The sequence below is a fragment of the Oryctolagus cuniculus genome, chromosome 7 (assembly GCF_051225735.1).
Source record: "Oryctolagus cuniculus isolate XC-2025 breed Fujian yellow rabbit chromosome 7, ASM5122573v1, whole genome shotgun sequence".
In the NCBI taxonomy this organism is placed as follows: domain Eukaryota; kingdom Metazoa; phylum Chordata; class Mammalia; order Lagomorpha; family Leporidae; genus Oryctolagus; species Oryctolagus cuniculus.
The window spans coordinates 150,207,860-150,451,652 of record NC_142873.1 but is presented as its reverse complement, the minus strand read 5'-3'; the positions used below and the strand labels follow the sequence as shown (position 1 = coordinate 150,451,652).

General features: G+C 57.4%; 2 protein-coding genes across 8 annotated transcripts; one reads left to right on the top strand and one right to left on the bottom strand.

Moving 5' to 3' along the window:
• Positions 1–12,422: 12,422 nt before the first annotated feature.
• On the bottom strand, positions 12,423–124,876 carry ECE1 (endothelin converting enzyme 1). 4 transcript variants are annotated; one of them, XM_051858006.3, is made up of 19 exons: positions 124,643–124,876; positions 70,007–70,093; positions 61,036–61,177; positions 53,852–54,064; positions 42,489–42,610; positions 40,414–40,560; positions 39,496–39,561; positions 38,006–38,197; positions 31,335–31,477; positions 30,283–30,397; positions 24,786–24,896; positions 23,308–23,406; positions 22,558–22,635; positions 21,663–21,766; positions 16,987–17,097; positions 16,385–16,452; positions 15,541–15,731; positions 15,135–15,230; positions 12,423–14,610 (listed from the first exon to the last, which is right to left on the bottom strand). In XM_051858006.3, the coding sequence occupies exons 1-19, from the start codon at positions 124,643–124,645 to the stop codon at positions 14,434–14,436; spliced, it is 2,265 nt and encodes a 754-aa protein (XP_051713966.3). In that variant the 5' UTR covers positions 124,646–124,876; the 3' UTR covers positions 12,423–14,433. The 4 variants fall into 4 exon arrangements, with proteins under 4 accessions (XP_051713966.3, XP_069935233.2, XP_008263956.4 ...); XM_070079132.2 differs by lacking the exon at positions 61,036–61,177 and having other exon boundaries at positions 124,643–124,868; XM_008265734.5 differs by lacking the exon at positions 124,643–124,876 and having other exon boundaries at positions 70,007–70,150.
• A 53,686-nt stretch (positions 124,877–178,562) lies between these two features.
• ALPL (alkaline phosphatase, biomineralization associated) lies at positions 178,563–238,203 on the top strand. 4 transcript variants are annotated; one of them, XM_051856745.3, is made up of 14 exons: positions 178,563–178,742; positions 187,947–188,024; positions 215,615–215,774; positions 221,674–221,793; positions 222,039–222,154; positions 223,046–223,220; positions 223,739–223,914; positions 227,130–227,273; positions 228,951–229,020; positions 230,813–230,947; positions 232,254–232,445; positions 232,769–232,888; positions 233,492–236,379; positions 237,984–238,203. In XM_051856745.3, the coding sequence occupies exons 3-13, from the start codon at positions 215,714–215,716 to the stop codon at positions 233,755–233,757; spliced, it is 1,575 nt and encodes a 524-aa protein (XP_051712705.1). In that variant the 5' UTR covers positions 178,563–178,742; positions 187,947–188,024; positions 215,615–215,713; the 3' UTR covers positions 233,758–236,379; positions 237,984–238,203. The 4 variants fall into 4 exon arrangements, with proteins under 4 accessions (XP_051712705.1, XP_051712704.1, XP_089155353.1 ...); XM_051856744.3 differs by lacking the exon at positions 187,947–188,024; XM_089299227.1 differs by lacking the exons at positions 178,563–178,742; positions 187,947–188,024 and adding an exon at positions 204,788–204,999.
• Positions 238,204–243,793: the final 5,590 nt, after the last annotated feature.

The following is a 243,793-nucleotide window of genomic DNA, read 5'->3' as shown; positions in this document are numbered from 1 at the left end:
AGTGGAGGATGGCCCAGGTGCTTGGGCTCTGCACCCCATGGGAGACCAGGAAAAGCACCTGGATCCTGGCTCCTGCCATCGGATCAGCGCGGTGCGCCGGCTGCAGCGGCGGCCATTGGAGGGTGAACCAACGGCAAAAGGAAGACCTTTCTCTCTCTGTCTCTCTCTCTCACTGTCCACTCTGCCTGTCAAAAAAAAAAAAAAATTTAAAGTCGTCCAGCCTATTAATTTCTGCTTCTTAGTGGTGCTGTAAGGATTAAATAGCAAGCAGAAATCAACCATTAGTTTTATCAAACAACAGGGACGTGTGTTGGCTCATTTTGCACTGTTGGTGCCGGTGTGTGTGGGGGGTGAACTTAGCGCGGGAACCTCCTCCCGCCCTCATCTGGCTACTCACCCTGAGTGTTCAGGACCTGGCTGCTGGGCCTAGGGGTGATGTTAGGCTATTTTAGCAAGACCCATGCACACCCCAGATGAGCCTGGCCCACTGAAAGCTCCCTAGCACCTGCCTCGCTGGTCTGCAGCACTCTCTAAGGCAAGGACCTTCCCGCAACCACCCACACAGCCCATTCTGAATCTGGAAACTCCATCCTTCTACCCTGGGTGGCCCAGCCTTCCCCGGGCCCTGTTGGAGCCTATGACCATTGAAAATACCCTGCCAAGCCTGCTGCCTTGGGAAAATCCTGGGCTCTCAGTTAGCCCATATCGAGTGACCAGAAGAGGAAGCTGGATTTCCAGATGCCCACAGCTGGCGCCAAGCTCCAGGCTGGCTTCCGTGATCTCCGTGGGAGTCAGCCTGCCTGGCTGGCGTGGCCTGGCCCACCAGCACTCCAAACACCTGGAGAGAGGCTGAAGCGTTGCTATGCTGTGTTTTCCCACCACCACGAGAATGAAAATAGCAGCAATTTAGAATTAATTCTGCACATGAGCATTTTTTCCATTCCCCAAATTTGGCAATCATCGCTCTTTTTTTTTTTTTTTCCATCTCCCTTGCGTGCCTCTTCTCCTACTTGAATAGAGAAGCTGAAGAAGAGGCTTGGTTCTCACCTTCTGTGCAGGGAAAGCAGATGCAGCCCAGGTCCCTCAGCCAGGCACCTGCAGCCCATCACATCCGCCAGTCTCTGCAGCCTGTCACTTGGCCACCAACATGCACCACGGAGAGCCACGCCCTTTCCTGCCTCTCCGTCTTGCCATACACCGTGCCGCCACTGGGTGGCCTGGAGGTTCTCTTTATCCTTAAGCCCCAGCTTAAGGCATCCTCTGCGGAGCTGGGCTTCCCTGGGTCCAGGTTTGATCTGATTTCCTCGCTCGCTCTCTTCTGCTGCTTTGTGCTGGGCCAGTCTTTTCTGATGATTCTCTTCTACTGTGTTGCTACGGGAGTCTAGAGACTAGAGCCTGCCACACGGCCGGTGAAGACACATTATTTCTCTTTGCTATGAAGCTGGACGTGTCTTGGGGACAGTTCCACACCTTGCGTTTTGAACGTAAGGAAGATGGAAATCTCTTGTGTCTCATGCCGTGGAATGGCCCACGTTCAGCTGCGGCCAAGAGCCCTAGGCTGCCTTTTGCGGCTTCTCAAACCAAAGCGTGGGGAAGGGCCCCTGGGCCTTAAGTGGACCCAAGATGCACGCATCAGTTGTCACCCGGAGCCAGCAGTCCCTGTCCTTTAGACCCACGATTCCCTTCCCTTCTCCCCCTGGGGGATGCGCCTTGCCAGAGGGTAGGCCCCCAGGGACACGCTTGGCTGTGTGCCCCAGCATGGAGGAGGTGCCCACGGGAGTGCTCCCCTGAACGACTGAGTTGCGGAGGGTAGCCCTGCTCGGCAGATTTGGAGAACGCCGTGTTCCTGGGGAGGCTGGAGTCCTCTGCTCCCCACCCCCCGAAGGTTTCCAGGGTGGCCTTCCCTGCTCCCAGGAGAACACCTGAGCCCCTCCCCCAGCACCGCGCAGGGAAGAGGGTGCAGGGCTGTGCTCCCGCGGCAGCACAGGGCTTGGGTTTGGAAAACAACAGACCTTCCTTGGCTCCCATCCCAGTTCTGAGACCTTCGCTGAATCACTGCACCCTCCGGGCCTGGTTTCTCACATCTGTGCCGAGGGGATGATGGGAGTTCTGATGCTTCAGCAGAGTGGTGGAATGGGAGATCTAGCCCAGTCCCACACAACAAGGAGACGGGTGAGAAACGAGGGCCCCTTCGCCCTCCCGGGGACTCTTCCTCATCCCAGCTCTCTGGGGAGGGCAAACCTCCAGCGCGGCTGGGTTGTAGGACCCACCCCGCGCTCTGTGTCGTGGCCAGCGGGGCACAGCAGCTGGGAGCTCAGGCCCTGGAGCCAGGTTGCTGCTTCAAATCTCAGCTTACTTGCTGTGTGATATTGGCCAGGACATTTAACCTCTTTGTACCTCATGCTCTCTTTTAAGAGTTTATTTATTTGAGAGGCGGAGTTACAGGGAGAAGGAGAGACAGGGAGAAAGGTCTTCCATCTGCTGGTTCATTCCCCAAGTGACCACAACGGCAGGAGTTGGGTCGATCTGAAGCCAGGAGCCAAGAGCTTCTTCTGGGTCTCCCACGCAGGTGCAGGGGGCCCATCTTCTACTTCTTTCCCAGGCTATAAACAGAGAGCTGAATTGGAAGTGGAACAGCTGGGACTCAAACTGGCGCCCAAATGGGATGCCAGGACCACAGGCAGAGACTTAGCCTATTACACCACATTGCCGGCCCCACCTCACACCTTTATCAGCCATGGAGTAATAATGATGGAAGCATCCATCTCCCAAGACTTTATGGTGGCATATAGCAAGTCCTCATGAAACCAGCACGTGGGCCAGCCCTTGGACTCGGCAGTCCTCACAGCCAACCGCGCCTGGATCTGCCCCGGTGACCTGGGCTGACCTGGGCTTTGTGACCGTTTGAATCTCCGGACTCCCATTCCCCTCTGCCCCTCCCCCCACTCCCCCAGGTCTGGGAAGCGAGGGGCATCTGGCTGCAGAAAGTGGTCCAGTGGGTGCCATGTTGTGAATGTGTGCCCCCAAATCTCACACGTGGGAAACTGAGCCCCCAAAGGCAGATGCCAATGGTATTTGGAGGGTTCAAGGCAGTCGGGCTGCGGGGCCCCTGGGATTCATGAGTGGCTTTGTAAGAAGAGGAAGCTGGCAGTCTGCTCTGTCCCACCGGGGGCACCCTGCACCATGTGAGGATGCAGCATGAGGCCCTTGACCCCGTGCGGTGCTCTTGGACTTGGCAGCCTCCAGAACTGTAAGACATGGACTTCTCTTCCTAGAGATGCCCCAGGCTGTGGCATTCGGTGAAGCAACAGAAAGCAGAGCCGGGCGCTGGTGCTGGGAACCAACCCCGTGAGCTGCCTGCGGCGCTGGCATCCCATGATGACACCAGTTCGAGTCCTGGCTGCTCCACTTCCAATCCAGCTCCCTGCCAAGGCATCTGGTAAAGCAGTGGGAGATGATCCACATGCCTGGGCCCCTGCACCCACCTGAGAGACCCAGAAGAAGCTCCTGGCTCCTGGCTTCGGATCAGCCCAGCTCCGGCCGTTGAGACCATTTGGGAAGTGAACCAGTGGATGGAAGACCTCTCTATCTCTATCCCTCAAACTCTGCTTCTCAAATAAATAAATCTTTAGGAAAACAAGAAAAAGGAAAAGGAAGCACACTCGGACAAGCCTGGGCTTGAATCTCGGCTCTGCCCCTCCCTGGGCTCCTTTTCCTCCATGGTTTCCCACTAACAACGTGTCTGTCTCCCAGAGCTGACGGGAGGATTAGCGGCGATCACGCAGGTGAAGCCCGGGGGATGGGCCTCGGAGAACAGATTCCTGCCCTGGTCGCCCGCTCTGCCTCCCCCCACCCCCGCTCTGGCACGGCTCACTAAGTTCAAACGCGGCTGCTACAGCTGCCCTTTCTGAAAATACTATTCCCCGGCTGCCTTTTGTCATTTCGTCCAAGTCTTCCCTAAACCCTCCAACAGTCCCAAATCAAAGGTTTGAAAAGGCAAAAAGCCCACGCTGACCTATGCATGCCACCAGGTTTGCAAATGTCCCAGAGGGTCCCGCCCTGCCCGCCACTGCACCGACAGTCAGTTCCCTTAGGCGAGGTCACTCGGATCTGACAAGCGATGATCAAAAGAGCCGACCACGGCGCTCGGGGCAGGATTTCTCGCCACATGCAGGGGGTATTCCATAAATGCTCCTCCAGTCACAGACATCCCTCATGCCCAGAGACACCAAAAAATGGTTCCCATGACAACGCTGCTGCAAATTATATATAAATGTGTGTGTGCGTGCGCGCCTGAGTGTGTATACAGCCACACAGAGATGCACGGAAATAAACTCTTGGCACAGTCGTCTCCTGTTCCAAACACAAAATAACCTGCAAGGCTTGGCTGCAGGAGGAGAAGACAAAGGCTTCGGAGTGAGCCAGCTCCCAGCGGATGGCAGCCCCGTGACAGGCAGCTATTTTGATGTGGGTCTGCTTTGTTTCCTGCACCTGGGGTATAGGAGACATTCGGGACATAATCAATCGTTGGAGGAATGAATGGGTGATGGATAAATGGGGAGGAAGAGAAGCAGCCTGGCCTGGCTGGAAGGGCTCCCAGTCCCCTCCCACCCCAGTTCCCGGCGGGACAAGCTGAGGCCCAGAAAAGGGAGGCGGGGTCGGCATCGTGGCACAGATGCTGCAGCTGCCGCTGGTTACAAAGCGTCCACACGGGAGTCCTGGTCGCTCTGCTTCCAGTCCAGCTCCCTGCTAATGTGCCTGGAAAGGAGGCAGGAGATGGTCCAAGTACTTGGGCCCCTGCCACCCATGTGGGAGACCCAGGTGGAGCGGCAACCAGGCTCCTGGCTTCGCTCGCTCGTGCTCTCGCTCGCTCTCTCTCTCTCTCTCTCTCGTGTGTGTGTGTGTGTGTGTCTATCTCTGACTCTCCTTCTCTGTCACCCTGCCTTTCAAATAAAATACATCTTTTTTTTTAAAAAAGATTTATTTATTTTACATGAAAGAGGACTGACAGAGAGAGAGGCAGAGAGACAGGGAGCTTTTCCATCGCTGGTTCACTCCGCAGATGGCTGTGACGGCCGGAGCTGGGCCAGTCTCAAGCCAGGATCCAGGAGCTTCTTCTGGGTCTTCCACATGGAGGAGCCAACTTCCACTGCTTTCCCAGGCACATTAATAGCAGGGAGCTGGATCGGAAGTGGAGCAGCCGGGATTCAAACTGGTGCCCGTATGGGATGCCAGCATGGCAGGCGATGGCTTAACCTGCTGCTTCACAGCACTGGCCCCAAAATAAATGTTTTTTAAAAGAAAGAAAAGGGAAAGGATCTAGCTGAATGTCACAAGAATTACTAGCAGATCTCCAGTCCTGAAAATTCTTGAACTCAGTAAGTGCAAGTTAAATTTCCAACTGAAAAATAAATGTGTATTGAGCAATTATTGCATGCCAGCAGCCATGCTAAGAACATCCAGATGCCGTCTCGTTTGGAATCTGCAAGCGTGCCAGGGCGGCGTCAGAATGCCCACTCAGCAGAGATGGGACTCTGACCAAGGTCACAGAGCCAGCTTGGCGTGGCAGTGGGAGGTACACTCAGGTCGCTCCGACACCACGTTCTGCACCCCTTCATGACACGGCTTATTCCGAAATGAGGACCAGGGATCTAGCCGGTTGGATTCCCGCAGAGACTGGGGGCTCTTAGGTGCCAGTACTGTGCCCAAGCCAGGAAGCTGTGGGGGAGGGACTCACACCCCCTCTCTCAGGGAGCCAGAGCAGGAATCCTTCAGTTTCCTCACTGCCCTCTTGCCGACACGCAAGAAGATGAAGGCTGACTCTGCTCAGTCCCAGAATCGGCCGTGGAAGCCAGCGAGGCCAGGTGGTCCCGCTGGCTTGCCTCCTCTCAGGACTCAGTGCTGGGAGTGATTCCCAAGCATCTCTTTGGTCTTTTGCGCCCTCTGGTGGTCATATCTTAAAACTGACGCGGGAAAGAGCTCACCTGTCCAAGAGCCAGGTCTGGCGTTGGCCGTGCAGCTCTGGAAGGAATTTAATACCGGGGGCCCAGGTGGAGGATTCTGTTTCCTGTACTTCCTGCCTGGCCTCCCCGCTTGCACCCCAGCCCTCCTGCAATCCATTCTCTGCACTGCCCCCAGAACAGCTTTTTCGGAACCCGATGCGGATCACGACACTGCTGCTGTGGATGCTCTCCCACTGCTCCCCGGGCCTCCTCACGGCCCCCGGGGTGCCTGCCTCCCTCCCTCGCTCGCCGTCTCTCCCCAGGGCCCAGCCTCACTGGCCTTGTGTCTGTCTGGGCTTCTCTCTGAGTCGGCCTTTGCACACCCAGCAAGCTCCCTGCCCACACCTGGCGAACACCTGCTCATTCCTCACGGCTCGGCTCCCAGGTCTCCTGAGAGAGCCACTTTGACATCCCCTGCACGTCAGTTCCAGAGTGCTCTTTGGACTTGCAGTGACTTCCAGTGACTGCATGTTTGTCTGTTTAAATATTGATTTATCTTATTTGAAAGGCAACATTGCAGAGATGGAGACACAGAGAGAGAGATCATCTATCTGCTAGTTCACTCCCCAAGTGGCCACGCTGGTGGGAGCTGGACCAGACCAAAGCCAGGAGCCAGGAACTTCTTCCGGGTCTCCCACTTGGGTGGGAGCACCTCGCGCAATTCCTAGAAAATAGTAAGTTCTTAATGTTTGCTGAATGAATGAGTAAAGAAATTAATAAAACAAAGAAAATATCCTAATATATATTAAGCATTATTTTTCTAGGACATACTCTATAAATTGTTTTTATTTTTCATTTTTAAAAGATATATTTATTTATTTATTTATTTATTTTTGACAGGCAGAGTGAACAGTGAGAGAGAGAGAGAGAGACAGAGAGAAAGGTCTTCCTTTTGCCGTTGGTTCACCCTCCAATGGCCACCATGGCTGGCGTGCTGCAGCTGGTGCACCACGCTGATCCAAAGGCAGGAGCCAGGTGCTTCTCCTGGTCTCCCATGGGGTGCAGGACCCAAGCACTTGGGCCATCCTCCACTGCCCTCCTGGGCCATAGCAGAGAGCTGGCCTGGAAGAGGGGCAACCGGGACAGAATCCAGCGCCCCGACCGGGACTAGAACCCGGTGTGCCGGCGCCACTAGGTGGAAGATTAGCCTGTTGAGCCGTGGCGCCGGCCAAAAGGTATATTTATTTACTTGAGGGGCAGAGTCACAGAGAGGCAGAGACAGAGAGAGAAAGAGAGAAATCTTCCATCTACTGGTTCACTCCCCAAATGGCCCCAATGGACAGAGCTGGGCCAATCCGAATCCATGATCCGGGAGCTTCCTCTAGGCCTCCCACGTAGATGCAGGGGCCCAAGCACTTGGGCTGTCCTCCATTGCTTTCCCTGGTCATCAGCACAGAGTTGGATTAGAAGTGGAGAAGCTAGGACTCGAAAAGGTACCCATATGGGATGCTGGTGCTGTAGGTAGATCCTTAACCTACTAAACCACAACTCCAATCCCTATGTTTCATTTTTTTAAAAAAGATTTATTTATTTATTTTGAAAGAGTTACAAAGAGAGGGAAGGAGAGAGGGAGAGAGAGAATGGGTCTTCCATCTGCTGATTCATTCCTCGGGTGACCACAATGGCCAGGGTTGGGCCAGACCAAAGCCAGGAGCCAGGAGCCCCCTCTGGGTCTCCCACATGGATGCAGGAACCTAAACACTTGGGTCATCTTCTGATACTTTCCCAGGCCATTATCAGGAGGCTGGATAGGAAGTGGAGCAGCTGGGACATGAACCAGTACCTAGATGGGATGCTGGCATCACAGATGGTGGCTTTACCTGCTATGCTACAATGCCGGCCCCTAAATTCTATTTTGGTTTTTGTGTTGATTTTAAAGACTTATTTATTTATTTGAAAAGCAGAGTTACAGAGAAGATGAGGCAGAGGCAGAGAGAGAGAGAAAGAGAGAGAGATCGAGCAGCTGAGGGACTGGTGTTGTGACATAGCAGGTTTTTTTTTTTTTAAAGATTTATTTATTTGAAAGACAGAGTTACACAGAGAGAGGTAGAGACAGAGAGAGAGATCCTCCATCCACTGGTTCACTCCCGAGATGTCCGCAACGGCCAGAACTGCGCCAATCAGAAATCAGAAGCCAGGAGCTTCTTCCGGCTCTCCCTCGTGGGTGCAGGGGCCCTAGGACTTCCACTGCTGTCCCAGGCCATAGCAGAGAGCTGGATCAGAAGAGGAGCAGCCAGGACACGAACCAGCGCCCATATGAGATGCCGGCGCTTCAGGCCAGGGCTTTAAACCACTGCGCCACAGCGCCAACCCCGTGACATAGCAGTTTAAGGCAACTGTCCGCAGTGCTGGCAACCCATATGGACACCGGTTCGTGTCCCAGCTGCTCCACTTCTGATCCAGCTCCCTGCTAATGCTCCTGGGAAAGCAGTGGAAGACGGCCCAAGTGCTTTGGCCCCTGCACCCACGTGGGAGACCTAGAAGAAGCTCCTGGCTTCTGACTTTGGTCCAGCCCAGCCCTGGCCATTGCAGTCATTTGGGAATTGAACCAGCAAATGGAAGACCTCTCTCTGTCTCTCCCTCTCTCTCTCTGTAACTCTGACTTTCAAATAAATAATGTCTTTTTTTTTTACACTTGATTTTAGCCAAAAGGCCGAGAAGCAATTATATTTGTCTTTTTTTTTTAAAAGAGCAGATTAAAAAAATTAAATGTTGCACACAAAATATGCAACAGCTATGTCTAATGCAGTCACCAAGTGCCAAATATGTAAGGAATTCAGGTTGGGGGCTGGTGCTGTGGCGAAGCAAGTTAAAGCCCTGGCCTGAAGCGCCAGCATCGCATATGGGTGCCGGTTCGAGTCCCAGCTGCTCCTCTTCCAATCCAGCTCTCTGCTATGGCCTGGGATAGCAGTAGAAGATGGCTCAAGTCCTAAGGCCCCTGCACACACATGGGAGACCCAGAAGATGGTCCTGGCTCCTGGCTTTGGATTGGCGCAGCTCTGGCCATTGCGGCCATCTGGGGAATGAACCAGTGGATGGAAGACTCTCTGTCTCTCCCTCTCTCTCTCTGTAACTCTGTCTTTCAAATAAATAAAATAAATCTTAAAAAAAAAAAAAGGAATTCAGGTTGAACCTGTCATTATGGCTGTGAGCGTGAACGTGGGAGACCCCTGGGAGTGGCAGATGCGGGGAGCGTGTGCTCCACTTGCGGGATCATCTCCACTGTGTGGGATGGAGGAGGGAGTCCCACACCAACCATGAGCCTTGCGAGGCTCCTACCGCGGGGGAGGGGTCAGCAAGCTGCCCCACACGGGCTGAGCCAAAGCCCCACTGGCGTGGGGAGGAGGAGCGGGCTCGCCAAGCAGCCCCCCAACAAGACCCAGGGATTCCGAGTTTGCCCAAGGCTGAGGTTGGACCAGGGCAGCCGCCAGGCCGCATCCAGCAGGCTTCAGGCAGCGCGTCACAGGCGACGGCCATCCAGTGACAGGTGCAGAGCTGGACACGCAGGAGATCTCCCCAGCAGCCCAGCCCCAGCGTAAGCCCAAGATGACACAAGAGCAGAAAGCCAGGGGCTGGCGCTGCCACTTGGGACGCCACCACCCCGCCTGGCAGCACCTGTCTGAGTCCCGGCTGCCCCGCTTCTGATCCAGCTCCCTGCTAATGGCCTGGGCAAAGCAGCGGAAGATGGCCCAACCATTTGGGCCCCTGCACCCATGGAAGAGACCCAGATGAAGCTCCTGGCTCCTGGCTTTGGCCTGGCCCAGTGCTGGCTGTTGCGGCCATCTGGCAGTTGAATCAGTGGTGGAAGATCTCTCTGTCTCCCTCTCTTTGTAACTCTAACTTTCAAAATAAATATAATTAAAAAATAAAATAAAAAAGAGTTGAAAGCTAGCTGTACAATGGTATCTTCCATCCATTGGTTCACTCTCCAAATGACTGCAACAGCTGGGCTCCATCTAGGCTTCCCTTGGTGGGGGCACACCTTCCACTGCCTTCCCAGGCACACTGGCAGGAAGCTGGATCAGAAGTGGAACAGCCAGGACTTGAACCGGCACCCATATGCCAGCGTGGCAGGCGGCAGCTTAACCTGCCTCCCCATAATGCTGGCCCCACCACTCTGCTTTTGAGGAAAACAGCTTTTGGTCTAGTGCTAGGTCTCCCAGGTTTCCCTGAACTGGGAATTGTCTGGCCCGTCACTATGTGAAGCTGGGCACACACAGCGGCACTCGTTCTCAAAGCGAGGTGGTTTACTGAAGACTGGCCTTGCAGAGGCCATAAGGACAAGTCAGTGGCATGAGACGTGGCTCCGACGTCCCGTCCCTTCCTCCTGTGACACTGCCTGCTCGCTCTGGGCTCGCACACACAGGCTTCAGCAGAGCTCCCTGCAACGTGTGGACTGAGGGAGAGGAAACGCACGCCTGCTGTCCAGGGGGTCCTAAGCCACGTGGACATCTACAGCTCCACGCCCCCTTGCTGGGATGTCCCTGAAAGGACAGAGGTAAAAGGAAACCCTCCCAGCTGGTGGGACTCCCAGAATGCACCTCACGGGGCGTGTGAAATGGCCCACGGGCTGTGCCCGACCGGTGACCCACTGGTAATGGACTGGGAGAGCGCAGCTTTGGAGAACGGGGGACAAGGTCGAGAGGAGTTTGTGGACAGACCTCCCTGCATGGCAATGAATGTGAAGATACTGTGTCCTGCGCCTGTGTTCAACACAGATGAGCCCGGAGGAGGAGGATTTTAATAACCAGCTGGGCAGAATGACCATCCTGTGGATTCCAAATGGCTTTTCTCAACCACTCTTGCTGTGGCCCAGTGGGGGGGTCTCATGAATAAAATGGCCTTGGTGCAGAGAGGCAGAGAAAGAGAGAGAAAGAGAGAGGGGGAGAGAGAGAGAGAGAGAGAGAGAGAGAGAGAGAGAGAGAGGTCTTCCATCCGCTGGTTCACGCCCAAGAAGGCCGCAACAGCTGGAGCTGCGCTGATTTGAAGCCAGGAGCCAGGAGCTTCTTCCAGGTCTCCCACGTGGGTGCAGGGGCCAAGGACTTGGGCCATCTTCTACTGCTTTCCCAGGCCATAGCAGAGAGCTGGATCAGAAGTGGAGCAGCTGGGACTCGAACTGGTGCCATATGGGATGCTGGTACTACAGGTGGCAGCTTTATCCACTACACCACAGCACTGGCCCCTCCCCTGCCTTTTTTAAAGATTCATTTATTCACTTGAAAGGCAGACTTAGAGAGAGAGAGAGAGAGACAGAGACAGAGACAGAGACAGAGAGACTAGACCAGGCTGAAGCCAGGATCCAGTAACTCCATCCGAGTCTCCTACGTGGGTGCAGGGGCCCAAGCACTTGGGCCATCCTCCACTGCTGTCCCAGGCGCATCAGCAGGGAGCTGGGTTAGAAGCAGAGCAGCCGGGACTGGAACTGTCGGTTGGCTCTGGGACGCCAGCGTCCCAGGCAGTGGTTGGACTTGCCGTGCCACAGCACCCACCCCTGCTGCGTACATGGCAGCAGCCACTCAGCTTCCAGTGGTGTCCAGATCGCAAGTTTCCACCTCCTGCAGGGCCAGGACGGGGCTTCCACTCCTGCTTGGTGGTGCAGCACGTGTTGGGGGGGGGGGGGATTCATTGCTAACAAAGGGAGGAGGGGATGAGGGGAGCTTCTTCTCATGCTCACTGGGAGGGGGTCTGCTGGGGACAGGCGTGTGCAGGCCCGGGGTTGGGGTATACATCTGGCAAGAAAAATATGTCTCCCTTCTTTGTAAAGGGCTGGGCAGTAGCCACACCCACATCCTACGAATATGTGTGAGTGCACATACGCATATGTGTGCATACATACATGCATACACACACACATGTGTGTGCACACGGGTTTCCTAGCAGCCTCTCACGTCTTCCCACACAGCTACTTGAGAGCTGGGTGAGTTCAGAACCCGGCTCTGCCGTGTCCTCCTTGGCACGCGGTGGCTCTGAGGGACTCCTCACCTGGCCCACAGGGCTGAGAAAACACCAGTTTCAGAACACCGCTGGGAGCCTGCAAGGAGAGGCCACGCAGCCAGCCCCCAGCCCCGCGCCGGGCAGGCACAGGCGGCACAGGCGGGCTAAGCAGGCCTCCTTGGCAATGGGGGATATGCGTGGGGGGCACATTCCAAAGGCAAGGGCAAGCAGGACCCAGAGGCCGAGGCAGGCACAGGCTCGCTCGCTTTCAAGGGCAGGAAGGGGCTCCCGCAGGGCACGGGGAAGCTGGGGGGGGGGGCTGGGCAGGTGTGGCAGCGGCTGCTGGTGCAGGGCACTGGCACAATCTGTCAAAGGCCAGGGGCTGGAGGGAGGAGGCTCCTGCTGTGCTTCGGTGACAGACGCTGGGCCCGCCCTGGCCCCACAGGACGCCTCCCCCCGACTCCCAGACACTCCGAGGCACAGGCATAGCCCTCAGTACAAGTATTTTATTTCAATTACAATAGTGCCACACCCAAACTACAGTAGCACGAGACATAATTAATACAAAAAATAGACTTCGCAGCTCCAGACCCTCCGGCCAGGCACCCACAGAGAAGCCGGCCCAGTGGCTGCCGGTCTCTCTGAGTGCACCTGCCCACCTCAGCCTTTGTCAAAGCCTGACGGGGCCGGTGGGAGTACGGGGTGCTCCTCTGCTTCCATCCCTGCTGGGCCCAAGCCCTCCTCTGCCCTGGGCCCCCGACAATGAGTGCAGCCCGTGCTCTCCCTGTGGACCCCCAGCCCAGGGAGGGACCCTTGCTTCCGGCCAGGACTGCCTCGCTCCAGGAGGAAGACAGGAAGGCAGAAGGGTGGGGGGAGAGGGAGCAGAGTGAGGCCCCCAGGGCAGGGAAAGGCCCACTTTGATGGCCCACCACTCTGAAGAGACCAGGGAACCGGGGGCTTCCTCTGCAGCCCACGCCCACCACCCCCGCCTCAGGCCTGGGCTGTCCCGGGCCAGCAGGGACAAGAGGACAAGCTAGCGTCGGCTCCTCTTGGACAAGGCAGGCTCTGGCTGCCTGGGTGAGGGGCTGGAAAAGCTGGGGCCCCCTCTGACTCCTTGCTCCGCCCTAGGACAGCAGTGGGGGAGCAGATGAAGTTCCTGTGGCCCTGACACTGCAGTCTGGACTGTGTTGGGGGATTCTTTCCCGCCCAGCCCCACATGGCCATGGACGCCCCCAAAAGAGAGTGGTCTGGTGGCTGGGAGGACCGTCCCCGCCCAACCCCAGGGGCTGCCTGGTGTGCGTGCAGTGGTCCCCAACTCCTGGCACTGGGCGCCACTGCCCTGCAGGCCGCAGCTCGTGGGCACCGGGAGTGGGGCTATGGCCTTGTGTTCCATTCAGGACACTTGGGGGTTCCACTGAGGGGGCCTCTGGAGACAGGGGCTGCGGCCTCAGCTAAGGCACTAGAGAAGTGGCCTGGGAGCAGGTCCAGGCCGGGATGGAGGACGGAGTTCAGCGGGCAGGTCTGGGCCTTGTGGGGAACGAGAGCTTTTTTGTATTTGCTCCTTCTCCTGGTGAGGAGGGTCCACAAGGCAGACCCCAAAGTGGCTGGGATGGGGGAGGGCTGCAAGGCAGCAATAAACCAGAAGAGGGCGTCTCTGGGCCAGCTGTGAACACCCAATGGTGGAGTTTCAGTCTGCAGGGCTCTTAAGAGTGAGCTGGATCTGGGGTGCCTGGACACCCCCAGACTGCATTCAAGGGCCCAGACCTGGTCTCACCGTGCCACAACCATTGGGCCCCTGCTGCAATCTTGGGGAGCGGGCTCTCCTTTCTGGGGTTCCCACTGTGGGACTCTGGGGGCCAGAGGCAGCCAAGCTGAGCCGAGGCAGCACCCCCGGGCTGGTGCCACCCCCAAGCTGGCTTCTCCTCTGCCCTCCAGGTCCCTCCCATCTGCACAGGCGACCTGGGGGGCTATGAGAGCCCTTGGGGACTGCTCAGTGGCTGGTGGGGGATGTGCCGGCCGCAGCCCAGCCTGGCAAAGGGGGCTGTCAGTGGGGCCTCCCTTGTCCACAGGTTACTTAGAAAACAGATCATAATAAATATACCAATCCCTCCTTTAAAAAAAAAAAAGTGTTTTAAATGCATTTTTTTCCCTGAAGATTTCCAGTGTACGCCACAATGGTAAAAAAAAATGATTTCCCCAAAAAATATATCTTTAAAGCCTTTGCCACAGGGGCATTCGTGGTGCTGGAAGTGGGCAGGGCTGTGTCACACTGCCCTTGTCGGTATGGGGTGCCACCAGCCTGTCGCCAAATGCCTGCTGCAGTTGGCACGCGGGCCTGGGCTGACGAGGCCGTCACGGGGGGCAGGTCTCAGGCTGGGGGACCCCGTGCTGGCCGCAGCCCTCCAGTGCAGGGAGGGGGCTCTGGGTGGCCGAGGGGCAGGGGATGGCCGTGTCCTCGACCCCTTCCCTCCTCCGTCACGGCTGTGTGCTCCGCCCCTCACCAGACTTCACATTTATGGTGAGGGTTCATGGGCGAGCCCAGTGGGCAGTGGAAGTGTTGCGAGAACTCCTTGGAATTGGAGAGGGATCCGATGACCCGGAAGCGGGAGGGGCTGTGTGGGTCAGTGATGAGGCCTTCGTGGGAGCTCTCGGGCGTGCGGACTGAGCACCAGACCTTTGCGGGGGGCAATGGGGAGAGGCTGGGGTCACCACAGGGCCCTGAGGCCACCTGGCTGCCCCCATCTCAGCAAAGCGGAGTGAGCCCCTCCCGTCTGGCGCCAGGTCCTGGGGAGTCAGGAGGACTGGTTGGCGTCCTCTGAGCCTGCACCCCCAATGCAGGTGTCTCCCGGCCGTGTCTGCCCATGTCAGGCATGGCCAAGAACGAGGCACCCTGCCAACCCCCCATTCCTGGGCAGCACTGTCTAGTGCCCGTCAGCTGGATGCCGGCTCAAGAGCCCAGCCAGGGTGTCCCGAGGTGAGGATGGGACTTAGCGATCGCCTGGCCCCCTGGCCGACAGGATACGGGGATCCTGGCAGCACTCTGGCCCTTCCTTCAACCCAGCCACAGGAAGCTCGCCTCTACCCAGGGCCACGTCCTTTGCGTGGTCCCACCTGAGGGGGACTCGCCTTTGGCCCGCGGAGCCCCTGGACCGTCCAGGGTGGACCACGCCTGCACCTGTGCCTTTTTGGGGCACTCACCTGCGCAAACCCCAGGAAGAAGAGCTGGTCGTTGGTGAGGCCCAGGGTGGGCAAGGTGTGCTCGGGCCCGTTCCTCTGCACCCAGTTCTGGTAGGCCTGGCGGTGGGGAAGGGGACAAACCAGGGCTGGCGCTCGGCCGGCGCCACAGGCGGTGGGGGAGGGCCAGGAGGGAGGCCACCCTGGCTCTGGGCTCTGCAGGTGGCCCGGCCGGACGCCTTTCCTGGCTCTCAGCCAGGCTCAGAGCGCGGAGCAGTCGGCCTTCGTGCCCTCAGGAAGCCCTCACAGCTGCCCCATTCACAGATGAGGAAACTGGAGCTCCCAGGGCTGCTGTGGTCGCCCTAGGTTCCCTGGGACGGGACCTCGCCCGGCTGGGGCAAACGGCAGCCCGCCCTGGGCCGGGACTCACCCGGTAGGCAGCCTTGAGGCCCCCGTTGTCGGCGATGTTCTCGCCGAGCGTGTGCCGGCCGTTCACGGGCTCCCCGTTCACGCTGTAGTTGCTGTACTGCTCCACCATGCACTCGGTCTGCTGCTTGAAGGCCTCCACGGACGAGTTCTTCCACCAGGGCCGGAGGTTCCCGTCCTTGTCGTACTCCCGCCCTGCGGGCAGGGGCGTGGCCGTCACCTGCTGCTCCTCCGTCTTTCCAGCAGAAGTGGGTCTGTCCATCCACCCCCCTCCTCCAGCCAGCGTGGGAACACGATGCCCGGCTGAAGGCTGCAGGAGCAGCAGGAAGCGACCCGGGTGAGGTGCCGGCGGGCACAAGGTCCCGTGGGTTGGGCTGATTCAGCACCGTCCGGAGCCCCCAGCATCCAGAGCACAGCACAGGACCGGCCTCCGGGTCGCTGCCTCTGGCTGGGGGTCCCCGAGGCAGGAGGAAATGGGGAGATTCTAGACACTGAGTGGTGGGAGGCACTGACTTCACCTCCTCTAACTGGGGCTGGACCCCAGAAGTTTCTGGAACAGTGGAGAACTGTCTACCCCTACCCGCAGCCCCGATCCCGTCCATAAACGGGCACTCCCCTGTGTATTTCACAGTCCTCACAGTCACCCCAAGAGCTTGGGACCACCCATTTTACCGGAAGGAAGTGGCGGCCCTGAGAGATGACAGGGCTGGCTGGAGTCCACCCAACAGGTGGCAGGGCCACGTGTGAGCTCTGAGCCTTGCACCTCCAAGGCAAAGACCCTTAGACAGGAAGGGGGCAGAAGGCAGGAGGCTGGGGGCTCTCAGACGGGAACCCCAAAAAGCCTGTACCTTGATCGTCAAAGGCATGAGTCAGCTCGTGGCCCACGACAACGCCGATGCCACCGAAGTTCAGGGCCCTGGAAGGGGGGATGTGACAGTGAATTTGTGCCCAGTCAGTGACCCATGCTTCCCAGGCCTGAGATGCAGCGAAGTCCTCTGGGGCCTGAGGGGCGTGGCCCCTGCAGCTGGGGGGGAGGCTGGGCCGGGTCTGCTGAGCCCGCTGGGTGCTCCCAGAACCACAGAGCCCTTCTATCTGTAAATAGACAGAAGGGGCCGCGGCCCAAGTGCCACACAGTCACCAGATGGCAGACCTGGATTTCCTGAGATGGCGCCCCCCCCCCTCCCTGGGAAGCACTGTGGGAGGGGCTGTCTCCCTGAGTGGGGCTCTCGCCTGCAGGACACGCCCCCAAGAGCAGCCTGCGCAGGTGCCTCCGCATCCCAGAGACCCCCACCCCCAACCCCGGAGGGAAGGCAGGGTCAGACAGCTGGTTCCTCTGCAACCTCCCCGCCACCCTGAGCCCCTCGGCTCCCAAGCCAGCGCGGCCCGCCTGTGAGTCGCCTGTGGGCTGGGGTGGGGCAGGCGTTGCGACGGTAAGTCATTAGCAGCGTACTTGGGTGAGGAGCGGGTGTAGAACGGCGCCTGCAGGATCCCGGCCGGAAACACGATCTCGTTCTTGGTGGGCGAGTAGTAGGCGTTCACCATGGGCGGGGTCATGCTCCACCTGCGGGCAGTGTGCGGTGAGCGTCTGTGCGGGGCGGGGCTGCATCTGGGGGCTCCTGACCCCGGGCCCACGTGCACCCGAGGACAAGGACACGCGGCAGTGGTGTTCAGAGGGGAAAACTGGAAACCACGCGCCTGTCTACAAGGAAGGGATCGGCTAAATAAATAAACACGGTCCGCTCACGGAGCTGGACCCGGGGCTCGGACGGTGCCACTGCCTCAGGGAGACTCGCGCCTACCAGCAGTTCTCAGAGTGTGGTTCGTGGACACCCCACGGGGGACCCCAAGATCCTTTCGGGGGGCCCATTGAGGCAAAACTGCTCTCATCACAATACTGGGGCGCCGGCGCCTCTGCCGCGGCATGGACATTCACACTCGTGGTGCAAAAGCAGCGGCAGAGACTGAGCCAGGAGACAGGCGAGTTCCACTCGCGCCTGACTTCATCCTCAGCACGGACTCACGGCCAGAACCAGCGCAGCCTTGGCGAAGCAGCCCACTGTGAATTGTATTACACCTGGCCTAATGCACACGTCTTCCGTGTGCTGTGTGACCGAGCAGGACACATAAAGCCACTGCTGCGTTCTTCATAAACACCATTGGTACATTTTTCATTTGTTTGTTTAGAGGGGGAGAGAGAGGGAGAGAGAGCCGGAGAGAGGGGGGAGGGAGGGAGAGAGAGAGAGAGAGAGAGAGAGAATGCAAGCAGCCATCTGCTGGATCACTCCCCAAATGCAAGGAGCTGAGAACTCCATCCAGGTCTCCCCTGTGGGTGGCAAGGACCCAGCCACTTGAGACAGCACCTGTTCCCCCCCAGAACAGGGAACTACATTCAGGAAGGGAGATCTATAAAACGCAGGGAGCCGCGTCTTCCAAATGAGAGTGCGTCCATCACAAAGCCACACTTGGGTACAAGATCCAGATGTTAGCATCACTGAGTATGAAAGCTCACGCGTGGGGTTTCAGGTTCACGTTGCAGTGACCGCTGTGGGGCTGGCAGCAAGGCCCAGTGGGTTAAGCTGCCTCGTGTGACCTGGCATCCCGTGTCAGCACGCCAGTTACAGCCCCAGCTCCTCTGCTTCCGTGGCGGCGGCCTGCTAATGCACCTAGGGAGGCGGTGGGTGCTGGGCCGAGTCCTTGCACCCCTGCCCCCCGTGTGGGAGGCCAGGATGGAGTTCCTGGCTCCTGGTTGCAGCTTGGCCCAGCCCTAGCTATTGTAGCAATTGAATCAGTGAACCAGTGGATGGAAAATCTCTCTCTTTCTCTTCCTGTCTGTATCACTCCTTCTGTCACTCTGCCTTTCAACTAAAGAAGTAAATATATATGTTTTAAAGAAATTACCACTTGTTGAGTTTTGATGGAGTATCAGAAGGATATACACAAAATCAGAAATGATTACTAAAATCCCTCTCTTTGAGGCTGGCGTTGTGGCACAGGGGAGGTAAGCCCTCCTCCTGTGACACTGGCATCCCATATGAATGCCAGTTTGAATCCTGGCTGCTTCACTTCTGATCCAGCTCCTTACTAATGCGCCTGGAAAGCAGCAGAGGATGGCCCGAGTGCTTGGGCCCCTGTACCCATGTGGGAGACTCAGAGAAGCTCCTGGCCCTGGGCCTGGCCCAGCCCTGGCCGATGCAGCCATGTGGAGAGTGAACTAGTGGATGGACAATCTCTTTCTGTCTCCCCCACCGCCAGACCTCTTTCTGCCTTTCAAATAAACAAAATAAATCTTTTTTTAAAAAATCCATCTCTTTTCCAACTACCTATCAATGTGAGATAAGCTGGCTTTTCTTTTTTCTTTTGGTTTTATTTATTTGTTTACATCTAAGAGATGTTCTTTATATATTTCAAAATCACATTGTAACCAAAGGAATGTGGGGGCAGGCAGCAGATTCCAGTGCCTTCTGTGATGTCAGATGTTAAAGAAATTCGCAACAGCACCTTTATTTTCATTCTTTTTTTGGGAAAAATGATTATTTTCTGTGAAACTCAGGGCCAGCTTGCAGCACAGTGGGCTAGGCTTCTGCCTGTGACAGCAGCAGCCCACATGAGCGCTGGTTCAAATCCCAGCTGCTCAGCTTCCAATCTCTGTAACTCTGCCTTTCAAAGAAATAGATACCTCTTTAAAAATAAAAATTCAAACATTTCCGTAAGAATCAATACAATCCATAGAAACAAAAACTGTTTTTAGAGCTCAATCATTTTTTAAGAGTGAAGAATGGACCTGAGACAGAAAAGGTCGAAACAAATAGTACAGTAATGTGGCTTCACAATGACTTTTAAACATTTTTTATTGGTGCTGGCACTGTGGCATAGCTGGTTAGGCCAACTGCCTGCAGTGACGGCATTCTGTGTGGGCACCGGTTCGAGTCCTGGCTGCTCCACTTCCAATCCAGTCTCCTGCTAGTGTGCTTGGGAAGGCAGTGGAGGATGGCACAAGGGGTTGGGCCCCTGCACCCATGTGGGAGACCTGGAAAAAGCTCCTGGCTCCTGGCTTTGGCTTGGCTTAGCCCTGACTGTTGCGGTCATTTGGGATGTGAGCCAGCAGTTGCAGCATCTCTCTCTCTCTCTCTCTCTGTGTCTCTTTCTCTCCCTCTATCTCTCTATAAACTCTGCCTTTCAAATAGAAAATTAATTTAAACATATTTTTAAAAATTTACTTATTTTATTTGAAGGGCAGAAACACAGAATCTTCCATCTGCTGGCTCAGTCCCTAATGCCTGCAATAACTAGGGCTGGACCAGGCTAAAGTCAGGAGCCAGGAACTCAGTCCAGGTCTCCTACATGAGTGGCAGGACCCATCACCTGCTGCCTCCCAGGGTGCGCAGCAGCAGGCAGCTGGATCGGAAGCAGAAGAGCCTACATTTGACCCGGGCACTCCAGCGTGGAACGAGAGTGTCCTAATCGGCGGATTAAGCGGCTGTGCCAACACCCACCACCTTCTCAGTTTTGCAGAGGGGAAGGGTCAGTGAGGAGTGGAGTGAGATGGAAATGGTTATTTTCCCCAAGAACTTAGAAAGTCACTCTGGGTCCTTCAGGTGAGCCCCAAGGAGGTGGGTTCAGGGTGCCTCAAATGACACGGAAAGAGAGATAAAAATTTCGACCATCGTATTTACTTTCAAGTAATCATGGGTGCATTAATTGGCAGGAAAGGAGATTTAAATAGGAAACTTAAGATAAAGGACTTCAGATAAACTTGCAATGGTGCACATTTGTCCATGAGGGGGCGCCAGAGGCAAAGGGAAGTGGTTTGGCGTTTTAGCCTCATGGTTTACAAGGGAGCGGACTGAAGCCTGGTACTGGGCTGACTTTTCAGAGACTGGAAAACAGACAGTAGGACTCACTCTGGATTATTCTGATTTAAGGAGGTCTGTGATGGAGGCCTAGAGGCTGCTTTTTTTAAAAACAGAGAATTCTAACTTGAATGCCTTAATTGTCGGGCCCACTGAGAGAAGAAAAGGGAGGGAGGAAACAGAGAAAGAGAAAGACAGAGAGAGAGAGAGAAAGAACGAGCGCACTTCCATTTGCTAGTTTACTTTCCAAATGTCCATGACACAGGGCTTGGGCAGGCGGAAGCCGGGAGGCTGGGACCCAGCCTAGGTCTCCATGGGAGTGGGAGGGGCCCTGGTACTTGAGCCATCACCCAGCCTCCCAGGGTGTGCACAGCAGGATGCTGGGTTGGATGGGGAGGAGGCAGGACTGGAAGGGGCACTCTGATATGGGATGCTGCTGTCTCACGCTAAATGACCACCTCTCGATTACTCTGGTTTAAGAAGGTCTGGGGTAGGGGCCAACACTGTGGTATAGCAGGTAAAGCCACTGCCTGCAGTGCCAGCATCCCATATGGGTGCCGGCTGGAGTCCCAGCTGCTCCACTTCTGATCCAGCTCTCTGCTATGGCCTGGGAAAGCAGTAGAAGATGGCCCAACTGCTTGGGCCCCTGCACCTGTGTGGGAGACCAGAAGAAGCTCCTGGCTCCTGGCTTTGGATTGGCCCAACTCTGGCTATTTGGGGAGTGAACCAGCAGATGGAAGACCTCTCTCTCTCTCTGCCTCTGCCTCTCTGTAACTCTTTCAAATAAATAAATAAATCTTAAAAAAAAAGAAAGAAAGAAAAAAGGCCTGGGGTAGAGGCCAGGAACTTCTGTTTCTCAATGTAGAGGATTCTGATGTACAGTGAGGTTGGCAGCCACAGGTGTGGGGCATCCGGAACCTTCTGCAGGCTTCTGTGGGGACCAGTCCCCAAGGCACCGCCCCTCCTGTTGGTAGGGAACATGGGACACTCGCCCCTGCCGAGGGCCACCTCCCTGCCTGACGCTGCCTTGGGGCTCCTAGTGGGACGTGACGCCAGGTCGGCTCAGCCCCGAGGCCAGGCTGGGCGCGAGGGACACAGGCGCAGTGTGGCCACCCTTTGCCCTCAGTCCCTCCATCTGAACAGCAGGGTGGTGGCCATCTCCACCCCGGACAGCTCCCAGGCCAGCTGTGTCCAGCACACCGTGGGTGTGACGAGCCCAGCCGGGACATCCCACCTTGGGTAGCCAGCTCCACCCCAGCAGGGCCCTGGGACTCACTGGTCTCTGTTGGGGGCTTTCCTGAGCTGGTCGGCAGTGACTCTCCACGAGAAGTTGAAAAACCGCATGGCGTTCTCGAAGTAGAGGTCTGGCACCGCAGTGTACTGGAAAAGAGAGAGGGGTCCCGGGATCAGAGACCCCCGGGCTGGCAGCAGCTTCTGGGAGAAGAAACATGGCCCTGCGAGGTGGGCTGTCCCCTCGGCCCTCCCCCTGCCAGGGCCCACCACCAGCCTAGCCCAGGGCCCCCCACCCTGTGGCATGGCCCCCTGCAGCATGTCTGTCATCCTCTAGGTGGCGCTGCAGGAGCCTCGTGGGTTGTGAGTAACTTGCAAATTCCTAGGTCTTAGGTTACTGTAACTGCAAACTGCCTGAATGCACAGATTCCAGCCACAGGAAGATGGCCAGCTTCATCCTCTGGGACAGGAGGCCAAGCAACACCCCTGCTGGCTGGGCCAGGCCGGACGCACAGCATTCCCAGGTCAAAAACACAGACCCAGCTTCCTCTGGGGCAAGAGCAGGTGGCCCGAGGGGCTCCCCTTTCTACTCCGCTTCTGGGGTTTCAGGGCCACCCATTCTCCCGGCCCCTTCCCAGCTCTGTTTCCCCGGTACTTCCCCTCGTGCAATGGAGCCGACGGCCACCTGCGTGGGCTCTGGTTTCATGGCCGGACCCTGGATGGCGGTGGCTCCAGGGATGCCAGGCCTCGGGCTGACCCAGGACACCACAGGTCAGAGATCGGCTTTCTTGTGCCTGCTCCACCCCGGGTCCCACCATACATCACCACGTGACGCTGTAACAGCCACACTGCCCCCGGCACCCCATCCGCACCCAGCCCTGCGTTGGCCCTTTCCCAAGTGGGCACTGGGAATGGGTGGGGTGAGCGGGAAAGCCACTCACGTCATTGAAGACTTTGTCCAGCTCCTTGGGGTCCATGATGAAGCTGGGGTAGCCTATCATGTTGTAGATGGCGTCGGCCTGCGAAGACATGAGAGTGAGCAGCCGCCATGCTGGCCTGGCCGGGCCCCCTGCCTGCTCCTCTTCTGATCTAGCTTCCTGCCCATGGCTTGGGAAACCGGTGGAAGATGGCCAAGTGCTTGGGCCCCTGCACATGTGTGGGAGTCCCAGAAGAGGCTCCCGGCTCCTGGCTTCAGATTGGCTCAGCTCTGACCATTGTAGCCATTTGGGGAGTGAACTAGTGGATGGAAGACCTCTCTCTCTCTCTCCCCTTCCCCCTCCCTCTCAGTGACTCTGAATCTTAAAGAAAGAAAGAAAGAAAGAAAGAAAGAAAGAAAGAAAGAAAGAAAGAAAGAAAGAAAGAAGAAAGAAAGAAAGAAAGAAAGAAAGAAAGAAAGAAAGAAAGAAAGAAAGAAAGAAAGAAAGAAATCTATCTGTGCTCCTTCTGAATCCCACCCAGCCTCGGGCCCCTGTGAGAGCAACATGAAGCCGGCCGCTCCGGACCCCAGCTCCACCAGTCGGCGCCAGCCCTGCACTGCCGCCTTCGCCTCTGCAGGCTAAGCGGGGTGAGCTCTGCACCTGTCTGCTGCCCCTCCCTCCCACTGGGCACTTGCTGGATAGGACGGGGTCTCCTTGGCTCAGCCGCCCTCCCTGGCTGCTGCCCCCGGCCCTGCGGGCGCCCCGCGGCCTCGCCTTCTCCTTGGCTGATTTCCGGGTGTCTTCGTCCATCCACTTGAGGGTGCTCAGGCTCTCCTCAAACGCCTTTTTGATCTCCAGGATTATCTCGCTGGCCTGAGGAGACAGACGAGACCCAGTGAGGCCTGCCCCCGGCGGGTTGAGGCCGGGCCACGCCTCAGGTGCTGCAGGGCTGGGCTAAGGCGCCACCCCCGTCCAGAGCCTGCAGCGTGGTGACGTGCACCGCGATTCTTTTGGAGGCTGGAATACGCAGCCAGACCCAGATGTATCAGAATGCAGGATCCGTTTTGATGGAACAGCCTCCAAAATCGAAGGCTGGCGCTGTGGCATGGCGGGGTAAGCCCCTCCTGCAGCATCAACACCCTACGAACACTGGTTCGAGTCCTGGCTGCTCCACTGCCGATCCAGCTCCCTGCTAATGTGCCTGGGAAAGCAGTAGAGGGCCCATGTGCTTGGGCCCCTGCACCCACTTGGGAGACCTGGAAGAAACTCTTGGCTTTGGCTTGGCACAGCCTCAGCTGTCCCAGCCATTTGGGGAGTGAACCAGTGGATGGAAGACCTCTCTCTCTTCTGTCTCTGTCTCTCCCTTTCTCTGTCACTCTGCCTTTCAAATAAATAAAATAAACCTTTAAACATTGTTTATTGATAGGGATAAATTATTTTTGAAAGACGGCCCACACCAGAGCGCCTGGGTTGGGTTCCTGGGTGCAGCTCCTGACTTCGGCTCCCGGCCATGCAAGTGACCGGGCTCTTGCCACCAGCACAGGAGACCTGGATTGAGCTCTTGGCCCCGTGTCAGTCGCCATGGGCGTGCGGGAAGTGAATCAGTGCACAGCAGTTCTCTTTATCTCTCAAATAAGTATACAGAGATAGTGTGTTTTTACATCTAGAGGAGTTGAGTTGTGAGGAGCAGTTTCAGACATGTGAGCTTCAGGCAGGAGATGGAGTGGAGGCCTGGAGGCCCAATCCAGAGGGTGGAAGGTTCCAGAGAAGGGGCGGGGCAGGGCAGTGTTGGCGCCGAGAGCTGAGGGCCTGACCCGGACTCAGACTCTGCCTCAGCCGTGCGACAGATGCCAGGCCGATTGCTGACTTGGTGGAGACAAAACTGCAGCAGCAGGAGTGGCCATTCAGAGAAGGCTCCCTTGTCACTCACTCCCTCCCCGCCCCCTGCAGGAGGGACAGCCCCGCCCCCCGCTGCGGAAGAGGGGAGGATCTGCCGCAGGGTCCACGCTGGGGCCCGGCTGCCTGCCAGGTGCCCCACCCTCCAGGCCAGAGCTGCTCCGCCCGCACAACCTCCCAGGGTCCTCCCCAGCACCCAGAGGGGGACCCGGCTGTGACTGCCTTGCAGGGTCGCTGGGAGGGGCAGATGCATGAGCCTCGGGGCAGGAAAGGCCCTGAGCAAACCAGAGCTCGCGGGTGTCAGGTGCACAGGGGCCCCGCAGGCTGACGTCACGCCTGTGGCGCGGGCCACTTACGATGTTCTTGCTGTCCTCGGCGAAGGTCGCTTTGACGAACATGGGGCCCAGGGCGAAGCCCAGGTTGTTTTCGGTGTCACTGACACAGAACTTCCAGCGAGGAAGGCAGGTCTGGAAAGCACAGGAGCAGGCGATACTCGGCCGGGCTTCCTCCCTCCCTCCCAGCCATCTCCCCGGAGGTAGCACCCTCGGGGCGGGGGGGGGGGGCTGCGCCTCCTCCCAGAACTTCCCAGAGACCTCCTCTGACCCAGTGGACGTTATTTTAGGCACTGGAGACCAAAAGGTCATGGGACACCCTCAGGGCCACCACGGGCCATTTCGGCAGTGCCAGGCTCTGTGTGTGGCCATCAAGATGACCTGTGGCGGGGACTATGGACTCTGGGCAGAGGAGGAAGCAGCAGGTCAGCCAGCGGCTGTGGCTGGTGCAGGGTCCCACAGCAGGAGGTGGGCACCCAGACCCACGGGCCCCTACACCCCATGTTCCCACCTTTGCCGCCTTAGCCTGCTGGGTGGCAAAGGATTCTGGGAAGTGCCCCGACTGCCCCTAACAACAGGACGCCTCCCAGGGACCCCAGCCCCAGGGAAATCAAGAGAGGGCACAGCAGCAGCAACACGGGAGGAAGCCATGTGTCACTTCTTCCATGGTCTCCTTCCCCCGCCACACCCCAGCAGCTGGGCCCAGGAGTGCCTGGGCTAGTCGGTGAGCCCCTTGCTGCTGCCCAGGTCCCCTTTACCCTGAAGAGCAGGTGGCCGTAGCCACACGCACCCGGGCCAGCCTGATTCATGCCTGCCCTGAACTGCAAACACTCAGCGGCCCCTGCAGACAGGTGGCGAGCACCAGGCGGAGTTTCTGCACCTAATAACATACCACCCAGCGCACTGCCCGTCTACACCTGCACCCACCTGGGGGTGAGGGGCACAGACATGAGGGGGCACAGGGGAACTGCACTCAGGGGGTGCTGGCTACACAGGAGCTCCAGTCAACCGCACACGTCATGCGTGTGGTCCACCTTACCGCATGCACACTGTCGTAGTCAACAAACAAACACAACAAAGTCTTCCAGGCCAGGAAGAAGCAAAGCAGAAAGGGCTGAATTTAGAGGCCTACGTTCTTCCCAGCACCCCAACCGTGTGGCACCTGCAGGCCTGCCTTCTGCCCCCACGCTCCCACTCTTCTGCAGCTGGGAGCCCCGTGAAGGAGGTCACAGCTAAGGACCCCGAGGAGCCTCGGGGCTGTCACTGTTGGATCACAGATTCCTGGTTTTCCCAGGAGTCTCTGCATCCCTCCTGCATTCAGCCCTCACTCGTGGGCCACTGCTCCTTCACGCTCTGACTCTGCTAGGTCTTTGGAATCAGCCGTGGGCCTGCCCTCGAGGGTCTCAATGGAAATGCCCAGAACATCCAAGGGGGGAGTCAGGCACACACCGGGGAGGCTGCCAGGTTTACGGAGTGCTTGCCACGTGCCGGGCCGCCCCCCACCCAGCACACAGTAACACCCGGGGCAGGCGCTCTCCGCGTCACCCTTTGCAGATGAGGACGTGGGATAGTCACTTGCCAGGGGAATAAGTGGCTATGCTGGGATTTGAACCCAGGGAAGCTGCAAGGTTTCACTCTCGGCCTCCTGGGCACGCTGTCTCTGCAGGGGGCAGGTGGTCCCAGGGGCGGGGTGGGGGCGCTCATTCTGTGAGCCAGCTGGGGGACAACAGGAGGGGCCGGCCGCAGGCCTCCTCTGCCCAGATGGGCTGTGCTGTGAGCCCTTCCTCATGGTGACCCAGGATCGGGAAGCGCGGGGGGTGGGGGGGCTCCCAGCAGAGGCTGCTTCCTCTCAGCCAGAACTCCCACGTCGTCCTTCGTGGAAAATAACCAGCGGCAGACAGCCGGCTTTGGCCCTCAGCCAGACTGGACTGGCTCGGGTGAGCAGGGCAAGGTCCCGTCCTCCCCTTTTACAGAGGGGAAGACTGAGGCCCCAACCCAACCAAGCGATTGCCCAAAGTTGTGCGGTGCGTTGCAGCCTGTCCCACCCGGCAGCCCGCACTGCTCCCTCCCCTGGAGGAGCGGCGGGGCCGGGCTGCTTTCCCTGTGACAAGCGCTCGCCCACATGGAGGCCTTGCACAGGGGCCCGTGAGAGGAGGTCAGGACTTATCCCAAATTGCAGATGAGAAAACCGGGGCTCGGACGGGAATAAAGACTACCCACGGCCACGCAGCAGGACCCGGCTCCGGGCCATGATGGATGCCAGCAGGATGGACCTGGCCTGAAGCCGGCAGCGGCCGTGGTGGGGGAGCGGGGAGGGGGCAGTGAGAGATTAGGAAACAGGGGAGCGGGACCCACGGCCCAGGGACATCCAGGGACGCCTGGCTCACAGCGTCCACTGAGGGGTCTCCCACCCGCCCTTGCCTCTGCGGGGGCCTCTCTGGCCCCCACCTGCTCTGAACGCCAGATCAGCACCCTGCACTTTGAACTCAGCCCAGGGATGCTCCTGTTTGCTAATGAATGCTAACTGCAGTGAAATACGCCTTAACACCTAAGGTTACTACCACCTTAACAGCTCCGCGGGGTCAAGTGCACTCACACTGCTGTGCTACCAATTTCTGAAGACCTGAAACTCTGCGTTCACTGAGCAGTGACCCCCCCCCCCCCCCCCAGCGCCGGGACACCGCACGGAAATTCAGTCTCCACTTTCGCCTTCTGCAGAGCAGGGGTTGGGAGGTGTGGAGTTGAGGGGTGCAGGCTGTGAGGTCGGGTGTGCTGGCTCTGAGAGCCCACTGCCCCCCGTGAGTGACTGAACAAGTCCCGGCCCTCACTGAGCCTCATCTGTAGAATGAGAGAGGAGAGGGCCAGCCGGCCGTGGTGTAGCGGGTAAAGCTGCTGCCTGCGGTGCTGGCATCCCACGTGGGCTTGGGCCCCCGCACCTACATGGGAGGCCCGGAAGAAGTTCCGGGCTTTGGATTGGCCCAGCTCTGGCCATTGTGTCCATTTGGGGAATGAACCAGTGGATGGAAGATCTCTCTCCCTCTGCCTCTCCTTCTCTTTCAAATATATGAATATATATATATATATATATATATATATTTGACAGGCAGAGTGGATAGTGAGAGAGAGAGACAGAGAGAAAGGTCTTCCTTTTGCCATTGGTTCACCCTCCAATGGCCGCCACGGCTGGCACACTGCGGCCAGCACACCGCACTGATCCGAAGGCAGGAGCCAGGTGCTTCTCCTGGTCTCCCATGGGTGCAGGGCCCAAGCACTTGGGCCATCCTCCACAGCCTTCCCAGGCCACAGAAGAGAGCTGGCCTGGAAGAGGGGCAACTGGGACAGAATCCGGCGCCCCGACTGCCGGCGCCGCTAGGTGGAGGATTAGCCTAGTGAGCCACGGCGCCGGCCTGAATAAATATTTTTTAAAAATAAATGGGAGAGGGGCCGGTGTCATGGCGCAGTAGGTTAATCCTCTGCCTGCAGCTCTCTGCTGTGGCCCGGGAAGGCAGTGGAGGATGGCCCAAGTCCTTGGGCCCCTGCACCAGTGTGGGAGACTGGGAAGAGGCTCCTGGCTTTGGACTGGCGCAGCTCTGGCCATTGCGGCCATATGGGGAGTGAATCAGTGGATGGAAGACATTTCTGTCTGTCTCTCCCTCTCATTGTCTGTAATTACCTCTCAAATAAATACATAAAATCTTAAAAAATAAAAATAAATGGGAGATGAGAATACGAGTGAGGCCCCATGCGCAGGGCTGCTGCCGGGACCTGGTGACATCAACTCAACTGTAGTTGAGCCTGGCTGCTTCCTCGTCTTCCTCCACCTCCTAAGCCTCAGTGTTCTCATCTGCAGGCTGGGAGAGTGTGGGATGCAGTAGGTGAGTGGTGCTGTCCTGGGTCCTCATGGACCCGTTCTGTGGAGTCCCAGGGAGGCCAAGCGTGGCAGGGCATGGAATGCATCCAGCCCAGGGCAGGGGCAGGAGCACTTGGCCAGGGGACGACCCTGTCCTTCCCCAAAGGTCAGAGCCAAGGGGTGGCCAGCCCCGGGGAGCAAGGCTTATCCCCGCCACCCTCGCCTGAGGCCCCTTCCTGCCAGAGGATGGGGGACGGGGAGGAAGAGCCCTTCCCGGGATGAACCCCAGTGCTGGGGCAGGGACTGCATCCTGCCTTCCAGTGCCAGCCCTTATCTGGTCCCGCCCACCCCACTGCACTCTGGGAGGGCTTGCTGGGGGCTGTCCTTGGCAGGATGCAGCACATGAGGCCGGATCGGTTCCCTCTTCCTCCTTCTGCAGCCTCTGAGCCCCCACCTCAGCCAGCTCCGTGAGCCCACACTGGGCCCAAAGCCTGGCTTGTGGCAGCAGTGGGACCCCGTGAGTGAGCAGTCACCAATGGTGTGGGGAGCAACTCGGACTAGACTAAGTTACTGGAATTAAGACTTATTCTATGCATCTGCTCTCCCACAATATGGCGCTGGGAGAGGAGAAAACAGCTTCTACACAGCTGCCTCCAGTTCAGCTAATAAACTGTAGGACTTGCTCCTGATTGGAGGAGAGCAGCGTACTTGGCGTGTGGGCAGCCGAGTTAGGATTGGCAGAGGAGGACTATAAAGGAGGAGAGAGACGGCATGAACCAGGAACATCTAAGGGGAACATCTGAGGGAACACCTGTGCAGCCCCCGAGAGAGCCGGCCGGCGGTGTGCCGCTCCCCCGCGGAAGTGGGGACTGTGGCAGGGGGAACCGCCCTTCCACGGAGGTGGAAGGGACGGTAACCAACCCGGGAAGAACCAGCAGCAAACCCGGGAAGGGCCAAGCAGACGAAAGAACAACGCAGGGTCTTGTGTCGTTCCTCCATGAAGAGGGGGAGCGACAAATGGCACGGCTCTACAGATGACAGCTGGGGCCTTGGCAAGGACAGGTGGGTGTGGAGCTATCTCCTGGGAGAGGCTCCCAAGGGGCAGGGACTGGAAGTCTCTCAAAGTGGGGACCCTCAAGGTCATGGGGGGGCATCGGGAAGTGGGTGGAGCCCCCTGGCCTGGGACCTGGGACTCCTGCTACCCTAGAGGGCCCAGGGTGACCCCAGGCCACAGGCAGGGTGGAGACAACAGGAACAAGAACACATCTCTGGTCCCATGCTGAGCAGAGCTTCTGGGGGAAGGGCAAGGCTGGTGAGGGTCCCCGGACCAACAGTGCCCACTCACAGGGGCACACAGGGAAGCTTTGCCCCTCGTCATCATCGGGAAGGGGCTGGAGGGGCAGCACAGAGGACCTCTTGCTAACAATCAGCTGAGTTGCTAGGACTTCTGGATGCTTCTGCTGACCCCACCTGGAGCCCTTCTGTGCTCCCTGGACACCTGGGCAGACCTCTTCAGGGGCCCTCTTCATTCTCTCCCTCATTGTCTACCTCCCGGCGAGTGCCACGGCCCTGGGAAGGTACCGTGGTTGTGCCAGCCTCCAGCCCAGGGCCTGGCACACAGCAGGTGTCCAGCGTATGCAGAAGCACGGGAATGGACAGTAAGTGGCTCACCTTCTTGGTCCCGTACATGACTTCCATGAACTTCTCGTCGGCATCCTGAAAGCGCTGATCCAGGAAGGAGCTGGTCTTCCGCACCAGGTTCCAGATCATGTAGTTGTTCAGCAGGCTGGGGCGAGAGGGGACCGACAGGCTCAGAAATGCCCTGAACGGGAAGCCTCACTGCACTTCCTCCGCTCGCCACTAGGGGGCTCTCACACCCAGCCTTCCAAGCGGAGGCTCTGTCATACCCAGGCTTGGCCTGATGACTCACTAAACTCTCCTGGACCCCAAGCCTGGCAACAGAAAGCCCCTCAGTGCCTGGTGCAACCACGTGCACGCCACAGGTGCAAGATAAATGGCTGCTGCTGCTGCTTTGAGTCTGGAAGCTATGAGGCAGCAGCCTGGAGACTCTGGCTGGATGGATTTATACTCGATGGAATACTACGTAACCATGAAAAATGATGTCGGCAGAGGATCTGGGATGACAAGGGGAGAATGACAGAAGTCATGAGCAAAGGAGACCACACGTCTCATCGCAGTGATGGAAAGAAACCCATGTGTTAGACCCCCCCCCCCCCACAGATACACACACGCATAGACACACATGAACCACAACAGCAACAGTGGTATTCTGGGTAACTAAAAATCTGTTCCCCATTTTTTATGTAGTTTTCAACATTTCTACAAGTCTCTAAAATTTTTAAAGTATCATAAATAGTAACCAAAAATTAAAAAAAATAATAGCTGACATGCAGTGAGTCCCGTTACAAGCCAGGCACAGCATGGAAACAGCTCCCGTGGACTGCGTCATCGAATTCTCACAAGGCTCTTACTAAGCAAGTGCTACTTTGTTCCCCATTTTATGGTTCAGGAAAATGACCTTGAGAAAAGGTAAGAAGCTGGCCCAAGGTTACCAAGCTGGCAGAGAGGGGAGCTGGGGTTGGAGCCGCACGGTGGCCAGGGTGTCCTGCTGCCTTCAGGCAGCCCAGGCGGGGCCCGTGCCCTCCCCTCCCACGCTGTCCTGCCAGGGTGGGGCCGCCCCCCCCCCCAGGGGTGTGCCTTACCATCTGTCAGTGGTGTTGATGAGCAGGGAGACTTGCTCGAGGTATTCTTTGTCGTAGACCACGATGGGCTCGGATTCATTGATCTCCACCGGGTAGAAGATGGTGTTGAGAAAGGGCAGCCAGTTGATGGCAGGCGCCAAGGTCTGCAAGGGACGTGGACAGCGTGACGCCCGGTGACAGTGTTGACCTGCAGCTCCTACTGCTCAGGTCTCCTCTGACAAAGAGGCCTGACGGGGCACCGGGCAGAGCCTCCACCTTTTGTCACAGATGCTGTGATACGATTTATTGTTTAAAGGGTCTTTAAAAAATTCTTACTCATTTACACGAGAGGCAGAAGGCCAGAGAGAGAGAGAGAGAGCGCGCTTCCATCTGCTGGTTCACTCCCCACAGACCCCAAGGAGCCGGGGCTGGGCCAAGCTGAAGTGGGGAGCTCCATCCAGGTCTCCCGTGGCGGGGACAGGAACCCATTTACTGGAGCCAAACTGGTGCCCACAGGGGGACACTGGCATTGCAGGTGGCAGCCGAGCCCACTGCGCCACAGCGCCCGCTGCCGCTGCTGTAATCAATTTGAAGAGTACAGTGCAGGGGCACTGAGGTCACCCACACCACTGTGCTCCCATCACCACCTCCACCCACAGACGTCATCTCGCAAAACTGGAACTCTGGGGCAGGCGGGTCACAGGACGACTGTCGCTCCCCCTCTTCGTGGAGGAACGACACTAAGCCCTGCCTAGGCTTCATATCCGAGCCACGGCACCATTATGTCGCTCCCCCTCTTTGTGGAGGAGCGACACTTAGCCCTGCCTAGGCTTCATATCTGAGTCACGGCACCATTATGTCGCTCCCCCTCTTCGTGGAGGAACGACACAGGACCCTGCGCTGTTCTTTCGTCTGCTCGGCCCTCCCCGGGTTTGCTGCTGGTTCTTCCCGGGTTGGCTACCGTCCCTTCCACCTCCGTGGAAGGGCGGTTCCCCCTGCCACAGTCCCCACTTCCGCGGGGGAGCGGCACACCGCCGGCCGGCTCTCTCGGGGGCTGCACAGGTGTCCCCTCAGATGTTCCTGGTTCATGCCGTCTCTCTCCTCCTTTATAGTCCTCCTCCGCCAATCCTAACTCGGCTGCCCACACGCCAAGTACGCTGCTCTCCTCCAATCAGGAGCAGGTCCTGCAGCTTGTCAAGTTGGTGAGAGGCAGCTGTGTAGAAGCTGTTTTCTCCTCTCCCAGCGCCATATTGTGGGAGAGCAGATGCATAGAATAAGTCTTAATTCCAGTAACTCAGTCCAGTCCGGGTTGCTCCCAGTTGCTCCCCACAGACGACAAACACTGCAGATGCACTGACGGAAGGTACCTGTCAGTAGATTCTTCCGTGAGGCAGGCAGTCACAGCCCCCCCCCCCCCCCAGATGCAGAATTTGAGCTAAGGGGACTTTCCTGAGGTCACCCATCAAGTGGTGGCTGCACAGGTCTAAAAACCAGACTCACTCATTCTCTGGGTTTACAGGGTGGCTGCTGGGGCAGGGGGAGTGCAGCGGCCAGAGCGGAGGCGTGCGCGGGGAGGTGGCTAACAGTGGCAGCGGGGTGCGTGGAACTGTATCTCATGCAGGTCAGTGTTCCCACCAGGACAGATCCCGAGCCAGCCACAGGGACTGCCACACGTCCCCGCCAGCCAGCGGTGAGGGGAGCGGGGAGGAAGCCACAGCCGGGAAGGAGCGGACCGAGGTCATTGTCCCCAGCAGCAGCGGGGCTCAGAGGCGAGCTCTGCCATGGGGACAACAACCCTTCCTTCCTCCCGGAGCTGACTGCTCTCGGCTCAGCCTGCCTTCTTCCTCGCTGGCCCTGTCCGCCTCCCTCCCTGGCAGGGGACCCTGCAGGGAGGTCAGGTCTGGGGCTACGGCACGCGAAGTGTGCTGCTGAGATCGTCACACGGGGCTCAGCAGTGACAGCCGCCTGACCCCAAGTCCTGCTGGCGAAGACCCAGAAAACTGACGGGCTTACAGAGTGTCGCCACTGACGCAAAGACCCAGGCCAGTAACTGCGGGCACCTGGAACACGCTGAGCAAGGCACAGATACGAGGTGGAGGGAGATCCCTACCTGCTCGACACAGCCGTACCTTTAGGAGAGCAGGTGCCCTGGGCAGGGACAGTCCCAGCACCCCTGAGACAAGGAGATGCAGGGTGAATCCTAGGATTTTGACCTTGTCAACCTCTGTTGCTTTAGCAAACTCCTAACTTCAACACGTGTGCCTGCTCTATCTCCATGGAGACAGCTGCTTTAATCACCTAGGACGCTCTACGTGTGACTCAAACCCTCGGGGACACTCTGATGAGCCCTGTTTTCCACACTCACAGCCAAGCAGTGCTACTGGTCACCAGGCCAGCAGCCGGAGCAGGCTTGAAAAGTGGGCAAGGGCCAGTGTTGCGGAGCAGCGGGTTAAGCCGATGTTTGTGATGCCGGCATCTCACATCAGAGTGCCAATTCTAGCCTGGCTGCCCCACTTCCCATCCAGCTCCCTGCCAATGCACCTGGGAAAGCAGCAAAGATGGCCCATGTCCTTGGGTTCTTGTACCCACGTATGAGATCTGGCTGCAGCTCCTGGTTTTGGCCTGGCCCAGTCCTGGCTGTTGTAGCCATCTGGGGAGTGAAACAGTAGATGGAGGACTCTCTATCTCTCTTTCTCTCTCTCTCTCTCTCTCTCTCCCCTTCCCTCCCTTTCTCTGCGACCCTGCTTTTCAAATGAATAATTTGTTTAAAGCGGTTGAGAAGAGACCGGTGCTGAAGCCCCTAGCACCTGTCTTTGAGTCACCCAGAGTCTGGGGAAAAGAGACAAGGCTCCAGCTACTAAGGAACAAGAATTTTTGCCCCTGGTAAATCAACTTGGTTTAGTGCTGAGGACCTGGGAGACAAGGCCAAGAGCAAAGGATACTGATAATAAGGAGGAGGATGACAACTACAGAATGTTATGCTTCGACTGTGCACAGCAGTTTACAAGACCAAATCTCATCCTTTGCCTCATGCTTTTTTTTTTTTTTTTTAATTTGACAGGCAGATTTAGACAGTGAGAAAGAGAGACAGAGAGAAAGGTTTTCCTTCTGTTGGTTCACCCCCCAAATGGCCGCTACGGCCGGAGCTGCGCTGATCCAAAGCCAGAAGCGAGGAGCTTCCTCCTGGTCTCCCATGGGGTGCAGGGCCCAAGCACTTGGGCCATCCTCCACTGCACTCCTGGGCCACAGCAGAGAGCTGGCCTGGAAGAGGAGCAAGCGCGACTAGAACCCGGCACCCATATGGGACGCCGGCGCCGCAGGCAGAGGATTAACCAAGTGAGCCACGGTGCCGGCCCCGCCTCATGCTTTTAAAAGAATTTATTTGAAAGAGAAAGAGAGAGAGAGAGACCTCCTACCCACTGGTTCACTCCCCAAATGCCCACAACAGCCACGGCTGGTCCAAGCTGAAGCCGCGGGCCTGGAACTCAATCTGGGCCTCCCACATGGGTGGCAGGGACCCGAGTACTTGGGCGACCACCTGCTGCCTCCCAGGAAGCAGGAAGCCTGAATAAGGAACTCAATATGGGATCTCAACCAGTATTTTTTTTTTAAAGATATCTATTTAAGAGGCAGAGTTACAGAGAAAGGGACAGAGAAAAAGAGATTTTTCAATCTGCTGGTTCACTCCCCAGATAGCCACAACGGCCAGCGCTGGGCCAGGCTGAAGCCAGGAGCCGGGAGCCAGGAGCTTCATCTGAGTCTCACATATGGGTGCAGGGAACCAAGCACTTGGGCCATTTTCCCAGGCCATTAGCAGAGAGCTGGATCAGAAGAGGAGCAGCTGGGACATGAACCAGCACCCATTTGGGATGCTGACGCCTCAGGTGGAGGCTTAACCCACCATGTCACAGCACCAGCCCCTCAAGTAGCATCTTAACCGCTGATCAAATGCCCACCCCTGTTGGCCTTAATCTGTGCCAACCCCATGGGCAGGCCAGGCAGATTCCTACCCAGGACACGAGGCTGCAGGCGCCCAGCAATTCTTTAAATGTCAGACATACTGCTTTTTATAGACACCTAAACCCATTTCTTCCAGGAGACTCTCTGTAGTTTTCTATCTTTTCTTGAAGGAACCCAGGACTTAGAGGTGAGAGCCAGTCTCTCCTGTGAGGACAGGGGCTGGGTCTCAGGGGACCGAGTCTTGGCTCACAGCAGGTGGCAGCCAAGCAGCAAAGCCCTGTTGTACAAGCAAGGAAACCAAAGCTCAAAGGGGCCTATTACGGGATGTGCCCGAGGTCCCGGCAGAGCTGGCTGGAGCACGCTACTGACTGCACTAAAATCCGCCCCTCCCTGCACCCTGGCTCTCCCTGTGCGGCTGTGAGCAAGGATAGGCCTCTCCTTCCTTACTGGGAGGTAGACAGCAACGCCTGGTGGCAGAACACAGCGGCCACGCTGGGCCTGTTCTGCTGCACTTGGCATTGATGTCGGTACCACGGCCACCGAAGGGGGCTGAGGCAGGGCTGGGCCCCTCTCAGGCTGAGAACTGGGCCGCTGGAGCAAACCACAGTGAGCTACACACACAGCATCTCCCTGGGCCTCCTGGCCTCGGAAAGGGAAACCAGTGCCAGATGGTGCCTAACAGAGGCTGCCCATCTCCATAACAACCCAGTCGGCACCGAGGGCAGCAGGCAGCTGCAGGAGGCCAGGCTCGCTAGCCCGCATCCCAGGTGTGTGGCGGCGCCTCTGCCGTGACACCGCTTCAGCCTGACACTCACCTCCAGGAGCTTCTCGCCGCCCCTGGCTCCCAGGGCCCTACTTCGTTTGGCCAAAGCACTTAGCGCTGTAAGTGGGACTGTTTCCCAGGGGGTGGCCCCGCACCAGCCCGGGAGGCACAGTCGTCAGATGGGAGGAAGGGAGGCAGGGAGCTGGAGCTCTTCCTGAAAGGAGTGGATGGGCAGAGAGGGAGGAACTGGGAGAGACATGTGCTGGTGCCCTGCTCTCCAGGGAGGGGCCAGACCCAGCCAGGCATTCCCCGGTGACGGCAAGGAGCAGAGCCTGAAGGTAAAGCCGCCACCTGTGACAGCAGCATTAGCTGTGAGCTCTGGTTCTGGCTGCTCCACTTCCAATCCAGCTCTCTGCTGTGGCCTGGGAAAGCAGTGGACGATGACCCAAGTGTTTGGGCCCCTGCCACCCATGTGGGAGACCCAGAAGAAGCTCCTGGCTTCAGTCTGGGCCAGCCCCAGCCATTGCAGTCATCTGAGGAGTGAGTCAGTAGATGGAAGCTCTCTCTCTGTCTCTCCCTCTCTCTCTGTAACTCTTTCAAATCAATCAAGCACTCAATCAATCTTTGAAAGAAAAGAGCAGAGCAGAGCTGGAGGCCCAGGCGTCCGGTCCGGTGGCTGAGATCCCGCCTCGCACCCTGAAGCACCTGCGCGTTTCCCAGCTCCGCTCCTGATTCCAGCTCCCTGCTCCTGCACACCCTGCGGACAGCAGGTGACGGCTCAGGTGACGGCGCTCCTGACACCCACCTGGGAGACCTGGCTTGAGTTCTTGCCTCCAGCTTTGGAGCAGCCCATGGCAGGCACTGGGGGAGTACACCAGCAGATGGAAGGTTTTTTTTTTTAATTAATTAATTAATTTCAAAGGCAGAGATACAGAAAGAGAAGAAGAGACAGAGAGAGATCCACTGGTTCACTCCCCAGTGGCCACAACAGCAGGGGTTGGGCTAGGCTTAAGCCAGGAGCCAGGAACTTCTTCTGTGTCTCCCCATGAGGGTGCAGGGGCCAGGCCATAGCAGAGAGCTGGATCAGAAGTGGTGCAGCTGGGACTCAAACCAGCACCCACTTGGGATGCTGGCACTGCAGGTGGAGGCTTAGCCTTCTGCGCCACAGCGTCGGCCCCAGTTCTCTTTTTCTTTCTGTGTCTCAAAACAAACAAGTGAAATTGTAGGAAAAAGAGAAAGATAGAGATTAAACAGGATCCACTTTGCTAAGTCCTCTGCCAGCCCAGGGGCCTAGCACGAGGCAGTAAAGCAACACTGGATGGACTGCAAAGAAGAGACCGCCAGGCGACCAACTCTGACCCTTCCAGGCCCAGGTGGCCACCAGGGGGCCGCCTTTGGTGGAGGACGCGGGCTTCCCTGGTGGGTCACACCAGTTTCAGGCAGCATCACAGGTCTGATTCGCCGTTAGGCCTCCAGAGCGCCGCCGGGGGCCATTACTGGGGCCGTGACCAGGAGTCCAGCCCCGCAAACCGCGCTTGCGTCCGTGCCCAGCTTCCCTGCCAGGAGCTGTTCTGGGCTGGACCTTGTCATGTAACCTCCCAGCTGGCAGAATCCACACCCCTCTCGGTCACGCGGCACCTGTGCTTGGTGCAGGGGAGACTGGGAGTGCCCCGTCCAGGTGAGCCGGTGCTGGCACGGCCCTAGAGTCTGCAGGAAAAGGCTGCTACGGCAAAGGCAAGAGTCTGGCTTAGAAGTCAGTCATCTGGTTGCTGGGTGGCCTTCGGCAGCCCCTTTTCATGTCATGGCCTCAGTCTTTCCATCTGTGATCTGGGGATAACGATAATCGTTCCTTCACCACTCCCAGCATTGGATGAAGCGGGCGTAAGAGCCTGCCCCGGCCCCCGGCCCAAAACCCGGCCCGGAGCCCTGAAGCTGCCTTAGCCTCCGCGGCAGCTGGCGCACAAGTTACCTGCAGCTCGGCCGCCGTCACCTTGTGGTAGATGAGCTCCTCGTCCCGGCGCTTCTCCTGGGGGATGGTGATGTTGGCCAGCGCCGTCTCGAACTCCAGGATCTGCTGCATCTGGGGCCTGACGGCGTCCTCATCCCCCCCGCCCAACAGCTTTCCCAGCTGGACCATGTAGTTCAGGTATCCGGTCAGCACCTGCGGGGCCCAGCACCCCGCACTGTCAGTGGCTGCCACCTGCCGCCCACTGGCCCAGGGTCGGGGAGCATGGGGCAGGGCCAGCGTGGCCCAGTGCAGGGACCCAGGGGGGCAAGTGCTTAGAGATGACTGGGGTGCTGGCTCCGCTTGTTCCCCAGGGCCTTTGCATGGCCCAGCTGGCCGCACAAAGGCCAGTCCTTTCTCTGCCCCGTCTTCCCTGCTTGTCCTGGGTTTCTTCCCGTTCTTGGAAACCAGCTTCTCTGAACCCCTGTGCCCGGATGTGAATTAGGTCCCTAGGTGGAGCTGCTCCCTCCTCTCATCACAATGTGCAGTCGCACTTCCAGCAGGGTGGCCAGGTAAGTAACGCCTGCCTCTCTTCCTAGAGCTCGGGCCCTGTGGACGCCACCACGCGGGTCCCGTCTGCCACTACGGCCCCGGCATCAGGCCCTCGGTTGGCCCTCGAGCAGGGTCTCCCTGGAGCTCGGTGAGAGGCAGGCCAGGCCTGGGGGGGTGGACAGGCGCGGGTTTGAGGGGATGGTGGACAGGGGCGGGTTTTGGAGGGGATGATGGACAGGCGCGGGTTTGAGGGGATGATGGACAGGCGCGGGTTTGAGGGGATGGTGGACAGGGGTGGGTTTGAGGGGATGATGGACAGGGGCGGGTTTTGGAGGGGATGATGGACAGGCGCGGGATTGAGGGGATGATGGACAGGGGCGGGTTTGAGGGGATGATGGACAGGCGCGGGTTTGAGGGGATGGTGGACAGGGGCGGGTTTTGGAGGGGATGGTGGACAGGCGCAGGTTTTGGCGGGGATGATGGACAGGCGCGGGTTTGAGGGGATGATGGACAGGCGCGGGTTTGAGGGGATGATGGACAGGCGTGGGTTTCGGAATAGTTGGCCCTGGATGTGCTCAGCCTCACTCCTTCCTGGCTGTGCGACCTTGGGCAGGCCACCCAGTGCCTCTGAGGCTTCTGCACTCCCTGGAAAAGGCGAGGTGATAATTAACACCCATTTCGCAGATGTGGTAAATGAAGCCCAGGGAAGTCCAGGATCTCTGTAGGGTCACTGCGGGGTTACAGGTCGACCGCCCACAATGCCATCACTACCCCTCTCCAGAATGGGGGTGATGCCTGCCTGGCACGTCCACGATGCCAGCCTGGGGCGCCTCTGCCCGATGGCCTGTCACCTGTGATGGCCTGTCACCGTCTCTGAGTGATCCCTTCCAGCTTCAAACACCTGTGCTGGGGATGGAGGCTGAGGGGTGGGGGTGGGGGTGAGGGTGGGGCCACGCGCTCACCTTCTCGTTTTCAGTCTTGTTCAGGTAATAGTCTCTGGAGGGCAGACCCAGGCCGGACTGGTCCACCTGGAGAGAGGCAGGTGTCAGAGGGACTGCCCCGTTGCCCTGGGGACAGCGGCATCCGAGGACCAGCTCTGGTCCCGGCAGGAGCACAGCTGGTAGCTGAAGTCACAGATGGGCACAGCCAGGGACAGACAGACATCTTCCTGCCTCACAGGTGGAAGCTGCAGGGGTTCCGGGCCCTTCTGAAGGGCCTGGCAGGGCTGCGCCCCCTTTAAACAGCCCCGAGCCTTGGCAAAGCACCCCTATTCACGCAGCACGTCCCAAGTGGCCAAAAGTCACCTGCAAGCTGTGTCACCTTGACCAAATTACTTCCTCATCTGGGAAGTCAGGAGCTAACACCCAACCCTCAGAGCGGGCAGGCCCTGCTGAGCCCTGGGCGGGCAGGGGAGGCTCGTTCCTGATAGCTCTTCCTGGAGCCTTAGGGCCACACCTTGACATAGGGTGGCGTAGGTGCCATGATGATGGGCAAGGGAACTGCGGCTCAGAGAGGGTGAGACACTTGCCCAGTGTCCCACAGTGAGTAGAGACAGGCTGCGACTCCAGCCTGGAGTTCCCCTGGCTCAGCAGGGAGAGAGCGACTCAGCATCATTTTAAGCAAAGCCACAAAGGCCAGAGGCTAAGGTGGGGGCCAGGCAGAGGGCTCCCGTCATGCCCCACAGTTGACATCATTCCCGGGGGACCCATTGTGAGCAATCAGAACCTGAAGACTCATACTCAGTGCAGCGGCCGCCCCAACCCAGCTGGCCTGCGAAAGTCGCACCCTTGGGGACCCCCAGAAACAGCCCAGACTTAGAAACCAGCAGCTGCCACCCTGCCAGCCCATGCTGCTCCACCCGCAGCCTGCCCCTTCCTCACCTGGATCACGTTGCTGTTGGAGTTCTTGGAGTCGGCACTGACGTAGACAGAGAAGAAGGGCGAGGTGCGGTAGTGGGCGGTGACCACCTGCAGTGTGTCCTGGAAGTTGTCCTTGGCCCAGGGCCCCGTGATGTTCCAGCCTCCGAGCTGTGGGGAGAGCAGTGCACGGGAGGTGATGAGGTGGCGGAAGGCCTGGATGCCTCCTCTGGCTCTGTGCCCCTGGGGCAGCCATCCACCTCCCTGAGCCTTGAGAGCAAATGAAAGGCACGGTCTTCACTGGGGTCTCAGCCGGGAGACCACGGATGGAGCAGACTCCTCCTGGAAGTGCCGGCCCTGGAAGCGCCGCCCAGGGAGGTGGCCCTGGGAATGGCAGGAGCCTTCTCCCTGGACACTGAACCCCGGGGAGGCACTTCCTGCCAAAATACGCACTTAATTGTGCCAAAGGCAAACAAGTGCTGTGTGCTTTAAAAAGTTCAATAAGTTGGGCCTGGTGCTGTGGCTTAGCGGGTTAAGCTGCCGCCTGCAGTGCTAGCATCCCATATGGGCGCCGGTTCAAGTCCCAGCTGCTCCACTTCTGATCCAGCTCTCTGCTATGGCCTGGGAAAGCAGTGGAGGATGGCCCAAGTCTTTGGGCCCCTGCACCCATGTGGGAGACCCAGAGAAAGCTCCTGGATCCTGGCTTCAGATCGACATAGCTCTGGCCATTGCAGCCAACTGGGGAGTGAACCAGCGGATAGAAGACCTCTCTCTCTTTGCTTGTCCTCTCTGTGTAACTCTGACTTTCAAATAAATAAATCTTTAAAAAAACTGAAGCTTGATAAACTAAGATTTGCTTTGCTTCTCTCAAAGGTAATTTTTAAAAACAAAACAAAACAGGGGGCCAGCATCGTGGCTCACTATAGCCTATAGCACTGGCATCCCATATGGGCGCCGGTTCTGGTCCCGGTTGCTCCTCTTCCAGTCCAGCTCTCTGCTGTGGCCCGGGAGTGCAGTGGAGGATGGCCCAAGTGCTTGGGCCTTGCACCCGCATGGGAGACCAGGAGGAAGCACCTGGCTCCTGGCTTTGGATCGGTGCAGCACCGGCTGTGGCGGCCATTTGGGGAGTAAACCAACAGAAGGAAGACCTTTCTCTCTGTCTCTCTCTCTCATTGTCTATAACTCTACCTGTCAAATAAAAAAAAATTAAAAACAAAATTAAACAACATACATTCTTGGGGGGCCAGCACGGTGGTGCAGAGGGTTAAGTCGCCACTTGGAATGCCGGCATCTCATATGAGAGTGCCAGTTTGAGTCCCAGATGCTCTGCAGCCAATCCAGCTCCCTGCTAAGTGCCTGAGCAAGCAGCAGGAGATGGCCCAGGCACTTGGGCCCCTGCCATCCACATGGGAGACTGGGATGGAGTTCTAGGCTCCTGGCTTTAGCCTGGCCCAGCCCCAGCCATCGCGGTCATTGGGGAGTAAATCAGCGGCTGGAAGATCTCTCTCTCTCTCTCTCTCTCTTTTTCTCTCCCCTCCCCTTCACTTTGCCTTTCCAATAAATAAATACATATTTTGAAGAAATATTTTCGGTTCTCCCCGGCTGGGCACATGCCCCATGTGAGGTCTGTGCATGGGAGGAGGGGTGGGACAGTCCTTGGTGCAGCCAAAAAACAGCCCCACCGCCCTCTGTCTGCCCAGGCAGCCCTCCTTGGGGAGGGCTTGCTCGGGAGTAGGGGCCCTGGGTCAACGTGACCCTCCCGCAGAGCAAGGGCAGGTTTGGAGCCAAGCGTCTGTGTTGGTGCTGGTGTGTGGCACACACCCCCGTGCACACGCAAACACGCCCTCTGAGGAAAGGCAGCAGCAACACAGAGGCCCGGCTGCCCGAAAAGGATGGCGCCTGTCCCACTCCCAGACGACAGACGCCCACAGCAGATGTCGCCACAAATGTGCACAGACATCCCTGCCCACGCAGAGATGCGCACACGCACACAGGAGCTACACACCAGCTGGGGGCGGCCTGTGCACGGGTACCTGGGAGCTGGGGGCAGAAGCCACAGGGGCAGGCAGGGGGATGGGTCGCCCGGGGTGGGGACCCACCTTCTCAATCAGCTCCATCAGGGGCTTGGCCCTGAGTTCCTCGATCCTGGTCTCGTTCATGCACGCACGGTAGTACACCTGGGCCTTCCTCTCTGCCTCGCTCACGCTGGCTGTGGAATTTTCTGGAATGACAAGAGAGTGGAGTTTGCCCCCTGGGGGACTCGGTCTTCTCAGGGGCTTGGTGTCCTTGGCTGTGAACAGGGCCATGACCTCTGCCAGGGGGTGGCACGAGGGACCTCTGCCTGCCAAGCTGGAGAGCGTTCCTCGCCTCCCCTGCCAACAGGGTCGCTCACACAGGCGCTCCCGCCTGGGGCAGGCCGCAGAGGCTTGCCTCGGCTCTCGGATCTCAGACGACGTCACGGCTGGAGCTGGACGGTGCCCCAAAGGCCTCGTCATCCGGAACTGGCGCTGCGCTTCCTGATCCAGCCCCTGCAGGTTCAGCAGACTTGCAGGAGGCCCAGGAGCCCTTGCCACTCCCCCCAACCCCGGCCCCAGCAGCCAGCGTCTCCACCCTGTGTGGCTTCTTGTCCTTACCCAGGGCACCGGGGGACTCTGGTCCCCTCCCTGCTCCTCAGGGCCCCTGCACAAGCACGGGAGGGTCCTGTCCACACGCAGTGAAGGCCACGGCTCTCTGCAGTCAGGCCAGCAAGCACCTGCTGTGTGCCAGGGCCCCTGCCCCCAGGTGCTCACGGCAGCACCAGACCTGCCCATCCCCCACCCCTTCACTTGCTAACCTTGCCTGCTTCCTTCAAAGAGCACCTCCCCTAAGGATGACTTTTATTTTTATCATTAAATTTATTTCTTTTAGTTTTACCAGAATGGCAGAGAGACAGAGAGAGTGCTTCCATCTGCAGGGGCACTCCTTAAATGGATGTAACAGCCAGGACCGGGGCAGGCCGCGCCAGGAGCCAGGAACTCCATCCGGGTCTCCCACGTAGGTGGCAGGGGCCCAATCACCGCTGCCTCCCAGCATGTGCAGTAGCGGGATGCAGAAGTGGAAGTGGTGGGGCCGGGATACGAACCAGGCACTCTGATATGGAATACGGTCATCCCAGTGGCGACTCAACCACGGAGCCACCTACCTCATCCTCCAGGAAGACTTTTCTGGTGGAATTTTATCCCTTCATCAACTAAACAGTTATTAGATGCTTGCTTCGCACCATGCACTGAGCACAGAAAATGTTATCCCCCGTTCCCCACAAGGCCTCTGCACAGAACACTGCTCAGCGTTGGGGCCTCTCTCAGGGGCCTCTCCAAGGCGGCTCTCCCTAGGGGCAGGCGTCTGGCCTAGCAGTTACGGCGCCCATGTCCCACATCGCGGTGCCGGGCTTCCATATCTGTCTCTGGCTCCTGCCACTCCTGGGCGAGACCTGGATGGAGCTCCGGGCTCCGAGCTTTGGCCTGGCCCAGCCCTGACTGTTGCAGACATTTGGGAAGTGGCCCAGGGATGGAGATTGCTCTGTCTCTCTCTCCGACAGAGCAGATGGAGCCCTCTACCTGTCAGTTGCTGTCTCTCAAGCAAATTTAAAGGGGCAGTTGTTGTGGTGTGGGGGTTTGGGCCCCCACCTGGGACGCCTGCATCCCATATGGAAGGGCCAATTTCTGGGTCCAGGCTCCCCCACTTCCGATCCAGCTCCCAATGCATCCTGGGAGGCAGCAGGTGATGGCTCAAATGCCTGGTCCCTGCCATCCATGCAGGAGACCTGGATGGAGTTCGGGGTCCCTGGCTGTGGCCCGGCTCAGCATTGGCCATTGTGGGCATTTGGGGAGTGAACCAGCAGATGGCAGATCTCTGTCTCCTTCTCTGCCACTGTGCCTTTCAAACAGATGAAAATAAACAAACAATAAAACAGACAGGCTGGTGCCATGGCTCAATGGGCTAATCCTCCGCCTGCAGCGCTGGCACCCGGGTTCTAGTCCTGGTCAAGGTGCCGGATTCTGTCCTGGTTGCTCCTCTTCCAGGCCAGCTCTCTGCTGTGGCCCGGGAGTGCAGTGGAGGATGGCCCAAGTGCTTGGGCCCTGCACCCGCATGGGAGACCAGGAGAAGCACCTGGCTCCTGGTTTCAGATCAGCACGGTGCGCTGGCCGTAGCAGCCATTTGGGGGGTGAACCAATGGCAAAAGGAAGACCTTTCTCTCTGTCTCTCTCTCTCTCTCTCACTGTCTAACTCTGCCTGTCAAAAAAATCAACCAAATAAACAAACAAACAGACTGTGAGCACCTCGTGGCCACCGGGACTGGGAGGAAAGTGTGTTCGTGACCTGCTCCCCACCCCCAAGGAGCCGAGTCTGCTGGTGGACACGGACAGGCAGAGGACACCGAAGTGCCTTGAACAATGCCAATGGCACAGAGAAAGTCACTCCCTCTGGGAAGGGGGAGAGACTTCGACAAGATCAGAGGCCTCCTGTGTGCTGTCTGAGCCGCTTCTCCAAGATGAAGAGCTGCCCCAGGTAGAATCAGGGAGAAGGCTGGAGGAGAGGGGAGGGAGGACAGTACGGGGACAAGTGAGGGACATTAAAGGGCCTGCTCTAGCCGGCGCCGCGGCTCACTAGGCTAATCCTCTGCCTAGCGGCGCCGGCACACCGGGTTCTAGTCCCGGTTGGGGTGCCGGATTCTGTCCCGGTTGCCCCTCTTCCAGGCCAGCCCTCTGCTGTGGCCAGGGAGTGCAGTGGAGGATGGCCCAGGTGCTTGGGCCCTGCACCCCATGGGAGACCAGGAAAAGCACCTGGCTCCTGGCTCCTGCCATCGGATCAGCGCGGTGCGCCGGCCGCAGCGCGCCGGCCGCGGCGGCCATTGGAGGGTGAACCAACGGCAAAAGGAAGACCTTTCTCTCTGTCTCTCTCTCACTGTCCACTCTGCCTGTCAAAAAAAAAAAAAAAAAAAAAAGGGCCTGCTCTTTGGGGAAGAGAGACCCGCTGGGCATAGCCACTTGGTGCAAAGCGCCAGAGTCATTTGCTGAGCCAGCCCTCGCCAGCCTGCCATCTGACGCTTACCATGAACAGTACCACCGCCCCCACTGGGAAGTAAGACCCCCGGCCCCACTGAGGTCAAGTGACAGCCCAGAGGAGACAAGGGGATCAGTGTGCAGGGAGATGCAGAGACAGATGCCCCTGAATGACAGGGACCTGTGCAGGGTGGGTCCACAGAGCCCCGAGGGCCACCACCGGGAGCACCTGGGGAGCGGTAGGAACAGGCCCCAGGCACGGCCGGGGAGGGCGGAAGCCGAGAGCTGAGGCTGCTGCAGGCTCCCGAGACAGCAGGCAGAACAGGGAAAGTAGAGGGGCCGTCTCCACGGCAACGCTCCCAGCAGCTGGGCTCCTGGGAGGGAGAGCAGGCGCCCCTCACTGCTCCCTGGTCTCCCGAGCCATGACCCTGAAATGCCAGGGGGTGGGGGAGGAGGCCCCTGGGCGAGCCTGGCACCTCCCTCCCCCAGAGCCCAAGGCTACTGAGATAAGAGTCCCCAAGCAAGGTTTTCCAGGAGCTGCGCGGCTTTGGTAATGACAGGGAGTTCCAGCTCAAGGCCACCTGGGCCCCCTCTCCCTGCCATCTCTGTCTGCAGCCAGGACTGAGCGCCTGGAGGGACTGGGCGCCTCCGGCAAGCACAGCCCCCCCCCCTTACCTTTGCTGAGAGGATGCCCCCGATTAAGTGCAAGCTTCCGGGGGCCGTGCCCCCTGGGTTCCCCAGTGTTTATTCAGTTCTGCAGTGCGGTGGCTGTGGGCTGGGTGTGGAGGGCGGGGATGGGGCACGGACGCTGGCCTGGCTGTGGGAGGCCTGCAGCCTGGTGGAGCCCCACAGCCAGGAGGAGACCAGAAGGCATCGGACAGTACAGGGGTGGGGGGTGGGTGCCCAAAGATGAGCTCAGGGTGCTGCAGGTGCGGGCCACGCCTGGGCTGACACCCCTGCACCCTGATTCGGTTTAGCTGTCCGGGTTCCTCTGGGTGGGCCTCAGAGGGAGCGGGGGATGTGCTGAGAGCCCACGGTGGGGAACAGGGACACCGTGTCTGGGGGACGAGATGCGGAAGAGGCCGGGCGCCCGCTCAAGTTGTACGTGGAGAGAAAAGGGACAGGGACAGGCAGGACCTGGGGGCCCCACCAGGAGCTGCTTTCAAAGGGAAACCAGCTGCCATTTTCTCACTCGGAAAAGTGTGATCTCCTTCCGGACACCCCTGTTGGTGCTGATTTTCCAGAAGATTCCACGGGGCAAAGAGGAAGCCAGCAGCCCCCAGGGCAGTTCCTAGGACTCAGCTGGGCACACTGTGGAGACAGTGGCACTTCCAGGGCCCTGATGGCGTGGGAGTCATCTGGCCGCCTAGGGCCAAGCAACAGGTATTTCCTTCCAGGAATCCCGAGTTCTAGAAACTTCCTCAGTCACTTGCCCAAAGTCAGGGAGAGGAAAGACAGCACACCACCTAATCGGCCCGCTTCCTCCGCTGAGAGTTTTTACTGGATCTCCCTCTCCCGCGTCGCCTGGCGGGAAGGAAGTGCACGCCCAGGAGGGCAGAGTCGAGACTGCTGGGCAACCTCCCCGGCTACCGCCCAGGAGCCCAGGGCCGACCCCACCCCAGGGCCGACCCCACACCAGGGCCAGCTCACACCAGGGCCAGCTCACACCAGGGCCGACCCCACACCAGGGCCAGCTCACACCAGGGCCAGCTCACACCAGGGCCGACCCCACCCCAGGGCCGACCCCACCCCAGGGCCAGCTCACACCAGGGCCGACCCCACACCAGGGCCAGCTCACACCAGGGCCGACCCCACCCCAGGGCCGACCCCACCCCAGGGCCAGCTCATACCAGGGCCGACCCCACCCCAGGGCCAGCTCACACCAGGGCCAGCTCACACCAGGGCCGACCCCACCCCAGGACCGACCCCACACCAGGGCCAGCTCACACCAGGGCCGACCCCACCCCAGGGCCAGCTCACACCGGGGCCGACCCCACCCCAGGGCCGACCCCACCCCAGGGCCAGCTCACACCAGGGCCAGCCCGGTGTTTGTTTTAGATAAAACCACAGACTCCCTGCAGATCTTCCCAGGTGCCTCAATCCGCCAGGACCAGAGTAACCGAGACACCATTAGCGCCTCCTGGGGCCACTGTCCCATTTCAGAGAGCAGGACCAGGAGGCCCAGGGAGGGGAAGGGACTTGCGGTGGAGGCGGAGCCAGCCGGCAGCTCCCTGGAATTTGAACTTGGGCCTTCTGGGGCCTCTCTGAGACACTGACCTGTGGCCCCGCGTGTGGGTGCGGCCGTGGGTGTGCCTCTGGTCATGACAAGTTCTCAGGAAGGAGGCTGGGTAACGTGTCTGCAGTCATACAAGTGGCGGGGCGGGGGCTGAAGCCTCGGCTCTGCCTCCTGCCTTTTCCTGCAGGGACGATCAGAAGCCAGAGGCGCCCCAAGAAGCCCCAGACACTGTCTCCCTCCCTTGAATCAATCAGTCAACCAACCAATCAGCCAACCAATCCACTCAACCATCCCCAAAGTGAAGGCGGGCCCTGGCTGCAGCTAGCACTGCGGGCTAGAAAGCCTTTAAGATGGGCATCCTGTCTGCAGAGCCCTTCCTTCCAACGTGCAGGGGACACTTTAGTTGAGAGGAAACCGATTTAGACATTAAGTATTGAAAACCACCAAAAGAAAGGTACGAGGGGCTGGTGCTGGCTGCACTGGGGGAAGCTGCCGCTGGGGACACCTGCACCCCATCCTGGAGGGCTAGTTCAAGTCCCCGCTGCCCTGCTTCCCATCTGGCTCCCTGCTAACGTGCCTGGGAAGGCAGCAGAGGACAGCCCCAGTACTTGTCTTCCAGGTACCCACGCAGAAGCCCTGGGTGGAGGCTGGGCTCCTGGCTTTGGCCTGGCCCTGCCCCGACCATCTGAGGAGTGAACCAGAAGATGGAAGATCTTTCTGTCTCTGTCTCTATGCTTGTCCAATAAATACATACATCTTTTTTTAAAAATTTTTTTAATTAATTTATTTTTTTTGACAGGTAGAATGGACAGCGAGAGAGAGAGACAGAGAGAAAGGTCTTCCTTTTGCCATTGATTCACCCTCCAATGGCCGCCGCGGCCAGCGCGCTGCGACCGGCACACCGCACTGATCCGACGGCAGGAGCTAGGTACTTTTCCTGGTCTCCCATGGGGTGCAGGGCCCAAGCACTTGGGCCATCCTCCACTGCACTCCCGGGCCACAGCAGAGAGCTGGCCTGGAAGAGGGGCAACCGGGACAGAATCCGGCGCCCCAACTGGGACTAGAACCCGGTGTGCCGGCGCCGCAAGGCGGAGGATTAGCCTAGTGAGCCGTGGCGCCGGCCCATACAGCTTTTTTTAAAGAGTATGGGATGTCACAGGGTGTTACAGGGTGCCACACAGGAACATGGACACATTTAAACGTCATGGGATATTCCGTGTGTATTTCTCAGGGAGGCTGGTGTCGGGGCAGAAAGGAGGCTGGGCCGGCATTGTGGCACACTGGTGCAGCCACCACCTGTGGCACTGATCTAGCTCCCTGCTAACGCACTTGGAAGGCAGTGGAGGATGGCCCAAGGGCCTGGGTCTCTGTCACCCCCTGGGAGACCTGGATGAAGCTCCGGGCTCCTGGTTTTGGTCTGGCCCAGCCCTGGCCATTGTAGCCCTTTGGGGAGTGAACCAGCAGATGGACGACCTGTCTCTTTCTCTGTCTGTCTCTCTCTCTACGGCTCTGCCTTCCAAATAAAGAAATCTTTTAAAAAAACAAAGAAGGGAGACTGCTAACTTGACGTGCAGTTGCTGGAATTGTTACAACAAGCAGGCATGACTTTGTCCTTTGCATGCATTCTTAGAGAATAAAGTACAGTGAAGTAACCAGGACAGGCACACGCCCCAGGGTTACAGCTGAAGTAACCAGGACAGGCACACGCCCCAGGGTTACAGCTGAAGCCCCACGGGCCATTACGCAGCCAGGAGGAGGAAGCAGGTTTGGGAAGTCTTGACGGGTTTGGAGGGGGTGATGGGCCTGGTCCTTCTCCTTTCCCTGATGATGAGCGGCCACGCTCTTGTGCCCCCAGAGTCCAAGAAGCAGCCACTCTGGCCGCATGGGGGGTGGCGGAGCATGGGCGGAAGGCGCCTATGTCTGGCGGCTGAGGTCGCTCTCCCTGTGTCCCACCCCAGATCCGCCTGGGGGGCAGGCCTGCCGGAGGTCATGAGTGGATGTCACAGCCATCCTGCCTGGCCGGCTGGGCCAAGCCTCACTGGCACCTGGAAGGTCCCTTCTCCTCTAGAGAGACGCCCACCCCAGGCCACCTGGAGGTAATCTGGGTGCCCCTCCCCAATGACTCCAGCTTCCTTCCAAAGCCCACTGGCTGACCTCTCTGTGCGGGCAAAGCTGAACCCAGCCTGGTCTAAGCCCAGGAACGTACTGGCCCCCACACCTGCTCCTCAGGGGTTTCCAAGTGTCAAGGCCCTCAGGGGAAGGGCCATTTATGAACTGGTCCCCATGGGTGAGCATGGGCAGAAGGGACCCCAGGGCGTGCCCCCCTAGGGCAGCTCCTGCTCAGTATGACATGGGGGATCCCCAGCTACTGAGCTCATCAAACCTGGCCTGGAGAGCTCAGCCAAGCGGCCAGGGGGGGAGGAGGGAGAGGAGGCCGGCGAGCCATACTTCTTGAGGAAGCAGCGCTTGGTGAGTCAGTGAGAAAGAACGCAGGTTTTAAGGCCCATAGTATGGGGCCTGCACGCCAGCTCACCATTTCCCAGGAAATCCATCTCCTTTGTGTTTACTGGCCTCATCTGTAGAATGGGTACACATAGCCTACTCTGGGAGTACTCTAAGAATGAAATGAAATGGTACAAATACAAAACCCACGTGTCACCGCGGTGCCCCGAGCCTCCTGCTCTGATGACTGAGACAACAGCAGTGCGGCTACAAGACATCACATAAGCAGTGAATTACTTTTTCCTCGGCCAGGCCTATCCCTACGGACGATCGCGGTCAGTGAGGGTCAGGGATTGCCGGGCAGAGGCTGCAGCTGGAACTCACTCACCACCTCCAGGTAGGACAGCTACGCCTTGCCGAGCTCTCACCAGGTGCCAGGCCTGGCGCTGAGCCCTTTGAACCGGCAATCAACTCAGCACACACAGGTCCCGTCTGTGTTAGGTGGCTCTGTTAAACCCATTTCACAGATGTTGGAACTAAGCAGGAAAGAGCCAAGTGACCGGACATGCAGCCCGGCTAGCACACAAGGGCAGTCTGGGCTCCTGACGCCACCAGACCTTGGCCCAGGGGTCAGAGGCTTGAACGCATGATTCTGGCTGTTCCGTGCCCGGTCCACACCTACTTGATCCTCGGGTAACCCAGGACTGGAGGCCACTCCTTACGGGCCCTGCCAACTCGGGGGTGGGGCAGCAGGGGACGGATCCAATCTTGGCAGAAACCCAGAGTCCTCCCGACAAGAACCAGTCCAGAAACAATAAGATCACACTCAGTACACAAGGGCTCAGTACACCAGGTTGGAGGACGTGTCCACCTTCCTTCCCCTGCCCCAGCACGCGAGCTGTCCTCCCTCGGGCTGCGGTGTGTCCTCGGCCATTACTCCACTTCTCGGAGCCTCAATGCCTGCATCTATAACAGGACCACCAATTCCTCCGTCCCAGGTCGCTGTGAGGATTCGTGAGGCAGCAGGCGCAGAGCAGGTGCTGTGGTCAGGACACAACAGACACTCAGAAGTGTCTCCTCTGCCCTTTCTCCAGGCCCCTGGCGCTCCAAGCTCGCTGGAGACACTCTCCCACAAGGCTGGGAGGGAGCTGCATGTGTCCCCTGTGCCCGAGGAAGCTGATGTGGGACAGGAGAAGGGACACAGGACCAGGAGTTAGGGGAAGCCCAGCTCTGCAACCCCTAAGCTTGTCTTGAGGACCCCTCCGAACCTTGGTTTCGTCTCCTGTCACGCAGGTGAACGGTACCGCGCCAGCTTCTACCCTGCAGGACCAAACAGCATCTACAGATGAGCTGGGTACACCGTAAAGTGCCGTGCAAAGGTCAGGTTGAGTAGCAAGACAAGAGGGAGAGTAAGCTACACAGCAGGCAGGCCCAAGCGCAGCCTTTAAGTAATTCTGGCTTGGCGGAGGCACGGTTCCCATCGTATTAGTGAGAAAACAAGCCTAGAGAGGTTGTGCACCTGATCCACAATGGCACAGCACTGGTACAGTCAGGGCCCAAACCAGGCCCAGGCCCTTGGGAGCAGCAGAGCTGGCCCATCTTGTTCCACTCCCTGGCCCGGTTCCCTGCGTGGCTAGGTGTTCAGGTCTGAGGAAGGGGCAGCCCTAAGTTCTGGTCTGGCTGCCTTTGAAGCCTCTAGTTCTGAAAGGAAAGGCTGCAGCCCCTCCCAGAGACGCCCTGGACAGCACCGGGCAGGCAGGGAGACGTCCAGGCTAGGCTGTGCCGTCTCTGGCACACAGAGTTCCTCCAAGCCCTGGGGTTCAAATCCAGACTCTGCCATTGCTGGAACGTGGGTCCATGATGGAAATCCCTGGGCTTTTTCCCGCTCATTCGATGAACGAGCTGTGAGCATTAAACAGGAAAGTGACCTTCCCAGCTTTGCGGAGGCCTGGGGTGCTGTGTTGGCTGCTGGTTTTAATACTGCTGTCACTGCTACTGCCCACCCTCGACCCTGCACAGCACAAAGGTCTCCTGTTCCCACTTGCATCTAAAAGATGCAGTTGTCTTAAATCCATAATTGTTGGCCGGCGCCGTGGCTCACTAGGCTAATCCTCCGCCTTGCGGCGCCGGCACACCGGGTTCTAGTCCCGGTCGGGGCACCAGATTCTGTCCCGGTTGCCCCTCTTCCAGGCCAGCTCTCTGCTGTGGCCAGGGAGTGCAGTGGAGGATGGCCCAAGTGCTTGGGCCCTGCACCCCCTGGGAGACCAGGAGAAGCACCTGGCTCCTGGCTTCGGATCAGCACGGTGCGCCAGCCGCGGCGGCCATTGGAGGATGAACCAACGGCAAAGGAAGACCTTTCTATCTGTCTCTCTCTCTCTCTCTCTCACTGTCCACTCAGCCTGTCAAAAAAAAAAAAAAAAATAGCAACACCATTTATTATGAAATCTTCCTTTGAGATTTGTCTTCATTTAGCTATCTCCTTATAGTTTAACTTCTTTGGAGTATTTTGAGTTTTTTTTTTTTAAATGTTAATACATATTTGTCAAATCTAAGTTCCAGGGGATGGCGCTATGGTGTAGTGGGTTAAGCCTTTGCCTGTGAGGCTAGCATCCCATATGGGTGCTGGTTCGAATCCCGGCTGTTGTACTTCTGATCCAGCTCCCTGCTGGCCTGGGAAAGTAGTGGAAGATGGTCCAAGTGCTTGGGCCCCTATGCCCATGTGGGAGACCTGGAGTAAGCTCCTGGCTCCTGGCTTCAGATCGGCCCAGTTCTTGCCATTGCGGCCATCTGGGGAGTGAACTGGTGGATGAGAGATCTCCCTCGCTGTCTCTCCCTCTATCTGTAACTCTGCCTCTCAAATAAACAAATAAGTGCATTTGAGTTCCGTCACTGAGGAGTTAACTGACTGGGTTTCGGGGATCGGGCCTACTGCAGCATTTAGAGGCCCAGGAGGGGGCAGGGGTTAGCAGGACAGGGAAATGGCAGGGTCCCAGCTACCATGGGCTTCAAGTCAGGGTCTCCACGGCCTAGCACAGGGGCTGGGATTTCGTGCAGGATAAAGATCTCTCTGGAAGAAGGGAATTCAACAGAAATTCTTCAGGAATATGCTGCAAACAAGATAGACATGGGATCCTAATTGAAGCACAAAACCACCAATGCCAAGGTCAACCAGAGCCTAACAAGGTGCTTCTGGTGGTCTCGCACACAGGACTGGGTACCAAGAGGCCAAGGGAGAGCCCTGTCTACACTGAGTGTGTAACTGAGCAGCTGCTGTCCTAACTCTCAAGGGAGCACAACCTTGAAATCTGATCTACTGTCTCCAGCCTTCAGTCCCTGGGCTCACAACTTTCAAAACTTTTAACAGAAACCAAAAGCTAAGCTGCAGCTTGAAGCCACCAGAGTACCAGCTAAGCTACTAGTCCCTGGGCACCTGCTCCATGCCACACACACCACGCTGACACTCTATGCACACCCTCTAGTTCTCAGAACTCTGCTGTCTGAGTATAGACAGACCCATTTGACAGATGTAGGAACTGAGGCCCTGAGATGAATATCTTACTCAGGATCACACAGTAAGTAAGGGGGCGTTTGTTTAAACTCAGTTTTACGGTCTCCAGAGTCCACAGTGTCCCATTCTGCCAAGTGCTTCCTCTGACCTGGCCTGGACAATGCCCCGCTGGGGTCCAGGCCTGGACAGCGGCCCGCTGTGGCCCATTCCTCCATGACCTGGCTAGGTGCTTACCAAGGAGGTGCTTGATGATGGCTTGGTTGTGCTCCCAGAGGTTGCTGAAGGTCCCCCAGCGAGAGTGGCCATCGGGCACGGGGTTGGCCTTGATCCAGCCACCGCAGGCGTAGCTGAAGAAGTCCTGGCAGGGGTCCACCGTGGGGTCCATGGAGCTCAGGATGGAGCTGGTCACCGAGACGCAGGCCTCACTCAGGCATACCGGGGGGCTCCCTGGAGGGGTCAAGGACAAGAGGCCAATGAAGGGCAGGCAGGGAGGAGGCAGCATGAGGGCGGAGGAGGTAGCCCGGGGCCCAGGAGGGCACAAGCCCTGCTCTGGCCCCAACCAAAGAGGTCTGGACCTGGATGGTCACGAGACCCCGCTGAGAATGATTTCAGCAGATGCTAATCTGGCTTGCAAAATAAGACTTCAGTTCAGCTGCCTGAAGTCCTTTCTGTGGCTGAAAAAGAATCTTTTTCTCTTATTCAATCTTTCCTTCCACAGATCTTCACTGACTTATTACTGTTCCGTGAAGCTCAACAAATGCACGCAGCCATTCCTGCATTCAACAAAATAATCACCGAGCCTCTTCTGGGTTCTCTGCCGAGTGCAGAGTGTGTGTGTGTGTGTGTGTGTGTGAGACTCACAAAGGCAGAGCTTTGTTCTTTTCCTTCAGGAGCTAATCATCTATGGCTGGCGCCGTGGCTCACTAGGCTAATCCTCCGCCTTGCGGCGCCGGCACACCGGGTTCTAGTCCCGGTCAGGGCGCCAGATTCTGTCCCGGTTGCCCCTCTTCCAGGCCAGCTCTCTGCTGTGGCCCAGGAGGGCAGTGGAGGATGGCCCAAGTGCTTGGGTCCTGCACCCCATGGGAGACCAGGAGAAGCGCACCTGGCTCCTGCCTTCGGATCAGCGCAATGCGCTGGCCGCAGCACACCAGCCTTGGCGGCCATTGGAGGGTGAACCAATGGCAAAGGAAGACCTTTCTCTCTGTCTCTCTCTGTCTCTCTCACTGTCCACTCTGCCTGTCCAAAAAAAAAAAAAAAAAAAAAAAAAAGAGCTAATCATCTTGTTGGGGATACGCACATTATGGGAGAAAAATTTAAAAAAAAAAAAAAAACTACATAGGAGAAATGCCCGCCATTTGCTCTACAAATCAAACCAAGGATTTGCTGTCAAGTGCGGGTGCAGGTAACGTGGTACCCAGCACACAGGGAGGAGGACGGATGAGGACAGGGTGGGAACTACGAAAGATCACTCCTGCGCCCGAGGCGGGAGAGTTGGTTACCCTCACTGAATCCTGGGGTCGGCGAAAAACCCTAAACATCCCGAGGACACCAGTTTGCTGGCAGCAAGAGGACCTGAACCAGGGACCTGGCCCATGGCAGCAAAAGCAACCAGACAGTGCAGGCCTGGAGAACCCAGCGCAGCCTAACTGTCTGGTGGCAGGGGCTATGCTGGGGTGACAGCCCACAGCCATGGCACGCAGGCTCACGGCCGCATTCAACCCTCGTGTCCAGCATCGGGTGCAGGTGTGAGGCCGCTGTGCAAAGAGGAGGAAACTGAAGCCTGAGGGAGCGGAACAAGGTCACCAGGCTGCAGGCGCGAGCTGAGAGCCGAGGCCAGGTCCGTCCTGGGCGCTTAACGCCACGGCTGCACCTTCCTCGTCCATCTCTTCGCCTGTCGCGACATGAGCGAGGAAGGCAGCCTGACTGTCCAGGCCCTGAGACTCAGGTTAAACCCCAGCCTTCCGCTTCTGCCCGTGGGGCCCTGTGCATGGGACCACATCACTCCAAGCCCCAGTTTCTGTCTCTAGACATCTGGAACAACGTCGGGCCCATTTCATAGCAGGGATGGAATGAGCTTGAAACCGGGCGCAGGGCGCAGCTCCCTCCATCCGAGTCTGATGTTGCACCTTTGGGGAGCAGAAAGCGATGCACAGCCGGCAGGGGCTGCCTCCGCCTCCCCGGAAACACAGCGCCAGCCGGGGCGGCAGGGGCTGGAGCAGCTCTCCCGTGGGGTCACCAACATCTGATGACAGCAGAAGTCCTTCAGGCTCTGGAAAGGCTCAGAGGAGCTGCACGGTCGGACAATCACGGTGACTTGACTTTGGGATAATTCTGCAGCCATGAAAAGCCCTGACCCGCAGCAGGCCTTGTGGCATAGTGTGTTACACAGCCACGCAGACGCCTGCATCTCGTATCACCGTGCTGCTTCGAGTCCCAGCTATGCTGCTTCTGGTCCAGCTTCCTGCTAAAAAGCCTGGGGAGGAAGCAGATGACGGCCCAAGTACCTGGGACCCCGCCACCCACCTCAGAGACCTGGATGGAGTTCCCGGCTCCTCCTGGCTCCGGCCTGGCCTAGCCCTGCCTGTTGCTGGCATTTGGGGAATGAACGAGTAGATAGAAGATCTCTGGGAGTCTCCATCTCTCTCATTCAAATAAATATATATTTTTTAATTATTATTATTATTTTTGACAGGCAGAGTGAACAGTGAGAGAGAGAGAGACAGAGAGAAAGGTCTTCCTTTGCCGTTGGTTCACCCTCCAATGGCCACTGCAGCTGGCGCGCTGCGGCCGGCGCACCGCGCTGATCCGATGGCAGGAACCAGGTACTTCTTTTTTTTTTTTTTGACAGGCAGAGTGGACAGTGAGAGAGAGACAGAGAGAAAGGTCTTCCTTTTGCCGTTGGTTCACCCTCCAATGGCCGCCGCGGCCGGCGCGCTGCGACCGGCGCACCGCGCTGATCCGATGGCAGGAGCCAGGAGCCAGGTGCTTTTCTTGGTCTCCCATGGGGTGCAGGGCCCAAGCACCTGGGCCATCCTCCACTGCACTCCCTGGCCACAGCAGAGGGCTGGCCTGGAAGAGGGGCAACCGGGACAGAATCCGGCGCCCCGACCGGGACTAGAACCCGGTGTGCCGGCGCCGCTAGGCGGAGGATTAGCCTAGTGAGCCGCGGCGCCGGCTAGGAGCCAGGTACTTCTCCTGGTCTCCCATGCGGGTGCAGGGCCCAAGGACTTGGGCCATCCTCCACTGCACTCCCGGGCCACAGCAGAGAGCTGGCCTGGAAGAGGGGCAACCGGGACAGAATCCGGCGCCCCGACCGGGACTAGAACCCGGTGTGCCGGCACCGCAAGGCGGAGGATTAGCCTAGTGAGCTGCGGCGCCAGCCTCAAATAAATATATTTTAAAACATCATTGAATTATTGTGCATCAAAAAAGAGCAAGGAAACGTGTGAGGGGGTGCATTTTAAACACCTCTAAACCCGATTTTATTTATTTATTTATTAAAGAGGCAGAAAGACACACAGACAGCAAGAGGGAGAGGGCGCCCATCTGCTGGTTCACTCCCCAAATGCCTGAAACAGCCTGGACCCCGGCTGAGAGCTGGGAACTCGATCCAGGTCTCTGACGTCGGGGGGCAGGAATCCCGTCACTCCAGCCATCACTGCTGCCGCCCAGGGTCTGCTTCAGCGGGAATCTGGAGCCAAGTCTCAAACCCAGGCGCACTGAGGGGGGGGAGCAGGTGTCTTAGCCAAAGTCCTAACCACGACGCCAGACGCCTGCAATCAGATCACCCCATCAGAAGTGCACACCCCGCTCCTCCCCCGGGGGGATGTAACGGAGTCGTCAGGGTGGGGGAGGGACTCCTGTGCACGTTGAGGCTGCTCACTGTTATGATGCAAATTCACAGCGGGGCGGGGAGAAGAATAGGATTGTCGCTACACTCCAAACCACAGCCAGTGAAGCTGGAAGTCCTGGTGGGCAGAAACACGCAGGAGGCAGACTGTAAAGGACTTGAGTTTAAAAAACAAGAACTCAGCCCCCAGAAGTCGGGCACAGGGGTCTAAGTTCCCAGCTCAGCACACACTCGGCCAGACACTGGGCTGCCGACCTAGGCGGCGCTTGCAGCAACTGATTCTTCGCCCGTGTAATGGTTTGCAGATCTTTCAGCAAGTATTCCTGGCCCGGCAGGTGCACAGTGTGTATCTGATTAATGAAGGGTCCTGGTCTCCCTCTGCCCGCACATCTAAGGTCCCATCTCCCTTGGGGAAATCTTCCAAGATGCTCTTCCTCTCTGGGTCCCTGGGCTGCCTGAGTGTCTGCTATGCTGGGTCACGGTCGGCTCCTTGGTTACCTCCCAGCTAGAACGTGAACTTGAGGGCTGGGTCAGCACTTTGCTTTTGCGTTTCCTTTGTCCAGCACTGTTCTTGGCACCCAGCAGCTGCTCAGTGCGTGTGTGCTGGATGAATGAGTGAGCTCTGTCCAGCACGTGGTCAGCCCCCCTGCAGAGACAGCAAGTATTCCTCCCTTTTGGACATGAGTGCTCCGTGGACGCGGCAGGAACCCGTTCCAGTTCTCAGACACTCACCCTGCTGGAGACACTTTGAAGTTTTTTCTGAGAGAATTCATTATTATTTGCTTTGCTGCTGCTGTCTGGAAAGGACCTGCAAGGTTCTGGAAGGAGGGAGCAGCAGGCAGGCGGATGGCAGTGCCCACGCGCTGGACACAGCTTGCGGCCGGGTCTCCTAGACTTCAGAGGATTCTCTCTGATTGGCCTGACGCTCACTCAGACGCGACTGCCACCAGCACCTGCTACTGCGCCAGCGTCGGGGGCGGCCACTTTATCAGGTGGCTCAGGGCTCACCTGGGCCCTGGCCCACATTTACGCCAGCGACGTCCAGCCACGTCCAGGCTGGGAAAACCCCTCGGAGGCTGTGAGAGGCTGCGCCCCCCTTGGTAATAGCGGCAGATAATTAAGGAGCCAGTTCCCGGGGCTCCCTTTTAGTCTCTGGTGAAGAAACATCCTGGGAACTCCCAGGGTCAGGTTCAGGGCAGCACTCGGGCTGCCAGGGTCTGCCTGCTCCCCACGTCCTAGGCCAAGAGCTGCAGAGACACGGGCCACGTCTACACGGACCAGCAGGGACTCTGAACCGAAGCTGACGAGAGGGCAGCTGTGGAACAAGACTGATCAGCTTGTGTCCCACTGGTGAAGTAGGTACACAATCACACTCATGCACACACACTCATGCACACACACACATACCTGCACAGTCACAAACACATACCTGCACACACATGCATACCTGCAGTCACACACACTTATGCACACACACACACTCACACTCATGTACACTTACACATGTGCACACAATCATGCACATACGCACTCCTGTACACATGCACACACTTGTGCACACGCACATCCATGCACACACATGTGCATGCTCATTCATGCACTCACATGCACACCCATGCATACCTGCAGTCACACACATACACACTCACACACACACATTCATATACATGCATATGCAGTCACACACATACACACACCCACACTCATGTACACACTCATGCACATGTACACACACGCACACACGTTCATATACATGCATACCTGCACACACACACGTACACACTCACACACGTGCACACACATGCATACCTGCAGTCACACACTTATGCACATACGCACACACTCACACTCATGTACACTTATACATGTGCACACAATCATGCACATATGCACTCCTGTACACATGCACACACTTGTGCACATGCACACCCATGCATACCTGCAGTCACACACATACACACTCACACTCATGTACACACTCATGCACGTGCACACACACGCACACACGTTCATATACATGCATACCTGCACACACACGTACACACTCACACACGTGCACACACATTCACATACATGCATACCTGCAGTCACACGCAGGGAAAGGCTGCTCCCAGCTCAGTCCTCCATCCCACTCCTTTGTTCCTTCAATTGTTCATTACTCATTTGACTACTTGCACACCTCTGGCAGGCAGGCACCAGACTAAGCACATATGGTTAAGGTTAATTAATCTAATACGCACCACGCACCTGCTGGGCCAGGCACAAAACATCTATAAACCATTAAACAGTCAGTTAAATAATGAAGCAATTATTTCGTAAGCACCACCTAGGTATTTGGCCCTGGGCCTGACTCACAGGAAGCACTCATTAACTGTCTCTGGAATGGGTGAGTGGTTGTGTCCCTGACACAGGGGGACACAGGGATGACTCAGACCAGGGGTCCCCTCCCAGCCCAGTCCGCCACAGCGACTCCCCAGTAGACAGGCTCAACCTTGTCTGGAAACGACACCCCCAGATCCAGCCAGGGTTTCCTCTGATGGGCTGCGAGACTATCAGTGGGTGGGACCCCAGAGGCTGCTCGAGTGGGCCATCTGGCTCTCAGAAAGCTAGAGCGGGAGGCAGCGGAGAGTGAGGCCAGGCATGGCCAGATGCCCCACCCCTGTCTTTAAGGGACCCGCCCTTCCCAGTCCCCTAGGGGCTAACTGTGCTCAGCTGCTCGGTGGGGCTCTTGGCTAGATCCCCTCAGCCGGACGCCCTCTGGCAGCGGGGACAGAGAGGGCGCGACCCCAACACCACACAGCTCAGGACAGACAGCCAAGTGCACTCACAGAGGTGCGCGAAGGGCAGGCGGCCCGCGAAAGGACAGCTTTTCTGGGACACTGATTTGCTATGGGGAGACTACACAGCGAGGCAGAGCCCTGAGGAGCCTGGCAGCCCCGGGTGGAGTCCAGGTGCCCCACTCTGCCCCCACTAGCCGTGTAACCCAGGGCAAGTCACTCCGCCTCTGTGCCTCCGGCTCCTGATCCAGAAAAGGGGGCCAGAAGGGGCACACTTGGCGGAGTGCTGGAAGGAGGGAGGGAGAGACCTGCTTGGTGCATGGAACTGTTCAGCCAGCAGGAGCCAGGATGGCAGCTAGCATCAGCCTGCGCTTCCAACTGGCCCGGCTCCCAGCACCACCAGCGGCAGGCCGAGGTGGAAGAGAACCTACGAGGCGCCAGGTGCATGCCCTGTGTTACTCCCAGTCCTCGGCCCCATCCCCAGACTGGGCACTGTGTTCACACGTGAAGGAGAGAAGACCCAGGCTCTGGGAAATTGAGCGACCTGTCCAAGGTCACACACGGCCAAGCCGCCGGGTCAGGGTGTAGACTTGTGCTCGACTCCGAAAAACCTTTATACCGCCTATGCCATCCACCTCCCAGGTCTCAGCGCATCTCAGCAGCCCTCGCCCTCTTAGCCTTGCTTACTCCGTGGCCCAGGAGGTCAGTCCCAGCCCGGGCAGGGGAGCCCCTGTGCACACAGCCAGGGGCAGCAGTGAGTCAAGCCCACCACAAAGCAGAGAGGCACCTACTTGTCTGATACTGGATGCCCAGCGCTGCCAGGCAGGCCACCAGTCCTGCCGCCAGAAACGCCACCAGCACCACCAGCCGCTTCTCCACCTGGGTCCGTGCGGCCCAGCACCGCTGGCTGCTCCGGGAGCCGTGGAAGTTCACCTGCAGGGGAGGGGGCAGGAGGGGTGGGGAGGCGGTGAGCCCGGGGCGCCCCCTCCCTGGGAGGAAGGGGCTCTGCTGTAGGCCTAGGCCCCGGGGAGCCATCGGGGCTGCCCTCCCGCCTCCGGGGCGGTCGGGTTCCCACAGACTCAGCCCTAATCCAGGGACGGATCCACCGCCCTGCTCGGCAGCTCAGATTTGCTCCCACACATCAGCGAGGCAGGCTTGCCTTTTCTGTGTCACCCGATATGGGTGGAAGGAAAAAACCCGCAGCTTTTCCCCGATTCTCCTGTAAGGAGTTCCCAAAAGAACAGGATGTTTGGGCTTGCAGGCATGCAGTGAGCTGCCAGCTGGGCTCTCCCGAGAGCTCCGCCCCCACAAGGCCGGGGACGAGGTGACCAGGCACAGGAGCAGGGGACAGCTGCTCACGGAACCCTCCCCGCCCCGCGGGAGCTGCCCTCTGAGTTCTCTCTTTGCAAATAAGGAAACTGAGGCCCGGAGGCGGCAGCCTCGCCCTCCTGCACACAGTGGAAGGGGAGAGCCGGGCGGCGAAGCCTGTGTGGGACTCCAGAGCCCACTGGGCAGCGAGAGGTTTGGGGGAAATAGCTCCATTCAGCAGACCCTCAAAGGGAGGAAAAGTGTCCCCGGCCTCACGGTCTACGCAACAGGAAAGGAGGCACAATGAGAGGAAGGGGCAGGCGTGGCGGCGCTCGGAGCCCTCGCCCAGGCCAGCTTGGGGTCCCCTCTGCTCCAAGAGGTGCTTCCTGCAAAAGCCAAGGCCGCCAGACAGGAAAGGTCCTGAAGTTGGGAACGACCCCGATGCCGTGTACCCAGCTTAGCACCAACTCAGGGCCAGGCTGGAAACACGCAGGGGAAGAGAGACTCCCTTGATTTCAGAAACAGTCTGGGGTGTGCAGGGATTCAGTCAGGGAAGGCTTCCTGGAGGGGGTGATGTCTGGGCTGGGACCTGAAGAATAAGTAAGAGACAACCAGGTAATTGGGGAAGGGTTGAGCGGGGCGAGGCTTTGATCCTAAGAGGTGCTATGATGGACTTCCTCCGAGGACGGCAGAGGCATGGTTAGAATTGCCCTTTGGGAAGCAAAAGGCAGAGGACGCAAGGCTTGGCAGGGCTGGGCATGGAGGCAGGAGGTCTTAGCAGCTTGCTGGGGAGTGGGGCACTGCCAGGGGACACGAGGAGACCCAGACTCAGACCTGCCAGAGCCGCTAATGGCCAAGGGGTGGCTGCCCCTGGAGCCAGGCCAGAGCCCCGAGGAGGCCCCACACTGGCAGGTGGGGCTCTGCGGCGGTCAGCTGGGGGAGGGGCCGCACGGCCGTCGCTGGGTTCTTTGTGGAAAGGAAGTGAACGGGGATTTCTGCACCAGAGGAGGTGGCGCACAAAGACTTCGAGGAAGAAAAGATGGGTTCTAAAAATGCAAAAAGGCGGCTGGCGTCGTGGCTCACTTGGCTAATCCTCCGCCTGTGGTGCTGGCACCCCAGGTTCTAGTCCCGGTTGGGGCACCGGTTCTAGTCCTGGTTGCTCCTCTTCCAGGCCAGCTCTCTGCTGTGGCCCAGGAGGGCAGTGGAGGATGCCCAATTGCTTGGACCCTGCACCCGTGTGGGAGACCAGGGGAGGCACCTGGCTCCTGGCTGCGGATTGGCGCAGCACTGGCCATAGCGGCCACTGGGAGAGTGAACCAGTGGAGGGAGGACCTTTCTGTCTCTCTCTCACTGTCTATAACGCTACCTGTCAAATAAAAATAAATAAATTTAAAAAATGCAAAAAGGCCCCCAAGGCTTGGCGACACCTGAGACAGTCCAGGACGCCAGGCACCAAAGCCGCCGTCAGGCTTTGGAGGGACACCGCCTGCGGTAACCCCTTCGGAAGCTTTGTTGAAGTGTGAGAAGTGGGCCGGGGCTGTGGCAATAGCAGGTGGAGCTGCTGCCTGTAACACCAGCATCCCACATGTGTACTGGTTCGAATCCTGGTTGCTCCACTTTTGATCCAACTCCCTACTAATGAGCCTGGGAAAGCAGTAGAGGATGGCCTTGGGCCCCTGCACCCGCATGGGAGACCTGGAGAAGCTCCTGGCTTCGGATCGGGTCAGTTACAGCCATTTGGGGAATGAACCAGCAGATGGAAGACACCTCTCTCTACCTCTCTCTCTTTCTTTCTCTCTGTAACTCTGGCTGTCAAATAAATAAATCTGAAAAAAAAAAAAAAAAAAAAGACATGGTGCAGCCAGGACATGACTGGTACCCATATGGGATGCTGCCGCCACAGGCCGTGGCTTAACCTGCTACTCCACAGCACCAACCCCAGAATCCCAGCTAGGGCTCCCGACTCCAGCTTCTTGCCAACTTAGACCCTGGCAGGTAGGGGTGATGGCTCAAGTGACTGGGCTTATGGCACTCATGTGGCAAACCTAGTACATATTTGTTGTATATAGATATATGTTTATATAATTATATATATTTTTTTCTCAAATAAATAATTGTGAAAACAGAGCGAGAGCCCCCGCCTGGCACTGGCTCTGGGAAGGCAGGCTTGGGGAAGAGGAACCGCTCCCCTTATCTGGGTGGAGAAAGGCCAGGGGATGGAGAGCAAGGAGGCAGCGGGAGCACGGGGCGACGGCATCTGAGGAGGTGAAGGGCGAGGAGGAAGACAGAAGACGGAAGGAACCTCAGAGGGAGCGGGAAATGGGCCAATGTCGGTTAAAGACGGGGGTGTTCCCAGCACGCCCGCCCTCACGCATCCCTAAGTGCAGGATGGAGGATCGGCTCCACAGACACCCGGCAGTGGGGGGCTCAGGGGGAGAGAACGGGACAACGCCTCCCTCCCTCCAGAACGGGCACCCCGGCCCCCACCAGAGGAGCACCAAGCGGAGCTGAGCCTCATTTTCCAGTGTCAACCAGAGTGCTGAGTCTAAACAGCTGGTGCTCACCGCAAAGTTAAATTAGAATTAAGCCACAATTGAATTAAAAATGCATACTTCCAGGTCAGGATGGCAAACAGAATTTGGAGATGGGATTTTTAACCTTTGTCATGGTTTCTGCTCGCCTTGGGTCACCAGGCTAAGGGCCTTGTGGTTGCTGGACAAACCTTGCTTCGAGGGGCAGAAGGAAACCAGAGGCATCCCAGGGGCAGGAGGTGTCCCTGGAAGCCTGGGGCCAGGACAAGGAGGCCGTTCCAGGAGAGGATGGCGAGCCCAGGGCTGTTCCGGGAGAGGATGGCGAGCCCAGGGCTGCAAGTCAGGGCACTGCTGTGCTACGGCAGCGGCCCTGGCCCCTCTCTCGGAGTCCCCACTGCACCTCCTCCGCCTCCTTCCTAGCTGCTGGCAGGGAGCCCATGAGACGAGGTCACAGCAAGGGGAGACGTGAGTGGTGTCTCACTTTCCTTCTGGAAAGGAGAGCACGTCCATCAGTAGAGCCAGTCTGCAGGGAGCGCGAGGGCAGGCAGCCCGGTCCATCTCGGGAGAGGTCACCGGGCGGTGGCCATCAGCCAAGCAGCAGCGCTGAGGCTGGAGGGTGCAGCTGAGAGGCCGTGTGGAAGCTCAGCGCGCTGGTGGCCTTACCCACCCCCCCACCATCAGGTAAGGTGACAGAGGACGCGAGACACAGAGCAAGGGGTGCCTGTAAGAGAGCAGTGGAGAGGGAGACAGGGAAGGAGGCAGTTAGAGCCAGAGGGAGGGAGGGAGAGAACAGAGGTGAGCGGTCCAACCCAGGACTTCCCAGCATTTCCGCAGCCAAGGGAACAAAGCCCTAATCCGGGATAAATATTCAGTTACAGAAGTGAGTGCCCGGCTCAGCCAGGCTTACAGCAAGAACAAGTTCTGCAGGTGAGGACGGGGTCCTGCCGCCTGGGCCCAGGAGCTAAGTCAGCAGCAGCTGAGAGGACTCGGGGGGTGAGGGCGGGCATGACCTGGGTTTTTAGTCGGTCGGTCGGGGAGGCTTGGACTGCTGAGCCCTGGCCAGGTCCCCAGCAACCTGAGCCGCGTGGAGCAGCCAACAGGAGCTGTCTGGCCAAGGACTTGGCGGGGAGCCCAGCCCCGGTGCGGGCTGGCAGGGGGACCTACTGGAGCAGGTGGACCGTGACAGCCCAGCCCAGCAAGGCCCCTGCCTCTGTGCGGTGTCAGTTTGGGGAAGTTTCTTCAAGGTTCCATAAGGTAGACTTCCAGTGGAGACCACTGGGGTCGGCCCAGAGCAGACTCTATAGTGTTCTCTGCCGGGGCCTTGAACTCCACCTGCTCCGTGCCCCATGCCTGCCTGCCTTCAGGTTTCAGGGAACAGCTTCAAGGAGCATCTATTTACGGAGTAAGAGGTTTCCACCTAGGTCCCCAGGGCGAGGGAGAAAGACCACAAATCTGGGAAGTCGGAGGCCAGCCAGGTCCCAGGAGGCGTGGCTGGGCAGCCCCTGGGCCGCAGTGCCCCCCCTACAATGGGAGCCCGCCTCGGATTCTAGCACCGCAGGGCCAACAGTCTGAGGGCTGACGGTACCTCCTGGAAAGCACACACGCCTGCCTCTTCATTTAAAATTCTTGTTTATATATTTATTTGGGAGAAAGAGAGAGAGCTCCCATCTCCTGGTTCACTCCCCGAATGCCCACGGAAGGCTGAGGCTGAGGCTAAGAGCTGGGAACTCCACTCAGGTCTCCCAGTGGAAGGCAGGAGCCCAGCTGCTGCCTCCCAGGGTCTGCATCGGTCAGAAACACTCTCAGGGGATGTGGGTGTCTTAACCACTAGGCTACCTGGCTGCCCGCCAGCACCAAGAAGACTTTTTAAACTACTGGGTGGGCTTCTTGCTGAGATTAGTCTCCAAAGATAGCCCTGGGCATGGTGGGGGGAAAAATGAGAAAACCCCTGCGAATATCTCAGCTTTCAAGTGCTTGGGCCCCTGCCACCCATGTGGGAGACTGAGATGGAGTTCCAGCCTCCTGGTTTTGGCCGGGCCCAGCCCTGGCTGTTTGTGGGCATTTGGGGAGTAAACCAGCGACATGGAAGATCTTTCTCTCTCTCTCTCTCTCTCTGACTGTCTCTCCTCTCTCTCTGACACTGCCTTTCAAATAAATAAATATATATAAAAATATCAACTTTATTTTTTCTATTAAGAAAAACTTTTTTTAAAGAATTATTTTTTATGTCTTTGAAAGACAGAGTTACAGAGAGAGGTAGAGCCAGAGAGAGAGGTCTTCCATTCTGCTGGTTCACTCCCCAATTGGCTGCAATGACTAGAGCTGAGCTGAGCTGAAGCCGGGAGCCAGGAGCTTCTTCCGGGTCTCCCACGTGGGTGCGGGGGCCTAAGGACTTGGGCCATCCTCTGCTGGTTTCCCAGGCCATAGCAGAGAGCTGGATCAGAAGAGGAGCAGCCGGGACTCGAACCGGCACCCATATCGGATGGCTGGGGCTTTAACCCACTGCACCACAGCACCAGCTCCCAGAAAAACTTTTTAAAGGTTCTGGCAGACAGCTGTGGCTGCCTGCTCCCCAGTTTAGGCTGCAGGTGGGACTTGGGCTACTTCCCTTCCAGCCACTGAAACGGTGTGTGTTTGGAGCAGAGAGAGGGAAGCTTCCGAGGGAAAGCTATTCTGCACATTTAAGACGACACCAAGATGTGCGTGTATTTCAACAAGCTCCCAGCAAATGAAAGTAGAAGATACATGTGTTTTGGGGCAGGGTAGGCATCTCGCATGGTAGAGGATGCCACTTGGGATTCCTGCTTGTCATACTGGACCCCTGGGTTCAAGTCCTGCTTTGCTTCCTGTCCAGCTTCCTCTTAATGCGCACCATGGGAGGCAGCAGATGGTGGCTCAAGTACCTGGGTCCCTGCCAACCATGTGAGAGACCCAGAAGGAGCTCCAGGCTCCTGGCTTTGGCCTGTCTATTGCAGACATTTGGGGAGTGAATCAGCAGATAGAGGGTTTTCTCTCTCTGTCATTCAGCCTTCCAAATAAATTAAAATAAATAAAAAACAAACTCTTAAGAAAAGAAAAATGCTTATACAGTAGCACTGAATTTATAGGCTGTGGGATAGGGACTGGCATTGTGGCATAGCCTGTGACACTGGCATCCCACGTGCGTGCCTCTTCATGATCCAGCTGCCGCTATGGCCTGGAAAAAGCAGTGGAAGATGGCCCAAGTGACTTGGCCCCTGCCACCCATGTGGGAGACCCGGAAGAAGATCCTGGCTCCTGGCTTTGGCCTGGCCCAGCCCTGGCTGTTGGTGCGCTAAGCCAGCAGATGGAATATCTCTTTCTCTTCCAGCAGATGGAAATGTCTCTCCTTCTAAATCTTTCAGGTAAAAACGAAAAAATGTTAAAAATAAATTAAAATGAAAACTGTAGGACATAACACTGTATATATGGGGTGAGATGAATTATTTTTAAAAATATAATAGTCCGGGGCTGGCACTGTGGCGTAGCGCTTTAAGCTGCCGTCTGCAGCACCATCATCCCATATGGCTGTTATCATCCCTGGCTGTGTGTCCATTTGGGGAGGAGACCAACAGATGGAAGATAGCTCTCTCCATGTCTCTCTCATTCTGACTTTCAAATAAATAAATAAATCTTTAAAATAAAATAAAGCAGTCCTTGTACAAACAGAGTGAAAAGCTAGAAGCTGTTGAGGCAGTGGGGTTACTGCTTCTTTTTCAATCCTTTTTTTAATATGTCATTTTTAAAAAGATTTATTTATTGTTGGGGCCGGTGCTGTGGCACAGCGGGTAAAGCCACCGTCTGCAGTGCCAGCATCCCATATGGGCACCGGTTTGAGTCCCGGCTGCTCCACTTCTGATCCAGCTCTCTGCTGTGACCTGGGAAAGCAGCAGAACATGGCCCAAGTGCTTGGGCCCCTGCACCAGCATGGAGACCCAAAAGATGCTCCGGCTCTTGCTCCTTCTGGTTGGTGCAGCTCTGGCTGTTGCGGCCAATTGGAGAGTGAACCAGCGGGTGGAAGGCCTCTCTCTTTCTATCTCTGCCCCTCCTTCTCTCTGTGTAACTCTAACTTTCAAATAAATAAATCTTTTTTTTTAAAGATTTATTTATTGTCACTATTTTTTTCTCACAAATGAGCATGTAAAGCTTTTATTGGAAAAAAAAAAAATCCCAGTCATTAAAAACATCCAATTTGTAGAAAACAATTCTTGGAAAAGCCAGCGAGCGTGAGTGCATGTTTGCTTTGGGGAAGTCAGGGGGGCCCAGGCAAACCAAGCTGGGTACCCACAGCACAACCCCAGCCCCGGGCAAGCTCTCTGCCTCTGCCTCAAGGAAAGTGGCGAGCAGACCCAGCTGGGCAGCTTGCTGTAGAGACACCCACAGAGCGCTCCAACCCACACGGCAGCGATGTGACCACAGGAATGTCCCGAGCCTCTTGCCACCCCTCCGCCCTGGCGTCTGCAACGAGGCCCCCCAGCCCTTACCTCAGGGCTCAGAAAAACAACAGAGACCCTCGCAGGCCCCCGTAGCGCTGCCTCTAACTCCCAGCTCCCAGCATCGTAAGGGAACTAAGGGAACGAGAGCAACAGGTCGCTCTCCACCACAACCCGGTCCCTGGCTTCGGAGGTGGGGCTCCGTGACAGCCCGCCCCCAAGGCCAGCTGCTGCGGTCCCACCACAGGGGACGATTTGGTGGGGAATCTGAAATGTGTGCTGAGAACCTCCGGTGGAAGACGAGCCGGCAGCGATGGCCGATTAGGTTGTTTTCATTTGCGAAGGGAAATGTGCCTGCCGCAGAAATCTAATTTCCTGCTGGATTTCGCCTCGAGGGGCGGCTCGCAGAAGAGGTCCCACACAGACTGGGGTTGGTCTGCCCCTGCCAGATCCTTAGCTGGGGTCCTCAGGCTCCCCCCTGTCTTCCCTCTCACTGCCTCCGTCTCCTACTAGCAGGGGGGAAAGGATTCCCTGACATCTTCCGGATGGTTCTAAGGCCCGGTGGAACCATGTAGTTGGGGGGAGAGTGGCTGTACCCCAGGGGGTGGACCCACACAGGGTCGGGAGGTCAGTTCTGCCCAGTGCCTGGTTCTCCAGCCTGGGGGAGAGGGCCCCCACTGCCCCGCCCCCGTGGCGCTCCGCCCTTGACCAGTGTTCCTGCTCCAGCTCACCCACCCCAAGCTCACTCTGGAATTGAGCCATGATTTGGTGTCGGTCTGCAGGTGGCCTCAACGCCCCCTTCCACCTCCCTGGGTGGCAAGTGGTCCTGAGCTGAGAGCTCGCTGCTCCCCCCGGGGGGGGGGTGTTCCCGGCATTTCCAACTCCCTCCTACCCACCTAGCTGGCTCCAAACCCCACCCTGGCCGCGCGGGCAGAGGGAGCCTGGAGTTCATCAGATTCCCACAGGGGCAGACGCTGGAGATGGGAGGGACTTGGACCCCTGAGCAGGCTACAAAGGGGCAGGGATACGGATACCACTCCAGGAAATGGAGGTGCTGGGATGGGGGTGTCTGGGTAAGGCTGCCCACACAAGGCCACCCACTCTCCCGGGCTGCCCAGGGCGCAGGGGGTGGGTTCCAGACATTCAGGGCTTCCCACGCTCTGCCGGATCAAGGCTGGCCAGGTCCTGGAGCTCAGGGACTCCCTCTTCCACGAATGAGGAACTGGGGTCTGGGGGCTGCAGCGCCAGAAGCAGGTGGTGGGAGGATCTGAGAAGGCGCAGGCTGGCGAGGGTGGGCTGCGGGAGTGACTCCCCACGCCTCCGCACCGGCCCTGGCCCCGGCCAGGATTTCCCCGCGGAACCCCCGCGGCCCCCTCCCCCGGGCCCTCGGCGTTGGGGGCGGGGCGGCGCGAGCGCGCATGCCTGGCCCGGACCGCCAGGGAGCCCGCGGCGCTGGGGGCCAGGGCGCGTACCTGCAGGCCGTTGGGGTATCCGTCGCCTTCAGAGAGCGAGTCCACCAGGTCCTCCTCATCCAGCGTGGCCCGCTTGTAGGTCGACATCTGCAAGGCCAAGTGCAGCACGGACTCCCTCAGCGCCTCCATGGCTCTCACGCGCCCGAATGGGGAAGCGGCCCGGGCGCCGCCGCCGCCGCGCCCCGCCCCGGCCGGGGCACCGAGACCGGCCCCCGGACCGGCCCGCGGCGGGCAGGGGTCCCGCCCCTCGCTCCCCCGCCCCGCCCCGCCCACCCAAGCCGCGCCGGGGCCCCGGCGGCCACCCGCCCCGCGAGCTGCGCCCCGCGACGCCCGGTCCCGCGCGCTCCCGGCTCCCGGTCCGGGCGGGGCCTGACCAGCGCGGCTCCCAGGGAGAGCCCCCCACCCCCGGACCCGGGGTAGATGGAGTCCTTCCCAGAGGTCGGGAGAGGGGACCCCAACTCAAGTCCCTGGCGGGCAGGACGGGGCCTCACAGCGACCCCTTCCTCCTTACGTCGCCCTTCAATAACGGGGTCCCCACGGCAAATACTGAGTCAGGTATGAGGCGGGGCCTCTGGTTTGTCCCAAAACAGTAAAAAAAAAAGTGGTTTCCCTCTACCATGAGCCTTTAAACCATCAAGAGTCTCCCCCATCAACGCTGTGATGACGGGTGTGTGTGTGTGTGTGTGTGTAAAATAAAAGAAGCAGGTGCCTTCCCTCCCTCGTGCTGTTTCCTGTAGCTCCCAGTGCATGGGTGAAGTTCAGACTCCCCAGGAACTCCCAGACACAAGGAGACACTGTGTGTGTGCATTAGGGTCACTGAGGGTAACGTGGGGCTCGCCCTGTGCCCAAACAGGTGAGTTTGCCCCAGCACAGAGAGAACTGTGGCTTTCGGTCAGGTCAACACCTGAAGGGGACCCTGCCTCCACCTTACCGCAGGAGTCCCGAGCTTCGAGCAGGTGCCCCAGCCCCAGCCACTGCGGCTTCTCTGAGATGAGCGTTGTTCTTCTACCCAAGAGCCCCAGAACGTCTCACCCAGCAGGTCCCAAAGGACCCTCCACTTCTGGGAAGACATGGGGTCCCTACTGTTTACCTGTTTCTCAGTTTGCCAAGTGCATTTCTGTTTATTCCCAGTGTGATTCTCTGTCACACATGGGAATGCACAGGCTCAGAGAGGTGGGGTGTGGGGTGACCAGCGGAGGGCATGGGCAGCTGCCCTCTCACCACGCACCCAGCCGCAGTCAGGGCCAGCCTTTTAGAGGGAGAGTCAGGTCTTGCCACTCAGCCCCTTAGCCTCGGGAATTAACCCCCAAACCCTCTTCTGGGCCTGCCCAGCCCAGGATGCCCATCTCTCGGCATGTAGTCGGTGCTGAACAACCAGCTGTGGCAATGAATGGTGGGACAAGTGGAGGGACGTGCCTGTAAATTCTCCTGCATTCTGCGCCAGCTTCCGGATGTCTAAGGATACAGGAAACATCTAAAGCTACACACACCACGGGGGAAGCAGGGTGCCTGGGAAGAATTTTAATTCTTTTTTTTTTTTTTTTTTTTTTTGACAGGCAGAGTGGACAGTGAGAGAGAGACAGAGAGAAAGGTCTTCCTTTGCCGTTGGTTCACCCTCCAATGGCCGCCGCGGCCGGTGCATCGCGCTGATCTGAAGCCAGGAGCCAGGTGCTTCTCCTGGCCTCCCATGCGGGTGCAGGGCCCAAGGACCTGGGCCATCCTCCACTGCACTCCCGGGCCACAGCAGAGAGCTGGCTTGGAAGAGGGTTAACCGGGACAGAATCTGGCACCCCGACCGGGACTAGAACCTGGTGTGCCGGCGCCGCAGGCGGAGGATTAGCCTAGTGAGCCGCGGCGCCGGCCAGAATTTTAATTGTTGAGACTTCTTCCTCCCCCACTGGGTGGAGGAGTTCCCAGGACCCACCCCACTTATCGAAGGCTAACAGCCGGGCTTTTTCTGTAACAGGACACTTGAGGTAACAGGTGTCAGCAGAGGAAAAGACCCCTGGAAAAGCTCAGCTCCCTGGGGCCCTAACTGGTGTGGGAAACTTGTCAATTCCTTTTACCCCCTTCCCCCTGCCCCGTCATCTCACTTCTGCCTTTACCCTTCTCAGAGGCAACTCCTGGAGGCCACTCGGCCCTAGTGTTGAACAGCGGCTCCTCCTTCTTCCATCTCATTTCAGAGACCGTTTTCTGGGAAGCTCTCCTGAACACCCCCCCTCCAAACCCCAGCCACATAGTCCCCATATAGCCACACCTCTACCCAGCCCGACTCGGGGTGGCCAATGCCAGGAAGCTCACCCACTTCCCAGTAGAAACCGAGATGGAGAACTGATTACTTTTCAGCGCACTAAAGATGGAGGCCCCTTCCTGAAACACCTGCCTTGGGCCCTGTAGGGAAACTGCACCTGCCTCTTGAGGTGGGAAGGGGAAAGGCTTGGGCAGTGAGTGGCAGTGCAGCCACAGCGCAGCCTGTGCCCGCCGCACCTGCCTGAGCCCTCCTTCGTCTCTGGGTGCATCTCCACACCCACCTGGAGCCTGGGCCTCAGCAGATGCTGTGGTTTAGTTAGTGATCTGGGTGTCCCCCCACAGGCCCGCGTGTTAAGGACTTGATCCCCCAGAGCCTGGAGTGGGTGGATGAAGGATGGTGCTTAATCCGATTAGGGTGTCTGAAGCAAAGGCCTGGGAAAATGCTTAGATTGGATTAGCTGGCTGGGGTGGCGCCTGTGATCGAATCAGCGGCTTCGGGAGGAGAGGCACAAGTGTGCTTCCAGGATGCCACGTGCTCCTCCTTCCCCGCACGCCCTGCCCTCATCCGACACCAGACTGATGCGGACCGCGAACCTCCAAACCGTGGGCTGCAGTAAACCGTCTTCCTGGCTAAGTCGCTCTTCTCGGTTATGTTAGTTGCAGGCAGGAGTAGCTGGCTAGCACGGGAAGCCTCACCTCCAGTTTTTAGGGACAGGGAGTGGGGAAGACAGAGCACCTGCTATGTGCTGTGGGACAGAACGTCTCTCCTAACCCCACAGTGCCTCACCCCTGCGAGGCGAGAATCCTCCCCTGCACCCTAGAAATGAGACACCCAGCGGCCAGAGAGGAGGCAGGACTCGACCCCTGTTTGGGGCCAAGGGAGTCAGGATGTGAATCTTCACCTGACTCCTGCCCCACCCCTGCTGACTTCAGCACGTGGCCCCCAGAGAACCCAAGCAGAGACGGGCCTTGAACCTCGGTCCTGTACCCCCGGGCCCACGCTCCTGAAAGGTAGGGCTGCTGCTGCAGGTGGGGACCTGCTACGGCCCAGGTGCCCTGGACAGGCTGAGGCCCGGGGTGGGCAGTTGGTACTCCTTCTCCCTCATCGCCTCCCTGGCAGCTGTGGGATCCACACCCCCAGCACAGGGGAAAGCGCAGCCGCCGCTTTGTGGCCGCCCTGCCTTGGTCGGCTCAGTTCCCCTCCTGGCCCCGCGGAGCCACGGAGGAGAAACCAGCCTGGTGTTTTGGAGGAGAAGGGCTTGGCTGAGCCTGAGAATGGCAGTGGGAACCACAGCACTCCGTGGACTTCCTGTCCTTGACCCCAGGGCCCTAGCCAATAGAGAAAGTGAAAGCCAGATGAGGGTGTGTTGGTGCCCATCCTGCTCATAGGGGTGAGCAGAAACGAGACATGTCATGCACGCTCATGTGTTTCTGATGACAAATGCCTCGCGGCTTGGTGTGCCCGGGTCTGACCCATTTGTGCCAACTGTGTCATCCAGATGGCTCCTGGGGTTGGCTTCCAAAGGCAGGGTGCTTCCAGGAATGCTGGAGCGGGTCAGAAGCCAGGACAAGCAGCCCAGGAGAGAAATTCTGAGACCTGAGACCCAGCAGCCACACCCGCCGAGCTGTTTTCAGATCTAGCTCATTAACTATGCTGTGTTGTGGCCAAGTCCCATCAATTCCTGCTTCTGGTGCCAGTCACGCAGCTTCTGCCCGGTTCTTACATGCCATCTCACACATGTCATCTCTTACATGTCATATCACACGTGTAACCTCATACATGTCTCTTACATGTCATCTCATACATGTCTCTTACATGTCATCTCATACATGTCGTCTTCTATACTCACGCCATCTGAGGGCTACATGCTTACAAACAGGCCAGGGGACCAGAGCGGGTGACAGCTCTGGATCCAGACCTCAGTTCAGATCTCCTCTCGGCTACCTCCCAGCTCTGTGATCATGGGCACGTGACCCTGTCTCTCTGCACCTCAGTTGTCGCATCAGTAAAATGGGGCTGATAACAACTGTACCTCCCTCAAAGACAGCTGGGACACTACAGTGATTTTGAATAAGTGCTTAGAGCAGCTGTGGACACAGAGCCCTCAGGTGCTTTCAGTGTCAGCTGTCACAGTTGTCCCTTGAACTCCTGGGGGAGTGGACATGAAAACCCGTGGATGCTCCAGTCGCTTCTAGACAATGTCCCGGTGTTTGCAGCACAGGACCTGCACACACCTGCTGTGGGCTTTACGCCATCTCTGCATCACTTACCCGGCGCTAGGTAAGCAGCTGCTGTGCTGTACTGTGCTGCTTAGGGAAGAATGATGGGAAGAACCGCCCCCCCCCACAACCTCCCCACGCACACGCTCAGCACGGGTGCAAGTTTTCCAGCGTTTTCAGTCTGCAGTTGGTTGAGGCGGCACACGCAGAGCCCGTGGGTGCAGAGGCCAACCGCGCGTATGAAACACCAGGTTCAGAAGTCTCCCACGCATGCCCACCACGTGCAGAACAAAAGCCAGACCCCCGAGCTAGGCGTTCAGACTCCACAAATGGCCCGAACCAAGGTTCATCCTGCCTGTGTCACCCAGACCCCCTCCCACCCCTGCAGGTGCCCCCCACAACCCCAGTGCACCTGGCCCTGGATGTTGGCCAAACCCAGGGGGCAGCCCCGAGGAGGCCCCACCTTCAAGAGGTCTGTGGCTGATACAGCTCCTCTACCAAGCCAGAGCCCCCCCCCCCCAACACCTGCTACTCCTCTCCACCTTGAGCCTGCCTCTTCCACAAAGAAGCTAGAAGGAATTCTAGCCAGAAGGAATTCTGCCCTTTCCTGCGGTGTGTGCCAGCATGGTGCCTGTGCTACAGTCAGGCCTTTATACCCGAGACAGAGCACACCCGAGCAGGTGGGCAACAGTCACCTCATCACCCCTCCATCCGCAGTGCCCAGCAGAGAAGCTGGTAACGGGGTAACGACTACCTTGTGTGCAGATCTTCACTAGGGCACAGGCGGCTGAGCCCTCAAAGAAAGAATGGAGTTTAGTTGCTTGCTATCTATTAAGTAAAAGTCCACTAGGACAGCTTTGGGAAAGCGGCAAGACAGTTAAAACCACGGCCGTCACTCCTGAAGATGACGCCGCTCGACACTGATGACAACGCTGAGCGTCTTCTACGAGAGAAATTTCCATGGCAGGAGTTCATTTCTTTTTAGATCTACCATGATGTTTCTGAAGGAGTTAACTGCTGCTCTAGTTTTTGATAATAAGAAATCAGCAGAGAAACTCACAGTCCAGAGGCATCTAAGGGGAGAAAGAGCGACACAGTGTCCAGGCGACCAGCAGGAAAGGGACACCAGGTGTGCAATAAGGAAATCTGAAACCAAAACGCCAGACCTCCTGATCTCACTAGCGTCAACGTGACAAACAAGAAATGCTGGGCCGTTGTAGAGCTGCAACACCTTACCGTCCCATACGTGAGTGCTGATTTGAGCCCCGGCTGCTCCACTTCTGATGCAGCTCTCTGCTAATGTGCCTGGGAAAGCAGTGGAAGATGGCTCAAGCCCGTGGGCCCCTGCACCCACATGGAAGACCCAGATGGAATTCCATGCTCCAGCCTTTGGCCTGGCCCAGCACTGGCCATTGCAGCCATATGGGGAGTGAACCAGCAGGTGGAATCCCCGCCCCCCTGCAACTCTTTCAAATAAATATTTTTATTAAAAAAATTGCTGGCGGGACTGGTACTGTGGAATAGTGGGTAAAGCCACCACCTGCAGTGCTGGCATCCCATATGGGCACCAGTTCAATTCCCGGCTGCTCCACTTCCGATCCATCTCCCTGCTGATGGCCTGGGAAAGCAGTGAAAGATGGCCCAAGTCCTTGGGCCCTGCACCCACGTGGGAGGCCTGGAGGAGGCTCCTGGCTCCTGGCTTTGGATCAGCACAGCTCTGGCCATTGCGGCCAATTGAGGAATGAACCAGTGGATGGAAGACCTCTCTTGCTCTCATTCTCTCCTCTCTCTGTGTAACTCTGACTTTCAAATAAATAAATCTTCAAAAAAAAAAAAAAATGCTGGCAAGTGCGCAGAGAAAGGGGAACTCCCTCGGGCTATTGGTGGGAATGTAAATTAGCGCAGCCACTATGGAAAACAGTGTGGACGGTCCTCAGCACACCAAAGATCCACCACGGGCTCCAGCTGGCCCACTCCCGGAAGACACCGAAGAGGGGCAATCAGCCTGGGGCGGGCGGGGGGTGGGGTGGGGGGTGGGCAGGAGTAGCAGGGGAGCAGGGTAGGCTAAAGGTGAGCCTTGGGGACGCCCCCGAAAGCCACAGCACAGCACATCTGTGGGAGGGCAAGGCTGCTAACTGCCTCCTCTGAGAAGGCAGCAGCCCCGCCAGCCATGAGCCAATCACTCTGGGCTGGACCCGGAGTCCCAGGGCTGGGCTCCGGCTCGAGTGCTGGCAGCAGGGGATGGGTCTGGCCCGCACATGCAGGGAGCTGGGAAACACGCACCCACTTGGCCCAGCGTTGACTCACCTGCCTGGGGCCCTGGGAGGGAGGGAGAATCTTACCCAGTGTTGCCAACCCACTGCCTCCAATGCCTGCGGCAGAGGCACCCCACCACCCAGCCCCAAGCCTGCCCGGCAAGCTCTCCTTCCTCCCTGAGCGGGGCCACTCGCCACCACCTGACACCTCCAGCGTCATCTCCCTCATCTGGGCAGGCCCCCTGGTCTGGCCCCAGGACGCCTTCCCTGGTTGGCTCCACAGGGGCCTTGACCTCCAACTGTAGCTCCCACAGGTCCCTCCTCTGCTAGCTGACCCTAGGCAGACTGATACAGTCCCATCACGCTCCTGTTGCAAGCCCACTCTCTGGCAGGACAATGACCCAGAGTCTCAGCCCAGCTTCCAACCTCCCCCATCCTTGCCTCCCCACGACCTGGCTCCTGGCTCCTCTCCCAGCCTCATCTGGCACCACTCCTCCCTCACACACTGAACCACAGCAAAACACTTACAGTTAATTCCCCTAAACACCCTGTGCTTTCTGCTCCAGGCCATCACATAGCTCTCTGCCTTCTCTGGTTACTGCTTCCTCCAGGCAGCCTTCTGGGACTTCACTGTGACCCTGCCCCTTGTGTGCCCCCAAAGCATGCATCCAGCATCTCATCCCCAGGGTGACTCGCAGCCACGTGACCTTGGCAGAGTCACTCTACTCCTTTCTGTGCCTTGGTTTTCGCATCCATCTAATGGGGATGCTATGGTATCCACCCCACAGGTTGTCAGGCAGTGATGTCTGTGTGTGTGCTGGTGGGTTCTAAAATGGCCAGCACTTCAAGTCCTGCTGGGAACGGCAGGGAGGCACCAGGGAAAGAACAGAGGAGAAGACCTGTGCGTGGCGTGCCAGGTACCAGACCAGGGTTTGCTGGCACTCTCCGGCCCGTCCCTGCCACACAGCACAGAACAACAGGGAGGGTCAGTACTTGCCAGCGCCACACGTCTGGCAAACAACAAAGCCTGGATTTGCAGGCAGGTGTTTCTACGCCATGACGATGAGCACACTGGCGGCCACAACCTCCTTCTACCCCCTTGCTCCACGGCAGGCCGAGCACCAAGTTCAGGGTTGATCAGAAGGCTGCTGCTGGCCCTGACTCTGGGGGGGGGGGCTGGTGGGGAAGGGGGGCTCCACACCCTCTCGAGCCCCAGCAGCCCTCCTGTGGCTGCCTGAGCCGGACGGGATGGCCAGGCTGGGTGAGTGTGCCTGGCTAATTTGCTTATCTCATGGCATAAACTGAAGACGAAATTACGCTGTGTCATTTGGTGATACAGTGATGGGGATGACTGCGCCACCTAGTAATTAGGCCGAGGAGGAAGCAGCTCACGGAAGCGGCGATAATGAGCACTTGAGTTACCAGGGAGGGTCGCAGGTGGGTGGGGCAGGAAGCGTGGGGGACTCCTCGGACCCAGCAACCCCACATGCATGAGCTTGGCTTCATGACAGCCTTGCGAGGTGGGCACCACTGTCCCTTTTCTATGGTGGCTCAGAGCACGTGGCCAGGGTCATGGGCTTGGTCCATGACAGGCAGCCCAGGAAACGCTTGGGACAGCAGGAGGTGACGGGGACAGGGCCGGGAGACAGCAGACCCACATTCCGGCCCCGTTCCCACCCTGCCTTGACCTAGGCCTCTGCAAGAACTTCCTGGGTGGGAGGACAGAGAAGGTGTGGGTACTGAAGAAGAGTCCCCGGGGTTCGAATCCCTGGGCAAGCCTCAGTGTCCTCCTCTGTAAAAGGGAACAACAGGGTGTCTCTCTCATGGGTGTGTGCACATTCAGTGCATTGTGGCGCAGCAGGTTAAGCCACCACCTGCGATGCTGGCATCCCAGATAGCAGCAAGGGTTCGAGTCCCGGCTGCTCCACTTCTGATCCAGCTCCCTGCTAATGTGCTTGAGAAAGCAGAGGATGATGGCCCAAGGGTTTGGATCCCTGCACCCATGTGGGAGACCCAGAAAAAGCTCCTGGCTCAATGTGGCCTAGCCCTGGCTGTTGTGGCTATTTGGGGAGTGAACAGGATGGAAGATCTACCTCTGTCTCTCTCCCCCAACCCCCTAACTCTGCCACATAGATACCTACATACCTACATAAAGCCTCAACATGGCAACCCCAAGACAACAGAGCTGTAAGTAGAGCTGCCACCTACACACTCTGTGATGTTATCTCCTGACCTGGAACCTGGCTCCCTGATTGGGTTCTAGCAATAGAGTTTGGAAAAACGCTCAGCTATGTCGCTCGGAGACCTAATGCTCTAGGCTTGGAGATGGCAGGTGGGGGAAGATGCAGGCGGCCACAGTGCAGCAGGGGTGGAGAGACGGCAGGGCCACGCTTGCTCACGCCACTCCAGCTGTGTCCCTCAGGAGGTGGGCCACACCCCACATGGCCACAGGCAGGTTGTGACACCTCTCACTTTCGTCAACCATGAGGAGGGGATGACAACACCACTCTCATCTGTGTCGTCAGGAGGAAACTGAGTCACGGGCTTTGCTGCTGGGAAAGACTGCCCCCAGTTATCACTGTCGCTGACTTCTTCTTTTTTAAGGTTTATTTATTTGAGAGGCAGAGTTATAGATAGATAGGTCTGCTATCTTCTGGTTCACTCCCCAAATGGCTGCAACGGCCAGAGCTGGGCTGATCCAAAGCCAGGAGCCAGGAGCTTCTTCTGGGTCTCCCACGTGGGTGCAGGGGCCCAAGGACTTGGGCCATTTTCCACTGCCTTCCCAGGTGCATCAGCAGAGAGCTGGATTGAAAGAGGAACAGCCGGGTCTTGAACCAGTGCCCATATGGGATGCTGGCGCTGCAGCTGGAGGCTTAGTCTACTATGCCACAGCGCTGGTCCTGTCACTGGTTTCTTGTCATTATTTCTTGTTCTTAAGAGCTCAGACTCTGGAGCCGGGCTCCATGGGTTCAAGTCTCGTCTCTACCACTAGTGGAGCGCCAGGGCCAGCCCTGGGCCTGTGTCCTCAGGAGGGCGCAGCAGGGTGCCTGGTGCACACAGCGCTGTCAGGAGCAACACCATCTCACAGCAAACCCGCTCCGCAGTGCCTCCCCAGTGCAGACTGAGCTGGAGCGGGTCTGCCTCCTCCTGACCCGGCAGACGGGACGTTTGGGTTCTGAGCTGTGTGGATCGAACCTGCCCAAGCCAGACGAGGGACATGTCCGTCCTCTGTTCCCAAAAGGTCAATTCAATTCCACAGCCATTTCCTGCAGGTGCTGTAACATCTGTGCACCGTCCCCCTTTGACAGAGGCTCAGAGAGGAGATGTGACCACCCGAGACCACTGCCCCTTCACAATACACAGGAGCTGGAGCCAAGCCTCCTGGTGCTGAGGCTGCCAGAAGGCGAGTGAGGGTCCTGGGGCACCAGCCTGGGCTGCTTAGCGCTCTGGCAGGTGGTGGCGTCCTCAGAGCAGGGAGATGGAGCTGGCATTAGGTCCTACTCAGAAAATAACCTTGGCTTCAGGGCACCAGCAGTCAGAGAAGCTGAGTTCCCCAAGCCCTACTCCATGTCACCACCTCCAGGAAGCCTCTTTGATCCATCCTGCCACTTCATCCCTCCTTTGGCCCGTGCAAAATCCCCTGCACACATCACTCTTTTAATCCTGCCAACTCCTCCTGGCTGCGTGCCCCGGGCGATCCTTGCCTCTCTGCACCTCAGCCTTTTCCCTGGTGAAATGCGTGCCGAGAAGGGTGGGGGAGAAATCAAATGGGAGGAAATCCACCATAATGGCAAACCCTGACAGCACCTGCTGCATGCCAGGCCCGAGGTCAGTGACTTGCAGAGAGAAGCGCCGGAGGGGAGGGTCTGCTGGGGCCCGTTGGCCCCTCCCTGCCAGCCCCCTCCTCAGCTGCAGAAATGACCACAGCCCCTGCCCCCCAGCGTCTGTGCTGAGGAATGCAGACAGATGCAGCATCAAAGGGCATGGGACTGGGTCAGCAGTGGCTGCCGTGGTCCTAGCTGTGCGCTCCTGGGCCTCTGTTTCCCCCTCCTGGCCACCCTGTCCCTGTGGGAGGTGGGAGGAGATGCTTGGAACACAGCACTGTTGGGTCTGGTGGTCCCCATCTTCCCCTTGCCCACCTTTCCCAGGTAATGGGCTCATCTGCACAACCCCCAGGGGCCGCAGCAGCCTGTCCTGGCCCTGGGCCCAGGCTGGCTAATTCCTGCATGCTCGTCTCCCTCTCCCCTGCTGCCCTCTGGGCCTGGACTCTCCCCTGCAGCTCCTGCTGCCCAGTCCCTACTTGCCTGGTGCCTACTTACCCAGTTCTTCTTAACGCCTGCAATGGCTCCTTGCCAGGCAGGCTTCTCAACTCCCAGCCCCACCATCGGCTCCCTTCCTGGTGCTTCCTAAAACTGGGACTCCACCAACAGACAGCCAAGGGGCCTGGCCATGAAAACTGCCGGGCTGGGGCAGCCCCCGGTGGGCAGGGCCGAGGTACTTCTCGTTGCTGTTCGAGGAGGGAGTGTCCTGGGCAGCTGGCACAGCGGCACCCCAGTGGCACAGGAACCCCCAGCAGCTTCCCCTCCCACCCCCTCTTCCAGGGGGAGTCCAGCGAGTGGTCGGGAACCCGGGCTCTGAAACTGGACACTCGGGGTTGAAATCCCTGCTCTGCCAAATTCTCACTCTAACCCTGGGCAAGTCACGTAATCCCGCTCTAGAGCTCAGCTTACTCAGCTGTAAAATGGATTTATTAATAAATCATTATGGGGATTAGCTGGCTTAATAACACAGAGCCCTTGGAACAGGACCTGCAGCAAAGGAAACACTCAACAAACAGCAGCCGTTGTCACCACCGCCATCCCGCTGGGCCGAGGCAGAGCCACGGACCCAGCTGACCACGCACAGGGCGGAGCTGGGCCACAGACGTGAACGATTTGGCTTGAAGAGCTGATTCTTGAAATGCCTACATTTTGCAGATTTTGCACACAGATCAGTGTTTCTGACTTTCCTTTGAAAAAAAAGCAAAAAAGGCCCAGGGGTGCTGGACCCACTGGGAAGCAGCCGTGGGAACAGGGGAGTAGGTGGGCCCTGGGGACAGACCTCAAGTACCCAGACCACCAAGGCCATTCTGCTCCTGCCCTGGCAACAGCAGCCATTCCTTGTCACGCCAGCGCTGTTTCTGGTAACACAGCAGGGAGACGGAATTCCTGCACCCCGTCTCAGTCGGACGTGAGGAAATGATTTACACGAAGCTTCGAAACAGGCTAAGCGAATCTATTGGACACACATCACAACAGCAGCTGCCTCTGAGCACCGGACTTACTGGAAAGGGGCATGAGGGAATGTTCTGGGAGGCAGGAATGTTCTGGAATGCCCCCTATCTTGATGCCACTGTGGTTACCGTTAGCATCTGGCCTGCACATTTTCCTCTCTGGTGAGTTACACTTCCGCAGGATACAAAAGCAGAAAACGGGAAGATGGAGGGAGGGGCTCCTGTTTCAAGGAAGGCAGGGACTGACTCCCCTGGGTGTGGAGCACCACCCTGACAACTGTGAAAGACACATTTCAGACACGTCTCAGGGGCAGGCCTGCGGCACAGCCGGGGAAGCCCCTCCATGAGTGCCTGGTTCAAGTCCCAGCCCCTCCACTTCGGATTCTGCTCCCTGTTCATGTACCTGGGAGGCAGCAGGTGATGAGTGGATTTCCTAGTTCCTGGCTCCGGCCTGGCCCAGCCCCGGCTGATGTGGTCATTTTGGGGGAGTGAACCAATGGATGTTGTTAGATCTCTCTATCTGGCTCTCTCTCTGCCTTTCAAATAAAATTTTTTACAAACTTAAGATGAAACATGCAATGAGTCATTTGTACTAGCCACGTGGCAAATGCTCACCACTACAGAAAACTTCCGTTATCACAGAAAGTTCTACCGAATGACACGGTCTGCAGAGCTGGGCTGACAGCTGCTCTGACCCGGCCTCTGGGCCTCAGGACAGGGCAGGCCCCCGGACCACTGCTGTGCAGTGATCCCTAAGTAGGAATGGAGAGAAAGGAAGGTGGAAGGGACCAAGAGTGAGAACCCCAACTCCTAACCCTTGCCAACTGCAGGGCCACCAGCAAACCCGGCCTCCGAGTCTTTGCGTGCTTGGCACTGGGAGGGCAGAACTACCTCTGTCTCTTTGTCTTCAAAGAGACAGCCAAAGGAGAAGCCAGTGTCCTCGGGGGTGCTCAGAGTGCTGGGGGCCCAGAAGAGGCCTGCAGGAGAACTGGGTAGTCAGTGGTCACCCCAAAATGCTAGGACAGGAGGAAGGCACGGGAGTGGTGCAAGGGCCCGTGCGGGCACAGACTTTGCGAACAGGGTGATGAAGCTGAGGCCGTCTGCACTGAGCGCAGGGGACGACCCACACACAGAGGCCCCCATGCTGGCGCCTGGAATTTGAGCTGGGAAACAGCATCAGACACCTCCAAGCACTGCTGTGGTCACAGTGGCAGGGCAGGGAGCCACCTCCATCCCTCGAGTGACCCCCGGCCTGGAGGGGCACAGACCCCCATGGGGCAGGCTGGGGCAGAGCCCACCACCGTGGCTGGCCGCCCCTGGGCATGGCGGCTTGGGCCCGCTTTGTCCTCCCACATCTATCCTTCTCTCCAGCTACCTGCGGTCTCTCAGAGCCAGTGGTGTCAGGCGCTCATCTGTACAGGCATTTGTTCATTCAAATACTTTTGTTTACATATTTATCCTTTATTTATTTACTTATCTGAGAGGCAGAGAGAAAGGGAGAGCTCCCGTTTGCTGGGTCACTCCACAGATGCCTGCAATGGCCCTGGGCTGGGGCTGACGCCAGGACTGGGCACTCAGTCCTGCTCTCCCACGTGGGTGGCGGGAGCCCAGCACCTCGAGCCATCGCCGCTGCCTCTGAGTCCACATTAGCAGGAAGCTGGAGTCAGAAGACAGCCAGGCATCCAGCCAGCATCTTTTTTTTTTTTTTTTTTAAGATTTTATTTATTTATTTGTCAGGTAGAGTTACAGACAGTGAGAGAGGAGAGAGAGAGAGAGAGAGAGAGAGATACAGAGACAGAGAGACAGGTCTTCCTTCCACTGGTTCACTCCCCAAATGGCCACAAGGGCTGGAGCTGCGCCGATCTGAAGCCAGGAGCCAGGTGCCTCCTCCTGGTCTCCCATGTCAGTCCAGCATCTTAATCAGTAAGCCAAACATCTGCCCTCATTCGACAAATATTTATTACACACCTACTGTCTGCGCCAAGAATACATCATGGACCAAGACCAAGTCCTCGCTCTCAGGAACTTGAATTGTCTGCACAGGAGGGAGAGAGACAGTGAACCGGCCTGCTAAGGGCAGTAACAACATCAGGGAACATGAACTGAGTGCTTACTGTGCGGCGAGTACTAGATGCTAAGTGCTTTTTCATGCATTTTTCAGTCAATTCTTACAAACATAATAATATGGACTGACCTTGGTTTTTAAAATCTTATTTACTTATTTTCCCTTCTTTAGAGAGAGAGGAGACCTTCTATCCACTAGTTCACTCCCCAAATGCCCTAAACAGCTAGGGCTCAGTCAGGCTAAAGGCAGGAGCCAGGATCTCCATCCAGTCCTCCCGAGTGGGTGGCAAGGACCCAAGTACTTGAGCTGTCACCTGCTGCCTCCCAGGGTACGTGTGAACTGAGAGCAGGAATGGAAGTGAGCTAGGACTTGAACCCAGACACTCCAATCTGAGCTGGAGGTGTCTGTCCCAAGTGGACATTTTATCCTCTGCACCAAATACCCGCTGCCCCCCCCCAAACCTTGTTCTAAATCTGCAGAAACGGAGACACCAGACCCCAAGTGAGCGCATGCAGCCCTCAGCGGTGCAGCGTGGGGTCCGAATCTGGACAACCAGCCTGAGCCCTGACCCTGGCCAGTGCACTGCAGTGAATACTGGTGTGAGGAGAGGGCAACACCCAGGGGGAGGGTGCGGTGAGCAGGCTGCACGGACAGGAAACCAGAAAGCCAGAATGAGGAGGTGTCAGCACTTCAGGCCCCTTGCAGGAGGAGCAAGGCCCTCGAGGCATCGACGTTGCGGAAGGAGGAGGAAGGAGGGTGGCTCTATGGAAGGAGGGGGCCCTGTCTGACCGCCCCCAGCCCTGGGCCAATTTTCAGATGGATGGAGGCCCAGGGAAAAGGCATCCCCCCACGGAAACTGAACCAGGGGCACAGCCAGGACGAGCAGCCCAGCCTCCGGCCTCCCAGCCCCAGGCCCTTTCCAAAGCCCTGCACCCGGTGAAGGCCCAGGGCTCAGCGCAGGGGCTGAGCCGAGCCCAGCTGAGGATGACTGAGGCCAGCAAGGGTCCCCGCTCTCCCTCCACCCCGGATCGCCCCTTCCTCCTCGGGGGCGGGGGTCTCAGCTCCCAGATCTCCCCTGCCAGGGCCAGGTATGCTGGCTGCCCACTGGCTTCGACATCTGCTTTTGCTTTTCACAGCAATACTGAGCAGTCAGAGTTGGGGTTGCCACATCAGGGAGGGGGAGAGGCTGTGAGGTCAGACTCACTCAGCCCAGCCGCCTAGCGGGCTGTCAGCATGATGAGGGTGGCAGTGGTGTCCCCGTGGGGGTCTGACAAGCATCAGTGAGGCACAGCGGGAGTAAAGTGACAGGCACTCAGTGTTTCTGAAAAGACAGTTTTTTGTTGTTGTTTTGTTTTGTTTTCTTTTTTTTTTACAGGCAGAGTGGACAGTGAGAGAGAGAGGCAGAGAGAAAGGTCTTCCTTTTTGCCGTTGGTTAATCCTCCAATGGCCGCCGTGGCCAGCACGCTGTGGCCAGCGCACCGCGCTGATCCGATGGCAGGAGCCAGGTGCTTCTCCTGGTCTCCCATGGGGTGCAGGGCCCAAGCACTTGGGCCATCCTCCACTGCACTCCCTGGCCACAGCAGAGAGCTGGCCTGCAAGAGGGGCAACCGGGACAGAATCTGGTGCCCTGACCGGGACTAGAACCCGGTGTGCTGGCGCCGCAAGGCGGAGGATTAGCCTAGTGAGCCACGACGCCGGCAGTTTTTTTTTTTTTTTAAAGATCTATTTATTTATTTGAAAGGCAGAGTCACAGAGAGGCAGAATCAGAGAGAGAGAGAGAGAGAGAGAGAGAGAGGTCTTCCATCCACTGGTTCATTCCCTAGATGGCCGCAATGGCTGGAGCTGAGCTGAGCTGAGCTGATCCGAAGCCAGGAGCCAGGAGCTTCCTCCAGGCCTCCCAAGTGGGTGCAGGGGCCCAAAGGCTTGGGTCATCCTCTACTGCTCTCCCAGGCCACAGCAGAGGGCTAGATCAGAAGCAGAGCAGCCAGGACTCAAACCAGCGCCCATATGGAATGCCGGCACTGCAGGCGGTGGCTCTACCCACCATGCCACAGCGCCGGCCCCGAAAAGACAGGTTTTTAAGCACTATCGTTCTGGTCACTGATGTGAGGATGCTGGCAGCACACGCGCATTGAGGAGACATTTCCTCGCCCTCTAGGGGCCATTCTGGTCATCTGTCTCCCCCGTGTCTGGGACTTGGGGTCCTCTGTACCTCTAAGAATTCCAACTGAAGGTCAGAAGTGGAGGCTGGCCTCACCAGCAGAGCAGACTTGGTGGGAGCGCTGGGCGGTGCCCATGTGGGGCTGCTGCTCCAGGCGCTGGGCTCCAGACAGGAAATGGGAAGGGACAGATAAGCTTGTGTGGAAGGAGCCAGGCTCAGGGGACCCACCCACTCAGGAGACGGCCCTGCCTTGGGCATCCTCGGGGCCAGCGACGGGGAGTAGGAGTGGAGACGAGGAGACAGGTTTCCCAGGACGGGGGTGATCTCTAGAAAGTGATCAGCTGCACGCGGAAGGGACCCTCCGAGGCCCTCCCGCCACGGGAAGCACCTGCTGCTACCCTCCATCCCAGGCCTTCGCTGAGGCTCCTCCCTCCACCTGGAAAAGCCCCACCCACCTTTGCAGGCTCCGCCTAACTGGCATTCTCTTTGTCTCCAACTCCAGCGGCTCCTTCCCCAGCGTTTCCTGAGTGCGGTCGTCAGGCCTCGCTGGCCTCCTGTCTCCCGTACCTGCCACGGGGGACAGCTGGAGGCTGCAGTGCCCACCCTGGCCCCCGGGGCCACCTGGCTAGGATCCCCCCGGAAGACTGAAAAGCGCCCCCTCATTAGGGAAGTCGCCCTCTGGAACCAGGAGCTTCCTATGGCAGGGAACCCTGGTGGTTGCTCCAGAATCCAGAGGCGGGAAAATGCTGTGTGGCCCCAGGAAGGCGACTTGCCCTGGCTGAGCCTCAACCTCCTCACTGTGAAACCGCGGTGAACGAGAAGGCAGAGGCCCCGGCACACGGGGGCGGAAGGGCGAGCTGAGGCCGGCCCGACAGAGCAGTCCGGAGCTTCGTTCTCCAAGGCCACAGTTCAGGGCACCTCTCCCCCTCCTGCCCGCCCAGGGCTTCCCCCGCCTGGAGCACATGGAAAACTCCCCAGCACCAGGCTCCACGCCAGGACTTCTTAAGTTGCCGTCTCCCGCCAAGGGCTTAGCGGGACTGGCCAGCGCCTGTCCCTCACTGCTTCTGGAGATTGTCACAGCATGCACAAACGGCGGGCACCTGGCAGCAAGCTGGCGCTGCCTCCTCGCGAGCCCGGGCTGGGACTGGGCCAGGACAGGGCTTCACGTTCTCCGGGGGAATCCACAGGGCCCTGCCTCCCTCCCTTCCCCATCCCCCGGGCCACAGGGGGGCTCCAGGATCCTGGGGTCACCCCCACTGGACCTTGGAGCATGGGAAGGACCCAGGGCTGCAGTCCAGGGCTGATCACTCCCACTCTGTCGGGGGCCGACGTTGTGGGGCAGCTGATAAAGCCCCAGTCTGGGATGCCGGCATCCCATGTGAGCGCTGGTTCAAGTCCTGTGGCTGCCCCACTTCTGATCCAGCCTCCTACTAAAGGGCCTGGGAGAGCCGGCGCCGTGGCTCAATAGGCTAATCCTCCACCTTGCGGCGCCGGCACACCGGGTTCTAGTCCCGGTCGGGGCGCCGGATTCTGTCCCGGTTGCCCCTCTTCCAGGCCAGCTCTCTGCTATGGCCAGGGAGTGCAGTGGAGGATGGCCCAGGTGCTTGGGCCCTGCACCCCATGGGAGACCAGGAAAAGCACCTGGCTCCTGGCTCCTGCCAGGATCAGCGCGGTGCGCCGGCTGCAGCGGCGGCCATTGGAGGGTGAACCAACGGCAAAGGAAGACCTTTCTCTCTCTGTCTCTCTCTCTCACTGTCCACTCTGCCTATCAAAAATAAATAAAAAAAAAAAAAAAAAATAAAGGGCCTGGGAAAGCAGTGGAAGACCCGGATGGAGTTCCAGGCTCCTGACTTCGTCCTGGCCCAGCCTGAGCCATCGCAGCCATCTGGGCCATCTGGGGAGTGAACCAGCAGATGGAAGACCTCTCTCTCTCTCTCTCTCTGTAACTGTGCCTTTCAAATAAATAAATAAATCTCTTAAAAATTTTAAAAATGAAAAAGAACATAAACTCTGGAGCCAGACGCTTGTTTCCAAACCCTGACTCTGTCCTTTATCAGCCACGTGACCTTGAGCCCGGGCCTCGGTTTTCTCATCTGTAAAGTGGTGAAAGAGCAGCAGCCACCTCACCGGGCTGCAGGGAGGACGTAGCAGCTGGTGATGCAGTGTGTGGAACAGCGCCTGGGACGGAGCCAGCACCTGGCTGAGTGCAGGGTAAACGAGTGACCGGGCCCGTGCACTGGAGCTCAGCTATGGCCTTCAGGATCTGCCCGCCGGCGACCCCTGGCCCTCCCCACGCAGGGCCCCTTCACGCCCTCACCACCAGGGCCCTCTGCTGCGCATCACCCGCCATGGCTCTCTGTCCCAAGCGCGTGTCCTTCAGTGCATGGTTCACATGCCACCCCTCTGTGACGCCTCCTGGGCCCCCCCTCGGGGTTGCAAGTCACAGAAAGCAACACAAACGGATCTTGCGGCAAAGCAGCCATCTCGGTGTGGCTGCCTGGAAGGGAGGGAGGGAGAATGAGGCCTCAGGCAGGAGATCTCGGCGCTCGATCTCACCGGTGGGTTCCTCTCCCCTTCCCACGCCATGCCTCGCTTTCCCCTGGTGTGCCACCTCCTCTCTCGTCTCGAGGGTGCTTCTCCTTCACGCTCAGAGAAGTAGCCCAGCCTTACTTCTTGGCGGCTGAAAGTGTTAGAGAAAAGAAAGCTTCTCTTTCCCTGGTTGAACCATAAAGTCCCCGGGAAGAACACTGATTGGTCAGGCAGGATTCCTTTGCCCGCCCCTTGCGGTAGAAGAGATGGGGCCAGATACCATGATTGGCAGCTCAACTACCTATTGCAAGAAGTGGGGGAGAGGCTGCTGTTAGCAGAAGAGGGGAAGGGTAGCCTGACAGAGGCAACCTGTGTCCATGTCGCCCCCCTGCCACCCAACACCCTGCTGACTGCCCTCCCAAGCACCTGTTGCACTCTGCAAAGCCCACTGTGGATCCCATGGGGTGCCAGGGATGCCTCAGGTAGTGGCCAGGTAGGGGTGGCTGCCCCTTGCATTGTCCATGAAGTCTAGAAAGGGTCAAGGCTTTGGCCACCTTGGCTCCTCAACACTCAAAAGCCCCCCAGTAAACTGCTTTTGATGAGTGAAGAAAATGAGGGATTGGGGCTGGCACTGTAGTGTAGTGGGTAAAGCCACCACCTGCAATGCTGGCATCTCATATAGGTGTCTGTTTGTGTCCCACCTGCCCCACTTCTGATCTAGCTCCCTGCCAGTGGCCTGGGAAAGCAACAGAAGATGTCCAAATGCTTGGGCCCCTGCACACCCATATGGGAGACTCAAATGAAGTTCCTGGCTCCTGGCTTCAGCCTGGCCCAGCGCTGGCCATTGTGGCCATTTGGAGGGTGAATCAGTGGATGGAAGACCTCTCTCTCTCAGTCTCTCCCTCTCTCTCCGTAACTCTCACTTTCAAAATAAACAAACAAATCTTAAAAAGAGAAAGAGAGAGAGAGAGAGGAAGAAATAAAAAAAAGAAATAGAGAGAGAGAAAGAAAGAAATAAAGAGAGAGAAAGAAAGAAAGAAATAAAGAGACAGAGAGAGAGAGAGAGAGAGGAAGGAAGGGAGGGAGGGAGGGAGGGAGGGAGGGAGGGAGAAGGGGAGGGGGACACAAGGACCAGGCAGGTTGAAGATTCTGAATCTGGGCTGAGTCCAGGCGCCCCCCCTCTCCCGGGCCCACGGCCACCTCCCTCTGTCCACAGTCACTGAGACCATCCTGAACGACCAGCTGACAGCTCACCGCTACCCGACCCTCAGGAGACAGGTCCCGCCCAGCACAACCAGTGGGTCTCACGGGCACACCCTGGGATCTCCAGCAACCGGGTCAGCTGTGAGGAAGAAACGAGAGAGTGCAGAGTGTCTGGCACACAGTAGGACTTGGTGAACAGGGGCTGCGGTATTCAGAGCTGGGGGCTGGGGTGGGCTGGCTGCCCGCACTGCAGGGCCTGGGGTCGGTCCTCCCCTGGCCCAGCGTGCAAGAAGGCTCACGGCATCGGTCCCCTCACCACCAGTGGCACAGGCAGCAGCCCCAGGCCACAGGCTGTCCCCACACACCCCACTGAGGCGGGACCACAGAGCAGGGGCAGTGTGGGGGCCACGGGCTCCAGGCAGCACCTGCGTTCAAATCCCAGCTCTGCCTCCTACTGCCTGTTGTGTGTGTGCGCACGTGTGTGTGCGTGCATGCGTGTGTGCATTTTAATTTGAAAGGCACAGTGACAGAGAGAGCTTCTACCTGCTGGCTTGCTCCCCCAGTGCTAAACTCTCCCAGGCAGAAGCTGGGAGAGGAACTCAATCCTGCCCACCTACGTGGGCAGCAGGAGCCCAGTGACTTGCGTCCACTGCTGCTGGAGTCAGGAGCCACAGCCGGGAACCGAACCCAGGCTATCGGATGTGAGATGCTACCTGTTTGACTCAGGCAACGGCTAGGACTCCCCGTGCCTCAGTTTCCTTAATAGTGAAACAGAGATGTTAACAGCACCACGTGCATGCACGACTACGAGGATTACAATGGTTCAACCGTGTTGAGGCCGCCCAGTGGGTCGGGGGGTGGGGTGGGGGGGCTGTGGGCCCCTCAGATGTAGGTGGAAAGTCCTTCATAAGCTGTGGCTGGAAAGTTTGTCTCCAGACCGACCAGGTCTCCCCACCAATAGCTCCTTGCACTGCATGTGTGACCGTGCGGCTTTAAATCACAACTTCAGGGTGGGTGCGATCTTCCACCCAGAGCTGGCAGAGGAAGGGGCTGAGCCCCTGGGGAGAGTGGACCTGGCTCCGGGAGACCCCGGCCATCTTACGTGACCCTTGCGGTTTTCAATCACGCCTTCAAGTTAGTTGCAATCTTCCACCCAGAGCTGGCAGAGGAGGGGGCTGAGCCCCTAAGTGGGAGACGGGCCATCTCCAGAAGACCCCCACTATCTCCATGAGCCCCAAGCCAATCAACACACAGTATGTGAAACCCTCGGCCCACGGGCATCCCTGCAGAAAGACTCAATGAAAAAAAACAGTAACCCCTTAAAACCCGGACGCTTCCTGCAAGCCAGCGTCCCGCTCGGGCACTCGCCTGCGCTCCTCTCAGACCAGACGCTTTTTTCTGTCGCTTGCCAACCAAATACAAGTTTCTTTTCTGTCTAATAAACATTTCTGCCTCTTTGCAAATTGTTTCCTGGCTTTTTATTTCTATGCTAAGCTAAGGAAAAGAACCCACGAGACTCGCTCTGGCCGCCGCCCTCCCCTTGGAGACTGCTAACACACATGAGCTGGTTTGAACACTGGCACTGCTTGCATCTGTCAGCTCTGTACTGTAACCGCCTCCAGCTTACGGATGATGAAACTGCAGCCCAGAGAGGGCAAGTGCCGTTCTCAGATCACACAGCTGACAGGTGACAGTCAGACACCTATATGAGATGCCAGCATTGCAGGTGGTGGCTTTACCCACTACACTACAAGTCTGCTCGACTCCTGACGACCCACTGTCCTCTAGGCTGCTCTGCTCCCAACCTCTGCTCCTGCTCTCTGACCTCTGCCTCTGCCCCCAGCATTTCTCCCCACCTGGCACAATGCCAAGGCCTCATGCTAACTCCCCAAACCCAGCCCCAGCCACCCAGAGGCTCCTGAGCTGGCGCTGCCTCGGTGACCAGGAGTGTCCGCCCCACAAGCCCAGCCAGGCTCAGCTTCCCATCTAGGCCCCTTACCACCAGCCCCTCCCCACACCCGCCCTGCGCATGGCAGGCTCACGGGGTCGGGGGACGGAAGGCGCCCAGGAGGAAATGCCTGGTACCCAGAGAAGTCCCCTGGCACAGAGCAGAGCTGAAGGGGGAGGGCAAGGGGCAGGCGGCATGGCAGAAGGGGACACGGGGTTGGGGGGAGGGACCTGGGCTCAGATTTCATGGGAACAAGCTGTTCTCCTAATCTTGAAGCAGGAAGCGTAAAGGTTTTGGAGTGGCTTGAACGCCTGTAATTCACTGCTGTGTGACCCTAGACAAGTTGCCTTACCTCTCTGAGCACGCATCCCCAGCTAGGAAACAAGGGCATGTGAACCTACTTCATTGGATTAAGGAGCTATTCCACGAAAAGGCACATGGGGAACTCAAGTCCTGCCTCCCAAGAGAGGCACCGCCGCAGTGCCAGCTGTGACACGAAGCCAACGACGAACGCCGGCTCCTGGCAGCTGATGAACAGTATCAGCAACAGCAGCAAAAACCACGGCTTGAGCAGCGACTCCGTGCCCGGCCCCGCGCTGAGCACCCACGCGTGTTCCCGAACTTAACCACCCCGGCAGCCCCGTGTGGGAGACGCGGAGGTGGAACACAGCGAGGGTGACTAGCAAGGCTGAGGCTGCCCAGCCATGAGAGGAGGAGGTCACAACCCCGGGCGGCCTGACCCTAGGGCAGTACGGAATCCTGCAGCTTGGAGGGGGAGCTCTGGCGGGGAGCGCAGCAGGCGTCCCTGCCTGGGACACTCAGGCTGCGACATTCCCAAACCCCCTCTGGGAGCCCTGAACTCCCGGCGCTGGGGCCATTTAGCCGCTGGGGCTTGGCTCCACGCAGCAATTTGCGATTGCACAATTAACAATCAGGAACTTCTCTTCCAAGGGAGGGCTCCGCCCAAGCCCTCACGAGACTCAGGGACACAGTGAACCCACAGTCCGGCCCCAGGCCCCTGACAGGCCTGGGAGGTCCCCTCCCTGATCCAGGCCCAGCCAGGACATCCGAGGTCAGGCAGCCCCCCGCCCCCTCTCTCTTCCTTTCCTGTCTAAATCCTGCCTCCTCTCCAGGAGACCGCCTGGCCCAAGCTTCCACCTGACCCTGAGCCCTGTGACGCCGGCATCCCATATGGTGCCAGTTTGTGTCCCAGTTGCTCTACTTCCAATCCAACTCCCTGCTAATGGCCTGAGAAAAGCAAAAAAAGTGCTTGGGCCTCTACCATACCATCCACGTGGGAGACCTGGAGGAAGCTCCAGGTTCTTGGCTTTGGCCTGGCTTAGCGAGCGCTGGCTGTTGCAGCCATCTGGAGAGTGAATGAGCAGATGGAAGATATCTCTCATCTCTCTTTCTCTGTCTCTCCCTTCCTGTCTGTAACTTTGACTGCCAAATAAATACGTAAATCTTTTTAAAATACACATCAAGTCTAGTATAGAACACACAAAAGTCATTTGACCCTTGGAGAACTCGTATTCACCCTTCAGAACCCAGACTGAATATCTTCTCATCTGTGAAGTCCCCCTCGGGTGTCCTAAGTTGCCGACCTGTATGGACTTGAAATGATCTGCATGTATCTCTTGCCGGGTACCTTCCTCCTGTGCTGTGTTTAATAACCACCAGGGCCTGCGTTGTGGCCCAGAGGGATAACACTGCTTGTGACACTGGCACCCGACAACAGAGCCCTGGGGTTTGAATCCTGGCTGCTCTGCGTCCCGTGCAGCTCCCTGCCAATGCGCCTGGGAGGGCAGCAGGTGATGACCCAAGTCCTCGGGCCCCTGCCATCCACGTGGGGAGACCAGGATGGAGTTCCTGGCTTCTGGCTTCAGGCTGGCCCAAACCTGCATTGACCATTTGGGGAATGAGCAAGTGGATAGATCTCTCTCTCCCTCTCTCTCAGTTGTTCTCCCTTTCAAATAAACCAACAAATCTTTTTTAAAAATTAATAGTGCTACCCAGGTACTGTGCTAACAGTGTTACACTCATTCGAAATCTACCAATAACTCTGCAAGAGACAGTCAGTGTCTCCCTCTAACAGGCGGTGATACAGCTCAGAGAGGTTGGGAGACTCGCCGGAAGTCACACGGCCAGAAAGTGGCAGGCTTGGGACGCGAACTCAGATCTGCTCATGACCTAGGCAAATGACTCTGGGGTTGGTCAAGCTGCCCGCTCCTCTGGCTGCATCTGAACCCTGAGCCTGGCACAGTCCCAACCTGTGAAGCTGCCCCTTGGAGGTCACTCAAGCTCCACTGGCATCGGAGGCAGGTCACGGGGACGCAGCGGCTGCCCCCCCCCACTCTAGCCACACAAGCACCTGCACCAGGTGTGGCAGGCGCCACTGTTTCCCCCTCTCGCAGGGCCCTGCGAATCCCCCCCTTCTCCAGCAGTAGGGTCGCACCCTTTAGGAAGGGGCGCTGGCTCTGGAGTTGGCCGACGTACCCACTGGCTGCCTTGGGACCATGACGCAACCTCTCTGACGCCTCCATCAGTTCCACGGTGAAATGCGAAGTGTCCCTGCTCACAGCCGGATCGTGGAAGTCAGGCGCCTCACCCAGCGCCTGGCACATACCCAGTGACACCTGCTGTGTGCCACACACTGATCTCAGTACAGCACCCAGACTCCCGGTATTGCTGGCCAGTCCGCTCGGTGAGGTGATTACAACACAGTGGGTTTACCCAGTTCCTCTCCTTAACACACACCTTGTCCCATACACCCCCCCTGGAGACCCCCGTGGTCACTGGGGGTCACGCACAGGGAAGGCCCAATGGCAACCACCGTAGAACTGCAGGAGCTATGGCTCACGGACACAGGGTGGACACAACTCACACTCCCCGAGCAAAGTGACCCCGGGGCTCCCCTCTCGACCAAACGGCAAGCAGCGAGCTATGCGGTGTATCATGCAGGGAGACACAGCCTCTGGTGGCACCGACACTGATCAGGCCGGTCACCTGAGAGTCTTTCCTGGGGGAGAAGGAAAGGCAGGAAGGGCCACGGGGAGACCCGGCCGCCTGTGGAAAGTTTAACTCCCGAGGCTGCAAGGTTTGTACGCCAGGGTTTGTATTATTGAGCACTCTGCTTTTTACACGTCCCAAATATTTTGCTTTGGAGTCGGCCTTGGGCCAAAAGCCCGACCTGTGCTTTGTGGCGAGCGCTGCCTTCTCCTGTCTGAAGTGGGGGACCCTTCTGGGAGGGGGGCAAGGCCTGGCATGCACTGTGGTTCTCACTGCTATGGGAGAGGGGGGTCCCCCAAAGTGAGTGCACGGGAGGGGAAGGGCCAGCCACAGCAGTCCCCAGGCCACAGAGGAAGTTAGGTTTGGCTTCATAATGAGAGGGGCTGGCGTGTAGTGCAGTGGGTTAAGCTGCCACCTGCGATGCCAGCGTCCTATCTTCTAACACTGATTTGACTCCCGGCTGCTCCACTTTGGATCCAGCTCCCTGCTAATGCACCTGGGAAGGCAGCAGAAGATGGCCCCAGTACTTGGACTCCTGCCACCCATGTGGGAGACCTGCACGGAGTTCCAGGCTCCTGGCTTTGGCCTGGCTCAGCCCTGGCTGTTGTGGCTATTTGGGGAGTGAACCAGCAGATGGAGGATATCTCTCTCTCTCTCTCTCTCTCTCTCTCTCTCTCCTCCCCTCTAGCCCCCTCCCTCCCTCCCTCTCTCTCTGTCACTCTTGCCTTTCAAATAAATAAATGAATGAATCTTTTTAAAGATCTTTTTAAAGAGAGAGCTGACACAGACACAGGCCCTGTCTGATGCTCTCTGCCAGGTCTTAAGGGCAGCGAGAATAGCGAGGATGCCGCCACCAGACGCTGACAGGTGCTAGCACCAGGCTCGCGGAGATCTGTGCCTCCAGAGCCACGAGCCAAAAACAACTTCCCTTCTTCATAAGTAGACAGTCTCCCGTATTTTGTTATAGACACAGAACACAGACAAGGCAGTTCCCAGGAAGCCAAGTGGAGGGCTTGCCACGGAGCTGAGCCTGGACCACGCCCAAGCTCAGTTTATACACTGAACAAAGCAGATCCCGCAGGGCCATTGTCCAGCTGCGAGGAGTGGCAGTACTAGGTGCTTGGTGAATGTCAGCTCTGCACCCCTTCCCCACCGTCCAGGGCCGCCCTGGCATGAAGCGAGGCGCCGGGAGGCGCTGCTTGCCGGTTCCCTGGCTTGCGTCAGTCCCCCGCCGGGTTGACAGGCCGCCCGGATGTTTATACTGGCCAGTCGGGGCCCTGCCTGAGCAGCACAGGCTGCATAAACACATGCGGTCACACAGCCCCTGCTACCAGCTTCCCACACACAGTGCACCTCCCCACGCCGGATCTGCTTGCAAATCCTCCCCCGAGCCGGCACCTGGCCAGGCCCCCTAACCCTCCCACAGCAAACTCCAGAGAAGGGGTCAAGCGAGGGAGGGGGCAGGCTCCAGCAGTGAGCGGCTGCGTGGACTGGGCTGGGGCCCGACTTCCTTGTTCGGGATGCGGGGGGTGGGGTGATGACAGGGCCAAGCCCGCGGAGGACGTGAGGATTAAACGGGGTGATGTGGTGAAGGCGCTCAGCACACTGCCAGGTTTACCCAAGGCACTGGAGAAGGAAGCTTTTACAGTGGTTCTTCTGACTATTTTGTGGGTACAAGGTCCGTGGGTCCTGAGAGCACATCCTAAAAATAAAAGGAGAATTCTGGGGCGAGCGGTTAAGACACCTCCGTCCCACACCCGAGTGCTTGTGCGGGCCTCCCAGGTCCAGCTCCTGACTCCAGCTTCCTGCCAGTGCAGGCAGTGACGGCTCAAGTCACCGGGCTCGTGCCACTCACACGGGAGACCCGGGGGGAGATACTGGCTACCAGCTTGGGGTCCCAACTTCAGGCCCAGCCATTGCAAGCATCTGGGGAGTGAATCAGTAGATAGGAACTCTCTCTGCCTCTCAAAAAAAATTTTTTTAAAGAGATAGATTGACAGATAGATAGATACAGAAAGAGAAATTTCTTGGCCAACACTTTCTCATCTATTATCTCAACAGCAACTCACAACCCTATATTGTTGTCCCCCTTTTGCATAGGTAGGGAACTGGGGCCCAGAGAGGTTCAGTCCCTTGCGTGGGGTCACACAGCTCCGTTAGGTGGAAGGAGCCTGAGGCCAACCCAGGGCCTGGGCTGTCACTCACCACCTTCCTGCAGGGTCTCGCCCTGAGTCTCTGTCCCCCCTCCCCCACTTCTGGGGCAGCTCCTCCCCAGCTCTTCCTGGCCCCGTGGACACTGGGTCTCAGCTGTTGGCTCTCCCTGCCCACTGCCAGGTGATGCCCCGGACACCTGTCCAGCCTGCACGAGAGCCATGAGTGCCCGCACTGCTGGGCCTCCCAGGGCTGTCTCCGACTCACCACGGAATCTGCACGACCACCCTGTGCTACAGCTGTTACCACCCCCATTTAACAGAGGGGAAAAGTGAGGGTCAGAGAGGCCAAGCTGTTCACCCAGGGCCCCACGGGCAGCCAGCGGCAGGGCGGGGGACTCAAACGCAGGGTCCTCTGACGGAGGCCAGGGTCCTGGCGCTCACCACGCTGCCCGGCTCCTGGGACAGATAAGACTGAGACAGGAACAACCCTAACACTAACCAGAAGGCGATAAGAGCCTCCAGGGCAGGCCAGATAAGGGGCCCGGCTTCCTGGGGAAGTCTCTGTGTGAGCAGCACAGGAGGGAACCAGGCAGGGGAAACTGAGTCTCTGAGAGGGAGGGCGCCTGGAAGGCGTGGATGGGCCTGATTCCCAGGTCCTCAGGGGACAGAGCAGCGACCCTGGCCACCCCTCCGGTCCCATCTCCCTCCTCAGCTCCCCGACTGCTGCGCCCTCCCAAGCCCCCGACTGTGGCTCACACAACTTCTGGGGGGGAGGGTCAGCATTACTGGCCCATTTCACAGATGGGAAACACAGGGTCAGAGAGAAGCCACACAGCAGCCTCCCAGTGAAGTGGGCGGCGCGAGAATGACACCACACCCCGGCTGAGCCCCCGGAGCGCCCCCTCCCTGCTGGCCGGGGACAGGTTAGTGCTGCCCCCTCCAGCCTCCTAACAAAGCTCTGCCTCCCACAGCTGTGGGGGGATTTGGTGACGCCCTGCCCAGCAGCAGCCAAGGCATCCTGGCGGCACAGTTGCCATGGAGACACAGGAGCACGCTCCGAGGGCATCGCCCAGTCAGCCTCTCTCATCTGGCCAGTGCAGGCCAAGGGCACAAGTGGGGGCTGGGCCGGACCCCTCCTTCCACGTGCCCCACCCCAAGGCCCCAGGCTGTGTGACAAAAATGGCAACTCCACTGATGGCACAGGCGGCAGGGACACCAGGGAGGTGGCACCATTTTGGCCCCAGAGATTGGAAGTTGGACTAAATATGTAGCCAGGCAAGAAGGGCGGAAAACTCCGGGAAGCAGAGAGTGCGAGGGAAGAAATGGGACAGACAGGGGGACAGAGAGAGGCGGGAGTCCGGGACGAGGGGCTCCGGTTTCCTGAGCCTGCACAGCAGGCCCACCTCCCATCTGGTACTGCATTCACCCTGGGCTTGGCCGCCTGACCCTCTCACCTGCCGGCCCCACAAAACCCACGGAAAATCCCCCAGACTGAGGAGGGAAACTGAGGCTCGGGGTGGTGGTGATGGTGAAGAAACAGCCAAGGGCACAAAGGGAACACGATGCAGGCAGAGGAAGGAGGGGGTGCGGCAGGGATGCAGGGGTGCAGGCACACAGCCAGTGCTGAGCGAGCCCAAGGAAGGCTCAAGGCAGCCAGGCCCAGGAGGCAGAACTCCTCCCTCACCCGCAGGCCGGAGGCCCCTCCTGCCAGCTGCCAGCCATGGGGGCTCATCCCTGACCCCTGAACATCACGCCTAGTGGGAGGAGCACTGCCATTCGCGTGGAGAGTTCAAGTCCCATCCCTGACCCTGGACACTCGCCCACCTGCCCTGGGCCTTCCCTTTAAAGCAAAAGCAAGAGCGCAGAGCGCGGCTGTTCTTCACTAGTAAGCCAAGCCTGCTTAACCTCTCTGGCCCTCCATCTCCTGATCTGAAAACACGGGTCTATTGCTGGTACCCGTCTAGAAGAACCACTTTTCCTCTCCCTGCAAAGCCCCATTTGGGGGCTACCTCTCGCCCCCAGGGTAAAGACAAAGCTCTCCACCCCGGGCTGCAAGAATCTCGGGCTGTGGCCCTGCCACCTGTTCAGCCATGGGGTCATTTTCTCCCATATTCCCTTAAACCATGGAGCCTTTGCACACACCGTTCCCTGCGCCTGGAGTGCCCTTCCCTTCCCACCTAATCAATATCACGCCTGCTTCAGATCGCAGATGAGGGTGTCACACTTACAGGGACATCTTCCCTGAGCTCCTTGTCCAGGCCAAGGCTCCTATTACAGACGCGGGCAGCGCCGGGCTCCGGGCTCCACGGCACGTCGCGGCTACAGTCTGTGATGATTTCACACTGACTCGTATTTATTGAGCACCTACTGGGCCCCAGGCACTGTCCGCAGTACTGCAGGAACAGAGGGAACAAACCAGATACGGTCTCTACGCTCATGGGATTCCCGTTCTATGGGCAGGAGATGAAGAGGGCAGTGCGTGTGCACAGGTGCAGCGGAGGGGAGAGGAGCTGTGCTGGAGGACTGTAGTAGGGCTGGGGCGGGCAGGGCGGCGAAAGGGAGGCGCAAGAGGAGGCAGACGTGCAACTCCTTGCAGTTCCTGTGCAGGAATAGGACTGGCTCCCAGCAACGTGGAGCCGTGGTAGGGTGTGAGCAGGCTGTGACCTGGCTAGACACATTCTAGAAAAACGCTGAGCTGGGGGAGGAGGGGAGGCTGGTGCGGCAAGATGGAGGCTGCACCTTCGTCCAGGTTAGTGATGGGAAGAAGAGGAGGAGGAGGAGGCAGAAGGGACAAAGCCTGGCAAAGGCTGGAGGGCTGAGGGGGCGTCCTGTGACACCTCCACCTCCATTCTGGCAACGGTGCTCAGTGACTGGAGGCTTGCATCAGCCAAGGGCAGCATCAGTGGTGGGGTGGGGGCAGGTGGAGTCCAGGGCGGGAAGAGGCAAAGGCCTTCGGACCACCATAAGATGCAGCTGAGAGAGAGGAAAGTGTCACAGACAGCCTGAGGGACAAATCCAAGTTGAAGGACATTCTTGTTATTGTTTTAGGGGCCAATGCTGTGGTGTAGGGAGTAAAGCCGCCACCTGCAGTGCTGGCATCCCATGCGGGCGCCTGTTCGAGTCCTGACTGCTCCACTTCCCATCCAGCTCTCTGCTATGGCCTGGGAAAGCAGTAGAGGATGGCCCAAGTCCTCCCACCTGCCCCAAGGTGGGAGACCCAGAAGAGGCTCCTGGCTCCTGGCTTCAGAGCAGTGCAGCTCTGGCCATTGCAGCCATCTGGGGAGGGAACCAGCAGATGAAAGGCCTCTCTCTCTCTCTCTCTCTCTCTCTCTCTTTGCCTCTCCTTCTCTCTCTGTGTAACTCTGACTTTCAAATAAGTAAATAAATCTTCAAAAGAATTATTGATTTATTTACTTGAAAGGTGAAAGGCAGAGAGAGAGAGAGAGCGCACTTCCATTTGCAGATTCACTCCCCAGATGGTTGCAACGAATGGGGCTGGGTCAGGCTGAAGCCAGGAACCAGGAGCTCCATGCGAGTCTCAGCAATGTGAGTTGCAGAGGTTTGGGATTTATCACCTGCTACATTCCCAGGCGCCCTAGCAGGAAGCTGGATCAGAAGTGGAGCAGCCCAGACTCGAACCACTGCCTACATGGGATACCTGTATTACAAGCGGTGCCATAACACTGGCCCAAGGTGAAGGACATTCTACAAGATACCTGAGCCAAGGTTATGAGAACGGAAGCAAGTCTGAGAACCTGTCACGGACCAGAGGAAGTGAAGGATTCAGGACAACTAAATGCCACACGGTGTCCGCAGTGAGATGCGGGAACGGAGGGAGGCAGCAGTGTAAAGACTGCAGGGGAGCTCCGCAGTCATGTCCAGCGCTGGCTTCTCGGCTATGACAACGGCGCCACGGGGACGTAAGATGCTGGACATCAGGGGACGCTGGGTGAGGGGATCCAGGAACTCTGCCATGTTGGCAGCTTTTCTGGAAACCTGGAGTTATTCTAGAATTAAGATGCGGCTTTAGAAAAACAGGCTGTAGAATCTCCAGTTCCAGGGACCGAGTGTGCTGAGAGAGGCAGGAGGACGGAGAGGAGGAGTGGGCCTGGGTCTCAGTGCTCAGGTCTGCACCTGGCGGAGCTGGGCCTGGCTGGAAACCCCGGATGTGGGGTTAGGAGGAAGGACAAGCGCGGGGCGGGGTCATTTCTGGAGATGAGGCTTTCCCACTTCCCCACGCGTCCTAAGGGCAGAGGGCAGTGGGTCTGTGCGTGCGAGAACACAGCCGGGAAGCCTTTTCTGCAGTCTCATTTTTCATCTTAAAAATTCCCAGGAACCGGCATTGTGGCGCAGTGGGTAAGTCTCGGCCTGAGAGGCCAGCATCCCACGAAAGTGCCAGCTTGAGTCCCGGCTGCTCCACTTCTTTTTTTTTTTTTCTTTAAAGATTTATTTATTTATTTGAAAGGCAGAGTTACATAGCGAGAGGAGAGGCAGAGAGACAGAGAGGTCTTCCACCTGCTGGTTCACTCCCCAATTGGCCGCAACGGCCAGAGCTGTGCCAATCTGAAGCCAGGAACCAGGAGCTTCTTCTAGGTCTCCCACATGGGTGCAGGGACCCAAGGACTTGGGCCATCTTCTACTGCTTTCCCAGGCCATAGCAGAGAGCTGGATCGGAAGTGGAGCAGCGGGTCTCGAACTGGCACCCATATGGGAAGCAAGCGCTTCATACTAGGGCAGTAACCCACTGCGCCACAGCACGAGCCCCATGCTCCACTTCTGACCGAGCTCCCTGCTAATGTGCCTGGGAACACAGCAGAGGATGGCCCAAGTGCTTGAGCCCCTGCACCTATGTGGGAGATCCAGGTGGCGTTCCTGGCTTCAGCCTTGTCCAGCCCCAGACACTGTGGGCATTTTGGGGAGTGAAATAGCAAATGGAAGATCTCTCTCTCTCTCTTTCTCTCTCCCTCTCTCTGTAACTATGCCTTTCAAATAATTAACAAATCTTTAAAAATAAAGAAAATTCCTGCCAGAAGTGGCAGTCAAGACACCAGTTAAGATGCCCGTGCCTCACATGGGACCCCCTGGGTTCAAGTTTCAGTTCTGCTCCTGACTCCAGCTTCCTGTCAGAGCCAACCCTGGGGGGCAGCAGGTGATGATTCAAGTAGTTGGGTCCCTAGCACCCATGTAGGAGACCTAATTGTATCACCAGCTCCCAGCTCCAGCTGCGGCTATTGTGGGTATTTGGGGAGCAGCAGCAGATCGGGAGCACTCTCATTCTCTCTCTCTCCCTCTCTCTCTCTCTCTCCCCCCTCTCAAATAAAAATTCTTTTAAAATATTAAAAAAAAAGTTTCTCGCCAATTCTGAATTCTACTCTAAAATAGCACCTTCCGATTTTACTGTGAAAGTGTCCCACTCCAGGGTGGCTATGGCAGTGCCGCAGGTAAGCTGCTGGTGGGACACCCACACCCACATTGGAGAGCCTGGGATAGAGTGGCCCCTCACCTGGGAGGCAGTAGGTGATGACCCAAGTACTCAGGACCCTGCCAACCACGTGCAAGACCCAGATGGAGTTTCTGGCCCGGCTCTGGCTATCGTGGACACCTTGAAGAGTGAACCAGTGGATGGAAGCTCACTCGCTCGCTCTCTCACTCCCCTTCTCTGCCACGATGCTTTTCAAATAAATAAATAAGTCATCTTCTTTTAATGGTGTCCCATTGCACTCTCCAGGGAAATCTCACAGACTGGGACAAAAAAAGGCCAAATGCAAAGATGAAGCAGGAGACCTTGAGAAAGTGGACAGAGAAAGGCCCGAGCCTTCTAGAATAACAGCTGGAGAAAAGGAAGGGGAACCAAGGGGTGAGACACCCTGCCAGCAGCTCACATGGTTCTTTCACCTGTTCTTTAACGTCTGGATTCTCAGTTGACACACACTGATTGTGCATATACATGGGGTACCATGTGACATTTCAATGCATGTACACAGTGCGCAGTGCTCAGATCAAATCAAAATCCTCTCCACTATCTGTTCCGAAACAGCAGACAGTCTACACTGAGCTGCTGCCGACCAGGACCCCGTCCTGTGCTACCCAGCACTCCCAGCCTCCCTGCCTGTTCCACGCGCCCCGCACTGCTCATTCTCACAGATGCGCTGTGTAAATATTTGCACACTACTCCACGCCAGCACTGCTCTGGGCAGACACAGCCGGGACAAAACAGTCGGAATCCCTGCCTACATGGATCTGAACAAGCGGAGGAGACAGAGGGAGACAAACAAGTGCTCTCTCGGCTTTAGCGCCATCTTCCTGGAGACCTCCGTGCCGTGAGAGATGAGTGGAGGAAGAAGCGAATGTGGAGGCTGAAGAAGGAAGGTGAGACACAGGTTCAAGTGAACTGCTGGCTGTGCACCTGCGATGGCCAACGACGCAGAGAAAGAAGTGCCGGACCCCAGGACGCTGTCACAAGTTGTTGGACTGCTCAAAAGATCTGGACTTTCCATCCCCAGTGGATCACTGAAACCACCCATGAGACCCACTTTGCTGACACCAAAACAGTCCCTGAGGGCCTTTTGCCCTGGGCCTGTGACATTCTGGACTAGTTCTGTTCTCCATTGTGGCACATGTACAATAAATCCTCTCTTCTGCTGTCTCAGCCGAAGAATAAAAAAAAAAAAAAAAAAAAAAGTCAATTCTGGAGGCTGGGAGATGGGGGAGGGCGCAGGGGGACATGGAGGCAGAGAGGTGGGGGCTGACGAGCGAGGCCTCCCTGAGAGGCGGCACAGAGGTCCTGGCGTGCCAGCCACGGCTGGGGGTGCTCCATCATGGCTCGTGCTTTACAGATGTGTGGGAGTCTCACGGCAGCCAGCCATTCCCTCACGGCCACCTGGTGACCACTCGGCTGAGCCAGGCCCTCTCCAGGGAAGGCGGTGGGAGCCCCCTGCCCACCCTCCCCAGGCCTCGCCGGGATCACTGATTGATTGAATCCATCGCGCCTCTCACGCTCACTAAAACCAGGTTTCCAAATGCTTGCTATCACCAGCCTCTGGGGGTGGGGGGTGGGGGAACCCGGCGGGGATCGGGCACTGGGGCCCGGGCCAGGAGAAGAGGGTGGCGGGAGGGCGTCATCAAGGAATGAGGAACACTCTGCTGCCTCTCCACCGGAAACCTTTGTAAAAACTTTCATTTATTTTCATTTTTATTTGAAAGGTAGAGACAAGGAGACAAAGAAATCTCTCACTCGTGGCTTTTTTTCCTTTTCTTTTAAAACTTACTTATTTTTTTGAAAGGCAGAGTTACAGAGGGAGAGAGAGAGAGAGAGAGACAGAGAGAGAGACAGAGAGAGAGAGGAAGAGATCCTCCACTCACTGGTTCACTCCCCAAATGGCTGCAACAGCTGGAGCTGGAGCCAGGAGCCTGGAAATTCTTCCAGGTCTCCCATGTGGGTGCAGGGGCCCAAGGACTTGGGTCATCTTCTGCTGCTTTCCCAGGCCATAGCAGAGAGCTGGATTGGAAGTGGGGCAGCCAGGACTCGAACTGGCACCCATATGGGATGCTGGCACTGCAGGCGGTGGCTTTACCCACTACTCCACAGCAGCAGCCCCCATGGCTTCTTTTTCCCAAAATTATTTATTTACTTGAAAGGCAGAGCAACAGAGACAGGGGGAGAGACAGAGGGAGAGACAGGGGGAGAGACAGGGGGAGAGAGCGATCTCCCACCTGCTGGTTCACTCCTCAAAAGGCTCCAACAGCTGGGACTGAACCAGGTCAAAGCTGGGAGCCTGGAACTCCATCTGGGTCTCCCACATGGGAGGCAGGGCTCCAAATACTTGGGTCATTTTTTGCTGCTTTCCCAGGTGCATCAGCAGGAAGCTAGATTAGAAGTGGAACACCTGGGGCTTGAACTGCAAGCTGTGTCTTAACCTACTAGGCCGCAGTGCCGGTCCCTCCATCTGTGGGTTTACTCCCCAACTGCTCACAATAGTCGGGGCTGGGCCAGGCTGAAACCAGGAGGCTGGAAATACATCCAAGTTTCCAGGGGTAGCAAGGAGCACCACCTGTTGTCTCACAGAGTGCACATTAGCAGGAAACTGGAATCAGAAGCAGAGCTGGAACCTGACCCCACACACTGATATAAGATGTGGGTGTCCCAAATGGGCTCTTTTTTTTTTTTTTTTTTTTGACAGGCAGATTTAGAAGGCGAGAAAGCAAGAGAGAGACAGAAAGAAAGGTCTTCCTTCCGTTGGTTCACCCCCCAAATGGCCGCTACGGCCGGCGCTGCGCCGATTTGAAGTCAGGAGCCAGGTGCTTCTCCTGGTCTCCCATGTGGGTGCAGGGCCAAGCACTTGGGCCATCCTCCACTGCACTCCCGGGCCACAGCAGAGAGCTGGACTGGAAGAGGGGCAACCGGGACAGAATCCGGTACCCCAACCGGGACTAGAACCCAGGGTACCGGTGCCACAGGCAGAGGATTAGCCAAGTGAGCCGCGGCGCCGGCCCCAAATGGGCCCTTAACTGCTCTGCCAAATGCCTGCCCCCAGAAACCTTAACTGAATCAGGTTTCAAAGAGGTGAGGGGTATAATGGGTCGCACCCTTGAGGCCCTGGGTGGGCAGAGGAAGAGGGGAATGGGGAGTTTGTTGGCCATAGACAATCCCCCAGGGAGAGAAGTCCACCATTGGGTTCTGTCCAGGTGGCCCCTGGACTGGCTGCTCTACTCACAGTCACCCTGTAACTCCTCCATGGGTGCTGGGCTGCTCCTCAGAGCTGAGACCTCATGGGGAACCAGAGGGGCTCTCCCTGCCCCACCTCCCCCACTTCTTGCAAAAGAAAAATCTCAGAGTGGCTGGAATGACTCACATTCCCCAGAGAGGGCCCCACTGGGCTGACTCAGGCAGGGGGAGCCCGTGGTCATTCAGCCCCCCTCCCTGCTCCAGCAGGGTGGCCCTGGGCGGAGGTGCAGGGACAAGTGGCCTATGGACGGCGCCCCTCTCCGGGTGTCGCTGGCACTCCTCGGGCCTAGAGGCTGACTCCCAGCCACCTGGGGATGGCAGGAAGACAGATCGCCAAAGAAGGGAAAAGCAGCAGGGCTGAGATGCCAGGAGAAAGCTCCCAGGCGCTGTGTTCCAGGTTTTGTTCTCTCATGTTGCACAATCGAGGGGCTGGGACCGACTGCAAGCAGCAGTGTTGCGTTCTGGTTCCCATTTCTGCGGAAGCTGACACCGCACACTTTGAGAGGCATCCCAGATGACCATGTGACATACACTGAGTCCAGGGCCATCAAGCTGGTACCCGACAGCTTCCTGCCTCCCTCGTCTTCCCCTGCAGCTCTGCTGAAGGCAGGGACAGAGATGAGCGGGGTCTCTGCCCTCCAGGACTCCCCCTCCGGGGCACAGAGTAAGTCACGGTTAAGGGGCTTGAATACCTGGGGGACTGAACAGTACCAGCACCTGGTCCACTTCTGAGCCTGCTCCCAGCCACCTGTCTACAGCCCCAGAAAGGGTCCCTACCACCTGCTGCCCACCAGCACGGGCCCCAGGTTCTAGCACAGCCTTCTTCCCATCCTCCCTTCCCCACCTCCTCCCTCCTGGCCACACCCGGCTTCTCTGAGCCATAAGCAAAACACCAGGATGCTCCCCAGGGCTGCACAGCACAGACTCATCAGGCAGCCAGAATCCTGGATCCCTCCCCTTGCCAAGCCTCAGTTTCCTCATCTATTAAATGGGTACATACAAGGACTCATCTCTGGTGCTGACTCAGGTAGGACTTTGGCTCAGCTCCAAAGTCACACCTGATAAACCAGAAAAGGCAAAGGGAGCTGTGAGCACAGGCGGTACAAAGAGCGGCTGAGGCTCCGGGGGACCTGGCTTCCCTGTGAAGCCGCCAGGGTCTCTCTTGCCCACGGCCCTCACCTCCAAACTTGCTGCCCATTTCCCCAGCACAAGGCTTTGCTCAGTGGGAGAGCCACTTCTGACTTGTCCCAAACTGGCCTCACCCTGACCCACCAGGGTATGGGGTCCGGGGGAGCTGAGCCCACAGCCCTGCCATGCTCAGTCTCCTGCTGCTTCCATTCCGTGTTCCCAGCCAACATAGCTGCTTCCCAAATGGCCTGCCACACAGCGCCACTCTCCAAGCCAAGACTCCCAGGCAGGGGAGGGGCTGGCAGGAGCCAGCATGGTCCTTGAGCGCTGAGAAGGGCCAATCCCAGCAGAAGACAGGACCCAAGGAGATGGAACAGGTCCCAGGACTAGGGCCTGAGCCCCAAGCAAAGACCCGAATCCTTAGGAAAATGGGGGTGATATGCAGGAGTGAGCGAGGCCGGGAGGGAGGTGGAGAGGCCGGCAGAGCTGAGCCTTTCATATGTCCTCCTCCCAAACGGAGGCCAGCGGGGGAGCAGAAAGCAATCTCCAAGAGCAGCGGCAGTCTGCTTGGGGGGCGGCAGGACCTGGAGTCCCCCTGGGGCAGGGAGGCCCAGCTTGGCAGGGGCCCCGGCTCGGGCCCTGGGTCTTTCTTCCCATGGTGGGGGCACCTCCTTAGATTCTTGGGAAGCCCCCGATCCCCACCCCACAGGGAGGGGCTGTGTGTGTACAAGACTGCAGCCCTGACCCCCACTTCTGCAGAACTCGGTCAAAGCCAGCGAGAGGCGGGGTCCCTAGGGCCTTGGGCTCTACAGAGTCAGAGGTCACAGGGAAGGAATCTGGAGGTCACAGTGCCTCCCTCCCCTCTCTGGCCACATCAAAGCCAGACTTTCCCTTGAAGCAGCCACATACTGGGCATTGTGGGGCAGTGGGGGCGCAGCTGCCGGAAGGCCTGGGAGCTGGACTGCACAAGCAGTTGCAGGCACCTGGGCCCCAGATCGGGGTTCTGGGGGAGGGCTGGGGGCACTGGGCTCCGTGCAGCCTCTGGGCACTGCTGTTTGGCAGCGTGACACCCACAGCTCACGCAACCCTTCTGGGCTCTGGGCTCTCCCTGTCAAAGAAATAGGCTGGACCCTCTGCCCAATCCAAGCTATCACCTGCCAGATGCAGCCCCCAGCGTCTCTGGCTCCGGGATCTGACCCCGGTTCTGCCACTACGAGCTGTTTGCCTCTTGGCCAGTTGCCTGAGCTCTCTGGGCGTCTCATCCACTGGACGTGAAGACGGAACTACTGCTGTAGACTTGGCCGCGAGGTCTTCATCACGGCGCTGGAAGTCTCTCGAGGCCCCTGCCTCCCTCTGCACCAGTTCCTCCCAGCAGGCGATGTCCCGCTGGCTGAAGTAACAAAGCAAAATGCCCTGGACAGTGCTGGGCCCAGAACAGACATGGATCAAAGCGGGATTTCTGAAGCACGCTCTGTGGGCCACCAGTGTCAGAGTCAGGGAGCCTGCCGGGAACACAGGCTCCTAGATCCGACTTACTGGGTCTGAGTCTCTGGGATGAAAGCAATGAACTCTGGGGTTGTAACCAACACCCCTGATGCTCCCACAATCCGTGCAGTTGGGGCTGACATTGTGGCATAGCAGGTATAGCCACTGCCTGGGACACCAGCATCCCATATAGGCACCGAGCATTGTCCCAGCTGTTCCTCTTCTAATCCAGCTCTCTGGATTAGCAGTAGAACATGGTCCAATTGCTTGGGTCCCCGTATCCACATGGGAGACACGGAAGAAGCTCCTGGCTCCTAGCTTCAGTCTGGCCCAGTCCTAACCATTATGGCCATTTGAGGGAGTGAACCAGTGGATGTAAGATCTCTGTCGGTGTCTCTCCTTCTCTCTCTCTCTGTAACTCTGACTTTCAAATATGCAAAAAATATATATATATATGTAAACATATAAACATATATATATATATATATATGAAGCGCAGGGTCTGGCGCTGTGGTGTAGCAGGTAAAGCTGCCACCTGAAGCGCCAGCATCCCATATGGGCACCGGTTCTAGTCCCGGCTGCTCCATTCTGATCCAGCTCTCTGGTATGTCCTGGGGAAGGCAGTAGAAGATGGCCCAAGTCCTTGAACCTCTGTACACCCATGGGAGACCCAGAAGAAGTTCCTGGCTCCTAGCTATGGCCTGGCCCAGCCCTAACCATTGTGGCCATCTGGGGAGTGACCAGAGATGGAAGTCCTCTCTCTGCCTCTCCTTCTCTCTATATAACTCTTTCAAATTAATAAATAAATCTTTAAAAAAAAAAAAAACAACAGCGCAATTGCTGTGGCCTCAGGTTTGGTACCGCCACCCTGCGACTCCTGGCTGTCCCCGCGACAAGCAGAGACGAGGGGAGAGCCTTTGGCACCAGGGAGGTGCCTGGCCTACCAGAACCTAGGGTGGCATTCTTGCTGACGGCACAGATCCCGGAGTGAAACAGATCCAGGTGCAAGTCCAGTCCCTCCACTTTCTTGCTGAGCTGCGTGACGCCTGGCTCAACCTGTGGGAGTCCCTCCAGCATGCTGAACATGGCCACAAACACCCCTCCCTGCAGGGGCTGTTGGAATGACCCGAGCAGGTGCTTTATGCAAAGCATGTTCCAAGTGCTGGGGGTGGGGTGGGGGGGACCACGGGAAACCCAGCAGGAGAGGCTTCACTGTCTCCCCTTGCCTGGCACAAGTGCGGCTGCAGTGAAATCCACGCGTCCTCAGACACCACGAGCCCTGGCCATCCAGAGAGGCAGAGGCCCTACCTGCAAGGCTGGCCAACCGCCAAACACCCTTGCAGAAGGGATCGGACGAAGTGGAGTCTGTGGCTGACAGAAGCAACAGCTCAATGGGAAAAAGGCAGGAAGAGCTGTCCAGGGCTCCCGCTGAGTGACCAGGGCCCAGACAATCCCACGACCCAAGACCAGCCTTTGCAGAGAGAGCAGAGCCAAGTGCACCACGGAGGGGCCCGCACAGACTCCAGGGCCAGACTGCCCAGGGTTAAGTTCTTTGTTGTAAAATGGTCTAATGTATTAATTCATTTATTTTTCTTTGCAAGGCTGAGAGACAGACACACACAGAGAGATCCTTCATTTGATGGTTCACTCCCCACATGCCCACAACAGCCAGGGCCTGACCAGGCTGAAGCCAGGAGTTTGGAACGGAACCCGGGTCTCCCACACAGGTGGCAGAGGCCCAAGCGCTTGAGCCATCGTCTGCTGCCGCCACGCTAGCAGGAAGCTGCCAGAAGCGGAGCCAGGAGTGGAACCAGGACTGACAGGGATGTGGGTGTCCCAGGATGTGGGTGTCCCAAGTGACTACTAAACCCACTGCACTGCAACTCCCCACGCCCACATTCTGATTCCAACCCTCTGGGCTCTGCCTGGCTAGCAAACTCCTACCCCTACTTCAAGACCCAAGTCCAACAGCCCCTCTCTGGGCCAGTTTAGTGATGCATCCCTTTGGGTTGTCAAAGGCCTCCTGCCTGCACACTCATCAAACACAACTCAGAGGTTCACCTGCTGGCCTGTCTACTCTCCCACAGGCCTGGGTGCTTCCAGGAGGGTGCACCCAGATGTCCTCGGCATGAAGAAGAAGTTATACCAGAGACAAGAGAGAGAGAGAAGACCCCTGAAGAGGGCAGATGTCCTAATCTCTGTTGACCTTAACCCCCGTTCCACTTCCCCATAGGTACTGGCAAGTCTGGGCAGGCATCCAAATCTCTGTTCACCATAGGTGTAGACACGTCTGGGTAGGTTTTCTGCAACCCCCCCTCTCCCAGCACACCCTCCCCCTGCCACCCACCTCCTGGCTCAAGTTCTCCTTAAGCACAGTCCCAGGTTCCTCATGGGTGGTCCTGAGTCCAGCAGGCTGCAACTGAAGCCCGCCAAAGCTGCAGCTGTTAATGCACAATGCTGCAGACCTATAACTACTGGAAGGGACCTGGATCAGAGGCCCAGTCTTGGAGGTGATTCCACTGGGCCCATCGACGTTAATAAGTGGCTTCTGCTGATCCTCCCCCCAGCCTCTGGTACCTGTTTGCACTAAGGGGATTTCCCCAACCCAGCTTTCTGTAACAAGCAAGCCTTGGTCCACCTTGACCTCCAACTCCCTCGCCCCTCTGCCTCCCGTCCAATCCCTGTTCCTGCCCCTCGGTCAGCTCCTCGTTTCCTGGGGTGTGCGCTTCCAGACGCCCCTTCCTGAAGGCCCGCACCTGCTCATCCCGGTGCTGGAGCTGAAGGCGGGTACCCAGGAAGACCCCACTGGCTTGCTTCTACCCTTTGCCGGCTGCACAGGGTTCCCGGGGAAGGAGAGGCGCTCAGGACTTGATCGCACCTGCTCACAGAACTGGGGGGCGGAGTCCGCTGTGGAGGAAGCGCCACAGCCCCTGCGGGGAAGAACTTGGCGCCGGCGGCCAACCTGCCTGGGGCTCCAAGCCGTCTCTGCCGCGCGCTGACTGTCCTTCAGTTTCCTCATCTGTATAACAGGGATCGTTGTACTAAATAACTCACAGGGTTGATGTGAGGATTAAGTGAATTTATAACAAAATATTTAGCAATGTCCCTGGCACACAGCGAACGCTCAATAACACCATTATTACTAAATTACCGCTAAGACGGACAAACACTACAGGAAACAAAGAACAAAAGTTGTATCATCCCCGCCACCCACCCCCAGGGGAACAGTGAAGTGGCAGCAATCCCAAAAAGCCTTCCAGGCACCAACTTGCCCAGCCCCAGGCCATCCAGAGAATCTCAAGGCCATTTTTAAAAAATCAATTCACTGACTTGAGAAGCAGAGTGAAAGAGAGACAGACAGACAGAGCTCCCACCTGCTGGCTTACCCCCCAAGTGCCCCTGATGGTTGGGGCTGAGCAGCCAGGAGCTGGGAACAAATTCAAGCCTCCCACGTGTGTGGCAGGAGCCCAACTACTGGACCTCTCACTGCTGCCTCCCAGGGTCTGCTCTGGGAAGCTGGAGTCAGGAGCCAGAGCCAGCACTTGACCACAGGCACTCTGCTGTGGGACATGGGCTTCTTAACTGCTAGGCTGAACACCTAACCCGTTAACAAAATGTTTTTGAAATTCAGTATCAGGTCCATTTTGCCCTAAGTTCCTCCATGGACTGCACCTGTCCCTCCGCGCCTTCTCCCACCCAACTCCCCACTCGGGGCATGGTCATCTGTCACTGTGCCACCCCGGGCACAGTCGTCTGTCTCTGTGCCAGACAGGCTTACAGCATGGCTTGGCCCAAGGGCCCGAGAAGGGATTCTGGGGGCCTGTTTCACCAGGAAAGCAGCTCTCCATTGCCCATGGTGCGAATCCCCAGACAGCCCAAGTCCTTGCAACCCCAGTCTTGCCAGGTGCCGGGAATGCAGAGAGAAAGACGCCGGGCTCTGCTCCAGCGGAATTCTGTACCTCAATAAATCAGTCAATATTATGAGGCACTTAACGTATGGCAGGCACCAATCCTGGCCCCTCTCAAGAATCCCGTGGCTTCTTCAAGCCACCTGCGACAGTCTGGCACTAGCACCCTACCCACTTTCTTTATGCAGACACAGAGGCTGTGAACTTAGTCATGCGCCCGAGGCTGCTCAAGGACACGGCAGAGCTGGCCTGGGCCAGAGCTGGGGCTCCTGGCCTGCGTCAGCGCAGGGAGAGGAGACAGAGCAGAAACCTCAGCCCCAGGCGGCCTTGAGGGAGGGCAGTCCAGGGCAGAGACAGCGGGAGGTGGGGAGGCAGGGACCCGGGGAGGCAGGGACCCAGGACGGCGGGGCAAGGGCAGAGGGATGGCCGCAGGTACCAAGAGCAGCTTTGGAAAAGCGGATCGGGCCTAAAGGGTTTGAGACGTGCGCCAGTGCTGTCATCAGTGCCACCCACTCCTCCGCACAGCACGGAGCGCGCACTGCACCTGCTCTCTGAGCCGATCTTTCCAGGTTTAACATCTGGGACCCCCTGGAGGGAGGGGGCTGGCCTCGCTTCACAGATGGGAAGCCCAAGCCTCAGAGAGGAAAACTCACCTGCTATGAGGTCCCCTACAACCAAGGAGTTCAAGGTGCATCCAGGGTTCAAGCTCAAGTCAGTCCTAGGCCCCTGCTCTTAGCCGCTAGGCCACACGGCAAGGGACAAGCACTGCCGGGTGCGTGGTAGGGATCTGATGCAGAACGCGGGGAGCCCTGGGTTTTGCCCTGGGCATGCATTTAGTGTCCTGCTCCCCAGTTCGGGAAGACGCACGGCTGCAAGCCAGCCTGGGCCATGTGTGGGCCTGGGTGCTGGGGTGCTGATGTGATCAAGGCCCTGAGTGAAAGGTGTCTCAACCCTAACGGGGAAGTACAGTGAATGAGTCACAGCGAGACAGCCAACGCCAGCAACTTCCTCACCTCCCCTGCCCACCCGTGCTCCTCAGAGCTGGAAACCCTGCGAGTGAAGCCCACACGGACCACGCTTCCCAGCTCTCACGAGGCTCCCAGCGGCAGAACCACAGGAGCAGGAGCCACAGCCGCCTACCAAGGGTCTGCTCTGTGCACTGACCCAAGAGCTCCATGACATGACACCAGTTATCAGCCGCTTTTTCCAAGGTGGTTATGGGAAAGGTGTTATCATCACCCATTTCACAGAGTGGAAAACTGAGGCTCAGAAATGCTTACTCACCAAAGGTCACCTAGCTAGGGCCAAGTGGCAGAGCCAGGACCAGAAACTACATCTGTCTGGCTCTAAGAACCACATGTTTGGGGCCAGCATTGTGATGTAGCAAGTTAACCTGCTGCCTGCAATGCCAGCGTCCCATATTGGCATTGGTTCAAGTCCTGGCTGCTCCACTTTTGATGCAGCTCCCTCCTAATGCACCTGGTAGGGAAGAGAAAGATGGCTCAAGTGCTTGGGCCCCTGCACCCATGTGGGAGACCTGAAAGAAGCTCCTGGCTCCTGGCTTCACCCTGGCCCAGCCCAGGCCATTGTAGCCATTTGGAGAGTGAACCAGCAGATGGAAGACCACTCTCTCTGTCTCTACCTCTCTGTAATTCTGCCTTTCAAATCAATCAATCAATCAATCTTTAAAAAAAAAAAAAACACTTTTTAAAAAAATTATTTGAAAGGCAGAGTTACAGAGAGAGAGACAGAGACCTTCTATCATCTGCTGCTTCCCTCCTCAAATGCTGCAGTGGCCAGGTTGGGCCAGGCCAAAGCCAGGAGCCAGGAGCTTCATCCAGGTCTCCCACATGGGTGCAGGGGCCCCAGCATTTGGGCAAGAACTTGCTGCTGCTTTTCCAGGTACATTAGCAGGGAGCTGGATGGGAAGTGGAGCAGCCAGGACTCGAACCAGTGCTCAGATAGGATGTTGGTACATAAGTAGTAGCTGTACCCACCACACCACAATACCAGCCCCTAAGTCCCACTTATTAAGCAGAAAGGGCACTAGATTCAGAGTCCACAGGTCAGGGCCCAAGCTTGCTGTGTGGCCTCAGGCCAGTCCATTTTCCTTTCTGAGACTTTGTCTCCCCATAGGGACGCTGGTCCAGATGACAACACTCCTATTCCCACTCACACACTGCGACCTCTCATGCCCTCCTTCCCCCTGCCCACTACACCGGAACCCAGTGGGAAGCGAGTAACCACACCGAGGATACTTGGGCAAGGGATGATGAGGTCACCTTCCTGCGGCCACCTTCTGCTGAGACCAGCTCAGCACAGCCTGGAACCACAAAGCCACAGAGAATTTCCTCCGGGCCAGCATGGGTACAGCAGTCCAGAGGGCAGAGGGCTGGGCACCCGCTTGCACCATCACTCCTCTGCCCCACTGCTCACAGGGATGGGGTGATAGAACCGTGGTGGCTTTGAGAGAACCCCTGGCTCACCCCGGGAAGCAGAGCTCAGGTGGGGTTTGATGGACAGGTCTGCCCCGCCCACCCTGCCCTGGGCCAGGGGCATCTCCAAGCATCTCCAAGCATCAGGGACACATGCTGACTTCTCCCCATCCCCTCAAACAGATCCTGGAGAAGCCCCCTGGGCCCCAGCACAGGTGAACATGGAGCCCCTCTCACCTCTCCCCTGGCACTGGCCTCCCTGCCTCACTCCTGTCCCCTACAGCCCACCCCCCACACAGCCACCAGGGCCTCCCCAGTGCAAACCACAGGGCGCCACCTCTGAGGGGCCTTCCAGAGGCTTCCCATCACTTTTTTCCTTTTTTTTTTTTAAGATTTATTTATTTAATTGTTTGTTTGAAGTTCAGAGTTACACAGAGAGAGAAGGAGAAGCAGAGGGAGAGAGAGGTCTTCCATCCGCTGGTTCACTCCCCAATTGGCTGCAATGGCCAGAGCTGCGCCGATCTGAAGCCAGGAGCCAGGAGCTTCTTCCAGGTCCCCACACAAGTGCAGGGGCCCACGGACTTGGGCCATCTTCTACTGCTTTCCCAGGCCTCAGCAGAGAGCTGGACCGGAAGTGGAGCAGCTGGGGCTAGAATCGACACCCATATAGGATGCGGGCACTGCAGGCGGCGGCTCTACCCCCTATGGCACAGCACTGGCAACTTCCCATCATTTTCACAATGAAACGCCAACTTCCCCCGGTCCCTATGCCACCTTCCCACCCCTTTCCCCTGGCTGTCTCTGCCCAGCCATATCGGCCTTCCTGCGCCCCCACTTGCCAAGTTGCTTATTTCTGCCTCAGGCCCTTTGCACGGGTTGTTCTGTCTGCTGGGAACTCCACCCTGCCACGTCTGTGCCCAGCTGGTCCCTCCTTAAGCTCCAGGACTCAGCTCCGGCCACCCACCTGGAGCAGCCTCCCGCCCCTTGCCGCCATCGCCCCATTTTCTCTTCTCTCTGGGGAGATCCTTCGGGTGGGTGGCTTGGGTTGCTGGCTTCATCTCTGGCTTCCTTCCCTAGAATGTGGCTCCTCGAGGGCAGGGTCTGGCTGCCTCGCTGCTCTGTCTGCACAACGAGGGAGGCCTTTCTTGGGCCCCACGACACCCTGCAGGTGCACCCAGAGCGGCGGTGAACGGCTGCAAGACACAGAGCCAGGGAAGGGCAGGATCCACGGTGCAAGGCTGCCTCTGCCAGACCTACTGGGTGGGGCTCCCTTGGCTGGGTGGGGGTCTCACCCCAGGAGGTCTGATGCACCACGAGTCAGGGAGGGAGGGGAGCAGGGCTGAGGAGCCGCCCCACTCCTACCAGCAGTCTTCCCGCAGAGCTCTGGGAGGCAGGACAACAGGGAAGTGGGGAGCTCAGGCCATGGGAGCAAACAGTGCCCGTAGTGGGGTCCCAGAGAGCTGGGAGCCCGCAACACACCCTGCGTTCTGCAGAAAGGGAAAGGGCAGGAAGGGACTTGCTCAAGGTCAGCCAGCCGATCCCTTGTAGACCCTTGTGACCCAGGGTCTCCGGGCCCGGGACCCCTGCCCTGCCCTGGGTAGCACCGGGTAAAGCCCAGGGTCTGGACGGGATGCCAGCTCTGAGCTGCCAGTCCCTAGGGGGAGGGGCCAGGCAGCTGAGCAGGCCCGAGGCATTAGGGCTGAGGAAGGATGCACATTCCCTCCTTCTTTTTTTTTTTTTTTTTTTTTTTGACAGGCAGAGTTAGACAGTGAAAGAGAGAGAAAGGTCTTCCTTCCATTGGTTCATCTCCCAAATGGCCACTACGGCCAGGAGCCAGGTGCTTCCTCCTGGTCTCTCATGTGGGTGCAGGGCCCAAGGACTTGGGCCATCCTCCACTACCTTGCTGGGCCACAGCAGAGAGCTGGACTAGAAGAGGAGCAACCGGGACTAGAACCAGCACCCCAACCGGGACTAGAACTCAGGGTGCCGGCGCCGCAGCGCCAGCCTCATTCCCTCCTTCTTTCAAAACACACTCTCCGAGGGCAGAGATCAATGACATACCCTGAACGTGCAGCATCCAGAGGGCAGGGAGTGCCTAGGGCTGTGGAGAGACAGGGCAGGTGCTGGAGTGCATTGGGCTGAGGCCCTGCATTCCACAGAGCGCGCACGGGGTTCAAGTCCCAGCTACTCTGCACTGCCGGTCCGGCTCCCTGCTAACGTGCCTGGAAGGCAGCAGATGACGGCTCAGGTCCTGGGTCCCTGCCACCCACGTGAGAAACCCACATAAAGTTCCTGGCTTCTGACTTTGGCCCGGCCCAGCCCTGGAGACTGGGGGCATCAGAGAACCAGTGGAAAGAAGATTCAATCTCTCTCTCTCTCTCTGCCTTTCAAATAAATAAATATTTAAGTATATATAATATATATAAATAATATAATATATAAGAAAACCCACGTAACAGTGACCCTCAGAGCCAGCTTGCACACTGCTAAGATGTTCCCGAGAGCAGTGAGTGCTTAGTCTGCAAAGAGCAGTCCCAAACCGGGAGCCACCCGTGTCACACACGGACAATGGCCTGTGCATCCACCGAACACAGCAGGACTCAGCTGGAAACGGAGCAGACACTGGCACAGGTGACAACACCAGACCTCAAGAACTCTCAGTACTTACAACACCACCCGGTGCCTCACAAACCTGTATGATTTTCAAGGGTCAGTTAAATGTTTTTTAAAAAGCAACAGGAGTGAGTGTTTGGCACCGCGGTTAAGATGCCCCTTGGGGGTGCCTGCATTCCACACAGCAGTGCTTAGCTTGAGTCCCGGCTCTGCTTCCTGGTAACATGCGCCCTGGGAGGCAGCAGGTGAGGGCTCAAGTGGACAGATTCCTACCACCCACGTGGGAGACCCAGAGGGAGTTCCAGGCTTCTGATTTAGGCCTGGCCCAGTCCCAGGTAGGCATTTGGAGAGTGAACCCGTGGACAAAAGCCCTCTCCCCCCCCCTTGCTTGCTGCCTTACAAATAAAATTAAAATAAATAATAAATAAAAGGTTAAAGACAACAAACAGGCGGAGCTGAAGGAAACCTGACCCAACAGAGTGTATGCCTACGGATCATGCAGATCAAAGTCAAAGCCAGGCCACACTGCCTGGCACAGAAGGCACTTCAGTGACGGCCTCCTGCAGGGCCACTGGGTGGGGATGGGGGGACAAAGGAACGCACATTTGCAAACACAGAGCTGCAGAAGATGTGCACCCCTCACCTGTGTGACCCCTCCCCTGTGCGACCCCTCCCCTGTGAGCCCCTCACCTGTGACCCCGGCTGCACAGCCTCCACCCTCAGGGCAATGCCTGGCCTCCGTGGCATAGTCCCAATGGTCCCCACACCCACAGCCGCTCCCAGCCGTGGAGCCCCGCATGTGCCAGCACCAGGCTGGGTTCTTTGCAAACAGAATCGTCCTGTCCTATCTGTATGAAATGGGCCCTAGGAGCTCCATAGGCAGAGGAAAACAAAGAGGTGACTACCTTCCGAAGTGACAGCACAGCGCCACGGAGCCAGCCCCAAAACCAAGCTGTGCCCACTGCCTGGGGGTCGCCTCTCCCTGCCCTCCCGTCCCACACTGCCTGCTTGGACCCCTCCCCTGGAAGCTGTCCCTCCCCGCCCCCAGAGCTGGAGGGGCAGCTCCTGTGTGTGCTGGACTGGGCTTCTGCGACAGAGCTGCCTAGGAAATGCGTCCTTCCTCCCCTGACGCCCTCCCTCACCCCTCTCACGGCCACACATCTGAGGTCAGCACGGGCTTGGACCTCTGCCCAGGAAGAAGGGACTCCAAAGCCGGGCAGCTGGGAGTGCGGGCTTGGCTAACGGGCCTTCTTAATCCCTGGGCTCCCCCAGCCCAGCTGTGGCCCGAGTGCCAGGAGGGCGGGAGCACAGAGGCCCCACCCTTGGCTCCAGTTCCCGAGTGATGTAACCCACGCGGGGCCAGGATCCCGAGGCTCATAAAGCACTTATTGAGAACAACAGGTCCCCCCACCCCACCCTGTGCGCGCATGCGTGTACACACACACACACACACACACACACACTGTATTCTGTTGTTATGCTGAGTGCGGTGAGCATCTCCCATTCATTGTCACTGCCCAGCGCCACCAGAGACCATTAGGATCCCATTCCACAGAGGCAGCAAGGAGGGGGTGGCCCAGAGAGGTCAAGCCAGGCCCGCATGACCAGGAGCCTTGCTGGCCATCCTACAGCCACGGCTCAAACACTTGGGGTCATCCGTCCTATCTTACAGATGGGAAGACTGAGGCCCAGAAAGGGAGAGGCCCCTTGAACTGTTAGTGGCAGAGCTTGGCTGGAAGCCAGGTCTCTACCCTTGGCCTTGCTTTCAATTACAGGCCAGAGCCGCTGCAAAGCAGGCCAGGCAGGCCACATGCACCTGGACCGGGAGGGAGGAGGCTCAGGTTCCAGGCAGAGGTAAATATTGACAGGGCTGTGTTTACACTGCAACCCGACTCCTCCTGGCTCCGGCCCAGCCTCGGAGGCCAGGGAGCCAGGGGAAGGAAGCTGGAAGGTGGAGGCTGGGTGAGGAGGATGTGGGGAAAGTGACTTCTGGGCCAGGGGTGCTCTTGCTCGCCCTGCTAATAGCGGTCTGGGTCAGAAAGCCTGGGACGTCTCCAGCAAGGGGACCCTGGGCAGTACCCAGGCCAGGGAGATGGGTGCGTGGTCTGGGGGTACCCAGCCTGGGCTCAAGTCCTAGCTCTGCCCTGACTGGCAGGGGATACGCTAGCAGTCCAAGACGTCGGGGGGGGGGGAGGGGCAAGGCTCTGCTAACCTGCTAACCACGGAGCGGAGCGCAGGACAAAGGTGAGAGGTGAATGGCCAGCCCCAGCGTGCTCCCGAGGCCTGCGGCTCCTGCCACGGGGCAGGGCGGGCAGGGGCTCTCCCAGGAAGGCCAACTTTCTCCTAAATTCAGTGGGAATAGCTTAGAATCTTGAGGAATCAGGAGGCCCACCCAGGTCCAGTCCCTAATTCCTAGGTGACCTAAGTCTTGGCTTTCACAGCTCGAAAGCAGGGATGCCCCACTCCCTGGCGTCAAGGTGGCCATCAGAGCGCACCTGTGAGTGCCGGGGACACAGCGGCTGCTCGCGTAGCCCCTTGGACCTAGGTGGCGGCTCAGGCCCCTTTAATGCAAGTCCTCTGCTGCGGCCAGAGGCTCGAGCAGGCAGGCCCAACTCCCTCTCAAGCCCTCGGGTGGCCTAACTGTTCTAGAAATGCGCTTCTCTGTGTAGGCCCCCTCCCAAACCCCAGGAGCCCGTGTGGAGGAGGTACCAATCCCTAAATTACCAGTGGGGCAGGAGCCAGGCGCTGGCCACCCAGCATCACCCTGGCAGTGGGTGCAGCTGCGGCCACCCGTCCACTAAGCTCGGTGCCCCCACCCCTGCCGTGACTCTTCGAGGACTGCTGAGCCCTTCCTCATGGCTAGCCCTCCCCTGGGCATTGCCACCTCTTGTGGCCCTGGCCACGATGACTGGCATGGCATCCCAGGCTGGTACTCGCCACTTTTCCTTCCTGCTCTAGTAGATCCAAGGCCCCGGAAGCCAGCAGCCTGGCTGGTTATTTGCCTGGGAGGAGGGCACGGGGGTGTGAGGCAGGGTCCTGCCGGTGCTACCCTAACGGGTCCCCTGCCTGCAGCAGCTCTCCCCCTACCCTTTCTTCATAAAGAGCCCGCATCATCTCAAAATGCGAACCTGACCAGGTCACTCCCCTCACTCTAAACTCCTGAGTGGCTCCCCATTGCCCTTAGGACGAAGCCCAACTCCTTCACCCAAGTGCACGAGTCCTCGGCCACCTCCCTGGCAGCCGCCCCTGCTATCTAGAGGAGCCCGTTCCTGAAGGCACCATATTCCGGGATCCTGCAGGGGCCCAAACGCTCTTCCCTGCGCCTCTGTTTAGGCTGCAGCTTGAATATTGTATCCTCAGGGAATCTCTTGTGATCCCAGTTCCCCTCTGCTCCGGCAGCCCTCCTGTCTCCAGGGCAACAGTAATGGTCCTTGTAATTTCTGCTCTGCACCTGCTGTCGGAAGAGGCGCCTGTGGGTCGGGTTCGCACTGCCCACAGCCCCAGCCCTAGTACTCCGCCAGGCAGATTGCTGGGTGAATGGATGAACGGAGCACTTTAGCCATGGCAGGGGTGCTCCCTTAGTCAACTAAAGAAAAATAACTGGGACAGGTGTTGTGGCACGGTGGCACAAGCCCACGCTTGGGGCACCCACATGCCATTATCTGCTGGAATCCCGGCTACTCTGCTTCCAATCCAGCTTCCTGCTGATGCACCTGGAAGCCAGCAGGGGATGGACCAGGTACCCGGGCCCCTGCCACGCACATGGGAGATCCAGATGGCGTTTCTGGCTCCTGGCGTCAGCCTGACCCAGCACTGGCTGTTGCAGGCACGATCTCTCTCTTTCTCTCCCTTTTTGCCTTTCAAATAAAATATATAAATAATTTTTAAAAACCTCTCAATCATTTAGAAATAGAGAGAGGAAAAAATCGAGCTGAAGAGCCGAGTTGTAAACATTTGCTGGCGGTTCCTGCCTCACACAGACATGGACACTGGGCAAGCTGGTCCGGTCCCAAGTGACGCCCGAAACATTCAGATCCTGTTCCTCTCCTCACACCACCCGTCTCTGCAGTTTCTGTCTGGGAAATGATGTATTTACTCTTAAAAAAAAAAAAAAAAAAAAAAACAAAACAAAAAAAAACAATATCTTTGTTTACCCACAACCAACTGCAGCAATGCAAGGAAACGTGAGTAACCCAGTTACCAGCACAGCACTGGTGCCCAGGGGGAGGGCATGTTCTGGGAACCCCGCAGAGTGGCTCTGGGGCCTGTGGCTCCCCTCCCACCCTCCAGCAAGGACACATGCCCTCACTCTTAACAGTTTCTGCATCCACTGCACCCTCTGCTATCCCAAGGAGCAAATCTGCCCCACTGGGCAGGAAAGGGGCATGGATGGATGACCCAAGGTCACACGGGATTCCAACGCTGCACAGTCAAGGTCATACCCAACCCCCACTCCAGCCTAAACTCAGCCCCCAGCTTGGAAGGTGAAGGAACATTCTCAAGGCACTACTATGGCAGATCACCTGACCCATGTGCCTGGTTCCTGTTCCAGCCCTCTGGGAGGTTGGTACCTGCTCAGGCTCTCTCTTGCTCTGTGACTCCTGGCCACCCCCCAACCCGCGTGCATGCACACCCCCGCTCTGTGCCTGCTGCTGGGTGGTCTGAGGACAAGCACAAGCAGGAGACATAGGCTGGAGTAGGGGTTCCACCCAGGGCTTAAGAGCAGCCTGAGGCTCTGCCAAGGGGGAGAGACCTGGGCCGGGAGCTGGGGGCCCAGCAGGGAGCCTCAGCGGGACAACAGGAAGCACCCTTGGGGCGGGGAGGAACCCTGGAGGGGCGGGGCCACTGAGTTTGTTTAACACCCACAGAGCAGGGGATCCAGGGAACAAGCACTGGCAGTCCTGGGTCACCCCAGCTCAGGAGGACATCGGTCCAGGGCCCAGTGTTTAGAGCAAACCAAAATGACAAGGGCCGAAGAGGCCTGCCGTCAGCCTCCACCCCACCCACTCAAGTGCGTCAGCAAGGACGGTGGGGACGCCACCCCAGCCCGCCTCATGCCCTCGTGCTTGGCCCTGCCACCGCTCTAGCACGCCCACTTTCTCCTCCTCCAGCCTCACGGTGGCCTTTCCTGTGCCCTCACACCTTGGGTCTTCTATCACTCAGGTCGCATCTCTCCGGCCAGGACGGCACCCTTGTGTAGCAAGACAGCTCTTCTAGACAGGCTACCCAGCTAGGCCTGGGTGGAGAGCGCCAGACCACAGGAAGCACAGTGTTTTCACGGCTCTTCCTCCTCCTTTGCATAGGGTTTGGCACACAGCAAGTACTCAGCACATCTCTGCTGAGCTGCGAACTGTCCTGGAAGCACCACTGTGCTGTCTTTCCCCCACCAACAGGGCCGACTTTAATCCTTCTTCCAGACCAGCAAACAGGTCAGACGGCAGGGAGAACTTCCCACCCAGAGCTCAAGGCTGCGAAAGAAAGGCAGCAGCTGCTCTCGCAGCGCCCGCTCATGGGGCCACCTCAGGAGGGCGCTAACCATCCCTCGGGAGGGTGAGCGCTAACGTCCCATCTCACAGAAGAGGAACCTGGAGCTCAGGGCGACAGAGCCACAGGACCAGACATCCTGTGTGGGACTGGAGGAGCCGGGACTCAAACCCAATCACCTGATCCAAAGCCTGGGGTCTTCCCAATGGGCTGGGAAACCCCTCAGGCTGGCAGGCTCTGAAAAGTGTCCCCAAAGGCGAGAAAGAAAAAGTCTTCTTTCTGAGTGACTTGGACCGGGCTGGGCTGAGAGGCAGTGTGGAGGATGAAACCACAAAGCCTAACGCTCTCACCTCGCCCCTGCATAACAGGTAGCGCGTGGCTTGCCACCCAAACCATCGAGCAGGGGCGAGTTCTAACCCAGGGGATGGGTGCGGTCCAAGATGGTCTCTAAGCAGCCTCTGACGCAGTACAGCGCTGGACTCTGGAGAGGCCAGTGTGGTACCCGAGGGTGGAAGGGACTAGCCGGGTAAGAAGACAGGACAAAGTGGAAGGGCAGATTAAGCTGCTGCTGGTGATGCCAGCATCCCATTTCAGACCGGCAGTTCGAGTCCCAGCTGCTCCACTTCCAATGCAGCTCCTGGCTAATGACTGCGTCTGGGAAGGCAGCAGATGATGGTTCAAGTCCTTGGGCCACTGCCATCCGCATGGGAGACCTGGATGGAGTTCCTGGCTTTCCGGCTTTGGCCTGGGCCAGCCCTAGCTGTTGCAGATATTTGGGAAGTAAAACAGCAGGTGGAAGATCTCTGTCACCATGCCTTCCAAATAAAAATGTTTAAAGGTGGGGGAGGGGGGCTAGGTACTTGTGGGGAGTGGGGCTGGAAAGGAAGTTGTCCCAGGCACAGCAAGGGCTGGCCTGGGGGTCCTACCCGGTTCTTACCCGGGCATCACAGAAATCACTGACACATGCCCTCAGGCCCCACGTGATTTGTACCCATTTCACAGGACACTGACCAGGACTGGGAGAGAGAACCCGAGGGGCCTGTCCATGGGAAAAGAAGCCACACAGGAGGCCGCCTCCACCCAGGGATGGAGAGGCAGCAACCAGGCCCTGGGCTCTGGCGCCACAGACCTCCCTCCTCCAAACAGCCCTCCAACGGCCCAGCCTGGAGCTAGCAATTTCTGTCCTGTAGAGACCCCCATGAAATTCCTCCCCTGGACAACTCCCCCTTCTCCCTGATACCTCTGCCCACCCCAGTGTGAGGACTCATTGCAAGGAGATGTTGGGGAGATGGGCTGGTCTTCGGACAGCGGCCACCTCCACCCTATGCCAGCAGGAGCGGCGGCGATGCCAGTGCCAGTGCCAAAGCACTCCATACGCGCTCTGCCACCCACGACGCACCTCGTCCAGCCTCAGATCTACCTCGGCGTCCAGGGGCGCCCAGGTTCGGGTGGATCCAGACACCTCGGAACTGCCGCCCGCGCGAATACTACCCAGCCCTGCAGCCCAGGGTGTCCAAGCCAGGCCAGGTCCGGGGACTTCCGGATACCCCAAATCAGACCGCACCAAGTGTCGCCAAGCTGAAGCGACCACCCTGAGCTCTCCACAGCCGGCCCCGGCCAGTCGCCTCCCCACGGAATCAGGGGCAGCGCGGCCGGCGAGCCGAGCCCAGCCGGACGCCCCCCTCCCCGACTCGCGCCTGCAGGGAGCCGGCGCCCAGCCCCCCGCGGGCCGGGCCGCCCCGGGTGCCATCCGCGGCGCTGCTCCCAGGACCTGGAGGCTGAGCGGCACTCACCATAGCTCGCCCCGTTCCGGCCCGCGCCGCTCCTGGTCTGGCTCCAGCCCGCGGATCCCACTCCCGGCTCCCGGCTCCCGCTCCGGCTCCCGGCTCCCGGCTCCGACTCCGGCTCCCGCTCCGGCTCCGGCTCCCGCTCCGGCTCGTGCTCCGGCTCCCACCGCGCTGCTAGGAATGCGCGGCTGCCCGGCCCCGGCGGCGCGCTCGGCTCCCCGCAGGCGGGCAAGCGGCTCGGGGCCCCATCCCGGGAGGCGGGGCCCTCTCGGGGCCAATGGCGGGGCGCGTGGGCGCGGGCCGGGGCGGTGCAGCCAATCCCGCCCCGCGAGTTTCTTAACCCTCGGTGCGCCGGACGCTCTCGGACCCGGCTGTGCGGAGACCCGGGGCGGCGGCGAGGGCGGGCCCGTCGGCGCTTCAGGCTGCGGGGTCCAGGCCACGCTGAGACCAGCCTTGGGGGCAGGGTGAGCCGCGGGAAGGTTTAGCTGTGTCCAGTGCGGGCGCAGGGTGCTGGGTGACCTTTGTCTCCTGCCTGGCGCCTGCAAGCATCAGTGTGCTCTGTGTATGTGCTGTGTGTGTGTCATGTATGGGCCCCGTGTGTGCACTGTGTGTACGTGTGTTCTCCGGGTGTGCATTGTATTGCTGCGTGTGGCTGTGTGTGCTTATGGGCGTGTGTGTGTGCATGTGTCTACGCGCATGTCTCTGTGTGTGGGGTGAGGATGTGTGTTTATATGTGTGTTTATCCTGTGTGTGTGTGTGTGTGTGTGTGACTTTGTGATTGTTTATACTTGTGTCGTGCTGAGCTGTGGAGAGCATAGCAGGTAAAGGATGAGCCCAGATCTCCCAGCGGGACCAGGATGTGGGTTTGAAGGATGTGAAGGAAGTCCTGGGCCCTGCCTACCAGCTGCCCACTGGGGAGGGAGGCTTGAATTGGCTGGAGATGCAAATGGAGTCAGGGAGCAAGACCCTCCGCGGAGTGGCTGGCAGTGCCCCTGGCCAGCTGCTGGCCCAGAGTGAACTCAGGCGTGGCGGGGAGGAAGTCTGGAGCCGGAGCTAGATTCCAAAGGAGACCATCTGCTCCCGGCCAGTGTGGGAACCGAGGGCAGGGAGGAGGCCAGGGACGGAAGCCTGTGCCGGCGCCTGTGCTCAGCAGCACCTGCAGTTCCCTCAGTGCCGGGGGAGACACGGGCAGGGGTCACAGGGTCACCATACCCTGGCCTGGCTTCAGATTCCCCAGGCATCCTCCTGAGAAGCCAGCCTCCTGCCCAGGGGCGCACTGTCGGATCTGGGGAGGCTTGAGGATGGAGCCCAGTGACCCCGCCCGTCTGCTGCTGATGGGACATTGGGGTTCTCCTCTCCTCTCTTGAAATCGTGTGTGTGTCTATTTTCATCTTATTTGATAGACAAGGAAAAACAGAGAGAGAGAGAGGTGAACATCTGGGGTCCTCGCTGTGGCGCAGAAGCCTAAACCTCCATCTACAGTGCCGGCATCCCATATGGGCACCGGTTCTAGTTCTGGCCGCTCCTCTTCCAACCCGGCTCTCTGCTGTGGCCTGGAAAAGCAGTGGAAGATGGCTCAAGTGCTTGGGCCCTTGGGCGCTGTACCCGTGTGGGAAACCTGGAAGAAGCTCCTGGATCCTGGCTTTGGATTAGCTCAGCTCCGGCTGTTGCAGCCATTTGAGGAGCGACCCAGTAGATGGAAGACCTTTCTCTCTGTTTCTTCCTCTCTCCCCGTAACTCTACCTCTCAAATAAATAAATAATAAAGAGAGATGGACGTTTTTCGTCCACTGGTTCACTCCCCAAATGCCTGCAACATTCAGGGCTGGGCCAAGCCAAATCCAGGAGCCAGGAACTCCACAAAGGCCTCCCACATGGGCGACAGGGACCTAAGGACTTGCGCCATAACCTGCTACCTCCCAGGATTCACATTAGCAGGAAACTGGATCAGAACAGACAGGAATCAAACTCACCGAGCAGTTGCCTTGGGGTCTGTGTGCTCTTCTGTCTCTGTTAGATGCCAACAAGAAGTTCGAAAAATAAAAATGAAAGGTCAGGTAATGCGACCACATTTTATTCACGCACACATGGGTGTTCTGGAAGGTTCTATTAGCTAGGCAGGACCTGGGTTGCGTATTGGAGTAACAGTGTGGACAAAGTGAGGAAGACTATGGCAAGGAAGACCTTGGCGGGGATGGGGGAAGCCTGCTGGAAGCCACTCGGGGCTGGTGGCAGCCCTGGCCTGGAGCCAAGGCCTCTGGCTGCAGGGGTGCCTGGACACTGCCCACTGCCCCGGGGGAGGTAGCCGGGTCCTGTGCTGCTCAAGGAAAAGCAAATGAGGAAGTTCGCTGCCAGCTCTGTCTCCAGCCTCCCACTAAGCAACCACAGAGACACCCCTGCTCCCAAGAGCTTCCTGGGAGTCTTAGAGACTGGGTGGATGTGCAGGGGCCCGTCCTCCAAGGACTGAAGCCTCTGGGCACAGGAACCGCCTGGCCAGAGCATCAGGGCTCAAAGTGCCAGAAACCTTACAGTAACTTACACCTTACAGTAACTGGAAGCAAAACGAAGGAGCCCCCCACCCAATGTCACTCTAAATAGCAGGGACAGCCGCAGCTTTGGGCACAGCTGATTCCGTGAGAGGCTCGGATGATGTCACCAGGATTCAACATCATTCTCTCGGTCTCTCAAGACTGCGTCACTCTCTGCTGCTCTGGTTTTGGGGTGGCCTCTCTCCTCCTGATGACAAAACAGCTGCCAGCAGCCCCAGATTTGCATCCGACTCTCAGCTACTCCAACAGAGACGGAGACTTCACTCGCCTGCAGCCTCCTTGCCGCTCCCAGAGACCTTGTTGCTTCCTCAGCCAGTCCCTGCGGCCCGGCCAGACTGCAGGGAGCGAGAGCCTCAGGGGTGCCTGGCATGCCAGTGCTGGTGTGGTTCCAGCCACCCAGCTCGGGACCCACCAGGATCCAGAGGGAATCTCCCGGGATTGTAGAGAGGCGCACCTTGCCATTCGTGGCAGCTGCTGTTATTGGCACTGGGCATCCTCGGCTCCGCCCCTCTCACCGTCCTGGCTGGCATAGATGTTCTGTCATGTCTGGTACACAGTGGTGCCCACACAATCCTGCCACCCGCGCCAGGTCAGACAGAGGTGGGCAGTGTGGGCAGCCCACAGGCATGCCGACAACTCACGGGCACTCATCCTCGGTTTGTCTCCTATCACTGGGCTGAACCCTCAGCCTAGGAGCCCTGCGGGGACGACCAGACTGGGTGGGAACAGGGCAGCCTCTGGAGAGGAGGGGAGGAGGCCGGGGAAGACAGCACTGGGCGGCTTGTCGGACCCAATTAGGCTGACTTGCCCGAGCCCCACGGAGAGGCAGGAGCCCCAGCCCCCTGTCCTGGGCAGCTGCCCTGAGAGTGGGGACCCCCATCCCACCTGCCAGCCGCCCACTCTAGCATCTCCTTGGGCCACCCACTACCCTCATTCAATGGGGCAGGGAGTTTCTGCAGGGGCAGGAAGTCCTTTAAGCCCAACAATGGCTGCTGTTTAGCAGGTCTGGGCCGCACACTGGGCACTTTACATGATTTGAATACAAGCCCAGTGGGCTGTGTTTAGCACGCTCACCTGGTGCGGTGGGAGCCCTCCCTCCACCCTTTCCTGCCCCCCCCCCCCATTTCCTTACTTCATTTTGAAACAAATAAAGTCTTGCTGTGGGTGTAAGCCTTTGGCTAAGCCTCCCTCACAGGAGGGTTCCAGTCCCAGCTACTCTTGCTTCAGACCCAGCCTGCCCTAGTGCACACCCTGGGAGGCAGGAGTGGTCTGCCTTTGACTTTCATATCAAATGAAAAAAGTTTTTAAATTTAAATCTTCTTTTTCCCATGTCAAATGTAAAGAATTCTCAGTGTAAGATAAACAACACAGGGGTGCCACTCTACAGGCTCCTGGCTTCAGCCTGGCCCAGCCCCAGACGCTGCAGCCATTTGGGGAGTGAACCAGTTGATAGAAGATCTCTCTCTCTCTCTCTCTCTCTCTCTGTGTGTGTGTGTATGTGTCTCACTCTGCCTTTAAAATAAGCAAAATTTTTATAAAGTATTCACACATCACCCTTTGGTTCATTTTAATACTAAGCTCTGGGGCCAGTGCTGTGGCATAGCAGGTTAAGCCGCCGCCTGCAGTGCCAGCATCCCATATGGGCACCAGTTCAAGTCCCGGCTGTTCCACTTCTGATCCAGCTCTCTGCTATGGCCTGGGAAAGCAGTAGAAGATGGCCCAGGTCCTTGGGCCCCTGAACCCATGTGGGAGACCCAGAAGAAGCTCCTGGCTCCTGGCTTCAGATCAGCTCAGCTCTGGCCGTTACGGTCATTTGGGGAGTGAACCAGCGGATGGAAGACCTCTCTCTCTCTCTCTCTCTCTCTGCCTCTCCTTTTCTGTGTAACTTTGACATTCAAATAAATGAATAAATCTTTTTTAAAAATACTAAGCTCTAAGAGCTTAAGTTTAAGAGTTTAAGCCCTGGGACCATACCATGCAGCCTGTGTAGACACCAGTCTCTGAGCCAAGCCTACGTGGTCTCGGAACCACGCCTACCTGTGAAGTTCCCCTCTTGCACATTCGGTTCCCCCTAGAATGAAAGCACCCATCTCCCTTGCTCAGGGAGGCCTGGCTCTGGAAGTTATTTGCTGTCCACTCTTTATTTGCTGCAAATAAAGTCCCTTGCACGACAGCTCCCTTGGGTGGGTTTCTTAGAACACACGAGGGAGGGAGGGGTAGGCCCAGGATTTGGGTGGGCGACACTCAGAGGTTTAGGGTTGCCCCCTCCTCACTGGGACTCCGCATTTCGCGGTGCTAACAGGGGCATGTCTGTTGTGTGAGATGAAAAGCGCCATTACCTTCCTTGGTAGCTGAGCAGCTGCAGCTGGGGCTTTGATCTGGGTCATGGGCTGGAGTAGGGAGTGAAAGAGGTAAAAGCCAACACAGGCTGAGCTTCGAGAGGTGTTTGATGGAAGCAGAAGTGGATTTAGGGACTGAAAAGGGATGAAAGGGACAGCGCTAGGAAGGTTCCAGAGGGAGAGCAAGGACGAACAGCCTGGGATCCAGGCTGACCTCTCACCTCCGTAACAAGCAGGTTCCGTTTCTCTGCCCTGCTAATATGGCCTCGCCCCGCCTTGACCAGCCCCGCCCTGCCTGGACTGCTGGACACTGCACTATCTGAGGAGTCCAGCCATCGGCCTGAGCTCTCCCACTCCTCCCAGGCTCTCTCCCTCCAGCCCCAGAGTCCAGCCTCAGTCTCAGTCCAACCCCTCCCAGCTCACACGGTGGTCTTGCAGGACCTTTGGAAGGAGCCCAGGCTCACCCTCTATCTTGGCAGCCCAGCTTCAGCTCAGACCCCCCCCCCCAGCCCCTTCCTGCCACTTTGTACTATATAAACCACCAGTCTGTAAGGAAGGGGTCTCTCTGCTGTGTGTTCGCTGGTAACTCTGCCATGGATTCACCTGGGAGTGAGCCCCTCCCAGGCTGTCCTCTTCTGAATAAGCCTGGTCTGGCTGTGGCTTCATGCTCTGTCTCTTCTTTCCTGACAGCTGGGAGGGACTTCCAGGAAGTTTTATTAAGATTATGCACGAGGGGCCGCCACTGTGGCATAGCGGGTAAAGCCGCCGCCTGCAGGGCCAGCATCCCATATGGGTGCCAGTGTGAGTCCCGGCTGCTCCACTTCTGATCCAGCTCTCTGCTAATGTGCTTGGAAAAGTAGCAGAAGACGGCCCAAGCCCTCGGGCCCCTGCACCTACGTAGGAGACCTGGGAGAAGCTCCTGGCTCCTGGCTCCTGGCTGTGGATCAGTGCAGCTCTGGCCATTGCAGCCATTTGGGGAGTGAACCAGCGGATGGAAGACCTCTCTCTCTCTCTCTCCCTCTGCCCCTCTGTAACACCACCTTTCAAATAAATAAATATTTTTTTAACTTTTATTTAATGAATATAAATTTCCAAAGTACAGAATATTAATTACAATGGCTTCCCCCCCATAACGTCCCTCCCACCCGCAATCCTCCCCTTATCCACTCCCTCTCCCCTTCCATTCACATCAAGATTCATTTTCGATTCTCTTTATATACAGAAGATCAGTTTAGCATACATTAAGTAAATATTTTTTAAATAAGAGATTATGCATAAAATCTGCTTGCTTGCTTGCTTGCTTGCTTGATTGATTTGAAAGGCAGAGCAATAGAGAGAGGGAGAGAAGGAGACCTTCCAACCACCGGTTCACTCCCCAAGTGCCCACAACAGTCAGGGCTGGGTCAGTCTGAAGCCGGAGTCTCAAATTCAGTTTGGAACTCCCACGTATGTGGCAGGGACCAGGTACTGGGCCATCATCTACTGTCTCCCAGGATGCATTAGTTGGAAGCAGAGTATTGGATTGGAAGCAGAGTAGCCAGGACCCAAACCAGGCAATCCGATGTGGGTATCCCAAGTAGGGCTTTACCTGCTGTGCCACAACACCTGCTTCTGAAATCTGCTTCAACACTCTCGAAAGAGTTGGGTGAGAGCCAGTGCGGTGCTGTGGCATAGTGGGTAAAGCCACCGCCTGCAGTGCCAGCATCCCGTGTGAGTGCTTCTTTGAGTCCCAGCTGCTCTACTTCTGATCCAGCTTCCTGCTGATGGCTTGGGAATGCAGTATAAGATGGCCCAAGCGCAAGGGCCCCTGCACCAGCAAGGGAGACCCAGAAAAAGCTCCTGGCTCGTGGCTTTGGATTGGCCCAGTTCTGGCCATTGTGGCCATTTTGGGGAGTGAACCAGCAGATGGAAGACCTCTCTCCCTCCAACTGTAATTCTGCCTCTCAAGTAAATAAATAAATATTTTTTAAAAAATGAGAAAAATTTTAAAGAGTTGGGTAGGTGCTTCAGTTTTTTTTTTTTTTAGATTTCTTTTTTTTTCTTTTTTCTTTTTTTTTTTTCTTTTTTTTTTTTTTTGACAGGCAGAGTGGACAGTGAGAAAGAGAGACAGAGAGAAAGGTCTTCCTTTGCCGTTGGTTCACCCTCCAATGGCCGCCGCTGCCAGCGCACTGCGGCCGGCAGACAGCGCTGATCCAATGGCAGGAGCCCTGGTCTCCCATGGGGTGCAGGGCCCAAGCACTTGGGCCATCCTCCACTGCACTCCCTGGCCACAGCAGAGAGCTGGCCTGGAAGAGGGGCAACTGGGACAGGATCCAGCGCCCCGACCGGGACTAGAACCCGGTGTGCCGGCGCCGCAAGGCGAAGGATTAGCCTAGTGAGCCGCGGTGCCGGCCTTCAGATTTCTTTTTTAATTTGAGGAAGGAACTAATATTTCCAATACAACAGGGGGCTGAGACTGACTCAACCTTAAAAAAAAATTTTTTTGATTTATTTCATTTAAGAGGCAGAGACAGAAACACACAAACACAGACACATACACACAGATCTGCCATCCACTAGTTCACTCTCTAAATGCCTGCAATAGCCAGGGCTGGGCCAGGCTGAAGTTATGAGCCAGGAACTCCATCCGGGTCCCCCACCTGGGTGGCAGGAACCTAAGTGCTTGGGCCCTCATCTGCCACCTCCCAGGCAGCAGATGCATTAGCAGCGAGCTGGGTCGGAAGCATGGAGCAACCAAGAATCAAAGTAGGCGCTCCGATAGGGGATGTGGGCGTGTTAAGCGCGGTACCCAGTGCCTGCCCCCACCCCTCTCTTTGGTAAGAAGCTGAAGCTGAGTGGGACACCGTCACTATTCAGGGAAGGCAGTGAGTTGTGTCCTGGAATTTGAGCTCCACGGACGCCCACCCAGGAGTTGGAGTTGCAGAGGAGAGCAAGGCTGTGTGGCAGTCACCTGGGCACAAAGTCACAGACCCTCAAAGTTCTCTATTCCAGCTCCTGTTTACTGTCCTCCCAGGGGTCCCCTGGCCCCGAGGGGACACCTCCTCAGGTGGGAGACTCATTGCTTCAGCAGAAAGCCGAGCAGAGCTGAGAAAGTAGGCCAGGCTGGGGTAGCGAAGCAGCAGAAACGCCCGAGAACTAAAGTCGAGAAGACTTCATGTTAAGGGAGGCAGAATGGGGGTGGGGCCGAGCCTGCCCAGACAGGGGGCAGGGCTGAGACAAGCCTCATTCCATCTGATGGCAGGCAGACTCCCTTCTTAAGCTGCTTTTCGGAGGAGGTGCAAAGTGCCCCATGGACCCTGATAAGAGGGGCGGGAGGCAGGCAGAAAGTCTCCTGCAATGCATGGTCTTAGCAGTTTGGAATGTCCCCAGGTGCAATCAGCATTCCTGTAGCCTTTCGGCTGCCGGCCTGCACCCATGTCATCAGGCCTGGGGGCTCACGCTGTGTTCTCACACCATGTATTTCCCTTCTGTCTTGGCTGCAGGGACGCTCCTAGGTTTTGTGTTTTTTTTGTTTTTTGTTTTGTTTTGTTTTTTGACATGCAGAGTTAGACAGTGATAGAGAGAGAGAGAGACAAAGGTCTTCCTTCTGTTGGTTCACCCCCCAAATGGCCACTAAGGCTGGCGCGCTGTGCCGATCCAAAGCCAGGAGCCAGGTGCTTCTCCTGGTCTCCCATGGGGTGCAGGGCCCAAGGACTTGGGCCATCCTCCACTGCACTCCCGGGCCACAGCAGAGAGCTGGTCTGGAAGAGGGGCAACCGGGACAGAATCTGGCACCCCAACCGGGACAAGAACCTGGTGTGCCGGCGCCGCAAGGCGGAGGATTAGCCAAGTGAGCCGTGGTGCCGGCCGCTCCTAGGTATTATCTATTCAACCTCAGTAACTAAAAGGTTTCCTCCTCTTTATAATTTTTTAAAAGATTTAGTTATTTATTTACTTGAAAGTCAGAATAATGGGGTGGGAAGGGGAGAGAGAGAGAGAAATCAGTCTTCCATCCACTGGTTTACTCCCCAAATGCCCACACCAGCTGGGGCTGGGCCAAGCTGAAGCCAGCAGTCCAGAGCTCCATTCGGGTCTCCCACATGGGTGGTAGGAGCCCAAGCACTTGGGCCATCCTCTGCTGCCTGCCCAGGTGCATTAGCGGGGAGCTGGAATGGAAGGCAGAGCCACCAGGTGGCAACCTGATACTCTGATTTGGGCTGCGGGCATAGCAAGTGGTGGCTTAATCGGCTGCTCCACAGCACCCGTCCCTTTCAGTCTCTTTTCAGAAGGATGTTTATAGTGTTTGCTCTCACCCCTCGCAGCTGCCTCGCTGCATTTTTGTGAGTGGAAGAGATATTGATTAGAAACAAAAATATTTCATTATGGATTGGCTGAGAGCTAGAGAGAGCCAGATTATGGAGCAGTGGGGCAGAGCACAGGACTGGGCCAGGGTGAGGGGCGGGCTGGGGCAGGGGGCAGAGAGGATGTTTGGAGCAGTGGTGTGGGTCACACGGGCAGGGGGAGCTTGGTGCTGGAGGTATTCAACGCGGCGGTCCAGGGATGGGAGAGGCGGTAGCTGAGGGTGAAGAGTGGGGTTGCCTAGGTGGAACGAGAAGGGGAGGGCGCTTGGGCAGTGGCAGCCGCGTGTACAAAGACCCAGACCCGGAAGGCAGCAAGGGGAGGGTGGGAGGAGGCTCCAGCGGCTGCAGTGCCTTGCGGGCGAGCAGGCATGGAGGACTGAGGGAGCCAGGCCAGGCCTTGCCACCCAGGGAATAGGCCTGCTTTTACCCAGAAGCCTGAATGCTCTTGTTCCCAGGAGCTTCCCTGGAGAGCAGCCCCAAGGGTGAAGCTGGGCCTGGCAGCCCAGGACAGCAGCTTGCCTGGTGCTGCCACTCTTTGGTGGGTACAGCTGCAGCCTTTGGGCTGAGGGCGCAGGTGAGGATGGCAGAAGTGCATGGAGAGTGAGGCGGGCCCAGGCTGCTCGGCTCCACTGCCCAAGGCCACGGGAACTCCCCAGGGGCTGTCCAGCTTGGCAGAACCCGCAGCGAAGACCAGGACCTCAAACAGGCCAGGCCCTCTGACTAGGGCAGGGGGCTGCGCCATGAAACAGCTGTACCAATGGGTGAGCCTCCACTCTGGAGTCAGAGTCCCTGATGGGATGGATGCTGACCTCACCACTGAGCCTGGGCAGGTTTCTCCAAGTCTCTGAACTTCACCTCTAAGCTGGGCGTGCTACAAACACCCTGCAGGGTTGCTTTGAAGATTGAGTTTGCAGATGCAAGTAGTTATTCAGTAAATTCTCATTCCTCAGATCTGAGGCACCTTAGGAAGAGGCCTCTGGGGTCCGCCTCCCTGCTAATGCACCCTGGGAGGCAACGTGACCGCTGGAGTGCTTAAGCCCCTGCCACCCACGTGAGAGGCCCAGATGGAGCTCCTGGCCCCTGGATCGACCTGGACTAACCTTGGCCTTTGTGACCATTTCGGGAGTGAGCCAAGGGATGGAAGTGCGCTCCATCTCTATCTCCCTCTTGCTCTGCCTTTCAAGTAGATAAAAATAGCAAATAAACATTACAAGGAGGCCCACGGTCCAGGTCCAGCTGCTCCTGTTGCCCGCTCCCTGGCACACCTGGCTCACCCTCAGGTGAGCCTCTAGCCTCTGTCTCTGGCCTCAGAGCCTCTGTTCAACCTGTTCCCTAGACCAGGACCTTGTGAACCAACAGATGGAAAATCTCTCTCTCTCTCTGCCTTTCAAATAAAAAAATAAGCTGCCACATCTGGATCCCATCTCAAGTCAATGAAACCCAGCCCCTTGAGCGTGAGTCCCTGAGCGGGGCTCCGTGCCCTGGGCGCTCAGGCAGCGAGGGAACAGCAGTGGGCAGGAGTGGTCCAGGCTGCTGTGTTCAGGACCTGCAGCCTGCCGGCAGAGGCCCCAGACAGGGGCAGCAGGGACAGGTCTCCTGGGAGCCTGGGGCTCTGCTGGCACCTGGGGCTGGGCGGGACCCGTCTCAGGACCCCGCCGCCATCCCTGCCCTGTGATTCATGCTGTTTGGGCAGCAGGTGTCGGGACAGCATGAAGTCACCTCACCTCGGTTGCCTCCTTGCTGAGCACGGGCCCAGGCCCTAGGCAGCGGGTGGCGGGCCGGTGTGGACATGCAGCGGGCGTGTGTGTGGTCGGGGTGGCGCACTGGCTGCAGGAACGTGCTGGCAGGAGGGCTGGTGCCGACTCCAGGTGTAAACAGCTCTTGTTGCAGACGCCCGCCCCATCGCTCACGTGCTGGCTGTGTGGTCTTGGGCAGCTCCCGTACCTCTCGGAAGCTCTACAAAGCACAAATCGAAGTCTGGCTCTCCGGCTCCCAGAACTTTGCGCTCCTTCCCCCTGCCAGGTCTTAGGCCAGCCTGTCCCCTCCCCTGGACTGCCTCCATCTCTCTTTCAAGCCTCAGACCAGACATCGCCGCTTCCTGAAGGCCTTCGTGGCCTCACGCTGGAAGGAGGCTCCCTTCCCCTCTCCAGCACTGCTCCCACCGTGGCCCTCATGGGACCTTCCATTCTGTCCACTGCTCCTTGCTGAGTTGCCTGTCTACTGCCCAGTCATTCAATATGCCCCCCAGTGTAGGCACTGTGTCTTTTCTGCTTGGTCATGTCTACTTATTTGAAAGAGAGAGAGAGAGAGAGAATCTTCCATCTGCTGGTTCACTCCCCAAAGTGCTGCAACCATCAAGGCTGGGCCAAGATGAAGCCAGGAGCCTGGAATTTTATCTGGGTCTCCCATGTGGGTGGCGGAGACCCAGGAACTTGAGCCACCGCCTGCTACCCTCCCAGTCGCATTAGCAGAAGGCTGGTTTGGGAGCACAGAGCAGCTGGGTCTGGAGCCAGTATTCTGCCATGGGATGCGGGGGCTCAAGCAGCAGCTTCACCCACGGCACCACAACGCCCACCGCTCGCCACATCTCTCTACTGAGTAACTTGTGCCACAACAGCCACCCAGCTAAAGTGGGTAACTCAGCGAAGCTTAGCAAATTCACAGAGCTGGTGGCCATCGCCACCATTGGTTTCAGGACACTTTTGTGTCCCCAGAAAAACCCCCGTGCCTGTTCTCAGTTAATCCCTGTTTTCACCTGTGTCCCTGGACAGCCACGGCTCTGCTTTGTGTCTGGTTTTGCCTTTTCTGGAAACGTCCCAGGAACGGGGTCACCCAGGGCGTGCTCGTCCACAGCTGCCTTCTTTCACATAGCCGACGCTCTCTGCTCCTGGTTCACGCTGTTGTATCCATCATTTCTTTCTTCCTCTTGCCGGGGAATGTTCTGTGCACCGTGTACTGTCGTCTGTTTGCCTTTTGGACTTTTGGGTTACTTCCTGTTTTTGTCTACGAACGAACACTATCAATATTTGCTTACCAGGCTGCTGTTTCACCCAGGTAGATACCCAGTTACCCAGGAGCGGGACTGCTGGGATGAGCGCTAAGTGTTTGTTTTACTTCCTAGGCAACTGCCACGCTGTTTTTCCAAAGGGGCTGTCACGCCTTGCGGGCCCACGAGCAGCGCGGGAGGTGGTAGTGTGTCTTATTTACCAAAGTGTTCCCAGGCTTTAGGCTGATTCCTTGACATTTGCGAAGTATTTAGTAGAATTAATGAGTCAATGACTGCTGGCTGAGCTGGCAGGTGGCTGAGCCCCTGCTCTGAGCCTGACACGGTGCTATCACCTGGGAGGCTCCACGGGAGACATGGCGGGGGCCTGGGGGGCTGTCCCTCGTCTGGGTGAGCATCAACAGAACACTGCGTTCCCAGGCTGCAGTGGGGAGCGTCGCCGTAACCACCTCTGTGACTGCACGTCCTTTGAAACCAGCCACTCCCGCAGCGTTTCCCCCAGTTGCAGGGTTTATAATCGGAACTCTATTCTCTTTGTTATTCTTTCATAATTTCTGCACCATCAAGAACATTTATAACCACCACAGCAAACTACAAATATAGACTTAAAGTGTATGGAACATTAGAAAATGTTATGAAATACTCTGAGCTCAACGAAGTGACTGCATTTCTGTTTATTGAGAAAGTTCTCGAGGACAGGAGATGCACTAGGCCCCCAGAGACCAGAGACAGGCCCCAGCCCCTACCTTCCAGGAGCTCATCGCCAACGAATGCTGCTCTGAGCAGGGACGCATGGTGTGTCGTCCCTGACTTCTGGGTGAAGAATGAAGGCTGCTTCTGTGTGGGGAATGCCCCCTGCTCTGGTGCTGAGGACAGGAGGGTTTTCCACGTAGATGCAGACAATCTCTTTAGCAGCCTTTTACGACACACAGAGGTTCCACGGGAGGTTCATCCCTCCATCACATCGCGGGACAGCCAGGGGCTTGATATTAAAGCATCCTTCGGGGGCAGATGTGCAGCCTAGTGGTCCATTCCCGTATCAGAGAGCCTGGGTTGGGTGCAGGGCTCAGGCTCCACTCCACCTTCCTGCTAAGGCAGACCCGGCGGCCAGCAGGCGACGGCTGAAGTACCTGAGTCCCTGCCACTCACATGGGAGACTTGAATTGAGTTCTTTTTTTTTTTTTTTTTTTTTTTTTTTGACAGGCAGAGTGGACAGTGAGAGAGAGAGAGAGAGAGAAAGGTCTTCCTTTGCCGTTGGTTCACCCTCCAATGGCTGCTGCGGCTGGTGCACCGCGCTGATCCGATGGCAGGAGCCAGGTGCTTCTCCTGGTCTCCCATGGGGTGCAGGGCCCAAACACTTGGGCCATCCTCCACTGCACTCCCGGGCCACAGCAGAGAGCTGGCCTGGAAGAGGGGCAACCGGGACAGAATCCAGTGCCCCGACCGGGACTAGAACCCGGTGTGCCGGCGCTGCTAGGTGGAGTAGCCTGTTGAGCCATGGCGCCGGCCTTGAATTGAGTTCTTGGCTCCTGGCTTTAGCCTCAACAGCCCAGTCTGTTGCAGGCATTTGGAGAGTAAATCAATCTCTCTCACTCTCTCTCAAATAGATACAATAAATTAAAAAATTAAAAACATTTCTGGAGGCAAATGCTTACAAAATATTCCTTCACAGAGTAGATTTTAATGGAAAAAATTAGAAACTGGTTAGGCGTCACATAATTATGCTTTCAAAAGCTTTGGCAGAATCTCAATGTTAAAGATATATTGATGTGGCTCACAGTTCCAGAGAATGAAAATCCAAAAGGCATAGGGCAGGCTCTGGCGCAGGCTCCATGGTCGTGGCAGGAATGTGTTTGAGAAGGATCACCATGGGAGGCAGGGAGCAGAGCGGGAGATGGGGTCGGGTTGGTTGCTTTTATCACAGCCCTCTGTGAGAGCTACAGGGAGGTGCAGGAGCAGTGCTTCCTCCATGGACGACCCTCCAGGTCCCCTCCAGGCCCCACCTCCTTCAGGGGCCACGCCCTTCCCAGGGCTACCACCCTGGGGACCAAGCCTCCAATCACATGGATGTTTGGGGAACACCCACACCCTATCCAAGCCTCAAGCCGGGGTTCCTACCAATCTGACTCCATTGGGATTTTCATAGTGTGAGGCTTTGGGGGCCTGGCATTTTGGCGCAGTGAGCTAAGCTGTTTCCTGGGACTCTGGCTTCCCAGTTCCAATCCAGCTCGGCTTCCAATCCAGCTCCCTCTTAATGCACCTGTGAAAGCAGTGGAAGGTGACCAAAGTGCTGGGACCCCTGCCACCATGTGGGAGACAGAGATGGAATTCCAGGCTCCTGCCTTCAGCCTGGTCCAGTCCCAGCCATTGTGGCCATTTGGAGAGTGAACCAATAAATGGAAGCACGCTCTCGCTCTCTCTCTCTCTCTTTCTCTCTCCCTCCCTCCTTCTCCCCATACATATTTTGCCTTTTAAATAAATAAATCTTCATAATTTGAGGCTCTGATTTGCTTGATAATCTACGAAAAGAATGACCCAGTCTCACGGCCGGGCAGTCCCCCTTGTTTTGGCACGAGGCTGCTTTGTGCTGCCGCAGCCGCACTGTAATTGTCTCAGGCTGATGAGGCAAAGAAGAGGCAGGTCTCGGCTTGGCAGTTGATTCTCCAGCACCATGAGCTCAGCCCATGGGCCTGGGAGATGTTTTGGACCTGAGCAAAGAATTCGAATGACTCTCAACTAACAACCCCCCACCCTTCACCAAAATAATACACACACACCCTGTTCATTGCAATAATTTCAATCACAGAATTATAAAAACAGATCTTTTTTTATAGCAAAAGACAGTGAGGTTTGATGTGGGGACATCGGAACATGTTCGCTGCAGGCGGCAGTGGCATCTCCGGCTGACCCTGCCGGGGGCTGTGGGTGGCATCCCCGGCTGACCCTGCCGGGGGCTGTGGGTGGCATCTCCGGCTGACCCTGCCGGGGGCTGTGGGTGGCATCTCTGGCTGACCCTGTCGGGGACTGTGGGTGGCATCTCCGGCTGACCCTGCTGGGAGCTGTGCGGTCCTTAAGTGGCCCCGGGGGACCGGCGTGGAGGTGCAGCAGTGACAATGCTGCTCCTGGTGCTGGGGCCTGGCTGTTCCAATTCTGATCCCGCCCCCTGCCAATGCTCCCTCCCGGGGGCAGCGGAAGATGGCCCAAGCACTGGGCTCTGCCGTCACTGGAGGGGCTGGGCTGAAGCTCTTGGCTGCTGCCTGACCCATCCCTGTCTTTGCGGTCATTTGGAGAACGAACCAGCATATAGAAGATCTCTCTCTCTCTCTCTCTCTCTCTTTCTCTCTCTGTAACTCTGCCTTTCAAATAAATGAATACATATGTAAATAAATATTTCAAAAAACAACAGAAGAAAAGAATTTCATTTTTTTAATTAAAAAAGACATTTCTTAGAATACTGAAATTAAGAGAAGTTTATTTGGGTGCAAGAAAATTTGAAATCTATGCTTTTTTTCATAATATACATTACACTTCAAAAAAATGCTTAAACTTTGTTTATTTTTTTATTGGGAAAGCAGAGAGACAGGCAGAGAGATCTCCCATGCCCTGGTTCACTCCCCAGATGCCTAGGCCAGGCTGAAGCCGAGAAGGAACTCAGTCCGGGTCTCCCACGTGGGTGGCAGGGACCCAAGCACTTAAGTCCCTACCTGGTGCCCCCAGGGTGCGCATTAGCAGGGAGCTGGAGCCAGTTATGGAGCTTGGACTCACAGCCAGCCACTCCGATAAGGGATACAGGCGTCTTGGCCACTTGGCCAAACACCCACCCGGCGGGAACTTTTTGATGACCCCTCACATCTATCCTGTCCTCAGTGGGTCAAGGCCTCAAACAACAGGGACTCCAATGAAGAAGCTTCGCTTCCTCCATCCTCACATCCAATCTGCCAAGAACTGAGTCCCCGTCCCGCCGCGCCCCCCAGCCCAGCCCCCACGCCCAGCCGCACCATCTTCTCCTGGATGTGCCAGTAGCCAGCCCACTCTCGTCTCCCTGCTCTGCCTCCTCCACTCACAGCAAGAGGGAGGTTGTATTTTTGCACTGTTTTTTTTTTTTTTTTTTTGGTTTAAAAAAATCTATTTTTGGAGCAGTTTTTGGTTCACAGCACAATTTGGGAGGAAGACACCGAGACTCCCCCTACACTCCTGCACCCAGGCACACAGCCCGCATGTTGTCAACAGCCCAAGGTGAGTGGGACCCTTGTCAGAACCAACAAGCCTTACTGTGAGGGGTCCGCAGCACCCAGGGACGTGTGGGTGACCTGTGTGAGCCCTACATTGTCCTGCCCGTGGGACCCTCTGTGCTCCGTGCTCCCCGCCCCGCCCCCCGCTCATCCCCTCAGTCTCAGATCTCTCCAGAACGTCAGCTCGTCGGAATCATCAACGTGCAGCCGTGGTGGACTTCTTACTTCACACAGCAACGCGTGCTTAAGTCTCCTGGGTGTCTTTGCCTGGCCTCGTAGACCAGCGCCCCTCGCCCGCTGTCCGGAGGTCCCCTCGCTGTTTACCCCTCAGCTACACAGCTTGGCTGCTCCCGGCTCTCGGCCAACGTGATCAAAGCTGCTGCAAGTCTCCCTCCGTGCAGGCAGTGGGCACGAGTCTTCACCGCCTTTGGGGAGATACCAAGAAGCATGAGTGTTGGGGTGCACGCCAGAGGCTTTCATGAGACACCGCCAAGTTCTCTTCCAATGTGGCTGTCCCATTTTGCGTCCTCACCAGTATGAATGGGAGTTCCGGTTGCTCCTTGTCCGCACCAGCACATGGTGTTGAAGGGTTCTGGATTGAGTCATCCTGATAGACACAAATATCCTGCTGTCAAAACTGTAGTGGCAAGGCTGGCACTGTGGCGTAGTAGGCTAAGCCTCTGCCTGAGGCACCGGCTTCCCATATGGGTGCCAGTTCAAGTCCCAGCTGTTGCACTTCCAACCCAGCTCTCTGCTATGGCCTGGGAAAGCAGTGGAGGATGGCCCACGTGCTTGGGCCCCTGCACCCGCGTGGGAGACATGGAAGAAGCTCCTGGCTTCCGATTGGCCCAGCTCCGGACATTGCAGCCATCTGAGGAGTGAACCAGCGGATGGAAGACCTCTCTCTCTCTCTCCCCCTCTGACTGTCTGTAACTCTACCTGTCAAATAAATAAATAAATCTTTAAAAAGAAAAAAACCACTTTAGTGGCTTCACATCAATCTCAGGCTTAAATTCAAATTCTTCCCTGCGGCCTGTGGAGGCGTCTGGGACCTGCTGTCACCCACTTTGGCCACCTCCCTCTTCCCTTCACTCTGCGCTTTAGATACCCTGGTATTCCTAGGAAAACCACATGGCTGGGCCCTGGGGCCTTTGCCTTGCAATCCTGTGTGCCAAGGGGTTTCCTCCTCCAGCACTGAGCTGGGTGGCTCCTCCCAACCTACTGCGTCTCATCGTGGGTGTCACCTTCCCAGAGGGGCCCCTCCATTGCAGATTGACAGCACTCACCACTTCCTGAACTTGTCCTTGTATCTCTTCCCCCTAGAATATCTAGAGTGGAGTTTGCGTTTGCAGGGTTGTCCTATTCACTGCGGAACCTCCAGCACTGAGCACAGGGCCTGGCACGCAGCAGGTGCTCAGGGAAAGCGTCTGGAATGAACAATGGGCTAGCGCTTCACAGCTGCTAGCATGGCCATAGGCGAGTACAGAGGATGCAGAGGATTTGGGATGCCCATGCATTGCTGGTGGTGGGGCTAAACTGTGCAGACTGGGGCCGGCCTTGTGGCACAGTGGGTCACACCACTGTCTGTGACAACGGCATCCCATACAAGCCCTGGTTCAAGTCCTGTTGCTCCACTTCTGATCCAGCTCTTGCTAATGCACCCAGAAAGGCAGTGGAGGATGGCCCAAGTGCTGGGCCCCAGCACCCATGTGGGAGACCCAGGTGGAGTTCCAGGCTCCTGGCTTTGGCCTGGCCCAGCCTTGGGGTGAACCAGCTGATTGATGATCTCTCTCTCTCTCTCTCTCTCTCCTTCTTTCTCTCTCTCTCTCTCTCTCTGTTAGTCTGCCTTTCAAGTAAATAAAGTAAATCTTTTAAAAAAAATGGTGCGGACACTTTGGCTGCTCCTCAAAGAGTTAAACAGTTACCACATGACCTAGCCATTGCACTCCGAGGGCTACACCCTGGAGAAAGGAAGCCATGTGGCCACACGAGAATACGCTCATGGCCGTCCACAGCAGCAGGATTCCTGAGAGCAAACAGCTGGAGGCACCCATCAACTGACAAATGCCAAGTGTCGAGGGCTGTTACAAAGCCCGATCAGCAAGAAAAGGAGTAAAAACGGATGCAGGCTCTGACGGGGACAAATCACAAAAACCTTCTATTAAGCAAAAGAAGCCAAATAGTGTATGACCTCATGGATGTGAGGTGTCCAGAACAGGTAACTGCACAGAGACAGAAAGGAGCTTAGAGGTTGTCAGGGGCCCGAGGGGGAGGAGAGGAGTGACCGTTAATGAGTGCTGTAGCCGTCTTGTGCAGGTGATGGAGTGTTCTGGAGTTGGCAGTGATGGGTGCAGTTTGGTGACTACACTGGGAGCCACAGAATTGTTTCACCGGAAGGGGCGCTGTCTATTGACTCTTACTTTAAAAGGGTGAGTTTTATGGGAGTGCATTTGTGTTAAATACAAAATCTTATACACAAATGTTCCTAGTAGCATTATTTCTAACAGCTGAACAGTGGAAACAGCCCACCCGGCGGGCATCAGCTGATGAATGGGTCCATGCAGCGTGGTCTGTGCACAGAACGGAGCCCTGCGGTGAGTCAGCCCTGAAGGGAGTGTGCGCTACGGCACAGACCTTGAAACACCACACTATGTAAAGGACATGGGAGACCAAGGACGATGACTCCCTGGGTGGGGCGGGCCCCTCTACGGAGGGTAAAAGTGCATCAGTGGCTGCCCAGGGCTGGCGAGGGAAGGGAGCAGTGGGCAGAGGGATTGCTCGTGGGCACGGCTGTCCTTGGGGACAGAAAGGTTCCGAAAGTGGACTACAGTGATGGCTGCACAACTCTGTAAATACGCGAGAGCTCCCGGCATGGATACCGACAGAGAGTGGACTTTTATGGTGCGTAAATTATGGATCAACGCAGCTGCTCTGAGAGCTTCGCGGTTGAGGAGCCGGTGCTACAAGCCTGCAGTGCCACATCCCATATGGGCACTGGTTTGAGTCCCAGATTTTAAAAAATCCTTTTTTAAAAAAAGATTTTGTTGGGGCCGGCGCCATGGCGCACTAGGTTAATCCTCTTCCTGTGGCGCTGGCATCCCGTATGGGCGCCGGTTCTGGTCCCGGCTGCTCCTCTTCCTATCCAGTTCTCTGCTGTGGCCCGGGAGTGCAGTGGAGGATGGCCCAAGTGCTTGGGCCCCTGCACCTGCATGGGAGACCAAGAGGAAGCACCTGGCTCCTGGCTTCGGATCGGCATAGCTCCTGCCATTGCGGCCATTTGGGGAGTTAATCAGTGGAAGGAAGACCTTTCTCTCTGTCTCTCCCTCTCTCTGTCTGTAACTCTACCTCTCAAATAAATAAACAAAATCTTTTTTATTTTTATTTTTATTTGACATGTAAAGTTACAGACAGTGAGAGAGAGACAGAGAGAGGTCTTCCATTTGCTGGCTCACTCCCCAAATGGCCTCAATGGCAGGAGCTGGGCTGATCTGAAGCCAGGAGCCAGGAGCTTCTTCTAGGTCTCCCACGTGGGTGCAAGGGCCAAGGACCTGGGCCACCCTCCACTGCTTTCCCAGGCCACAGCAGAGAGCTGGATCAGAAGTGGAGCAGCCAGGACTAGATCCAGTGCCTATGTGGGATGCCGGCTCCGCAGGTGGAGGATTAACCTACTGTGCCACAGCGGTGGTCCCTGATCCACCTCTGATTCAGCTCCCTGCTAACGCTCCTGGAAAAGCAGCAGATAAAGGCCCAAGCGCCTGGGCTCCTGCATCCATGCGGAAAACCCGGGTGAAGCTCCTGGCTCCTGGCTCCTGGCTTTGGCTTGGCTCAGCCCTGGCCGTTGCATACATTTGGGGAGTGAACCAGTGGATGGAAGACATCTCTCTCTCTCTCTCTCCCTGAAACTCTGCCTTTCAAATAAATTAAATAAATCTTTTTTAAAAAAGTTTGTTGAATGAACGCATGAAAAGACAAAATAGGAAGACAACAGAATGAGAAAGTCTGCCCTGGCTCTGGCCGGAGCTGCTTCCTGAAGACACTAAGCAGGGGAACCGGGGTCTCCTTGCAGTCCCCTTTCCTCTCCTCCTGTCTGATTCTCTCATCTTCTCCCCCTCCCCTGCTCTCCCTGGGCAAAGGGGCTCAAGCTGTGCAGGCAGGAGGAGCCACCTGACTCGGAGCGTGGCTGCCCCCTGGTGGTGACCTGAAGTGAGCACTTGGGAGGGTGGTGGAGGCAGTGGCCTTGGAAGTGGGGCCTTGGAGAAAGGCTGGGGGCAGAAGAAACTTCCGGATGCCTGGAAACAGGGGAGTGCTAGGGATGGAGCCCTGGGATACTTGTGTAGTTTCGGAAGCTGATAACCGAATTGTAACGATGGCTGTGCTGGGCTCTGTGTTTCTTTCCTGCCTTGTGCGGTCGTGTGGGTACCAGGAGGCTGGGACATGTTTGCTGGCTCTCTCTGCCTCCCCAGCACAGTATCTGGCACTTAGTAGGTGCTCATTAAAAATGTGTGGACTGGGCAGGTGTTTGACGTAGTGATTAATATGCCACTTGGGGCACCTGCATCCCAACCAGAGTACCTGGGTTCAAGTCCCAGCTCTGCTCCCGCTTCCAGCTTCCTGGAGAGGCTGGCGCTGTGGCGTAGTAGGCTAAGTCTGCCTGTGGCACCAGCATGCCCTATGGGTGCCGGTTCATATCCTGGCTGCTCCTCTTCTGATCCAGCTCTCTGCTAATGTGTCTGGGAAAGCAGTAGAAGATGGCCCCAGTCCTTGGGCCCCTGCACCTGTATAGGAGACCTGGAGGAAACTCCTGGCTCCTGGCTTCAGATCAGCCCAGCTCCAGCCATTGTGGCCACTTTGGGGAGTGAATCAGCAGATGGAAGCCCTCTCTCTCTCTCTCTCTCTCTCTCTCTCTCTTTCTCTCTCTCTTTCTCTATCTCTTTCTCTCTCTCTTTCTGTCTGTCTATAACTCTGCCCCTCAAATAAATAAATAAATAAAATCTTTAAAAATGAAAACAAAAACAAAAACAGTGAGTTCTGGGAGCCAGCAGCTGGGGGAGTTCGTGGCTCCTGGCTTCGGCCTGGCCCAGCCCGGCTGTTGTAGGTATTCTGTCTGTGTGTCTTTCTACCTTTCAAATAAAACAAATAAATTACCATGTGTGGCTAGTTACAGTGGGAAGAACGGAGGGGAAGGTATTTGACCCAGCAGTTCAGACCCCACATTCCACATCCGAGTGCCTTATTCACTCCCAGCCTCCAGCTCCTGACTCCGGCTCCCTGCTGATGCAGACCCTGGGAGGCAGCAGGTAATGGCTCATGTGGGAGACCTGGCTTCAGCCTGGTCCGGCCCTGACCATTGAGGACACCTGGGAGTGAACCAGTGGATGGGAGCTCACTCTCTCTCTCTCTCTCTCTCTCTCTTTCTCTCTGCTTTTCTCCCTCTCAAATAACTAAATACATACAATTTTTGAAAGCACAGAGGGAGAAATCTGAGCATGAACCCAGCGTCCACTCTGTGAACCCAGCGACCTGGGGTGAATCATGTGACGTGGCGAACTGGGTGGGTGCCCTTACCTGTGCTCTGACATGGGGACAACGTCCCCTCCCTCTCGGGGCTGTGGCCAGGTTAAATGATCATGTGTGGCTAAAGCACCAGGTGCAACCTAGGAGCCCCTGGCAGCAGGATGGCGAAGGCACAGTGCAGGCCTGGGGGTGACCCAGCAGCTCCACGGCTTGCTGCTAACGGCGGGCAAATCCCTCTGCGTCTCAGGTCTCTGTGTCTCCCGTTGGAGCCCGGGGAGTGGTGCCTCGGCAGACGACACCTCTCGTGACTGTGCACTGAGAACTCTCGCGCGCCAGCACTGTGATAGCGCGGGACCCACAGAGAGAAAACTGCTGCAGAGCGCCCCTCCCCTGCCCAGCAAGTGCAAATCCTCCCTCCCCGCCTTGCAGGGACAAGCGGAAGTGGGGGCAGGAAGCAGTGGGTGTAGCTTCGAGTGAGGGCAGAGGGGACCCCACCTTAGATTAGGCCCGAGATACCCCCTCTGGAGAAGGGCATCCAGGCGGAGACCCTGGGAGGGGGAGATGCGAGGAGAATGTTTCTGAAGTTTTGCAGACACAGCGAGGCTGGAAGGCGCTCTGCTCCTGGAATTAGTGTGGGCCAGGGCTTCCAGGGCCCAGTCAAAGCTCAGGTGAGAGGGGTGGGGGCCAGAATGTGTGGGAGGGGAGCTTTCGGGCCACCTTTAAGCTTTGGGTTTCATTCTAGGTATGGTAGAATAAGTAGGACAAATTCCAAGACCCTCAGGGGATGCTGGAATCTGATAAATGAGTCGGCTTAGCCACTAACGAGAGAGCAGCATATACTAGGTGGAGACGCTGGACTCCACTCCCAGGCAGGATGGAGAGCGGCTGTGTGAGATATCATTGTGCTGTTCAGAACCACGCATGGTTTAAAACTTGTGAATTATGGCCGGTGCCGCGGCTCACTAGGCTAATCCTCTGCCTGAGGCGCCGGCATACCAGGTTCTAGTCCCGGTCGGGGCGCCGGATTCTGTCCCGGTTGCCCCTCTTCCAGGCCAGCTCTCTGCTGTGGCCTGGGAAGGCAGTGGAGGATGGCCCAAGTGCTTGGGCCCTGCACCCACATGGGAGACCAGAATAAGCACCTGGCTCCTGGCTTCGGATCAGCGTGGTGCGCCGGCCGCAGCGGCCATTGGGAGGTGAACCAACGGCAAAGGAAGACCTTTCTCTCTGTCCACTCTGCCTGTCAAAAAATAAATAAATAAATAAATAAATAAATAAAAATAAAAAAAATCTGTGAATTATTTGTTTCTAGAATTTTCTGTTTAATATTTTTGGGCCACAGTGGACAACAGGTCCCTGAAGTCACAGGAAGGGAAATCTCAGATAGAGAGGGCTGCTGTCCAACAAGGAGTCACCGGAGCCTCCCGAGTCGGCTTGGAACTCGCCCAGACTGAGCCTTCTCTCCTGCTTACCAGGATTGGTTCATTATTTGAGGGGGGAGAGAGAGATCTATCTTTGTCCACTGGTTCACTCTCCAAATGGCCCCAACAGATAGGTCTGGGCCAGGCCAAAGCCAGGAGCCCAGAACTCCCTCCTGGTCTCCCACATGGGTGGCAGGGGCCAAGTATTGAGCCGTCTTCCACTGCCTTCCCAGGCGGATTAACAGGGAGCTGGATCGGAAGCAGAGGCAGAGGTGGGACTCGATCCCAGGAACTCCGATGTGGGCTGCAGTATCCCAGTCAGTGGCTTAACCTGCTGGGCCTCAGTGCTGGCCTTTCTTGTCTGTTAACTTGGGACATCTGTTCCACAGCGGAGTTTATCCAGCAAGCAGTGGAGAGCTGGGGCTGAGGCTCAGAAAACAGATCCGGGCTGGGAGCCCACGGAGTATTTCACAAGATCCTGTTAGCTCTTCTTTCTTTTAAGGTTTTTATTTGTTTATCTGAGAGACAGAGAAAGCCAGCAAGAGCAAGAGTGAGAGACAGATCTCATCTGCTGGCTTATTCCCTGAATGCCCATAGAGAGAGGGCCGGGGCAGGCCAACACTAGCAGCCACCAGGAACTCCATCCGTCGACTCCAACACCTGCTGCCTCCCCCCGTCTGCCCTGGTGGAAGCTGTGAACGGAAGCATAGCAGGGAATGAAATCCAGGCACTGATGTGGGATGCGGGCATTCTTTTTTTTAAGATTTTATTTATTTATTTCAGAGGTAGAGTTACAGTGAGAGGGAGAGACAGAGAGAAAGGTCTTCCTTCCGTTGGTTCACTGCCCAAATACCTGCAACCGCCAGAGCTGCGCTGATCCAAAGCCAGGAAGACAGGGCCAGGAGCTTCCTTTGAGTCTCCCACGCAGGTGCAGGGGCCCGAGCATCTGGACCATCTTCCACTGCTTTCTCAGGCCGTAGCAGAGAGCTGGATTGGAAGAGGAGCAGCCGGGACTCAAACTGGCGCCCATATGGAATGCTGGCGCTGCAGGTGAAGGATTAACCTACTGCGATACTGTGCTGGCCCCTAGGAATGTGGGCATTCTAACTGGCCACCTGACCTGCTAGGCCAAATGCCTATCCCTGGATTTTCTTTTTTAATCACAAAAGTAATGCGTGCCAGTTGGCCCAAAATCAGACCCTTCAAAAGGTAGAAAGTGGGGCAGGCTCTGTGGTGCAGTGGTTTAAGCTGTGGCTTGTAGTGCTGGTATCCCATACGGGCGCTGGTTCAAATCCCTGCTGCTCCTCTTCCAATCCAGCTCTCTGCTATGGCCTGAGGAAGCAGTAGAAGATGGCCCAAGTCCTTGGGCCCCTGCACCTGCATGAAAGGCCTGGAAGAAGCTTCTGGCTTCGGATCAGCTCAGCTCTGGCTGTTTTGGTCATCTGCGGAGTGAACCACCAGATGGAAAACATTTTTTCTCTCTCTGGCTCTACCTATCTCTGTAACTCTGTCTTTCAAATAAATAAAATAAATCTTTATTTAAAAAAAAAAGGTAGAAACCACAGCTATAAAAGAAAACCAGGCCGGCGCCGTGGCTCAATAGGCTAATCCTCCGCCTAGCGGCGCCGGCACACCGGGTTCTAGTCCCGGTCGGGGCGCCGGATTCTGTCCCGGTTGCCCCTCTTCCAGGCCAGCCCTCTGCTGTGGCCAGGGAGTACAGTGGAGGATGGCCCAGGTGCTTGGGCCCTGCACCCCATGGGAGACCAGGAAAAGCACCTGGCTCCTGGCTCCTGCCATCGGATCAGCGCGGTGCGCCGGCCGCAGCGCGCCGGCCGCGGCGGCCATTGGAGGGTGAACCAACGGCAAAGGAAGACCTTTCTCTCTGTCTCTCTCTCTCACTGTCCACTCTGCCTGTCAAAAAAAAAAAAAAAAAAAAAAAAAAAAAAAAAAAAAGAAAACCACACTTCACCCCCTGCCCTGCTCCTCGGCCTCAACTCTCCCAGGTGCAGTCCATAGCGATTTAGGAGGAGAGAGACGATTCGAGAAGGGGACTGAGCCCGTGGTGGCGGCCGCGAGCCTCAGCCAGCCTCAGCGAGGGCAGAACCCTCCTCCCCGGCCCTGGAACCGCCTTTCAGAGACAGTGAAGGACACTCGCTAGGGCAGGTGCCAGGCTTCTCACCACTGCACAACTGAAGGGCTCCCTGGGTGCTGGCCTCCGTGTGGGCCCCCAGCCCTCGGGGTGGGGGGGGTGAGAAATGCAGCAATGCCTGGAACCCACACAACTCTCCCTGTGGTTGAAATCTGCACCTTGTCAAGCTTCCTGGGCACTCAGCCGCAGCAGGTCCATTGAGAAAGTAAATATTTATTTTATTATTTGAAAGACGGAGTGACAGAGAGAGAGAGAGAAAGAGAGAGAGAGAGAGGTCTTCCATCCGCTAGTTCACTCCCCAAATGGCTGTGATGGCCAGAACTGGGCCAGGACAAAGCCAGGAGCCCAGAACTCCACCTGGCTCTCCTTCATGGGTGGCAGGAGCCCAAGTCCTTAGACCATTCTCCACGGCTTCCCCAAGCGCATTAGCGGCAGTGGGATCAGAAGCAGGGCCTCTGAGAGTCAAGTCGGCTCGCCTATATAGGATGCTGGTGTCGGTGGCTATGTAACTCAGGCCCTACCACTGTCCCCAGACGCTTTGCTCTATACACACAACAACACATGCGCAAGTTCATGTTCATTAAGATATCCATGCAGAGGCCGGCACTGTGGCATAGAGGGCTAAGCCTCTGCCTGTGCTGCCAGCATCCCATATAGGGGCCGGTTCTAGTCCCGGCTGCTCCTCTTCCAATCCAACTCTCTGCTACTGGCCTGGGAAAGCAGCGGAAGACAGTCCATGTGCTTGGGCCCCTGTACCCACATGGGAGACTCGGAAGAAGCTCCTGGCTCCTGGCTTTGGATTGGCGCAGCTCCAGTCATTGTAGCCATTTGGGAAGTAAACCAGCAGATGTCTCTCCTACTCTCTGTCTGTAACTCAACCTCTCAAATAAATAAATAAAATCCTTAAAAAAAAAAAAGATAATGCAGCAATGTGACATAAATGGAGCTACTGACGCACATCCAGACTGTGCCTATTGTTCATGTTTTGCAAAAAAAAAAAAAAAAAAAAAAAAAAATCCGTTTGCAAAATAGTGTGTACAATAGGGCTGCATTTTCCCCTTGCTGCTTGTTTGTGTTTTCTGGTTTCTTTACAACTGCTTTGGCAGCGAGGGGGAGTGGAAAAAACGCTTTGTGGGGAGCAGAGATGGGGGTGACTCAGAAGCTGTTCCTTGGTGTGGTTCTCTGTGCGGCGGGGTGGAGAGGTCAGCGCCTCCTCTCTTTGTGCCCCCAGGACTGCAGCGAGCACCCCCCTGGGCCTGGCCCGCGCTGGAGGCTGGTGGGCAGGCACTGGTGTGGTCCCACCCCGCTGGCACAGAGCCGGGTCTGGGAACAGATGTGGATCATGGCGTGGCTGGGCATGGCTGGGGGGCGGGGGAAGGACTTATGAGCTGAGCTATGAGCCGCAGGGAAGAACTGTGGTTCCTTCAGGGGCTCGCAGCAGCCCACAGCTGGTCTCTGGGGGCCAGGAGAGCCTCCCAGAGGAGGTGGCCTTTGGCGTTAACCAGGTGAAGGGACTGGAGGAGCGAAGGGGAGGGGCCCAAGCACGGGGACAGGCTAAGCAAAGGCCCTGGGGTCGGAGGGCCATGGAGGCTGGAGTGCAGAGAGGAGGGTGCACAGGGAATCCAGGTGAGGCCTGGGGCTGGGACATGGGGGCCTTGCAGGCTGCAGGAGGAATTTGGGTCTTGGTCCTCACAGCCCGGGGAAGCCAACAACGTTTCACACAGGGTGAGCCCTGAGCAGAGGGCGCGCTCAGCTGCTGTGAGGTGACCAGGCTGCTGGGCCCTGGAGCCCATGATGGGGCGCAGACCGGGAGCTTTTACAGGGGCCGGGGCCAGTGCTGAGGGGTCCTGGAGATGGTGTTGGAGGGAGTGGTGCTGAGGAGAGGAAGCGGTCAGTGCCTGGGGAGGGGGAGGACTGACCAGGGCCCCCAGGCTATGGCTCAGGCAGCAGGAGTGCACGTGGTCCAAACCGGATCTACTTCTTAGTTAAGTGACTCGCCATCTCAGTGCCTGTTTCCAGTCTGCAAAATGAGGACAAAACGGAACCCGCACCGTCACGTTGCTGGGTAGATTCAGCTAGATAAAAATATGAGGCAAGGGTGGAAGAACTAGTTAGGTCGTTTGGGCATCTAGGGGCCTGGAAACGGTTGCGCTGTACAACAAACTGACCAGCAGGGGGCAGCAGATGTCCATCCAGGGAAGGACCCGGTGCAAGCTTTGGGGTTGTGGTAGCCAGGGGAGAAGGAGGGGGCTGCTGGGGAAGCCCAGGCCTGGGGTGGGATGCAGAGCTGGGAGTGGGCAGCGCACTCAGGCGGGGTGGGGAGTTGCAGGTGAAGCTCCCGGAAGGTCTGGGAATGGGTGCACCTGCCTTAGAGGGAGAGCAGAGCAGAGCCGAGCCTTAGATGAGCCAGCAAGGAAAACCTGGTGCAGGTCTGGCCATGTCCCAGCCCAGAGCAGAGGCCTGCAGTGAGCAGAAGTGCTGGGTCCAAGGGCCTGAGGAATGAGCCTTGCCTGGGGAAGGGGTGTGAGGACAGGGACTGTGCTGGGGTTGAAAGGGCAGAGGCCAGGCTGGGATGTGGGATTGAGAGCCGGGCAGTGAAATAGGCTCTGGGAACTGGAGCAAGGAGCTGGGCCAGGAAAGCAGGGTGGGCATCCTGGGGGAGGAGAGAAGGGGAAAGTCGGTCAGGCCTCCAGGAGTCAGGGCCCCAGAATTGGAGTCCTGGAGCCAGGCCCAGCAGGTCCTACCCAGCCCCAGGCCAATGCGAGGCCTTTGGAAGGCCAGGGAGGCCCTGGGGTGGGGGCAGTGACCCATCAGGTTTGACTGCCCTGCTGGAGGGGGGGGGGTTGGGGGAAGGGCAGCCCCTGCCTCCACCACCTCTTCTCCCTCCTCCCCCCTCCCCCACCCCTTCTGGCCCCTCCTAGTGCCTCGGGACTCACAGCCCAGAGCCACCTCTCTCTGCTGGAGGTTGTGGGTGTGACCCAGTCTGAGTTATGAACTCACAGCTGCCCGTGGGGACTGCACAGCCGCTGGGATTTCCTTCTTTCTTTTTTTTTTTTTTTTTATTCTATTTTATTTATTTGAAAGGCAGAGTTACAGAGAGACGAGGAGAGACAGAAAGAGATCTTCCATCAGCTGGTTCCCTTCACTCCCCAAATGGCCTCAACGACCAGGGCTGGGCCAGGCTAAAGCCAGGAGCCTGGAACTCCACCCGGGTCTCCCAAGTGGGTGGCAGGGGCCCAAGGCTCTGGGCCTTCGTCCTCTGCTTTCCCAGGTGCATTAGCAGGGAGTTGGATTGGGAGTGGAGCAGCCGGGACTCTAGCTGGTGCCATACAGGATGCTGGCATCCCAGGTGGGGCAGCGTAACCCGCTGCGCCACACTCTGGCCCAAAGAGATTTCCTTCTTCACCACGCTCCATCCGTGGCCCTGACACTTGGCCTAGAGCTCCAGGGGCCTCTGAGAATCACCAAGCCTGCATGGTGGGGGCTGGGGCAGTCCTCTGGGTGTCCTGAGCCCGTGACACTTTTTGTGGAGGAGGAAACCGGTGCACAAGGCCACGGAAGTGATGTCCTGTGGCAGAGCGGGGATTCGAACCTGAAACCCCAGAGTTCCTTTCTCTGAGTAGCAGGGCTGAGCACAGACAAGCAGGCACTGGCCAGGGCACCTCTGTCTGACCAAGGGGCTGGGGGAGGCGAGGTGCTGGCTCCAAGATGAGTCTCCTTCGAGATAGAAAGCATCCCTAGTGGCCAGCATTGTTGACACCAGCATTCCATGTGGGTGCCGGTTCAAGTCCCGGCTGCTCCACTTCCAATCTAGCTCCCTGCTGATGCACCTGGGAAAGCAGCAGAGCATAGCCAAAATGCTTGGGCCCCTGCACCCACTTGGGAGATCCAGAGGAGGCTCCTGGCTTCCACCTGGCCCAGCCCTGGTTGTTGGGGCCATTTGAGAAGTAAACCAGCGGATCTCTCTCACTCTCTGTCTCTCTCTTTCTCTTTCTTTCTCTCTCTAACCCTGCCTCTCAAATAAATAAATTAAAAACACACACACACACACACAAAGTCTAACTCCCTGTGCGACATTTGTTGTCTCAACTCTAAACCACAGAGATCGGGCAAGAGAAAGGGGGTTGTTTAGCTTATTTCACAAGGTGCTATAATCTTACTCTCAGAACTGAAACCAAAACAAGACAAGAAAAGAAAATGATAGGTTTATTTCAACGCTGAATACAAAGGTGAATGTCTTCAGCCAAGGATGGTTAACTAAATCCACTGCTTATTTTTCTCTAAATGACAACCAAATGGGGTTTATCCCAGATAAGAATGGAGAATTAACCATCAGCAAATTCACCTGTCAAGTTTTCCATGTTAATTAACGTGCTGAAGGGAAAATATCATGTGTTTTTTCTTTATAGGCTCACCTACGTCACACAAAAGGCTTCTGACAAATCCAGCCACGACTTTGACTTTTAAAAAAGTCTTAGCAAACTAGGAATACAAAATAAATGATAAAATCTGATTTAAAAATTGCAAGCCGAAATCGAGGACAAATGATTTAATTTTTTCATGTGTTTTATTGATTTGAGAGGCAGAGAAGGAGAGAGAGAACTCTCACCCACTGGCTCGCTCCTCAAATGCCTGCAGTGGCTGGGACGGGGGCAGGTTGAAACAGAGCGCTGGGAACTTCACGTGAGTGGCAAGGATCCAACTACTTGAGCTCTGCTCACGGCTTCCCTGGGTGTGCACTAGAAGGAAGCCGGAACCAGGAGTGGAACCCAGGGCCCCCAATGTTAGATATGAGTGTCCCAAGTGGTGTCTCTTTTATTTTTAAAGATTTATTTATTAATTTGAAAGTCAGAGTTGGAGGGAGGGACAGAGAGTAGCAGAGAGAGGGAGGGAGGGAGGGACAGAAGAGAGAGGCTGTCCATCCACTGCTGTATGCCCCAGATGACCGCAATGGTCAGGGCTGGGCCAGTCCAGAGCCAGGAGCTTCACCCGGGTCTCCCACGTGAGTGCAGGGGCCCAAGCATGTGGGCCATCCTCTGCTGCTTTTCCAGGTGCATCAGAAGTGGAGCACTGGGGACTCGAATCAGTGTCTTCATGGGATGCTGGTGTCGCAGGTGGCAGTTTTATCTGCTATACCACCACGCTGGCCCTTCAAGTGGTATCTCTTTTTTTTAAGATTTATTTTATTTATTTGAAAGAATTATAGAGAGAGGTAGAGATAGAGAGAGAGAAAGAGGGAGAGAGATCTTCCATCTGCTGGTTCACTCCCCAAATGGCCTCAATGGCCGGAGCTGAGCCAATCTGAGGCCAGGAGCTTCTTCCGGGTCTCCCACGTGGATGCAGGGGCCCAAGCACTTGGGCCATCTTCCACTGCACTCGGCCACAGCAGAGAGCTGGATCGGAAGTGGAGCAGCTCAGACTTGAACTGGCACCTATATGGGATGCCAGCATTGCAGGCGGCGGCTTTCCTGGCTACGCCACAGCGCCGGCCCCAAGTGGTGTCTTAATCAGTAGGCTAAATACCTGCTCCAGGGCAAACATATTCTCAAAGGACAAACTTCAGGTGCCTCTGAGTTCAGAAACAACTCAAGGATGCCTGAGGTCACAGCTCTAACTGGACAGCTTTGGGGTTCTTGCTGACATTGTAAAGAAAAACAAGCACAGGGAGTGGAAGAGAAGTAAAACGGTCATTACTTACAGATTACATAGTCACCAACATGGCAAAACCAGCGCAGTAATCACCAGCTGCAAACCCAGCTATAAAAATTAATAACATTTTCCCCTGCCCGCAATAACCAAATGGAAAATACAAAGACAAACAAAACACTGCAGGATCTAGGAATTGGCTGCCTCTTCCTCGCGCCTCCTTTCCCTTCCCCTCCTGACATGTCCAGGTGGGAGCAGCACCTGGCGTGTGTCTCTGAAGGGCGGCAGCCCGTGCGGTGTTGGCGTCCTGACCCAGGGAACACGGTGGCGCGTGCTGCCCAACTCTACCCCAGGAGCCAGCCTGGAGGCAGTGAGCACACCCAGGAGGCAGATCCTGGCACCGAGTGCCGTTCTCCAGAAGGAATCTCTTCTCTTGGACAATCGACAGGTTCCAGGATTGGGGCAGAGACAGTGGCCGATGAGCCTGGGTCATCTGGTACCAGAAAGCGAGGAAGTGCTCCAAGAACGTTGGAGGCATGCGTGGAGGACGCAGGGGCAGAACCGGGGCGGCTTCCAGCAGCACAGGTAACGGCAGCGAGAAGCAGAATTATAGAAGACAAGGAGTCCAAACCGCGGCTGGTGAGGATGGGATATTTACATAATTTTAAAGAACAGTGGCACACACAAAAACCAAACTTTTCATTGCAAGGGAAAAAGAGTCCCTTTGCAGAGGTGAAGTCCGGAACATGCCGCCTGAGCCTGTGATGCCAGCAAACAGCATCAGCCCCAGAGTGGACCGACATTCTGGGCTGTGGGCGAGGCTGCAGTGAGAACGCAGCTCACCTCTGCAGTGGTCACCCCAGGGATGCGCAGCCCAAATCTAACCGGGAGGAATCAGGGACATTCAACTTGCCTGTGACCTTCAAACGCATCAAGGTCATATAAGCCAAAGACGGACTGAGGAGCTGTCCCACAGCCGAGGAGATGGAAAGAGATGTGACAACCCAAATGCAGCCTGTGATCGGAACACGTGATTCCTTGGCTTAAAGGACATTGTCAAGACAACTGTTAGAGGAAGACGGGGATGCAGCAGGAGGAGCTGCAGTAACGGATCAGGCTTTATCTTCCAGTTTTGGGGGGTTGACTGTGGAATAGCCAGTGCAGTGTCGGGGCTGGGGCTCAGGCTGCCGACTTAAACTCAAATGGTTTGGCAAGTACATTAGAATGTTTTATCAGATCTTCTGTATGCTTGAGATTGATTCACACTTTTTTCAAAAACCCTAAAGTTACAGGAAAAGTATCTGGAAATTGGGACTTGTCGTGGCGCGATGAGCTAAGTTGCTGCCTGTGACACTGGTATCCCATACGGGAGCTTTGGTTCAAGTCCCAGCTGCTCTGCTTCCAATCCAGCTCCCTGCTAATGCACCTGGGAAAGCAGCAGAGGATGGCCCGAGTGCTTGGGCCACTGACACACATGCGGAGACCCAGATGGAGTTCTGGGCTCCTGGCTTTGGTCTGGAGCAACCCCAGCCTTTGTGGCCATTTGGGAAGTGAACCAGCAGATGGAAGTTCTCTCTCTCTCTCTCTCTCTCTCTCACTCTGCCTTTCAAATAAATAAATCTTTAAAAAAAAATCCAGAAATTAACCAAAGGAAATGCAAGAGATCTCAAAGGTGAGATTTTAAAAACTTTATTGAAGGACATGAAAATGAGGACGCTGTTGAAGAAGTGTATGAACACACGAATTAAAAGAGAAGTTTATTTCCATGTAAACATTTTTTGTGAAACCCAGGACAGGCGTTTGGCACAGAGTTCAGATGCTGCTTGGGCACCTGCGTCCCGTGCTGGAGAGCCTGGTCCGTGTCCCAGCCCCTCTGCTTCTGATCCAGCTTCTTGCTAATCATAGCCTGGGAGGCAGCAGGTGACAAATTAAGTACCTGGGACTCTGCCACCCAACTGAGGGACCTGGATTGGACTCTTGGCTCCTGGTTTGGGCCTGGCCCAACCCCAGCTGTTTCAGGCAGCTGGAGAGTGTAGTATTGGATGGAAGATCTTTCTTTCTTTCTTTCTTTTTTGTTTTCTCTGCCATTCAAATAAAAAGAATAGAAAGGTTTTTTTATTTTTTTATTTATTTTTTATTTTTTGACAGGCAGAGTGGACAGTGAGAGAGACAGAGAGAAAGGTCTTCCTTTGCCATTGGTTCACCCTCCAATGGCCACCGTGGCTGGTGCGCTGCAGCCGGCGCACCGCGCTGATCCAATGGCAGGAGCCAGGAGCCAGGTGCTTTTCCTGGTCTCCCATGGGGTGCAGGGCCCAAGCACCTGGGCCATCCTCCACTGCACTCCCTGGCCACAGCAGAGAGCTGGCCTGGAAGAGGGGCAACCGGGACAGAATCCGGTGCCCCAACCGGGACTAGAACCTGGTGTGCAGGCGCCGCTAGGCGGAGGATTAGCTTAGTGAGCCATGGCGCCGGCCTAAGAATAGAAAGTTTTAAAAATGTTTACAAGCCATGCATAGAAAGGTCTTTAAAAAGTTCATGGAAATTGCATATTATTAAGCAATCATTCATAAGTTTCAAAAAAATTATAATTCTTATTTGAAATTTCTTTATTTGAAAAACAGAGTCAGAGAGAGAGAGAGAGAGAAAGATCTTCCATCTGCTGAGGTTCACTCCTCAAATGGCTACAAAGCCCTGGAACTGGGCCAGGCTGAAGCCAAGAGTCTGAAACTCTGTCTGAGTCTCCCCGTGGGCGCAGGGGCCCAAGCGCCGGGGCCATCCTCAGCTGCTTTCCCAGGCCACAGCAGGGAGCTGCCTGGAGCTGGAGCAGCCGGAGCCGACATCGCGGGCAGCAGCTTAGCTCACTGCCCCCCGGTGCCCACCCTGGATTTCAAAAAAACTTTTGCTCCCAGATAAGCTTAATTTTTTAGTTCCATTCTTCCTCGAACTCTTGGCAGTCCCCTTCCAAGCTGCTGTCCCGCGCTCACGGTTAGGGCGATTTCACATCATGAGGTTGCTGCTTCTCAAAGTAATCTACAAACTCAGGGCCAGCTCAGAGAAGCTTCTAGATGGACTGTTTTAGAATGAATGACCCCAGGCTTGTTCTCAGCTGTACATGAAGGGAAAAAGGCTCACAAAGCGCCGTCGGCTGTGTGAAGGAGGAATCCAGCGGGAGAAGTTGTCAGGTGGGTAAATACGTAGAGATAGGTGAGTGGGTACAGACACAGCTAGGTTGATTTGGCACCCAGCGAAGGCGGCACCATAAACCGAGGGAGGAAGAGCAGTCATTTTGGTAAATAGCGTCAGAAAAACCATCTCACTACATGGGAAAAATCCAAACGTATTCCCTACCCTTGCCCACGAGCAAGGCGGGTTCTGGACCTAGGGAAGACAAACTTGTAGAACGTGGTTGTGGCCTAGCGCGGGGAGCATACCTCTTAAGCCAGACCCAGGAGGCCAGGCAAAATGCTGGATTTCATGACATCAAATATTTCTGTTCAGCGTAGGCCCCGCAGACACGATCAACAGGTGGAAAACGGAGTTGCAAATGGAGTTTGCCACGTCAGAACCTGGCGAGGGACTCTCATGGTACCCACAAGAGCAGGAGCCAAAACCCTCAGGGAGAAGTGAACACAGGCTATGGCCAGCTGACTCACAGGAGGGAACTCAAACGACCAGCGAGATGTGACGAGGCGCTCAGAGGCACGGGAGGCCAGCCACCCGCAGTGTGCAAGGCTGCGAGGCCACGTCACGTCCACCAGGCTGGCAAAGCCGTGGGCTGGACACGGCTGAGCGAGGGTGCGTGTTGAGAGCTGTGTTGTGGGTGAGGGTGGGGTGGAGTCTGGCAGCACTTCCGGGAAATCCAGCACCCACACACCCGTGATCCAGAAAGCCGGTTCCAAGCTAACATCTGTCTGGATCGGAAGATGGGCCTTTTTTTTTTTTTTTTTTTTTTGATTGATTTCTAGTTTAGTTCCTTTGTGGCCAAAGAACATAGTCTGAACGATTTCTTTTCTTTTTTTTTTTTTTAAAGATTTAATTTATTTATTTGAGAGGTATTGTTACAAACACAGAGAGGGAGAAACACAGAGAAAGGTCTTCCATCTGCTGGTTCACTCCCCAAATGGCCACAACACCCAGAGCTGTGCCACTCCAGAGCCAGGAGCTTCTTCCAGGTCTCCCACGTGGGTGCTTTTCCAGGCGATAGCAAAGAGCTGGATCGGAAGTGGAGCAGCTGGGACTTGAACCAGTGCCCATATGGGATGCCAGCACTGCAGATGGCAGCTTTACCTGCTAAGCCACAGCGCTGGCCCCATGAATAAATATTTTTTAAAAATTCAGAATTTAAATATTCTCCCAGGTGGAATTCTAGGATCCTGGCTTTGGCCTGGCCCAGCTCTGGCTGTTACTGCCATTTGGAGAGTGAACCAGGAGATGACAGATTTTTTTTTTTCTGTTTTCCTCTTTCTGTCCCCCTTGTCCCATAATGAAGCCTTTAAATAAATAAAAATAAATCCTAAAAAAATCAATATAAAAATCCTTGGGACTGGCGCTGTGGCGTAGTAGGCTAAGCCTCCACCTGTGGTACCAGGCATCCCATATGGGCTCTGGTTCATGTCCTGGCTGCTCCACTTTCACTCCAGCTCTCTGCTGTGGCCTGGGAAAGCAGTAGAAGATGGCCCAAGTGCTTGGGCCCCCGCACCCACGTGGGAGACCCAGAAGAAGCACCTGACTCCTGGCTTCAGACCGGTGCAGCTCCGGCCGTTGTGGCCTTCTGGGGAGTGAACCAGTGGATGGAAGACCGCTCTCTCTGTCTCTCCCTTGCTCTGCCTCTTCCTCTCTGTAACTCTTTCAAATAAATAGATAAAAATCATCTTAAAAAAAAAACAAAAACAAAAACAAAAAACCAAAGCTCTAGGGCCAGAGGGAATTCGTAATTCGTAACTTTCCAGGCTGTGGAAGGTGATTTGCGCGTATTCCGGGCTACACCCTGCGAGCAGCCACGCCAGTGTGTTCACAACCAATGCTGGAAATAGCTTGGCATCCCTTCAGGCCGGATTTTGCATTAACTGAGTTCTAACAAAAATCCTTTCAGTTTTCAGTGCTTTGTGAATTTCAGATCGCAGATAAGAGACTGTGGCCAGCGCTAGCCAGCGCCTGCTGAGCTCTCGACTCTGTGCAAGGATTTTGTGTTCATTCTCACCTCCATGAAGAAAAATGAGCCTTAAACTGGACCATATCAACAGAAACTATCTGAGATGATTATTCTAATAGGTAAGGAAATGGGGTTCAGAGAGGTGAAGTGAGTTGCCCTGGGTCACACAGCAAGGACGTGGCAGGGTAGGATGCTGAGCAGTCATGCAGTCTCCCTGGGGAAGAGGGCGACCCAGCACCCCAGGAGGTCCAGCCCCTCCCCGGCTGCCCAGAGCCCCGCCTCACCCCTGCCCTCTTTGTGTCTGGGTCACAAGCATTAGGTGAGCCAAGGAAGAAAATGCCAGCCCCAGAGAAACCATTGTTGCAACAATGAGCAAGAGACAATGCAACCTCCTTCTAGGAAAGGCCTCCCATAGACAAACGCGTGTCAGCGCCTGCACGCCCGGCCGCAGACGGGCAGACGCCCCGAGAGCGCCAGTCCTGGGCTTGGCTCTCTCTGGCTGCTTTGTCCTCTCTTCAAGGGTCTCTTGAGTGAGTCAGTCCCAAACTTGGGGCTTCCACCCATTGAAGCCTTTCAACTAACCCCTGTATTGAGCTTATGGAGCTTGGTGTAAAAAAAATTTTTAAGCTTTATTTATTTATTTGAAAGGCAGAGTTACAGAGAGAGAGGGAGAGACAGAGAGAGAATCTTCCATCTGCTGGTTCACTCCCCAAACAGCTGCAACGGCCAGGGCTGAGCCAGGCTGAAGCCAGGAACCAGGAATTCCATCTTGGCTTCCCAGAGGAGTACCAGGGGCCCAAGTACCTGGGCCGTCTTCCACTGCTTTCCCAAGCACATTAGCAGGGAGCTGGATCTGAAGTGGAGCAGCCAGGACTTGAACCTGCGCCAGTATGGGCTGCTGGCATCTCAGGTGGCGACTTTACCTGCTATGTCACAGCGCTGGCACCTGGGGTATAAACCGTTTATCTCTGAGTTCTCATGAGTTCCCTGCTCACGGAGCAGCACCCACAAACACGTGTAGATAGATTTGTGTTTTCTCCCGTTACTCTGCCTCTCGTCGATCTGTAGGCCCCCATCGTGGGACTCAAGTTGGAGGAGGAAGTTCCCCTCCCCACAAGAGCTTTCTTCTTTCTAGATGCAGAGATGTGGAGCTATGCGCTCCCCTCGAACACCACTTTTCTTCCAACCCTTCATGGTGTTTTTACTGCCAAGTAATATTCCCTTGTACAAATATGCCACACTTTATTTATTATATTTTAAATTATTTTTGTTATTTATTTTTATTTATTATATTTTCAGGTTGAGATTTTGTTTGTCTTTGAAAAATGAATTATTTGTGTCCTTTCTACTTTTACAAAAAGTGAAACCTTGGGACCAGCACTGCGGCATAGCGGGTAAAGCTATCATCTGCAGTGCCGGCATCCCATATGGGCACCAGTTCAAGTCCCGGCTGCTCCACTTCCCATCCAGCTCTCTGCTGTGGCCTGGGAAAGCAGTAGAAGATGGCCCAGGTCCTTGGGCCCCTGCACCCACGTGGGAGACCGGGAAGAAGCTCCTGGCTCCTAGGTTGGGCCTGGCCCAGCCCTGACCATTGTGGCCATTTAGGGAGTGACCCAGTGGGTGGAAGAGCTCTCTCCCTCTCTCTGCCTCTGCCTCTCCTTCTCTGTAACTCCAACTTTCAAATAAATAAATGAATCTTTTTTTCTTAAAAAAAAAAAAGTGAAACCTTCTTTTTAGGGCAGTTTTAGGCTCACAGCACAAGCGCAGAGGAGCTGCAGAGCCTCCCATCCGATCCCCATCTGCACACACAGCGTCTCTTCCATTGTCTACATCTGCGAGCCGAGCGGGAACCGTTAGAATCAGTGATGGGACATTGCCCGATGCCCATCATTTGCGTCAAGGTCTACTGCTAGTGCTGTGTGCCCTGGGTACAAATGCATCCAAATGTGGAGAGCACAGGCCCATTAGGAAAGTATGGGGCAGAGGCTGCCCTGCCCTACAGGTCCCCCGGCCCCACCTGGTCCGGCTCCTCCCGATGCTGCTGTCCCAGGTGATGTCTTCCCTGTAGCACCGAAGACCCAGCCTTGCCACCGATGGTTTGGAAACAACACCCAGTGTATGATTCAAGCAAGAAAAAATGGACCTTTAATGCTTTAAAGAATTATTGTCATTAAGAATTTCTGCTCTGCCAAAGACATTTTCCCAACCAATGAAGAGACAAGCCATAGAGAAGGAGGAAGTATTTTTAGAGTGCTTATCTGAAAAACTGTTATCCGGGGACCAGCATTGTGGCACTGCAGGTTAAGCTGCCACCCAAGTGCCTTTAGGTGGATGCGACTCTGCAGGCTTACCTGCGTCGTGACCACACACCTGCGTCGTGACCACTCACCTGCCCTTGGGGCCTTGAGCAGGAGAAATGCGGGCATGGGTGGGGTGTATCTCCTCTCCCTAGAGAAATAAAGAAGCTGGATTCTTTGGAGCTCATCTTAGAGAGTAATAACGTGGGCGCTGCTCCACGTCCAATGCAGCTCGCTGCTATGGCCTGGGAGAGTGGTAGGAGACGGCCCAGGCCCAGCCCCTGCACTCAGTGGATGGAGCTCCCAGCTCCTGGCTTCTTTTTGGCTCAGCCTTGGCTGTTGTGGCCATTTGGGGAGTGAACCAGCAGATGGAAGATCTCTCTCTCTCTCTCTCTGTCATTCTACCTTTCAAATAAATAATTTTTTTTAAGCAGCCCATACTGCAGACTTTTTTTGTCTCCACACCCTATCAGCCCACCCACGGCTGATGGGTGTGTGTCTTGCTTCCACTCCGGGCCACTCTGAGTCACTCTGCCATGAGCATCCGTGTCCAAGTCTTTGCAGGGTTTTCAATTATCTTGTGTATACACCTGGGAGGGAACTGCCGGGTCACACAATACCTCGATGGTTAACCTTTAATACGCAAGAATTCAGCACTGAACAATGTCATCTGACAGGGATGTGTGCAAATTCCCCAGGTGCACCAACACCCTCTGTAGCCGTCTTTGGAAAGGAAGTGAAACTGACACACAGCGAAATCCACAGATCTTGGGGTGGCCTTCAAGAGTTAGGTTTGTGCCTCTGCCTCTCCCAGCCTTGGAAGTCCCCTCTGCCAGTCCCCAGTTCCACCCTCAGCACCGGTGCTGATCGCGGGTGGCAGCTCTGGCACAGCCGAGAGAGGAGCCAACGCTCATCCACAACTTCAGGGTTGGCCATGCACACCTCCTGCGGTTTTTAAAAATATATATTTAATTAATTGAGAGCCAAGGTGACAGACAGAGAGGGACAGACACAGGGAGAGAGAGAGATCTTCCACCCACTGGTTCTAGGTTCCCAAGCCAGGAACCTAGAACTCCACTGAACTCCACCCAGGTCTCCCACATGGGTGTTGGGGGCCCAAGCACTTGGCCATGTGCTGCTGCTGTCCCAGGTGCAATGGCAGGGAGATGGATGGGAAGTGGAGCAGCTGGGACTCAAACCGGCACTTGTATGTGATGCCGGCATCACAGGCAGTGGCCTGACCCACTGTGCCACAACTAGGTGCCCCCTTCATTTTGTTTAAATAGACATTTTATTTACTTAGTTGAGAGGCAGAGTTACAGTGAGAGAGAGAGAGACAGAGAGAAAGGTCTTCCTTCCATTGGTTCACTACCCAAATGGCTGCAACAGCCAGAGCTGTGCCGATCCGAAGCCAGGAGCCAGGAACTTCTTCCAGATCTCCCACATGGATGCAGGGGCCCAAGTGCTTGGGCCGTCTTCTAGTGCTTTCCCAGGCCATAGCAGAGAGCTGGATCAGAAGAGGAGCAGCCGGGACTAGAACCGGCGCCCATATGGGATGCCGGTGCCTCAGGCGGAGGATTAACCAAGTGAGCCATGGCGCCGGCCCGCTGCATGTTTTTTAACATGGAAGTTGATCTGGGAAAGGAGAAGCTGGCATATGCTGCGCCCTGCTCTTAACCTATCTCTACCCTTTCTGAGCTGTGTGCTAGGGGCCAGCTACCCAATGTTTATCTCTGAGCCTCAGTTTTCTCAAATGTAAAATAAGTCCTTTGTGAAAATGGGAACAATGTATCTAAGTACCTGATACTGTGTGGGCACCAGCCAATGGCAATCCTCCAGTTCCCCTTCCTTGGCTTCTTTGACCCTCAAAGCCCTCTTCATTCAATGACATTTGTGCCCAGGGGATTCGTGCCGGCGACTCCTATGTGTCAGGGAAAACAGCCTATGCTACAGTGGCCACAGTCCCGGCCTGCGTGCAGCTGTCAGCTGAGAGGGGACGGGGGAAGACGGGTATTTCTCAGATGTCGCGGGGGTGAAATAAGCTTGCTGGTCGGGGAGGGCGTCCAGGAGGAGGCGCTTCTTTAGCTGAGGACTGAGCTGAAGGACAGAACGAGGCATGGAAGGCTCACAGGGAGCAGAGAGGGGCTCCCAGGACAGGAGAGGCGGGATGTGCAAGTGGCCTGTGGCAAGAGGGACATGATGCATTCCAGGAAGTAAAGGAAGCCCCAGGGAGCGCCAGCAGGGACTGATGTGGCTGCCAGTGGCGAGCCTCGCAGTGTGCAGCCGACCGTGGCTGGGAATCAGATCGGCAGCACCAGAGCAAGAAGGAGCCAGGTTTTTTGGCAGGGGTGGGGTTAGGGGCAGCCACCAGCAGATCTGCGCTTGGAATAGGAGGTAGTGTCCGCTGCTGAGCCCCTGGAGGTCTTGCTGTCATCTGGGCGGACAGCTGCTTCCTGGACCAGGACAGAAATGCTAGAGGTGGGGGCTGTGGTTACAACTTGGAAATGCGGGCATCTCGACATAGGAAGGCTGAGGAGGACAACCTGGTTTCAGGGGTGAGCCATGGCAAAAGGCGGTGCCAGTGGGGGAGGGACTCTGGGAGGAGCTGGGACTGAGGGCTTGGGCTAAAACAGGGCACTGGTATCCTCGCGTTGAGTTGCCGAAGCCGGGGTTCTTCGCGGTAAGGGGACTGGTGGCAGCCAGGCGGCTCTGTGTGTGTGGGCAGAGAGGATGCTGTTTGAAACACCTGCTGCTCCCAAGGCACTTCCGGCCAGCAGTGGGGGCAGAGCTTAGAACTGGGCTCTTCCGGTCTGGGCATCCTGGAAAACACTTCACACCCCATATGGAAGACAGAGCCAGTGAGAAAGAAGCGGGAAACAGTTTCCTGAGAGTAGGAAAGTGTCCTGGGCAGCCGCCAGGCCGAGCGCTGCGTGCCAGGCACACAGTCAGTGCCCGGCTCCGTGATGGCTGCGGCCGAGGGGGAAGGCTTTCCCCGCCTCTCCTCTGAGGAGGGAATTAGGCAGGACCAGGGACAAGAGAGGAAAATAAGACCCCTAAGGAGGGCAGATGTCCTAACCTCTATTTTCTGTAATCCCTGTCCCAGTTCCCCATAGGTGTTGACACATCTGGGCAGATGTCCCAACCTCTGTTCCCCATCGGTGTCCACATGTCGGGGCAGGTGTGCTAACCTTGGATTTCAAGTTCCCCATAAGTGTGGTCTCGAGTTCCTCATGGGTGGTCCTAAGTCGAAAAAGCAGGCTGCAATCAAACCCACCGATGCTGTAATGCTTAAGGCTTGATGCTGATGAACCTGTAAGTATCCTAAGAAACCTAGATTGGATGTTCAGTCTTGGGAAGCAATTCCACTGGGGCATTTTCGTTAATGAACTGCTGATCCTCCACGCAGCCTCTGGTGTCTGTCTGAACTGAGAGAACTTCCCCGGTGCAGCTTTCTGTAACACCTCCTGTCTGACTCAGGTGCACCGGCCAGCTTAAGCAGAGTGACCCCTCCCACCACCCAGTGAAAGGAAAGGGAAAGTGAACTTTTTTTTTTTTTTTTTGAAGACCTACTGTGTGGCAGGGACTGTGTTAGGCCTTTATCTTGTTGTGAGGATTTGAAGCACTAAGCTGATCTGAAGAGCAAATGCATCCACATTTTTTGCAAAAGCATTGTTTATTTGAAAGGCAGAGCATGTGCATGTGTGTGTGTGTGTGGAGAGAGAGAGAGAGAGAGAGAGTTTCCATCACTGGTTCACTCCACAAATGGCCCCAACAGCCATGGCTAGGCCATGCTGAAGCCGGGAACCAGGAATTCGATCCTGGTTTCCCGTGTGGGTGGCAGAGGCCCAAGCACCTGAGCCACCGCCCTCTGCCTGCCCAGGTGCATTAGCAGGAAGCTGGATCTGAAGCGGAGCCGGGACTGGAATCCGCATGCAGACATGGGATGCCTGCGGCACCACGATCCCCGCCCCATGTTCCCGTTTTTATAGAACAAGGGAACGGGGTTTCAGAGAGGGCAGGACTTTTGCTCCATGGCGTGCAGCTTGCAAGTGGCAGAGGTGAGGCCAACTGTAGCCTGTCCAGCTCCTCAGCCTGAAACCTTTCCTGGACAGGCACTGGGGACAAAGAGGTCAAGGTTTCTTCCAAAGCTCCCCAGGGCTCAGAAATGTGAGAGAGTGAAATTGAGGGTGATGTAATTGGCAAGGTGGAAGTTCAACTTCCAGGCACCTCCCCCTCCATCCCCAGGGACAAGGGGATACCATCTCCAAGCCAGGGCAATAACCACAGCTCCTGCAAACCCCTGCCCACCTGCCCCAGCGGCAGCAAAGCCCTGAGTGCTGGGTGTGGGGAGAAAGCGAAGGCTGGCTGGGCCACGGGAGAAGTAGCAACTGATTCTTGTTCTTTTCAAATTGGGAAGATTGCAGTGGCTAAAGGCACCTGAGTGTGCATCTGTGTTCTGTGTGAGTACCTGGGTTCAGCTCCCGGCTCTGGTTTCTGACTCCAGCTTCCTGCCTCCGCGGGGGGCAGTGGCGATGTGCACGTGATGGAATCCCTGGGGAAGCTTGAGTGAAGTGGTTTAGATGTTCCTTGGGAAGCCTGCACCCCATATCGGAGTTCCTGGATCTGAGTCCTGGCTGTTTCTGACCCTGCTTCCTGCTCACGTGTACCCTGGCAGACAGCCGATGATGGCTCAAGTACTTGAGTAGATGCCACCCGAATGGGAGACCCGAATTGAGTTCCCGATGCCAGGTTTTGGCCTTACCCAGCCCTGGCTACTCTGGACATTTGGGGAGTGAACTAGCAGATGGAAGATCTCTCTCTATCTCTGTGTCTCTGCCTTTGAAATAAAAATAAAAATTTAAAAAAATAAATAAAATTTTAAAAAGGAGTTGAGCTCTTGCCACCCACATCAGAGACCTGGACCAAGTTTCAGGCATTTGGGGAATGAACCAGCAAACAGGAGCTCCTTGTCTGTCTTTTTCTGCTTCTCAAATAATAAAAAGAAATGCTTGTAAAAAAAAAAACTGCAAATATCAACAGAACAATGTGTGGACTGCACTGGGGCGTGCCTCTCCCAGGGCAGAAGTCTGCCTGCCCCTCCTCTCCCGTGAGCCCCTCCTCAGGCTTCTCACCCCGCCCCCAGATCTGTCTCTGCATGGGAGACCCCGGCACCCAGGAGCATGTCCGGACAGTGAGGCTCTGCCCCTCCTCACGAGAGGTCATGGGTGGCTGCGGTGCCCGGGTAGGTCTGTGACACCCTGGCAGGCTGTGGTACTCAGAGCAGCCAACGGCAGGGACTATTTGCTGAGCGCTCAATATGTGTAAGGCATCCTGCAAGGTGCTTGCAGAGAGCAGACCCCAGCCCTCCTCCATCCCACAGGGCGCTCACGGCCTGGGTGCCCGCCTTGGGGAGTGAGCCCTGGGGTGGACCCAGATGTGGTCTTGAACTACCTCAGATCCCAGCACATGGACTTTTCCTTTCTCGGTGTTATTTCGATCTCTCCGAGCCAATACATCTTCCACACCTTCCTGCTCCCTGTGCAAGTCTGCAGCAGGCACCAGATTTCTGCGAGAACTCGGTGGTGCATTTGGTATTCACTGAAATCTACAGTCACGGTTCCTTTCTATTTATGGCCAGTGAGATGGGTTTTCCATTTAGACTAGCAATTTAATTCTAGAATGAATCTAAGCTGTTCAATTCTAAAATAAATCTAAGCTGTTTCCTGCTGAAATAAATCGATTGGAGTTCAAAAAAGCAGAGGGGCCATCCACCTGAAGTAGCTTTTCAATCAAGTCACAGCACAGGTGGCAGCCAGGTAAGAAGATGCTGCCCCCACCCCCGGCGCCGTGGGCTTGCAATTATCCCGTGGAATCTCCGTCCCACCTATTTCCAAAATGCCCTGGAGATTAGAGGACTTTCCTCTCGGCCCTGGATCAACTGGCGAAAGACACGCCTGGGATAAGAGTGCACCCAACAACTTCGGTATTGTTTGCAGCACGGGGTGAGTCCCTCCCTCCCACCCCTGGGAAAAAATTAAAATAAACAAAACCGCTTGGTCTCACTGAGCACTGGGTGAGTTGAACATTGTTTCGCAACTAAGGTCTTGAGATATGTCAAGGGATAGTGATAAAATAGACAAGGTCTCCTGCAGAGAGAGAGAGAGAGAGAAAGAGAGAGAGGAGCGAGACAATGACACGGGGACACTGATTCCAACACTGGGGACCCACCTTCCTACACCAGGGCCTGCTTTAGGTCCCAGACAGCCTGAGCATGGTGGGGTCATTTTGCCAACCCCTTGCTATGTAATCCAATATATAAACAAGATTATATCCCAAACACACACCCACCCCTCGTGCCAAAATTACAACTATTCTTCTGACACATTTCCTGATTACAAAATTCTAGATAGGATTGTCAAGATGAACTTTTGTTCTTGGGTTTTGTTTGGATTTTTGGGGTTCTCCTGGAAAGTTCCTGGGTACATTCATTTTCTTCTAGAGTGACCACTGGTAGCTAAGGGAAGGTGAGGTGGAGAAGGGAGCTGGCTCGGCCCAGGGGCTGCTGCAGAGCCTGGCCTCAGAATGTGGCCGTGTTCCTGCCAGGTGGCTGTGTGCTGTCAGTCCCCTGTCAACCTTTTAGCTGCTGGCCCAGGAGCCTGCACTGCCCCCGGGCACCCACTGCGCCATCAGGCAGGCAGTTACCAGAGTCTATGACACATGGGCCCACTGCCTCGGTGACACAGAGCTCAGGAAATGAGTGACTGTCCTCACAGGTGCAGGAAGTGGCCCAAGAAAGAGTAAGGATTCAGAACACACAGTGGCAGACAGTCCTGGACCCACAGAGCAGGGCGGGCCCCAGACCAGGCCGTGCCCAACCTTGTCATCTCGTTCCGGTAAGGGAGGAACAGGGTGTGAACGTAGCTTAACTATGGAAGGTCCTAGAACATGGCTCGGAAAACACTCTCCAGTGAATCAGAACAGATCTTTGTTGAATTGCTGGGGAAGAGAAGGGGCTGGTGCCAGTGAGCTGCTTAGCATGGAGCGGGGAGGGAGTGGGGATGGGGGAGAGCCCCAGAGTGGCACTTGTGTAAGATGCTCAGCCACCTCTGTCCCAGCAGATGGGTGCCAGGTCTGTGAGCAGCCCTTGTAAGGAACCCAGACAGAGACGCCAGAGCCCGTGCACAGGGAACATTGTCCCTGCAAGTCCTACCTGGCTGCTACTTGGACGTGCCGTGACCAGCCCGGCTCTGAGGCCTGGAGAAAGTTCCTCTCCCTGCTCAGGCCTGGGCACCTTCCCTTTCTGCCCCTGGGGATGCAGGCCCATGCGCTGCCCTCATGGCCATAATGGTTATTTCTACAGGCCATTTTGGGCAAAGTACTGTCTGTCCTCTCTCTCCTGGGGGAGGTCAGGTGATGTGGGGACAAGGAGAGTACCACAGTGTGAGCCAGCACCCAAAATGCCCTGAAATGGATGTGGCTGTGCAGGCTGCAGGCCCGCGGGGCCAGGAGCAGGGCATGACTGTGGGGGTGGGGGGTGCCTGTGTGTCTTCTCTGCCTGGAGAAATAAAGAAATTGAGGAGCCGGCGCTGTGGTGTACCAGGCTAAACCTCCACCTGTGACGCCCGCATCTGCTGTGGGTGCTGGTTCGAGTCCCGGCTGCTCCCCTTCCGATCCAGCTCTCTGCTATGGCCTGGGAAAGCAGCACAAGATGGCCCAAGTGCTTGGGCTCCTGCACCTGCATGGGAGACCTGGAAGAAGCTCCTGGCTCCTGGCTTCGGGTCGGCCCAGCTCCGGCCATTGCAGCCATCTGGGGAATGAAGCAGAGGATGGGCGATCTCTCCCTGTCTCTCCCTCTCTGTCTCTCCCTCTCTCTGTTTGTAACTCTGTCTCTCAAATAAATAAATTAACTCTTAAAAAAAAAGAATTAAAAAAAAAGTTGGACTCCTTGTGGCTCATTTTAGAGAGAAATACTGACTTGAGTGTTTGTTCTTGAGGCATTTTTGGCGACGGGATGGGGAACTGCGAGGTGGTGGCGGGGGTTTCCAGAGATCTCCACTGATCCAGGAAATTTCTCCCAGCCAGGCCTCTCCCGCACCGGGACGGGGGACTGCAGAGGCGGAGACTCTGGGCTGGGGGCACCCTTCCTCCAGTTTCTCTCCACCCTCTGCCCTCCAAGTAGGCACACCCTACGTCCTCAGGTTCCTCCTGGCTCTGCTTGGTCCCCAGCACCCAAGGTAGTCTGACCTTTCACCCCTTGTGGCCAACGACTGCCCACCTCTCCGAGTTTCCTGTTCAGATCCTTACTGTGACTCTGATGGCCGAGCTCCACGCTCTCAGCCAGGCACACGTCCAGGGACCGGCTGCACCTGGCGAGGTCAGCTGTGTGGCAGAGTAACGACGCTGTAGAATGAAGGGTCGTGGCTTGGACCAGAGGGAAGTGGGATGAAGGCCCCCAGGGTCTGGGCTGTCTCCTCGTCTGTGGGAGCTGCCACGTTGACATCACACGGTTCTGCCCCCTCCCATGGCCGATTGGGCCAGGAGTGGACCAGCTGGGCCAGTCCATTTCTCCTGGGCTCTGGAATGACAACACCCTAATCGCTCTCGGCTCTGGGGACCCTGGGGAGGCCAGGTCCTGCTGCAAAATGAGAAGGAGGAGAAAACGGCTCTGCAGGGAAAGGAGAGCAAAGCAGGTAGAGAGAGAAGAGACTCAGAGACGGGCAGTGGTCTGCGCTGAGGACGAATCAAATCCCTGCTTCAGAGGAAGACCTTTCTCTCTGTCTCTCTTTCTCACTGTCTCACTCTGTCAAATAAAAAAAAAAAAAAAGATTAAAAAAAATTCCCGCTTCACTCTTCTAGAGACCTCCCTGACCTTGGCCAGTCATATTTATTTATTTTTAAAAATTTTGGAGTGGCCCTGTGGCGTAACAAGTTGTTACCGCCTGCAGTGCTGGTAACCCTTATGGGCACCTGTTCGAGTCCCGGCTACTCCACTTCCTATCCAGCTCTCTGCTGTGGCCTGAGAAAGCAGTGGAAGATGGCCCAAGTCCTTGGGCCCCTGCACCCGCGTGGGAGATTCGAAAGAAGCTCCTGGCTCCTGGCTTTGGATCAGCCCAGCTCTGGCCATTGAGGACATCTGGGGAGTGAACCAGCAGGTGGAAGACCTCTCTCTCTCTCTCTGACTGTAACTCTACCTTCAAATAAAAAAATAAAATCTTTTTAAGAAGTATTTATTTATATTTATTGAAATGCTGAGAGATCACACAGAGAGAGAGAGAGAGAGAGAGAGAGAGAGAGGGAGGTGTTTCTCATCCACTTGTTCACTCCCCAGATGCCTGCAACAATCAGGGTTGGGCCAAGCAGAAGCCAGGAGCCAGGAACTCGACTTGAGTCTCCGGTGTGAGTGTCAGGGACTCGGGCACTCGAGCCATCACCTGCTGCCTCCCAGGATGTGCACTGGCAGGAAGCTGGGATGAGAACCGGAGCCGGGACTGGAATCCAGCGTTCTGACGTGGGCTTCCGGCGGCTGCACCACACGCCCGCCCCAGTCTCCTTAATTTTCAAAAGCAGTTTGAGAAGTGGCTTTCTGATTGCTTGCAACTTCCAACCTGATGAAGAAAGCAGGGATGTTGTAAGCAGCAGAGCTCGCCAAGCCGAGAAGGCCGCGCGGGAGGCAGGCAGGCCTCCTGGCTGGGGAGCGGGCAGGGAGAGTTGGCTGCGCCGCAGCCGGTTGAGTCTGGAGCCCAAACCCTGGGCTCGGAGACTGCTTGTTTAGGAACTTGCGGGAAATGTTTAGGATTTGGCAATGGCTGGGCGTTTCTGAGGTCATCAGTAAATTCCTACGAGAAAGAAACCTGCTTCCTTTGACACAGGCCTGTTGGAAAGAGGCAGGCACTGGGGCTTTGCCGAGGGAGACCCTGTATACCTCGCCCCTGCTCCCCAAGATGATGGTGAGTTCAGGAACCTGGGCAAAAGGCGGACTCCTCGGTTCTGTTCTTCCGCATTAGCAGAGACCAGCAGGAAGGAGACAGCAGGAGATAAAACCTGAAGACCTCTGGGCTCCCTCTCGGCACTTCCTGATGGAGACACCCGAATCCTCCCCTCCTGTTCCTGTCCGGCCACAGACTGTGCGTGAGAGGCCAATCAATGGAACAGCTCCACCCCTGCCCATGGCTTTGACCTGCCCATAATGCAAAGGCTGGGGCAAGCACAGAGCCCAAGGAGACCGTGCCAGGGTATATTCTGGGCTCAGAGACATGGCAAGGCTTGGGTGCTGGCCCATGCACTTGAACGGAAGCAGACTCCTGGGAGTCTTTAAGAACCTTGCTGGAGTTATCTGCAGCGGGCCAAGATCAGCCTGCCACAGCCCGAGTCCTAGAGCAGCCTCAGTGCCTGAGTTTGCATCTGACAGGGAGAGGGACGTTAACAGGGTGCGGTCCCCAGGGGAAGCATCTCCAAGCCCATTTCAGGTGCACCCATGGGAGACAGGGAGATGGACAGAGCGACGGACAGGCAGGGGGATGGGTGCATCTCCAGGAGGCTGTGTTGGGATGGGGGAGAGTGCTCTGCCTTCCTGGGCACTGCCAAGCTCTTGTCCTGGTTACAGGAATGACTTCTTTCCTGCCTCTGTTCTAGAAAATGCCACGGGCCAGCTGAGGCTGGGCCTTCCTGAATCTGCTCTGGCCGCTGGAATCCAGCCGCCAGCAGATGGCCTTGACCTTTCCTCTTGGCCTGCAGCCGCCTCCGGGGCTCAGCCTAGGAAGTGACATGTTCCCTCTGGGAGCTCAGAGTCCACTCACAAGTCCCTGGAGAAAGAAAGGACAAAATGGGGGCAGTGTTTGCTGGACAATGGGGTTTGCTCACAGGGCGAGCTCCCCAGGCCTCTGTGTGAGGACTTCTTCTAAGGGCACTCGGGCTGGAGGACAGGCTCAAGGCCAGGGGCTGGCTTGTCCTTAGGATGCAGAGAGCAGGACTGACCGCTGGGGGAAGGGCTGGGGACTGGAGGCAGAGCAGTAAGTGTACAAGGGCCCCGCAGGGTGGAGACAGCCTGGGAGAGAGGAGAGGACTGAGAAGAGGAGGCTGGGGGCTGCCACTGTGGTACAGCAGCGTAAGCCACGGCCTGCAGCGCCAGCGTCCTATACAGACAACGGTTCAAGTCCTGGCTGCTCCTCTTCTGATCCAGTTCCCTGATAGTGCACCAGGGAAAGCAGCAGGAGATGGCCTAAGTGCTTGGACCCCTGTACCCACGTGGGAGACCCAGAGGAGGTTCCTGGCTCAGACCTGGTCATTGTGGCCATTTGGGGTGTAAACCAGTAGATGGAAGATTCTCTCTTTCACACTCTCTCTCACTGATTGTCTTTCTCCTTCTCTTTCTCTGTAACTCTGCTTTTCAAATAAATAAACGTTAAAAAAAAAAAAGTAGAAGAGGTGGCTGGAGCTGGGGTTGGCAGAGGGCGGGGCAGGGCGAGTGGTTGATGCCTGGCCCAAGGGTGGAGCTGGGGGTTCTCCCAGGGTCCTTGTCCTCGCAGGCAGCCTCGTTCCCCCACGCCCTGGGCGGCCCTGGGCAGCTCCCTCACATTCATGCTGTCTCCAATCTCGTCTTCTCTCCTGCTGTCACCTTAGTTAATGCCACAATCTGCCCTGGCTTTGGCTTTGGTATAGTTCTGCCTCCTTTTTTTCTTTTCAAAAAAGATTTATTTTATTTATTTGATAGGCAGAGTTACAGAGAGAGAGAGAGAGAGAAAGAGAGAGAGAGAAAGAGAGAGAGAGGTCTTCCGTCTGCTCCATCTGCTTCCGACTGTGAAGTGAGGACAGTCTCCACTCTGCGGGGTTGCTGTGAGGACCGGATGGGTCACTGCAGACAAGGCAGGTAGAGCGCCCCCACCACCATCTCCCACGGGCCTGGCAGGAGCAACATGGGCTTCCTGGTGTTGCCTCACTTTTTTTTTTTTTTTTTTTTTGAAAGGCAGAGAGAGAGAGAGAGGGGGAAGAAGGAAGAGGAGGAGGAGGAGGAGAGATCTTCCATCCACTGGTTCACCCCCAAATGGCCACAGCAGCCAGGGCTGGGCCAGGCCAAAGCCAGGAGCTTCTTCCAGGTCTCCCATGTGGGTGCAGGGGCCAGGCACTTAGGCCATCTTCCACTGCTTTCCCAGGCCGTTAGCAGGGAACTGGATTGGGACTGGAGCAGCCGGGACTCGAACTGGTGTCCATGTAGGATGCTGGCACTGCAGGCAGAGGCTTAGCCTACTACCCCAGAATGACGGACTTGTGTTGCTTCCCTTTCTAATTTCTTCCATCCTGAGCCTTTTGGTTTATTCTGATACTGAGTTGAAGGGGGAGGGGGCCCTAGAAGTGGCCCTGGGCTTGCTCCCTCAAATCCAGGTGTCGGGCCGCTTTCCTCTGTGCCTGGATTTCAGGCAGTATTTGCCCGCCCCAGGCCAGAGCTGACCTCCGCCTGCCTCCCCACCGACGGGAGGTCCTGACCGCCACCCCCACACCCTGTCCTGCTCCCGCCGCCTCACCTCTGACCCTGCGTCTGATGGCTGGTGGGCTTTGAGTCTAGTTTGAGGCGGGGCTCCTGGTATGCACTCCATAAATACGGAACAAACGGAACAAACGAATGAGTGCAATGGGCCTTGGACTGAGAGCCGGCGGCGGACGGCGGACGTGGCCTCCCACCTCTGCTCTGACCCTGACCTTTAACCTCTCTGGCCTCAGTGTCCTCCGCTCTAACGGGGACTCTCCACGCCTGCACTGCCCACCTCACACACGGGTTGTGTGAACCCAAGGAGACCATGAGTTGTTACTGCCAAGCAGTGCAATTCGCTTGTGATTTCAAGCAGGAAGTGGTGCCCCAGGGACAAGGTGGGCACAGGTGGGGAGAAATCTAACATAAGTGGCTGCTTTGTACCTGCAGTGTGGAGCTGGAACCCGGGCAGCTTAGCTACCTTTGGAGCTTGGCCAGTGCGGCCAGCCAGAGGCCATCTGGGCCTTGACAGGGCAAGTGACTGGCTCAGCTCACCTAGAAGGCCAGGGAAGAGCTGCAGGGGCCCACGTCTCCTGGTTGGAGGTCCAGGCCACCTTGCACTGGGAGGAGTGGCGCCCCAGGGAGCAGGGGAGGCAATGGCTGCTGGGTAGCCACCAGCTCACGTGACTTCTTGTGGACAGAGCCCAGGGCTGGCCACAGCGATCACCACTCCCTGGACTCCCAAAGCTGAGACACAAGGGGTCCTATGCTGGCCCTGTGGCCCAGCCAGAAGTGCCCTGGGAAGATGTGAGTGAGGGGCAGGTGTGGGAGGTCACGACGGGTGGCTGGGATGCCTGCAACTCCCTGTTGGCTCAGCCTCGTAGCCTCTGCCCAGGCTTCAACAGGCAGCCTTTCTGTCCCACTGATGCTGCTGTGCCGTATGTCCCAGGACCCCGAACCTCTCCTGGGTGTTTGTGAGCAAGTGTTGAAGCTGGACCCGTGTTTTGGGCCCGGCGCTGGCTGCTTAGCACACAATTTCAAATAGACAAGGAAGGCATCTTCTACATTTCATTCCAGGACTTTTGCCATCATCACCTAACCCAAGAAACACACGAATAAAAGAGTATTTACTCGATACTTGGACTCACTTCTTCAAAACATAAACTTAATTCAAAAGGGAAACTTCATATCAACTCTGTAAATAAACACTGTCAATTATTTAAAAAATGCGAGAAGGAATAAAAATAAGGGGCCGATGCTGTGGTGCAGCAGGTTAAGCCACTGCCTGCAGTGCCGGCATCCTGTATGGGCACCGCTCCGAGTCCCAGCTGTTCCACTTTCAGTCCAGCTCCCTGCAAGGCTTGGGAAAGCAGCGAGGATGGCCCAAGTCCTTGGGCCCCTGCACCCACGTGGGAAACCTGGATGCAACTCCTGGCTCCTGGATTTGACCTGGCCCAGCCTTGGCTGCTGTGGCCATCTGGGGAGTGAACCAGTGGATGGAAGATTCTTCTCTCTCTCTGCTTCTCCTTTCTCTCTGTAACATTGCCTTTCAAATAAATAAATCTTTTTTTAAAAGAAATAAAAATAAATACAAAGACATTCTTGGTTTTCAGCTCTGGACCTGAGTTCTGGCTCCAGCCTAACAAGTCACATGCTCTCTGGGCCTCAGTTTCCCCCTCTGTAAAACAGGATTGTTGGGAGATAATGTATGCATGCTGCCTGGCATGGAGTGCATAGAAAAGAGAATTCTAGAATTGGTTCTGTAGCCTGACCTCCTCCTCTCTGCTCTGGCCTCCATCTCCTCCTTCCACCGACAGGCAAACTGTGGCTATGAGACTGGGGCACAGGGCTTGGAGGAACCCTCAGTCCCAGCCCTCAGGTTTCTGCCTGGCTGGCATGGTTTAGACGCTCACATCGTCCAGGCAGCTCTGAGGGGCAGTCCCTCTTAGGAGGCAGTGTGCTCCCTGTCACAGGAGGCATTCAGGCAGAGCTGGGGGACTGCTTGGTTGTCACAGGAATTCAAACTCAGCCTGTTTCTCAGAGAAAAGTGCTCAGAGGAAGTGGGGTGGTTGTCCCATTGAGGTTGGTCCCTAGCGAGTGGGGCCATGGCCATGCACTCAGCATCACCTCCCCCCTTTTATGTAGGATTTTAGGGTTTCCTGTGCACTTGGCGCTCTTACAGGACACTTCCACTAAGTGGCAAGGGAGACCACGGTGAAGCACCTGCTTGCGCGTCCCCTGGGGGCCAGTGCGGTGACTTAGCCAAGGTCACCAGAGGAGACCCTGGAACCCCAACTGTGGCTCCGCTACCCGGGCAGAGGCTGTCCCTTATGTGGCACCCAGGAGGCAAGTCCTGGGCTCTGGCTGGGCCCACTCCCCAGAGAGGGGGGAAGGGTCCCCGATTCCAGGAAGGTTTCCCTTCGGAGGCCACCTCCCCCGGGCCTTCCTGTGGCATCTTCTGGCCAAGGCCCAGAAAGAGAGGGAGGAGAGGAGACAGACAGGGACACGTGGACGACATGGATGGAGGCTGAGGCAGGCAGAGGCAGCCAGACGGGTAGACAGACGCAGGCGCTCAGACAGACGGTGAGAGGCAGACAGCACATACGGGGGCCGAAGCTAAAGGCGAGCGGGGGACGCGCAGACAGCGGGCTCCGAGCCTGAGCCCGGCGCGGGCGGGGCACGGGACGCGGGGTAGCTAGCGGCTCCTGTGCACCCCCAGCCGAGGCCCCGCGGAGCCCGGGAGTGTGCCCCCGCTGCCCGGCAGGGGGCGCCCTGGCCGCGTGGCGCTCGGGCCGGCGGGGCGCGGGGCTCGGGCCGGGGGCGGGGCGCAGCGGGGGCGGGGAGGGCGCCGGGCCGCGCCGGGGCCCCGCGGTCGCCTTTATAAACCCGCGGGGGAGGTGGCCCCGGCAGCGTCGCGCTCCCGCCACTGTGAGCCCTCGGCCCCAGCTCGCCGGCCCCGCGCCCCTCGTGCCGGGGCAGACCCTCGTCCGCGAGTTCCGCGCAGGTAAGGTCGTAGTCGGTCCCCGGCGAGGTGGAAGGCGAAGTGTCTGGGCGGGGGTCCCCGCAGAGCCCTTGCAGGACCCGGGGCCCCTGCACGCGCCCGCGTGCTCGCGCGCATCCGAGGCGCTGCTCCGGCTGGAGGTTGGACGTGGCGCCCGCGGCGCCTGCGAGACGCGCTCGGGGCCGCCTTGTTCTCCTGCACTTTCCCACCTGCCGGGCTGCTGCGTGGGACTCCAGCCTCGGTTAGACACCTGTCCCCGCTGCCCCCGTAGCCCCCCCGGCCCGTGTCCGGGGGCCCTCTCCTGCCCACCACTCAGCCACCACCGGGTTACTGCAGGGCTGGCCGCAGCCACCAGGGGAAGCGGCTGCTCTGTCAGTGCGGGGTCTAGGAAGTTTAGGTCCTAGCTGGTAAGAGCAGAGGGAGGGAGCGCGGGGGAGGGAAAAAGAGCAAGATCCGCCTGTAGGTGTGTGTTTGGGAGAGGGGTGGCCCGGCAGCCCTGGGGCAAAGCTCTGGAGCCCGTGACCCCGCTCCCGGATGTGCACAGGTGAGGTGGGCTGCCCAGGGCTGGTTCCCTCCCCTCCCCCCCCAACCCGGGTCTTGGCAAGAAAGGGTTAAACGCAGGAGAAAACCGTCTCCCACTCACATTGTCCCTTCTGATCCTTTTGCAACGCATAATGGGGTGGGGGAGGGGGCTTCTACAAAGGCGGCTGAATGGAGGGGGGCGACCCTTGAGATCCAAAGAGGGAGCGATTCAGGCCAGAAGGGGCCTATGGGCTGGGGGGAGGACTCAGACACCCTCAGTGAGGCAGATGGAGAGGCAGGTGGGCGAGACGGCAGCTCGTGGGCAGCACCTCCCATACATCATCCCATTTTACAGAACAGAGACTGAGGCTTAGAGAGTTTACAAAAGTGCTGTGGTCAGGATTTGAACCCAGGCTCTGGACCCTGCAACAGTGCCTCCTGGTCCCACTCTGCTGCCCAAGGGACGAGACGCCAAGCCTGTTTCCCCCTCCGCCCTTCCTCGGCTCAGCGCTGCCTGCCTCCACCTGCAGACCTGCGCACTCCGAATCTTCCCACCTGGGGCTGCCCCCACCCTGCCCCGTGCTCATCCTCACCCTCTGCCTCCTTTTTCCTTCCTGAACTCAGCGCTTCCGAATTCCGGAGCAGAAGCCGGTGGACACGGGCTGCCCACGTGCCTAGTGGTGGAGGGAGGCAGGGCTGTGGCCCCACCTGTGCAGAGGGGAGCGCGCCTCTGGTGAGGAAGTGAGGCCAGAGCAAAGGATGCTGTCTTCATTCACCAGATATTTATGAAGCGTCCGTTTTGTGCCAGGCTCTGTTCTAGGTGCTAGGAAGGAGGCCATAAATTAAAGAGACAAAAACCTTCTTGGTGGAGACTTTTGCAGAACAGAACTTGTGCAGGCTCCGAAGCTGGGTGTCCACGCTGGGAAGTTCCCTGGGAAGCCGACTGCGGGTGCAGTAGCCAGTCAGGTCGATGGCCCAACACTGGCTCTCCCTCACGGACGCCTGGCTGTGTGACGAGGGCTGAGTTCGGGCCCTCTCTGTGCCTTGTCTCCTCTTTCAGCCGTGGAGATCAGGTGGCCCTTCGGTTAGTGAGCTGTGGAAATGATGATACTTGCAAAAGGTTGAGCGCGTGCCCATGCCCGTGCCCATGCCCATGCCCATGCCCGAGAGAGTCTTGGCCATCAGCAGCCCTCACCTCAGCAGGAAATGCAGCCCCAATCACGGCCCCGCCACTGAACCCTGTGCACCTGCCCCCCAGCTTTGCTCAGCTCCTCCCCGTTGGCCTTCGGCTGTGCCTGTGGGGTGGTGCAGTGCCCTCTTGCTCCCTTAGATGCCACTTCTCAGCCTTCTAGACACAGCCCGGGCCAGGAGCCCGGCACTGCACGCAGGGAACAGCCCTGGGGCTGTGTCTGCAGTGCCTCCTGCCCTGCACCCACTCCCACGCCCACTGTGTCTGGCTCAGGCCCAGGCCCAGCCCTGCGCTGTCCTGTGACTTGCGTGCTGCACGTCCTCTGCGAGCTGCGGGCCGTGCTCCCTCTGCCCGTGAAGCCGTGCCTGGGAGAGGGGAAGGCGCTTGCCCCGGGACACCCAGATGCCTTTGGGGGGGCTGGGGGCCGGCTGTGTAGCATCCCAGGTCTCCCGATGCTCTCCATGTTGTCTCACGGAGGGGTGGGATCCAGAGGCAGAGGCTAGAGGTCTCACCTTGGAGTCAGTCTGACTGGCCTTATTAATATAAAACCGGGAGCTCCGGGGGACGATGGGGAGAGTGAGCAGGCTGGGCCGAGGACCAGCACAGAAGTCCACGTGGCCGCAAGAATGCTGACTCAGCTTCCCAGCGTGACAGCGTTGGCGCCCTCCTTGGCAGCCCGGAGCTGGGCTGTGCAGCGCTACCTTTTTTTTTTTTTTTTCCTTCTTCGTCTTCGGGAGTTGTCCTAACTTCTGGAAGGCAGCTGGGGGCAGCAGACGGCAGGTTCATTCCCAGTGTTGCTTTGTGACCCTGGGCAAGTCAGTTGCTCTCTCTGGGTCTCCGTCTCTTCATCTGTCACTTGGGTGAATAATAAACATTTTCGAGGGTTGCTATGAGGGGCCAGCAGGATCATCGAGGATTTTTCCAGCTTTGGGCTGGGCCAGCTGTGATTACTCTTGCGAAGTTAGCACTCACTGTGGGGCGATTTTCTTCGCCCCTCTTGGCCGTTCCGAGGGCCACAGGGAGGTTCCTGGTTTGGTCTCAGAGACCTGGTCTGCAGGGAAAACAGTGGCCCGGGTCAGCATCGTGGATGCCTGGCCCCAGCTGTGTGCCTCCGGGAAAATGAATCTGCCCGAGTATCAAGTCCTCTTTGGTGCCATCACTCTGTGGTGCTTAGTGGCCAAAGAACATTCAAGAACACTCTCCCTATTTTTCCACCTCCCGTACCACCACTCAACGTTTCATAATTGCTCCCAGGAAAAAAAAAAAAAAAAAAAAAAAAAAAAAAACAAAGCACCATGTTTCAAGTTTTCCATGCTTAAATTCGCAGCCTCACTGTGGCATGAAATCAATTGTTTGCATTTAATTTGACTTCTTAAATGAAGGGGTAGCATTTGAGATGAGGGCAGGGGGCTGGAGGAGGAGAGGAGGAAGAAGTTAAAGCAGATGTGTTTGTGTTCGCTGGAGGATGGTGGTTAAACTGCCCGCGTGTGAGCATGCTCCTCTCTGGGTTCCAGTAACCCAGAGTCGGGTTTCGCTGAAAATTGCAGTGTTCTCTCCTGGCTGCCGCGGACTCGCCCTGCCGTTAGTATTATTATTATTACTATTTTGTGTTTTCGGAGGCCGCAGAGCCCTGGCTGGAGAGGAGACCGCTAGCTGCGGGGTGTTCAGGGGCTGGCACCGTCCACTGCCCTTGGAGACCAGGGAGAGTGAGGCCCAGGCAGGGCGAGGGGCTTGCCCCGGCGTCACCAGGCTGCTTAGGGCAGTGGACTGGGAATGAAGCCTCCTGGCTCTTAAGTGCCACGGCCTGTCCCCAGGGGTGCACCTCCCCCAGTTTTTAGAATCGTGCGGGGGAGACCACAGAAGGTGTGGGTTAGTGGGCAAGGAGCTTATGCCCAGAGAGCAGAATCTAGGTCCTTGATGGAGAGGTAAAGGACCTGTGCGACCGTGGACAAGTGTCCCCCCCCCCCCCAGCCTCATCTTCCTCTGGTGGAAAACCCAGGTGGCTGAGGAGTGGGCGGGATTTCCCTGAGGCTTGGAATGGGTCTGGTTTCAGCAGTTGCTCCTGGGATATTTATGGCCTGTGGCGTGCAGGGTTGTGGTGAGTCAGTCCCAAAGTGGGCTCTCCAAGCTGCAGGGCGTGGGGGCGGGGGGTTGTTGACTTCTGCAGCGATCTGAAAGCTTTAATTTACTTGCTGGTGTTGTTAAGCTAGGCGATTTCGTTTTACATAAAAATATGGGTTTCTGGCTTCGCTTGAAAGATCAGAAGATGTGGCCACACTGGGCTGTGTCCCTGGCTGGCCACAGTGGCTGGAACTGATTAGCAGCTGCTCTGTCCACTTCACCACAGTCTCCACCGCGCCCCGCTGCCTCACCCCGGCTCACATGCCTCACTGCCATTACCTGCTGGCTCATGGAGCTTGTAATTTCTGGACTAGAAGCTGTGGGGCCATGTGAGGTTGGTGGGGGCTCAGACCTCATTCAAATGACTGTGGGAAGCTTGGGCCAGCTCTCTCAGGGGCACAAGGTAGGATGTGGGACACACGGACGCCGGCCCCTCCTCTGTGGTCTGGCAGAGTCTCCGGAACGCGGATTTGTTCCTGCTTTGATGGTCCCCTGGAGGTCTGAAGGTGTGGGGCTTGGGGGTGACAGTCTCAGCCTGTCCAGGCTTAGTGAACTGACCCTGCTCCCATGCAAACAGGCAGCCCTGGTTGCCACATCCCAAAGATTGCCCAGCTGCCCCAGGACGGGGGCTCTCTTGCCATCTGCTCCCAACAGCCCTGTGCTCAGTGCCCACCACCAGCCTTGCACACTGAGCCCATAGCTCCCCCATTCCACCCTCTGCACGGACAGCAAGGCCTGGGTCACGGGCGGCACCCAGTGGTTGCAGCATCTCAGAACTGCTGTGTCTGAACAGGGGCTGTGTGAGGGGCCCTGAAGCCTGATGGGTAGGTCTAGGGGCTCTGGAGGCAGCTGCCCAGATGGAAGGACCTTCTGGAAGGTCCCTGTGAAGAAGCCGCACAGCATCGTCACCCTGCTTAGCAGGTCAGAGCTGGGCTGTGCGGGGGTTCGGGGGAACAAAGGGGAGCCCCACTCCCGATGGTGCCCACTGGGCCCAGGCCTTGCACCTGCAGAGCAGCTCAGAAGCAGCCCCAGGTGGGAAGTAGTGCTCCGGGAGCACTGCCCCTGCCATTTGGCAGGTGGTGAGACTGAGGCTCAGCCGGTGGGCGCTGGGCCCAGATTCCTCTCCCGGAGGCCTCTGTCACCCTGCCCTGGCCCGGGGAGGGGAGCAGAGGGAAGGTGGGGCTTGTTTCTGGGACTAAGGTCTCAGAGACCCTCTGGTGAGACTCCCTGAGCCCCGCTTCCCATCCTCCAGGTCTGTCCACACCCAGGTGCAAGCCCCTCACCCGGCCAGGTCTGCGAACTGCTGGCAGAGCCTGGAGAACAGCCTGTGTAGGGCTGGCGAACACTTGCCTTATTTGGAAACCCCGAGTGTGGATTTTCAAAGGACCTCTGCATGACTTGCTGCCCTCAAGGTCTGCCCTCTCGGCCACCTTTCCCACGCAAGGAAAGCAGCAGGCCAGCGCAGGCGAGCGCGGCCCCAGCTCCCACGCGCAGCCCTCGGGCCCATCGCCGGCGTCCTCTAGGCCTCTGGTGGCCATCGCTGAGCTGTCTCCGGCTTGGCCTTTCTGAGTGCTGTCTCTCTTTTTTTAAGATTTATTTATTTGAAAGGCAAAGTGACAGAGAAGGAGGGAGGGAGAAGGGGAGAGAGAGAGAGAGAGCTTGCATCCATTGATTTACTCCACAAGTGGCCACAACAGCTGGGGCTGGGCCCAGCAGAAGCCGGGAGCCAGGAGCTCCATCAGGGTCTCCCATGTGGGTGGCCGGGACTCAGGCACGTGAGCCGCCATCGGTGGCCTTCCCAGGCCCGTGAGTAGGAGGCTGAATCAGAAGCAGAGATGAGACTTGACCCCAGGCACTCTGATGTGGGATGCAGGTGACCAGGTGGTGGCTTAGCCGGCTGTGCCCCAGCGCCAGCCCCCGTGCTGTCCCCACCAAGACTCGCCTGCCTCAGCACGCAGGAGCTAAGAGCATCATTTGCTACCATTCTGGTGCAGATGTCTCATCTGATCCTGAGTCCCGCTTCCCCTCGCCTGCCCCTTCTAGATCCTTCTGCAGCTGCTCGGTTTGCTCTGCCTCGTCAAGCGCCCCCTAACGTGGACATGCCAGGCAAGGTGCCACCTGCACATTATAGACGAGGAAACTGAGGCAGCCACTCCCCGACACTGGGAAGCGGGAGCGGGGCCACTGGCGCCCTCCCATTGCCGGTCTGTTTCCTCCTCTGTGATGTGATCACGTGACCTGTTTTCCTGGAAGAGTCAGTTCCTTGTTTAGAAATCGTCAGATGCCTCGGTGTGCATTTCAGATCAGGTCGCTGGAGTTCACCCCGGGCCTCTCACCTGAGCAGGTTTTGTGGAAGCGGGATGTTTGGGTTTGTGTTTCCCCCTTGCCCCATCCTTGTAGCTACCATGGAAGGGCTTACCCTGTGTCGGAAGCTGAGCTGATGCCTTTGAATGGCCTTCTTGGGCTCTGCTCTTAGTCTCTCCATGTACCAAGCAGGAGGCAGACGCTCAGCGAAGCTAGTAGCTTCCTCAGGTCCCCCGCTGGGAAGTGGAAGGCAGACCCAAGTCCCGGCCTGGCGCCCTCCTGCCCCATCGGAGTAGCATCCTGGGTCAGAGGCTTCTGTTTGGATACAGGTGCTCAGGGGACCTTGGTGTCTCCGGAAGGGGTGGCAGGTGGCAGAGGGAGGGGACCAGCACAGCACTCCTGGTGGGGCATCAGCTTCTCTTAGCCCCTGGACATGCCCAGGAGAAGGAAATGATAGTCCTAGCAGGAGGTTTCCATCCCAGCCCTGCCAGTTCAAGCTGTGTGACCTTGGCCAAGTCCTTTTCCCTCTCTTGGCTTCTGATTGCCCTGCCCGACACCCATGGCTTCTGTGAGTAGGGTGAAGACTTGGGACTCTGCTAGTTCACGAGTGGTAGATGAGTGGCATGAGTGCCGCCACTCCCTGTCCTACACCCATGTCAGACATCACTAATCAACCACTGCTCTTTCCTTCCCAAGTTCCTTCTAAATATAGTATAATAACCAGTCATAGTGGGCGCTCAGAACCAACTGTGAGGGTGGGAGGTGGGGAGGGAGAGGCCCAGGTGACCCCCGTTCAGTGTCTTCTCTCCCTTGTCCACGAAAGTAGGAGGAACCTGAGTTACTTGCCAGGGCTCTGGCATGGGTTTGGGAGGGAGCCTTTTGGGGGGCACACAGCTGTGCCCCTTGTTCAGTGCTAAAAGGGCTTAAAGTCCCTGTGACAAGGAAGAGGTACTTAAAAAACCTGATAAAGTGTTTCCTTTGTTTTGTAAAAGGGGACAGGAGTTTCAGGATGTCAAATTGATTGCTAACCCTTGGGCTCAGGTCAGGAGTGTCAGACTGAAGGCCATTGCCCTCCCGCATCTTTGCCTGGTTACCTGCTGTCCCCTCCCCAGGGCGCCCTCTTGTGTTGTCAGCAGGCATCCTGACCGATCTTTAGATTTTGCTCTTGATCCTGCACAAAGTGTCTGGCTCTCGGTTGCTGGAAGGTAGGACCCCGTCTGAATCCCCGGCCAGTTCCAGCATCCAACCAGGGCAGGCGTTCAGTGACCTTGCCATTTCTGAAAGGTGGCTGCACCGGGCAGGGGTTTCCACGGCCCGGCCTGCTTGATCGTCATGGGGAAAGCAAACCCGTGAGGGCTGTCCGCTGGGTGGACACGTGAGCCCTGGCTGCCTTCCCACTCCATCAGAGGCGTCTCCTCCATCGGTGACAGCGGCTCACGCATGGCTGGTTGGTGACTGGCAGCAGGACAAGCCAGTTTCTCCGAGTGACAGTTTCTCTGTTGGTGGAGCAAGCCTTTAGTCAGGCATGAGTTCACTGGGTGTCATACTCGGGTCTGCCTTCTTGTCTGTGTGCTTCCCAGATATGTCCCCAGTCCCTAACAGCCTTCATGTCTTTGATAATAATAGTCATAGCCACCTTTTGCGGAATCTGTATGTGTCAAGCTCCCTTGGTGCATAGTAGGCATTTAAAACACATACTTTTTGAATGAGTGAATGCTTGCAGGGATTAAGCTGTCTTAAGACAGAGTTGGGTGACTTCTGTGTGTCAACAGCTCCGCAGACGGACTCAGAGGAGTGCCACATATATCAACGTACGATTACGTTTTACAATTAAAAATTTATTTTCACTTCATTTGAAAGGCAGAGAGAGAGAGAGACAGACACACAGAGAGATCTTCTTTCCACTGGTTTATTCCCCAAAAGGCCGCATTGGCTAGCACTGGGCCGGGTCACAACCAGGAGCCCAAAACTCCATCCAGGTCTCCTGAGTGGGTAGCAGGGGCCCGGGGACTTGAGCCGTCACCTGCTGTCTCCCAGGGAGCACATTAGCAGGAAGCTGGAATTGGAAGTGGAGCCTGGACTCATACCGGACACTGTGATAGGATGCAGGGGTTCCAAGCAGAGGCTCAACTGCTGAGCCAAATGTGAGTCCTGTGTTTAAGGTTTTATGCAGTGTACCGTGAACCAGGCCTGGTCCTAAGCTCCCCACATATGTGTGTGTATTCACTTAGTCCTTGCAACTGGAGCTCAGAAAGGTAACGGACATGTCACCCAGGTCGACAGTGCTGGCATTTTAATACCCGAGGACACATGTGTTCTAAGTAACATAACATGGAAGCCAGTCCTCCTACCAAGTCCTTCCCCTAACGCAGACCCTGGGCCCAGATCCTAGGGGTGGGACAGAAGCAGGTGAGTCACGTGCTGCCTCCCTACTACTCGCCTCTTCACAAGTGTAGAACGCTGGTCCCGGGCCAAGCACACGGACGGTCCTGCGGTGGTCACCTGTGGGGCAGGTGGCCGTCATGCTGTCTGGAGAGGCCAGCAAGGGGGCAGACCGAGTGTGCTGGAGGCAACCAGGAGCGACTTCAGGGAAGAGGTGACCGCAGCCACGAGGGTGTGCAGCAGTGACGGCTCTTGGGAGTCGAGTGGCAGGCACTGTTCAGGGGCGTTGGGGTCACTGGGTCCTTTCAAACTCCTATCAGCCCTACTAGGAGGTGCTGTTGACGTTGCTCCTGCTCAGGGACGAGGGACCAGGCTCAGAAATGCGCTCGTTTACCCAATAAGTGGTTAGGAGCTGACGGCTCTGGAGCGTGACATAGTCAAAATTCATCATTCACTGACTGGTCTGTGCTGTGTGGCCCACGGAGTGCTTGACAAATGAGCCCTTTGTCATTGGCGTCTGAGCCTCCCCCAGCTGTAGGCACTCGGATCCCTGGGCTGACAGGTGAGGAAGGGAAGGGACCCATCCAAGGCCGTGCAGCTCCCAAGTGGTTAATCCAGAACTGGACCCCGGCAGTTTGGCCCTGGGCCGGGGCCGTCATCACTTATAAATAATAGATAAATCTCTGCAGGCCACGTGTGTAAACTCTTCCTGAACCTGTTGATTCTTCCGGAGCCAGACTAGAGGAAGGACGGGTGCAAGGCCAGAGGTGAGTGAATGGCAGGAACGCTGCGGGGGTGGACTGCGTGACGCTTGGGGCCGGCTGTCCCCTGTGTGATTCCTTGGGGAAGGTAGGGTTGGAGTGGGGGGCATAGCCAGGCAGCCCCAGTGTCTCCAGCCCAGGGTCAGGGGGAGGCCAGATCAATTAGGCTGGCCGCTGCTGCTGCTAAGTCAGAACCCTCAGCAGGGATCCTGCCCCAGACCTCACCCCTGGGTTTCTGTCTACGGCTTCCAGAATCTTCCTGGGGTGGGCAGCCTCCCTGCTTGCTGGCTTACGCAAGAACTTTGCTCTGAGACTTCCCCCTGCCTGGGCTGCAGGAAATGGGTCCTTTCCTCTTGGGGAACTATGTGATTTGAATAATCAAGTGTTTCCCCGTGGCTCCCGGCCAGCGGAGCTCTGCGCCAGGCTCTGCTGGGGCTCCGCCGCGGGCCTGCAGCCTCCTCGCCTGCCATGCTCTCCTGCCCCCGGGCACGGCAGGGAAGGCCCCTGTTTGTTTGGCTTTGCCAGACCAGGCCCCGCATGACTCCTGTGATGGGGCAGCGCCTGCCCTGGACTCCACCCCTTCTTGCCTGGAGTGGCTGGGGGTTGGGGGAAGGAAAAGACTGTTCGTGCCCCAGGAAGTGCCTGCCCAGTGGCCTTTCTCCTCAGCTCACCTGGGTGCCTGGCAGGGAGGAGGGAGCAGGAAGGAGGAAAGATACGCCGCAGGAGGACACGCATTCATTCAACAAACCTTTCCTTAGCCCAGCTGTGTGCCAGGCCCAGGCCAGGTGCTGAGTTCACAGATGAATGTGGCCCAGTTCTTGCCGACAAGGAGCTTCCGGGATGGTGGGAGATGGTCAGGCCTGCGACCCAGCAGGGTCCCAGGTGGCACAGGACACAGCCTTGGGCAGAGTGGCCACCAGGTGGGCCTGGAGCAGGCAGTGTCCACTCGTTCTTCCCCAGCAGGTCCTCCCTGAGCACCTGTCAGGGCAGGTGTGGCTGTCCGTGCCGGGGAGGCTTGTGAAGAGTAAGGCAGTGCGTGGGCCGGCAGCACCCAGAGCCGGAGGGTGAGAAGGAGGGAGCCACCGGAGGACCTGGAGGAAGAATGTTCCAGGCAGAGGAACAGCAAAGGCAAAAACCTTGGGCAGAGAGGGAGGAGCTCAGGTGTGAGTGGGGAGTGGGTGGGGCCAGGAGATGATGTCAGAAAGGCGGGCAGTGCCCAGGGTTTGCAGACAGGTGGGCAGAGGACAGGGCGGGGATGAACAGGGGTCTGCCGGAGGAGCGAGCAGCTGGGGGACTTCCTGTTTGTTGAATGGCTCCTTAGAGGCGAGGTTGGCCTTGGGCACTTGCAGGTACACGGGGGACGTCAGAGGCCCAGAGAGGGCAATGCTCCTGCCAGGGTCCCAGAGGGAGGTGACAGGGACTGGATCTAGGTCCCTCCCCCACAACCTGTCTCTTTCCAGTGTATACGCCCCTCTGGATTCAGGTGGACATTTGTTAAGCACTTACTGTTTGCTGAGAAAGTCCTGTAGCTTGCCTGGCGTGTCAGGAGGAAGGTGAGCCTGAGAGGCACAGTGACCTGGGCAGGGTCATTCAGATCCACGCCAATGACCTCGGCCAAGGGACTGAACTAAAAAAAGAGGACAGTCTTCTTGGCCCAGTAGAGTGTTGAGGATTGGCTGAGATAAGTTGCATCTGCTAGGGTGTTTGGCACAGTGTGAGTATTTTTAAGTTATTTGATGGAAGCCTCCTCGCTGGGGTCTGTCCTTGGATTTACCGTGAACTTTGTTTCAGTCATCTCATTGTTAGTTTATAAATGACCTCTTGTCAATTTCATTATTAGAAATACATTTAGGGGCTGGCACTGTGGCTCACTTGGTTAATCCTCTGCCTGTGGCGCCAGCATCCCATATGGGCACCGGGTTCTAGTCCCAGTTGCTCCTCTTCCAGTCCAGCTCTCTGCTGTGGCCTGGGAGGGCAGTGGAGGATGGCCCAAGTCTTTGGGCTCCTGCACCCAAATGGGAGACCAGGAGGAAGCACCTGGCTCTTGGCTTCAGATCAGTGCAACACCGGCCGTAGTGGCCATTTTGGGAATGAACCAACGGAAGGAAGACCTTTCTCTCTGTCTCTCCCTCTCATTGTCTATAACTCTACCTGTCAAATAAAAAAAAAAAAAAGAAATACATTTAAAACATTCAAGAACCAGTGCCCAGTTACACCAGGACTAGAAACTGACGGTAATTCACCCCTCCCCACCCCACTTCCCAAATCAGAGCCTTCCCAACCCCTGCCTTTTTGGAGTTAGGTATTTTTTCATTGATTTTTGACTAATTTTTTTCTTAATGTTTCAATTACATAGACCTATATCACATACAGTTGGGATTTCTCATTCCCCTTTTTATAAGTATTTAAAATCATATGTACATGCATTACTTATGTATAATATGCGTCTTTAACTTTATGGAGGGGTATCATCATTTACTTAACAGTCTGGAGTTTGCTTATTTCCTCTTAATGTTCTTTTGTGACAGAGAGGGAGAGACAGACAAGGAAAAAGACCTTCCATCCAGTGAGTGGTTTACTTCCCAAGTGGCTGCAATAGCAAGGCTGAAGCCAGGAGCCTGGAACTCCACCTGGGTCTCCCACATGGGTGGCAGGAACCCAAATACCTGGACCATCTTCTGCTGCTTTCTCAGGTGCTTTAGCAGGGAGCTGGATCAGAAGTGGAGCAGCAGATGGGGCTGGTGATGTGGCATAGTGGGTAAAGCTGCTACCTGCAGTGCTGGCATCTCATATGAGCACCAGTTCAAGTCCCGGCTGCTCCACTTCCGATCCAGCTCTCTGCTATGGCCTGGGAAAGCAGTAGAAGATGGCCCAAGTCCTTGGGCCCCTGCACCTGCATGGGAGACCGGGAGGAAGCTCCTGGATCCTGGCTTTGGACCGGCCCAGCTCCAGCCATTGCAGCCATTTGAGGAGTGAACCAGTGGATAGAAGATGTCAGGCAAAATGAGAGCTAGATAAAGAGAAACAGATCCTCCATCTGCTGTTCCACTCCGCAAAAGCCCACAACAGTTGGGACCGGGCCCGGCCAAAGCCAAGAGCTTGTAACTCTATCCAGGTCCCCCACGTGGGTGGCAGGGGCCTATCTTCTACTGCTTTCCCCGGAGCATTAGCAGGAAGCATGGTCAGAAGCAGAGCGGCCAGGACTGGAACCAGTGCTCTGATACAGGATGCTGGCACTGCAGGTGGTGACTCAACCAGCCATGCCACAGCACTGGCCCCCCTGCAATAATTGTACTGTAGATTGTAATAAATTGCTTTTATTTTCAGTCTAAAGAAACTTCAATTCATAATTGAGGGCCTTTAAAAGATTTTAAATTATATTGAGTTGTATTTAAAAAGCATCTTGAAATAGTTCTTTTTTTTCTTTCAATCTATGAGTGTAGTTTTCTTTTCTTTTCTTTTTTTGACAGGCAGAGTTAATGAGAGAGACAAAGAGAAAGGTCTTCCTTGCGTTGGTTCACCCCCAAATGGCCGTTACAGCCGGCACACTGCACCACTCCAAAGCCAGGAGCCAGGTGCTTCCTCCTGGTCTCCCATGAGGGTGCAGGGCCCAAGCACCTGGGCCATCCTCCACTGCACTCCCGGGCCACAGCAGAGAGCTGGCCTGGAAGAGGGGCAACCAGGACAGAATCCTGCGCCCCAACCAGGACTAGAACCCAGAGTGCTGGTGCCGCAGGTGGAGGATTAGCCTATTGAGCCACGGCGACAGCCTGAGTGTAGTTAGTTTCTAACGTTAAACCATCCTTGCAGTCCTAGGACAGCCCTAACCTGTTCACGATGTGTATGTTTGGTTATGCTCTAGTGATATCTTGTATAGAATTTTTTTTTTGACAGGCAGAGTGGACAGTGAGAGAGAGAGACAGAGAGAAAGGTCTTCCTTTTGCCGTTGGTTCACCCTCCAATGGCCGCTGCGGCCGGCGCATCGCGCTGATCCAATGGCAGGAGCCAGGTGCTTCTCCTGGTCTCCCATGGGGTGCAGGGCCCAAGTACTTGGGCCATCCTCCACTGCACTCCCGGGCCACAGCAGAGAGCTGGCCTGGAAGAGGGGCAACCGGGACAGAATCAGGCGCCCCAACTGGCACTAGAACCCGGTATGCCAGTGCCGCAAGGCGGAGGATTAGCCTAGTGAGCCGCGGCGCCAGCCTTGTATAGAATTATTATATCAATTTTGTTTTCCTGGCTTTGGAATTGCAGATGTGATGGCCTCAGAATTAGAAAAATTGCTCTTCTACTGTTCTGACAAAGGTTTGGATAAATCGAGATAATTTGTTTCCTAAAGTTTGGTAGAACTCACCTGTTAAATCACCTTGTCTTACTTGCTTTTCTTTGTGGTTTTAATGTCTTCCTGTTTTGGTGTATTTTCAGGCGTGTGTGCATGTAGTCTGTATTTTCAAGCATATTGGCATAAGCTTGTTTATAGCATTTTCTTACTCTCCTTTTTTTCCATAATGTTGTATTCCCTCCCTCCTTCTGCCTCTGCCTCCTTATCTTGCTTGATTAAAGTCACCATGGGTTTGTTGACCTTTTAAAGGACCAACTTGTGGTTTGACCTTCTCAATCGAATCTTTTTTTGTTTGTTTATTTTGTTCATTTCTGCTCTTCATAATCTCCATTTACTTTCTTTGGGTTTCTGTTTTTTCTAACTTCCTAAATTGGGTACTTAGCTCATTTTTTTAAAAAAAAATTATTTATTTGAAAGGCAGAGTGACAAAGAGAGGGAAGGAGAGATACAAAGGGGGAGGGAGAGACACAATGGGGGAGGGAGAGACACAAAGGGGGAGGGAGAGACACAAAGGGGGAGGGGGGATGGGAGGGGGGGGAGAGAGAGAGAGAGAGAGAGCCCTTCCGTCGACTAATCATTTACTTTCGACCAGGGCTGGGCCGTCCAAATTCAGGAGCCTGGAACTCAGTCCAGATCTCCCACATGAGTGACAGGGGCCCAGGTGCTTTTTCATTCCCATCAGCGGGCAGCTGGATGGGAAGTGGAGCAGCTGGGACTCAAACTGCTGGCTTGGCCAGTGGCAGCTTAACCTGATCTGCCGCACCACTGGTCCCGAGCTTGTTGACTTTTAGCCTTCGCTGTGTTGCAGTTTTTACTATGTAGTGTTATCATCCATTTCTTAGTAACTTTTAATTTCTCCTCTGGCTTCTCTTTGATCCACGAGTTCTCTAGGGATGTTTTAATTTCTAAGGGTATGAGTAATTATTTGTCCTAAGTTCTAACTGAATTGCACTGTGGCCACAGCATGTGGCTATGTGAAATCCTCGTATTTGAAATGAGAGCCTTGCTTTATGGCTTGGTGTGGAAACAAATTTTAAAATGTTTGCGTGTTCCTGAAAAGAATGTGTGTGTGTGCACTGTGTTTATGCTGCGCTCCATTTTTGTTTCAGATTTGTCCTGCTTTTTCTGCTGTAATTCGTTGTTTTATCGCCTTATTCCCACAGAGACGGAACTGGCATATTCTCATATCCCTTGGTCTGCTCTTCCGATCAGTTTCTGTACCCTTCCCCCACATGCCCTCCGGCTCCTGACATCATGTTAATGATTGTCCAGATCTTTTAGTTCTGAGTTATTAGAGATACAGTCTACAAACTACTTGTTCTTTTCTTTGATCTTGGAGTTACTTGCTCAATCTTCAGACATCTTTGTCTGTGGACCTTGTTTATATTATGTCGTTCCTTCAAAAACAAATCATTTTGGAGCGAATGGAGGGTGTCTTTTTGTTCAAACCTGAATCTGAATGCTGTGACTTTTATTAGCCTATAACATTTGAAGGTGAGTTTAGCTGGAAATAAAATTCTTGCTTTAAATTTTTTTCCTTTTGGACAGATCAATTCAATTTTTTAAAAAGATTGATTGGTTTTTATTTGAAAGGCAGAGTTACAGAGAGAAAGGGGGAAAGAGAAAAGAGAGGGAGAGATGTTGATCTTCCATCTGCTGGTTCACTCCCCAAATGGGCACCACAGCCAGGGCTGGGCCAGGCCAGTGCTAGGAGCCAGGAGCTCTATCCGGGGCTCCTACATGGATGGCTGAGACCCAGGCACTTGAGCTCCCAGGATGTGCATGACCAGGAAAAAGAATTGAAAGGAGACGAGCCAAGACGAGAACCAGGAGCCTGGAGGTCCATCTGGGTTTCCCACTTGGGTGTCAGAGGCCCAAGTACCTTGGCCATCTTGTGCTGCGTTCCTAGGCACCTTATCAGGGAGCTGGATTGGAGGTGGTGGTAGCCAGGACTTGAACTGGTGCCCACATGGGATGCTGGCACTTTGCAACTTAGTCCTTCTGCAAATGATTTGTTTTTCGCTAGACTTTTAGAATTTTTTTTATATTTTGACATTCACATCAATGTATCTAAGTGTGAGTTTTTAATTTTCCTGTCCTGATTGGTATATTTCCCACTCTTTCAAACTGAGATCTTTCATTTTTGTTTAGTTCCAAAATTATCCTCATTATTTCTTCAAATATTGCCTCCCTTAATTTTTATCTTCTTGGTCTCCAATTTTTTAAAAAAGACTTATTTAAGGCCGGCGCTGCGGCTCACTAGGCTAATCCTCCACCTTGCGGCGCCGGCACACCGGGTTCTAGTCCCGGTTGGGGCGCCGGATTCTGTCCTGGTTGCCCCTCTTCCAGGCCAGCTCTTTGCTGTGGCGCGGGAGTGCAGTGGAGGATGGCCCAGGTGCTTGGGCCCTGCACCCCATGGGAGACCAGGAGAAGCACCTGGCTCCTGCCATCAGATCGGCGCGGTGCGCTGGCCGCAGCGCGCCGGCCACGGCGGCCATTGGAGGGTGAACCAACGGCAAAAGGAAGACCTTTCTCTCTGTCTCTCTCTCTTTCTCACTGTCCACTCTGCCTGTCAAAAAAAAAAAAAAAAAAAAAAAGATTTATTTATTTGAAAGGCAGAGTTACAGAGAGAGAGAGAAGCAGAGACAGAAAGCTAGATCTTCCATCCACTGGTTCACTCCCTAAGTGGCTGCAATGGCCAAGGCTGTGCCGGGCTAAAACCAGGAGCCAAGGCCTCCATCCAGGTCTCTTGTGTGGGTGGCGGGGGCCCAAGTACTTGGAGCAACCTGTCCTGCTTTCCCAGGCACATTAGTGGAGCAGCTGGGACATGAACTGGTGCCCATGTGGGATGCCAGCCTTGCAGGCGGCAGCCTGACCCACTACCCCACAACACCGGCCTCCTGGGATTCCTGTTATCTCCACATTGGCGTGTGGTTTTTGTTGTTGCTGTCTTTTTTTGGCTAAGGTAAAATTTCAGACAGATCTTAAGTGTTCAATGCACTTTCACGAATGTTTGTGTATCACCTTGGCTTCCCCCAAGCCAGGGCTTTCATATCTCTTCCCAGCCAATTTTGCCTCCCAAAAGTAACCATTATTCTGATTTTTTTTCCATAGATGAGATGATTTTTCCGTAGTTTCATATAGATGGAATCAAGTAGTGTGAACTGTTTTAAGCACATCTGTGCTTGCTACGCTAGAAGTTCACTCCTTTTTGTCGCTGAGTTGTAGTCCATACATCAGTAGTCACGACTGTTTACTTATTCACCTGTCGCTGGTTATTCTAAATAAAAATCCTTTATTTCCATTTCATTTTAAAATGTATTCATTTAAACTGGAATGGCAGAGAGACAGAAATAAGACAGAGATTGTCCATCTGCTGATTCCCTCCCTAAACGTCTGTGACAGCCAGGTGTGGATCAAATTGGAGCCAGGAGCCCAGAACTCCGTCTGGGTCTCCCACGTGGGTGGCAGGGACCCAAGTACCTGAGCCGTCACCTGCTGCCTCCCCAGGTGCGCATCAGCAGGAGACTGGAGTTTGAAGCAGAGCTAGCCAGGTCTTGACCGCAGGCTCTCTGATAGGAGAGGTGGGCGTCCCAAGGGCGTTAGTCAGTGTGCCAAACGCCTGCCCGTGTGTTTGCATTTCTTTTGAGCAAGTACTTAGGGTTAGAATTATTGCATCACGTGAGTCTATAAACATTATCAGAAACTACTAAATTCCTTTCCGAAGTGGCTTTATTATTTTATACTCTCATGGCCGATATAGGAGACTTCCAAGTTTTTCTACGTCTTGCTGTTTTGTCGTGCTGTTCTTTTGATGTATGTATGTGTGTGTGTGCACGTGCGTATGTATGTATATTATTTGAGAGACAGAGACACCAGGATCGCCTGTCTTCTGGCTTACTCCTCACATGCCTATAGAAGCTGGAGCTGGGCCAGGCTGAAGCCAGGAGCCAAGAAGCCCCTCAGGTCTCCCAGAGGGGTGGCTGGGATCCAGCCACTGGAGCCATCACCCGTTCCCTCCTCAGGGTGCAGTAGCAGGAAGCTGGAACTGGGAGTGGAGCCAGGGCTCTAACCCAGGCACTTGGACACGGGATATGGGTGTCCACTTCCGTCTCTTGATTGGATGCTGCCGTGACGATGAGCGTGCGGTGGGCTTGATCTCCCTTTCCCTGGTAGGTGAGGATGCTGAGCGCGTTTCCGGGCAGTCTGGGTCACGTGCGCGTTTTCTTCTTTTTGGGGTCTTTCGCCCTCGGAGAGGGAGGAGCGTGCCTGACTCTGCCTTCAGCCTAGGGAGGGCTTTCTTTGCCGGGTGCGGGTCTTTGCTCTGTGCGCTGTGAGCATTTGTGTCTCGCTGTGGGTCTGCTCTGTTCGGCTTCTTCATGGTCTCTCGAGGAGAAGCTGTGTCCAGCTTTGGTGTAGTCCGGCTGATCATCTTTGTCACCTGTGAAATGAGTACTGTGTGCCCTTTGGTTTTGTTCTAGAACCTTCCTGATCGCGACTTTGACAGTGAGCCTGATGATCCTTGTCAAATTAATTCAGATTGAGCGAGATGTTCCATTCACTTTTCTTTCCTACTTCCTGGTTCTCAGCCGCCGCTGCTCCCCCTGCTCCTCCCGGAAGAGTTCCCCCAGCTGACGTCCTGCTTCCCTGTCGGGTTCTCCCGCGGCTGGACCCACTCTGCGTTCTCTTCTCCCCGTTTCTGCTGATATTTCATTTATGGTTGCATTTATTTCATTTATTTTAGGACATTTGCACACTTTGTTGTCCTGGTGGCTGGTGCCTTCTTTTGCGTGTTCCTGATGCTTATTTGAAATTCTCAGTCCACCTGTTGTAAATCGGCCAAGCCCATTGCCATCTCTGTCAGGCTGCTTTTCCTTAGAGGGAAACTCTGCTTTAATTGTGAGCTCCTCACTGGCTTGGCCATCACCCCTCCCCCTCTGCAGGCCTGGGCTTCCCTCTGGCACCCCAGGGACAGACAGCTGGGGCCTGCGAGGAAAGTGGGGACAGAGCCCCCTGGAGGCCCATCAGCCCCTCCTGATTCCTGCAACCCCGCGTTTCCTGTGGAGCTGCCCAGATTCGGCCCCGGTGTGTGCTGGTGCCACCTGCCGGCCTGCGGGTGTCCAAGTGAGGACCCTGGCCCCGGGGTGCCAGGACAGTGGGTGTGTGCATAGGGCCGGGGAGGCGATGGAAGTGTCCAGACCCTGTTTTCTTTTCTCCACCCTGAGGGACAACACCCCGCCTTCCCTCCCTGCTGCCCTGACACCAGTGTGAAACGCCCATTTCCCAGGGAAATGCTGTTTTCCTCACAATTGCCTGGGTTTTGTGAGGTTTTCTATCATTACTCCAAGATTGATTGAGTCTTCCCTCACTGTTGGTATTTTGTTTTTAAAGATTTTTTTATTTGAAAGGCAGAGCATGAGAGAGCGAGGGAGAGACAGAGAAATGCCTTCCAATCGTTGGTTCACTTCCCAAATTCCTGCAAAAGCTAGGGCTGGGCCCGACCAAAGACAGGAGCCAGGAACTCCATTCGGGTCTCCCATGTGGGTTACAGGGGTCCAAGTACTTGAACCGTCATCACTGCCTCCCAGGGTGCACACCGGCAGGAAGCTGGATCGGAGGCGAAGCAGCTGGGATGCAAACAGGCACTCAGATGTGGGATGTCAGTGGCAGCTTAACCCGCTGCACCAGGGCACCACTGCTTGTTTTAAGGGCCAGGTGTGCACACCTCAGCCCATCACCAGCTGGACTTCAAAAGAACCTCAGCCTGGGACCGGTACTGTGGCATAATGGGTTAAGCTGCCCCCTGTAGTGCCGACCTACCATTTGGGTGCTGGTTTGATTCCTGGCTGCCCCACTTCTGATCCAGCTCCCTGCTAATGGCCTGCGAAAGCAGCAGAAGATGGCCCAAGTGCTTGGACCCCTGCACACACAGATGGGAGACCTGGAAGAAGCTCCTGGCTGCTGGCAAGAACCCCAGCCTGATTAGCGATGCACCCGACGTAGAAGAATTCTGGCCAAGGGTTTTAAATAAGCGTTAGAAATGGGCCAAAGAGAGTCACAGCACACAACAGAATAAAGAAGTGTTAGCAACAAAGCACGGGCGGAAATAGGTGAAAAGCGAGGCCCCTCCCCCAACCTGTGCACACACCTGTGACTCACAGGGCTCCGACGAAGACTGGTGTGGCCTCCAGACCCTCGCATGCGCCGCTCCTTCTGCTTACACTGCCTTCCCCTGCTTTCTGCAGAGAAGTCTCCAGTACACCCAGAAGATCTGGGGGGTACTCAGTGCTGGCGTGGATTTTGGAGCCAGAAAACTAGGGTGCTGGTCCCGATTCTTCAGCTCCAGGTTGTGTGGCTTTGGGCAGGTCTTGCTACCTCTCTGAACCACAGGCTCCTCCAGGGAAGAAAATGAGAGTGTTGTCCCTGGAGCCCCTCTGAGCTAGAAGAGTGGGCGAACTGACTCCTTTCTCCCTCCCCTGTGGAATAGAGGTGATAGCGTGCCTCCCTGTGAGTGTGGGAGCTCATGACTGCGGTTGCTTCTCTGCCAGGCTCTGCTAAGAGTTTTTGCTGCAGCCGCACTCGATCTCACGACAACTCGGCAAGGCCGCTAAGTGACTAAACCTGTTTTACTGATCGGGAAGCTGTAGCTGCAGGCAGCCACTTTCCAAGGTCTGTGGCCAGGCGGGAACCGCGGGCCCATCTCCTCCAAGGCCAAGGTCTTCCTGCTGTGCCACGGTGTTCAGAAAGAGGAGGCTGCCGTTTGAGGGATTCTGGAACGAATCCAGATGGGAAGACACCCTGCCCCGGTGACGTGTCTCTTCCAGCCCTGGGCTGGGACCATGCAGGCGATGTCTTTTGTAGGTTTCCTGCAAATGTGGGTTTCCTACGGCCAGGGGCTAATGGAGGAGGCTGAACCTGGGTGGGTGGGGCCAGCTGGGTCTCGCGGTGACCTGGGAATGCCAGCCATGCTGGAAAGGGAGGTGGATTCCGGCAGGACGTGGAGCTAGCCAAGAGGAGGACGGGGTTTTCCCCAGCCCAGAGAAGGAGCTGGGGGGGGAGGGGGGCTGGGTGACAGATGGGGGTCCAGGGCACTTGCAGAGGGCAGGCTGCAGCTTCCCACGCCGCCTATGCTGTCCGTCTGGGCTGTGCTCTGTTTCTGTGAGCCTCAGTTTCCTCATCTGCAAATGGGCTGCTAGGACCTTTCGGTCAGGGCTGGGGAGAGGGCACGTGGGGGACGGGGTGGGGGTGCGCCTGTGCAGCGGCTGCGGTGGCCCGTGCGGGACTTGCGATGCATCCCAGCCTGTGGTCGTGTTCTTGGCTTCGGCGGGTGTTGCATGGTTGCGTGAGGCGATTTCTTGGCAGGACCTTCTCTGGCCATTCGATTTGTATTTATTGTCATTTTATTTGAAAGACACACAGAGAGACATAAAAACAGTGAGATCTTCCATTTGCTTGTTCGCTCCCCAAATGCCCACAATAGCTGGGGCTGGGCCAAGCCACACGCAGGAGCCCTGGAACTCCCTCTGGGCCTCCCACGTGGGCGGCAGGGACCCAGGGACTTGAGCCACCACCTGCTGCCGCCCAGGGTGCGCACTAGCAGGAAGCCGGAGCCGGAGCAGAGCCGGGCCAGGAGCCCAGGCGCTCACCTAGGGTGCGAGCAGCCCGAGGGGTGGCTCCACTGCTGCACCCGACGCCACCCCTATTTATTTTGTTTTATTGTTTTGGACCATTAGATTTAAAACTGCAAGCCTCTCTCTCCTCCCCATTTCCTTTCCTTCCTGTGCTCCCCACCTGCAGTGGACGGTGCTCTCTCCCGTTGTCTGCCGGCCCCACCGGCAGGGACTCGGCTGCTTCGTTCAGAGCCTAGGGCAGCCCCTGGCAGGGAGCTGCCCAGTGAACAGGCGATGAGGACTGCTGGCTGAGTGACTTCTGGGGCAGGGCCCAGGGCACGGAGGTTGCTCCGTCCACCCCAGCGGGGAGGTAGGGCAGGGGCGTGGGAGAGAGGCGGGCACAGGTCGCTTGGGTGACAGGGCTGCCCAAGAAAGCACTGGTGCCTAGAACTGGGGGGGGGGGGGGGTGGTGTCCCCAGTCTCCTCTGCTGTGGCCTGCAAGCAGTGAAGCCTTTGAGGAGAGCAAAGCTGGGTGGGCCGGAGCACGGGGGCTTCCTAGGAAGTCAAGACCCTCGGGCAAGCAGGAAGCCCATGGTTGGCTTTCCTCTTCTCTTTAGCTTGATATATTATTAATTTATTGACTTATTTTTCATTTTATTTGTGAGGCAGAGAGGCAGACAGAGAGAGAGAGACCTTCCGTCTGCTGGCTCGTTCCCCACATGCTCACAACAGCTAAGGCTGGGCCAGGCCAATGGAACTCCCTCCAGGTCTCCCACGTGGGCGGCAGGGACCCACGTGCTTGAGCCACCACCTGCTGCCTCCCAGGGTGCGCATTAGCAGGAAGCTGGATCAGGAGCAGAGGAGCCGAGACTGGCCCCAAGTGTCCGATACGGGCTGTGGCCGTCCCAGCTGGTGACCAAATGCCTCCCCCCTCTTTAGCTTTTGAAACCACCCGGAGTAGTCCTAAGCGGAACAGAGTGTCTCAAAGAAATGGCAGGCTCAGCCCCAGCCCTTCCACTCCAGCGGCCACGAGAGAAAGCGCTGGGCTCGGAGCCAGGCAGAGCTGCGGCCTTGGCCTGGCCTTGCCCCTCTGTAGCCAAGAGACCTGGAGCAAATTGCTTCCCTCGCTGAGGGTCGGTTCCTGCCTCTGAAGTGGGGGCGGAGATAACGCCTCCTCCACGCTGCCTCCTGGGGCTCTGTGTGCGGACTGGGAATGAGGACTGATCTGGGCTACACTGAAGGGCCTTGGAGACCCGGATGGAGTTCCAGGCTTTGGTCCTGGGGCTGTTGCAGCCATCTGGGGAGGGAACCAGTGCATGAAAGATCTCCCTCTCTCTTCTCTGTCACTGTGCCTTTCAAATAAATGAAAAAATCTTTTTTAAAAACAGACACTTGGAACCTGTGGGTCGGAAGTTGAACTAAGCTGATGGTGGCCTGGCGGCAGGTGAGGGTCCGACCCCGCCGGAGACCCTCCTCTAATCCACACGTTTATAGCATCCAGGTGGAAGCCCACTTGCCTTGCACTGGACTCTTCGCACGTCGCTGGAGCGCGTTAGCCCCCTTAGCTCGTTTGCAGGATTCGCCGCGGGCAGACGCGGCTGAGGTTGAGTGACGGGGAGGTTGCTGGCAGTGTGGGGGGGCAGGGGAAAGCTGGGGTCAGCCTCTGTAATCAAGGAACAGAGACGCCAAGGCAAATGGTAAGAGGGTTAGTGGGCTCGTGTAACCGGGATGCTCAGAGGCAGGCTTCAGGCATGGCTGCATCCAGGCGTCCAGGTGCTCTCACCCAAGGCTCAGAGTCCTTGTCTTTCTCCATCCGCCTTCCTGCTGTGGGGCCTGGACATTGGCCCTGGCCGCCGGGTGCCAGGGTCGCCATGAATTTCAAATGTAGTTGCAGCCAGGAGCCTGGTGGGCTGGCTGGGGAGCCTGCGCAGTGCCCCTCCCCACCACTTCACAGCCCACGACCGCACCGTCCAGGTGGAGGCTGTGTCTTGCATTTGTGTCAGTTGGCAGCCACCTGGAGCTGGGGACAGGCCCAGTCCAGCCACTGGGGACAGGCCCAGTCCAGCCAGAAAGGGGGAGGTTGCTTCCCAAGCAACTGCGACACTATCAGGCCGTGATGGCCAACAGGGCAGCCGGTGTCACAGCAGTCATCAGAGAGGCACTGAGGACGTGGCCTTGAGAGCCCGCCCTGGAGGCCCAGTGGAGTTCATTACCCTGCGCTCCGGGGAGGAGACAGCTCGGGGATGTTAGACCTGGGCGTGGACTTGTGACCCTAAAAGCCCCTACCTGTCTCACTCTGTGCGTCACAGCCCCGGGGAGTGGATCTGGGAGGGAGGGGCTCACACACTCGCAGCCCCTCCCATTCTGGAGCGAGTGAGAGGTCCCCAGGAGGCTGCAGTCACACGAAGGGGCCTGTCCCAGGCAGCGGTGGCCTCGGTGTCCTGCAGCTCACCGCCCACACGCTCACACACGCACACGCACACACGGTCACGCACACGCAGGCTGAGTGAGGGCCTGCGCGGTCCCGGGGGTGGCCGAGGTGCCGGGTGGGTCTGCGCCCGTGCTGGAGGCTGCCCTGGCGGATGCTGGGATCAGGGTGGCAGAGAGAAACACTGATGCGGACAGGCCTGGCCTGAATGCCGCTGCTCCGGGGACGTGGCCTTGAGCGTGACCCTGAGCCGCTCTCCCGTCGGCTCCCTCTGACCTCAGCAGAGCGTCCCCTCCCACCCTGCACTGGGCTCTTGGAAGACCAGGCGGGCAGCTCCTAGCTCTTCCTTCCTCATCGTGGCCTGGGGGTTGCTGTGTGACCTTGGCTGGGTTCCTTAACGGCTCTGCCTGCCCGCAGCCATGATAGCCTTCACCCTACAGTGACGTCATGTGGGCGGGGCCGATGATTGCGTCAGCAGCGCGGGGCACTCCCCCGAGCCACTGCTGCCGCCGACTGATGCTTCCTGTCGCACACCCACCTGCCCGGGCCTTTCTCTCACCCTGTGCGACAGCGTCTTCCTGCAGCGGGACAGTGGCACAAGCACTGTTGGGCGTCACCCCCAGGTGACATGTCAGCAAACAGGTCCAGACAGGTGAGGCGCTGTGCCCGAGACCACACGGCCCGTGAGCAATGGCTTCCTTGTGGGCAGCCCGCCGGGTGCCAGGGTCGCCATGGACTATCGAATGCAGTGGCGGCCCGGAGCCTGGTGGGCAGCTGGGGAGCCCACAGGAAGTGCGAAGGCTGCTGTGTTCAGGTGCGGCTGCACGGAGCCTTCTGGAAACATCTGCGGACTCCCTGTGCGCCCGTGAGCCCCCTGCCTGTGCCACCAGAGGGTCTGCTTGTGTTGGCCGTGCCTGCGGCTTCCAAGCGCGCAGCCTCCTTGTCCAGGGCCTGCATGGGCCATCTGTGGCCTGGACACGTCCTCTCCTGGCGCAGGGGTGGGGTGGGGGCTGCCAGGAGGTCGGGGCAGGGAGTGGGCTGGGTCTGCTGGGCCAGTGTCCAGCCTTGAACTGAAGCAGGGGTTGGGAGAGGGGAGGAGCTTTACAGGGCCACGCCCCCGGCCAGGTGCCCTCCTCCCCTACTGCCCTGCAGAGCGGGCCTCTGGGCTAAGCGCAGGCAGTTCTGGATGCAGCCCCCGGCCACTGGTCGCTGTGTGACTCAGGCCGGTGGCCTCACCTCTGTTCCGTAAAGAGGACGGAGAAGCCCTCCCCAGGGGCTGTGATGGAGACCGAGGGAGTGCCGTGGGCGTGAGTCCCAGCGCAGGTGCGCGGAACCGGCTTCCCGACGAGTGGGTGACGTGTTCGGCCCCTGTGCGGACTGCGTGCGGGGTGCAGGGAGGGTCATCGCCAGTCTTGCCTGCTGCTGTAGGAGTCTACACTTGGTCCTGGGAGACAGAGACATCGGCTTGGCCTAATACTTGCTCTGTGACCTTGGGTAAGCGCCTTAACCTCTCTGTGCCTCTGTTTTGTCATCCGTAACATGAGGACAGCCATAATGCCTGCCTCGTAGGTTGCGGGGATTAAGTGAACTAGCCTGGCACCGAGTAAGAGCTGGCAAAAGTTTGCTTTCTTCAGAAGCAATGTAGTGATTGTAAAGCAGGGATTTTTCTAGAAGAATTTCACATTGAGCGCTTCTCTTTAGTTGGTACAAATCATCACCGTATAGAATTCCAGGCATTGGCATCCATGTTTTGCCTTACAGATGGCCTCAAACTTTCAGGAACTGCCCCCAAATCCTTCCTGGTCACTGGGGAGATCTCTCTGCCTCTGCTGTGTGACCTTGGGGAGGTCGTGTACCCTCTCTGTGCTCTGCTTTGCATGTTGTCGAGTATGCGAGCAAGGGTGGGTCAGCAGTGTCTCCTGGTACCGCAGAGGTTCCTACTGCTGGGATGCTGGTGGCACCACGAGTGGGGAGGGTGGCAGGTGCCTCAGAGACACCCGGCACCCGCTCCCCACCAAGTCCTCTCTCACCAGCACCCTCCCACCCCCGCGGTCCTGCTCGGCTTCAGGCTCTGTCGGAGCCAGGTGGCCTGGGGCAGAACACGCACCGCTGCGGCATGGCATGGCCTAAGGTCTCGGCCCCCCCCCCCCCGTGAGGCTGCCTCTCCTCCCACAGCCTGAACTTTGGCTGGCTTCAGGCCTCTGCCCACAGAGCTGCTCTGCGCTGGTCCTGGTGCCCCAGGGACCTCAGAAAGGCCTTGACTCAGGAGCCCAGACCCTTAGGGAAGCTGACTCTGGCTCTGCTGTGTGGCCGTGGGCAGCGGGCAGCCCAGCTGTGCCTCCCTGTCCTTGCCTGTGATAGGGGGCTGGCGATGAGGTGTGGGAGCGAGGCGGGGTGAGCAGCCCGGGAGCACAGCCCTCCTGGGGCACCCCAGCTGCCCTCCCTCCGTCTTCCTCCCCGACGCTGGCCTTTGCGCACCCGGGCCTTGCTGTCGGGAGCACCTGCTCTCTCTTCCGGTGCTCAGCCTGGCCTCCTGCCCCCTGCTCCTCGGAACCCTCCTGGCTGACCCTCCCTCTGAGAAGGAAAGAAAGCGTCGGACTGGTGGGTTATTACTCGCTGCCCGTGTGCGTGTGCATATGTGCACGCGTGTGCACGCGTGTGAGGGAGATCTGGCGGCTCATGGCCCTTCTGGAGGACTGGCGAGCTCTTGGTGTCCGGAGTCTTGGGCCCTCCAGGGGTGAGCAGGCCTGGGGAGAGCCGGGGAGTAAAAGGCAGCTCGGCCGAGCGGGTCCGTTCCCAGCTCCAGCCCCTCTTCCGCCCGTCCCATCCAGTCCCTGACTCAAGCCGCCCTATTTGCCCTTCCCCCGTAGCCATCACTCTTGGCCAACATCGACGCAGAGAGACCCCATGCTCTGCACTGGGCCTTGGCTCATAGGAACTCGGAACCCTTGCAACAGCCCCGTGCTCTCTGTTAGTCTCCCACTTTGCCGATGAGAAGCCCGAGTCCCTCGGGGTGAGTCCCTCGCCCTGACTGCCCAGCCAGTGAGAGGCGGAGGCAGCATCTGCACCCAGCACTGATGGAGCCCGCCGCCCGCCGTCCCCGCCTGCTTCCCGCTGCCCACCGTCCCTGCCTGCCGCCTGCCGCCCGCCTCCTGCCGCCCACCGTCCCTGCCCGCCTTGGGGCTGCTCCAGGAGCTCTCGTGGTGTGAGGACTGGACCGCAGTGATCCTCAGAGCCTCAGGCCTTCAGGCCTCGGTTCTGGGAGCTCGGGAGGGCTGGGCTGGAGGTGCGGGGCAGCCTGGCAGAGCTGAGGCCCCAGTGGAAGGCAAGGAATGTACCAGACCAGGGAACGCTGTGTGCAGAGGTGTTGAGACGGGGTGCTCGGGCACAGCGGGTGTCTTGGCCCCAGGCCTCCCGGGCACTCCCCCGTTTCCTGCCAGAACGGCGTGTCCCCGCCCGTGGAGGTCTGAGCCTAGCACCTCCGGGGAAGTCCCTCCTTGAATCTAGCCTGGGGCCCACTCTGACCCCTGCACATTCCTGTCCGAGAGGCAGCAGCAGCCAGCTGGTGGATCAAGCCCCGGCCTGCAAGGCTCGCCGGAGATGCTGGGCTTAGGTGAGCTGGGATGTGCATGTGACCCTGCCGCTGCCACCTTCCTGGGCCAGCTTCCAGCAGGCCCCTCCCTCCCCGGGCAGCTGCTGGGCTCCCACCCCGTTCCCCAGGCCAGCCCGCTCAGGCGCTTCTCTGCGGCTGCAGCTCCTAGGAGCCGCGAAGGTGCGCTGGGGACAGCCCTGGGGACACTGGGTGTTCCCTGTGCGCCTGGGAAGGAGGAGCCGGGAGACAGCAGATCTATTCCCAGTGCTGCTTCTCAGCAGGCAAGGCAAGACTTCCCTCCTCTTTTGGCCTCAGCCCTTCCCTCTGGGAAATGGGTTGATTGTTTTCCATACTAATCTGTTCCTGGGATGGCTTGTATACAGGGTCCAGGCCCTGCCCTGGGAGATTCTGACCACGTGGGTCTGGGGTGGGAGGGACAGAGGCTTCCTTGCAGAGGGTCGTGTCTCTTTCACTGGCCTCACAGCCCTCTATTAGACCTGTATCTTTCCCAGCTCTTCCTTTATTCAAATCTCAGTGCAGTGGTGCAGGCAGGGTGGCGGTGACTGCTCATGCACCTCGTCAGTCCTCCCAGCTCGGTGATAAGGACACTGCCGTGGGCCCAGAGTGTTCCCTCCTGCAGGCCTGCCCGCCGGGACCACTGGTCTGCGCAGTGAGGATCAGCCCACAGACTCTGAGCCGCGGGCTGGACACTGGGCACTCCCTAAGGGCGAGTTCTACCAGGTCCAGGCTGGATGCAGGGTGACAGACACGCAGGGTGACGGACATGCCGCCAGCCTCACGTCAACTCCCTGGGCTCGCTGGGTGGGGCCCCCGAGGGTGTCCTGGGAGCTGGGTAGGACAGAGAGTGTTCCTGGGTGAGCTGAGTGGAGAGCGCCCAGGGCGGAGTGGCCCTGGGGCTTGTGTGACCCCAGGCCATCCTCACAGGCCACCGTGCCCTGACCTGCAAAGGGGAGTGTGCGTCAGTTTTCGGTCCCTGTCACCGAACGTCTGAGGCAGCTACCCAGCCAGGAAAGATTTCACTTAGCTCAGGGTTCCGGCCGCAGGAGGCCGACTCTAGTGGGGGGCTCGTGGCAGGTGGCGGGGGAGGGCACAGGAGGAAGAAGTCACAGCTTGAAACAGGAAGGCAGATTCAGGGCCCAGCGCAGGCTTTTTAAATACTTTACAAATACTCGTTAAGTACTTGCCACCCTGAGACTCACTCTGGCAGACCCGAATTCCCCGCTGAGGCCCGCACCCCTGTGAGTGAGGAACTCCCCTGGGGGACCAAGCCCCCAATACAGGTTCCTCACTGTGGGGGAAGCCCCTGCGCACAGCAGCAGGTGTCAGCGCTGGTGGGCGGGGTGCTTACTGGGGGCGTGGCACGGTGAGGTGTGTCAGCCTCTGTGCCCAGTGCTCAAACGGTTGCAGAAGTGCGGGGCTGACTGCTGGCCACCGCTGCACGCCATGGGGCTGAGGCTGGGGCTGGACTTGCTGGCTGTGTGATGGCCAGCCCACTGGCCCCCCTGCGAAGCCTCAGTTTCCCCGTCTGTCAGTGGCGCTGATCACCCCACCCTGCCTGCCGGGTCCCTATTGAGAACCGGATGCAGCTCAGGTTAAAGGAGCGGGTGAGAAAGAAAAGAGGTGTGCTGAGGTCAGGACCTGGTTTTCCTGCTGTCCTGGTGGGTGGGGTCAGCGGCCTGGGGTCAGGAAGGGGTGCCTTCCCTTGGCACCCAGAGGGTGATCTTGGGTGCTTTGTGCCATGGGATCTGGGATGTATCAGGAGGCAGGAAACTTGATCACAGAAGGGCTGGCTGAGAGGCACAGCTGTGTGTGTGTGTGTGTGTGTGTGTGTGTGTGTAGTGACATCACCTCTTGGAGCCTCAGTTTCTGATTCTGTGCAATTGGGAACCATAATCACCGTCCTGACTTCATGGGATTTTGAGGGGGGGACCCAGAGATACTGGGTATGGGGAGAGAGGGGGAGCAGCTTTGAAAACAGGAAGTGTTCCTCCCTGCAGGTGGCCGCCGTCCTCCTCCACTCTGTGGGTGCTGACTCTTGGGGAGCTGCTGGCCTCGGGCTGGTGCCTGGCAGCACCGGCGTGACATCTCCGGAGGCCGCCTGCAGGCCTGGTGCTGTCCCAGGTGTGAGGCGGTGCGAGGCAGGGTGGGGCGTTCAAATGTGCAAACAGGGATCTTAGCACAGAACTCAAGTGGAGCCTGCACGCAACAGGTGCCCAATACGAACAGCTCAGCTCCTCTCACGTGGGCCAGGGGTGCCGTGGCTCTGGCTCGTCCCTGGGCTGGGGCAGCGACTGCTGTTAGGGAGTCACCTACGTGGCCCTGGCCAGGGCTTCTTCCTTGTGAGCACTTGCCCTCTGGTGCCTGGCAGGTGCTTTTCCGGGCAGGACGGTGCTCTCCAAGCAGACACCGTGTCTGTCCTGTTTGTTTCCTTCATACCTGGAGCAGAGCCAGGTACACAGTAGGTGCTCAGTAAATGTTTGGAAGTGAGCAATGAATGAACAAAGTAGAATGAGAGCGTGTCGGGCCCCTCCTGGACTGACGTGGGGGAGGGGAGCTTCAGTCTCTGCACCCCCTCTCCCCCGCCCCGTTTCATCCCTTCTCACTGATCCGCCAAGCTTAACCCAGGGGATAAAGCCAGGTGACAGCCACTGACCCAGGGCTTAGGAGCCAGCGTCCACAGTCAGTTCGCCTGGGTGTGTCCAGGGTCGGCGGCCACTTCTGAGGGCCTTGCTTGCCCCAAGATGGCCCTCCTGTCCCGCACCCTGGACTTGGTCCTCACTTCGGTCCTCAGCTTCCTCCTCTTTGCGCTGGCCCTGGGCCTGCTTTGCTTCTTCACCTGCCGCCTGGCCAGGCCGCTCAGGTAGGGGTCCTCACCCTGCCTGCCTTCCCTCCCCTGCCCAATGTCCTGCCCTCAACACATCCGGCCTCCCTGTGTTCTGGGGGGTACAGAAAGGGCGGCCAGGAGCCCCTCTTCCTGTTGGTGGTGGGGAGGGTGAGGCCCAGGAGTCAGCCTGCTTTGGACCACTCTGGGTCACAGCCCAGCCGAGAGCACCTGCTCGGTTTCCTGAACTGTGGACCCGGGAGCAGGAACCTTGTTGCTGTGATCCGGTGAGGTCGCGGGTGTAAACGCGCAGTCTGTCACGAGGGTGATTTGTGTCTGTCCTGTTACTTTGTTACTTGCCCTGGGTGTTTCCAGTCCCAGCCCAAGGTTAGCTTTTTGCTCCCTCCACTGCCTGCCAAGTGGCTGCTCTTTCTCCTAGGACCAGGGCCCCACCAGGCTTCTGCACACTTGTCATAAATAATCAGGGCACGTAGCTAGCAGCCTGGCAGAGAAGGTCCGGCTGCGAGGTGCGGGGGTGGCAGTGGGGCTGGCACACACCCGGAGCCCCGTTCCAAGCCAGTAGCGCACAGGCAGAGGGCAGTGGGCGGCCGGGGCCCCTGCAGCCCCAGACTGGGCCCCGAGGAGTCCATCCCCCAGCGCCGCGAGAGGCCAATGTGGAGCCTCTGGAAGAATGGGGGAGGGCCCCGGAGGCAGGGCCAGCTTTGGAGGGGTGTCCCAGCTCCCTGCTCCCTGGCTGGCCTGGGCAGAGGCCATGGGAGAAGGCACCTGCCTCTGGGCTACACCCAATCTCAGTGCAGGTTCCTGGGGGCCAAAATTGAGAGCCTCCCTTCCGAACTGAGGGGCCTGGCATTCCGCAAGCATTTTACAAAGCTGCCGCCCTGCCCGGGCCGGGCCGCAGAGCTGGGTAAGGGGGTCTCCCCGTCGCAGAGCTTCCTGACGGCAGGGAAGAAAGATAATCAGTCAGTGTCAAAGCAGCAGGCACAGCCGGAGGGCTCTTGAGGTCTGCCGAGGCCACGGTCACTTTTCTTGGTCCTTATTAGGCGTTGCTCTTGGACCCCAGGTGCAGTCGATTGTATTTCTCAGCACCAGACGGCTCTTGTTTTATTCATTCAGTTTCTGCTTCTTCCCAGCCCCAGCGCCCCACTGTGATTCCCAGGGCTCCCCAGAGGCCGATGAATTTTTCATCCTGTTCCTTTGTGGCCTCCTTGTACATGGCAGTGCCCCACCCGGGTGTTCTCGCATCCTCTGTTGTCCAGCTCCGTCTTCGCTGTGATTTCGACATCTGGTTTTGTTTTGTTTTGTTGAAAGATTTATTTCTTTCTTTGAAAGTCAGAGTTAGCAAGAGGAAAGAGATAGAGATGTCTTCTGTCTGCTTGTCTATTCCCCAGATGGCCACAATGGCCAGGGCTGAGCCAGGCCCAAGCCAGGAGCCTGGAGCTTCATCTAGGTGGGTGGGTGGGTGGCAGGGGCCCAAGCACTTGGGCCATCTGCTGCTGCCTTTCCCAGATCCCCAGCAGGGAGCAGCCAGGACCAGAACCAGTGCCCACATGGGATGCTGGTGCTGCAGGCAGAGGCTTAGCCCACTGCTCCGCAACGCCGGCCCCGCAAGAGCTTTTGTTACACAGGTGTCAGCGATGTTCCTGTTCTCCTGGAGTTCCAGCAAGGCTTTAGCCACCCCCTAGATGCTTTGGACTCCCGAGGTTAGCCCCCTAACCAGCACCTGTCTCCCAGGGTTAGCCCTCTAACCAACACCTGTCTCCCAGGGTTAGCCCTCTAACCAACACCTGTCTCCCAAATGCCAGACTTGTGTATTTGACTGCTCCTCTGATGTCTCCACTGTAAGACATCTCAATATGTCCAAAGCCAGGTTCCCAGTGTTCCCCACCAAACCGACTCCACCTTACACCTCGAAATGCCACCCCTAGCACCAAAAAGCTGGATGATTTTTCTTAAGGTCACAAACAAGGTGTAATCAGGCAAGAAAAATGAAGGTCAGACAGATTGGGAGGAAGATCTAAAACTGTCCCTCTCTGTGAGTGACGTAACCGTCTATGTCCCGAATGGCGAGGGGTTCCCGTGTTATGATGCAGAATTCCTAGAATATGTGAGTTTAGCAAAATCATACGTTCGCACAAAATTCCTGGGACCAAGTAAGGTTAGCAGGATCTCAGGATACCATTTGTACTTCTGTGCATGAGCAGTGAACAATTTCAGAAACAGTGCCGTTTATAGGAGCAAGATACACAGGTATAAATCTAAGAAAGCTCATCCAGGATCCAGATGTTAAAAGCTACAGAATGCTGATAAAGTCAAAAAACTAAATGAATATTCATGAACGAGAAACTCACCATTGCAGAAACAGGAACCCGCCCCACGCCGATCCATACAAGGCCCATCAGAGCTGTGCTGATGGAGAATGCATCGGGGGTCCCAGGTTTCAGAATGGGGCTCAGCACAAGAATCGGGGGGGTGGTAGGACTGGCCTGGATCCTGACTGGTGGTGGGTAGATGACTCTAACCATGCGTCAGCGCCAGAAACTTCCTTTAATGCGTGGTGAAACGGAAGCCCCACGGGGGGTCACCTCACTGTAATCCTGAAGTCAGAACCCTTGTGGTCAGAGTTCTGTGCTGACACCTGCTCCGTGTGCAACCACTGGGAAGTCGCATCTCTCTCCGGAGTCCTGGTTTCCCATCTGCCAACAGACACGAGAAGTCCCTCTCTGTCTGCTGCGGAGGTTATTACGGCGAGATCGTGGTGAAAGGCTTTATAAACTGTTTTCATGTGGTCTGCGTCCTCGCCAGGTTGTTTGCATAAGCTCCCAGAGTGGTTTTTATGCATTGAAATGCACATACGTACAGAAAAATGTCCATGGCCAAATGGGCAGCCTGCTGGATTTTCACTCAGAACCCACCTGTAGATCTGGCACCCAGGTCAGTAAACAGGCCTTTCCCATATCCTCCAAAGCCCCTTTGGGCCTCCACACCTTGCCAAGGAGACCCTTAATCCTGGCGTCTAACGCCTTGGCTTACTTTGTATGCTTTGTGTCGTTGGAACCACCGTGTGCATGCTCTTGAGCCTAGCGTGGCTCGCCCAGCCTTCCTTTGTGAGATCCGTCCATGCTGTTGTGTGGACTTGGAGACGGTCACCCATTCTCCCTGCTGTGTGTCCATCCAGATGAGCACAGTTTGAAGCGGCTGTGAACAGGGCTGATGGGAATTCTCTGTTGGAGATAAATGGGTCGTAGGGCACGCAAGGGGTCTTCAAAAGGTTTGTGGAGATGCGTATTATGACGAAACTGCCAGACTTCAAAAATTTGGGACACTAAAAAAAACTTTTACTAAATAGATTTATTTAGGGCTGGCGCCGTGGCTCACTTAGTTAATCCTCCACCTGTGGCCTTGGCATCCCATATGGGCGCCAGGTTCTAGTCCCAGTTGCTCCTCTTCCACTCCAGCTCTCTGCTGTGGCCCGGGAGGGCAGAGGAGGATGGCCCAAGTGCTTGGGCCCTGCACCTGCGTGGGAGACCAGGAGGAAGCACCTGGATCCTGGCTTTGGATCGGCGCAGCACTGGCAGTGGTGGCCATTTGGGGAGTGAACCAATGGAAGGAAGACCTTTCTCTCTCTCTCTCACTGTCTGTTACTGTCAAATAAGCATATATTAAAAAAATAGATTTATTTGTTTGAAAGGCAGAATAACAGAGAGAGAGGGAGACAGAGAGAGAAAGCTCTTCCATCCACTGGTTCACTCCCCAAATGGCTGCAATGGCTGGGGCTTGGCCAGGCCGAAGCCAGGATCCTGGAACTCCATCTGGGTCTCCCACATGGGTGGCAGGGGCCCAGGTATTTGGGCCATCTTTGCTGCTTTCCCAGGCGCATCAGCAGGGAGCTGGATCAGGAATAGAGCAGTGGAGACTCGAATGGGATGGAAGCATTGCAAGAAGCAGCTTAACCCACTGTGCCACAATGCCAGCCCCAAAATAAACGCTTTTAATTCCATTTTTCCCATGAACCTTTCAAAGTCTCCTCTCTTATGTGAGGCGCTCAGCTTCGACAGGTGCCATCAGTTCTCCAAAGTGGTTGCACCTGTCAGCGCTCCACGGCCCCACAGCCTCACCAACCCTGGGCCTTTCCTGCACACACAGAGCGGTAGGGGGGAGTTCTTCCCATTCCCCAGCCTCCCTCTTTAGCTCTGTTTCAAGTGATGTCAGGTGTTGAGTGTGCCCCGGCACTAGGAGTGCAGAGGCAAACAAAGCCAAGTGTTAGGTGGAGAGTGGAGAGGCTGGGCTGGAGCAGAGGAGTGCGAAGTGGCCCAGGGCTCAGAGGCGCGACCTGCAGGAGGGCCTGGCTGCAGGCTGTTGTAGAGAGGGGACTTTCGCTGTTGGAGGACTCTGAATAAGCCGCTGCTGTATCAATATTTTATCTAAATTTAATTGCATGTATCTGATCTTAGGATTTGTCTTGGAAACTAAAGTAGAATGAAAAAATTTAGCTGCTGCCTGGCATTCCCCCACTCAGAGTTCGGTGCTGTTAGAAGTTGGGTTAAGCTATTTGCTTTCAACTCCACCTTGCCCGCCAGGTTCCTCTCTTCCCCATCCCCCCAGTCCCTGCCAGCCCTGGCCCCATTGACAAGGTGGAGTCAAGATCCCTGGCTCCCAGGGTAGAGTGACTGCTTATCTAACGCAGCCCCTCCTGACAGCAGAGGGAGTCTCTCTGCCATTGCCCACAGCCAGCGGCCTAATCATTTCCATCTTGGTTTGGGTTGAAGTAACATTATTTCCCAGTGAAACCGGCCGCTGAAAATTACACATCTTCCAGTAACGTTGGTGCACAGCGCGGCTAGGACGTCTCAGCTACCGGCGGAATCGTCCCCTGTGATCCCAGCAGGGTGACCGCAGCCTAGAAACGTTCTCACGCCCTAAATACACGCTCCTTTTCAACATCTTGGAAAATCCGAACGGATTCAAAGAGGAAATAATTGTTCACAGTCCTACCGCCCAGAGAAAAGTACAGTTCATCTTTTGATGTGTTTCCTTCCAGTCTTTTAAAATGATATTTTTAAAAATGCATTTACTTATTTATTTATTTGAGAGGAGGAGAGACAGTGAGAGAGAGCACTCCCATCCGCTGATTAACTGCCCAGATGAGACTGAGCAAGGCTGAAGCCAGGAGCCAGTAAATCAATGCAGGTCTCCCAAGTACTTGAGCCACCCCCTGCTGCCTCCCGAGGTACATGTTAGTAGGGAGCTGGATCTGGGAGCAGAGCCAGAACTCAAACACAGGCATTTTGATATGGGATGCAGGTGTCTTAACCTGCAGGCCAAATGCCTGCCCCTAATTAACATCTCATTAACATTGCTCCCAAATTCTTTTGGAGATTTGGGAAATGCAGAAAAGACCGTGTGGCCACCCAGGAACGGGTGCAGTCCCCAGCCAGGCTTTTCCTGTGTGTTCCTCCTGCTGTTTCTATGTCTGAACGTCAGTGACAAGCTCTAGAAGCCAATGTAGCAGGTGCAGGTGTTCTGTGACAGCACTCGGCCAGCTAAGAAAGGAGGGGCTCCTCACCTGTGTCCTCACAGTGCGGGCCAGGCTGGTAAATTGCAGGGCCTGACGACGTGTGTTTTGGAATGGTGTGTCTTAGGCTGCAGTGCCTGGGCTGGCAGTACCAGTGTCACCTAGGAGCGTGTTAGAAATGCACTCAGCGGGCAGGCCTGCACTTGGGAAGCCTGCATTCCATATCAGAGTGCATGGGATCGAATCCTGCCTCTACTTTGGATCCAGCTTCCTGCTAATGTGCATTCTGGGGGTGGGGTTGAGGGGACAGCAGAAGATGGCTAAAGTTCCTAGGCTTCTATCACCTACATGGAGCTCCTGGCTCAGCCCTGGCTGTTTTGGGAATTTGGTGAATGAACCAGCAGGTGGAAGATTGCTCTCTCTATCACACTTCCTTTCAAGTAAATAAATTTAAATTCTTAAAGATATATTTTAAAAATTTTTTTAAAGATTTATTTATTTATTTGAAAGTGTTACAGAGAGGCAGAGAGAGAGAGAAAGAGGGGTCTTCCGTCTACTGGTTCACTCCCCTAATGGCTGCAATGGTCGAAGCTGGGCTGATCCAAAGCCAGGAACTAGGAGATATTTCCAGGTCTCCCACGTGGGTGCAGGGGCCCAAGGACTTGGGCCATCTTCTACTGCTTTCCCAGGTCATAGCAGAGAGCTGCATTGGAAGAGTAGCAGCCAGGACTTGAACCAGCACCCATATAGGATGTCGGCACTGCAGGTGGTGGCTTTACCCACTATGCCACAGTGCCAGCCTCTATTTATTTTTTTTGAAAGTCAGAGTACAGAGAGATATTCCATCCATTGGTTCCACTCCCCAGATGGCTGCAAGGCCAAAGCCAGGAGCCAAGAGCTTCATTTGGGTCTCCCCCGTGGGTGGCGAGACCCAAACACTTGGGCCATCTTCTGCTGCCTGTCTGAGGCCATTAGCAGGGAGCTGGATTGGAGGTGGAGCAGCCTGGGCAAAACTCACAAACGGTGCAGCTTCACAGGCGGTGGGTGGCTTTACCGTCTCTGTCTCCATCTCCATCTCTGCCTCAATAGGAAAAAAATGCACTCAGAGCCTCTGCCTGGGGCCTGGGAATGTGGTGGCAAACCCCAGGGGACTCCTGAGTACTCAACACCTATTGTCAAATGAAGGGAATGAAGAGTTGAACTCTGGACTGTGCCCCACTTGTCCGTGTTCTTTCTTGTCATTTTCTAGGATTGGGACATCAGCCAACGGCTGACCTCAGCCAGCCCAGCCCTCCCACCGACGCCCACTGCACCTCAGCTCCGGAGAAGCAGCAGGTCCTGGTGCACCATGATTTCACCATTCTTGGTACTGGCCATTGGCGTCTGTCTTTCCAACGCCTTGGTGCCAGGTAGGATGGAGGGATGCACAGGGGGAGGAGTGGGAAGACCTGGTGCTGGGGGACGGCCTGAGAGCAATGTCTGTGGTCAAGGTCGGACAATCACCGAGGTATTTAAGAGATGGAAGCAAAGTGTTCCGAGTAGGAAGGCTCAGCTCTGCTTCTGTAGGCGTCAGGGTCGGGGTGCTCATTCTTTTTTTATTTTATTTTTTTTATTTTTTGACAGGCAGAGTGGACAGTGAGAGAGAGAGACAGAGAGAAAGGTCTTCCTTTGCCATTGGTTCACCCTCCAACCGCCGCGGCCAGTGCGCTGCGGCTGGCACACCACGCTGATCCGATGGCAGGAGCCAGGTGCTTCTCCTGGTCTCCCATGGGGTGCAGGGCCCAAGCACTTGAGCCATCCTCCACTGCACTCCCTGGCCACAGCAGAGAGCTGGCCTGGAAGAGGGGCAACCGGGACAGAATCCGGCGCCCCAACCGGGACTAGAACCCGGTGTGCTGGCGCCGCTAGGCGGAGGATTAGCCTAGTGAGCCGCGGCGCCGGCCGCTCATTCTTTTTTTAAGACCTATGTATTTATTTGAAAGGCAGAGTGATACAAAAAGGGAGAAACAGAGACAGAGATCTTCCTCCACCTACTGGTTCACGTCCCGAATGGCTGCAATGGCTGGGGCTGGTCCACGCCGAAGCCAGGAGCCTGGAATTCCATCTGGGTCACCCATTTGGGTGGTAGGAACCCAAGCACTTGGACCATCTTCTGCTGCTTTCCCAGGTGCACTAGCAGGGAGCTGGGTCAGAAGTGGAACAGCTGGGACTCGAACCAGCACTTCCATACGAGACGCCAGCACTGGAAGTGGCGGCTTTCCCCATTGCGCCATAACACCAGCTCTCCGGATTGCTCCTTCTTTTTCCCTTTCTATTATTATGTTCTTGAGTTGGGATTTTTACTCTCTCTTTCCCTTCTAGTAATCTGAAATATACCTAATTCTATGGCTGCTTACAGGTCTCGGCCCACTGACCCTCCTGCTGGCTCTCTCTCATGGTGTCAGTTTCCTTGTCGTTTTGTGTCTTGATTTTCTGCAGGTGGAAGCGTGTGATTCCTTGAGGGCGCTGGGGGTTTAACTCATTCCAGACAAGTCCGCGGGTTCATTCCTCAGTCTGTGGTTCTTGTTGCTATGGAGTCAGTTCCCCTCTCAGACCCGGCTCGGACTCGGGGTTGAGTTCATGTTTCTTGTGAATGACCGTCCTTGTCCCTCCCTGCCATGGCTCCCAGGCAGACCTGTTCATTATCCCAGCTTCTGCCCTCACGTGCCCCTGTGCTGACACGCGGGGCTCCCCCGACACAGACCATGCCCGCTCCTCTGATTTGAATTCCCGCTGAAATCCCGCCCCCTGGGGATTTTCTTTCCTTTTCTTCCTGTTTTAAGCCAGCGCTTGTTTTGACTGTTGAATTTTTTCCAGCATCTCCCATCTCCACTGTGGCTGCGGAAGGCAGCTGTGCTCAGCTCACCGCTTTGTGTGGCTGGAAATCCCCGTGGCCTCCCCTACGCCTCAGTTTTCCTATCTATCCATCCAGTAGACATAATAATTCCTCCTCTCCGGGCTCCAGTGGGAATTACGGCAGCCACAGTCTGGCAGGGAGTGGATGTCACTCAGGAGGGCGAGAGCTCAACAGGTGAAGAGACGCAGGTGCCATCAGCAGCATGACTGGGGCCGCACCTGGCTGTGGGGTCCCCAGGCCCACGCTCCGTCTGAGAGCCAGTGATGCCTTGCTGTGTGTGACCCTGGGGACACAAGATCATGGGATGGGGTCCCCGCTTGCTTTTGTTGTTGTTGTTGTTTAACATTTATTTTTATTTATTTGAAAGGCTGAAAGAGAGAAATCTTCCATCCACTGTTTCACTCCCCAGATGGCTGCAACAGCCAAGGCTCGCATGTGGGTGGCGGGGACCCAAGCACTCGGGCCATCCTCTGCCGCTTCCCAGGTGCATTAGCAGGGAGCCTGATAGGAAGCAGAGCAGCCTGGACTTGAGCTTGCGCTCTGATCCAGGCTGCCAGCATCCGGAGAGGCAGCTTAACCCGCAGCACTACAGCGCCAGCCCCTACCCCCCAGGTCCTGCCTTCTTAGCTCTCACACCCACCTGGGTAAAAAAGAGAAAAAAGACAAAATGAAAAATCTTCAGATGTTCATTCATTTAATTCTTTTTATCTGTTTTATTTCAACCATTTTTATTGATGTGTAGTGGTACGACACTGCGTTTTCTTTTTAAATTTTTAAAAATTTACTTGAGGGGCTGGCGCTGCATCATAGCAGGTAAAACTGCCACCTGCAGTGCTGGCATCCCATATGGGCACCAGTTCAAGTCCCAGCTGCTCCACTTTTGATCCAGCTCTCCACTCCTTGGGCTCCTTGGGCCCCTGAATCCGCGTGGGGGACCCAGAAGAAGCTTCTGGCTCCTGGTTTCAGATCGGTGCAGTTCCGGCCATTGTGGCCATCTGGGGAGTGAACTAGCAGATGGAAGACCTCTCTCTCTCTCTCTCTCTCTGCCTCTCCTTCTCTGTGTAACTCTGACTTTCAAATAAATAAATAAATCTTTTAAAAAATTTCACTTGAAAGAATGGGACCCAAAAAGATACCTGAAGATAAAAGCCAACAAACATTTTAAAAAAGAAAGAAAGAAAGAATGGGACCGAGAGAGAGAGACAGGACAGAGACAGACTCCAGTCCACTGGGTCACTACCGGGATGTCCTAGAGTCAGGGCCGGGGCCAGGCTCAGAACTCCTCCTGGGTCTCCCACGTGGTGGCAGGGGCCCAACTTCTTGCTGCCTTCCAGAGTGTGCATTAGCAGGAAGCTGGCTTCTGGAGTGGAGCCGGACTTGAACTCAGGCACTCCGGCGTGGGTTGGGGGCGTCCCCAGGGACCAGGCACAGTGTCAAATGCCCCTACATCGTGTTTCCTTTCTTCTTTTTTTAAAATTTATTTTATTTTATTTTATTTTATTGACAGGCAGAGTGGACAGTGAGAGAGAGACAGAGAGAAAGGTCTTCCTTTTGCCATTGGTTCACCCTCCAATGGCCTCCACAGCCGGCGCACTGTGGCCGGCGCACCGCGCTGATCCGATGGCAGGAGCCAGGTACTTATCCTGGTCTCCCATGGGGTGCAGGGCCCAAGCACTTGGGCCATCCTCCACTGGCCTCCCTGGCCACAGCAGAGAGCTGGCCTGGAAGAGGGGCAACCGGGACAGAATCTGGCGCCCTGACCGGGACTAGAACCCGGTGTGCCGGCGCCACAAAGCGGAGGATTAGCCTAGTGAGCCGCGGCACCGGCCTCTTCTTTTTAACCTTAGGTCTGACTTACAGTAAATGGCCCGGACTTCGACGTGTACCACGCGATGAAATTTACATGTATTTCTTCCCCTGTGGCCACCATCTAGATCAAGAGAGCGCCTCTGTGCCCCTCCCATAGCAGAGGGCACGACCAGGCTTACCCCTGCCGAACTGGACACATTATGCCGGTTTTGAACAGCGTGCGTGTGGCAGCTCACCGCATGTACTGACCATGCTCTCCCGGCCACCCTGTCTCTGCCCGTGTCATTGCACAGTCCCCAGAAACAGTAGCCACGGGGCACTCAGCTGTCCAAACCTTCGTTGCTTTAAACTGGTTCTGAGGAGGAGGTCAGCTTGTCCCCTACTAAATCCTCCTCGGGGACAACCCTGGGTGCTTCTGGTGACAGAGACAAGGGCTCTGCCCTTGCCCACCTCCCCGTCCAGCAGGGACAGAGGGGAGCTGACGTCCACCCAGCCCCGGGATGTGCCAGGCCACAGGTGGACAGCCGGCAGGGGTGGGGGGAAGTGTGTGCCTTCTCCACCTCGATGGCACCACGTGGCTGGGGAGGCCGTGTGACCAAAGGCTTTGTGGTGTGGTGTGTTCACGGAGGAAGGCAGGAACGGGGAGGGCCAGCCCAAGACGGGGGAGCCTCTGATCCAAACCACTGGCCCGGCACGCTGGCCTGTAGCTGCCTGCGGTTGCTACTGTTCCCTGGTTTCCTGGGGCAGACGCGGGGGTGGGAGGGACTTGCCTGAGGGCACCTGGCTGGACAGAAGGTGGGGGGGGCTCCAGGTTTCCAGCTGGAGACTCTGCCTGCGAGGTCTGGCATGGGGGACCTCAGCAGACATCTGCAGGACAGAGTTGGATCCTGGGCTGTCTGGTGAGGTGCAGGTGATATGCGGAAGCTAGGTGGGGGGTTACATAGAAATACGTGAGCTGGAATGTTTGCCAGCCCTGCCCGGTGACTCACCTGTCAGTCTAATACAGCCACCTTTCCGGGATGCACCTGGGTGTCCCCCGCACCAGGAGGGAGGAGATACCAGGACGGCCACAAGGAAGTTAAGCTCCACGTGGAGGGGCCGTAAAGTCCCAGAAATCCATGCATGCTAAGACCCTACCCCATTTGTTGAGTTAAGGCACCACCCTGTATCTCATAAGAGACTGATAACAAGGAAGGGTCCTCTTTCGCCCATGACCGTGCGTGGGGACCCTTCTTGGGCCTCCTCTCCCTCTCTCTCCTCAGAGGCAACTCCCTGGCCCACTCATGATGGGCGTGTCCTGTGGAGTGGCCCACACTCACGCATGAATGTCCACTCTCCCTTAAATAAATCCTGCTCTTGCGTGTGCACCGAATGGATGCCTCTGCTTTGAATTCTTATCTCTGTGGAGGCAACAACTTGGGATAAAGATCAAGATGCCGAGGCCCATAACAGAGGTGGCTGTGGCCTAAGGGGAGGCTTTGTGGGGCAGGGCCATGGGGGGTGCCTGGGCCTTCCGGCTCCCCAGGGCAGGGGCATTGCCGCGTGGGCGTGAGGGTCTCCAGTTCTCTGGGCCCCACGTCGGTTCTTCCTCTCCTAGTGTGGAGGCGGTGGTAGCACCACTCGCTCAGGCTGCTGGGAGGATGCACGGGGCTGGCGCTGCGTGCGAAGCAGAAACCGTGCGTGTGCAGAGGGAGAGCTGCTCCGCCCCCGTCCCAGGAAGCAACATGGCCCCGGGGGAGCCAGAGGAGAGGGTTCTGGCCCGGCTCTCAGCCCCCAGTGCCTCTCAGGGAGCTGACAACCACATAACCAGGGACTTGGCACAGCAGCGGTTTGGGGTTTTTCTTTAAATACTTTTTAAGATACTGATTTATTTGAGGGGCAGAGAGATAGCGAGAGTGAGCTCCTATCAGCCGGTTCACTCCCCAGGTCTCCCACAAGGGTGGCAGGAACCCAAATACCGGAGCCGTCACTGCTGCCTTCTGGGTCTGCGTTAGCAGGGGCTGGAGCCCAGCCTCAGAGGCAGGACTTGAATCCAGGCTCCTTGGTGGGGGCCTTGATTGTTGACCGCTTGCACGAGAGACAGCGAGAGAGCGAGACAGCGAGAGAGGACTTTGTAGTTCTTGCTTGATCTCAGAACCACGGAGCACTGTGCAGTGCTGGGCCAGGGACGCAGCAGTGAGGCTGGGCAGTTATCTCACACCCGATTCGTTAAACTGAAGGCAGCATTGGAAGGGGTTTGTTCCAGGAGGAGGTTGAGCATCACCCGGCTAACTTCTCTGCACCTGTTCAGTGGCTGCCACAGCAGGGCTGCAAGGAGACAGCGTGGGCTTTGGAGGAAAGCCCGGTTTTGCCCATGTCTGCCTGTGCTGTGCAGCCTTGGGTGAGTCCCTCGGTGTCTCTGAGCCTCGTGAAACGTGGGGAGGAGACGCCGGGTCCGCAGGCTCGTCTGCGGCCGTTGACTGGCGCGTGTTTGCGGTCACGAGGTGTGTCTGAGGTGAGCCACTGGCGTGCTCTCCTCCGAGTTCAGGCCTCCCGGCCCTCAGCAGTGAGGTGTGGGGGATCTGCGACCCGGGGGCGGACTGACTGCCCCTCTCTCTGCACAGAGCAAGAGAAGGACCCCAAGTACTGGCGGGACCAAGCCCAGCAGACCCTGAAAAATGCCCTGGGGCTCCAGAAGCTCAACACCAAGGTGGCCAAGAACGTCATCCTGTTCCTGGGAGACGGTGCGCCCGGGGCCCGGGGAGGGGCCTGGGGAGGCAGGCTGGGGGAGGGGCCTGGGGAGGTGGGCTGGGGGAGGCGCTCTGCGCGAGGGGCGGTCAGGCTGCAGGCCCAAGAGGTCTGGGTCCGGGGAGGGGAGAGGGGGAAGGAGAGCCGTGCTCTGGTGCCCCCTGCCCCAGCCTGCCTTGGCACCCAACTGGGGAGCTCTGGGTGCCAGGAGACTGAAGCCCCCACTCCCCACTGCCCGCAGGGATGGGTGTGTCCACGGTGACAGCCGCCCGCATCCTCAAGGGTCAGCTCCACCACAACCCTGGGGAGGAGACCAGGCTGGAGATGGACAAGTTCCCCTTCGTCGCCCTCTCCAAGGTGAGCTGCAGCCCAGAGCCCCCGCCCCAGCCTGAGGCTCCCAGGGCTCAGTCGGCCCGCTGGGTCCCCGGCCACTGTGAAGGAAGCAGAGCAGCGGCACTTCTGGAGGCTTTTAACTCTTGGAGGTCAAAAATCTTTTTATTGACGTGAAACATACAGTTAAAAAAAAAAAAAAAGAAAGAAAAAAAAGGATGTGCAAGCCGCGGCGGTAATTTCCCAAGCTGCCCGACCAGCATCCGGGGCAAGCTATAGCACCTCTGCGGCCAGCGGTCCCCTTGCCCTAGCCCCTCCCCTTGCTGACCTCTGACCCCGCAGATTGGCTGCACCTGCTGTTGTGTCTGGTGGCAACAGACTCCTGCCGGGCGGTCTCTGCACGCAGTTCAGGTTCTCTCCCGGCGTGTTCATGCTAACGCTGTTTGGCACCTTGTTACTGGCAGGGGTTACATAACGTCCCCCAGACACTGGTCACAGCGACCGCGGGGCTTCCTGTGCCTTCCAGGAGTTGTCAGGCTGCTGGGGAAGGGGACAGGCCGACGGCTTCAAGGGCTCTGTGAGAGAGGCCCTCCCTCTCCTGCGCCCCCCCCCTTTCTCCAGGACTCACCTGCTGGCCCACTCTGTGTCGGCTCCCGCAGCCCCACAGCCCGAGAGAGGCCTCGCTGACCTGCCCTGACCCCTGCTCTGCCGCCAAACACTTCTCCATATGTTGGAGAGTCAGGACCCACCCTTCCTGCCGCCCGAGCCAAGGCCTGGGTTATAGGTACAGGAAGCAGCAGCAGGGCTCAGCCTGGCCTGCAGGGGCCTCCCCGTGTGCCGCACCTCCCCGTCCCCTTGGAGGTGAGCAGAGGTAGGGGTGAGGCCGGCCCTCTCCTGACCCTTGCTTCCCACCCGCAGACCTACAACACCAACGCGCAGGTCCCCGACAGCGCAGGCACCGCCACCGCCTACCTGTGCGGCGTGAAGGCCAATGAGGGCACCGTGGGGGTGAGCGCGGCGACCCAGCGCTCCCAGTGCAACACCACGCAGGGCAACGAGGTCACCTCCATCCTGCGCTGGGCCAAGGATGCCGGTGAGTGGCAGGAGCGGCTCGGCTGCCTGCCCGTCTGACCTCAGCCTCTCCACCTGGACGGTGGGGAGAGGGTGGAGAAAGAAGCCCTCGCGGCTTCCAGCTCTGATGCGCTGGGCATCTGGGACACGGGCCTGGGGTCCCCGCCACGCCAGGGGCGGCTCCTAGGCTCTGAGCTCAGGTCCCGTCCCCGAGTCTCTCATCTTGACCGTGAGATGGCCGTGAACGTAACGTGGCTGCCCCACACTCCACCTCAGAGCCCTGGAGGGCCCCTGCGGAGCGGGGTTCTGTATGATCCCAGGTGGAAGGGAGGACTCCGGCCCGAGTGCTCACAGTTCCGGGTGTGGGGAGGGGGAGGGGCTCACGGCAGCAGCCACCCCTGCCTTGTGCACACACGGGAAGGCCGAGGCCCAGGTGGTCAGCGGAACTGACAAAGGCCAGTGGTCAGCTGGGGTGGGAGAGAGAGCAGCCAGGCCACCCCATGGCATATGAAGCCAACCCCTCCCCACCCTGAACCCCAGGGAAAGCCGTGGGCATCGTGACCACCACGAGAGTGAACCACGCCACTCCCAGTGCCGCCTATGCCCACTCAGCTGACCGGGACTGGTACTCGGACAACGAGATGCCCCCGGAGGCCCTGAGCCAGGGCTGCAAGGACATCGCCTATCAGCTCATGCACAACATCCGGAACATTGACGTGAGTGTGGCGTGGCCGGGGCGGGCGCGGGCGCGGGCGACGTGAGGCGGGGCCTGTGGCGTGGCTGGGGCGGGCGCGCGCGACGTGAGGCGGGGCCTGTGGCGTGGCCGGGGCGGGGCGGGCGCCGTGAGGCGGGGCCTGTGGCGTGGCCGGGGCGGGCCTGGGCGACGTGAGGCGGGGCCTGTGGCGTGGCCGGGGCGGGCCTGGGCGACGTGAGGCGGGGCCTGTGGCGTGGCCGGGGCGGGCCTGGGCGACGTGAGGCGGGGCCTGTGGCGTGGCCGGGGCGGGCCTGGGCGACGTGAGGCGGGGCCTGTGGCGTGGCCGGGGCGGGCGCGGGCGCCGTGAGGCGGGGCCTGTGGTGGGCGGGAGCCCTCAGGCCTAGGCTGGCCCGGCCCCCCACACACCTGGGAGGGCTCCCAGCCCATTAGGGGATTTGTGGTTGGGGCAGGCAGGCACTGGAGGGTTTCTCTGCGGTGTGGCTGTGGAGTGACCCCTCACGTGCCCACCGCACCCCAGAAACCAGGCGCCTGGGGATTATTCCGTAAATTGGAACTTGGCGCTATGCCCCCCCCCCAGGAGATGGGCTGCACAGTGGCTGAGCAAGGGGAGTGCCTGCCTTGCGTGTTCACGCATGCACAGAAAGGCATGCGTGTGTACGTTCAGCAGCAGGTTCAGAGAGAGCTGGCAGATGCAGCGGTTAGCGCAGGCTCACTTGATGAAAATTCCTGGGTTCTTGTCCCTGCCCAGGCTTTTGCTAGCTGTGTGACCTTGGGTCAGCTGCTTAGCCTCTCTGAGCCCTCCCTCTGTGGACTGTGTCTCCCTCACAGAGCTCAGATTGCAAGAAGCAAATAAAGTAATCCCTGTGGGGAAGTGCCCAGAAAAATGGTAGCGTTTCCGTGTGAACCCCACGTCCTGTGGCCCAGAACACGCACTTCCCCTGAGCAGGCCTGGGGTGCAGACAGCACGTCTCTGCACTCCTCAGTGAGCGCTCTGGCTTGTGTCATCTACTGGGGGGAGGAGCTGAGCCTGGGATGGGGTTCAGCGAGGCCCAGAGAAAGCCCCACATCCCAGCCACCCTTCACCTGTTTCTCCCGGCTCCTGGACAGACTCACCTGTCTGCTGTCCCCCTGAGTTTCCAGGTGCCACTGGCGCCTCTGTGAACCCATACCCCCCTTTTCCAAGCAGTGGCCGCAGCACCCCATTTCAGGACAAGTGGACCTGCCAACCCCTCTTCGGGGGCAGCCACCAGCCTGGGGCCACTGTCCTCCCTGGGCCTCGGTTTCCCCGGCTGCCTCGGCCCCAGCTGTTGGAGGCCGCGCTGAGGTCACGGATGGGGAAACATTTGTGCACACACAGCCTGTAATTACGGGCTGTGCTTGCCGAGCTTGGCGGGCCAGCCCGAGACGGGGTCAGGCGCTTCAGGGACAGAGGGACCACAGTTCAGGCTGGGGGAGGGGGTCCTCGGGGGGCGTGGGGAGTGCGAGCCGAGCAGGGAGAGGGTGGACCTGGGTGGGACCATCCTACTCCTCCCTGCTCTCTCTTCCTTTTCTCTCCCAGCTCCCTCTGCCTCTCCAGCCCACCGCCCCACAAGCCCCCAGCCCCCCAACTGCACATGAAAGAGAAATCCTGATGGCCACCCTAAAAATAAATATCTTTTGCTTAAAAAAAGAAGAAAGACACAAACCCAAAGCCCAAAGCCCGATGCCAGTCTGTTATTTGGAAGTTTAATGAGCCCGGGTGCAGGCCCTGCTGGGGACGGGAAGCCTGGGGCCTTCGTTTTCCACTGGAAAATGCCCAGGGGTCAGGTTCTGTGGGAACGCTGGGAGACATGGGTCCTGTGGCCTGGGGTCCCTCGCGCCTTCCCCTCACAGCCTGCCCCGCCCCCAGAGCGCCTGGTTGTGGCTGGGAGTGAGGCCTGGCAGCTCGAGTACCGCCCCCTGGAAGCCTGCCCGGGGGTGCTGGGGACCACGCTGGACTCTGCAGTGACTCCTGTGACAGGCCTGGCCTGGGGTGGGGGGAGGGGCAGCCCCCATTTTATAGACTAGAACACTGAGGCTCAGCATGGTTGGGTGACATACCCTTGGCCAATGAGCACCAGAATCAGGATTCAAACCCATGTCTCATCTGTAAGCCTTCCCAGGGGCCCAGCGTCCAGGCTAGTGCTAAGGCACCTGCCACCCCCCTGACCATGGGGCTGGCCACCTGGCTCCCCGTCTTCCCCATACAACCTAGGCTCCAAGAGAGCAAAGTAGAAAAGGGGTCTGGGAATGGAATGGGGGATCCGGGCCAGCCTCAGCTGGGCTCTGCTTTCCCAAGGTGTCAGCCAGGGGCAGTGGCCTGGGCTGGCGCCCGCGGTGACAGAAGGACACCGGTGTGGTGGTCACCACGGGCGGCGGCTGTTATGCTCTTGGCCCCCATTTTAAAAATAGTCAGGACTTCAAACATGGACTCCCAAGGAAAACAAACAGTCCCGCGTCCGTCTGCCGCACACAGCAGCCGCGCTGGGTAAAATTAGCCCGGCAGTGACTACACAGCCGCGGGGCCAGCCCCACTGTTTGCCCAGGCTGCGGCCGGCTGGCTCCCAGCTGGGCTGCCCCGGAGACCTCCCGGCTGGGGCCTCCGCCAGTGCATCCTGCCTTTCTCTGTGGGAGACGAGGCTCCTGGAGCCCCCGTCCTGGCACCTTGGATGCAGCAGGCCCTGGGGCCGGACTCCAAGTAGCTCAGGGCTCAGGTGCTGGCTCTGCCGCTCACTGGCAGTGCGGCCTTGGGGGCATGAAGTCACAGTTCTGCTTCATTTCTGTATCTGGGACCCACGTGGCACACATGGCCCTGTGGTTCCAGTACCAGGTCACGTGGGCTCGTGTGTCTTAAGTGCTCAGTGCCTGACAGCCTCTAAGTGTCTTGTTCCTCTCCAGGGGGGACTTAGGGGTCAGGCTTCCAGAAAGCCAGGGTTGGGGGGCAGGTGAGCAGCATCTTGGATGTTTGACCCAGAAGCCCCAGTCCACAGTCCCCTTAGACACGATCTCACATCCCCTAGCTGAACACTGGAGGCCTAGAGAGGCCTGAGCCCAGGACCCAGCCAGTATCCGTGAAGTATCTGTGGAACAGTATCCGTGGAGTGCTCTGGGTGCCTGAGTCCAGGGGGCCCAGGCTTCGGCCACTGAGCCAGAGGATGGCCTGGAACCCTGGTGTCCTGATGGCTCTGTCTCCTACAGGTGATCATGGGTGGCGGCCGCAAGTATATGTATCCCAAAAATAAAACTGACGTGGAGTATGAGGTCGACGAGAAGGCCAGGGGCACGAGACTGGACGGCCTGGACCTCGTGGACATCTGGAGGAGCTTCAAGCCCAGGCACAAGGTAGCAGGTTCAGGTCCAGAGGTGGGGCTGCGTGACGCTCTCCCGGCCTCCGTGTTCCCTTCTGTCAAGTGGGGGCCTTGAGTGGTTCAGCAGAGGGATGACTGGCACCTGGCAGGGAATCCGGGAGTCCCCTCCCCTGGGAGGCCGCCGGGCCCAGGAAGACCCTCGTGGAAACTCAGCCACCCTGCGCACCCACGTGTGTGGTCACAAAGCATGAGTCAGATGGTCAAGGACCCAGGGAACGCTGCGGGCTAGATGGTGGGAAACGTGGGACCTGCAGGCACCCAGAGGGGACAGACCACAGGGTGGGGCCAAAGAACTCCCAGCTCTCAGGAGGAGGGTGTAGGGAGGCCCCACGAGGGGTCCCAGAAGGCCTGGGAGCAAAGGAGCCCACAGGGCATCCCCCTTGGCCTGGGGAAGGGAGAGGGCTGGGGATGAGAGGAGGGGGCTTGGGAAGGGCCCCAAGCTGTGGCTCTCTGGGGCGGCCTCTGGCCCTTTAAATCTGCGCTGCGGCCGGCCGGGCCGCTGGGGTCTGGAAATGACTGTGGTCTGCTGAAGACAGTGGGAGCAGCCTGGCAGCCGCTCTGATGTCACTCTGGGCTTGGGTTTCTCAGGGCTCCAGGGCGGCCCCCCCCAGAGGCCTTGTGGGATGAGGCTGGGCCAAGAGGGAGGCGGGGGCCGGGGTCGGGGGAGGCGTGGGACTGGGCAGCTCTGAACCCACTCCATTCCTTGTGAGTTAGCTCAGGCCAGCCCGGGGCCCCTTCTTGGCCTGAGCAGAGACCTCTCCCTGCCCGGCCTCAGTTTCTCCTCGTGGAGCCTGGTCCTTTCTACCTAGGCAGGGTGCTTACCCTGGGGCTCAGGTCAGGAGAAGGGGCCCAGTCCACGGCCCTGAGCCAGCTAGGTGGTGTAGCGCCTTTGGGCCCACCTAGACCACACATTCCTAGAAAAGGTGCCCCAAGAGTGGGATCTGGGGTCGGTTCCCTCCTTACTGCTTCGGAGTGGCTGTGTCTGCACATGCGCCTCAGTGCCCTCATCTGTAAAATGGGCTGGGAAAATAGGAAAGCTGCCTCAGGGAACCAGGGCTGGGAGTGGACCCCCACTTGCTTAGCTCCCCCTGCCCCTCCCCCAGCAGCCCCTGATGTGTGGAAACCTCTGATGCCAAGGCCTTTGCCAGAGAGGGCGAGGGGCTCCCTAGAGGACACACAGTTGGTTCGTGGCAGTGCTGGGACCTGCAGTCCAGCGCCGGGCGGGATGGCCTGCCCGCCAGCCTCTCCCCGCGGTGGTCCTGCCCCGGGGGAGGCAGCTCCTCCTTTACCCCCCTCCTAGATGAGCCGCCAAACCAGAGCTGAGGCTTTGCTCCTTCTCCGGCTCCCCACAGCCCCAGACTCACGGCTCGCACCCACAGTGGGCACCCCTGGACACCTGCACCTGCCTCTTCTTTGCCCCGCAGTCCACCTGCCTGGTATCCTCCTCCCTGACCCGGGGCAGATCAGGCCCTGGCTGCGTTAGGCCTCGTAACTGTCCTTGTTTTTGTCATTTCTGAAGGTCAGGCATGTCGGCGGGGGTGGGGGGAGCATCTTAAATGGCAGGAGGAAACAGTCGAGTGCCCCAGCCTCGGAGTCCGCGGGGGCGGGTCCTCCGGCCCCTACAGGTGCTGACACAGGCCCTTCCTCCTAGCACTCCCACTTTGTCTGGAACCGCACTGAACTCCTGGCCCTTGACCCCTACACTGTGGACTACCTCTTGGGTAAGTGCAGGGGGTGGAGTGCCCAGTGGCCATTTAGGGGCCTTTGCTCTCAGACTCCAAGGGCCTGGGAGGGGCAAGGTGGGGGGTTCTGGTTCATGGGATGAGGCTGGCACGGGCCCCAGCCCCAGCCCGGCCCCATCAGGCACGAGGAGAAACCCAAGAACCGGAAGCTCACAGGGGAGTGGCCTGCAGCTTGGGACGCAGCCCATAATGGCCTGACCTGGGCAAGCCTCACCCTGCCTGGGATCTGGGACTTACAGGCTGCTGTGCTGTAGAGTGGGGACCTGGAGTCGGCTCTGCTGTGTGGCCCCGAGGCCGGAACCAGCTAAGTTGTCTCTGTCAGTCCCAACAGGCGGTTGTCCCTCCCCGGAGAAGGTGAAGCAGGCGGGGCCCCAGACCGAGTCTGGACCCAGGAGGCTTGGTGGAGCAGGACCCTGAGTGCCGCCACCAGGTACCAGGTGGAGGGTCAGGGCTTCTCCCACCTGCCGCTGTGAGCAGAATCTGCCAAGGGCACAGCTCTGGGTCCTGGCGGGGTCAGTGGAGCAGGAGGGGACCCCCCCACACACACACACCCAGCTCTATGCTCGCCTGGGTGGCCTGGTGCACCCTCGGCACCAGCTGTGGGCCGAGTGGGGCTGTGCAGGTGCCCCTGCAGCCCGAGTGCCACGCGAGGGTCAGATGACCCAAGGCCGGGTTTGGTCCCACTCGGCCACTGTACGCCGTGTGACCTTGGGCAAGGGCCTCCCCTGCGGGTGCCTCAGTTTCTTCTTCTAGGAAGGGGGGTGACGTGTCTTATCAAAGGGCGTGGTGGCAGCGTCTGCCTGGGGCTGTCATGCCCATTCAGTGATCCGTTATTAAGATCGCTGTGGAACGAGGCATCTGGAAGCCGTTTAAGCAAGAGGAAACATTTATCAGTCGGAGTTTCTCGGGTCAGGAGTTGGCTGGGTCTCACGAGGTCGCAATCATCTATAGACCTGCCCAGGGCTGCAGCTCGGCTGCTCCTGTGGCCGGCAGGGTGACCTCCGTTGTTGGCTGGCTTCCCCCAGAGACCCCAGAGGGTGCCAGGCCCGAGCCAGAGCCCTGGCCCTGGAAATCTCCTGGCACCATCTGGGCCGTCTTCCCCAGGAATAGCAGGGCTTCCCTCGCCCCTGTGGGCATGACTTCCGGGAGGTGTGGCTATCGGTGCCCTCTTGGAGGTTGGCTCCTCGTGCGTCCTGAGCGCTCAGGACTGTGTGTGGACCTCTGTTTGCTGGAGCTGCTGTCTGGCTGCAAGCCTACTCACTCATGGGAGGGCGAGGTGTTCTGGGAAGATGCCCAGAGCCCGAAACAGCGAGACACAGAAGCTGGTGACGGGGCAGGGGCTATGCACGAGGGAGAAACCCGAGCTCAGGAGCAGAAGGGGCTTGATGCCAACCCCTGGCTGCTTCACTGTGCAGCCCGCCGTGCCCTCCAGCCGCGACCTGTGATGGGGCACATGCCCCAGCTGCCCCACGGAGTCCAGGCCACAGTGCCGTGTCCTGGGCCTTCCATGCTCCAGGTATAGTCACAGACTTGAATCCTAGTTAAGAATGGCAAGGTTATCAAGCCCTTCGGAGCCTCGGTCTTCCTGCTCTGAAAAATGGGCATAGTGATCCCCCTCCCCCACTGTGGTTCTGGTTGTGAAGATGAAAGGAATTGTGGGCCCCAAAGAGCCACCAGATAAGCCCCACTCCACCCCCGAGTTGGAGGTGGTGAACCTGTGTTGGGGGTGCCTCGGGCCATCAGCAGGCCTGTCGCCTGGTGCCGCCCTCAGGTCTCTTTGAGCCGGGGGACATGCAGTACGAGCTGAACAGGAACAACATCACTGACCCGTCGCTCTCCGAGATGGTGGAGGTGGCCATCAAGATCCTGAAGAAGAACCCCCGAGGCTTCTTCCTGCTGGTGGAAGGTAGGGCGCCCGCCCTGGGAAGGAGCTTCGGGAAACCGTCCCCTTGGAGAGGATGGGTTTGGGGGTTGGGGGAGGGCGCTGTGGCAGGTCAGGAATGCAGTCCAGGAAGGCTTCCTGAGAGAGGAGGCAGCTTCCTCCTTCCGGGGAGTCTCTGAGACCTCCCCCCTCAGAGGGTCCTGGCCTACCTGCCTGCATGCCCAGGCGTTCTCAGTGCTGTCTGGGCTTCCGTTCTTGTCCTGGTGCTGCCCCCTGCTGGCCGTGTGACCCGCACCTGTACATTTCAGTAAAAGGAGGCCAAAAATCCTCCCCTCCCGGGGGAGGGCGATCAGCCTGCACGGAGAGACCAGAGACACGGAGTACTTGGACCAGGACCCAGCAGAGAATACATCCTCCGTGTTTCTGTGCTTATCACTCTTGTGATTACACAATGGCCCGGGTAACAGGAAGGATGAGGAAGCCATCAGGATTCCGAGTTGCAACGCCGGGCCTCCGTGGACGCTCGTGCTGCCTTGCCAAGATCTGCGTGTACATGCACCCTCACCGTGTGCACTTATGGACTTGGGCACCTCCACCTTCCGGGGGCCAGCGGCCGCCAGCCCAGCTTGGCTGCTTTCTTGCCAAACTCCCACTGAAGCTCAGTGGTCTCGGCCTGGCCCTCAACAGGCCTGTGCTGCTGAGGAACCAGCCAGGAACCAGCGGCGGCGAGCGTGGGCTCCCCTGGGAGCTGTCCTCCTCGTGAGCTTGTGAGCAGGGCCAGGCCGGGCCCACCAGGCCAGCTGCTCCCGCAGCCACAACAAAGGGAGGCCCCGCCCGGCCAGCCTGCCCGGCCAGCGGCCAGGCGCAGCCTGGTGGGAAGACAGGCGGCCTGGCGCCCAGGCTCAGGACCCTTGGAGCTGGGCGTGTCCAGCCAGGCAGCGTTCCCTAAGGTCACCCTGCCCCAGCCGTGGGCCAAGCTTGAAGCCAGGCCCCTGCCCTCACCACGGGGGAGGTGGCATGGCACTTGCAGAAGCCTGCAGACCCCACCCAGGCACTGAGGGCTCATGGAAAACCAGGGGCTTCCGAAGGAGTCACATCTGACTTCCAGTCCGCTTCTCACACGTGTGCTTTGGCCCTGACTGCTCCCTCTCTGGTCCCTTGGCAGCTGCGTGGCTGCCAGAGGGTGGCAGGTGTGGGGCAGGCCCAGAGCAGCTCCTGGCAGAGGGTACCATCCTTCTCTGTCACAGAACGGTTAACCCAGGGGAGGGCCATGGGGTTGGGGGATGCACGGCTCCCCTTCCCCCGCTCACTGAGGCCTTGGTGTCCCAAGGAGGCAGGATTGACCACGGGCACCACGAGGGCAAGGCCAAGCAGGCGCTGCATGAGGCCGTGGAGATGGACCGGGCCATCGGGAAGGCCGGCACCATGACCTCTCTGGAAGACACCCTGACCGTGGTCACCGCTGACCACTCCCACGTGTTCACCTTTGGAGGATACACGCCCCGTGGCAACTCCATCTTTGGTAAGCGGGCTTCCTTTGGTGGGGACACGGGGCACGCCCAGGGTCTCTGTCTGCCCGTCTGGGAGCATGAGTGGGTGGGAGGAGCAAGCCCGGGCACCTGCTCAGTAACACAGCAGGGGGGAAAGGTGCTGGCAACGGGTGGGTGGGAGGACACGGGATGAGGGATGGAGTGAGCTGTGTGCGTGGGCGCGGTGGGGGGCTGGCCCCATGGACAGTGGGTGGGAGGAAGAGAAGACGGGTGGGTGGTGGAAGGGAGGGGGAAGCCCAGCGAGTGCCCGGGCTGGGGGCTGGGGCTGGATTCCCTGTGCTCCGTCCCTGTGCAGGCCTGGCCCCCATGGTGAGCGACACGGACAAGAAACCCTTCACTGCCATCCTGTATGGCAATGGGCCAGGCTACAAGGTGGTGGGCGGCGAGCGAGAGAACGTCTCCATGGTGGACTACGGTGAGAGCGCCCCGGCCAGGGCGGGAGGGGGAGGGCGCCCCTCGGGGAGGAGCCTGGGGACACAGCGTAAGCTTCTGGTCAGCAGCCAGGACTTGAGTCCAAACAGCCACAACTGAACGTCACAGTGAGGCAGCCCTGGGACCCTGGGCGCAGAACGCTCAGCCCCTCCCGCCACCCCACACGGGGCTCTGAGAGCTTCGCAGGGTTAGGCAGGTGCAGGTGCTGGGTGTGTTACACGGCGGCTGCTGCTGGCTGCATGCTGCTCCCACGCCTGAGGCTTCCCAGTTAGCCCAGTTCCATACTGGTGCACAGTCCTTTGTTCTGGATTCCTCCGTGGTGATGCCAGTGGCCAGTCTCTCTGTCGGCTGACTCCAGATCAGACGGCTCCCACGCCATTCTTTTTCACGCGTGTTTTTCAGTGGGGGGGGGGGGGTAGAGAGTGTAGGCTGCTGTGTCGGGCAGACTCAGGTTTGAATCCCACGGCCCTGGGGGAAATGCCTTCTCCGCACTGAGCCGCAGGCCCTCATGGGAGCACTGAGGCCGGCCAGGCAGGGGGACGGAGACCCTGGCAGGCTCTCAGCATGTCTTCCTTCTGACCCCCAGCTCACAACAACTACCAGGCCCAGTCCGCTGTGCCCCTGCGCCATGAGACCCACGGCGGGGAGGATGTGGCCGTCTTCGCCAAGGGCCCCATGGCGCACCTGCTGCACGGTGTCCACGAGCAGAACTACATCCCTCATGTGATGGCTTACGCAGCCTGCATCGGCGCCAACCTGGACCACTGTGCCTGGGCCAGCTCTGCCGGCAGCCTTGCCCCGGGCGCCCTGCTCCTCCCGCTGACCCTCCTCCCCCTGAGCGTCCTGTTCTGAGGGCCCAAGGCCCGGACACCCACAAGCCCAGGACAGTTGCAGCCTCCTCTCCCGGTGCTGCCCACTGCCCAACAGCCCACACCTCAGGGGGCGGGGAGGCTGAGGCCACTGCTGCCTCTGCACCTGCCAGAAAGGGGACCCAGGAACCAAAGTCTGCTGCCCAGCTCACTCCTGTATGGAATCCTCCACGGGGCCAGTGCCTGGCCTCCTGCCTCCCCTCCCTCTCCTCTGCCCTTTGGCCAACAGGGTAGGTTTCTCTTGGACAGGCAGAGAGCACAGACTGCAGAAATGCCCAAAGCATCTTATTTTTCTAGCAAATATACTTCTTCAGGCCCAGAAGCCCTGCGGCCTCCACGGAAGGTTCCGGATCCGAGCTCCCACTCCCATCTCCCCTCTGGAACTCACCGGGCCCGGTCATGCTCATGGCCCTGTGCCCATGCCCAGCCCCCACCCCCACCCCGCAGGGGTGTCCAGGGCTCCCGCCAAGGCTGCCCAGGGCTCCCAGGAAACCACCTCCTGGGACTGGCGTCCACCCCAGGGGGGGGCCGGGCTGGAAGAGCCACCCAGTGGGGCACCCACGCCCAGCCGCAAACATACGGGCCAGCTCCTCTCTGAAGCGACTCTCCTGTTTGGAACGGCAAAAAAAAAAAAAAAGAAAAAAAAATTCTCTCTTTGGTGCTGGTTCAAAGGGAACAACAAAACATTTAAATAAAACTTTCCAAATATTTCTGAGGACAGAGCCGAGTCTTTGTGGTCAGGAAGAGACTGAAATAAGCTCCTGTCTCTGGGAGGGAGTGGACGCCGGGTCCGGGGGGTGCAGGTCGGTTGGGCAGGGAGAGCCTACAGCGCTCATTACCTGGGTGACTCTGGACAAACTGTTGTGTGTCTGTGTCTCAGTCGTCTTATCTGTAGAATGGGAGGCAGCCCACTCCTGGGTTGCTGTGAGGATTAAAGAAGAGTGCCCCCCCAGGACCCCCAGCAGGGAGGACTTGAAGGGGGCCCGGGGTCCCCTCTGCTGCGTGGCACTTGCCAACAGCACCATGGACCCTGGCCCCTTGCAGCTGCTCAGTTGGTCCAGGCATCGTGTGCTGTAGGCACCGTGGGAGGCCTTGAGAACTCACGGTGAAGGAGACAGACACGGCCCCGGCCCCACAGAGCTTCCACGTCACCAGGCGGCTGCCATCTTTCTGCGCCTGGCGTTCACGCATGGGGCCTGGGGACCTTGGGGAAGTACAGGGTCGCCCCAAGTTCGCTCCTCGTGCCTCGCTGCCTGAACCCCGATCACTTACGACAGGCCACGCTGCCATTTACTCTTACCAGCAGCCAAGGCCCCTCACCCAGGCTTAGAGATGAGGGCAACAAGGGCGTGGGAGGAGCACCCGGATCCCCCAAGGTGTGGCGCTGGGATCTGAGACCGGGTCTGATTCCAGAGCTCCCACACTTAATGACAGCCTTGATGTGTTTACAATACATGACCAAACCTCCGCGCGCCAGGTCCTGCGGCAGCCCAAACAGATGACTTAGAACACATACCGGTCAAATCTGAACTCAGACGAGAAAGCAGGCGTCAGGATGGAAAATGCAAACCGGGCAGAGTGCTCTCAGCTTCCGAGCAGTCCTGGCCAAGAGGCAGGCACACAGAGGCTGCAGGTGCACGTCCCTGCCAGGACAGAGATGCCCCGTGCCGAGCCTCGGGCGCTAAGCCCATCCCCGCCGTCACAATTTCTGCCGTATCTCTACATTATCATTTCTGGAACAATCCTTCCACGTTATATGTAAGCACACGACCGTTAACCGTTCACAGTACCACCCGAAACCGATTCACAGGGCTCAGAGGTGTGCAAACCATACTCTGCATCTCAGGCTGGGTTTCCCCAAAGGCAGCCCCGGAGACGATCCTTTGAGAACATTCAGTGCGAGATGGGGAGGCCGGGGAGGGAAGGAGGCTGAGAAAGGGGGCGTCATGAATCAGGTGGCTGTGGGGTGGGGGGAGGCACCCCAAGGGTGTGTATTCCTCACCTCTGCTCCCATTGGCTAAGGGCTACTCGGGACAAGGAACACTGGAGCCCGAAGACCCTGCCTGGTGCCGCGGCATTGGCAGAACGCCAGAAAACACGCGGACACACGGATGGGGCTGGAGGCTCATGCTGGGATCCTCACCCGGGGTCCAACATCTCTTGGTTTCATGAACTTGGACAAACTGCCCGGCAACCCCTGCCAAAGCTCGGTGCCTGTCTGGTACCTACCGAGTGCTTAGGACCCCGCCGGGAGCCAGCAGCTCTTCGTGCCCTGACCTAGGCCAAGGGATGGCGGCGGTGTCGGAGGCCCAGAGCCTTCCCAGGTTGCCCTCTCCCAGGCTGGGCCCGGGGCCTGGGTCATTCACAGCCTCGCAGCCCAACTGCTGGGCTCTGAGCCCTCATCCGAGCCGGGGGTGCAGGCAGAGGTCTCGGCTCCGCCCACCGGCACGCACGGCCACCTGAGTAGTAGAGGCTGCCCTGACAGCACCCACGTGCACTGTCTCGGGAGGAACAACAGCCGGGAGCTGACAACGCCTCTTCCATCCACGGCGCCAGCCCTGTCTTCTGCGAAAGCCAAACCCAGGAACCTCACTAAGCTAACACGGTAAGGACCGGTTGCTGTCGCAAACGTCGGGCTGGGCCCCCCCGCCAGGCGCCCCATGGGACCCAGCCCTTCTCCACTCCGTGGCTCTGCCGCCCCCTCCGCGTTCTGGACGCGCTTCCCGCACCTAGACGGGAGAACTCGCACCGCGGCCTAGCGGCCCCTTTTCCCGGAAGTGGCACAGGGCACTTCCGCACTGCCGCGCGTCCTCCGAGCGGGGAGAGCCGGCCCGGAGCCCGCCCCGCCGCAAAGGAGACTGGGAAATGTAGTTTTCGGCTGGGGGCTGCTCCCGGCGCCGGAGGCAGAGCAGGTGTTCGCCTTGCCTGCGTCCGGCGTCCGGCGTCGGGCCAGAGGCCCTGTGCCACGCCCCGCAGGAGGTGCCGCTCCTCCCTGGGTTTCTGTGCGCCACGTGGGACGCAGGCTCTGGTCGCCTCCGACTAGCACACGCCCCGGACCTCCCCACGAGCTCCCCTCCTTTCATTTGAAAGGCAGAGAGACAGAGATCTACTAGATCACTCCCTAAATGCCCTCAACAGTCGCAGCTGGGCTGGGCTGGAGCCGAGAGTTGGGGACTCCATCCGGGTCTTCCACGTAGGTAGCAGGGACCCAAGTACTTGAGTCAGCAGCAGGGAGCTGGAACCGGGGACAGAGCCGGGACTCAGACCCAGGCACGCTGTCCAAGGACGCAGAAGGCCCGGGCAGTGTCCTACATCACCGTGCCAAATGTCCACCTTCCACCACGCTCAGAAGACCGAGAGATTTCACAGAAGATCTGGAATTCAGGCTTTTAAAGATCAATTTGTTTATTTGAAAGGCAGAGAGAGAGAGAATCTTGCATCCCCTAGTTCGCTCCCCAGAGGGCCCTGACCACTGGATCTGGGCCAAGCTGAAGCCAGAAATAGTAACTGCATCTGAGTCTCCCATGTGGCTAGCAGAGGCCCAAGTACGTGGACCACCTTGCACTGCCTTCCCAGTTAGCAGGGACCTGGGTCAGAAGTGGAAGCATCAGGACGGGAGCCGGCGCTCCAGTATGGGACGCCAGCATCGCAAGTGGGGGCTTCACCTGCTGTGCCACAATGCCAGTTCCTCTCTATGGCTTTTTTGAAACATCGGAAGCTCTGGCTAGCAGTGGACCCTGTTTCTCTCAGGGTCAGCAGGAGTAAGGAGCGGGTAGAGCGCTCCTGTCTGGCCCCGCCCAGCATCCCCTGTATTCTGACACTAAAGCCCCTGCAGGCGAGGTGGAGCCGGAGCTGTGACCCCTGCCCCACCCTGTGCAGTGGGAGACAGAATGGTCACCTGAGGTCAGCTCACGTGTAGAGAAGCAAGGAGCTGGGGGGCAGGGAGGGGTACTCGGCAGGTGGGCACAGAGGCAGAGAAGGCACCAAGTGTGCTGAGGCTTAGCAAGGGCAGGGACACTGAGGGCGAACTGGTCCAGGGGAATTCAGGGAGCACCAGAGCAGAGATGAGCTTGGAAAGGTCCCAAGAAGCTGGAGGTCGGGGCCGGCGCTGTGGCACGGTGGGTTAAAGCCCTGGCCTGAAGCACCAGCATCCCATATGGGCACCGGTTCAAGTCCTGACTGCTCCTCACTGCTCCTCTTCTGATCCAGCTCTCTGCTATGGCCTGGGAAAGCAGTAGAAGATGCCCCAAGTGCTGGGACCCCTGCACCCACATGGGAGACCTGGTAGAAGCTCCTGGCTTTGGATTGGCACAGCTCAGGCCGTTGCAGCCATCAGTGGAGTGAACCAGCGGATGGAAGACCTCTCTCTCTGTCTCTACCTCTCTCTGTAACTCTGACTTTCAAATAAATAAAATCATCTTTAAAAGCAGCAGCAGCAGCAGCAGCAGCAGCAGCAGCTGGAGGTTGACCTTGAAGACACTAGGAAGCCAAGGAAGGTTCTAGACTAGAGTGAGCGTCATTTTTCAAAAAAATATGTTTAGTGGCCAGTGTTGTGTTATAGTGGGTTAAGCTGCAGCCTGCAGCACCAGCATCTCATATGGACACCGGTTCGAGTCCCAGTTGCGCCACTTCTGATCCAGCTCCCTGGGAAAGCAGTAGAAGATGACCCAAAGCTTGGGCCCCTACACCCATGTGGGAGACCTGGAAGAAGCTCCTGGCTCCCGGCTTTAGCCTGGCCCAGCCCTGGCTGTTGCAACCGTTTGAGGAGTGAACCAGTGAATGGAAGATCTCTTTCTTTCTCTCTCTGTAACTTTTTCTTTCTTTTCTCTCTCTCTCTCTCTTTTTTTTTTTTTTTTTTTTGACAGGCAGAGTGGACAGTGAGAGAGAGAGAGAGAGAGAGAAAGGTCTTCCTTTTCGTTGGTTCATCCCCCAATGGCCGCTGCAGCCTGCGTGCTGCGGCTGGCACACTGCGCTGATCCAAAGCCAGGAGCCAGGTGCTTCTCCTGGTCTCCCATGGGGTGCAGGGCCCAAGTACTTGGGCCATCCTCCACTGTACTCCTGGGCCACAGCAGAGCTGGACTGGAAGAGGAGCAACCAGGACAGAATCCGGTGCCCCGACCGGGACTAGAACCTGGGGTGCTGGCGCCACAGGCAGAGAATTAGCCTATTGAGCCGCAGCGCCAGCCATCTCTGTACCTCTTTCAAATATATATATATTTTAAAATATTTATTTATTTATTTGAAAGGCAGAGTTACAGAGAGAGGAAGAGACAGAGATAAAGAGATCTTCCATCCCCTACCCCAGTTCACTCCCTAGGTGGCTGCAACGACCAGGGCTGGGCCAGGCTGAATCCAGGCACCGGGAGCTTTCTCTGGGTCTCCCATGTGGGTGGCAGGGGCCCAAATACTTGAGCCATCTTTCTGCTGCTTTTCCGGGTCCATTAGCAGGAAGGTGGGTAGGAAGTGGAGCAGCTGGGACTTGAACTGGCGTCCACAGGGGATGCCAGTGTCACAGCTGGCGGCTTTATCTGCTCTGCCCCAATGCTGACCCCTGAGCACCATTTCTGAAAGATCACCCTGGAAGGCAGTTTTGAGGACACCTCAAGAAGAGGCCTCAGGGGCTGGGAGGCCAGCACGGAGTCCACTGTCTTCGACCAGGCAGGAGGAGCTGGGGTCACTCAGATGGAGAGGGAGGACAAGCTCCCAACGTGGCCCTGAGAGTCCTGGCTCCAGCTAGGTAGAGCCAGGCAAATGGCTGCATCATCAGCAACTGAAGGCTGAGAGTGAGAGCCACAGACGCCACCAGATGCCCAAGACAGGCGGTGGAGCTGTCGCCTTGAGAGCACATTGCCACATCCCCCCAGTCTCCCTCCCATTTTACGGATGTGAAAGTTGAGGCACAGAGGCCATCGGGACCTGCTCCGGAGCCCGTGGCTTGCAGGTGACAGCTGGAAGAGGAACCCAGCTCTGCCTGGTCCCAGTCTGTGTTCTGCCCCTTGCAGATGCCAATCTCTCTCTTCAAGGGAAAAAAGCTCCGCCCCCTGTCCCGCCCCAGCAGCCCTTGAGAAGGTAGCATTTGCAATTAGTCTGCTATGCTGAAGACCTCCCACCGTGATCTAGCCCCGGCCGATGGGGGGTAGGGGGAGCGGGCATTAAGTTCTCAGAAGAGGATTTGGGCTTCCTGTGGGCCTCCTGGTATTGCCGGCTCCGGGCCCCTTTCTGGCTCCTCCTGGTCCTGTGAGAACCTCGGGCCGTGGCGCAGGGCAGGCCAGGCCAAGGCCACCTCCGCTCCTGCCCACTGAGACACAGTGGGGGCGTTTTCAGGGTTCCGAGCCTAGGCCTGGCCCCTAAGTGCCTTCCAGCGCAAGTTCACGGCCCTGCTCCCAGCAGCCCTCGGGGCCCAGGGGCTGTCTTTACCCCCAATTCACAGATGAAGGAACGGAAACCGAGGAGTGAGCTAAGTTATCGGAAGCAACACGACTGCCAAGGGCCAGCGCCAGGACCTGAAGCCAGGCTGCCTGGCTCCAGAGAGCGAGGTTTTAATCACACAGTTGTAGCCTCCTGCGGCGGCGGCGGCCAGGCCAGACTCAGGCGGGCTCGTCCCTCAGCCAACAGAGCCGGAGGCAAGTACCTTCCCCTGGAAGTGGCGCTGTCACTCATCACTAGTGTCTGTAAGTGGGTCTCCTGCGCCCCCTCTCTGGTCCTGGGCTTGGGCACAGCCTGGTCACTGCCTCCCACTTGCTAGAGTCCACTGCCCTCATCTGTGGACTCCTTGACCTTGAAGCCACAGGGGGCCAGGCAGGGTGGAGGGAGGCGCTGAATCCGGGCTCAGGAAAGTGGGTCTGCATAAGTCCCAGGTGGCGGGGGTCAGCTCCAGGTGGCGGGGGTCAGTTCCAGGTGGGGCGGGCTGGGTGTGGAGGCCAGGAGCTGGTCGCCGGGAGCCTGTCCTCTTGCCTGGAAGCTGAGGCGCAGCCCCAGCCCTTGTCCTGGTTGGGGGAGCCAGGGTGTTGGCCCCAGGAGTCCTGGGTCTCAGAAGTCAGCCTAGTATTGGGCACACTGGCGTTGGGCCTCCTGGCCCCTCAGGTGGCCTGAGCAGGAGAAATGGCCATGATGAGGCCAAGACCCAAGGGCCCTGGCAGGGTCAGGGTGAAGGCGGGACCTGGAGGCCTTGGGATGGGGTCATACAAACGCTCTGCCCCCCTGAGCCCTGGAAGAAGGCCTGAGCCACTGCTGCCTGCTCTTGGGGCCGGAGCAGCAAGGACTGTCCTGACACCCACACCCACACCGAATGTCAGTGCCCAGTGGGCCCTTTGTCTGCCCTGAGCATCACCACCATCCCCCCACCCCACCTCTCAAAGGCACCTCCTGGGGCTTAGGCCTCTTCTTTTTTTAAAATTTATTTATTAACTTGAAAGAGTTACAGAGAGAGGGAGAGACACAGAGAAAGGTCTTCCATCTGCTGATTCACTCCCCAAATGGCCACAATGGCTGAAGCTGGGCCAATCTGAAGCCAGGAGCCAGGAGCTTCTTCCGGGTCTCCCATATGGGTGCAGGGGCCCAAGCACTTGGGCCATCCCACTGCTTTCCCAGGCCATCGACAGGGAGCTGGATGGGAAGTGGAGCAGCTGGGTCTCGAACCAGCATCCATATGGGATGCAGGCACTGCAGCCAGAGGTTTTACCCACTACAGCACAGTGCTGGCCCCTAGGCCTCTTTCTACAATGCCCCAAACAAAGCTCAGAGCTGCAGCGAGCCTCTACTGTCTGGGGAGGAAGACGGCCCAGAGAGGGTCAGACACCAAGTTGAAGTCACACAGTGAAATGGGCAGAGGAGCTCAGCTGCCACCTCAGCACCAGGGTCTCACGGCCAACTCAGGGGGGCCAGGCCTTGGGACTGCAGATGGCAGCAAGCAGGGAGGGCTCAGAGGCTTCTAGTGCCTGCCTCACGCTCAGCCCCACCCCATGCCAACGGTCTCTGCTCATCCTCTTAACAACACGGGAGGTCAGGCACTGGTGCTGGTCCCATTTTACAGATGCAAAAACCAAGGTCTAGAGAGTGGGGCCACTCCCATTGCTGGTTGCCGAGGAAGCCCTGCTGAGGGGGTGACACTGAGCTGAGTTAGTAAGATGGCAGCTTTGCACAGAGCTGGACGAGAGACTGTGCTGAGCAGGGAACAGAGCAGGTGCAGAGGCCCGGAGGCAGGGATGAGCTTGACACGTTTGAGGGACAGAAGCAAGGTGATGCGGAGCCCAGAGAAAGGGGTGTCATGGGGGAGCTGCACTCGGCGGGGAATGAAAGGCACACGGGGGAGGCTACGGGTGGGTTTGACGCTGGGAGAGCCTTGATCGGCAATGCTTTGGAAGGATCACCCAGGCTACCATGCAGAGCAGGGCCCGGCAGCAGCTGGAGACGTCACGGCACAGCCTGGACACGTTTCCCTTGTCGGAGCTGGCGGCGGTGGTGGTGGCTTGGACCGGGCAGAGTGTGGCAGTGGCGGGAAGGAGCTGGATCCCAGACGTGTTTGGGAGTTGAAGCCAGTGGGCCAGCGGGGGATGGTGGAAGCAGCAGAATTGGGGCACCCATGCGTTTTTGGCCTGAGCCCCTGGGTGGATGGAGCTTTGGGGGAGGGGCCGACTCAGGGAGAAAACGGATTGGACTTGGGTGCTGTTGGGGATGGCAGTGCTGGGGGGGGGGGGAGCCAGGCAGAGCCGGCTGGAGTGCAGGGGAGCCTTCCAGCTGGGTCACGGTGGGGACGGGGAGGAAGTCTCTTGCCCAGGGTCACAGGGAGTCTGCAGTCAGGATTTGAACTGGGGTCCCCGGAACTGTTTTCCACTCCAGCAGGTGTTCACCTCCGGGGAACAGAGAGCGCATGGCAAGGACAAGCCCCTAAGGATGAACTTGGAAACAGCTGGGATCCTTCCAGCCGGGGCTGCCCCCGCCCAGCCGCCCCCCCCCCCCCCCAGCTGGAGATGCCCGTGGCCAGGAGGAAGGCCTGCCCATTGCCCATTGCAGAGATGGACAAACTGAGGTGCAGAGGAGGGCAGGGCTGGGGGCTGGTCTCCACTGCCAACGCTGACTCCACCAGCCTGTAAGGTGGGCTCCTGGCTGAGCCGGCTGGAAGCCTAAGGGGGATGGGGGTCCCTTGGGAGGCCCTTAGGACCTCCCCTCTGGGTCCCTGGCAGGGCAGCCCCAAGCCTGGCGCTGGTCACGGCTCCGGAGGCCATCCTGGCCCCCTCCCAGACCACCCAGCGCCAGGGCCTGGCGGAGCCCGGGAGGGCTGGCGGGCAGTGCTCCCGGCCTGGCCAGCCGCGGTCTGGCTCCGCCTGAGGGGCTGTGGCCTGGGAACCACTAGCTGTCTCCTCTGGGAAGCGGCTGGGATCTCCAGAACAAACAGGGAAACCGCAGGCTCCCCGCCCGCCGGCCTGAGCAGGGGCACTGCCTCTGGCCGCTCCGCCAACACCCCGCTCTCTGGCCTCAGACCCCACTTCTCAGGGCATAGGACGGGGCAGCAGCAGGCAGGCGCCGGGCCCAGGGCTGGAGGAAGGCGGGTGGCCGAGTGGGAGGTGCAGAAGGGAGCAGGGTCTTTGTGTCCAGTGGGGAAGGGGTCGCTGGCGGTGTCACGTGTACACTGAGCCGGCTGCCACCAACCTGCCAGGGGGCGGCTCCAGAGTCCCTGGGGGGAGGCTTGGGCTGAGCTGGGAGGGGCACTTCTCAGCCTCAGGCCAAGATAGAAGCCCTGGAGTCAGAGCTAGGTTCAAAGTCGGCCTCTGCCACACCCCAGCTGAGCAGCCTTGGGCAACTGACTTCCCCTCTCTGCGCTGTAGTTTCCCTTTGAAACAGCATCCCAGGGGTCTCTGCCTCCCAGAGCGGTGGCGAGGCCCCTGGGTGAAGAGTGCCTGGCACAGAGCATGGCAGACAGGTCCCCAGGACCCACCGCTGGCTCGGGGGGGGGGGTGTCCCTTGGGCCTTGCAGGGCAGGTGGGGACAACCTCCCCGATTGTGGCCAGCTGGGGGCTGAG

Excerpts from the sequence above, each read along its gene's own strand:
- ECE1 (XM_008265734.5), bottom strand. The coding sequence starts at position 70,135 with ATGGAGGCGCTGAGGGAGTCCGTGCTGCACTTGGCCTTGCAGATGTCG. Across the intron at positions 40,561-42,488 it reads TGATGGAGCTGATTGAGAAG|CTCGGAGGCTGGAACATCAC; the intron begins GTGGGTCCCCAC and ends CTCTCCCCACAG. Across the intron at positions 22,636-23,307 it reads GGAAATCAGCCAAGGAGAAG|GCCGACGCCATCTACAACAT; the intron begins GCGAGGCCGCGG and ends ATGTCTTCGCAG.
- ALPL (XM_051856744.3), top strand. The coding sequence starts at position 215,714 with ATGATTTCACCATTCTTGGTACTGGCCATTGGCGTCTGTCTTTCCAAC. Across the intron at positions 215,775-221,673 it reads TTCCAACGCCTTGGTGCCAG|AGCAAGAGAAGGACCCCAAG; the intron begins GTAGGATGGAGG and ends CTCTCTGCACAG. Across the intron at positions 229,021-230,812 it reads CACTGTGGACTACCTCTTGG|GTCTCTTTGAGCCGGGGGAC; the intron begins GTAAGTGCAGGG and ends TGCCGCCCTCAG.